We start from the raw sequence: 204,798 nt of genomic DNA, 5'->3' as shown, positions 1-204,798 counted from the left end.
ACATTCAAGTTTGCTTGCGTATTGATTGCTTTCTTAGGTCACGTTACAAGCACGGACACTCCATTTTATGAAAAGACCGTGTGTGAAGTCGAGGTCTAGCAAACACGAGAATACCCTCCGGGTGGTGAATTTTTTGTGCCAAAGTTATGACATGTTCTTCAAGAGCAGCAAGAAATATGGAAAACAAATATGTTCGCAAGGTATTTCTTGGTCGGACTGGCATTTTTTTATTATCCGCTGGTGAAGGCATTTCATTCGTTTGCGCATAGGCAACTAGGATGAAGCCGTTAAAATGGACAGTTACTACGATTCATTGGTTTGAGAGGCGATAAAGATGTAGGGGGCAACAACAGGTGGTAAAAGGGGGCATTGGGAGTTTAGTCGGGTGAGGTGGAGAGGGCGTGGATTTTCCAAGTTTGAAGTTGGAGAGGACTGATCATCGACAAGATATAAATTTTAATTTCGCATATCATGAGCGTTGCCAGTGGGAAGAACACTGCAGTCACAGCTTCATCTTCCTCTCCAAATTACAGATTCATTTGCGAACACACTTCTCAGTACATTTTTTTTCTAATTATAAATTTGCTCCTGTAATTTCTAAGTTTATACTGCTATGTGGTTAGACCATGCACACCTCTTTTCATGACTTAAAACGAAGTCTCGTTTTTAGCTCGGTTGATGTTGGATTTTAGGCTAGCTATGTTAACAAACACCTCCGGAGAGTGCGGAAGAGATTGGGATTTGAAAACACTTAAGGTATATTACTTGAAATACTGTGGTACTATAAGGGGAGAAAAGAAAATCTTCTCATTATACAAAACCAGTGTCGAGATTAGACCAAGACATCCAAGGTTAAGGTCGGTTGAATAAATCTCTATTGAGAATATCATAGTGAAAATTATATAAATGATCATAGTCAAAATTATATAAATAGTATTGAGAATACATAGTAAAATTTACATAAATTGTATAAACACAGTCCCTCAAGTGGAGGGACTGTGAAAAAATTATCGAGGAGCACGTGCTGAGACCAAGACCGCCCCCCCCCCCCTCACACACACACAACGAAACACAACACACAGTACACTACGATACCATTTTTGCTCAGCAACACTCTCAAGGACCGGCAAATTTAAAAATTACAAAGTTCCAAGTTACATTGATAAAGTTGTATATATTGATTCTTTATTGTATATATTAAACACATTGCATATAACAAACAAACAAACACGACGAGCATAAACAAACAAACAGCAACAATAACAGAGAAACAAACTAGACATGTACTCTGAACGCTTCACGCACGACTGTATAAACAGTATAAACCTTCAGAGACTTGGGATACGATACACTGTCTTTTACTGGGCTGTATTAATAATTGCTTGACTCCATAGTTACGTGTGTTTGAATACAAAGCTGCCGCCGCGTGGTATGATTACTTTAGTCCGTGGGCTGGAGGGGCCCACCGTGCACCCCCCCCCCCCACATCCCTACTACTTGGGTATTTTTTTGTTCTTTAGGACCTGCTGAACAAGAAAAAAGATGTTAACATTGGATATTTTGGGATGCACTACCTATCTGGGCTGGTTTTTGATTTGCATGTGCCGCAAAAAATGGCGAAAAATGGGTAGGGGTAGGGGGTACTATATCCTCCCCTACATTGAGTAAACTAGCATGAAATAGCACAAACCATACATTTTTGGAAAGCTGAGATTCTGCTCTTTATGAGAAACACCAACTTTAGCAAAATTAATTTGTGTACATAGAATAGGACGACTTTAAAATGAATTTTTTTGACAATTTTGAAATTTTTTACCCAAAATACCATGTAACAATTGTGATTTACTTGTTATTAAGCAAACTTTTGACAGCTTTTTGTGTTTGAATTATTTATTCCCACATATTAAACAAGAAAAAAAGTGTTAACATTAGATATTTAACTATACACTACTTCTCTTGAGTCAATTTTGAATTGCGTGTATCTGTATGGGGTGTGCAAAAGCTAGGGGTAGGGGTACAACATTCTTTCCTTGATGAAGTAAACTGGCTTGAAATGCCATATACCTTATAGTTTTAGAAAGCTTAGATACTGGTCTTTCTAAAATGTATAAAGTTTTAGTGAAAAAATATGACGTCATAGAATTGGATAACTTTAAATCGATTTTTTCTGGTAATTCAGTATTTTTAACCGGAAAAAAAATACGATAACTATTGTTTCCTCCTTATGAAGCAAATCAAACACATTTATTGATGTTATTTACCAATTGCAATGTGCTGAAGAAGAAAATAAATTTCAAAGTTGGGTATTTACCATGCTTTATTGTCTCTAGTCACTAAAATAGCAAGTTTTGCCACATTGGTATATCGTGAATGGGCATTTTATTGTTATGCAATGAACTAGTGCACAGCCTTAAAAAGAAGACTCGAAAACGTGCACACATAATCATATTGCCATTTTCTCCTTCAAGTAAATAGATTATTGACGACTGTCTATTGTTATAATTTAATTTTTAAATATTTTTCTATAAAATAATTTTGTTAAGGCGTATTTGGAAAATTGTCTATGCCTCCTTGTCTTACTTTATATACAGCAAGCATTACTAACAATCTATTAGGCCGAGGCTAGAGGGGGCGTCTACGTGCACCTCCCCCCTCACCCCACAGGATAACAAACCTGTAATTTTCAGAAGCCTTGGGATCCCTAGAAAAAGAAATGGGATTTTAACAGACAAAATATAGGGACTCAATAGCTGTTACGGTCATGTTTTGAAGGGTACCACAAAATCACGATTTTGTGACCCACATGGATTTTTGTCAAACCTGTCTTCTTGTACGTGATCTGCTGAACTTACTGTTTAACATGACCTAGGTTATGGGGTATCATTAGAAAGGTGATTTATTCTTCTTGAAAATGGTATATAGCAATATGCAATATCTTCTATAGTTTTCATGAAATAGGGCCATAATTTACCCCATACCCCAAAGTTTTATGTCACAAATTACTGTCAAAACTAATCTAAATTCCACCAATTATTTACCTATACATAATACAAAAGGCAATACTGTGTATTAACTTTGTGTTATTTGCTACAGGTACAAGTAGAAACTTGGAATAAACTTTTAACAGAAAAAATATTGGGATCCTGTAGCTGTAACAGTCATATTCTGAAGGGTACCGAAAAATCACAGTATTACTGACTCGCATTCGTTTTTGTTAAACCTGTCTTCTTGTAAGTCTTCTGCTGAGCTTATTTTGAACATAACGAGGCAAATGGGGTACCATTAGAAAGTTAATTTACTCTTCTTTAAAATGATATGTTGCAATATGCAATATCTTCTATAGTTTTCATGAAATAAGATCAAAACTTACCCCATACTCCAACGTTTTATGTCGCAAATTATCATCAAAACTAATATCAAATTCTACCAATTATTTTCCTGGACACATTACAAAAGGCAATTCTTTGTATAAAATATATTTTATTTGGTACAGGGACATGTAAAAAATATGAGTTAGACTTTTAACAGACAAAATATTGGTATTGAATGACTGTTACTTGCATGTTTTGAAGGGTACCGTGAAGTCAGAGTATTGCCGACTCGCATATGTTTTTGTTAAATGTGCCGTCTTGTAAGTATTCTGCTGAGCTTACTTTTTACCATAGCCTAGCTTATGGGCTGCCATTGGAAAGACAATTTATTTGGCTTTAAAATGACATATTGTAATATACAATATCTTCTATAGTTTTTATGAAATAGGACCAAACCTTACCCCATACCCCAAAGTTTTATGTCACAAATTACTGTCAAAACTAATCCTAAATTCTACCATTTCTACCTAGACATTATACAAAGGGCAATGCTTTATATCAAATTTGTTTTATTTGATACAGGTAAATGTTAGAAACTTGAAATAAACTTTAAACAGAAAAATATCCAGATGCTGTAGCTTTAACAGTCATATTTTGGATGGTACTGCAAAATCACAGTACTGCCAACTCGCATACATTTTGTTAAACCTGTCTTCTTGTAAGTCTTCTACTGAGCTTATTTTTTAACATAATGTAGCAAGCTGGGCATCATTAGACAGGTAATTAACTGTTCTTTAAAATAATATATTGCAATATGCAATATCTTTTATAGTTTTCATAAAATAGGACCACAACTTACCCCATACCCCAAAGTTTTATATTCCAAATTACCGTCAAAACTAATCTCAAATTCTGACACTGTTGACCGGGACATAATATAAAGGGCAATGATTTGTATTAAATTTAGTATATTTGCTTTAGGTTCATGTAAGAAACTTGAAACGAACTTTTAACAGAAAAATATTGTGATGCTGTAGCTGTAACAGTCATATTTTGAAGGGTACCACAAACTCACAGTATTGCCAACTCGCATACGTTTGGTTAAACCTGTCTTATTATAAGTCATCTGCTGAGCCATTTTTTGACATAATCCGGCTATTGAGGTATCGTTAGAAAGGTAATTTTTCTTCTTGGATATGACATATTGTAATATACAATATCTTCATAATTATTCAGGAAATAAGACCAAAACTTACCCCACACCCCTATGTTTATATTGCAAATTACTATCACTACTAATCTCAAATTCTACCAAACTTTTACCTAGACATACTACAAAAGGCAATGATTTGTATGAAATCTGTTTTATTTGCTACAGAGACATGTTACAAATATTAGATAGACTTTTAACAGACAAATATTGGGAATGAATGGTTGTTGCTGTCATGTTTTGAAGGGTACTGTAAAGTCTCAGTCTTGCCCACTCGTATGTGTTTTTGTTAAATGTGTCATCTTGTAAGTCATCTGCTGAGCTTACTTTTTACTCTAACCTATCTTATAGGCTATTTTTGGAAAGAAAATTTATTTTGCCTTAAAGTGACATATTGTAATATGAAATATCATTAATAATTTTTATTATATAGGACCAGATTTACCCCATATCCCAAATTCGCAAACTGCAAAGTTTTCGAACAGATGTAGTTTGCAAATAAAACTAAGGGCTGGGGTAAGTTTTTTGCAATTTCATTACAACTTCAGATGATAATGCACTTTTATCATATGCTAAAATAAAAAATGATAAAAGCTTTGTAATGATACCCTACAATCTGCGTTACGGATAAAATAAAGGTTGGCAGATAAATTTCATGGAAACTTGTTTAATAAAATTTCACGGGTTTCAGCAACATATATCCTGCTATCCTTCAAACTATGATGCTAACAGCTATTAAATCACAATAATTATCCTGTTAATGGTATCTTTCATAGTTGGAAATGTCTCTGTAACAAATAAAAAAGGTTTCATACAAAGTTTGTCTTTTTTATAGAATTTTTTCGAAATTAAATGCTAGTTTTGACAGTAATATACAACATAAAACTTTGGGGTATGGGTAAGGTTTGGTCCTATTTCATAAAAACTATAGAAGATATTGTATATTACAATATGTCATTTTAAAGCCAATAAATTGTCTCTCCAATGGCAACCCATAATCTAGGCTATGGTAAAAAGTAAGCTCAGAAGAAAACTTACAAGACGACACATTTAACAAAAACATATGCGAGTCGGTATTACTCTGACTTCACGGTACCCTTCAAAACATGCCAGTAACAGTCATTCATAACCAATATTTTGTCTCTTAAAAGTCTAACTCATATTTCTGACATGTCCCTGTACCAAATAAAATATATTTTATACAAAGAATTGCCTTTTGTAATGTGTCTAGGAAAATAATTGGTAGAATTTGAGATTAGTTTTGATGGTAATTTGCGACATAAAACGTTGGAGTATGGGGTAAGTTTTGATCTTATTTCATGAAAACTATAGAAGATATTGCATATTGCAACATATCATTTTAAAGAAGAGTAAATTAACTTTCTAATGGTACCCCATTTACCTCGTTATGTTCAAAATAAGCTCAGCAGAAGACTTACAAGAAGACAGGTTTAACAAAAACGAATGCGAGTCAGTAATACTGTGATTTTTCGGTACCCTTCAGAATATGACTGTTACAGCTACAGGATCCCAATATTTTTTCTGTTAAAAGTTTATTCCAAGTTTCTACTTGTACCTGTAGCAAATAACACAAAGTTAATACACAGTATTGCCTTTTGTATTATGTATAGGTAAATAATTGGTGGAATTTAGATTAGTTTTGACAGTAATTTGTGACATAAAACTTTGGGGTATGGGGTAAATTATGGCCCTATTTCATGAAAACTATAGAAGATATTGCATATTGCTATATACCATTTTCAAGAAGAATAAATCACCTTTCTAATGATACCCCATAACCTAGTTCATGTTTAAACGTAAGTTCAGCAGATCACGTACAAGAGACAGGTTGACAAAAAGCCAGGTTGACACAAAAGCACGTGGGTCACAAAATCGTGATTTTGTGGTACCCTTCAAAACATGACCGTAACAGCTATTGAGTCCCTATATTTTGGCTGTTAAAATCCCATTTCTTATTCTAGGGATCCCAAGGCTCTGAAATTACAGGTTTGTTATCCTGTGGGGTGAGGGGGGAGGTGCACGTAGACGCCCCCTCTAGCCTCGACCTAATAGATTGTTAGTAATGCTTGCTGTATATAAAGTAAGACAAGGAGGCAAAGACAATTTTCCAAATACGCCTTAACAAAATTATTTTACAGAAAAATATTTAAAAATTAAATCATAACAATAGACAGTCATCAATAATCTATTTACTTGAAGGGGAGAAATGGCAATATGACTATGTGTGCATGTTTTCGAGTCTTCTTTTTAAGGCTGTGCATTAGTTCATTGCATAACAATAAAATGCCCATTCACGATATACCAATGTAGCAAAACTTGCTATTTTAGTGACTAGAGACAATAATGCATGGTAAATACCCAATTTTGAAATTTATTTTCTTCTTCAGCACATTGCAATTAGTAAATAACATCCATAAATGTGTTTGATTTGCTTCATAAGGAGGAAACAATAGTTATCGTATTTTCTTCCGGTTAAAAATACTGAATTACCAGAAAAAATCGATTTAAAGTTATCCAATTCTATGACGTCATATTTTTTCACTAAAACTTTATACATTTTAGAAAGACCAGTATCTAAGCTTTCTAAAACTATAAGGTATATGGCATTTCAAGCCAGTTTACTTCATCAAGGAAAGAATGTTGTACCTCTACCCTAGCTTTTGCACACCCCATACAGATACACGCAATTCAAAATTGACTCAAGAGAAGTAGTGTATAGTTAAATATCTAATGTTAACACTTTTTTTCTTGTTTAATATGTGGGAATAAATAATTCAAACACAAAAAGCTGTCAAAATTTTGCTTAATAACAAGTAAATCACAATTGTTACATGGTATTTTGGGTAAAAAAAAATCATTTTAAAGTCGTCCTATTCTATGTACACAAATTAATTTTGCTAAAGTTGGTGTTTCTCATAAAGAGCAGAATCTCAGCTTTCCAAAAATGTATGGTTTGTGCTATTTCATGCTAGTTTACTCGATGTAGGGAAGGATATAGTACCCCTACCCCTACCCATTTTTCGCCATTTTTTGCGGCACATGCAAATCAAAAACCAGCCCAGATAGGTAGTGCATCCAAAATATCCAATGTTAACATCTTTTTTCTTGTTCAGCAGGTCCTAAAAAACAGAAAAACACCCAAGTAGTAGGGATGTGGGGGGGGGGTGCACGGTGGGCCCCTCCAGCCCACGGACTACTTTTCTATGCATACCACGCGGCGGCCGCTATGTATTTATTTATTTATTTCAGGTGCAGCCAACGAACAATGCACTTTTAAAAAGGTCCTTACTATGATAAGATATATTGTACATGACAAGTAATGTGAACTGACTAATTTTAAATCAAGAGGGTAATTAATTAGCTGTTCATAATTTGCCCTCCCACAGAAAATTTTTCAACTTACCCTCCCACACTCAAACTTCATTTTTACCCACTCCCCACTTATTTTGCCTGTTTCCCCTCCCCACTGTGAATTTTGGAAGTTCCCTCGCCCTGTGGCGAAATAAAACTTGCCAATTTCCCCTGCCCTGGAAACAATTCCCCTCAAAAAGTTTTTCGCCAAGCCCTGTCCCCAGGACAACCAACCGATATCCGCCCTGCCCTACAAAAAAACCTAAAATTTGCTCCCCTACCACCTAAAAACATGTCCCCTGCCCTAGCAAAATTAAAATTTCCCCTGCCCTCAAAAATTGCTCCTGGAATAGCTTTTTCGATGAATAGCTCCGTTGGCTGCAGCCGTGTACACATACGTGACATTGGCATAAATGAAATACAAAACAAAAGAATTAGCCTACAAGATCGAAAACACGAATTCCCTTCGCAAGAGAGAGATGAAAAAAAGTCATCTCAAAATTACATTTTATATTAAAGCTTTCATCAGCTCATTAAATCATCTGAACAAGACATTATGTAATTGAAGAAGTACATCTTGTCAAAATGTTTCAGCTGACCTGAATCTCAAAAATAGAATTACAGTAAGTATCTCTTAAACCTTGTGCAGGTGCACTTTGACAAATCATAATACAATGAAATTCATCTCCAACATCTCTTTTGCATAAAGTACAAAGTCTAAGGTGTCTAAGAATATTCTTATAACGACCGACTTCAACTGGGAAAATATGATTTGAAATTCTTGTAAGTATCTTTTGTTAATGCTATTCTATCAAAAGGATTTTTTACAAGAGACAGATACTTCTCATATTTGAAAACAGTTTTAATTTTACAATAAATAGGCCTATATAGTTTCTCATTACTTTCTATGGCTTTCTTCCAGACGTCAACAAACTTTGCTTTCAAGGAATGTTATACTGTCCTAATAACTGTAGACAATTTACATTTCTCTTCTCTCATAAAGTGCAAACAATCACAGAATGCAAGACAGATTTAACAAAGTCTAAAAAAGTAGATTGACCCTTCTCATGCAATTTGTTTTCAAGTTCAAATGCTACGGCAAGGAGACTATTGTTTTTAAGGCTTTCTACACGACTCCAATATTCAATCACATTAACGATAATACATAGCAGAAGCGGGAGACGCCCAAGTTCTCCCAAACAAGCATGAATGCATGCACATTTATTAACACCAACTGAGAATGTGTTTTGCATGCCTTCATCCACCGTCCCTCTGTGGAGGGACCGTGACTGAACACAGTGAGTCCACAGTCAAAGGTCAGCAGGACTACAGTAACTGCGCATGCTCATTTTTCATTTCGAAACGAAGGACTGTCACAAGCCTTTCTTGAATTGAAACGTCCATAAACAAACTGTTTCTGTCCTCTTCGAAATCTCAAGAGATATGCTGAGTATCCCATGTGTCAGGGTGACGATGGGTATGCAATGCCGGAAATCGTGGACAAAACCATTCGACGGAATGTTCAGCGGGTTGTATCAGAAAACGATGATCGTCCTCAAAGCGTGGTTGATTACTCCAAACTTTATCATTTTCTCGTGAAATGAGTGAAGCTTTTGGATAGCAGAGGAAAGTCTTCAAACAACAAGGTAGTTTCCTTTTGGGTTTGTGTTTATTTCATCATGAACGGGCGAGTGAAAGTGTCGTGTGTCTTTTGTTGTCGTTCGTTTTACGTTTAAACCTTTGGGATATATATATCATGGACGTCAATAGGTCACAGTCACTATAGGGAAAAAGCGCGTGACTAGAGCGAGAAACTGACGCCTTCTCGCAATCGGTGAGAATCTGTTCTTATTCTCACCGCTGTCGGTGAGAAAATTTTAATCTCCACTGGAGATTGGTGAGAAATGCACTCCTTGGCGAGAATCAAGTGTGAGAACAAATTCTCACCCGTGAGAATGGAAATTCTCACTAAGTACAGCGAGAATTAAAATTTACTGGCGAGAATCATCAAGACTCGCCGCTCGGAGTCTTTATGATTCTCGCCAATGAACAGCAAGTCTTGATGATTCTCGCCAGTGAATTTCAATTCTCGTTGTACTTAGTGTGAATTTCCATTCTCATCGGTGAGAATTTGTTCTCACACTTGATTCTCGCCAAGGAGTGCATTTCTCACCAATCTCCGGTAGAGATTAAAGTTTTCTCACCGACAGCGGTGAGAGTAAGAACAGATTCTCACCGATTGCGAGAAGGCGTCAGTTTCTCGCTCTAGTCACGCACTTTTTCCCTATAGTGAGTCCTTTGTGGTTCATTTCCGCCTAAATCCAGATTTTGTAATTTTTGTAAGTCTTCCGTCGAGGATTAAAGCTCCATAAGCTGTATCTTTTGGCTATTTTTTTCAGAACTTGTGTTTTGTGGTTTTTCTACACTTTCTGCATTGAATCCCTACACTGTACTTTAATGCCAAGTATTTTGCATATCAATTCAACCTACATGAGTATAAAATATATTGTTATTGTTACAAATTATATTCAAGTCCGGACTAGAATTCATTTGTAAACAATTAACAATGATCAGTACACACATACAAGCTGCGTTGACAAAAAGAATACTCGTAAAAAATTCAGCATCACAAACGGATTACTTGGGTCAGACACGGTAGTTGAAATACAGAAGCAGAATACTAAAAAATCTTGCCACAAGTTACAGCTTATGTCCTTTAATTTCACTATTTAATGAAGTATCAAAAATATAGTAGTGATAGAGAAATTCTCTTTTCTGCAATGAAGTTGTATTAATTATCCATTAATATTTGATAGTTTAAATGAAAGAGATAAGTTTTTATACATTTTAAGTTCAGATGATAAGCTGTCTCTCATGAAATATTACAAATGCTATGTTTCCCCCAGCAGCTGCAGGTAAAGAGTCCATCAACAACAATGTTTTATGTAATGTCTAGTTTTGCTTCTGCACTTTCCGAAGTGTGTTGTTATGCAATAAAGTGATAAAGTGATTATTTCTGGGTTTGTTTTGCGAAATACAAGTTTTTCGACAGAAAGCGAATGAGTCAACACAGAATATACATATATGTTATACATATATATTATATATATATATATATATATATATATATTATATATATATATATAACACATTTCGAGTGCAAAGTAATTTATCTATTACTCAAGTTTTATGCATCATGCGATCTTCAGACAGAGTTCTAACTGACTGTCTGTCTGTCTGGTTAGTTTTTTGTAGATCATTTTAGATCTTTATGGCCGCATTTGGATCAGCTCATATCATTTTAGCTTCAAACAATGGTTATACTCATATTCACCTCATGTTGGAAGAATTTGACCCCTGTTCTTGCCAGTACATGTAGCTATTAAATTTCATTACTCCTGTTGACGTTTCAATTTTTTTCAGCGAGGATTGCTGATAATGCTCTACAGAATTTGTCGCCATGAAAAATTAATAAGCTTGAAATTATAATAGGCACCTTTTGTGAGAGTGGGTTTTTTTATGGGGGTTTTAATGGGTTTCTAATGTGAAAATTAAGTGATTAAATGAGGTTTTCAGTTATTAGTGTGAATAGCCATGCCATAAAAATTGTCCTTTCACTGATTAAAGGCCCATGAGCTGTAACTCTACGAAATTTGTCCAACCTCAAGGTACCTCCAATTTCCTCAAAATCTGCATTGCACTCAACAATTCGAACAATATAATTATTAACTATGCCTCAGCAACATTTGCTTGTGGTAGAACAGGCAAGAAATGGAACAGATTTTTGTTCATTTTAAATTTCCCACCATTTTCAAAATCTCGCCATATTATGTGAAAAACGAAGAATTTTTTTTCAGAATCGAGTGAATCCCTTTCCCATCCTTTCAGTCTGTTTCGTCACTTTGTATTTGTAAATATTCAAATGTGTACATGTACCATTTACGTTGTTTATCATGTAGTTGCGTGGAGGCGGCCATATTTGGGTGCGGCACCCGTTTATTAATTATCTTACTGAAACATCCTCTTGCAGTCCCTCTCAGTGGATAATTATACTTGAGTAAACATGTGTGAGTAACAACATTTCTATGAACTAATTTTAATTTTTCATAGAAAATCATAAAAATAATGTCAAAACTTGCAGCTCATGTGCCTTTAAGACACTACAGTGTGTCATGGACACAGGATAGTTTCATTTGATTGAGTCCATGGCTTTCAGCTGGTCCAATTTTCCTGACATAACACTTCATAATGCAGGCCCTGCATTATAACACTTCATAATGCAGGCCCTGCATTATTAAGTGTTATGTCAGGACAAGTGGACCAGATTGCAGGCCCCTGTTATAACAGTCTCCAGAATCATTTTCATCTTGCACTTTCTGTCAACAACAGTCAAGTTTGTCTTGTCTACTTTGAATCAATCGTCAAATTTCTTATTCGTGCCACAAGTCACATCTAACATTTGTTTGGTTTTATTTAAAAAAAATATGCTTCTATTGTCTCCCTGTTTTTTGTTCAATGGAAATTTACCATAATGACATATGATATTTGGCTAATTATCATAATTATTTTCATTTGTCAAGGCTGAAAATTAATGATTCTATGATGGATGTAGTCATGAAAGAAATCACTCAACGTATTCCAGTATATCATCCGGTTGGTTGGTTCTGAATCATCAGTTTTCCGTACAAGTTCACCGGTACCTGACCTGGGAAGACTTGAACACACTGTTCCACAGAGATGCCTCTACCAGTGATTGTATTTGAGAGCAATTCATGCACACATCACAGTGTTCTCCACAAATGAAAATTAAATGCAGTCGGCTAATTAGCATATTGATTTGCATAATATTTGCATACAATTTACATATCACCAGGGCTATTCACAAGGCATTCCAGTGATAAGATATACTTCTGACATTCTCAATGATGATCATACAAATTTCGTAGTTGCTTTATTCAAGCTTTTGAAATGTGAATTTTGCAATAGTGTGCACGGTTGCATCAGATGTACTCATTATTACTCGACCAGCTGCTCGCGTAAATTTTTTGCAGCTCTTTTTTTCCATGGAGAATTTTCACCTCCGTGAAAGGGAGTACACTTTCTGTGGGGAGTTCCATCCTTCCCTGACCAAACATATTTATGAAAATGGCTGCCTTAAATTTGAAATGTTTTTCAACTTCCTATGCTTTGAGGATGCTATGGGCTTTCTCACATACTACACGCGAAATCACCCATAATACAATGCAGTATATTTCTACAACAGGATTCTCCTTGAAGTCAGGCAGATTCCGGCAGATTCCAGCACCAGGACGTACTACCGGTATAAGTGGACATGTCTACAGACACCAGCAAATTTTGCAGGGGTTACAAAGTTATACGCTGCTGTCGGCAAATCTAGGATGGAAGGTGAGATGTCACTTTCACCCTTTCACCGCAATGGTTTTGCCCAAAGCCATTGTTATCAATGATGATCGTCGACCTGTTTACAGGGAATTATGGGTGAAGAACCTCAAGGAACAAATGAGGTCAAAATCTTTTGAAATTTGTTCACTTATGTTGGTTTCATAGCAACTATTGACGTTCTATTCACTGAAACATGCTAAATTGCCCGTCATCAGACCTGTACTCTCTCCCTGCTTGTAGATATAACAATAAACAATTAATGGTATGTACATCATTTCATCAGCACATATAGGTGTATGAAAAAGGTATGGGAAAAGCCCTGATGATAATTCAACATGTTTCACTTTGCAGAATAACTTACATGAAACAAAAAAGATAACCAAAATAAATTGGAAAGGTAGCAACTTTGTCCCTTTGATAGTTTGAAACAAAGCAGACTTTTCATTTACAATCGCTTATGATGAAAACGTGGATCAACACACCAAAATTGACAGACTTTAGTTTAGACGGATGCCCATCTGAATTATCCTTTTAATTTTGTTGCAGCTCATCATAAAAACAAAATAAGAAGCTTTCTTCTCATTGTGCTGGTTGGAGGTATTTTACTTTCTATCTATTTGATACAGAATTTCTGGAGATCGGACTTCCGAATAAGGTAAATGATGAACAGGCTACACCCATCACAACACAAAAACTGCTTCAGACAAAAAGTGTATTTTAAGGTAGTACGCACCTCAAAAGTAAAAGATTTAAACTTTTGCTCAACTTTTCCTCAAGGAATCTTTCAATCATTCTCTTTAAAAATCAAGAATAAAAATCGGGGGTCACCGTGCAAATTAGAGAAACAAATTACCCAAGATTAACTGATATTTGAAATTCAAAATGGCTGCCTTCCCTGTGTTAACTGTATGCGGAAAAATGAAATTTTTCGTTTTGAAAAACTAAGACTGTGAAAATTTTCCTTGTAGGAAGAGCTTCAAAACAAGCCACCACAATTGGTACATAAGAAAAAAATTGTAAAAGTTTGAGAGTCCAAATATCTGTTCCGGAGGCGCATTCTACCTTACATACATCTACAAAACTGTACGTAATAGCTTTCAGTTTGGTTTCGAAATTCACTGATCTGTTTATGAGGCGTAATTCGAGGGATATTTTTTTGTCATGCTATTGCAGGAAAAATAGAGATTTATTTTTAAATTTATCATGTAAGTAAATGTACTATATGATAACATGATCAGCATATGATAATTCAGGCATAATGGCATGTTGATACATTTCATGTGATTGCTTTCATCACTTATGAACTAAATATTTCCATCAAAAATGGATAATCTGAAGGAATAATAGTAAGTTGGAAGAATAACTGCTTTCAAAGTGGCAGTGTTGTTTTGATATTGTTGTGATATGATCTGAAAGTACTGTTGGAATGCACCAATCAGAAAGTCTGTATTGATATTCATCTCACAGGTTTCGAAATAATCAGCTGGGAGTGCCTCGTCCACCCATTGAAACTAACCCTGTTGAACACGTTGCACACCAAGAGGAGGGTATCAATCACATATCAACAGAACCCAAGTCAACTTGTCTGCCAGCCAGGAATTTCGTCTTCATAAAGACGCGGAAGACCGGCGGAAGCACTACATCGAATATTCTGTTTCGGTATGGAATGAGGAATAATCTAACCGCTGTTCTCCAGGAAAAAGCGAAGGCTTTCATTAACATGACCTCGGCAAACACTCCTGATATTGTGCATTATGGTTGTTCTTCATTCAAAGGGTACAATTACATAGCTAACCATATGCAGTACAACAGGGCTGTGATGGACCAACTCGTTCCAAATGCCAAATTCTTCACCATTTTAAGATCTCCATACCAGCAGTTTCACTCGGCATTCTACTGGTACGGCTACTACGACAGGCTCGTGGCGAAAGGGAGCAAGCATCCCTTCGACGATTTTTTCAAATCAACCAGCGAACGCATCGTCAGAGAACAGATAGTGAAAACGCTCTCTCGGATTAAAAACAGTCAGAGCTGGATGCTGGGGCTGAACCCAGAATACCAAGACGATGAGACGGCCGTTGATCTGAAGATTAAAGAGCTGGACCGTGGACTTGATCTTGTCATGTTACTTGAATATTACGAGGAATCTTTGGTGCTGCTGAAAAGACTGCTGTGCTGGAATGATGATGATATGTTCTACTATGTGAGCAAAGCACATGGAAGTGAACAAATGCCTTTGCCGCATTCCGTGGAAAGCAAGATTGAGAAATGGAACAGTGCAGATTTTAAGTTATACAACCACTTCAACAAGACATTCTGGAGGAAGGTGAAAAACTACAATGGGGACTTCGAAAGGGATCTTGAAAACCTGCGCACCAAGCAAAGAGATGCCCTTGGCAGATGTGAAGAGACAAATTACGCTAATGAATTTTGTACTTATTTGAAATTGGATAATGTTGACCTGCGGAAAATTGCATTCCAGAAACAGAGAGATTCTGTGTGTTAGACGTCGTTTATACAGTGCTATAGAAGAAAGTTATGAAAATGGTACAGTGATGGAATGATTGTGCACTTGATGTGTAAAAGAAATTAAAATGTATTAGCTTGTATGTGACAGAATGTCACACCATGTCAAACCCACCACAGATCCTGTCAAGTGGCGAACTTACTGACATCAATACATTAATATTATCTGACTAAAATTGAATAATCTATCATTTATATAGTGGTGATGGTGCAATATGTATCCTCCTGTTGCACAGCAGCAGGATAAAAACTTGTTTCCACATGATCACGACACATCTGAAAGTTGTCTGGGACCGTAGAGGCCGTAGAAAATAGCAGTTAAACTGGGTGATAAAGTTTGAATACAACACTAATGCACACAGTTGCAAGGCTATGATGAATCACAGTCCATCCACAGTGGGGGATTGTGGCTAAATTTACATTTACACCAGTATTGAATACTGCTTTAACAGATCACTTACATCAGTGTCACTTCCAAATTTTCGGGGTAATATTAAAATAAAGAAATGGTTAATTTAATAACTAGTATTTTGCAAACACAGGTGTAGACTTTTTCATACTTGTTTCAGAAATGCCTCACTGTACTTTTGGCACTTTGCCGCACGTGCGCTATTGTCACTTTTTTTCGTCTGCTTCACTTACCATCAACCATGGTTGAATACACTGCTGAGCTGACAGAGAGAAATTTCTGAAATGAAACAGCTAACTTGGTTCCAGTACAACTCAGCCGATTTGCAAATATTGCAAAGGAGACCGCAATGTTAATGAACTTAATGCATATATTGTCGTTGGATACTGTGTGCGTGTGTTGTCGAAGTAATCCTACATGTAACTTATAAAATGCTTGGTCTCAGGCGCTGAATTTCTGATGTTCAATCTCTGAGATGTCTGTTGTCTGCATTTGGGGCTTATGGTGACAAGAATATCACAATATGACAACACAGACACACAAGGTGATATAATATAATGGCAATAACCCCCGCCACAGTCGAGTATACACTCGATTTTGGTACGATTAGCTCCATATAGCACTCATCTATTGGCTCGTGCTATATGTAGCGAATTGTACCAATGCCTACCTGCGGTTGGGGTTATTGCTTAATTTTATTCAGAAATCCTACACCCCATATAACAATACATATATACCTTATACTCTATACCTTTTAAGGCCAAGATATATCACCCTGTCACCATCATGTTTTGGCCCAAACTTATTGTTATCAACGGTGAATGTGCACATGTTTACAGTGAAGGGTGGGGGGAAGAGGTGGTGTTTATGCAATACAAATCTTTATTGAAAAAGTCAAGTTTACGTATCCTTTTTATGAGTCTTGAAAGGTCCAGTCACATGGACATGTTATACCTTACTGTCATAAACCAGTGTGACCTGATATTGACAGTTGTACCCAACAGGAAAAAGGTGAAAGGGAGAAAAGTCACTCATTTTTAGCTCATATTTGGTATGTATATAAATACCAAAAAGAGCTTATATGGTGATTATCTTTTCCTGATATCAATAAAACATGAAATGCATGCAAAATGACAACGGTGCTAAACTGCAGAAGTGGCAAAAATTTATCCCTTTGCTGACTGTAAACAGATGCTTGCATTTGTGACCTCAGAACAAATTGGATTTTTCCTATTCCTACTTGCTTTAATATGACAAGTGAAGATTGCTACAACATACGGAAAAGCTGCCTTTTTTTATCTATATGAAATGCAGCCCCGATTAAGATTTGATTAGGCAAAAAAAATAAATTGTGCTGTTCTGATAATATGGTATTCAAAAATAGGGTAGGTCGGCAGGAATTTTTTTTTCCAAGATATTTTTTATCCATTTTTCAGAGGTTCAGGGCGGTCAAACACTGGCCACCACATTTCCAGAAAAATGTATCATACACATAAAAGGCACAAAACAAAAAGACATCCTTGTTCAATCAAAAATCAAATGCCAAGTAACAAACGCGTGATTTTACGGGTTTTTTCTTTCTTTTTTCACTTCTGTGTTTTTACGTAGCTCTAAAAAGTATAGGGCCGGCAGGTATAAAAATAGGGTAGGTCGGGTTATCAGAACAGCACAATTTTTTTTGTTTGGCCTTACAACAACCTGCATGAGGTCCAACCTCTATGTAACAGTTGTGTGCTTAGCCGTGAATGGTGAGAATTGTGCTCAGAACTTTAAATTTTGGTACAGACTATAAAGTTTTTCGATGAATGTTTAACCGTGTCTGGCTGCAAGCAGATTTGAGGTTGTGAATCGTAGACCTGCATTTCAGCATGTTTAAAGAAGCCAAACAGCACAAACTACTCTTCAAATCAAACAAAATTCATGAAAAACCTCCAAAAAAGAGTGACCTTAACCCATTTAATGGGTTCTTTGAGCATTGTAAACTATCACCGTTGTCTTTTTGGTAGCTTTATTTTCACTATAACAGTGGACACTTCTTAGGAGTTTCAAAAGCCATGATCAAACAGAACTGCCCACTCATCTATGCCAGTACAACTTTACAAGAAAGCAATAAAATATTTTTGAATGTGTTTCAGCTTGGCTTAAATGATTGAATTTCCCTATCACAAATTCCTGTTTGGTCCTTATTCATGGTGAAAAATTTTGAATCTTTGAAAAGAACTTGCCTTCATTTTATTTATTTATTTATTTATTTATTTATTTATCTATTTATTCATTCATCAGTGACTAAAACAGCCATGGCAATTCACAGAAGAATTTAGTGAAAATGCAGATACTTGGCTAATTACTTCATTGCCAATTTCAATTGTACAAGTCTCATTAATGCACACAAACTGAAAAAAAAATTACTCAGGAGTTCAACGTTTAAAAATATTTTAAAACTTCTATACAGTGACTGAAAAAAGATCAGTTTCACTATTGTCAAAATAATTGAATTATGATAGGTGAAATTTTGTAGATTACACAAAATTGAAAGTCATGATTGCTATGAAATAATACTTCCATGCATGAATGTTCAAAGCCTTATGATTCACTCTTTCCATTCTGTCAGACTGGCGTATACGTAATGGATGCATATTCAAAATTTCTTCACAATACCATATGAGATCAGAAGAAAGTCTGATCATATTCTATAGGAGTACAAACGGTAAACTTATCAATCCTTGCCAAAAAAAAAATAATTTGTTTTAAGGTAGTATGTGCCCCAAAACTAAAATACAACTTTTGTTCACAAAATTTCATCAATGAAACTATTTACCATTCTCTTACCAAATCAAATATAAGAATAATAATAATGATTTTATTTCACCAGAAAAAAAATGTGTCAACATTACTGGTGGGGACCAGGGAAGTAGTTCTAGTGGAACTAATCAAGTCCCTGGCCCTGAATTCATAAGGGGTCACTATGATAATTTTGGTACTTCTATAAAGAAAAAAAATCGTCCAAACATTTACCTTAATTTGAAATTCAAAATGGCTGCCATCTTGTGTTAACTATGTGGGGAAAAGGAAAATTTTCAATATTCACAAAGAAAGTAAGAATTTCCTTACTTTCAAGAAGTTTAAAATGAGCCCCACAAGCTATGGACCAGATAAAAGTATTGGAAACATTTGAGAGTGAGAATATCTGTCCTTGTCGTCCATTCTAACATAAGGTCTATTTCTCCAAATGTAGCATTTTTGCAGCCAGTTTTGCTAGATCATTTCGCTTGATTTTGTTAGTTTCGGTCATTGGAAATTCTTTGAGGAAAAGGATGTACTTTGGCAATCGGAAGTCATCTAGCTTTCCGGTGAAATAGTCCTTCAACTCGCTTTCTGTTGAAGTCGTAGAATCATGCAGAACAACGCAAAGGCAGAGTTCATTGACAAATTGTTCGTCAGGAACGCCGACTACTTGATGTAGCTTTATTTTTGGATTCTGACAAACAATCTGCTCTACCTCGGCGGGATAAATGTTGATACCTCCCTTGATAATCACGTCATCAGTTCGGCCCATGACTTTCAGAACGCCACGCTCATCCAGTTTGCCGGAGTCTCCAGTTCGAAACCATCCCTCCCCTGATTTCGCACTTGTTGTCAACTCTTTGTCACCGACGTACTCCTTGAGAAGGAAAGGCGACCTGACACAGATCTGCCCCGGAACGCCTACTGGAGTGATACGACCAGTTGTCAAGTCAGTTACTTTTATTTCATAGTAAGGTGCAGGCGAGCCATATGTTGAAATTTTGTCTTCCAGTGGTATTGAGCTTTTGTTCAGGGCGATTGCAGCACACTCTAAGCTACTGTAGATGAGCTCAATGTTGCATTGCATCTCTCTGGCCACCTTGTTCAAGATTGTTAGAGGCACAGTGCCTCCAGTACATATCACATTCACTATACTGCTAACATCATACTTTGATATATCAATGGCGTTGCTGATCTCCGATAAGTTCATCGGAAAAGCGTTGAGCAAGTTGCACTTCTCTCGCTGCACGGCATCCAATATTCCTTCGGTGGTGTTGGGATGCGGAAAGACGACTGTGGCTCCGAGCGTCAGCATCAGTGATTCGGCCATGGTATGCATACCAGAAGTGAAGTCATTGACATGGTTTGTAATTATTCTCTCGGAATCTCTCTTTTCCCCTGTGTAACCAAACTGATATTCCATTTGTAACGCTGCATACTGGAGACGCCTGTGCCGTAATGCAACTGCTTTCCGGTCGCCTGTGCTACCCGACGTGAACACAATGGCATAAGAAGAATCTGAATCTGTCGCGTGTTTCGCCTCTTTGAGTATCTCCTCCTTTTTGTCATTCTTTCCGAGATTTATCACGTCGCAGAGCTGGATAATGGACGGGTGATTAGTTGGTGACATTGATATGATATGCTTCAGATTTGGAATACCTTCACAGTTTATCACTTTTTCTGAGTAAAACTCAAAGCTCGGGATAATTTCACTCAAAATGTGCACTGGGTTGGTGTGGATAGACCCGATCACTAAGACCTTACAATTGACCTTCTTTAACAAATGGCGAAGCCTCTCGGGAGTTGAGTTCACGGGAAATCTGACGGACGTACATCCAGCTGTAGATACGGCAAAATCAGTAACCAGCCACTGGTAGTTCTCTTCTGCCCAAATGCCGACGTTGTCTCCACAATGGAGTCCAAACTGCAGCAGCCCTGCAGCGAGGTCATTCACATCACGGTGGAGCTGAGCGAACGTCTTTCTTGTTCCATCTTTGATGAATACGAGAGCGTCTCTGTCGGGAAAGAGCTCCGCAGCAAGATCCAGGTAATCGGCCACGGTGTTTCCTTCAAGAGGTGTGTCACAGGGTTGATGGATATAGCTTTTCGTCAGCTTACGCTGTGGCATGGTGATGCTCTACCGAATTCTGATAAATAAAATATGAATCTGTCATTGAACAAGTACATATATTTCCTGGAGTTGACTTTGTACAATACCTTCACTGAAAGACGGATACCTGCCAGATAGCCATTGCACCTCTTTAGCTTAGTATACGTTGATAAAAAGTGTGGTCACATATTGGAACTGATCTTTTTCACCCTATTTTTGCTATGCTGGCTAAAAAATTTTATGTTGCTGAATGCAAATTTGGAGTTATATAAGGATACAAAAAAGATGGTGGCAATGCCCTGGCAAAGTGCATGAGGAGAATGACTGCATGCAGTTACGCCATTCCTTGATTTCAATATGAATATGAAAACAATTGACCCAGGGGCACTGAAATCTTCCGTCTTCTTAAATAAATGTGCAATATGGTATCATGATTGTTGAGAGAAATATGAACAATGCTGATGTATGTGAAAGTAGGTCAAAGGTCATCGCAAAATTTGGTTGGGGAATGACCGCATGCAGTGAGTTCTGCCATTCCTTGATTTCAATACAAAAACAATGGACCCAGGGGTACTGAAATCCTCCCTGTCTTCTTAAATAAATGTACACTATGGTATAATCATAAAAAGGTCACAATTTGTTGAGAGAAATATGATTATGAATTATATATATGTGAAAGTAGGTCAAAAGTCATACCAAAATTTGGTAATTTACTTTGCACCCATAATGGCCCATCATGATGGAGTATATGGGACAGTATAAACTGTCCCGGGCATACTGTAGTTATCTTGGTATCAGTATCGACAGCATGCACAGGCGCTCCTTAGCTGGATAGACTGCTAAGTAGATCGATTGCGGATCGATCTATTGATCCCGTAGTCAATATGCCGCCACTGCAGTCTAAGTAGGTTGCAGTGGCGGGCATATCGACTTTACCTGTGATGAAATCGCCAGCAATTGTCAGGGAGTGGCACACAAATATCTGCAAACGTTCGATCTTCACGATATAGTAGCAATCAAGCATTTGTCTCCACAGGAGATCTGAATAAAATATACAAATATTCAATTCACATTCCCCGCAAATAAAACTCTGCTAGCTCTGGTACGCGCGCGCGTGTGAATTACAAATCACTGAGCAGTGACGGTGCCGCGGTGCGGTGGCCTTGTGCTCGTATATATTACCCAGACTGCACTTCGGCCAATTCGCAGTTTGGGACCGAGAAAAGGACTTTCACAAAAAATCTTAACCCCAAGGTATGTTTTTTGGGCAAGCAATGGTTGAAAACTGCGATATTGTGCAATGATGTTAAAGTTAAAAGATGCACCTCCAGGACAGACATACATGTGGATTCAAACTTTTACAATACTCTCTTTGGTCTACCACTTGTTGGGGCATATTTTGAAGGTATCGAAGTAACTTAGTTTTCAATTGAGTCCCCATTTTTGTGAAAATCGAAAATTAATTTTGTAACACACACGGCACGAGGACCGCACTGGCTCGGCGGCAGAGGCGTGTTGGGGCCCCGTTGGCCGGACAGCCGACGGGGCGGCGATCATTTTCGATTCAAATGTCGGTAGATATTGTGTAATTTGTTTCTCTGGTACCGAACTTTGCCGGGTGACCCTTGATGTTTTTCTTGATTTCGAAAGTTCCTTAGAAATTTTTACATAAGTGAATGTCTTTTTTATTTCGAGGAGCGTACAGTCTTAAACTTCGAAATGCTACCTTTGGTTCAGTGGACTACTTGAATTTTTTAAAAAATCGTAGCGGGGTAGGGGGTCGATACGATATTGAAATGAAGCGAATTAAAAAGCCTTTCTGAGCATATGATCAAAGAGCAATAGAAGAAACTAAGTTTTTGTAATTACACAAAAAAAATATATAAATAAAATAAATATCTAAATTCAAAATTCCCAGTTATGGAAATTAGTCGCGCTATTTCGTTGCCTGAGTAGATCACGTGAGATCGAGAGAACCTGACATAGGTATAGAGAGGATCAAAGATGAGATGTTATATTCGTCATGAAAAAAAAAACCGGAACAACCACGAAAGCCTTGGATATATGCCATTAAAGAAAGGACATATGCACCAAGTGGCGTTCTTGACCAACACACTTTTTTCAGAGAAATATTTCTTATCCAACGATGACATGAAAACGCCCTCATACTATATCTTTTTTAAAAGCACGTAAACACGACTCAGGTAACGCGTATTTAATAAAAAGATTAATACATGATATTATATTGATCATACCTCCAGACGAATGTCGCTTGCATGCAATGCCCCGTGTTCAAATATTAGCATTATAAAACTGTTACGTATCCACGACAAAGTCTCTCGACCAGGAGGTTTCTATAAATTTAGAAAAAATCTTAATCGGGACAGCTGTATTAAAACATACGACCATCTCTAGGTTGTCTCCCGGTCGGCTGTGCGAGGTCGTAGGCCTAATTTGAGTAAATTTGTATATTAAACCTTTCAATCGCAACGAAAGCAAACGCTATCTATATGAAATTCCTGAGAAACATTAAATCAGCAATTTGAAAGCATGTGTGATACCCTCTAAAATTATGTATTCACTGTGTGTATAGGCGTATAAGCTTATACTTAGTACAAGACGGTAGTTGTATATAATAGTCAATTCAGCCATTGTAATTTTACTTTAGGCCTATATTGGAAATGTTAAAAGTTTGACTGAGATTCCGTATAAACACGATTGTTAGAGGCTACAAACAAACACACATACATACAAACTAACAAACAAACAATAAATAAATACACAAACAAGCACAGACAAACTAACTGAAATTGATGACCGATTATAAAAATACGAAATCACTTTCTATAGTCACTGAGGGGACCATTCTGTAATAGTGTGATTCCCGACTGTGATCAGAATATCGAAATTGATCAGGCCGAACAAAAACATGTGCTCTTCCGATAACCCGACCTACCCTATTTTTTACCTGCCGACCCTAAACTTTTTAGAGCTACGTAAACACAAAAGTAAAAAAACAAGAAAGGAAAAAAACGTAAAATCACGCGTTCGTTACTTTGCGTGTGATTTTTGCTTAAACGAGGATATCTTTTATATTTTCCTTCCTTTTATGTGTATGATACATTTTTCTGGAAATGTTGTGGCCAGTGTTTGACCGCCCTGAATCCCTGAAAAATGCATAATTAAAAATAAAAATATTTTGAAAAAAAAATCCTGCCGACCTACCTACCCTATGTTTGAAAACTATGTTATCGGAACTGCAAAATTTATTTTATTTTTTGGCCTTCTGATATTTTTGCAGTCATTGTATGTATGTTTGTTTGTTTGTTATAGTCTCTTTAGTTATTAAGCTTACTCTTTTTTTGCCTGTATGTTTTTTTTTCATTGCGTATTGCGTTGACTTGTCTATTGTACAGCCTGAGTCGTGATTTAATGATGGATCAGCCCAATCAAACTCGCTGAGAGATTGACCACAGGATTTAGGCCTATCAGTTGTGAAAGCTAGCTCAAAGGGGTTTTAAAAAAATATCTCAAAATACATGGGAGTTGTCGCTGACACATCACCTCTTAAAAAAATTGCGACCTTCCCAGATAGCACTCGCGCCTGTTAATTTATACAAGTGTTGGGTGCCGTGGTGAAATTACAACAGGTACCTTCGCTTCTCCATACCAAAGCGTTCACGGCTTCGCACTTTCAACTTTGACTTCTCCTCTTTCCAGTACCAGCATGCTTTGCGAAACAGCTGCGAACCAAAATGGCGGCCTCCGCAGCCCAGATTCAGACCGAGTTGGAAAATGCCGCCCAAGTCATTATGGTTAGTCTTTTTCTATTTTCACAGTCCTATTGTGTCTTTTTTAGCCTAGTTGACATATCGATACCCTATAGGCGACCATCGAACGAGCTGAACGTTCTTTCCCCGACAACCAGTCTTATCATCCCTGATCGTGAGGCCCAGGTTGTAGCGTACGGCTGTGTTACTGACAGTGATTAGGTATTGTCAGTGTCACTGTTTGTGGAGAGCCGAGGGATCACGGTACTGTACATCAGAGCGTCAAACAAAGATGGTAAAATACGGCCAATATTACCCGTAAGACTCGATAGACCCGCCGGAGGGAGCGCACGAAACGAAATGACTCGCGTTTAGCAGGCGTGCTGTGTGTTGTGTATCTCGGTGGAAGGCAGCCATAGACCACACGTGTTGCACAGCTCTATTTGTCAAACTCGAATTACATGTTACCCGTCAGCCAGATCACTGTCCCTCAGCAATTGGACAGACGCTAAACTAGACCGCAAGATTCAATAGTTAACGTGTACAAATCCGCCAGACGTGATCCATACACGGTTAGAGTTGGCGTCGTTGGGTCGTTTAGTCTTGTACGCTTTCTTTGTTCAGAAATATCGGTATATTGATAACTACACATGGCTAAAAAATGGAGGTACCGTTACATGATCAAAATAAATTAATATTATTACTTACTTTAGGTCTGAAAGACTCCCAGTGGGACCCTACTCTCTCCTCTTTCAGTACATTTTAAATAAACCTATTAAACCTAATACTGATACACATAAACTAAATTGTCAACTCCTGCAAGCACGGATTTCATTTGGTTCTTCAAAAGAAAGTTCTCTGGGAAAAGTTATAAGGGGGATACTAAAGGAAGCGAGTCTTACTCTGAGATTGACATTTTCCCACTGTGTTTCCACTCAAAGTTCACATAAGCTAATTCAGGCAATACCTCAGTGTCGGTTCCCAGGGCTGGTTACTAGAGTTAGATATTTGTTTCCAAGAGCAGAAAATAAATGTTTTTCCTCGCCGTTTCAACCTGATGGGAAAAAGTCTCAGTGTAAATATCCCTAGTATATTTCATTACCTATCCACAGTACGGGTCACAATAAATTTTTTTTGTTTGGATTAGAAAAGTCCCTGCCCAAAATGTACATCTTGTGTGATCTTGTTGTTCAGTGTTGCTGCTTTTACTAAAGTGTAAGGTACACACTGAGAAAAATATGTGGACATTATTATTTTGATAGCTAAGTTAATATGAAAAAATTAAATGCTGTAAATGTCTGAAGTTGGTCATTAAAGGCGGAGCCTCCCTTTAAAAGGACGCCAAGGTATGGCGGCGTTCATTGTGTAAGTGGACACCAAACAGGCAACACGCGGGCACTCGCTCCAGAAAATGCAACTTTTTAGTTTTCCCCAGCCGCAAAAACCCAGACAGACTGCCAAGCAGTCAGCATGACGTTGCTGCTGATCAAACTCTGTGGTTATATTCAAAGTCTAACGCGACTGGAAGACAATGTTTTAGGAAATTGGAGCGTTTGTGGTGGGGAATCAATGACCGTTGACTATTTGAACTGACCGTCAATCAAAAACTTGCATAAACTCTGTTTGCAGGATTAGCAACATGTAACAAAAGGTTGAGATGAGTTTGTGTAATTAATGTTATAGAAATCAAACATCATACTGGCCATGTGTTTGACTGGGAGGAGAACTCCACTAATGTGAGAACCAGGGATTGAAAAGTGCCGCTTTAAGGTCAAATGTTGACTGTTTGCCCCGAAATAACATTTTTCAAACGGCATTAAAGAGGGAAGACATGATTGTATAAATATTCTACCACATTCAGCAAGGTGCACACATGGAGATAGTATTACCTGAGATTCCCTAGGCAACCATGTTGTATCTGTTCAAAACAACTGGACCCCCCAGGATTACTTAGATTTGTAAAATTGTTCAGCGTGCGCACAGCCTTGTTCAGTCTAGCAGTAAGATGCGATTTTACACCCTCGCCCCGGACAACTTAGCCTACGGCACAGAAAACGGAAGACACCATAACAAGTAGTGAATAGAGAAAATGAAAATTCTTAGCGATGACGTCACACTTTCATGTCAAGAAACATACACCCACAAATGCACACATTCACACAAAGTGGAGTCATTTTCATATTTCACGTATTTAAACTCTGTCTATATTCCCATTTCACAGGCACCGCCAACAATGGTGACTGCTGATCAGAGGCATCAGGCTGAGAATGTTCTGCTGTCCTTCCGGAAATCCAAGTCACCGTTTGCCATTTGCAAACATATCCTCGGTAAGCAAGCACAGATATTTTTATTTCTGCCCCAATATTTTGAAAATTTGTGATATCTTTTTGGTTATGTTATTGTGTGGCTAAAATAGCATTCCATGTGTCAGTTTAAGTTGCTCAATATGTTTTATGAATAATACCCTGTCAGTAAGATTTGGATTTATTGTTATTATTGTTATCATCATCATCATCATCATCATCATTATTATCATCATCATATTCAATATCATCATCACCATCATCATCATCATCATCATCATAATAATCATCATCATCATCATCATCATCATCATCATCATCATCATCATCATATTCAATATCATCATCATCATCATCAATCATCATCATCATAATAATCATCATCATCATCATCATCATTGTTATCATCATCATCATCATCATCATCATTATTATCATCATCATATTCAATATCATCATCACCATCATCATCATCATCATCATCATCATCATCATCACATCATCACAACATTATCTTCATCATCATTGTCATCATCATCATATAATGCATATTGTGTGTTTGCTCAGGTCTTTCTTCTCTGTTCAATGGTTGAGAAGTCATGATAAGAATGTGTTTCCGCTTCGCCCTGGGTCCTTGTGCAATTGTGTTGGCAAGGGAACTGCTAGAGAATTTGCCAGTCCACTGCCGTCAACAGAATCATTCAGTTTGACTTAAATCCAGAGTTTGCTTTTTCTAATGATACTCATACTGTATATTTCAAGTGCATGCACTCCCTAGATACATATACTAGTCCAGTAATAGTCTGCATCATCACCAGCAACTCTTAACCTGCTCACCCCCAATTCCCCGTAAACAGGTCCACAATGACCATTGTTAACAATGGGTTGGGGTCAAACCATGGTGTTTAAAGGGTTAAACACACAGTGACACCTTATAAAGGGGCATTACCTGTAACTTGTGATGATTTTTTTTCACCATTTTTGTTTTGAATGTCAAATTCAGTGTCTTGTTCTACTCCCCAAAGCATGTTGAGGTACACAATATTGAGCTTTTCAACTCAGCCTGTACATGTGTAGACTGCATTGATATTGTTGGAAAGTGAGTTTTGGTCCGGACTACAATTTAAATGTAAACAGCAACAGAGCATAATGGCTGCTATTTTACATGTAAAAACCGTGAAGCTAAACAGTTGGTATTTCAACATGCTTTTTTGAGTAGAACAAGAAATTGGGGTTAACATTTAAAGGGACATAAGCTGTAACTTGTGGCAAGTATTTCAGTATTCTGCTTCTGTATATAACTACAGTGTCTGACCCTAATCCGTTTGTCATACTGAAATTTTAAGTATTCTGTTTGTCAACACAGCTTGTATGTGTGTAGTGATCATTGTTTTTTGTTTACAAATGAATTCTAGTCCGGACTTAAATGCAATTTTCAACAATAACAATGGAGATTATACTCATACAGGTTGTGTTGATATGCTAAATACTTGGCATTAAATTACACTTTAGGGATTCAATGCAGAAAGTGTAGGGAAACCACAAAACAAAGGTTCTGAAAAATAGCCTAAAGATAGAGCTTATGGAGCTTTAACATAAAACTAGTGAAAAAAATCATCAAAAATTCAGCTGCTTTTATTCCTGTTTTGTCTACCCCACCTCTCCCCAACCAGAAAATGATAGAGTTTTGCCAAAATTTGGTTGTGAAAGGAAACTAAAACACCATAAGTCATATGGAGTCCTTTTCTTTGCCTTGGCAGAAAATACTAAAGTAGATTATGTACTGTTCCAAGCTGCATCCACCATCAAGGAAGCCGTCGCAAGGGAGTGGATGTTACTGGACAAATCAGACATAGAGTCTATGAGGACCTTCCTTCTGAGATACGTCACACAGAAACCACAGTATGTATACGCGACAGTGTCAAGCAACTGCTTTGTGCAATGCGTCTTAGGTTGCATAGTGTTGGTTTTATTTTTATTTATTTATTTATTTATTTATTTATTTTATTTATTCATATACAACCTTTGTAAAGATTCTTTGAAAACAGAGAAGGCAATCAAAGGGATCGCAAAACACTTAGCAAAAGTTACAAAACACATGCAAAAGAATGAAGTACGACCTTACAAAGCAGCAGCTTTTTACAAGCTTAACTGTCGTTGAGGGCGCTTCTCTCTTTCAAGAGAATTTTAATGACGCTCTTGGCTGATTCTGTTCAGTTTGTATTACGTTATCATCTAATTCACAGCCAGTACAGTTTCATTGATTACAATTCACAGTATGTGTATTTGCGGTTGTGAAATGCAAAAATAATAAAATAAAAAAAACCAGACAAACAAAACCACTTTTCTCGACAGCCACATCATTCATTTTCCGTGAAAATCACTCAACACACAATCAAGTAACTGCAGAGGTGCTTTCTATCATTCCTCCGATTAACCGAGTCTCAATTGTATATAGAAATTTTCTCGTAGATACAAAAATGTGTGAATTCTTTTGCCATAAAGTCTATCCCCCCAAAAATACAAATGTTTGAATGATAGCAATAATGCCCTCCACAGGCAGGCATATACTCGACTTGGGTTACAATTTGCTACGTGCAGCATTGTGTTTGTAGCTTGCACAAAATGTCATGCAAATCTGAAAGGTCACTGATTTTACACTCCCATGTTTATATGCAGTCTGCAGAATTATGTACGCGAGCAGATACTTCAAGCTGTAGCTGTGATCGTCAAGAGGGGAACAGTGGATCACAAAATTTCAGACAGAGAGAGAATCTACAACGATGTGTCAGAGTTGATATCAAGTGGAGATGCCACTATGGTTAGTACTTACCTTTTATCTGGTTATAATTTTGTCCTGCAGTTTTATTTCCTTGCCGGTGTTATGAGACCGGTTTTGGTAACTTCTCACCTCTGAGCCATATATTGTGGATAATCTTGTTTCTTTGTCTGTGTATTTCTTGCTGTGACAGCAAATGGTGGCGTGTTCCATACTAGTGGCTTTGCTGAATGAGTACTCAAGCTCAACTAGATCCAGTGACGTTGGTCTCAGTTGGGAATTCCATGCAATATGTAAGAGAACATTTGAGGTAAGCGCATCAGTCAATCGTTGTCTCTTACTGGCATGTGTCTTGCTCTGTCTGTCTGTCAGTGTCTCTCTTGTCTCTCTGTCTGTGTCTCTCTGTCTGTCTCTGTCTCTCTCTCTCTCTCTCTCTCTCTCTCCTCAGTGTTGTTTTAATTCTTAATGCCTGTAGGTGATATTGTTCAGTTGCCTGTTTCATCGTCTCTCATTTTGCATTTTCACATAACTGCCCTGTGCTGTGATAATCTATGGTTAAGACAGGCTTTGTGCGATCTGTGAAAGTCCTGAAATTTCAGGCTTGTCGTTGAAAGTTCTGAAAAAAAATTGTGTAGTAGTCCTTGAAAGTCTGGAAAAATCAATGTACCGGTAGTGTCAATGGTATATGATGGCATGCTATCAAAATCTATTTTGACCCTCTCACCACAATGGTTTGGCCCAAACTTGTTATGATCAATGGTGAGTATGGACCTGTTTACAGGGATTTGGGGGGAACAGGTTAAAGTTTGTGTCTGCATAGACACTACTGGCATAAAAATCGATGTACCCTTACACATGTGATCCATAGTTTGTCAACAACTATCAATTGCCAAATACAGTCCTGTGTCATTAACAGGGTGGTTTAAATTCATCAACATGTTGCTACTACTTTCAACATCAACAGTTTCTTTTTTCCATCTCAGAATAATGACTTGAAGAAGGTGTTTCTCTTCTCCGTGCAAGTGTTACATGAATTTTCCGACAAAGACATTTCTCTGTCCCGAGAGACTTCAGCGGTCTTCAACAAGTTCTTGTCCATCAGTGAACAAGTACTCAGCTGGGATTTCACCCCCACCAATGATATCCTTTACACCCTGTTTCAAGTGGTTCAGTCCAGAACATCATTGTTCTGGACTAAACCATGCTGTCTAGAAGGAAAGCAAGATAAGATTGCTGTTTGAGAAATCAATGTGTTTTTCCCATTGCTTATACTGTTACCTGCTTGTGAATAACTAGATTATAGATTCTACCAGTAAACAAAGATGTTACAACTTCAGTATAAAAAAATCCTTCATACAAGTGTAAAAGCCGATGAAAAAATAAATCTACCATTCGTTTGTATGTAAAATATTTACAAGGCAGTGATTTTGGGTTCAGAAATATTCAGATTCAGATTCAGAAAACTTTATCATCTCATATAGAGAAATTGACATGTGGTTTTTAACACCAAACACACAATACAAAACAAAGGTTATGAATTCAAAACATAACATAGTGCATAAAACAGCCAAAAAAAACCCCCATTTTTGAATATGTTGAATATTTTTGAAAGCAGTGGAAACACCTGCTTAGGCAGCCTTATGTGTACAAATGTACTCCCCAGAATTACAAAAAATTGCTATGCATCTCAGCTTTATCTCTGATACGTATCCGTGCCATGTGGGAGTATGCCACCACGTCGAGAGTCTTGCCTTGTCAACCTTAACTCTTTTTTCACTAGCCAGAAGGAATGTTGGTAGTTTTAGCAGCAGCCAGAACACTCTGTTCAAACCCAGTGGGAGCTGGAGAAGTACCATACTGGACCATAATTTAATAGACTTGTTTTTCAAGGTAAGAGAGACCTACAGCATCCTTTCTCCAAAAGTACAGCTCCTTTGAGTAGATGGAGCAGAGAACGCTGATTGCAGCAGCCAAGGCGCTGAGCGACCTTGCAAAATATTTGTTTACTCAGTATAGAAAATATAGTATATATGCCGGGTATAAAGTCAGATATTTTGGAGCTGCTAGACTCTGAACATGTTTTACAGTTTTAGGGACAGACACTGACTCTGTGCATATACTCTGGCAGAGAACAAATGAAATCATTTTTGGACACCGTGGTGCTAAGCACCAAAGGTGTCCTATGTCGCCACAATGTCTGTGTGTGTGTCCGTCTGTCCGTCTGTCCGTCTGTCCGTCCGTCCGTCCGTCCGTAGACAGATTTTGTTCCACTCATAACTTAAGAACCCTAAGTTCCAATGTCATGGTATTTGGTATTATCATGATGAGACTTAGATCTGATTAGATTTTGGTGGGTGTGGCTTATTAATTAATTGCTCATTTGCATATTTTATGATCTAGTGGTCAGAACCAGTAAGGCCTTTCACGATGCTGAAGTTAGACACGGTTTCGGATTCAGTTTCGGATTCGGTTTCGGATTCGAGAGACTGAAAGAAATTTTATATTTTCAGCCAATTGTTACACTGTGGAATACTGGATTTTCCTTACTTTCCCTGGACCATTTTTCAGCTAAAATAATATCTAATCACACTAGACAAAGTGAAAATAAGATCACAATAAAACAATGCATATATTTCATGGCATAAATTGTGTGCATATATTCACAAGTAAAATGGTTAAAAAATAGAAATTACAGAAAGCTTCAAAGGACTCTAATTTAAAATTTAAAGGAAGTGTCGAGCAAGGAAAACAATATTTACAAAAACATACTTTAATCATTTTATATGTCACAATGTGTGTCACATGGTTTAATGTTAATATGTTGTATTAATTTGATGTTTTGATTGATGTTGTTTTACATAAATTGCATTTTTAATGTACCATACTAAACTCTCGGACTAAACTATCAGTTAATAGTTGCGTAATAAAGATAGCATTGAATGCATTTCTTTGAATTGTGCGTAGTACTGTTAGCTTGAATAGTCTGAACTGCATAATGCCCATAATTGAGATCGACAGCTCATAAGTTGTAACTTTTGACTGATTTTTCAGCAGTTTTGTCTTGTGTAGTCATGCATTACAGTTCCTAAAGTGTTTGATTTTTTAAACTTTATAAATTATGATTATATATGAAACATTTATGTCATGAAATACATGCTACATTTATGTGATAAAATACATGCTATTTGTGCAGTAATTTCATCTAGTTAAAATATCTCCTTGTGTATCAGTAGTTATTATATTCTTCAAAAAAATAATAACATAAGCTTGAAATATAATAATCGCAAACATACCATTCCATAATTTAATGACAGTAGGTCGGAATTCGCAAGACAATAGTTGTAAACATAGACACAAAACAGCACAGAACAGACAGTAAATAGACGGTACACAAACAAAGTCATATTCATGAAAGAAAGATATATGGACCTCTGGCCAGAAGACCAAGAAGTGATGTCAGGTGTTTCGAAAATGGTAAGCGCATCCTGCCCCACATGTGGCACCTGCCATATATCAATCTATAAGTCAGATAGGTAGTGGTCACTAACTAAGGCCCAATGTCACCGATGCCATCAGTGATCATTTGATGAAGAGAGATATTGTATTTATCTACCAGCTTGCGATACCTGCCAAAAAAGCGTTTGAATGTAGAGACAAGTCTTGCTCTGGTGTAACCTTGATTTAATAGTTTGTAAGAGAGATGGCCATGTCTCTTTACAAAATCACCATATGAACTGCATGCTCTAGCATATTGAATAAGCTGGGAAATGTATACCCCATAAGCTGGTGAGAGTGGAATATTACTTATGAGGTGTGGAAAATTGATGATACTAAAGTTAAAATCATCTCTCTTGTCATATAGCCTAGTAGAAAGGTGACCATTAGAGTCAAATTCAAGTAAAATGTCCAGATATGAAGCAGAAAAGGCCATTTCTGTAGTTTCTTTAATCTCCAATTCTGGAGGATAAATCATATAAAACTATTCTCAGTTATTCGAATCCGAAACCGAATCCGAAACTGAGTCCAACTTCAGCATCGTTGGCCTTTCAACCTCGTGCATTGAGCAGCCATACTTTCTGTGTGTCGCTACGAGATTCAGTTCCTGCTACGTCTATCTACAGTCACACCAGTGGAGCCAGTACGACATTCGGTAAGAGGTTTATTTTTGTATCCGTATTTAGAGCATGTGTTAACTTTGCGTTGTACCGATAATAACTGTTAGTGAATGAGAGGTGAGATTGTGAGAAGCTGTGTGCGGAAAGAAACGGCCTCGAAGGTTATCCAAAGCACGTCACTAATAAGTCGTGTTAAAACTGATAAGTCGTGTTAAAACGTGTGGCAACATCTCACCACACATCGAGTATACAGTATGGGCCCTAATTATGGTCTAGTTTAAAAAGAGTATCTAAATTTACGAGCGATCGACTGTAATAGTGTTTTCAATATTCACGGAGTTCATTCGAAAAATGTTAGTCGCGTGATGACGACGCCATGGGGCTTGGGCGTGCATTAAAAACAACCGTTCCCCTGATTTCTACCACACTTCGATTGAAATGATTCTTATAGTGGAAACTGAAAGTTCAACCCCGATTTGCGAGAATTTTTGGTTGTTTTTGGGCATCGTAACTTTTGTGGAGTACGAGTCGGGGGCCCCTGTAAGGTTGTGCCGTCATGGACATAGCAGAGTAAGCGAAATGTGGTGTTTACATCATGGTTCAAACTAGGATATATTTTCATTTTAATATACCAAGTATGAAAACAAATGAACCTCCTGGTTTCACTTTAGTAAATTACTATATCTTGTATTTTCACTGATATCGTGAAACTTGCCAAAATGTCTCGATAGAACTTGCAGACCACGCTGTTAAACACAATGGCGTTTGTTATGCCCAATCAGATTGAGCGTTCTTCCGCACGCTTTCCAATACATTCGACATTACATAGTACAAGATATCGTAAGACGTAATCGTTGCTATGATTGGCGGAAGCGTTTTCATGCCCTTCGGCATGTCGATAGGGGCCATGAGGTAAATTTTCTCAGTAAACGCAATATCAAGAGAAATACGAGCGTGCGGAAGTGGGGCGAAGAATATGTAAAGACATTTAACACTTCTAAATAAACAACAATTATCAAACGTTTATAACCCATGTGTTGCAAAATGTAACTGGCGCATTTTTCTTTCCGACCATTGTACAGCGGTGCACGGACAGTGGGCTATCGCCACCGGAAATATTCACAATATAGCAAGGCATTTCTGTGTTCAAGATATGACGGTCGATGAATTTCATTCGGTTGTAAAACGAATTTTAAAATTACCCCTCTGTGTCATAGTGTGGCGTTCAAATTATGGCTAAACATTTCAGTTTAAAATGTTGAAAAATGAAGTGTAGTCCACAGTTTGTTTCAACACATGCATATTATTACTGGTATATTATTTCATTTCAATAATTTAGCCCATCTTTAGTATGTATTTTTTAGCTACTATAGACTATAGTCTATAGAAGCTATTGGGATGGGTATCCGTCCGGCGTCCGTCGTCAGTCTGTATGTATGTATGTATGTATGTATGTATGTATGTATGTATGTATGTCCGTTTGTGAGGCGTCCGTCCACTCAAATATCTTGAGAACCGCAGTACTTACTGATTTGATATTTGTTGTGTAGATGAAAAATATGATTTTGAGAAACTATTTTTTTTAATTTTTTGATATTGTTGAAAATAGGCAAATTAATGCCAAAAAAGGTGTTTTTGGTAAAAAATCTTCTTCTTCATAACCGCTGGTCAGACAGCTTTGTTATTTGGTATACAGGTCCCTAGGGATAACCTAACTTAAATTTGTTCAAATTGTGATGAAATATGCAAATGTGTATTTTTAAGGAATTTTTTTGTCATTTTTGGTCAAAATTTGACTTACATTGTATGTAATTCTTGTACTGTATAAACCCTATCAATTCACCCAGAAAAAAAATAATTAATCATCAAAGCCAAAATAATTTTAGTGTGGAATTATCAGAAAGTTAAACTTTTTTTGACAGTTCATAGTGAATTGAGGATTAAAACATGTAAAGGCAACTTTCCTGAATCCCAACTTTGATATATTCTGAACCACCATTTATGTTATCTAAAAGAAATTGCTCATAATAGTTTGTCATGATAGGGTGGTCAAATAAATAGAGATAGAGAAAGTTCTAATTTCCATTTATGGTTGACTTGGTAAGGATAAAATAAGATTACTTTTTGAGGAAAAAAATAGAGTGGTCAACTAAAAGAGTGGTCAAAGTGATAGGATTTTTATGGTAAAGCTGGGCTGTAAGATTCCTCATGTGCTATTTATAGCAATTATGCAATCTGTGTAAACCGTGCAATGAAAGTGTAACATGATTCCTTATAATGCTTTTGATGACCTTGAACTTCTTAAGTTACAAACATTTGTCTCTTCAGTGTGCTCTCTCTGAGTATGTACAGTCTCAACTTATTCAACAGAACTTACTTACAATGTTAATTTGAAAGTTAAAATGTGCTTGGTTAATAGGATGAAAATACAGATATAGATAACCAGCTGAAGATTCTTTATAACCTGACAGATATGCTGTTTTATTATGACGTAAATCTTGATTTAAGCAAGACTTGTTTACTTTAATTAGAATGTAATTAACTCTCGTTTATTTGCTATTATAGACTAATGATAAAATATGCAAATCTGTATTTTTACAGAATTTTTTTCCATTTTTGGTCAGGCTATCCTGAAATGAGCTATCAAAGATATCCACCTTCTTCATCAATACATGTGTCACAAAAGGTTATTCTTTACATAACACAGCAGAGCTCTGTCAACTGTTGAGTTGCTTGTTTTTTCAAAACCGCTGGTCAGACAGCTTTAATATTTGGTTTACATGTCCCTAGGATGACCTTAGTGAGATAATTTCATACAGTCAGGAAATACTTAATTTTGTATCCATGTCTATAGTAGCTTCAGGGACTTTGGCCCTATGTTTTATTTCTTTAGTCCATATTTGTTTAGCAGTGTTCTAAAATTTTGAACAATTTGCAAATTATTCTGATGATATTTCAGATGCATATATTTGTGGTGATGATAACATAGTTGGTACTTTGTACAAAGATTGTGAATTTTGTGCAGTCCAGCTGCAATTGAAACATCAACTGATAATGTTGTATTAGTTTCCTATTGGATTTATCTGTCAGAATTGCACAAATCTGTGCTGAATTAGAATAATGACGCTGATCAAGAATCGCATCTGATTTCAGTTTTACAATGGCTATTGGGAGAATGTTGTTCGCAGAGGAAATGCATAATGTGCATTGAATGTAAAATCAAAATATTTAATATGAAATTTAAATCATTTTAGTGAATCATAGCTAGACAACCTATCTCTGACATATTTTTCTTTCTTTTGCAGTACTGGTATTCACTGTGTCTTTACTGCAGCTGCTAATTAAAAAAAGAGCCAAAATAAATCAGAATACACACACTTAATACGCAGACATTTGACAACAACATCCAACAGTGACATTGACAATACATACTAACAAGCAGAGCTTGTTAGTTCTAGAATATACAGAATATTATCTCACATAGTGAGTGTCTGAATATTATTCTGAATTGTATTCCAAAGCACATTCTGAAAGTACTCTTCTGAAATATCCAATAACAGTACCTTCTGAATACTTTCTAGAAATACTGAGCTTTTCATAGTGCACCTATACACGTATTTTGAACTATCATTGATAGCGAAGGCAGTGACAATAAACATTTAATATTTACGTGCATTATATATTTAATTGAACTTGACATTTTAGAAGTACACTGACAAATATGAAAACAAAAAGAAAAGTCAAAAAGCATCAAACCTTGCAAAGAAATTATACATGGAGAGCCGAAGGTCTTCCCCAAAAAGCCAATATGAGATTGTCTCAATCAGAGGTGATGGCAATTGTCTATATCGTGCTATAAGTTATGGGATGTACAATACTGAAGATTACCACATACAAATCAGACTTGGTGTTATTGATTATTTAACTACACATTGGGATGATTATGAAGATGTAATCAAGGTGAATATGCAAGGTGGCATATCCAAACGAAAGAGGAATATGCACACTATATGAGCAGACATGAACCAGGTTTAGCTACATATGCAGGTCATATTGAGTTGACTGCAGCTGCTATTGTGTATAATGTATGTATCCAAGTACATCTTGACCCTGCAAATAACCCCATAGACACTGTTGGCAATTTGTGTTAACACACAATTCCTTATTTAATGTGCAATGGTCAAACACTATCCATGAAATATCTACACACCTCCCTAATACACTGATGACCACGGTGTCCACTCAAGTCTCACTTTGATTACAAATCTTTTTATTCTTCATATGCTCTGTAGCTTTTACGGCATAGATGCATTTGAAATCCAACGTTATCCAACAAACAGCCAAAAAAGACAGCAGGCTTTCTCTTATTCGCGATGATCAAATGTTTATAAATAGCTCAGCTGACAAGTGTCATTAACAAACCTTTAATCTTTGAAAGTACTGATTCACTTGGCCTTCAAAGACCTATCTCTGAAGCACCATTTGAACTTTTTCCTTGGTTTATGTTATCCATCCTCAATTGCAAGGTCAAACATTGACAGTTTGTATTAAAGTATCATGTGCAAATCAGGCGACAAAAGAGTTGATTCAAACATTAAAAAATCGCTCTTTCAGCTCCATGTAAAAGTCCGTCACAATTCTGAGATGGGTCACCATTCGCTGCAGTGTCTCACCCAGCTTGCCTCCTTGAACGGACCAATTTTCCAAGATGAGAAGACCCAGCGTGACTACCTGGCCCATGTGTGTCAAGGTTTTCTACATTTCATAAACAGGTACAGTACATTTGACCTGCTAACAAAGTATGGGACTTAAAAGTGAAAGACTTAAACTTTTGCTCAAACTTCTCAATGAAAGTTTCAAACTTCTCGTACCAAATCAAGGATAGAAATCAGGGGTCGGCATGTAAAGTTTGGCACTAAAGAAACAAATTGTCTAATATTTCCGGATATTTGAAATTCAAAATGGCTTCCATCCCTGTGTTAACTCAATGGGGAAAAATACATTTCAATTTTCACAGTATTTGCGCAATATACCTATGTTAAGGTAATATGCACCTCGAAAGTGAAAGACTTAAACTTTTGCTCTAACTTTCCTCAAGGAATCTTTCCATCATTCTCTTTCAAAATCAAGAATAAAAATAGGGGGTCACCGTGCAAATTTTGGTACTAGAGAAACAAATTACCCAAGATTTACCGATATTGGAAATTCAAATGGCCACCATCCCTGTGTTAACTCTATGGAGAAAATAAAAATTTCCGAATTTCGAAAAACTAAGTCGGTGAAAAGTTTTCTTTCACCAAGAGCTTTAAAATGAACCCCACATGTGGTATATCAGAAGAGAATTGTAAAAGTTTGAGAGTCTGAATGTCTGTCCCCGAGGTGCGTTCTACCTTAACTCTATGGAGAAAAAGGAAATATTCAATTTTCAAAAACAGATGGTGAAAGGTTTTCTGACTCCTATAGCTTTAAAATGAACCCCAACAAGAGGTAGGTCAGAAGAGAATTGAAAAATTTGAGAGTCTGAATATCTGTGGCCAAGGTACATTCTAAGCTGATATTACAATATGTGTTTTTCGCTTTCCATCCTGGCAGCGTTGAGGTGGCAGACCACGAAGCGCTGGGAATCTCCAACATCGTCAACAGACTCATTACAGTGTACCCGATAGCCATCATAGTCAGTCTACCCAGAGAGCTGCTGGATCCGTTTATCGACACCTTGTCCAAGTTAACGTGTCAGTTCGGACGGAAGGCTGCCTTAGAGGAAGCAGTAAGCCAGTCACGTTTTCTCTCCAAAATGTCCAAGTATTGGGTTGTCTGTGAGAAGTGATGTGACGCCATTAGAGTTTCTATTAGTTTATTTTCATATTTTTTAGTTTGTTTTTAAAAACATTTGAAATTTGACAAAATAAGCACAGGAAACCCACAAGGTAAATAAATAAATAAATAAATAAATAAATAAATGATCCTCTGATACGATATGAACTATAATTTATGAATTTTTGGTGTCTGACTTCCCATGCTAATGCCAATCTTTCAACTTTGTTCTTGATCAATTATGCGAGTTGCATGCAACAGTGGAAGGTCAAAATATCAACCATTCAAAACAACATATTGAACCCTTTCACCACAATGGTTTGGCCCATATACCCAATGTTATTTATGGTGATTTTGGACCTTTTGACAGGGAAATGGGGGTGAACAGGTTAAAATATGTTAGGAAAAAGAAAATTATACTTCAATATTTGAGTATGTGTGACAAAGTGTTTTTGTCTTTTAATCTTTCTACTTGTGTTGAATTGCCCATTGTGTTGTGTTTTCACTACAGATGCATAAAGACGACATGATTCATATGGAAGCGTTTGACCAACTGCTTGATGCGTGGAGTACCCTCACTTTAGATAACCAACACTTCCCCACTGGCTACTTCAAACAGCAGGCCGTCGAAGTATTCAATACCTACGTACAGTGCCATCTTGCCGCACCGGATGGAACAAGGAACCAGGTGAGAGGGGGGTCATGGGCTGGCATCCCTGGGTGATTTTATACCCACCAATACATGTACTTTCACTTACGGCTGTCCAAATTACAGCTCGGTGATAGATTTTCAGGGGATGACTCTCCTGATACTGAACAAGATATTTTGAAAAGCTGATGTATGTTCAGGGGGTGACTGTCCTGATACTGAATAAGAGATTTTGAGAAGGTGATGATAGACGCTCTGTGTGACTATCTTTATACTGAACAAGAGATTTTGAGAAACTGATGATAGATGTTCAGGGGGTGACTGTCCCGATACTGAACAAGAGATTTTAAGAAGCTGATGATGTGCTACAAGAAACATCCACCAATGGTCCTGCTCCGAAATAAGACGCATTTTGTTCTGCATACTCAGTATGCCCAAGAGATCACATGATTGTGGTACAGACAAACCGACATGTACAAATGCATACAGAAATACATGTATTTCTGTGCACATTTGTGCACATGGTTTTGTTTGTACCGTGGGCCATTTTGAATTCCAGGTTTTACCCATGACCTTGACCGTAACCCAAGCCCCCACTGGGTGGATGGAAAATATGGTGACTGTCAGAGTGCAATATGTTAAACCTGAGTTTGAATTGACCATTGCACAAACAAAAGCACATACACAAATGCGCATGGAAATACATGTTGTACATTGTGTGCTTGTTTGTACCACCATCGTGTGATCTTTTGAGTGTAATAAGTCTGCAGAAAACAGCGTGTCCTTTTCATTCCAGAGTAGAACTATTGTCCTAATGCTGTCAAGGGAAATTTCTTTGCTTTTTCTAACTACATGTAAAAGAACTATCCCATTTGACCACACACACACACACACACACATACACACACACACACACAAGGAATACAGGATGTGTCGGTAGAATAACTGCAGAAATTTGTGTGTCAGTCCACATCAAAAGAAATTCTCAAGAAGCGATACATGCACTCTAGTCTTGTCTCCTGATTTTACTTTCTCAGACAGCCAATGGGGACTCATCCTTTGACGACGAAGAAATCAACGAAGCAGAAGATGATGATAGGGTTTTATTCAGTGATCAGTTATGCAGTATTGGATGTCTTGCCAGGGTTATACCTGAACACAGCATTCAACTACTTACAAGGTGAGTCCATAATTATACATTTTTGTTAACCCTTTGAGCGCCAAGGTCAATTTTTGTCGCCATCATAAAATGCATCGCCAGTCAAGTTTTTTTTCAGATTTTTGCCAAAATTTTGAAGAAAAACTATAGCCAATGAAATGTGATGTCCGTTTGGTCCAAACTTATCAAAAAAATTACAGAAAATTCATAGAAATTGGTAAAATGTTGCACTAAAATTTTGGTGGGAAAAATTACAGCACTCAAAGGGTTAAGGAAAACTAATCATACTAGAACTTCGATACCATTGGGGAACCTCATTATCTTTCACCACCCAAGTCTAAAAGGCCAAATTGATTTTTAACGCTTTGGTTGTGCTGATATATGTAAAAAAATTGTAATGGTCTTGTATGGACAATGGGGATAGCATAAAATTGTATACAGATTGTAGAGTAACAGAATTTTGTCATCACACTTGCACTTGAACTTTCCATTTGTCCACTGCCTGAACTCTCTCTAAGTTGCACTTTAGTAGACCATATTTAATGTGCTGTCACCATTTGTACCAGGTTACTGGAGGAAAGAGTTAACCGGTTGCACGGACAGCTGCAGCGACTGCAACAACACGTAATGACACATGGTGCTCATAACATGAGTGACAAAGATACCGTTTTAGATGACTTGTACGAAGATATTCACTGGCTGGTGCTAATATCGGGTGAGCATCACAAATACACAGTGATGAGTCTTCTGTATGAGATTAGTGAGGGCGCCCTCACTTCCCTACCATTCCTTCTGTATCACACTTTCTAAATAAGCCAACAGCCTTGTATAGGAAGGATCCTATCGCTGGTTGGTGTATAAACCCAGCTATCTTTGTGTTCAGTTCTATTAACAAATCTGCTTCAGATATGAAATGTGTCGTATGGTTAGTTCAACAAGGTGATACTGATAGGACTTTCTCTATTTTCAGTTTTTACACCAAATGGCTCTGAAATTTTACTTTACCATCAAACATTATCTCCAACATTATGTCAACTATCGATGTTTTCCAACATTATGTCAACTATCAATGTCATTGTTTATAAGTTTTTAAATGTAAAAGCAGTATTACTGCCTATGGTACATGATAAAATTTGAATGGGATGAGTGCAATTTATGTTGCCCACATTCGTAAAGCAGAAGGGCTCCCCAAAGATGAGGCCCTTTTGCTGTTCAACTTTTTTTAACCGAAGCCATATCTAGAAAGTAAAGAGTGCAAGCCAATCTAGTGAAAAGATTGTTTTAAAATGTCGCAGACAGATATTGTAAGATGTATAATCGTTTTGCTATTTCTTAGGGTACGTCCTGGCAGACGAGGCCCAGGGTGAGACCCCACTCATCCCCTCAGATATAATGGAATATTCCATAAGCGAATCCCAGAATGTTAACATAGATACTACTCTGCGTGTCTTGGGGTCACCGGGCGAGAAAGTCGCTTCAATACCGGGCAGTGAAGAAACAAGTGATAGAGTAGTCAGGTGAGTGGATATAACTTATTTGATTGGTTGTTGCCATGGAACATAAGAGTGGGTTCCAGGTCACTTTTTTAAGACAAAGGAGTTGTGTGATACAAAACTGAAAGCAGTAGCGTATTTGTGATATCTGTTTGATTGCTAAATTAAACAGGAACTTCCCCCATAAAAGCCAGATTATCGAAAATCTATGCAAATATAAAAAAGTCACACTTCTGATTGGATGTGCTGTGTTTGATCCCAGAATCCCATGATTTTGCCATGTATCACGCGTTCATTGTCATTAAATCTTGCATATATTGTCTGTGAATATATAGCTACTAAATTTGCATCAAAAATAAACTGAAAAAAATTTCCAGTTTTTGTCAAAGAATGCATATGTTTCAAAATGTGTTCCTGTACGACTATTTGACCCCTCTGTGCATGCATCACAAAACTACCCATCATGATTGTTCAAATTTCTCATGTGGTCAAAGCGATGCTATGAGAATTCAAAAACTCCCACCCAGTGTATACACATGGCTGCGTCATCAGTGATCCCTCTATTATGCACCCACAGTCTTGTAACTTCCCCTTTAACCCTTTCACCACCATAGTTTGACCCAAATCCATTGTTTTCTATGGTAAAGTTGGACCTGTACATAGGGAACTGGGGGTGAAAGGGTTAAAGGGCCAGTAGCTGTAACTTCTGATTATATTTTCCTATTTTTCACTAATTTTTTTTGAATGTCACCATAAGTTCTTGTTCTACTCCCCATGACCCAAAGCATGTTGAAAAGACCGACTATTTGGCTTGTTAACACAATGATTAAATGCATTGGCAGCTCTTATGCCTGAGTTATTTACATATTGTGTGTGATGTGCATGAAATATTGTAAACGGTGATGTGAAATCTGCTGTGTATACAATTATACTAAATACTGAATGAGACTGCAACTTGTGTAGACTTAAATATTAACGAAATAGGCAAGTACAGATGTAGGTATTATCGTTAAAATTGCATCTCTGTTATATCCGCTAGATTAATAGCTGCAGTATTCAGGTTGTCAGAGGTTGAACGGCGTGCTGTGAGTGCACAGCTTTCTTCATTATTGAGTCCACAAGTTGGTGCCACCACCATGTGGTTTCTGAGGAGATGGTGCTTGGCGTATCTACTACCAAACGAACGGTACTATGCCCAGGTAACAGAGTAACTTCATGAAATGGTTTTTTCAGTAACAGTATTTGTGGTTACAGATTTTGCTGCATGAAACTGCACATGCCTGACATCGGACACTTTGCTCTAAATGTGGACAAATTTTGTCAGCATTGTAAATGTGGCTATTGTTGCAGCTTATAGTCTGAGCCATGTCTTTCTCTATCCATTGTTACACAAGCAGTCGCCTACTAAAAGGTATTTTCGCAATTCTTTGCATGTGTAATAATCTCTAAAACTGTAATCTGAAAATGCAAACAAATATTAATTTTTGCATATTAATGAGAGGAAAATGACATCATCCATGAATAGCCCTATTAAGGTAGCTTTCCACCTTTGCGACGACCTATTTTCAAACGTGAATTATGCCATCAAGATGTGTACTTTTACCCAAGTATTATATATCACCTGAAAGCTATTTCTATGAATATTTTTGTTTAATCAAGAAAATTAGTGTGCGATGATTTTTTTTGAAGATCTTAGTGAAAGTGTAAAGAACATGGAAGGTCTCACGTAAAAAAGTTTAAGTCTGAGCGGAGAGGGGCTATTGTTTAGGTGTTAACGGGCAATTGGTCTTCAGAAGACTGGCTACAAAACCGTGTCTCAGATTTTTGAAAAAGGCCTTAGTTTTTTCACATCGTTGAGCCAAAGTTTATCCACCGATTGGTCTAACAATGCCGCCTAATTAAGCAGCAATAACTCGACTTTAAAAATCTTCATAAAGAAACTGAGACACGGTTTTGGAGACAGCCTACTTGACAAACGTCTGTGAAAATCTGGTGAACTTCCGTTCACGCGTTCTCGAGTTAAACTCTTTTGAACGTGCTGCAATGTGACAAAATGCCGAACTGAGAAAAAGGCGATTTAGTAAATTGGTTCAGTTTTTTCCTTTTGAATGGCAATAAACAATGTACTCAACCGACAAAACACTAAAACCAGATAGTGAAATCAAAGTGTTCAACTTCAACAGTATATTCACTCATTGAAACCAGTGTCAGTGGTCGAAATGAGGCTAAAAGGGTGAATTTTGGGAGCGTTGTACTCTTTTTAGAGCGCAATCTACACAGTAGCTGATGAGTAAATAAACTTGGGGAGTGCCAGGGAAGGGATTATGCATAATCTGTTGACTGATTAGTTGTAAGGTTTAAATAGAGTATTAACTGTTCGACCTAACTGTCGGAACTGCTACGGCATCTCGATGCCGTCTACACGAGCGCTTGGACTAATTACCGCCATGACAATGAACAGTGTAAGTTTATGGCAGCATTCGATTCGACCTCTGAAACGACTCACGGCTGCGGAATGAAAGCGAGCCCGATGAGTGATATAGGGAAAACAATATTGGGTGGCAACAAAAATATCTGCGTTTGTATGTGGATGTACATTTGCCGTGTCTGTGATCATGGAGATAAAAAAGAACAGTTCCATGCCGTGGGTTAGGGTAACCGAGGATTCAGTGAGCAGCCATTTTTTAGATCTTCACGCGCCTTGAAAACCGATAAATACTAATCAAACTACGAGCATTTCTGAGACAATAGTTCGTCCTCACTCTGTACAGCATTTCTGTGGGTGAAGACCGTTTCTGGAGTCATTTATGCTAAAATGAACCAATCGCCTGTCGGCGGCATAAAAGTCAAAGAAGAGAAGTTGAAAAAACATGAACATAGAGAAAAGTTCGTCATTTCATCAAGCGCAAGTTGCGTGCAATAGACCGCTCGTCAAGCGTCATACGTCACAGATAGATCTATATTACTCTCTGCTGTCGTTCGTATCCAACATGAGTACCATCGATTCCAGGCGAATATGATATCAGACCCGTCTTCATTACATGTAAATCTCAGTATTAGGATGGTGTTTTGTACTGTATTCAAGTAGTTAGCCCGTAAGCGTCTCATTCAATGGTTTACCGACCAATGATGACATGTTGATGAAACTCAGGGCGATTACGTTATTACGTTGTGACGGTCAAATTCATATTGAAATGTGTCTTCGGTCCTGCAGCATTTTGGCTACTGCCATGATAACTGATAACATGTTGCCGTGTCCATTTAGTCTAATTCCCATAAAATCATTTGATTCACATTCATCCGGTGTACGATGAACATTTGTTAGTCGACGTATGTTTTTACCTTGTCAAGGTCGGTTTCTCATTTAGTGGTAGGGTGGTTGCATTGTACAATTTTTGGGTAATAGCGCGGTCCGGAAACGAAATGGGAAGGAAAAACGGGACCGCGGGATTGAAACGACTTCGACATTATCAGTTCACTGCCATTGTGCCAAAACGTCTGCAAACCAAAGCAGTATTGTTTTGTGGCGTGTGATTTCTGCATCGCTACGTATTTTGCCTTGGGAAAATTTGCTGTCGCTGTCCTGAAGCCCATGCAATTTGTTTCCACCTTGTATTTTCTAATCCCAAGTAGTTCCAGTGCCGCAGTTTCTGATATTTCATTTTTATTCATCAATTGTTCAACTTACTTAGTATTCTCATTGAACGGACAATGTCGGGTTTCTAGACCTTTTGGCGCAAAGTCGTTTCGGCCGCACAATTTCCGACCCCAAGACGTTTAGGCAACGCGACCAAAGACGTTTCGGCACTACCTGGTTGGGGAACTCATGCCAAATGTTACAAATCAAAACACTGAGAAGTATAGTGTCAGCATTCACATGCTTTAAAGTTTGTGAGAACATGGTGAAAAACCGTGAGAAAAGGGTTTCATATCATTTTCAATAGCAATAGCCGCCGACACTGTCAAAGTTTGAAAAGCAGCGCCTAAACGGCACTGTAAAAGTCATACTGGTCAGAACGCAAAGGTCACGCTTATGAATATGACTGGTCTGTAAGTTACTAATAAGTTTGAAGGGAAAAAAATAAATCGTAACGGGGGTGTCGAAATGTCTTGGGGCCAAAAGAAGCCGAAACTTCGGCCGAAAGAGGCCGAATGTTGCTTGAATGTTGAAGATGTGAAGGGTGTCTGTTGCGGTATTCAAGTGTTCCCGCTGTCACTGAGGCCGCCAGTGGAACGTACCATTTATGTATACGGGACAGCCTCTTCAAAGATGTTTAACATTACGAAACTTATCAACCACTCCTGGTGCTTTTACAAAAGCACAAAAATGTCCCAGATAAAACATTTAGTGCGTGGGCCATTTGTGTAATCTGAAATTGTACCGTCAACAATGTCATAAGTCTGACCTTGTCCGATTGTGTCGATAAATTGTGATCTTTTGGGAGCGGCCACCCCTATGAGAAAAACGGTAAGACCCACCTTTCGACGCCTAATTGCCAGGTACACACTATGGTCTTGACCCACGCAGTGAACGGTAGGTGTTAATGGGATTTTCACAGCGGATGTTGTCTTAGTGCATGTGAATACCGTGACGCTGCTTGCTTAGCGTAATCCCTTGTCAATCAAGACCTTAACGGTAGTCTCAAACGCCAAAATGTACACCTGTGCCTCTCATACATTTTTATTCCAAAATTTCACCCAAAAACAGGAACTTCATGACCAAGATATTCTACACACAAGGAAGATCAATATTATAGGAATACTTTTCAGGGATAAAAGAAAAATCGTGTTTTTGACTCAAAATACCAAAACAAAGGCGGAAAGCTACCTTAAAAGGGGAATATGTATGTATTTATTCATTAAATTATTTTGAATTCACATTTGGTATATGTATATATACCAAAGAGAGCTTATTTAGTCCCCACGGACACCGTCCGGGGGGACTTATAGGTTTGGTCATGTCCGTGCGTGCGTCCGTCCGTGCGTGCGTCCGTCCGTGCGTGCGTGCGTGCGTCCGTCCGTCCGTTCACGCAAATATCTCTGAGATGCCTGGAGCGATTTCATTCAAACTTGATACAAGGATTACTTCATATGGCATACAGATGCACGTCGATTTGTTTTGTGATACGATCCAATATGGCCGCCAGGCGGCCATTTTATTACGATTTTTTCATGTACAGAGCCATAACTCAGGCATGTTCCTACCGATTTTATTCAAAGTTGGTACAAGGACATTGACCAATGTCATACAGATGCACGTCAATTTGTTTTGTGATACGATCCAATATGGCCGCCAGGCGGCCATTTTATTACGATTTTTTCATGTACAGAGCCATTAATCAGGCATGTTTCGACCGATTTTATTCAGAGTTGGTACAAGGACATTGACCAATGTCATAGATATGCACATCAATTTGTTTTGTGATACGATCCAATATGGCCGCCAGGCGGCCATTTTATTACGATTTTTTCATGTACAGAGCCATTACTCAGGCATGTTTCGACCGATTTTATTCAGAGTTGGTACAAGGACATTGACCAATGTCATAGATATGCACATCAGTTTGTTTTGTGATACGATCCAATATGGCCGCCAGGCGACCATTTTATTACGATTTTTTCATGTACAGAGCCATTACTCAGGCATGTTTTGACCGATTTTATTCAGAGTTGGTACAAGGACATTGACCAATGTCATAGATATGCATGTCAATTTGTTTTGTGATACGATCCAATATGGCTGCCAGGCGGCCATTTTATTACGATTTTTTCATGTACAGAGCCATTACTCAGGCATGTTCCAACCGATTTTATTCAAAGTTGGTACAAGGACATTGACCAATGCCATACAGATGCACGTCAATTTGTTTTGTGATACGATCCAATATGGCCGCCAGGCGGCCATTTTATTACGATTTTTTCATGTACAGAGCCATTACTCAGGCATGTTTCGACCGATTTTATTCAGAGTTGGTACAAGGACATTGACCAATGTCATAGATATGCACATCAGTTTGTTTTGTGATACGATCCAATATGGCCGCCAGGCGACCATTTTATTACGATTTTTTCATGTACAGAGCCATTACTCAGGCATGTTTTGACCGATTTTATTCAGAGTTGGTACAAGGACATTGACCAATGTCATAGATATGCATGTCAATTTGTTTTGTGATACGATCCAATATGGCCGCCAGGCGGCCATTTTATTACGATTTTTTCATGTACAGAGCCATTACTCAGGCATGTTTTGACCGATTTTATTCAGAGTTGGTACAAGGACATTGACCAATGTCATAGATATGCATGTCAATTTGTTTTGTGATACGATCCAATATGGCCGCCAGGCGGCCATTTTATTACGATTTTTTCATGTACAGAGCCATAACTCAGGCACGTTTCAACAGATTTTATTCAGAGTTGGTACAAGGACATTGACCAATGTCATAGATATGCATGTCAATTTGTTTTGTGATACGATCCAAAATGGCCGCTGTGCAGCCATTTTATTACGATTTTTTCATGTACAGAGCCATAACTCAGGCATATCTCAACCGATTTTATTCAAAGTTGGTACAAGGACATTGACCTGTGTCATACATATGCACATTAATCTGTTTTGTGATACGATCCAATATGGCCGCCAGGCGGCCATTTTATTACGATTTTTTCATGTACAGAGCCATTTCTCAGGCATATCCGCATGTTTTGACCAATTTTATTCAAAGTTGGTACAAGGACATCGACCAATGTCATAGCTATGCACATCAATTTGTTTTGTGATGCGATCCAATATGGCCGCTGTGCGACCATTTTGTTACGATTTTTTTCATGTCCTGAACCATAACTCAGACATGTATCAAGCGAATTCATTCAAAAGTATTTTTATCACAGACCTAATGAAGAGGACTCTATCCTCTTTGAGGACCTGTAATCAAAATACTGATTAACAAGTGGGGACTGTGTCATCAACGATGACTTGTTTATTTTATTTCACCGCCAGATGAGTCTAGCTTTGACGGCAGCTTTTGGACGTGACACCGAGGGAGGGCAGTGGAGTATTGGATTTCTCATTGATAAGATTCTGTCCAATTTGTCTGTTTGGAGTTCAGAACATGATCTGGCAATGGATACAGTCAACCTCTTGGTGGCGCTAGTCCAACAGAAAGAAAGGTAGGCCTCTGTCATCTACAAAATACCGTTGATTACGCCTGGCATGGTTGTACTCAAATCCAAGTGGAATTGCAGTCTTGGAAGATGGTGGCATCTTTTTTCTGAGAAAATTTGTCACCCTCAAGAAATCAGCAGTATTCAGGACAACTCTACTCACAGGTTTCAGTGATTAAAATATATGTTGCAAATCAATCTATTTTTGAACGGATATTCATGTAACATGTAAATCAAGCATACGATTGTCATTTGCAAATAAAACCAAACATTTGAATTGAAGTGGAAACTATATCAGAGAGTTGTGCATTGCAAGCATGTAATAAAAACATTATTGCCCAAACAAGGGACTGTGTACCCTCTAGGCGGGAGACCATTTGCCTTTCTTATGTCAGACAAATGGTCACCTACCGTCAGGAATGTAGTTCCATGTTTTGGCTATAATATATATAATGTAATCTGAATATAAAATGAGGATCAACACTATGTAACATCCTTTGGAAGCTGCCTATGACTTGAAGTCTGTCCATTGCACCCCTAGTGGCATTAATAGGTAACTTGTCTTCCTATCATCCCTGTGTAAGTATAAGGCTCCGTGGATAAGTGAAACATGCACATGACAAATGGAATTCGAGGGTGTTCATGCAGGACAGCAGGTGGTTTACCTCTATTTCAGTTGTCATGTGCAATTTGCACTACATATATGCCAGGGTTATGCCTTGGGAACTATCTCTTTGCATGAAAACACCATTGCGATTTTGTTTTGAAATGTTCGTTATTCAAACTTGTGTCAGCAGCTGAAACTCCAGACTAATTATTTTAGCAATTTTATTGTGTTTTTGAGAAGTTCAAATGATGATTTCATTTCTTGATTTTGGCCCTTCAAAGTTTTCATGGAAGGGATTGGCAGAGAGGATTTGAGGCTAAATGCAATTAGTTCCCTGCATCGTGCATTTGTTAGTCTGGGGGCAGACTTATAGAGTTAGTCATGTCCCTGCGTCTCTGCATGCGTCTGTGCATTTGTCCGTTCCAATTTCACAGAGATACCTTGAGCGATTTCTTTAAAATTCGGTACAAGGATTACTCCACATGTTATACATATGCACATCAATTTGTTTTGTGATACAATTCAATACAGCCATATGATGGCCATTCTGTTTTCAAATTCAATGACCAAGTGGAGACTACGTCATTGACAATGACTGGTTTCTATTATTGTAAATTCCCTTGTCTTGTCTGGAAATGACAGGTGTGAAACGGTCATAAAGTGTGAGGGCTTGTGGACACTGGCCAAGAGACAAGCCACCAATTCTCCGCCCCTGGACCTGCTTCCAGAAGATATCAAGTGCAATCTGATGAAGGCTCTGGTAATGGCTGGCACCTCAGCTGGCGATGAAGACACAAAACACAGCTACTGGAGTCAGGTTAGATTTTGTTCTGTGATAATCCTTTGGTGCTTTTCACATCGCCTCTTGACCAGCTTGTAAATTTTTCAAGATTAACCCTTTGAGTGCTGTGATTTTTCCCACCAAAATGTTTGTAAATCAATTTTCTAATTTTTATGAAAATTTGTGTAATTTTTTTATAATTTTGGATCGAGTTGACATAACTTTTTATTTGCTACAGTTTTTGATCAAAAGTTAGGGGAAAATCTAAAAAAAAAAATTATCAGGAGCTAATCGACAAAAATTGTCTGAGTTATAGGGTGACAAAAATTGACTTGAGCTCTCAAAGGGTTAATGTGGTCACCCTGTCAGTGTGCAAAAGACATCGGCTGTCATTACCATTTTGCCTTACGATACTTTAACATTTTTTCCTCTCAAAAACCAGCCTGCATGGTTGAAGTTCACTCGTACTTAATATGAAGGACTATACACAAGTTACCCTTTTTTCAGCTGAATGTTCACAAAAGTATTAGCATTATGAAAACTTGAGAAATATCATCAATATTTTCAAGGTAACAAAGTGAATGACATACAGTACCATGTAATCTTACTCTGGTTTCTTTGTTTCAGCTTCTACAACCTGTGCAAGAAAGATTCAAAAATTTACTGCAACAAGAAAACTTCCAAAGGAATTGTCATGAAGAGCACGTGAAACGGGAAATTGTCACTCTGCTTTCAATGATTGAAGGGACTGTCCTTGGAACGAGGATCGACAATGTGTCCACTGTGTTTTCCTTTAGTCTCCCATTACTAAGAGAGTGCGTGCCATTACTCGAGACATACCAGAACCATTCAGATATCATCGTTAAGATTCTAGAAGTGTTCAGAGAGGTTGCGAATCATGTGATCTGCTATATCTCAGAGGTATGACGGGGAAGCCTATATCAGAACTGACTCAGTGATGCGTGTGTGCAGTGTTGAACATATGTTCATGGTCTTCTTCATAGTCGCTAATCTCTGATTCACACAATAGTTCTTGTTGCCGCTGTCTACACACATGGTATTTGTACTTGTAAATCTCTGTGGGGGATGTCTGGGGACAAATGGTTTATGCTGTGTCTGTCTGTCTGTCTGTCTGTCTGTCTGTGTACAGCCATGCACTATGATGTCCATGTGCACGTCAAGGGAAACAGGCTTTTTGGCGACTCTAAACACTCGTTTCATGTGATTTTTGGCCCAATTCAACGGACACATTGCCAAACATAAGCGTGAGCAACATTCCAATCACCTCACAGTGAACATGGGACACCTCCACCTTACTGATATTAAGGTGACTGGAATGCTACTTACACTCAGTGTTTTGGCGATGTGTCTTCAGAACTCGGCCGAAAATCACACAAAAATTCATACCTGATACTTCATCTACTTACAAAGGCTCATTTTGTGTGATTTTTAGCCGAGTTTGACAGACACCTCGCCAAAACATAAGCATCAGTAACATTCCAGTCACACCGCATGGGTAGGCGGCACCAACGTCAGTAAAGTGGAGGTGCCCAACGTTCAGTTTTGGCGAGGTGTGCATCGAATTTGGCCGAAAATCACATGAAATGAACATTTTTGAAGCAGACTAAGTATCAGGTATGAATTTTGAGAATGATAGGGAACGATAAACGGTTACATGATAGATGAACTTGCTAATTTTTACACTAAAATCAAATGCCGAAGATGACATGGTGGCTTAGTCCCTATACGAAATAGCCATTTGGTTTCCTGACTTGGTACTTCTCAGGCATGTGTACACACGTCTATGGGGCGCGTATACGCAGAGTGGAATAGACCACAGGTGTTTGTGCTGCAATTTTTGATGACTTTTATCTCAATTTTTGTTTTTTACTGTCAACCACGGCTTCTAGTCCCACTGCCTAAAGCATTTTGAAACACCTACCATGTAGCTTGTCAACACAGCCACTGCATATGTAAAATGCACTGTTATTGTTTACATTCGAATTCTAGTCCGGACCAGAATTCACTTGTCAACAATAACAATGCAGTCTACACATGTACAGCCTGAGTTGACAAGCTGAATACTGTGTATCTCAACATGCTTTGGGATTAGAACACAAAACTCTGGTTCACTCTGAAAACAGAAATGATGAATAAAAAATCACCAATTTAAAACTATTACCCTTTTGAGCTGCAGCATTGCAAATCCACATCAGACTCACTATCTCTTCCTGATTATGCTGTCTGGTAAAGAGACGTCTGCATCTTTACGGAGGACATATGTCATCATTGCCTTTTGTCTGTATTTTTTCCACAGAGAGACACCAACAAATTTTATGAGATTTCTCTTTCTTTGCTGCAAACGTATTCCAAAAATAATACCGGTGAGTTCAGATGTTTTTTTTTATTTTTAACTTTTTCACCCTATTTCCCTGTACACAGGTCCTGACTCACCACTGATAACAATGAGTTTGGGCCAAACCATTGTATAAAAGGGTAAAGAGATGTTCATTCTCATAATTTTCAATAATTACATTGTATACAAATTGGGCAAGATGTTATTGTTAAAAATCCCTTTTGAAATTTGAGGACACCATGTTATTCATGCACCTGAGTTATGGCACACTTGTTTGTAGATGACTTCATATGGGAAAACAACCGACCAATCAAAGGTGACTTTGCAAGATTTGCACAGTGAGGGCTGCCTACAGCTGTCTTGCAAGTTGGTCCAGTATTGGTCCATTTGCTTTTGTTTCATTGTAAGACCAAGTTGTGACTTTGCAACACTGATTTGCAAATCATGTGACAAATGATATTTTCTTTTCTGATTACCTGCATGTCAGCCCCCTACATCAATAGTAATTGCTATTTTCCTGTGTCCTGTGTCTTCGCCAATGTGTGTGAAATGGTAGGTTGTGAGTTTTCAGAGAAATATCCATGTTTCCCCTGACATCTAGTAAGGTAGAATGTGCCTCGGAGACAGATATTCAGACTCTCAAAAAATTACAATTCTCTTCGGATCTTGCATTTATGGGTGCTCATTTTAAAGCTCTCAGACAGGGTAAGAAAAATTTTCACCGTCATAGATTTTTTAGTATAAAGAAAAACCTATTTTCTCCTTAGAACAGGGATGACAGCCATTTTGAATTTCAAATATCGGTAAATTTTGGGTGATTTGTTTCTCTAGTACCAAACTTTGCACGGTAACCCTTGATTTTTATTCTCGATTCGGTGAGAGAAAAAATGAAAGTTTCATTGAGGAAAGTTTGAGCAAATGTTTTAAGTCTTTCGCATTCAAGGCGCATGCTACCTTAACTGCCAAAGAAAAAAAACCACAGAGGCCCATAAACTTGGCATTTTCTCTTGAAGAATAATGGCCACTGTAGCTTTAATTGCTCTGGGAAGACACTGCAAAATTATGATATGTTTCATGGCGCGCAAAGTTAGCTCAATTACCGACGACAACTAACTCTTTGTCCTGTTATTTCCACCAATAGGAAAGAAAACCTTTGAAGTAACGGCTGAAGAAGACCACTATCAGGATATTTTGTTGATGATGCAGCTATTGACAAATCTCTTATCCAAGGATTTCATAGATTTTGGAATAACGGGTAAGTGTGCAGTTAGTTTACATGTACGAGGGAATTCTCTTACTGCTGTACATTTCCTGTGTCTAGGTACAAAATGTTATCAGGGAGACGTGACAATTCCTGTGTGCATGCATGCATGTACCCTACCACACACATGTATATATGCATGCGTGTGTGTATGATCTATGTAGATAAAGATGTATACACATACATACATATGTATGTACATATAATGTATACAATGCAAGGTGTGAGGTAGATATATATTCTCCATTGATAAAGAATCATTAGCATAACATTTTAAGACTGAAACAATGTTCATTACTATAATTTGCATACATGAATACTAATCCACCTCACAACTAGCACTAAAAGATTTATATATATAGAGAGAGAGATGCTAGCTACACTGTCACAATTTTGACTGCATCTTGTCAATAACTTGGCTACATTGTTGCAAAGTTGATGTATGCATCTTGGTCTAGAGCATGTAATTTTCCTCAGGAAATTGGGGCTAGCCGCATATCAAGACCCGACCTAAACATGTTCATTGTCATTGAAACGAAGAAAAAGTGTGACATATGCAACGTTGTTCAAAATAAGTTGTCAAATTTTATATCAAGCACATAACAAACTGCGATTTCAAGGGCCCTGAGATAAGAAAAATTCTGACTCAATAAAATTTTGCGATCAATAAGACTCACTATAATAAAAAATATGATTTGGAATTTTTCCATTTCCCTTTCCTCCAAGAAACATGAAAAAGAACTCTGAGCACTTAACCAGCCATTCAATGATTTGAAATTTGCCTGAGTATAGGCACTTATATGGATAAATATGGTATATATGCATGATAGGAAACAGTAACATAGAAGCCGTAAGCAAAATGACCTTTGATGCTGATGAACAATATTGAATTCTATCGTGCAACAGTCGATTATAATATTTAAATCAACAACGTTCTGTCATATATTAATTGCAAATCAAATTTATTTTCTACAACATTTTTGATAGCAAGCATATCTGATTTTTTCACAGAGGACATAATTGGAGGTAACAGTAATCAACTACCTAGTGATGTATCGGCGGGTGATATTGTCTTGTATGGCCTTAATATCATTGTTCCTTTGATGAATGCCGAACTTCTTAAGGTGAGTCACCCTAGCAACACAGTACGCAATGGTAAAATTGCCTTGCACCACAAGCAGCCTCCTTTGTTTCAGTGCTCTGGAAAGTTTCAAAAATGTTCATCAAGTGTGTTTTCTTTAGCAGGATTTTAACTTTTGGCTGTAGGCTTATGTGAAGAAGAAGAGGACTAGAAAAGTTATTGCTGTCATGGTGACCCAAGTACAGAGCTAAATGTGATATTATTGTAAAATTTTTATGGCTGTTGATTTTCACAACAGTAAGGTTTTGAACAATCTTATTTCACTTTTGCATAATACTTTTTGTGAAACGCATGAGCTCTTCTAAATCTGAGGAGCTCCGTAGTCTTTGTTTTCTTGTATGCATTAACCCTTTCACCCCCAGTTCCCTGTATACAGGTCCAACTTTACCATAGAAAACAATGGATTTGGGACAAACCATGGCAGCGAAAGGGTTAAAAGCTTTCAAGCATAGAATAACAGTTACATCACAACTACTTGATATGTAATGATATGGCTCTGATGGATACCTTGTTTGTGTACACATATATTACTTTGTTTTTGTTCTTAGACTTGTGTGTTTATTCTCTAAAATACTAATGTAAGCCCTCGATTGCATTTGGGCCGGAGGCCTTGAAATGCAATAAACTAAACATTGCACATTGAACATAATAACTCCAAAGTTATAGGGCCAGCTAACTAGGCTGCCAGACTGCAGGCCTGGCAAACTAGACTGCAGGACTGCGAGACTTAAAAGTTTCTCTCAATGTTACAGTTCAATCCAGACAGATGTTTCCTCATGTGAACTCAGTCTTCACAGGAAGACTTTCACTTCGATCAATTTCCCAACCTCTCGTCTGCACACAGACTCATGGCTCCCAGTCATGTTAAGTACAAGTCAAAATTGTAATGTCTACAAGTTGTTGCCGGATACAGAATATGGTAGAATTTAACACATCAGCCACGTTTGGAAAATTCTATAGAAGTTTCATAGATAATGAACTTTATTCACTAAACTTCCCTCTGATTTCTAAATAATCAGACACCTCCATCTGATTTATCAACACATTAATTGACAGCGGTTTTGGGGACTTCACACCAACTTCGCTTGCTGTGATAACTTTATTAGATTGCAGTATTTTCCAGGCATTTAGCTTTGAGAATATCCCCCATCTGGAGTGTTGCTCAACTCATGAGTGGATGGCAAAATATGGCAAGTAGATGGAGGTAGAGGGATGGGAGGCAGTGTTCTCCCCAGGATGTTTTTACAAGAGGGCAAAGACGTGGTGCGAAGCTCCAAAAGCGACCGCCCAATGCGGGGGGGAGTGGGGTCAGGAGGGGGGTGTCCGCCCTTCTGCCGTTGGAGCTTTTGAAAAACAGAGATTAAAATGGTGTTATTTGGTGGCACTTGGAGAGTATTTTTTCAGATTTTTTGGTATAGAAAACTCAAAGGAAAAGAGATCTGAGACAGTGTTCCATAACTTTTATCCCAGTTCACTGATTTCAATGAAGATTACATTTTTTGAAAACGAAAACATAGCGACAGACATACATTTATTCATCGATGTCAAAATTATCACCATAACCAGGGTTTTACATCACTTTTACTTTTGAGAGTCCCTGGGACTCCTGGTGTTAGAAAATGGGAGTCCTACATCAAAATATGGGGTCCCAATTTATTTCACAAAAATATTTATAGTTTATCAATGCCATGGTCTTCACTGTGTTCAATTAGTATTAAAACACACAGCAAATAGTTGCATATTTCTTAAAATAATTCCTACATGAAAATTCTAGTTCACAGGAACATCACCCAAATCATTAAAGACGTCTCTGACAGTGTGTGAATCATTAGTCATTCTATTCAATGTGTCCCTAGTAGACTGAACACTTTTTTGATATAAGAGGTGACAGAATCTTTCTGAAATGTAAGGCTCAAAATTCCAATGACAGTAAGAACATCAATCAATAAGGCAGTGAATAGCAGACACAATGAATTAGAGATAAATTTCAACAGCTCATCAGCCTTTCCCCCTTTTTTGTCACTTGCAAGTGCCAAGGCAATTGGCTCAAAACTGATGAAAACCATCTTGACAGCTGATTCGACCGACAGCCAGCGAACAGATGTAGCCTCAGTAATTCGTTTTGCTTTCCCATTCAACAGAGTTTGAATTTCCCTAAGTTTGTCATATCTCACACTAGAGTCAATGAAGTATTTATACAATGAATGGATTATATTATGATATTCTTTGCAATATTCAATATCTCTGCCTGCTTGGGAAGCAGCAAGATTCAATCGATGTGCAACACAATGCACTTGAACAAGGTTGGGATTTCTGGCTTTTAATTTTGCACCCAACCCGTTCAAACGGCCGGTCATTACGGCCGCCCGTCTGTTCCTAGTCCATATATTTTGTTCACGGCTCGTCACAGATTTCTTTCCTAGTCAAAAATTCAATCAAGGCGTTTTCGATCTCTGCAGCAGTGGCATCTGTAATTTACTGGTACAGAGGAAAGAAACATTCGCCTCGCCATTCTGAATATATCGAACATATATTGCAAGTTTCTTATGAATGAAATGTCACAACACAAGTCTCATCCAACATTATACCGATGACGTCACTTGCATGTATGCTATCAATCAGGGACTTCTCGATCGCACGTTGAATACACTCTTCAAACTCCATAACTATCTGAGGACGTTTGTAATATTCAATGTCTAAGCCGTTCAGATTCTGCAGATGAATGATGTCAGTGAATACATCGCATGGAAGGTCACGTTTAGCGATCAGGTAAACAGTACGTAATTGTGCAGCGTACGCCTCGAGTTCGTTACTCTTACCGCTACGTATCACTCCACTCGTAACTGTGCTCTTACCCTGCAACTGCCGGTCCTCATGCTTAGGATTTTAACGCTTGTGAGACGACTTTTCGAGTCCTGATGACGAGTGAGAGTTGAATGTTGAAAATTACAAAAACCTTCCATGAACGGGCATGTAACATTTGCTTTCAAACACAGGCTCTTGAGTCAATGCAGGCGAACCGCTAGCCGCCACTGATACAATAAAATCAATAAAAATTTTTATTGTATCAGTGGCGGCTAGCGGTTCGCCTGCATTGACTCAAGAGCCTGTGCTTTCAAACATACACCGCACTCCATGACGTTTCGCTCTTCAGAATATCGAAGCCATTTATACTAATCTATTGAGTCAACTTCTGTTGAATGTTCGTAATTTTGCTGACTTGGTCGGGGGACCTGATTATCAGTATCGCATGGCGTAGCTGCCGTTTCGGCCTCGACCAAACCTGCATGGTGCTGGTTGCTGCGGCCGCTGAAAAACTTTCGCAGATCGGCCTGTTTTGACACAACCCGCCCTGATGCATAAACATGTGTTAATCAACACAAACAAGAAATCGACCAATTAAGAATCAGTTTACATTTTGAAAGTAACTTTTTACAGCAATAGAATTTGTTTCCGCGGTTACCATTGGTTATGAAACAGTGGAGGCCAATGCACTATGGAGCATTCCATTAAGTACGGGGTCGGTAGGTTTACTGGGATGTTTTTACGTGTTCAGCAGCTTCGCAAGGTGTACACCAGCAACAGATATTGCTGCGTCCCAAGGGACGCGTGGTTTAGTTTTTGAGGGGTCCTGCGTCCGGTTTATGCGTAAAGGACGCAGAAATGCGCGTCATGTAAAACCCTGCATAACACTCACATGTTCTCATCCTGATACACGTCCGGCTGAGCCTAAAAATAGGTCGTTTTGCTTTGGGAAGGAATACACAAGCGAAATTCTAACCTCCTATAAAAACTTCAGTGTATTCTGCTGTCCTTGGCATGTTTACTCAGCCATGTCGGTTACCTAATGCACGGTCCCTATGGAGGGACCGTGGCTAACGCGTACGTTACGGCCATTCAAATATGGCTGCCATCGATGAGTTGCACATGGGTTTATGATCTCGGATGACATCACAAACTCGCGAGATTTGCAAGATCGATGAGAATTACGTTTGCAGCCTGCAGGATCGACGCTCACGCATGCATTTTGCTTGTAAATCACTGTCAACTTTTTCCCCGTACATTTTATTGTTTTATTTTTCAAAAAAATAAATCTTTTTAATTTTTGGCAAGGGGGCGCTTGGAATTTACAAGAGGGCGCCACGCCCCTGTTACCTTATTCAGGGAGAACACTGGGAGGAAATATTCCTTTTTCAGAAAAGTGGCAGGTATAGAAAGGTCAAGTAGCTGGTTGTTTTTGTTGGCTACTGGTGTTTATCTACACCTTTGCCATTAGTTGATGAACAAAGAATTGAAACTGAAATGTAGCATATTTCAAGACAATTTTAACTGAATACCCTGGCAACTTATGAAAGGTTAATTATATTTTATTCTTCAACATTGAAGCAATTCTCCTATAAAAATCAATAGGAAATACTTGAAAAAAGAGTAACATAGAATTGGAGACTTGGAAAAAAATTTCAAGTCTATAGACTCCAGAGAAACAAATACATTTAGATGCTGTGAATTTCAGCTACAGAACACAAACAGTATACTTAAAGTTTGAAGTTTAAAATGCATGTATAAAAATAGACATATCATAGGCCAAATATAGGAATATGCCCAATATGTTACTTAATGCAGGAGATCACTTGCCCTCCTACTCTTTGGCAAACTGTCTTCCAGACCTCAGCAAATAATGAAAAAGCAACATTCAATCAGTAGCATGCCATGTGCACATGCCAAGTAAAATTAAAAGAATAATTATTAATGATGTACTAATGCTAACATTATACATATCTTAATAACACATCAGAAATTATCACATTCTAGACTTTTATCAAAGAAAAGTCACAGGCTATGAGATAAATCTGCAGTTTAAACACAATTTTAATTAATTTCCAAAAAATATCAACTAATATAGAATTGAGAGTTCTTCCTTTTCAAGCATTTTCATACAGAAGATACCCAGTAAAGGTTGTGTATTCATTTCCACTACTGTACAATGCATATCCACTGCCAAGTCTGACCCACACTTCATCACTATGCTGTAAATCTATGATAACACTGTTGGAAGCTGAACCAAAATTTCTGTTTGCAGAGTGATTCACATATATGCATGGAAGTTTTTCATCATTTTTCATTAGGCACAGAAACAGACTGTTATCATTATTTCTAATCGCTGAAAACATGAAGAAGTAAACACCACTAACAGAGCAAGTAAATTTGCCAGTGGTTATGTTAAAACCATTGCCCATATTGGTATGAATCTTCTGATAGGTGACTGGAGTGTGTTGAGATACCCTATCCAATGATGTAGTTCTTGAAACTGAAAATGCAATTTGATTTGTTTGTTGTGTTTTCCCTGGTTGACCTTTGTCTCCTTTATGACCTTGCTGTCCTGGTTGTCCCTGCTGTCCAGGCTGTCCTTGCTGTCCGTTTGGTCCAGTCAGGCCATGTTGACCTGTACTGCCCTTCAGCCCAGGTTCACCTTTGTCACCCTGTGGACCTGGTTTTCCCTGGACACCTTTCTGACCAATTTGACCTTCACCCTTTTGTCCAGTGTCACCTTTCTCTCCCCTTGGTCCTGGACTTCCTGGTACACCATTCTGGCCTTGTTGACCATGTGGCCCAAGGTCACCTTTGACCCCTTTTGATCCAATCTGACCATGTTGTCCCTGCACACCAGCAGGACCCATTGGTCCAGGACTGCCAGGAATTCCTGGTAAATCCAAATGATAACAAAAAGTAAATCACTGTGTTTTTGAGGAGAAAAATTATCGAATTTCTTCATCATTTCATACATAGTTATTAATCTGAATAGAACAATTGTTGGACACAAATCGACACCCATAGATTGGGCTCCGTCTATCTGTTCATCCATCTACAACCATTATTCAGACATGCCAAGACCAACTTTTTTCAAACACTACACGAGTTAAATGAATTTGTTTCTTAGGGACATTTGGAAAAAATGAAAAAAAATAACAAAAACCCTAAAACAAACCACTGTGATTGAATATGTCATGGCACATATGGATTGTGTGACGTTATTACAAAACCAGTTCTGATATCATTGTTGCAATATGTCTTGACATGAAAAAGTGCATAACAAATTATGAGTCAATTTGTCAATTTGTATGCAAGTTGCAACCAAAGCTATGTTTTACATGAATCAATTGACCTATGTTTTGCAAAGTAAACTTGAAAATCAAGCAATTGAAATAACCAGTGGTTGTTATGTCTCAGATAATTATTTGTTTGTTGACTGTATGTCGCATCTTTTTGACATGGTACGTCTATCACTTTGTGTTTTCTCTAAGCATAAGTTTTTGCCATACGTTAATATTTTTTAATCTATTAATTCAAAGGCTGTACTTTCAGTGTCATCAGAAATATACCTCTTTAAATGAAGTATTAGTGGTAAGGGATTGCCGTTATATTTTAATTTGAAACTCATAAAATTTTTATCAAATTTTTTACACTTTCACCACCATACCAAGACTGTAAAATCGTTTCCATTCGTAAGTGTGGATCTACTTACAGGAAAATTAGGGTTAACAGGTTAAAATTATTGCCATTATATTAGTTGTGTCATAATGTCTCATTTTCTATTACTGAGTTAGGGTCCTATAAATATTCTTGAAATTTACCTGGAATGCCAGGGACACCATTGATGAAGTGAGCACACTGTTTTCTTGCAGACTGGATGGTTTCTGAGTCTTCACTTTCAGGTTGCAGTGTCCCAGTCATAGTGTGTACACTCTGCTCCTCACATGTTGCAAATTGATACAAAGTAGCAATGATGTAACATTGTAGCATGACAAACCATGTCAGGGTTTTTAGAAACATCGTGATTGGTGCTAGAAAGAGGAAAAATAGAAAAAAAACATACAAATTGTACTTGACTGTCATGGTAGGATGAAACAACCTATATGAGACAATGCATGTAGAAAACGATGTAGCTCCTTTGCTTGTAGTTGTTTGGGTGAATATGTTGCAGTGTCACAGGTTAGGTACCACCATGCATGTTGATCACTGAGAGCAGGCAGCTGGCTATTTCACTGGTCCAACAGACAAGTGGATAGCAGTGTACTGCTAGTTCACTGGCCAAACAGATGAGTAGTTACCAATGTGCTGTTTTGATTAAGAATGTGTGCAGGACTGGCAAACTAGACTGCAGGACTAGCAAATGACTTCATTACTGACAAGCTAGACTGCAGGTACACAAGAATTTTGTGTTTACACTGGTTCATAATTAATAGACTGACAAAGAAAAAAACTGACTACCCAAATGGAAAGGATTTGCTCACCAATGTTGTAGGTCTGCTACTGAGAATATACTGGACAGAGTACACAGCTTCAGATATCGAGAGTTTTTTAATATAATATGAATACAGTAACCATGATTGTCTTCAAAATGCCCTAAAAGCTCAGATGCTTTTGATATTCTTCAATTTTCTGCTGCTGTGATGTGTTATCACAATGTTTATGCTTGCTAGACTGATATGATGAAAGTGTAAGGTTACTTACCATTGAATGAACTCGGACAAAGTATCAGCTAATAGACTTCAAACTTCGATGTTCTTGTATGTTTTGTCTGACAAGTCACAACTTGACACAGCCACAGCTGCCCTGATCCACAAAACTTTGACGAAAATCTGAGTGCAAAGCCTGAGAGTCTGCCTCTATATATAGCAAAGATGCTGGATAGTCTTTGTCCATATTTGGAAATGCATTGCTATGTTTACTCAGACTCTAGTTTTCAGGAAAAAAAAGCCTGGTTCTCATGAAGTCAGTTGTATTATCTGACCTATTATAGTGTTGTTTACTGCTTGTCACAAATTAGTTCATCGTGTTTTTCAAGAAAAAGTCAAAAGTTTCTCACGGTGTTACATTTCAGTCCAGACATGTTTTCTTTCAATGCATTCTAGCCCTTTCATCTATGTTCTCTGCACAGAGACTTTATTACACTCCTATGCTGTCAAATATTAATGAAAATTGTTATCTGTGATTGCTTGCGACAGTTGCAGACTATACTTTGTAGCATAATGTACATATAAAATAGTTTGAAAAAATCTATAGCAATAGACCCTCTTCATAAGTTGAGCGCCCTCATGTGGCCACTATGAATTTTAACTCAAAGTGAGGCCACTAGGGAAAACCCTCACCAGCTACCTACCTGTCAATTACCGGCTGTACACCTCCTGTGTAGACTTGGACTGTACATATAGGGATGTCTGGTGGTGGTGTCGGCACCATTCAAAACATTTTTCAAAGTAAGAATTGCCTGATATCAAAGCCGTATTTACAATTCCACTCATATTATTAATGTTTAGTTTCTAATCTCCCAGCGTAGTTTCTTTGGTTTCATGTCAGAAATAATGTGTTTTGTACAACATTCGTGTGCCCAATAGGGCCGTTTACAGATTACGTCAATGTTCTCTCATTAATATGCACAAATAAATATTTGTCCGCATTTTTCGATTCCGCTTTTGAAAATTACGCATGCAAGAATGACGAAATACATCTCAGTGGGCGACTGCTAGTGTAACAATGAATACTAAAAAACATATTCACGACCCAGAGTACAAGTTGCAAAAACAGCCATGCATGGAACATTGATAAAATTTGTCCGCATTTCAAGCTGCGTGTCCGATGTCGCAGGTGTACAGCTATATTTAGTAACAAACCTGTAACCGTGAACAGCATAGAGTACATCTGAATGGCCCACCAGCAACGTTACAACAGTCATGGCTAAGATATTATTATTGGTGTTGGTATGCAGTAAATATCACAGTAATTTGTATTTCTTGGTTGAACACAACTTGCGAAACTGTAAATCACAAATGAATAGTAATAGTATCAAAGTTGTTATTTCAGCGTACCTGCAACAAGTACTTGATGCTGTGTGTTGTATGTACCATTAAACATTACATACATGCCCTTAGATTAGAATATCTGCAGGGTAGTTACCATGGTCATTTGGCATTCAGATCGGTAATACAAATTATTGGTGACACGAATGTTGTAAGAACAACACATTTTTTCTGACAAGGGAAACATGAATATTATGAATTTGAATGGAAATACTGCTATGATATTGAGTAATTCTTACCTTGAAAACTGTTTTGATTGGTGCTGATACCTGAGGTCTGTGTATGTTCAGGCATTTCCTACACAGCCAGTAATAAACCTTTCCCGGTTATCCCATAATGCACTGCTGTGGCTATATCAGCATGGTATATACACTTGAAACAACAAAAACATACAAATTTGTGTTGTACAATGGGTTGCTATACAAGAATGGCACAAATTTGCAATGCCAAAGATTACCCCTGTGTATAATTTATCCATTGGTGATGAAAATATAGGTCAGGAAGAAACCTGCCAAAAAGTTCTATGAGTAACATACCCTGTGTATACCCTATGGCTAAAAAGTTCTATGCGTAGTGTATGCTTTGTATACCCTAGCGCACACTGCGTCATGGAACTAGTAAAAGTAGTATTGATAGGCAAAAATACCTGACCAAGGGTTTCCCCAGTGCAGTGGTCTTGCTTTGATTCAAATTCATAGTGGCCACATGAGGGCGCTAGTCTTGTGAAAAGGGTCAAACGTATAGAAAGTTATGTGTTGCAAAAATAGTATAGTTTATATGAAGGAAAGATATTGTATTTTTATCATATATTTCCAAACTACATGCAACTGCCTCAGTGTATTATATGAAGTTGTTTTCTTATTGATATTTCTAGCTTTGAAATACTCTCATCTAAATAACGTAGGAAGTAGATGGAATGGGTGAGATGATAGGAAGTGTTTCTCTTTTCAGAAAAAGAAACATGAATCAAAATGCATATTGTAGATGGTTGTTTTGACAACTTTCCAGCTGTTATCCACACCACTTCCTTCTGTTGGATAGTTGAGAATTTGAGACTTTGCAAAATCTTTCAATTTCCCCAGAAAATTCTATCCCAGAAACAAACTTTTAATAGTGTACTGTATTTCCATGAATGGAAGTTCTTAATGACTTTCATATCATAACATTGTTGATCTTCAGAAAAATTTTCCTGTCGTGTTTTGTATCTTAAAATGTAAATATTTCAATTCTTTTTCGATGAGAACCTGACTTGATCTATTGCATGGCACATTTTATTAACAAAATTTTAGCCAGACACCAGGGCAGTTTATGGAAGGTTAATGGTATTTAATTTTTCATATTTAATCAAACATTGTGTTAAAATAGATACATGTAGAAAGAACTGGCAAGGGTAATGAATTGACGGATTGTCAACAAAATTTTAATTCAACCCTAATACAAGGGAATACTGTGAATATAAGCTACCAAAGACAACAAAATACATTTCATTTGTAGTTTAAAATGCAGATAAAAAATAAAAATATCAGAGATGAAACATAGGAATTTACTCAATATTTGCTCAGTGCAGAAGATCACTTCTCCTACTGTCCTTTCTCAAGCAGTGTGCTGCCCTCAACAAATAACTAAAATGTTCAGTCAATAATATATTGTATTTGAATGTCTAATTCAATACAAAGCAAAAGTGATGTATTAATGCTAACGTCGACTATCTGAGTGAAACATTTAAAATTTACCACATTCCAGACTCTGATCATGAAAGAAAGTCTGTGTAACAAGTAATACATGTAAGTCTGCAGTGTGACTATGTTCTGTGAATTTTGGAAAAAGTTTGAATCTATAATTTGCAGTTTCCCTTTTCAAGCATTTTCATACAGAAGATACCCAGTAAAGGTTGTGTATTCATTTTCATTACTGAACAATGCATCTCCACGGCCAAGTCTGACCCACACCTCATCACCATGCTGTAAATCTATGATGACACTTTTGGAAGCTGAACCATAACCTCTGTTTGCAGAGTGATCCACATATATGCATGGGAGTTGTTCTTCATTTTTCATCAAGCACAGAAACATATAATAGGGATTATGTCTGAGTGCTGAAAACATGAAGAAGTAAACACCACTGACAGAGCACATGAATTTGCCAGTGTTAATGTTAATACCATTGCCCATATTGGTATGAATCTTCTGATAGGTGACTGGAGTGTCTTGAGACACTTGACCCAATGATGTAGTTCTTGAAACTGAAAATGCAATTTGATTTGTTTGTTGTGTTTGCCCTGGTTGACCTTTGTCTCCTTTATGACCTTGCTGTCCTGGTTGTCCCTGCTGTCCAGGCTGTCCTTGCTGTCCCTTTGGTCCAGTCAGGCCATGTTGACCTGTACTGCCCTTCATCCCAGGTTCACCTTTGTCACCCTGTGGACCTGGTTTTCCTTGGACACCTTTCTGACCAATTTGACCTTCACCCTTTTGTCCAGTGTCACCTTTCTCTCCCCTTGGTCCTGGACTTCCTGGTACACCATTCTGGCCTGATTGACCATCTGGTCCAAGGTCACCTTTGACCCCTTTTGATCCAATCTGACCATGTTGTCCCTGCACTCCAGGAGGACCCATTGGTCCAGGACTGCCAGGAATTCCTGGAAAATCCAAATGATAACAAAAAGTAAATCACTGACTTCGAGGAGAAAAATTATCAAGTTTCTTCATCATTTCACTCATAGTTGTTAATCTGAATAGAACAATTGTTGGACACAAAGAGACACCCATAGATTAGGCTCCGTCTATCTGATCATCTATCTATAGCCATTATTCAGACATGCCAAGACCAACTTTTTTCAAACACTACATGAGGTTAATGAATTTGTTTCTTAGGGACATTTGGACAAAAGAAAAAATAACAAAAACCCTGAAATAAACCACTGTGATTGAATATGTCATGGCACATATTGATTGTGCTAATATATGTTATAACAAAACCAGTTCTGACATCATTGTTAGCTCACGTGTGTAAACACGTGGGCTAATGTCATAGCGATGTCTGTCTGTCTGTCCGTGTGTGTGTGTCTGTCTGTCTGTCTGTTTACACGATAACTCAAAAACGCCTGAACGGATTCAAATCAGATTTGGTACACAGGTACCATACGCTACTTGCAAGAACTGATTAGATTTTGGTTAGTGTGGCTTGCATATCAATGAAGTTATGCAATGTCGTTTTTTTCCGTACAATGCTTTCCCTAAGGAGACGGTAATGACAGTGTAGACATATATCAAGAAATACTGCACAAAATATTATGAAACTTTTCACAGATGACAATCTAAGAACATTATGATGATACTGTGAGTGTCATGTCAATTGTCTTCTCATTTGCATATTTAATGAACTTTTGTTTTTAGTGAGATAACTCTGAAATTCCTGCACCAAACTTGATGATATTTGCATCAAATATTGATCTGATATATATCTAATTATGCTTAGAAGCATAAGGCAGTGTCAAGTTAATAAATAGCTCATTTGCATATTTTATGAAGGTTTGTAATTAGTCATATAACTCCGATATAACTTCACCAAATTTGATGAAATCTGCTGCAGATACTGATCCGACTGATATCTAACTGTAGTGTAAAGCATTTAGTAGTGTGAAATTAATTAAGGGTTCATTTGCATATTTAATGAACTTTGTAATGAGGTATGTAACTCTGAAATTACGGCACCCAAGTCAGTGAAATTGGGTACAGATATTGTTTTGATAAATATCTAATTGTACTGAGAAGCATTTGGCAGTGTCAAGTTAACAAATAGGTCATTTGCATATTTTATGAAGTTTTGTAATTAGTGATATAACTCCAAAATAGTTGCACCAAATGTGGTGAAATCTGCTGCAGATACTGATCCGACAGATATCTAATTGTGGTGTAGAGCATTTAGTTGTGTGAAGTTAATTACGGGTTCATTTGCATATTTAATGAACTTTGTAATTAGTGATATTACTCCAAAATTACAGCGTTAAATTTGATGAAACTTGCTACAGATGTTGATCTGATAAATATCCAATTGTACTGAGAAGCATTGAGCAGTGTCAAGTTAACAATTAGCTCATTTGCATATTTCATGAAGTCTTATAATTAGTCATATAACTCCGAAATAACTGCATCAAATGTGATGAAAACTGCTGCATATACTGATCCGACAGATATCTAACTGTGTTGTAAAGCATTTAGTAGTGTAAAGTTAATTAAGGGTTCATTTGCATATTTAATAAACTTGTAATTAGGTATATAACTCTGAAATTTCGGCACCAAAATTTTGTGAAATGTGCTACAGATATTGATTTGATAAATATTTAATTGTGCTATGAATCATTGAACAGTGTCAAGTTAATTTAGGGTTTATTTGCATATTTAATGAACTTTGTAATTAGTGACATTACTCTAAAATTACAGCATTAAATTAAATAAAACGTGCTACAAATTTTGATCTGATGGATATCTGATTGTCCCTAAAAACATTGTGCAGTGTCAAGTTAATGTACAGCTCATTTGCATATTAAATAAAGTTTTGTAATTAGTGATTAAACTCTGAGAGTAACTGTGCGAAGTTGAAAAAAAACCTGCTTCATACAGTGATAACATATATCTCATTGTTCTGTGAAGTGCACCACCATTAATGAACCTGTTGTAAAATACGTGAGCATATTCAGTTCATATCTGGTTGCAATACGTCTTGACATGAAAAATTGCATAACAAATTATGAGTCAATATGTCAATTTGTATGCAACCAAAGCTCTGTTTTACATGAATCAATTGACCTATGTTTTGCAAAGTAAACTTGAAAATCACGCAATTTAAATAACCAGTGGTTGTTATGTGTCTTATAATAATTTGTTTGTTGACTGTATGCCACATCTTTTTGACATGATACGTCTATTACTATATGTTTGTTCTCTAAGGATAAGTCATTGCCATACACTAATATTTTGAAATCTATTCAAAGGCTGTACTTCCTCTCAGCGTCATCAGGAATGTACCTTTAAATGTAGTATTAGTGATAAGGGATTGCCATTATATTTTAATTTGAAACTAATGAAATTTTTATCCAATTTTTTTGCACTTTCACCACCATACCAAGACTGTAAAATCGTTTCCATTTGTAAGTGTGAATCTACTTACAGGAAATTTAGGGTTGATAGGTTAAAATTATTGCCATTATATTAGTTGTGTCATAATGTCTCATTTTCTATTACTGAGTTAGGGTCCTATAAATATTCTTGAAATTTACCTGGAATGCCAGGGACACCATTGATGAAGTGAGCACACTGTTTTCTTGCAGATTGGATGGTTTCTGAGTCTTCACTTTCAGGTTGCAGTGTCCCAGTCATAGTGTGTACACTCTGCTCCTCACATGTTGCAAATTGATACAAAGTAGCAATTATGCAACCTTGTAGCACGACAAACCATGTCAGGGTTTTTAGAAACATCGTGATTGGTGCTAGAAAGAGGAAGAATAGAAAAAACATACAAATTGTACTTGACTGTCTGCATGGTAGGATGAAACAACCTATATGAGACAATGCATGTAGAAAACGATGTAGCTCCTTTGCTTACAGTTGTTTGGGTGAATATGTTGGAGTGTCACAGGTTAAGTACCACCATGCATGTTGATCACTGAGACCAGGCAGCTGGCTATTTCACTGGTCCAACAGACAAGTGGATAGCAGTGTACTGCTGGTTCACTGGCCAAACAGATGAGTAGTTACCAATGTGCTGTTTTGATTAAGAATGTGTGCAGGGCTGGCAAACTAGACTGCAGGACTAGCAAATGACTTCATTACTGACAAACTAGACTGCAGGTACACAAGACTTTTGTGTTTACACTGGTTCATAATTAATAGACTGACAAAGAAAAAACTGACTACCCAAATGGAAAGGATTTGCTCACCCATGTTGTAGGTCTGCAACTGAGAATATACTGGATAGAGTACACAGCTTCAGATATTGAGAGTTTTTTAATAAAATATGAATACAGTAACCATGATTGTCTTCAAAATGCCCTAAAAGCTCAAATACTTTTGATATTCTTCAATTTTCTGCTGCTGTGATCTGTTATCAATGTTTATGCTCACTTGACTGATATGATGAAAGTGTAAGGTTACTTACCATTGAATGAACTCGGACAAAGTATCAGCTGATAGACTTCAAACTTCGATGTTCTTGTATGTGTTGTCTGACAAGTCACAACCTGACACAAACACAGCTGCTCTGATCCACAAATCTTTGACGAAAATCTGAGTGCAAAGCCTGAGAGTCTGCCTCTATATATAGCAAAGATGCTGGATAGTCTTTGTCCATATTTGGAAATGCATTGCTTTGTTTACTCAGATTCTAGTTTTCAGGAAAAAAAAAACCTGGTTCTCATGAAGTCAGTTGTATTATCTGTCCTATTATAGTGTTGTTTACTGCTTGTCACAAATTAGTTCACCCTGTTTTTCAGGAAAAAGTCAAAAGTTTCTCACGGTGTTACATTTCAGTCCAGACATGTTTTCTCTCAATGCACTCTAGCCCTTTCATCTATCTCCTCTGCACAGAGACTTTATTACACTCCTATGCTGTCAAATATTAATGAAAATTGTTATCTGTGATTGCTTGCGACAGTTGCAGGCTATACTTTGAAGCATAATGTACATATAGAATAGTTTGAAAAATCTATAGCAATAGACCCTCTTCATAAGTTGAGCGCCCTCATGTGGCCACTATGAATTTGAACTCAAAGTGAGGCCACCAGGGAAAACCCTCACCAGCTATCTACCTGTCAATTACCGGCTGTACACCTCCGGTGTAGACTTGGACTGTACATATAGGGATGTCTGGTGGTGGCGTCGGCACCATTCAAAAATTTTTCGAAGTAAGAATTGCCTGATATCAAAGCCGTATTTACAATTCCACTCATATTATTAATGTTTAGTTTCTAATCTCCCAGCGTAGTTTCTTTGGTTTCATGTCAGAAATAATGTGTGTTTTGTACAACATTCGTGTGCCCAATAGGGCCGTTCACAGATTATGTCACTGTTCTCTCATTAATATGCACAAATAGATATTTGTCCACATTTTTCATTTCCGCTTTTGAAAATTACGCATGCAAGAATGAAGAAAATACATCTCAGTGGGCAACTGCTAGTGTAACAATGAATACTAAAAAACATTCACGACCCAGAGTACAAGTTGAAAAACAGCCACACGTGCAACTGATAAAATTTGTCCGCATTTCAAGCTGCGTGTCCGAGGCCTTGAAATTCAATAAACTAAACATTGCACGTTGAAAATAATAACTCCAAAAGTTATAGGGCCAGCTAACTAGACTGCCAGACTGCAGGCCTGGTAAACTAGACTGCAGGACTGCTAGACTGAAAAGTTTCTCTCAATGTTACAGTTCAATCCAGACAGATGTGTCCTCATGTGAACTCAGTCTTCACAGGAAGAATTTCACTGATCAATTTCCCAACCCTTTAATCTGTCTTGTCTGCACACAGACTTATGGCTCCCAGTCATGTTAAGTACAAGTCAAAATTGTAATGTCTACAAGTTGTTGCCGGATACAGAATATAGTAGAATTTTAACACATCAGCCACGTTTGGAAATTCTATAGAATTTTCATAGATAATGAACTTTATTCACTAAACTTCCCTCTGATTTCTAAATAATCAGACACCTCCATCTGATTTATCAACACATTAATTGACAGTGGTTTTGGGGAATTCACACCAACTTCGCTTGCTGTGATAACATTATTAGATTGCAGTATTTTTCAGGTATTTAGCTTTGAAAATATCCCCCATCTGGAGTGTAGCTCTACTCATAAGTTGATGGCAAAATATGGCAAGTAGATGGAGGTAGAGGGATGGGAGGAAATATTCCTTTTTCAGAAAAGCAGTAGGTATAGAAAGGTCAAGTAGCCGGTTGTTTTTGCTGGCTACTTGTGTTTATCTACACCTTTGCTATTACCGGATTTTTCTGATAATGGGCCCACCCAAATAGACGCCCTGGGCGATTATTCAGGGGATGAGCGTTTATTTGGGATTTAGTTTTGCCTGATTGATATACTTGTGGCATCTCAATTTGCCTTGCCTACACACAAAAAATCACCAATGAGCTGTAATAAATGACTACTGTGCTCGGGGTCGTTTTTCCACCAGCGACCATCACTTCTGCTCCTTGATGAAGCAACGCCACACAAAGAGGAGACGAATCTGACGTTACTCGAACATCGCTACAAAACATCCGTCAAGTTCATCCCAGTGAAAACGACAAGTTATCTACAGCCAGTACATGTAGATGTGAGCTTCAGCCCCCCTTCAAAGCCGCCCTTCGTGAAGAGTGGAATAAATGGTTCACCACTGGTCCTAAATAGTACACCGCTAAGGGCTACCCGCGTCGACCTTCTTGGAAGACAGTGTTCAGCTTTGTTTCATGTGCTGCTGAAAAGTTGAAGTCCGGCGTTGATTTTCAACGGGCCTTCGAATGCTGTGGCATCGGCAGCAGGGGACACACCGTGGCAATGGACAAGTTGAACAGTCGTCTTCAGAATGTGCTGAGTGGTGGAGCTGATGACGAGTCGTGTAACACAGCCATCGCGAGCGAAAGCAGTGATGAAGAAAATGACCTCGACAGTAGTGGATTTGAGCGAGCCATGGCGATTTTTTTTCGGACACTGATGAGAGTGATTTTGAAGGATTTTAGGCAGCATAGTTGACTTACTGTAGTTTTGTAGATTATAGTTGAACTTGAATTCCAGAAAAGCATTGAACTTTTTCGTTTTAGATTTAAAATTTGTTGTATTGTTTTTTAGTATTCGTTTCACTTTAAGATACTCATGCTGTACATAAATGTTTGAATTGATTTTCCTCTCTAAGAAAAAAGTGAGTGAATATGAATAAAAGATATTTGTTGAACTGTATCCTGGGTTCAGTTGTACTTCTATGCATGCATGTGTGAGAGTCTACGTCTAGTGTGGAATTACCAGGTCATGTACAGATCAGAGAAAGTGTAAGATTGTGTCATTTTTTGGCACAGGTGGTTTTGTCAGAATTTGTCGAGGAAGAGATCGTAAAAGAAAAAAAAAAGACCGTTCAAACAAGGTGTTCTGCTACATTTTACTCTTTATTTATCACAGTTTCCATGAGCTTTCACTCAAACATACACGTTTGTGAGTAGTTAATGGCCGTTTGTTACTCTACCAAATTAACGCTCTGGGCGTTTATTTAGCTCCAGGTGTGGCCCTTACAATTTACCCATTTTCTGAATAGACGCCCTGGGCCCATTATCAGAAAAATCCGGTAGTCGATGAACAAAGAATTGAAACTGAAATGTTTAAACTTTAAAAAGTTTTTATACTGTTTTATCTATCTATCAAGAAGCATATTTCAAGAAAATTTAAGCGAATACCCTGGCAACTTATGAAAGTTGAATTATATTTTATTTTTCAACTTTGAAGCAAAAAATCAATAGGAAGTACTGGAAAAAAGAGTAACATAGAATTGGAGACTTGGAAAAAAATTTCAAGTCTATAGACTCCAGAGAAACAAATACATTTAGATGCTGTGAATTTCAGCTACAGAACACAAACAGTATACTTAAAGTTTGAAGTTTAAAATCCATGTATAAAAATAGACATATCATAGGCCAAATATAGGAATATGCCCAATATGTTACTTCAATAGTGGAGGAGATCACTTGCCCCTGTCCTTTGGCAAACTGTCTTCAAGACCTCAGCAAATAATGTAAAAGCAACATTCAATCAATGGCATGCCATATGCACATGCCAAGTAAAATTAAAAGAACAAGTATTAATGATGTATGAATGCTAATATTATACATATCTTAAACACATCAGAAATTATCACATTCTAGACTTTTATAAAAGAAAAGTCACAGGCTATGAGATAAATCTGCAGTTTGAACACAATTTTAATTAATTTCCAAAAAATATCAACTAATCTTCCTTCTCAAGCATTTTGATACAGAAGATACCCAGTAAAGGTTGTGAATTCATGTCCATTACTATACAATGCATATCCACTGGCAAGTCTGACCCACACTTCATCACCATGCTGTAAATTTATGATAACACTGTTAGAAGCTGAACCATTCTCTCTGTCTGCAGAGTGATCCACATATATGCATGGGAGTTTTTCATCATTTTTCATCAAGCACAGAAACATATTATTATCATAATTTCTAAGTGCTGAAATCATGAAGAAGTAAACACCACTGACAGAGCACGTAAATTTCCCAGTGCCCATGTTAATACCATTGCCCATATTGGCATGAATCTTCTGATAGGTGACTGGAGTGTGTTGAGATACCACACCCAATGCTGTAGTTCTTGAAACTGAAAATGCAATTTGATTTATTTGTTGTGTTTGCCCTGGTTGACCTTTGTCTCCTTTATGACCTTGCTGTCCTGGCTGTCCCTTTCTTCCAGTCAGGCCATGTTGACCTGTACTGCCTTTTAACCCAGGTTCACCTTTGTCACCCTTTGGACCTGGTTTTCCCTGGACACCTTTCTGAGCAATTTGACCTTCACCCTTTTGTCCAGTGTCACCTTTCTCTCCCCTTGGTCCTGGACTCCCTGGTACACCATTCTGGCCTTGTTGACCATGTGGTCCAAGGTCACCTTTGACCCCTTTTGATCCAATCTGACCATGTTGTCCCTTCACTCCAGGAGGACCCATTAGTCCAGGACTGCCAGGAATTCCTGGAAAATCCAAATGATAACAAAAAGTAAATCACTGTGTTTTTGAGGAGAAAAATTATCGAATTTCTTCATCATTTCATACATAGTTATTAATCTGAATAGAACAATTGTTGGACACAAAGAGACACCCATAGATTGGGCCCTGTCTATCTGATCATCCATCTACAGCCATTATTCAGACATGCCAAGACCAACTTTTTTCAAACACTACAGTAGGTAAATGAATTTGTTTCTTAAAGGGACATTATTTGTATCTTTTGACCTTATATTGTTGCAAACGAGAAGTTGATAATGTTGTTCGACTTATTGAAAGATGTCTAAAGAACGGTCGACCATAGACAACTTCCATCCCGTTTGCGTACACTGTATAGAAAAACCTTGGATCAGGGGTTAATGGTGGGCTACCGTTGACCTGCGATCAGACCACACTGCTAACTGCTATCTAGGCTGCTGTAAGCATCCGCGTGTAAAAAAATAAACCACACGAAGTGAAAGTTGAGAGCGCAGTGTAGCAGTTTCAGGATTCCCGATTACCGATGCCGTTTGCTCAGTTACATTTTGACGGTCAGTTTTTCATGGAGATCTTGACGGCCAATCCTGCTCTTAGATACACCATTCTTTGCTAGCTGCTACAGAGCACATTTTTGTGATGGGCATTTCAAATGCCTACAAGCTGCAAGAAGCCGACGACAAGGCCTGTAATTGCTGATTTTTTTCGTCTCGTTTGTACCTCCATATGTAGACTTGCCCAAAGCCTGTGGGCATAGAAATGTCAAAACAGAGGAAAATGAAGGGATAAACTTCAGTAGACAGTCACGTTATTGTCGAGGTGATCGCGAAATTGAAGCATATACAACAGAGGGGCCTCTACTGTCTGTGATTGAAGCTGCTTTGGCGACTGACACGTACATCATGTACATTGTTGGGTGAAAGCTAGCTCTGCGTAGCACGGCTGTGCAAAATCGCTGGCAGCACCTCAGTCGCGGCGTGCAGTTTCTCCACAAAAAACAACCCATTTTTAATCCCAAACTCGTACTGAGTTTCGTTTTTAAGCACACCCGCCTCGCCTGGGTACACGATTAGCCCTGCGTACAGGTCTTTGTGTTTCCAGCGTTATACGGCGTGGAGGCCGTATAACGCCAGGAACACAGACCTGTACGCAGGGCTAGGTACACGATGTGCTCAGCTACACAAAACCCACTTTTGGGAGTGGGACGGAGGCCGTAAACGACGTATAGGGTCTAGGCGCTGTCATTGCGATGTACTCACTTTTGGTTCGAAATGAGATTCAACTGATACAAATAATTACACGATGCATTGAGAATAACAATATTCGAACAGATCTTTTGTGTGTCGAGAGGTGACTCCATCGCGAGCAGTATCAATCGACAGTACAGTACCCGCTCGGCGCGGTGTCACGATGTCACAGATGCTACACCGTGCACTGTTCTGTCCGAGTGCGATGTTTCCAAGTTCAACAAGTGATCATGTCGTGATTGTAAAACAAACCAACGTAATGGCAAGAAAATGCCCTAAAAATCTTAAAAGTTGCCGAAGATTTGCTAACGATCAAATGCACAGAAAATGCATTACTCTGTACCTGTTTCACTATCACCACAGCAATCTGACATCGTTTTAGTTTTACCATCGACCCAATTGCGTTTATGGTCTTATTTCTGTTTCACAGTCCCTATCATCGATACTAAAATCAAACTTACAAGCAAATGCCCTGTTTATTTCACTATTTGACAGTAGTTTGTGAGACGTGCATTTGTTTATGCGACGTGAGCTCCTCGATATGCATTGTGCTGAAGTTACAGTGTAGGTGACGGCCGCTCAGTGTTCTAGCTGTTCTTCGATAGTTGACGTATGCGTAGTAATATTGTACATGTGCTGGGGTTCAATCATGGCGGTTGGTTCAAATCGCGCGGACGCCCTTACAAACATTGAACCTTGCCGTAAAGAGCAAGAAGGTGGTTTTACATATCCTTGAAGCCGTCCATAGTAACAATTTAGGTCTCCTATTGATTTGACCGGGGATTTCAGTCATCGAAAAAATGAAAAAAAAATCAAAAGATACAAATAATGTCCCTTTAAAGGACATTTGGACAAAAGAAAAAATAAAACCCTCGAAACAAACCACTGTGATTGAATATGTCATGGCACACATTGTGCTAATATATGTTATAACAAAACCAGTTCTGACATGTCTTGACATGAAAAAGTGCATAACAAATTATGAGTCAATATGTCAATTTGTATGCAACCAAAGCTATCTTTTACATGAATCAATTCACCTATGTTTTGCAAAGTAAACTTGAAAATCAAGCAATTTAACGATGCGACTCAGGTTCAAAGGTCAATTTTAGCAATTTTTTTTTTATTTCAAATTTCGAACCACTGACACGTGGCCTTTCTTTTGGGGAAAGGTGTTGGGTCACATCGTACCGGGAAATTCCTGAAATATTACTAAAATGGCAAACTATCAGCTACACCGCATGCCATTATTTCCCTTTTGTCTTAATGGTCGCGGACTACCAACCACGATATCTTCAATAAACACGCAGAGATTATGTATAGGCTTGGCGGTATAGTGCGCATGCGCTATCTTCAACGTTATGCTCAGCATTTTGAACTCCGCATGTATCGGTACGGCAAACACATCGAGCAGACCAAAGCCGGTGCTCGCGCTCAGTACCGTCGAAAAAGCAAGCGAGGTCCACAAAAGCGGACCTGAAAAAGACGGCAACGTGCGCAAAGGTCGATTTAAATGTACCGTCGAAAAAGCAAGCGAGGTCCACAAAAGCGGACCTGAAAAAGACGGCAACGTGCGCAAAGGTCCGACTTTGGCTCATACTCCCTGCAATAACCGATCAAGAATGCAGTGAAGAGTCAGATTTGGACGAGGACGCAGATCTTAACGGAGACGTGCTCAGTTCAACAACTATGAAAGTAGTTGACACGCTGCTTTTCGAACATATTAGGCTACGCTAATTACATACCCGAGTCCAAAAATTAACCTGAGCAAGATGAAACTTCTGTTAGTTGCGATAATTTTATCACTCTTGCTGTACGTGCTTGGTGTTAGTATCGTGTTCTTTTATATTTTTAAACTTGAAGTTTCATCTTTCTATCGTGCAGCCTTTTCGTGTCTGCTGAGAAACCTTGAACAACACCGTACCCGACAACACGCGACATTTATGTCAAGGAGTTTCCCAAGTGAGTGCAGGAGTTCATACACACATAATGCAGATTCACAAGAGCAAGTTCACCGATCTGCTAATTTTTCGAAACGAAATGCAAATATTTTTTAATTTCATGCCTTTTCTTTCTTTAAATATAACCCAAAAATTAAATTACGTCAAACGTGGATTGCGAGGTTCACATATGATTCTTTTGTGCGTATTGTCTAAACTTACTGGCAGACTCCACAGCTGCTAGCTGGACCTCAAAACTGAACGTAAAACAAACCCGGCTCAACTTCTAGAAGTGCTGAAACTAGCAATTTTTGCTATATGAGGTCAGTTATCAAAAGTTTTATTAAAAGTAAAAAATCTCCGAAATAATTATTTGTGCACTGGTAATTGCGCAAGTCGAGTGACTCCACTGTAGACTAGTCAACACTCTGTCTCTCGGAACACGCTGTAAATGACAGCCTGCACTGTTCTACGCTACGGCGTGATTATTATTAGTTTGATAAAATCGGTACAAGAACACATATAAATAAAGTTTGAAAAAATAAACAAGAGTCAATCTCTCCCGTCGTAACGAAGGGCGACAAGTTTGCATTGCGGTGCAAAAGCTAAGAAAATACAACAGACATTTTATGTTGTCAAGAGTTACATGTGTTCGTCTCATCTTGAGGTAGGAAAACTAGCAACTGACGTCCCGTTCGCACAGTGTCGGCGCTAACATGAACTTGACAATCATTTTTCACAAAGAACATGCATAAATTGCCGATTGCGAGACAGGAAATAGACAAATTGAGTCAAGAACAAGTGAATGCCCGACGTGATCGCGCAACAATAGCACACAGGTTTTGATCGGATAGACTTTTTTACACAAGTTTCGACGTCTCAGTTCGTCTTGACTGTGAACACTGGTAACCAGATTGTAACCGTTGAGACTACAGTATACAGTTAATCTACTAGTTAAACGTTCTAAATATGGATTAAATCGCTAATTACCCCTCTGTGTTTGTTGTGTAAATACCACCCACTGCTGGCACTAAGCATTTGCCAGTTCAGTGTATAATTTCTGTCTATTTTCACACGATCTGCAATCCTAAACATATTCTAAATTCCCAAAACTTACTCTAAATATTTCAACTTAGTCCTGGTGTAAGAAAATTCGCAGAAAATGGTGCGCGACATGACTTCTTGGCCACAATGTGTGACGCATACACAAATCGTCGATTTTTTATCAGTTCCGTTTTTGGCAGTGCGTACATTATTCAAATAAGTATAAGTCAGCGGCGCCTGGACAGATTAGCCTGATTTTTCACCTGTGGACAGTGAATGAATATATCTGACAAACCGTGTCTCAGATTTCCGATAAAAGGCCTGGAAGTGAAGATATCCTGACAAACGTGAACAAAGGCTGATAATTTATGCAAAAAACGTCAAGTTGACACTTTGAAGGCGCATTGTGCGAAAACAAAAGTGAATTTCAAAAATCCGGAACACGGTTTTTTGCGCAGTATACCCTGCCGTCGATTGCCGTAAACAGATCACCAAGGCCGATTGGATATTTGTACTTATAATTTTTGAGTAAAAAAACTAAAAAACACATGTTTTTGAGTAAAACAGCCGTATGCGCACTGTTTTTGAAAAACTAACAAATTTTCTGAACTCTTTGGTGACCAAGCAGATAAAAAAAGTACCACATGTCGGGTGTGTGACCACTTCTTCTTTGTGAAAATGAGGATTGAAAATAAGTGACAATGAACCCGAGTCGCTACCTTAAAACCAGTGGTTGTTATGTGTCTGATAATAATTTGTTGTTGACTGTATGTCACATCTTTTTGACATGGTACGTCTATCACTTTGTGTTTTCTCTAAGCATAAGTCACTGCCATACGTTAATACTTTTAATCTATTCAAAGGCTGTGCTTCCTCTCAGTGTCATCAGGTATGTACCTCTTTAAATGTAGTATATTAGTGATAAGGGATTGCCATTATATTTTAATTTGAAACTCATGAAATTTTTATCGCATTGTTTATACTTTCATCACCATACCAAGACTGTATAATCGTTTCCATTTGTAAGTGTGAATCTACTTACAGGAAAATTAGGGTTAACAGGTTAAAATTATTGCCATTATATTAGTTGTGTCATAATGTCTCATTTTCTATTACTGAGTTAGGGTCCTATAAATATTCTTGAAATTTACCTGGAATGCCAGGGACACCATTGATGAAGTGAGCACACTGTTTTCTTGCAGATTGGATGGTTTCTGAGTCTTCACTTTCAGGTTGCAGTGTCCCAGTCATAGTGTGTACACTCTGCTCCTCACATGTTGCAAATTGATACAAAGTAGCAATGATGTAACATTGTAGCAAGAGGAACCATGTCAGGGTTTTTAGAAACATCGTGATTGGTGCTAGAAAGAGGACGAATAGAAAAAGACATACAAATTGTACTTGACTGTCATGGTAGGATGAAACAACCTATACATGTACCAGGTATGAGACAATGCATGTAGAAAACGATGTAGCTCCTTTGCTTATAGTTGTGTGGGTGAATATGTTGCAGTGTCACAGGTTAGGTACCACCATGCATGTTGATCACTGAGACCAGGCAGCTGGCTATTTCACTGGTCCAACAGACAAGTGGATAGCAGTGTACTGCTAGTTCACTGGCCAAACAGATAAGTAGTAACCAATGTGCTGTTTTGATTAAGAGTGTGTGCAGGACTGGCAAACTAGACTACAGGACTAGCAAATGACTTCATTACTGACAAACTAGACTGCAGGTACACAAGACTTTTGTGTTTACACTGGTTCATAATTAATAGACTGACAAGGAAAAAACTGACTACCCAAATGGAAAGGATTTGCTCACCCATGTGAGGTCTGCAACTGAGAATATACTGGATAGAGTACACAGCTTCAGATATTGAGGGTTTTTTAATAAAATATGAATACAGTAACCATGATTGTCTTCAAAATGCCCTAAAAGCTCAAATACTTTTGATATTCTTCAATTTTCTGCTGCTGTGATCTGTTATCAATGTTTATGCTCACTTGACTGATATGATGAAAGTGTAAGGTTACTTACCATTGAATGAACTCGGACAAAGTATCAGCTGATAGACTTTCGATGTTCTTGTATGTGTTGTCTGACAAGTCACAACCTGACACAAACACAGCTGCTCTGATCCACAAATCTTTGACGAAAATCTGAGTGCAAAGCCTGAGAGTCTGCCTCTATATATAGCAAAGATGCTGGATAGTCTTTGTCCATATTTGGAAATGCATTGCTTTGTTTACTCAGACTCTAGTTTTCAGGAAAAAAAAAAACAGCCTGGTTCTCATGAAGTCAGTTCTATTATCTGTCCTATTATGGTGTTGTTTACTGCTTGTCACAAATTAGTTCATCCTGTTTTTCAAGAAAAAGTCAAAAGTTTCTCACGGTGTTACATTTCAGTCCAGACATGTTTTCTTTCAATGCACTCTAGCCCTTTCATCTATCTGCTCTGCACAGAGACTTTATTTCACTCCTATGCTGTCAAATATTAATGAAAATTGTTATCTGTGATTGCTTGTGACAGTTGCAGACTATACTTTGTGGCATAATGTACATATAAAATAGTTTGAAAAATCTATAGCAATAGACCCTCTCATAAGTTGAGCGCCCTCATGTGGCCACTATGAATTTGAACTCAAAGTGAGGCCACTAGGGAAAACCCTCACCTGCTACCTACCTGTCAATTACCGGCTGTACACCTCCTGTGTAGACTTGGACTGTACATATAGGGATGTCTGGTGGTAGCGTCGGCACCATTCAAAACATTTTTCTAAGTAGGAATTGCCTGATATCAAAGCCGTATTTACATTTCCACTCATATAATCAATGTTTAGTTTCTAATCTCCAAGCGTAGTTTCTTTGGTTTCATGTCAGAAATAATGTGTGTTTTGTACAACATTCGTGTGCCCAATAGGGCCGTTCACAGATTACGTCACTGTTCTCTCATTAATATGCACAAATAAATATTTGTCCGCATTTTTCGATTCCGCTTTTGAAAATTACGCATGCAAGAATGACGAAAGTACATCACAGTGGGCAACTGCTAGTGTAACAATGAATACTAAAACACATTCACGACCCAGAGCACAAGTTGCAACCAGATATGAACTGAACATGCTGACGTGTTTCATCATTATTGCAGTTATGTATAAATTTGAACCTTTGCCACATGTTTGCAATTTCATCGAAAGTATTATGATCAACATAATGAACAGTATTCACCGCCGATTAACTCTAAAAGATCATGAAGTATACAAATATGTAATTAGCTGAAATAAAAATATTAAAGTTTTTTTACTGCTATCATTGTACCACCACTTTATATAGCAAGTGTAATTACCTTTAGCCAAGTCCTTCAAGCCATATATGCCAAACTGTGAAAGCTCATTAGATATGCAAATTATAAATTAGCTGACATGAAAATGTGAAATGACTTTCGATATTGTTTTAACCTGGTATAATCATCAATGTACATAGCATGTTTTGCCAACTTTGATCAAATAAATCCCAGTATATATCCCTAATTAGAAAATATCATTGAAAATGCAAATTAGGAATTGGCTGAAGAAAAAATGCTTAATGACTTTCAATAATGTTGTATCATAGTATCTTTAATGTATATAGCAAGTTTCATCAACTTTGGTCCAGTCAAATCAGATATATATCCCTAATTAGCAAAGTTCATTAAATATGTAAATTAGGAATTGGCTGAATTCAAAATGCTTATTGATTTTCAATAATGTTGTATCATAGTATCTCCAATTCATGTTGCAAGTTTGTCAACTTTGGTCAAGTCAGTTCAGATATATATCCCTAATTAGGAAAGTTCATTAAATATGCAAATTAGGAATTGACTGTAGTGAAAATGCTAATGACTTCAATAATATTGTATTATAGTGTCTTTAATGTACATAGCAAGTTTCATCAATTTTGATCAAGTTAATTCAGATATATATCCCTAATTATGAAAATTCATTTAATATGCAAATTAGGAATTGGCTGAAGTAAAAATGTCTTTTGACTTTCAATAATGTTATATCACAGTATCTTTGATGTATACAGCAAGTTTCAACAACTACAATCCAGTTAATTCAGATATATATCCCTAATTAGGAAAGTTCATTAAATATGCAAATTTTGAATTGGCTGAAGTAAAACTGCTTAATGACTTTCAATAATGTTGTATCATAGTATCTTTAATGTATACAGTAAGTTTCATCTACTTTGGTCCAGTCAATTCAAATATATATCCCTAATTAGCAAAGTTCATTAAATATGCAAATTAGGAATTGGCTGAAGTTAAAATGCTTAATGACTTTCAATAATGTTAAATCATAGTATCTTCAATATACATACCAAGTTTGGTCAATTTTGATCAAGTCAAATCAGATATATATCCCTAATTAGGAAAGTTCGTTAAATATGCAAATTAGCAACTATCTTTCATGTCACCCCTTAATGGTTCCCATTGCTGATACATCTTGGTGTTATCAACATTTGTAGCAAATCTCATCAAATTGTGTGTTGTTGTTTTTAATGTATATCAATTTTTTCTAAAATCATTAATTATGCAAATGAGCAAAAAGTATGCAAGCCACACCCACCAAAAACTAATCAGTTCTTGCCATTTGCTAACTGAATCTATGTACTAGATTTGATTCTGATCTGATCAGCCGTTTTTGAGATATGGGACCAACAGACAGACAGACAGACACACAGACAGACAGACAGACAGACAGACAGACATCGCTGCGACATATGCTCACGTGTGTGAACACGTGAGCAAAAAACAGCCATGCATGCAACATTGATAACATTTGTCCGCATTTCAAGCTGCGTGTCCGATGTCGCACGCGTACAGCTATATTTAGTAACAAACCTGTAACTGTGAACAGCGCTCTTTACATAGAGTACATCTGAATGGCCCACCAGCAACGTTACAACAGTCATGGCTAAGATATTATTATTGGTGTTGGTATGCAGTAAATATCACAGTAATTTGTATTCTTGGTTGAACACAAGTTGCGAAACTGTAAATCACAAATTAATAGTAATAGTATCAAACTTGTTATTTCAGCGTATCTGCAACAAGTACTTGATGCTGTGTGTTGTATGTACCATTAAACATTACATACATGCCCTTAGATTGGAATATCTGCAGGGTAGTGACCTTGTAGCATATTTCAAGAAAATTTTCACCGAATACCCTGGCAACTTATGAAAGTTGAATTATATTTTATTGTTCAACATCGAAGCAATTCTCCTATAAAAATCAATATGAAGTACTGGAAAAATGGTAACATAGAATTGGAGACTTGGAAAAAAATTTCAACTCTATAGACTCCAGACAAACAAATACATTTAGATGCTGTGAATTTCAGCTACAGACACAAACAGTATACTTAAAGTTGGAATTTTAAAATGCATGTATAAAAAATAGACATATCATAGGCCAAATATAGGAATATGCCCAATATGTTACTTAATGCAGGAGATCACTTGCCCTCCTGTCCTTTGGCAAACTCTCTTCCAGACCTCAGCAAATAATGAAAAAGCAACATTCAATCAGTAGCGTGCCATATGCACATGCCAAGTAAAATTAAAAGAACAATTATTAATGATGTATTAATGCTAACATTATACATATGTTAATAACACATCAGAAATTATCACATTCTAGACTTTTATCAAAGAAAAGTCACAGGCTATGAGATAAATCTGCAGTTTAAACACAATTTTAATTAATTTCCAAAAAATATCAACTATTATAGAATTGAGAGTTCTTCCTTTTCAAGCATTCTCATACAGAAGATACCCAGTAAAGGTTGTGTATTCATTTACATTACTGTACAATGCATATCCACTGGCAAGTCTGACCCACACTTCATCACCATGCTGTAAATCTATGATGACACTGTTAGAAGCTGAACCATGATACCTGTTGGCAGAGTGAGCCACATATATGCATGGGAGTTGTTCATCATTTTTCATCAAGCACATAAACAGACTCTGATCATTCTTTCTATTTGCTGAAATCATGAAGAAGTAAACACCACTGACAGAGCACGTAAATTTGCCAGTGCCAATGTTAAAACCATTGCCCATATTGGTATAAATCTTCTGATAGGTGACTGGAGTGTCTTGAGATACCAGACCCAATGCTGTAGTTCTTGAAACTGAAAATGCAATTCGATTTGTTTGTTGTGTTTCCCCTGGTTGACCTTTGTCTCCTTTATGACCTTGCTGTCCTGGTTGTCCCTTTGGTCCAGTCAGGCCATGTCCACCTGTACTGCCCTTCAGCCCAGGTTCACCTTTGTCACCCTGTGGACCTGGTTTTCCCTGGACACCTTTCTGACCAATTTGACCTTCACCCTTTTGTCCAGTGTCACCTTTCTCTCCCCTTGGTCCTGGACTTCCTGGTACACCTTTCTGGCCTGGTTGACCATGTGGCCCAAGGTCACCTTTGACCCCTTTTGATCCAATCTGACCATGTTGTCCCTGCACACCAGGAGGACCCATTGGTCCAGGACTGCCAGGAATTCCTGGAAAATCCAAATGATAACAAAAAGTAAATCACTAACTTCGAGGAGAAAAATTATCAAGTTTCTTCATCATTTCACTCATAGTTGTTAATCTGAATAGAACAATTGTTGAACACAAAGAGACACCCATAGATTGGGCTCTATCTATCGGTTCATCCCTCTATAGCCATTACTCAGACTCACCAAGACCAACTTTTTTTCAAACACTACAGGAGGTACATGAGTTTGTTTCTAAGGGACATTTGGACAAAAAAATAGCAAAAACCCTAAAACAAACTACTGGTAATCAAATATGTCATGGTGCATATGGATTGTGTTATGTTATTACAAAACTAGTTCTGACATCATTGTTGCAATATGTCTTTACATGAAAAAGTGCACAAATTATGAGTCAATTTGTCAATTTGTATACAACCAAAGCTCTGTTTTACATGCATCAATTGACCTATATTTTGCAAAGTTAACTTCAAACCAAACAAATAATGTAACCAGTGGTGGTTATGTCTCAGATAATGATTTGTTTGTTGAAGTCACATATTTTGATATGGTACGTCTATTACTGTATGTGTTTTCTCTGAGCATAAGTCATAGCCATATGTTAATATTTTTAATCTTTTCAAAGGCTGTACTTCCTCTCAGTGTGATCAGGAATTTACCTCTTTAGGTGAAGGATTTGTGAAAAGGGATCGCCATTATGTTTCAATTTGAACTAATAAAATTTTATTGAATTTTTTATCTTAAAAACTTTCACCTGTACCTGCACCTTTCATGACTACAAAATTGTTTCCATTTGTGAGTGTGGATCTACTTAAGGAAAATTGGGGTCAACAATTAAAATGATTGCCATTATATTCGTTGTGTCACACAGTCTTATAGATGTTCTTGAAATTACCTGGAATGCCAGGGACACCATTGATAGAGTGAGTACACTGTTGTGCTGGAGATGGGATTGTCTCTGAGTGTTCACTGTTTGATTTCGGTATCCCAGTCGTAGTGTGTCCACTCTGCTCCTCAGCCAGGCATGTTGAAAGCTGATACAAAGTAGCAATGATGTAACATTGTAGCAAGAGGAACCATGTCAGGGTTTTTAGAAACATCATGATTGGTGCTAGAAAGAGGATCCGAAAAATAGATAAACATACAAATTGTACTTGAATGCCATGGTACAATGAAACAACTGAAAATATGATATGATAATGCATGGAGAAAGCGATATTGCTCCATATATGTTAGTGTTGAACATGTTGCATTATCAGAGGTGAGCAGGTATCTACGACCCCTTATAAACAGGAAGTGAGACTGAATCTGAGACTCTCAAATTGAAGAAGATACTAAATGCGACCTCATTTGCGATTATATCTGAGACTCTCATTCATTACAGTAAACAGTAAATGCGACTTGATCTGAGAACTGTACCTGAGACTCTCAATTACCTTCACATGACAAGTGCGACTGGCGCCGTGAGACTAGAACAAGTAGCAATCGAGACACCAGACCACGGTTTGTGGAAGGACCGTGCACACAGGTCCTTGAAAAAAATGATCACGGAGTACGGCGTGTCTACATCGACGTATGCCTTTATACCTCAGCTTTCTTTCCCCTTCATTTCTTATCTTACTGTATATTATGGAAAATAAAGGTCAATAAAACAAATACTCTTTATCAATCATGTATATTCGAACTACGCTGTTGCATGACGCACCGTATAAGACACGGTCCCTGGAGGACCGTGGTATAGAGAGTAAGGCCCACGCGTGAGTAAGGCCGATGATTACGGAAAGGTAAGTCAGTTCTTACAATCGATTTAGCTGGTGTATTTATATAACACATGAGAATATTGATAAAATATGGCGAATAAAACGATAAATGGGTACTAAGACATAAAACTAGCGAAAATAGAGAAAGACTGGACTAAGGGACGGACCATTAGATCTTGGGAGGGGGGTGGTCAAAAACAGAAAAAAAAAAATTTCAGAGCAGAAAGTTAGGAAAAAAAAAATCTTCAAACTAGTTTGCAAAATAAAAAAAAAATAAATAAGAAGACAAAGGCGTAAAAAAAAAATCTGCAAAAGTCTTTAAAATTTTGAAATTTTTTTTAGATTTTACCGACAGTAAGCAACTTTCTGTATTTTTAATACATCCTCCCGGCACATTTTTAATTTTAATTTATACATTTAGAGTGACTGTATCCCTTATACTGGAAGTTGTGATTATCTTATCTTTTCAGGACTTTTGTATTCTGATCACTTGAAAATTATGAAATTATAGAGCCTGTTTACTACTTGTTTCCTGCGTACAAACCAAGCAGGTACACTAGGTAAACTATTGAAACTATGGTATGGTTGTCAAGACAGAAAGTTGTATTTGCCTTTTAAGATCAAGGTAAACAGATGCAGGCCACATCAGTTTCATTTTTTTACAGCATTTTATTACAATGATGAATGCAAGAATTGGTGAACAAGTAGAAACACGTCAATAATGATAAAACAACATATCAAGTCATTATGTATTATTTTGCTTTTAAAAAGGCATTTTCAATTCTTTTTCTCAAAAAACAGCCTCAAATAACAACAGCAACACATGTTTTAACATTCAACAATACACTACGTAGAATGCCATCTATCCAACAAATCCCAACACAAAAACACATAAAAGGGTTGAACTTTGAAAGTTTCTCGATAGCAAATACTGAATAAATCTGCATGGTTAATCGTTTTTGTGTAGCAAATTTCAAAGAAATTGGACAAGCCCTATCAGAGAATACAGATTTTTTGACCATGAATGGCATAAATTGCCCAAAAAGACAAATATTGAAATTTCAACACATCTATACACATCCAATCAATTTGACATGCTGCTACAGAGAAATAGATGTTTTGATCAAAAAAGGGCAACAATTGCTCTAAAAACACAAATATGCAAATTTCACTATATTATTTAGCTTATTTTAGCTTCTCAGCTTGTCAAAATCAATTGTAAATCATGAGATATGCATGATGTTTGGTGGGGTGAATGTAGGCATTTCACCATGCAGTAGAAAGGGAAGCCAGGAAACCAAAAAGTCAATTTTCAAAACCATACGAAGCTACTGAGGAGCAAGAAGACCATGTTTCAGAGGAAGATGTGTAATCCGAAAAATGCTCCCAAAGTGCCACCAAATAACACCATTTTTATCTCTATTTTTCAAAAGCTCCAACAGGTCCCCCCTCCTGACCTCCCCCGCAAAAATACTCCAAAAGTGCCACCAAATAACACCATTTTAATCTCTATTTTTCAAAAGCTCCAACAGCAGGAGGGGGACACCCCCTCCTGACCTCCCCCGGCAAAACTACTCCCCAAGTGCCACCAAATAACACCATTTTAATCTCTATTTTTCAAAAGCTCCAACGGCAGGAGGGAAACACCCCCTCCTGACGTCCCCCGCAAAAATACTCCCTAAGTGCCACCAAATAACACCATTTTAATCTCTATTTTTCAAAAGCTCCAACGGCAGGAGGGAAACACCCCCTCCTGACCTCCCCCCGCAAAAATACTCCCCAAGTGCCACCAAATAACACCATTTTAATCTCTCAATATTCAAAAGCTCCAACGGCAGGAGGGGGACACCCCTCCTGACCTCCCCCCCAAAAATACTTCCCAAGTGCCACCAAATAACACCATTTTAATCTCTATTTTTCAAAAGCTCCAACAGCAGCAAGGGGACAGCCCTCTCCTGACCTCTTCTTGGTGACCGCTTGCGTGGCCGCTTGTGGTGCTTGGCACCACATGTTTGCCCTCTTTATCTTCAGACAGCGACGAACGAAAAAAAAATTATAAATCTGAAAATTTTACTCTGAAAAAAAAAAATTTGCACAGCTAATGTCAATTGGAAAAAAAAAATTTCAGAAGTTTACAATAGTAAAAAAAAAATTTTCACAATTTCATTGTGACCACCCCCCTCCCAAGGTCTAATGGTCCATCCCTAACGTCAGATACGCACACGCCGTATCAGCCATTGTTGATGCCATACTGTTTATCGAACCTTCAACGTCACGCCCAGTCATGACGTACTTTTACCTTTGACCTTCATGAAGTTTCACCTTCATTTGAAAATTTCTTTTTACTTTTTGACTTGATGATGTCCAGCTTGCCTTGTAATTCGAAACATATTGAAACACTTGCTCATTTTGCTGTTGATTTCCATAATACATGTAGTTCGAAGAATTCATACATCGAAAAATTTGCAAATTTCGTGTCGCGTCGAACAGCTGCAGTTGTGTCGACAGCTATATCGATATCGAGAACGAACGATGAAAAGCCAGAATGTAAATGACGCGATTTTCAGTTGTCGTTACAAACAAAATTTCATTTCTGTGAGAAACTCCACGATGATGTTTCGGAGATCAAATGGGAAATACCATATTCTCTTAGCTCCGATCAATCCGCCAATTTGAGTAGATTTTACCTCATCAGATGTTCGGAAATCTATCGTCAGTTCACGGAGCTTTTTTCGTCTTTCATTTTACTTTAACAAAAAATATTTCGAGTTGTATAAAGAGTACCAAGGAAGCGTGAAATCACATTGAGTGCGTTTTGTCATCAGCTGTCAGCTAGTCGTTTTCCAAAAGTGGCTTTTTGGAGTACATGAGCTTAAATACTAGTACTCTTTCGGAGGGCATGAAAAGGATAGGTGTGTATAACTCTTGAACTATTCCAATAACCGTTGTTAGTGTGAGAATGACGTGATATCAGCTTAAGCCAATCACTGATTGAGCGCATATTTTTCATATGGAAGGCCCGGGAGGCTCAAAGAAAATGTACGTCATCCATTAACCTCAGTCAAAATTAGCACTTTCTCACTTGTCAATGGACCCACAGAGCGAGACCGCCTGAACTGGGAAGTGATATGTAAATGAGTATGACTCGATGACGTTCCCGTCGGCAAACAATTCATCTCACTTGTACCATTGCACCTATGAAAAATCTTTTGTACCTCCTATGACCGCTATGGTATGCATATCGCAGCGGCCGTTGCGTCGCCGTGTATCGATCGAGCCAAAAGCGATGTTGCAATACATGTGCTGAGTTGTCGCCAACTACATGGATTTACCGCTTATCTGAGAATATTTGAATCAATTCTTTTCCATTTCCTTTTCCATATTTTAGTCATTTGATGTTTTATTTGCCGACATTTATTTAACGCTTCACGATCACCGCTCAATGTTAATGTCGATTTCGATCTACGAAGTTTACCGGGTAAACCGGGATCAATTATACCGACGTATTTTTTCCTCGCGACTCGCAGAAATTTTCCAACCTGGTAAGTATTTAGCTTTGTCCCGTGTGCTGGGTTATGTACATGTAAACTAATAACAAAAGTTTAGTATTTTCTGTAAATCGATAAGCCTTTCGAATATCTGAACCTCAACAGTAGCTACGCAGCTCGAAAGTTATCCTCCGACAGGACAGGAACATTGGTCAAAGCCGGATTTCGCATGGTAGCTATGGAAACAAGCTGTTCATTCTCAGAAAGCATGCAATGTACTTCGTACTGCTGATACTGTCATGGTCCGTGGGCTATTGCCGTCCCTACACACCGTCAATGCCTAACAATCACAGGATTCAATCACGTGTGTCATCAAATTTGATACATGAATTCTACCAATCATCAACCCCCTATAAACACATTAAAAATATCAATGGTTGCGGCTACGGGTTCAAGGACATTCACGAGGAGGCACTGTTACAGAGTTCATTGACTCTGACGTCAATTCTGCATAAAGGTTAATTATCAGGTTCAGACAGGTTCAGACTTATTAATTAAGTGCGATGATTATACTTAGGTGAGAAATCTAACAAGTACATACTGTTCTCGTGTTTATGGTCTTGGCGATGATACACGTAGGTACCTTGGCACCAAATACATCAGGGAAAGATTGCATTTTATTTGTATGTAGATAAGGATTGTATGCATTGAATTGTATATACACGGTGTCTTTACGAACACCAGCTCAGACGAAGGGACAACATCTTGAGAGAAGGAACTATCTGGCAATATGTAGTATCCATTTATAAGAAATAAACGGTGTTATCTTTGAAGACTTGGAGTCTCTACGCTGTTTCTGTATCCCGATATCCTCTCGCATGGCGATTCCCCGAGGAGGATAATTGTCGATGGCAACACATGGTGGGAGAATCCGAACATACAGAGCAAGCTCCAGTTGGAAAAGTTAACACCGAACGAAAAATACGTACAGCACGATGGATGCAGCCGAGAACGAAGGTATAAATGTGGCTGAATGGCAGCGCGATGTCACGGCCAGGTTGCAGAGTTACAGGACATCGTCTCTGGAAACGGCGATTGTTTAGGACCGGGCATTTTCCACGGTCTCGAAAATGAGAACGCGCTTCGATGGTGGCAGCGATATACTAACTTTGCGGACTTTCGATGCTGGTCAGATGAAAAAAGACTCAAAGGCTTTGGCCTTTACTTATCAGATGAAGCCGAGAGGTGGTTTCGGAATTTACCTGGCGATCGACGGGCTGACATGGAAATCTTAGGAGAGACTTTCCTTGAGCGGTTTGATAAGTGTGGTCCTACATGGTTGTACGATAAAATGCTTTTCAAATTGAAACAGCAGTCTAACCAGACAGTCGACCAATACGCATCACTGTTACAGCTGAAGGCAGAGAAAGCCAGGAAAACCGACAAGGAAATTTTATCGTACTTTATGAATGGACTGAAACCTCCACTACAAGCATTCGTCGCAGGAATGAATCCCACCGATTTTACAAGCGCCTATGAACACGCGAAGACGGCCGAAGTTGTCAACAAACTGCAACAGGAACCAGAGGAGGAGTCAGCAGAGTTTACGGAGGAGATCAAAGAAAGAATCGGACAATTGCAAGAACTTGTGAAAGAAATGTCGGACATTGAATCGAACTTGCATGAACAATCGCGTCAAAATGACTCACAACATACAGGCAAGAGACGACGGAAAGTAGAGAAATACGGAAGAAGAAAGGCTGACAGCAAAGCAATACGGTCTAATCGCCGTCAAGGTATTTTACATAATATTTCGAAATGTTTTAGAAATTCAAGAGACTATTTCGATAGTAGAATATGTTATAATTGTGGGAAACCAGGGCATATAGCCCGTCAATGTGTTAAGAAGTTTGTAGGGTTTCACCAGGGCAAATTTACTAAGCCAGCTGTTTGTGGGATGTCATTTACTGAAGGTGAAACTCGTAAAATTTTCCATACAGATTGTTCCTCCGGGAAAGATAATACTTTTGAAGAAAATTTAATTCCTGTGTCTATCTGTAACAGAAAGGTAAATTCTTTGATTGATACAGGGGCTAGTATTACAGTGGCTCCCATGCGATTATTAGATTTAATTCCCGAGTTACGGAAATATCCGATTTTGACATCAAAATATAGTTGTGTACAAACAGCGGGGAAGGGAAAATTGAATGTTGTTGGGTTTATGAAGATACCTGCTTATGTTGGAAATAAGCGTGTAATGTTGAATGTTAACTTAGTTGATATTCTCACTCATGATTTAATTTTGGGACTTGATTTTTTGAAGCGTTATAGAGCTGTCATTGATTTTACTGCAAATAGTGTTAAGTTACAATCTGATGTACCATTGAGAACTACGGTCGATATGATAATTCCCCAAGGGCGTGAAATGATAATTCCCGTTAAGGTGCCGTATAAGTATGCAAATGGAGTGTTAGGGTGTTTCTGTGATAAACGAACCCGATTAACGCCTGGTGTTTTAGTAGCTAGTGGTTTGGTGTATTCGAATAAGAAATCAATGCCAATGAGAATTTTGAATACATTAGATACAGATGTTAAGATCAAGAAAAATAGTATTGTCGGAGCATTTTCGCCACTTCATTTCTCAAGTGAAATTATTCCACTGGTTGAACCCATGATTAATAACGTTGCTAGCAGTCACAGTCAATCACAATATGAGAGAGATTACTTGCTTGGTCAATTGAAACTTGATGAGTTAGACATAACTGATAATCAACGTGATCAACTTAAAGATATTTTACTGCGTAATGCCGATGCTTTTGTTGATTCTAGTGGTAAACTGGGTCACTGTGATTTGATTAAGCATAAGATTCAATTGCAAGAGGGTTCTGTTCCGTTTCGTCGTGCCCCTTACAGAGTGACCCCTGATAAAAGGCAGGAAATAGAACGACAAATTGACAACTTATTAGAACAAGGTATTATCGAACCATCTACTTCTCCTTTTTCAAGTCCGGTGGTTTTAGTTGCGAAATCAGATGATCATTCTTCAGATTCTGCACGGATTTCAGGCTTTTGAACGGATTAACTATACCTGATTCCTTTCCCTTGCCAAGAACAGATGAATCTTTAGAAATGCTTGGTAAAAACAATCCCAAGTATTCTCGACTTTAGATTTGCAATCTGGCTTTTTTCAGTTAGAATTGGATGAAGAAAGTAGGCCAAAGACAGCTTTTGTCACACATCAAGGGTTATATCAATATCGGAGGCTGGCTCAAGGGTTGAGAAATAGTCCCAGTTGTTTTCAACGCACCATGCAATATGTCCTACGTAACATCAATTGGCAGTATGTTTTGTGTTATATTGATGACGTCATTATTTTTAGTAACACCTTCGAAGACCATCTACAACACATTGACACCGTTTTGACGAGATTACGTGAAGCAGGATTAAAATTGAAGCCTAGCAAGTGTCAATTTATGAAGCGTAGTGTTAAATTTTTAGGACATATCATAAGTCAAGATGGAATTTCGGTTGATCAAAGTAAAGTAGAAGCTGTAAAGAATTATCCCCGCCCTCACACAGTGACACAATTAAAGTCATTTTTGGGAATGGCAAATTACTATCGGAAGTTTATTAAGAATTTTTCAATAATAGCAAGGCCTTTACACAAATTATTGGGAAAGGATGTCAAATTTGAGTGGACTGATAAATGCGAGGAGGCATTTGAGAAATTGAAACAGATACTATGCGAAGCACCAATTTTGGGGTACCCTGATATGAGTAAAGAATTTATTTTGTATACTGATTGTTCGACTTATGCCCTTGGATTTGTTTTGGCACAACAGCAAGATGGCGTCGAGCGTGTAATTTTGTATGGCGGACGGAGTTTAAACTGTCATGAACGGAATTATTCTATCACGGAGTTAGAAGCCCTGGCCGTTATACATGCTATAAGATATTGCGATCCGTATGTAAGGAGCAATCACATTGTTATTGTAACTGATCATTCCAATCTAACTTTCATGTTTAAACAAAAGATACCAAAAGGTCGAATTGGTCGTGGATAATGACATTGCACACAATATGATTATGAGATTATTTACAGGCCTGGAAAGAAACACATGAACGCTGATGGGTTGTCAAGGCGACCATATCGTCAGTGTGAAGGTTTTCCTTCCGACGTCACAGATCTTGAGAATGCTCCTGAAATAAATTATCGACCTGATCACAGTCCCAAGCTGGTTGATAAAGCAGTCAATACAGACTTAGTTCAGCCTCCTACCATTTCTAGTTTGACTGTTGAGAGCAAGGAAAGCTTAAACAAAGGTTACGCTACAGGCCAAGACACTTTCTCAGATCAGGAAACCCATACCGATAAGGCAGACAATGAAATTGACAAAGAAGTTAAAGAAAACTTACGAAAGGAACAGAGAAATGATTCGTATTTGATTAACCTTTTAAATTATATGGAGAGTAACGAACTACCTGAGAATGAACAGTTAGCTAAGAAATTAGTAAATATGGCTCCTAATTATGATATTGTTGACGGAGTTCTATATCACTATTGGAAACCCACTGGGAAAGTACGACGAAAACTGATTGTATTAGGCAGGTAGTTATCCCCAAATCTATGAGGAATTATGTGTTGAAGAGGGCCCACGATTGTGTCCTGGGTGGACATCTTGGTTACACTAAAACACTGGGAGTTTTGAGACAAAGGTACTTTTGGGAGCGAATGCCTCGAGATGTTAATATGTATGTTAAAACGTGCGCCCATTGTCATACTAGGAAACGTGCTGTGCCCCGTCCCGTGCTAAATTACTGCCGATTCCAGTTTCTGGACCATGGGATCGACTAGGAATGGATATCGTTGGACCATTACCCCGAACTTATGATGGTCATAAATACATTTTAGTGCTTACCGATTATTTTTCCAAATTTCCCTTAGCCTTCCCTCTGAGAAATGCCAGAGCAGAAACTGTGGCCAGAATATTGTTCGATGAAGTAATTGCTACATATGGAAGTCCTAGAGTTTTGTTGAGTGATCAGGGATCAAATTTCTTATCTCAGGTAGTAAAAGAAACATGTAAATATTTTAATATAGAGCGCAAAGTGTCCTCCCCGTATAGACCCCAGACAAGCGGATTAACGGAACGTTTTAACTGTGTGTTAGTTGACATGTTATCAATGTTTGTAGATAGCAAACAGAAAGATTGGGACCGATATATAACTTCTGTGTTATTTGCTTATCGAGTTAGTCCACAAGAAGCAACAGGGCTATCTCCCTTTTTCATGTTATACGGAAGGGAGGCTTATACCCTCCCTATGGATGTAGAATTTCAACCAGTTGAGGGTAGAACACGAAATATAGACACCCATTTGAAATTCTTGGCAAGTAAAAGAAACATAGCCAATCAGTTAGCAAGAGAGAATATTGAGAAATATCAGTGTGAAATGAAAGAGCGTTATGATCGCCGTATTAAGAAATCTCAAGAGTTTAAGATAGGAGATGCGGTGTATTTGTACAAGCCGTCAATTAAGCCAGGAGTAAATAAGAAATTTGTTCACAAGTGGACGGGCCCCTATATAATTGCGGAACAGGTATCTCCTGTTAATTATAAGTTACGACTTTTGAATAGCAATAAGAATTATCGTAAGGTGATCCACGTAAATAGGTTGAAGAAAGCTTATTTGCGTCCATCAGAGTTTAATTCGTCGACTTCTGATGAGTCTGAAGATGAATTACAAGTTCCGTTTCAATCGTCAGTAGCTGATGAGATCAGGAATTCTCCTGATGACGATGTTAGTTCAGCTTCCAGTCAGAGTGTGCATTCTTACAATGATGATGACAATGAACATTCAGTTCACGAATATTTAACAGTTGGTGGTGACAATGACAGTAATGCTCCACGATCAGTGGGCTCAGAAAGTGAACAGGCACCTTATTATGAAGTTGAGAAAGTTGTAAGGGGTCGATATAGAAACGGCAAATTACAATATTTAGTCAAGTGGAAGGACTATTCACACAAACATAATACGTGGGAAGATGAAAATAATTTGAATGATGCCGCACGAGAGTATTTACGAGAGCACCCTGTGAAAGTTACAGGCAAGGCATTGTTGTCTTTTTTACGAATTTGCTAATTGGTCACATATAAAGGTGAAACGAATGTGTGGTCACCGGTTAGTCTGAGATGAATGATTGGTGTGTATGCAAGGCCGGCCTAAGTATGTTAGAACTTTGTGAGTGGCGTGACTCGATTCGTTTGCCCCTGAATGTGATCAAATTAACGAAAATATGAATTTATAGTGTTGTATTTATCTTCTGAAAGTATCGAGATTTAGTCCTTCCACTTAAATAAACCAAAAGAAAGACGTAACTGAGACTATTTAAATTTAGTACGCCCCCTAATGGGAGCTACACGAGGTGAAAAGGACGGGAATAGTTTAAGCCGTCATTCTCTGAAATTTGAATTGAAAAATCGGCGATAAAACCCACTCTGCCTCCTATAATGGTGAATTTTGTGTGACTGAAGTTGTACAAGATATGAAATAGAAATGCAAGTTTCGAAAAAGAGAGATATTAATGATGGTTCTGTAATACGTAGTGATACAAAGAAAAAAGATGAAACAAAGGAAAGATTTACTTTTCAGAATGAAGGGATATAACCCTTCCACTTTGGGTTTGTAAGAAATTATGAAAATATTCTGTGTAAATTGTAGTTAGAAAGGGCCCTTATTACTCATTATTCATGTATATTTATGACAAAGTATATTAACTGTTGTGTAGAATTATTTAACACACTTTCTTGAGTTATGTAATTTTTCTTCTATTCTTTATTTTATTAGTGGTTGTATGCTTTTCATTTTACCATTTATTTCTTATTGAAAATTCATGCGGGACGCATTCATAGAAAGAAGGGGAATGTTACAGAGTTCATTGACTCTGACGTCAATTCTGCATAAAGGTTAATTATCAGGTTCAGACAGGTTCAGACTTATTAATTAAGTGCGATGATTATACCTTAGGTGAGAAATCTAACAAGTACATACTGTTCTCGTGTTTATGGTCTTGGCGATTGATACACGTAGGTACCTTGGCACCAAATACGTCAGGGAAAGATTGCATTTTATTTGTATGTAGATAAGGATTGTATGCATTGAATTGTATATACACGGTGTCTTTACGAACACCAGCTCAGACGAAGGGACAACATCTTGAGAGAAGGAACTATCTGGCAATATGTAGCATCCATTTATAAGAAATAAACGGTGTTATCTTTGAAGACTTGGAGTCTCTACGCTGTTTCTGTATCCCGATATCCTCTCGCATTGCGATTCCCCGAGGACGATAATTGTCGATGGCAACAGCACCATCATTGTCGCAGAATTGTTTTGACTAGTTTTATATGGGCGATCTGCGTACGGTCGCACATCAAACCGACAAATGTTCGCTTAGATAAAAATATGATGTACGAAAAGCTTTTTTATTCAACTAACTGAGTCATCGCCTTTGTTATCGCCTAAACATCCCCGGTTTTTTTTCGGAGAGACTGCAACATGGATATCCTCTAATGCATAGAGTACGGCTGTTCATCCAATATATTTATTCACTGTTTCGAAAAACATCTCGTCAGATATGTGCTTTGGCGATCGGACCAAGTTTTTGTACGTTGGTCAGAAATAAATGACAATATAGGTTTGGATATTACATCTGTAGAATTAGGACAGAGTATTGAAGATGAAATTACTTTCATCGATCAACAAAGAAGAGAAAGAATGAGTCAGTGAATATCGAATCATAGACGGGAGAATCGAGACAGGCCACTGTCTATAGTTTAATCAATTGTGAACAAAAGTATTTCGATTAATTGACTAACGCAACCAGAAAGGAAATTTTATTCAACTTTGAAAAAGTCACCGCCTTTCCTTGACATCGGATTCCATGGCAATGGAGCAACACACGATGTCGTTTAGGTCCTCAAAAATCTTTTAAAACGGCAAGACGATAATAATAATACTTTTCACGACAGCAAAATCTAAAAGAACTTGAATCTGAACTTTAAATGACAGTTCTGTGGAAGAAACGATTGGAAATGGCGGCGTTTCTTGGTACAGCGTCTACGCAAGAACGCGCTATGGCTTGAGTGACATACTAGCGGGAACAGGCGCTCGAACTGGGTAGTCTGCTAAATAGATCGCTTTTCGGCTCGATCTATCGATCCCGTAGTCGACATGCCCACACTGCAACCTAAATGAGTGTTTAGGTTGCAGTCGTGGGCATATCGACTACGGGATCGATAGATCGAGCCGAAAATTGATCTATTTAACAGACCACCAAGCTACAGAGCGCCTGTGCTTGCGGGTCTAAACTGCGGTCGCTCCTAATTACAATGCTGTGCCGTATCTAACATGTTTACATCGCAAACGTTTACCGATTCACACCTGTATCGCGTCCTTTTTTGATTGACATCTTACAGACCTTTGTTATCCAGCAATCCCGCACCCCACTCGTCTTTGATGGAAAGTAACTCAAATAATCACCGCAATTCCGACACGTCTGAGACAATTGCGAATCAAGAAAACGATCAAAACTTGTGAAACGCAGTCACTACCCCACGTAATGCCTTCATGTTTGTGTTTTGCCGAACACTCAGTCCCCGGCAAAACTGATCTTTGGATGCGCCAAAAGGTGTTAACTTGCATCATGGAGGTAGCATCATGCATGGGTGTCTATTTTTTACATCCATGCATCATGCTACCTCCATGCTTGCATGTGTGTTTAGGAAAGTATGTATATTATAAAATCAAAATGAATAGATGAGTATTTTCTATAAAAGCTCGGTTACATTTTAGCTTCGATCAAATCCCACCCGTCCGTTCGTTCAGACTGTTGTGAAACATTCCGATATTCGTCATGTCTTTTGAGCTGAACAAGGGTGAACTTTTGAGCTGGCAGGTTCTCCACCGTGTGCCGATGCCACGCGAACGACGGACCGTCCACATTACGTCAGGAAGTCAGTCAGTCACATGACAGTCGCAAGAACAGTCGCACTTGCTGTTTGTACGTTAAATGAGAGTCTCAGACACGGTCTCAAATTCACTCGCAAATATACATCCCCGAGCGAAATGCGAGTCTCAATTACAGTCGCAAACGTGATCGCACTTTGACTCTTCTATGAACTGAGTCTCAGAATCACTCGTATTTCTTATTCATTTGGGGTCGTACATACCTCAGGTGAGGTACTACTGAGATCACTGAGACCAGGCAGCTGGCTATTTCACTGGTCCAACAGACAAGTGAATACTAATGTACAGTTTTGATTAAGAATGTTTGCAGGATAGACTGCAGGACTAGCAAATGACTGCATTACTGACAAACAAGATTACAGCAACACTGAACTTTTGTTTTGACACTGGTTGATAGACTGGCAAAAAACATATGGCTACCCAAACGGAAAAGACTTGCTCATGCACCCATGTTGTAGGTCTGCAGCTGAGAATACACTGATTATAGAGTGCACAGCTTCAAATCTAAAGATTTTTTGAAGGAATGTAAATACTGTGATTGTATTCACAATGCCCTTGAACCACAAATGCCTTCATTTATGCTACAATTGGCTATTATGTACACTTGCTTGATCAAAATGTATAAAAACTGAAGATGAAAGTCAGAGGTACATGTAACTTACCATTGAATGAACTGAGAGACTGTGGTGTTCTTGTATGTGTTGTCTGACAAATCACAACCTGACACAACCACAGCTGCCCTGATCCACAACACTTTCACAGAAGTCTGAGTGCAGATCATGAGAGTCTGTCTGTATTTATAGCAAACATACCTGATAGTGTGACTGTGTCTGCCTGTATTCGGAAATTCATTGCTTTGTTTACTCAGATTCTAGCTGTCATGAATTAAAACAGCCTGGTTCTCATGGATTCATTTCTATTTTCTGTCTCATCATGGTGTTGTTTACTGCTTTTCACAAATTAGTTCATCATGTTTTTGAGGAAAAAGTTAAAGTTTCTCACAGTGTCACATTTCAATTCAGACATGGTTTTCGTGCATCTCATTCTAACCCTCTAATCTATCTCTCTATTGAGACTCATTGCACTTCAGACATGCGTTTAGCTGTACTGTCAGCAATGTGAAACTTATCAAATAGGTGGTTGCATGTCTTTGTCCGTCGTCCGTCAACTTTTTACATTCAAAACTCCTTTTTAAAAACAGCTTGTCCCATTCCTTAATATATGGTGTACACAGGGATGACATAATGGAATATGCAAATTTGTATTTTTGAGGATGGTTTTGCTGTTTTGGGGCAAAATTCTTCATCTTTTTAACGGCTGGTCTGACAGCTTCAATATTTGGTATACATATCCCTAGGGATGACATTATTCAGATTTATTCAAATGTTGATAAAACACTCAAATTTGTATTTTTAAGAGAATTTTTGTCATTATGGTACAAAATCTAAAAATCCTCTTCAAAACTGCTGGTCAAACAGCATTGATATTTAAAATATAGGCCCCTGGGATGATCTACTTCAGATTTGTCCAAATTCTGAAGAAATATACAAATTTGTATTTTTAATGTAGTTTTTGTCATTGTTGGTCAATTGGTTTTTTTCTCCAAAAGCCCTAGTCTGACAGCTTTGATATATTTGTTAAACAGGTTCATAGGGATGATCAAAATACGATATCTTCAAATAATGATGAAATCTGCAATTTTGTATTTTGGGGGCAATTTTTAGCTCCCATAGCCATATGTATATATGGCAATGGAAGCTATTCTTATAGGCTAGGGAAATGTCTGTATGTATGTATGTCTGTATGTCTGTATGTCTGTGTGTCTGTATGTCTGTATGTCTGTATGTCTGTCCGTCAACATCAAAAACTCCAAAACCGCTGTACATTTCATCTTGATATTTGGTGTGTACATGGATGATGGGCTGTAGATGAGATTTTGTTCAAATGAAGTTGTCATTGCCAAAAATATGCAAATTAAGTGAAAAATGTAAAAACAGTCAAAATTGAAAAAAATCAATAACCACTGAGCAGATTACATGAAAAATTAGCATGTAAGTACTTTTGGCTGACATGAAATGATTGTGCACATCTTGGGTCAGTATCTTGGACTTGCTATTTTTCATGAATTTTTTTGTAATTTTCTCCCATTTTGGTCAAAAAATCTCCTGCTCTGAAACCACAAGTCCGATTGATTTGAAACTTGGTATGGAAGTGCATAGGAGTGACCTTTCCCAAATTTGGGCAAATCGAGGTGAAATTTGCATATTTTTAGTTTACACGTCCATAGACTCCCATGTATAAGGCAGATCTCCATAGACTCCCATGTATAAGGCCACGAAAAATAAAAATTTAGTTTCTCATCGTATTCATATTGCAAAAAGGATGCAGTGACACAATTTTAGTCCCCACGGATGAAGTCCAGTGAGCTTATAGATTGGGTCATGTCCGTCTGTTCGTCCATCCGTGAGTCCATCCGTTCACGCAGATATCTCGGATATTTTGACAAAATGTCATGTGACCTTGATGACCTTTGATCTCAAATATACATATTTGTCCATAACTCAGTAACCACAAGTGCTACCACCCTTCATATATGGTATGATGGGACACCTTATGACGCCACATATTGTACATCATTAATTATGCACATATCTAATTTTGAGCGAGCCAATAGAGCTAGAGGTCTGATTTTTGGTATACTAGTATAGGGATAACTTAGCAAAACAATTTTTTTGACAAAATGTCACGTGACCTCGGTGACCTTTGACCTCAAATATACATATTTTTCCATAACTCAGTAACCACAAGTGCTACACCCTTCATGTTTGGTATGATTGGACACCTTATGACGCCACATACTGTACCTCAATAATTATGCGCATATATCATTCTGAACGAGCCAATAGAGCTGGATGTCTGATTTTTGGTATATAGGGATAACTTAGCAAAACAATTTTTTTGACAAAATGTCACGTACCTCGGTGACCTTGACCTCAAATATACATATTTTTCCATAACTCGGTAACCACAAGTGCTACACCCTTCATGTTTGGTATGATTGGACACCTTATGACGCCACATACTGTACCTCAATAATTATGCGCATATATCATTCTGAGCGAGCCAATAGAGCTGGATGTCTGATTTTTGGTATATAGGGATAACTATATGAGAGAAATTTTTTGACCAAATGTCATGTGACCTCGATGACCTTTTACCTAAAATATATGTTTATGTCAATAAATAAGTAACCACAAGTGCATATGTCCTTTGTATTTAAGTAACCACAAGTGCTATGTCCTTTGTATTTAGTAGGATGGGAGACCTTATGACAACACACGCTTACCTCATTAATTATGTACACATCTAATTCTGGGCAAGCAAATAGAGCTAGAGATCTGATTTTTTGGCATATAGGGATTAATTAGCAATATAATTTTTTTTCAAAATGTCATGTGACCTCGATGACCTTTGACCTTGATTATACATATATATGCATATTTCAGTAACCACAAGTTCTATACCCTCCAATTTTGATAGGATATTAGACCTTAAGATGTCACATCTTGTACCTCATTTATAATGCGCATATGTATTTCTTGGCTGGCCAATACTGCTAGAGGTCTGATCTTTTTTCCCGATTTAGAACCATAACTTAGACATGCCTCATGTGTTTCAAATTGGGAACAACGACATAGACCTATGTGCCCATAGATCTCAACATATACACTCCAGTGATACTTCTTAATGACCACATTTTCCTGCCCCATCAAGACTAATACTCCTATTACAAGTGGGGACTATGTCATTGTAAATGACTTGTTGAGTTAATGGTTGTATCACAGTATTCGATATATCTAATTCTGTATTTTTTCCATTTTATATTCTGAATAATTACATTAAACATATTTCACTGTACATTTCATTAAGTATTTTCACTTCATGCACTCTATCCCTTTCACACATGTTCAAATATCTGACCAGAGAACAAACACTAAATAGTCCAGGATGGGAGCTACAGTGTCATTGAGGCAATTTTTGCTACTTTTGGTCAATTGATTTTTTCTCGCAAAAACCACTTGTCTGATAGCTGTGATAGTTTGTAGACATGTTCCTTTGGATAATCTTGATGTGATATGTTAAAATTATGATGAAATCTGCCATTGGTCTGGAGTTTTCTTCTCAGAGCTCAATCTTTCACTGAAGGTGGTATGTGCCTCGAAAATGAAAGACTTAAACTTTTGCTCAAATCCTCAGTAAAACTTTCAACCATGCTCTTACCAAATCAAGACCAAAAACTGGGGGTCACCGGGCAAAGTTTGGCACCATGGAAACAAATTACCTAACATTTACTGATATTTAAAATTCAAAATAGCTTCAATTCCTGTGTTAACTCTGTGGGAAAAGTTAAATTTTTAGATTTTCAAAAAACCAAGACAGTGAAAATTTTTCTTACACTAAGAGCTTTAACCTGTTCATCCCCAATTCCCTGTAAACAGGTCCACACTCACAATTGATAACAATGGGTTTGGGCCAAACCACGGTGGTGAAAGGGTTAAAATGAGCTCCAACAAGTTGTAGACCAGAAAAGTATTGAAACAACTTGAGAGTCCAACTATCTGTCCCCAAGGCACATCCTACCTTAAGTGACACACGCTATCTTTAGTAGGTTATCAGGCAGAGTTTAAATAAAGCAAAATAACATGAAAACAAAATATTAGCATTAGCAACTTTGTCCCAATGACAGGCTACTGTACACAGCTGTTTTGTATCAGTAGATGGAACCAGCCTTAGCATGGCTGTAGAAATTTCAGCTGTGAAAATAATTGGAGTTTCTTTTCAGCCAGGAAAATACAAAATTGTATGTACTTGTACAAGTCATTGATTGAAATTATGAAGAAAACTTTATCTTTCCGAAGCTTTTTGAATTAACTGGTGTTCCAAGACACCATCAGCTTTGGTTGCAGCATATTTCATGTATTCTCTATGAATTACAAATGCTCCTGATGGATGTGAATGGAGTTATCCATGGACTTATCTTTCTCTTTTCTGTCTCCATAGTTTCCGTCGCTGTGCACCCATTACTACAGGGTGGCTTCTTTTATCTGTGAGGTGTACCCGGAAAAAGTCTGCCAGTTGCCGGATGACCTTTTCAAGAGTCTGCTGGCATCAGTTGAACTTGGCCTGACCAGTTTCGGAGTTGAAATTGCCAAGCTGTGTTTTGACTGTCTCGCGGCACTTGGAGGCCACTGCGTTAAAAAACAACAGGCGGACACGCCACTGTATGCCGGCATGCAGCATTTTCTCAGGGTAAGCACTTTTTGGTTTTGTATGATCTTAAGGTAGAACGCACCTCGGGGACAGACATTCGGACTCTCAAACTTTTACAATTCTCTTCTGATATACAACATGTGGGGGTTCATTTTAAAGCTCTTGGTGAAAGAAAACTTTTCACTGGCTTAGTTTTTCGAAATTCGAAAATTTTATTTTCTCCATAGAGTTAACACAGGGATGGCGGCCATTTTGAATTTCTAATATGGGTAAATCTGGCAGATCGTCCATGTAGCCGACACGAACACGAAGTGTGTGTTACCGGCTACCAAAAACTATGAAAAATAGTAAAGAATGAGCTACAAAATCACTATCAGTTTTAAGTTGCAGGTAGAATAAGTCTGTGCCTTTGTAAAAAATACTAAAAAATAGTAGAAAGTGAAGAACCAGCTGAAAGTTAGTTGAGGAGACCTTGACCGCATATCATTTGCATCTCATTGTCGGCTACATGAACTGTGTGCCTAAATCTTGGGTAATTTGTTTCTCTAGTACCAAAATTTGCACGGTGTCCCCCTAGTACCAAAATTTTTATTCTTGATTTTTAAAGAGAATGATTGAAAGATTCATTAAGGAAAGTTAGAGCAAAAGTTTAAGTCTTTCACTTTCGAGGTGCATACTACCTTAATAACCCTACTGTCTCAATGGATTTTGCTCAAGTCGATTATGTTCGATTGTGAGTTTGGACCTGTCTACAGTAAAATGGGAGTGAACAGGTCGGTGTCAGCTGTACTGAAGAACACTGTACCCACTCTAAGCTGCAGTACAATTTAACATTATCTTAGGGGGTATCTTTGTAGTTATTCATCATTGGAGGCACCCTTAGACAAGTGCTAGTTTCTACCAATGGGAGGGTGTGGCTGATTGCATTACAAGTGTGCAGTGAAGTGACCATAAGCATGATAATATAGACAAGGTGGTGATGTGTGAGGATCTTACATTGAGCAATAAAGACATTAATTGTTTTTGCAAATCAGTCATTTTGGATATCGATGTAAAGCATATTACATAGATACACCAAGGTTACCTGCAACTAAATACACTGCTTGCAGTATTGAACTACACCTGAGCTGCAGAGATATTAAAAAGAAAATTTTCATGTGAAAGGACATTTGTAGAAGACTATATATATATATATACAACTGTTAATGTGTTTGGCATGGTAAAGTTCCCTTAACCCTTTCACCCCCAGTTCCCTGTATACCTGTCCAACTTTACCATAGAAAACAATGGATTTGGGACAAACCATGGTGGTGAAAGGGTTAAACCCTGGCTTGGAAAGGCCCGGGAACAGAATTAAGGTGTGAAGAGAATTACGAGGTGTCTGTGTCTTTTGTTGTCCTTTGAAATTGCAATCATTATAATATGTTGCTAGATTTTGGGATTAAGTTGGAAAAGGGGGGTTTTAATCAGAAGAAGCACCCTGACATTTTCTCAATTTGCTATCTGTCTTTATTTTCAGGTTATTTTTAACATGCTTCTGTATGAAAATTTTGACATGGACCTGACCTCATCTGCATCTGAAGCTTTCTATGCACTGATGTGTTCTCACCAGGTCAGTCTACTCGTTTGTTTGTTTGGTTTTTGTTGATCTTTAAATGTCAGAAGTATGGCAAGATCTGTACAAAATTATCAGTCCAAAACTTCCACTTTGTCAACTAGCCAAGCAGAGATTTGGAACTTAGCGGTTGTTGTTGTTTACCACATCCTGTTGTTTGCAAAATTTTTCTGGTTTTGAAAATTATTAACAAAAATCTTGCGACTAATTGTACTAGGTGTGATTGTATATGAGCTCATAAAACCAACAGAAGTTTGAAGTGTCAATTGATAAGGACAGTGGTTTTGTAGAAGGAAGAAGAGACCACCTAGCAATATTGTAAAGAACTAGAGACCACCTAGCATTATTGTAAAAGCAAAAACTGACCACTGAGCAATATTATCAAAGGAAGAAGAGGCCACCTAATATTATTGTAAAAGGAAAGTCACTACCTAGCACAGGATTTATCACCTTCTATTCTATATAGCACTTTTCAATGCATGTAGATTTTATTATCAATTTCTACTTTGATTTTACTTTACAGGGTTTGTATAATGAATTAGTGCACAGTCTCCTGAGGAGCCAGACAGATCCTGCGTATTACCAACGTCTTGCAGACGCTTTCAATCAGCTGACCCCACCGAACGAAGCCCTCGTTTTCGACAGACCCAACAAGATCGCCTTCTTGAGGAAGTTAGAGACCTTCTTAATCAATGTTAGAGGATTCCTGTGCGTGAAGTGAACATGCCCCCCATCTATTCTCTGCCAGATTTATGTGAATGGAGGCTGTCAGAAATTACTGTCTGTGGTAGCTGACTAGACCTCACCGAAGTTGGGATGAAAAACTTTTGATACATATGGATTCAGTCTATGTGCAGCCCACATGCATGCTCCTCATATTGTCTTGGATGCGGGACAGACCCCCCTAGATGAAAATTGCTTCATGAGTAAAATCTTTGACAGCCTTATTTTATGCTTGTAAACTGCATTGCCAGTCTCCTGAAGCATTGTGGCTGGACTTTCCAATAGCTCCCTGCAAAATTGGACTCCGGAGTTACTGGTTCAGACTTGAACCAGCAGTCATGCTTTCAAAAAATTATTGGGTTAGTGGATGGCGCATACGTTGTGAGAAAATGGTAATTCAGAGAGCGACTGCGTATATTTTGAAAAAAAAACCATGAAATGATGACATGTAACTCCAAGAAAAAATCAGTAACATAAATTGTTCAATGTAACATTATAGAACGAAGTTATTCTGGATTGTGGAGTTGAGAAAAAGTGGAACATTTCCTGGCGTATTGCGAGGTGGATTTGAACAACCAAAAGTCTACTGTGCCAGTGGGCATTTGTACTCAAATAGAGAAATTATGTAATGCCTTAATTACCCTCTTATCTGGTGCTTTTCCATAAGCCTCTGTATGCTGTCAGGTATCAACATGCTAACCTAATACGGAGGTCTGAGTTGAGGATAGAATGTCAATGTCAATGTTTTTAGAAAACTTCTGAATGTGGCAAGATTGACTACTACTGGGTGGAAGCTAAGCTGTTGTGTAATTCACTGCTATCTTAGGGGGCATGTGAGTATTCATTCACCATCAACCTGTCACCCCCCGATTCCCTGTAAGCAGGTCGGCAATCACCTTTGATAACAATGGGTTCGGACCAAACCATGCTGTTGAAAGGGTTAAAAGGTACCCTCAGACATGCACTGATTTCCACCGTAATGAGTATGTTCCGTGAGCCTGGACGTGTATACAAACAAGGCTCTCCTTTATTTCAGTCATTTTCATCGCTTGAAGTCCATTCTGTAAATATAAACTCAGCCTTGCTTCTGTACATGGTGAATTTAAATGTACTTTTAATATTTGTAAGGTCGTATTGTGTGTGCATGAGAGAGAGAGCAGAAAAAATATAACGACAGATTTTACCCCAAAAATGCAAACGACTGTATTTGTTACATTTCTGCTCTTTAAAGATAGCATTGTGTAAAAAATATCAAATTGTCCTCCTTTTATTTTCAGTACTTTCATAGAATAATCCTTTACTTTTGAAAAAAATTTTAAGTTATTGTATGTTGAAAAAATTTGTAAATTTAATATCGAAGATTATTTCTAGAGTGTCCTTGATTTGCTAATGGAAGACAGAGAATTCAGAGTGAATTTTTTTAAGCAGAAGCTAAACCCTTAATCTTTCAGCTCATGCACCCCCTTCTTCTGTGAATAAATCCCTCCATCACATTGAAAACAATGGGCGTCAACCAAAATTCTACAGTTGAGGGGTAAACCTTGGTGTTGAGGTGTGTTGTACCTTGAATCAGATCATGTCCAGGTTCTGGGATATCAAGATACTGCGTCGTCCCTCGTGAAAATAATGTTTGTTTAGGGTTACACCTGCCCCTAGCTGCACGTTGTTTCAACGTCTATTGGCAAATTCTCTCTTGACCTGAAATATAAATCACTTGAGAGAGTCTGCCATTTTGGTGCTGCTATGTTTGATTCTGGTTGAAGCTCAAAAAAATGAGACAAAAATGATGCAATGAAAAAAAGTGTCTGTCACAAAAATTGGTAGCAAATAATTGATAATACTTTTCTGTACAGTTTGATTAGCTGATTGTGTCTTACTGCTGTTGACTGGGTCATCATTTTAGTGTGACTGAAATTTGTACAATCCAATATTTTGTGTATTAGTTTTAATTTACCATCCACCCCTAAAGCCTAGCATACTTAGTATTTGGTCAGATAAGCAATAGCACAGATGAGGTGTTGAACTCCCCCCCCCCCAAATACTAGTATTTTGTCAGAGAGCACAAGTGGAGTTGAGGTATTGAACATTCTCACCAAACAGAGCCAAAATAGATGATCTGTGCAGCCCTGACGTTTTGTTGTGTGACGTCATGCGGCAGAAGTGAGGTCATCCCCCATTGCCTTATTGGACCCTTCCGCATTTCGACCAAGGGCACCAAGGGTTGTAGAAGGCTTATTATCATATGTATACTTTATGAAGCATTACAGAGTGACTGAAATAGTCTCTTATGTATTTTAGGGATGTGAAGCTGACAATCCAGTTTCCTTTGGTGTTTGGAAAGAATATCAAGCTGCACATCCCTTGCGAATTGATATGTGAAGTCATTTGTTTTACATCCAGCGTCTGTCACTTCATGTACACTTTCTGCTGTGTTAATTTTGCCATCAATAGCAATTTGGAAGGTGTTTCACCGCTCTGATATTCAGTGCAACAAGTTGCCCAACATAAAAATCATCATTTTTAGTACTTAAAACATTGTAATCTTAAGTGTTGCCATGTCAAGTTTAAATCTGTTCACCCCCCACCCTCCCTCCCCCAATTCCCATATGAACAGGTCCAAGTTGGCCATTGATAACAGTGGGCTTGGACCATACCATAGTGGTGAAAGGTTAATGTGCAGATGACATCTGCTGCACTATGCATGTTGTTTTACATGGAAATACGAAAAGTGGAGAGTTCTAATATTTGTCCCCAAGGCCTATTAAAGCAGAAACGTTTATCGTCATTCACAAAGGAAACCTCAGTAGAGTCCTTACAACAAACAATATCACCAAACCATTGCCTTTGCTTTTCATTTCAAAAGAGAAAGGGCACAACCTCAGCAAAGCTATTAATAAACCCTAAAAATAGAAACACCAAATTTTTGGCAAAAATTTTGGTCGTGCAATGTGAAATTGCCTTTATGGCTGTAGAATTATCAAACTCTGCACACCGTAAGATGTATGAAGTAAACTTTGCTTGTTCTCAGTGTGGCTGTTTCTGTCAAAGATGTTAAAGATATATTTGTCAGTTCTTCAAGTATTCTATTCATACTTCATGTATATTGGATCAATGTACATTTGGTTTATTGTTTACGCTGTCGGCATTTACAATCACTTAGTAAGTTATATTTTTCAGAACAAAGCGTTTTATTCCTGTTGAGTCTTATGTGGGCTAAATTTTTGCAAGAGAGTGCTACAATATTAAATACTGTTCATAAGTTTTGGAAAAGTGATTGTTCAGGGTGTGTACTGTTCGATCGTTCTGATCGTGGGACCGTGTTCAGATTAAGCTCTCCAACAGAGAAGTTTTGCATGTGTATTGCCGTATGAGCTCAATTTTCTCAGGAAGTGCTCCTCGGTATAACAAACTACATTTGCAATAACGCAGTGGCTACAACACGTCATGAACAACCAGAGTTGATATGTTGCCTGGATTGGTTCGTTCCTAAGAAGACCTGCCAGGAGCATTCGAGATGAGTCCAATGTCTGAAAAAATTGAGCTCTTATGGAAACTATCAAACACATTGTACATCTTGTTCTTGTTGTGTTACTATAGTTCTTACCATTTGCCACACGAACACGCTTGGGGAAAGACACTCCAAAACACCAGTGAAAAACTGCCGCAAGAAATCTTGCTTGAAATTGTCAATGACCTAAAGAGCGCTGACCCTGATGATTACATATAGTATGGGCATTTGTAACTTTAGTGTCACAGTTAATAGAGAGTTGTTATCTTCAAAAGATGTAGCATGTAAGGCTTTGATCATGTTCTGGCAATTATGCAAATAAATTTCATGTTTTAACTTAAAGAAGGCGAAGCCAAGACTTCTTTGTTTTTTGTTGTGGCTATCAGCATGGCTGCATTGTGGACAAAAAGAATCTGGGAGACCATCTGAAGATGCAATATTCCAGAGATGGGAAATTGGAACACGGTGACAAAAATTAGGAAAATTTAGATTTTTTAGGAAATTCATAAGGTTTTGAAAAGCCATGAAGCAAAATCAGGTAAAACTTTTAGGTTTATTGTTTTTTACAAAAATTGAGTTTGAAGTGAGCGAGCAAGATAGAGACCGTAGATATATTTCAACATTATTCTGACTTATTTTTTACAAAAATTGGCCAGGGTTGGAGTGAGCGAGCAAGTTAGAGACAGAGAGTGTGAGAGAGACACACACAAACTTACATTGAATTAGAACTACCATATGACATAGAACCATATAGGCTATGCCTATGTTGCAAAAAAAAACGTATTTGGAAGGACGTTTTACATCGGTTTTATTGCTCACAACAAATGATATGCAAATTGGACCAATTGGACATTGAAATAATATGCATAATTCTCGCACAAAAAACCTCAATAATTACTATATTTTAAGGGCCAGTGGATGTAACTTTGTATAATTACATGTATGTCAATTGCAAGTTCTTGTTTAGCTCTCCAAAGCATGTTGAAAAAGATTGTTTAGCTTGCTGACACAGCGTCTTCTGGTGTTGTCTGCACTGTTGTTATTTACAGATGAATTCTAATTTGGACCAAAAACCACCTGTCAACAATAACAAAGCTGTCTACACATGTACAGGGCTGAGTTGACAAGCTGAATACTGTATCTCAACATGCTTTGAGAAATGGAGCAGGAAACTGTTGTTGACATATAAACAAAAATTGCGTCAAGGACACTGCGCTCACATTCGGTTTGAATCGGTCCATTCAAGACATATTTAAACCAGAAAAACAAGAATGACAAAAGTAAATAAGGTCTGCAACTTAGGTACTGGAGTTCAACTTTAGGAACATGCATATAAACTTCTATAGCAATGGGACAAGCAGATCCTACATAAGTGGGCAAATGTCAATAAAAAACTCAGCCAGAGAAGGCTTGACAAGAAGAAAAGGAGAGAGAGAGTGGAAAAATGCTACCTCATCAATCTTCTAGAATCCCCCCTGGATATCAAATGTTACACCCCTTGGTATTGACCATGTTACATAAAGAGCTACAATGGCCAGATGGCAGGAAATGTAAAATATGTCAACTATTTAGTAGTAGTATGCCTTGTGAGCAACACCAGCTTGTGAGAATCTACAGGTGTTTCTCTTGACAGAAAAATAAACATCGTTGGCACTTTAATATCAAGATTCCTTTATTTCCGAAAGGGCACAACAACTGCATTATTACGCATGCTCAACAAATGGCACAATACCACAATAATAATCAATAATTTGGTGATCCACCATGAAAAGTAAACCCTGACATTACACAAAATTCAACCTCACTAATAATGTCTTAGTTGAGAAACTGAATGTATCACCGGTGCCTTTCATTTTCAGCTTCACAGACAGAAAATATTAGAAATGAAAATAAAAGACTTCAAAACCAGTTCACATATTTATTTTCACTCAGAAGATGCTCAATAACATGATAGGTGATATGTTTTACATTCAAAAACTACAATAATGGGACATTGAAAACCATCATGCCTATTCTGTGTATTTTGATATTGAAAATTTTCCCATATATTGCTGAAAGCACAGGTTTCAATTTTAAGTTTCTTTTTCTTTAGCACAGACCATTAACATGAGGGAATAGAAACCGTTCCCTAACAGATCTGAAATTGTTATCTTTCAGTTTACAGGACAAAGCAAATAATTCTTGAAACAATTTGGCTTTCAGTGTTCACCACACTCATCCAAAATTTTAGTTTACCAAGAAATTCATTCAAAAACATCAGTATTTTGCAGTATAAAGGTGAAAAGATCTTACAACTCATCAAAACCAACTAAACTGAATCTTTATCCATGATTGTTCAGTACCAATTCTGTGTGTCAACCCTTTCCTAGTAAGTAATGAATATTTTGGTGATGAAATAACATTTGCTGAATCAAGAAGCAAATTTGTATATCATGGATAAATTAATAAAATTCTGAAAGAATGAATGATGTTGGAAGCATGACGAGTTTCAATACTGATCAAAATTAAAGGTCAACTCCGTGTGGAAACAGTTTTGCCATATCAGTGTGTGGTAAAGAAATGATACATACAGATCAGTGATTTTGTTAAGAGTTCCGTTGCAAATTTATTGATAGCATGTTTTCACACGTACCTGCAGCTCCGAATTGTGGAGCTAATCTATCAAAATCCATATAAAAGACCTGCAGCATAGACAAAATACCAGCTACCAATGAAAAAAAACGCACAAAACTAGGGCATTTCAAATTAAGAGCATTTTCACGTACAATTTCCAGGACAATGTCCTTTCTCCTCCCAAAAAGATAACACAACTGTAAAGTTTAATGACTGTAGTGATAACAGTGAAATTGAGATAGACTTGTAAAATGAAAAAATTGCCTGTACAATGGTCCCTCGTGACTACAGAACAAGTGACTTGGCAAACTTCGTTGTCAAAATGTCAAACTATCAACTGTGTAAGTTCAATATTCTACTGCACACACTTCAAGATGACCATACCATGAATGGCCTTGAGGTGCAGTTAAAGGTATACAGTCACCAGTAATCTAAATATGCCCATATATGGTCAAAGGGGCATTCCTTGGTATTCAAAATGCCCATGTGAGGGCGCTGTTTTAAAAAAAGCGGCCACCCGCTTAAACCTTCACCACCATGGTTTGTCCCAAATCCATTGTTTTCAATGGTAAAGTTGGACCTGTATACAGGGAACTGGGGGTGAAAGGGTTAAAATCTGTGATTGGTTAGATTTTCTCTTTCCATGGTAACTGTGGCAAAATTGGAACAGGTGACAGTATACCTTTAATGTCTACATGCAGCCTGGTCTCTGCACATGTTACTTGCTTACATTTGCATATATGTCTGTTTTGCATATATGTATTAATTTACTCCTGCGTAGGACGTTTGGTCAAACCAACAAAGTAGATTTGTAGAGTCAATCATGTGATGTAATTGTTGAAGGAAAATGATGCATTTAAAAGCTGAAGTGAACAACAAACCAGTGTGAAATTTTATTTTCACACTCTTTAAATTAAGGCACTGACAACAAATGCAAGTAAACCGAACCAGTGATTGTAACACTTTGATTGAAAATGTAAAATATGCTAAAAATCTGCATGCAACTATGTCAAGTTGCCATCTGACATTAAAAACGCTTGAGTTGTAAATGGAATGATCAAAAAAGTGAGCATGGAATTTTGAAATGATTGGCAATCTCTGTAAAAATTGGCCCCAAAGTTTTACTTAAAGGATCATGAAACAAACACCTAGAATAACTTATTTGTGACCAATTATTTTACATGTTATAAATAATAGGAAAAACTTACCAAGTATTAAGAATAGATTAGAAATGTAATTTTCAAACAATTTAATTATAATACAATCTCTTTATACATTTTTTCATTGTGATTAACTCACAACTAACACCATTCCAATTCCCTTCATGAACTAACAAAAGATTCATGTGGTAGTTGTGGCTGTTCAGCTCACAGCACAACAATTAACGATTTGTAAAACGATCTGTACTTTTGTTTCTGCAACAAACATTGTACAGTACAGTCAATACTTGGTGGACTCACAATGAGTGTTGGTTTTGTCATTTTCTAAACCATGAAAAAATCTCTTCTGAATAGCACTCGCACACACCGTGTACTGATTGTGGTGTATGTGTTACAGTACTTGTTGAACATGTGCTTGATTCGTTAGTGAGACTGTTCATTTGATGAAACATTGTATGTTAGCGTTACAGTGATGGAGAGTTTTTACATGATGACAAACAATCAGGTGGAAGTTACTAATAGTTGCTGCAATGTGAAGTAAAATTTCATGCTCATTTGCAGTAATTTCTGTTGTGTATTTTCTATTCATTCACTCTTCAAATGTATATAGTTAAATACTACCTCTAAAAAAATCTCACTTAACCCTTTGAGCGCCAAAGTCTATTTTTGTCCCCTTTATACAATAAACCGCAGTCAATTTTTCTCAGATTTTTGCCAAAATTTTGAGAAAAAACTGTAGTCAATGAAATGTGATGCCTATTTGGTCCAAAATTATCAAAAAATTACAGAAAAATTCATAAAATTTGGTAAAATTTTGCACTAAAATTTTAGTGGGAGAAAATTAAAGGCACTCAAAATGGTTAATTACCGTTTCTTTCAGCCAAGAATACTGCTGCCATAGGAATTGACATGAAGTATAACCTTTACACTAATAAATACTAGGCAAGTATTACCACTGTTGATATTTTTAAAAGTAAAACTGCTGTAGCTTTTGATAATTTTGAAAATAATTTTTGTTCAACAAAACTGAATACTTTTTTCATTCTTCTTCAAAAAGTACGGTGAAATGCCAAGTTTTGCTCCTGCCGACACACTAGAGCACAGAGTACAATAAATAATGTAATAGTTCAGAGGACAATTCTGGTCAAATCTATACTTAGGCAGTCAACAATACCATTGGACAGAACATACATACCAGCAGTATGATAGAATATTGGGCATTTCAACAAGACTTTAAGAGTAGAACAAATCCATTGTGCAGGCAAAATTACAAAAAATATATCTAAAATGTTAAAGCTACTGTAGCCTTAAGCGTTTTAAGTGTTGCTTGATGCTCATGAGTTAAAAATTCAAACTTGAAGCTGGGTGGAAGTACCCATGATATGTTTATAATAAATGTACAAATTATTGAAATGACCTAATGCTCACCAGAATGTCAGTTTGCCAGGCCGGCAATGCAATAATACACACTTTGAAAATACACAACAGAAATTACTGCAAATCGCCATGAAATTTTACTTCACATTGCAACAACTATCAAGCAACTTCCACCTGAGCCAAGATTGCTTGTCATCATGTAAAACTCTCAGTCACTGCAACGCTCACACACAAACGGCTTATCAAATGAACATTCTTACTAACAAATCAAGCACATGTTCAACAAGTACTGTAATACATTACACCACAATCAGTACACAGTGTATACGAGCACTGTTCAGAAGGGATGTTTTCATGGCGTTTAAGCCCTGCTTGAAGCTACTGATTGTAAACGTTCCAGCCATAAAATGGCAATTTGCAGTAATTTCTGCAATGTACTAAATGTATACTCCTAACTTCAGATTAATTTTTGACATCACGTCCATGCCATGCACACTGGTGAGTGACCTCTGCATTCAATAAACTTTGAGATGTACAGATACATATACTTCATCGTTATACAACATGTTTTCCCTGTGTCTGAGCTTCTGCACTGATTATCAAGCAAAAAAAGAATTGATTTAGATAACATTTCACAAAAAGACCCTAAAAATACATCATAAAGAAATGGAATACACAATGAATTCGTCAATCAAAATGGAAGAATGTAATATGTTTTTACAAAACTTACGTGTGAAAAATATATGAGTGTTCATTTTAAATACAAACACAATACAATGGTACACCTGAATGTCAAAAGTCAAAGGTCAAAGAAGCCCATGTACACATTCAAGCACTGACACCACAAAAGGCAGACAAGACATTCAAACAACCCAAAGATACCAGACACTGAAATACCAAAGATTTTGTTATCAAACAGAGTAAAAATCCTGCACATGTTTAGCAAGTTAGCATTTCAACAAGCAGTTCATGCAAAATTATCTTAAATACTTCAAACGAACAAGTACTGACAGAAAATACTGATTTTTTTTGGCTGAAGTACAGGTTATAGTGTACTGAAAGTTTCATAGCTCTGAAGAGAAAAGTGGAGGTAGCGCCCTCTATAGAAAGAATCTTTCAGTCTGTGGGTTCAACACCCTTATTGCACCATAACTGATACTTCTGATCATGTATAGGCAAATTTTGAAAATAAATAACTTTCATGTTAAAAATATACAGATGCAACTTTAGGATTACCAGCGATGGTGGGTGAAAACCTTCCTATATCACACTACACCTATACCTGTTTCAATTTCCCTGCTATTTTGGCCCATCTGTGTGTGTCTGCATATTAAATATATTTTATCGCTTTTCAAATATCAACATTTTTGCAAATACGGTGAAGGTTTTTTGCTATTTTTAAGTTTTTACAAGACCTAAATATTCAAATGTACCAATTGGTTGCAAAGCTATTGAAGTGAAACTGTTACCTTTGTATATTAAAAAAAATGCAGCAATGTACATGACATCTAACCTTTTAAATGTCAAAGTGAAAAAAAAGAGAATTGTAACAATTGTGCAGTCCTCAATGCTGTATGAGGATGTACCACATGATCTCTTTTTAATAGCATCCTATGATAGCCCTACCATTTCTTGGAAGCTCTCATGCAGCACAGAAAATTGTCTATTGTGCTGCCAACATCCGAGGTTCATGACAGTGTAAAGAAAGCTATGTATTATTCTACAGGATTTTCTCGAACTTTGTTGAAATTAAGTTAAAAAAGGAAACGAACAGACCAAAAAACAATTACAAAAAATAAAATATTAGAAAATTGCACTTACCACATCCCTCTTGATATTGCCCTTTCCACAGAAGACTATATTTACAAAAGCATTGTCACTAAAGTTCGACTATTTTTTAATTTCCTGTTATTTCTACCTAGAAATGATTTCATCATTGAAAGTTTTGTGAAAGTCACTTGAAAAAGGCAGTTTTCATCAGTGGATGAAACTCCAGTTGCATAATCTAACTGTTAACACTAATATTGATATTTATGATATATTTGCATATTATTCACACACGCACCTGTGTGAAGGCCAATTATACAAACAGTCATGGCCTTCACTGATTCTGTCCTTCAAAGGAGAACAAATGACTGCCTCGTTAAAGGCGCGATGAATAAAATTCTTTGTTTGCCATCTCAGTGCTGATAGGTTTTCCGAGAAAATTAAGAAAACAAACACAATGTTAACACTATTACAAATAAAAATATTATTTTTCCAAAAGAAACCAAATAAAAATTGAGTTTATGTTAATACACTTGTGATTTTTGTCTGTGTTTGTTTTTTCCCTGGCTGGCTGGTAGGTCTTTTCAAAAATCCAAGGATGGCAAACAAAGAATTTTCTTAAAATGGCCTAACCCATGTCCTCCAAAATGTCAAGGTTGCTCAAGTGTCACATATATGCATGCATTCGTTAAATGCAAACCAGCTTTCTATTCCAGACGGTCCCCTGTACTTCTGAAGTTTTCATGGGCTTGCATCTCGGTGTAATTCTCAACTACCAATCAGCTGGTCTGCTACAATGCGTCATCACCATTTAATAGGAGTTCACCATCTACGTTAACTTGGTTATTGCTTCTATCTCTAGATATACAAAAGCTAGTAGAATAGATAAAAAAGCCATTAAAACAGTCAGTATTATCAACATAAACAGGTAAGGTCAGCATTGAACATTTTATGTTTTTTATTCTCTTGAATAACAATTCACAGTTTATCAGGAGCTTCTATCAATAGGATTCCACAAATTTGCATCTGTGTTTTTGGATTTGCAAAGAGATGAATAAATGAATAGATATGAATAAACATGTAGGAAAGTCATAATTTAGCATATCTGTTGGATATTTGCATATTGTATGAGAACATCTGGCCACTGATGGAAACTATTTATACATTCCAATAAAGTGGCTTAATGCCTTGGTTTGGAATTTTTTAGTCTCAATGCTCGAGCATGTGAGTTAAAGGTATACAGTCACCTGTAATCTAAACATGCCCATATATGGTCAAAGGGGCGTTCCTTGGTATTCAAAATGCCCATGTGAGGGCGCTGTTTTTAAAAAGTGGCCACCTGCTTAAAATCTGTTATTGGTTAGATTTTCTCTTTCCATGGTAACTGTGGCAAAATTGGAACAGGTGACAGTATACCTTTAATAAATGACAAAGTTTAAATATCAAAATGTGGTACAAATGTACATGAATTTCACTAAAATGACAATAAGGATATTGGCATATCGTCTGTCATCTTGTCACAAGTAGACATCAAAACAGATCCAATGATTAGTATTATTCAAGGTGAATAAATAATTTACCAGGTCCAAGAAACAAACTGAAAATGACAATAACAACAGGGTCATCTTGAACCACTCACTAGTGGTGGTACCAGATGTCTGGAATGGGTAAGCGTACCCTGTCACCAAGATTGACCCAAAAGTGACAAATTGCATGTAATCTGGTAAGATCACCACACCAAATTACTGTCGTGAGTCAAACTTTGTTCTTTCCAAAAAAAATTTACAGAATTATCTATACTAGCGACATGATATTTGTGTTAAATGTTGAATCGATATCGATCAACTGATAAGATTATGTTGAAAGTACAACAGTATGTTTTTTAACGCATGCCATAATAGCACATGATCCTTGCACCAATTCAAGTACACAAAAAAACACATGATCAGACGGATAAATGGCTTGCAAAGGATAGACTTACAGAACATGCAACTTTGGGTCTTTGCCAAACTGATGCATATCTTACTTGTGTATCAACATGAAAGCATTAAATGGTTGATGGTGCAAAAAAATGGTGATGGCATGGTCATTTAATTAAATGTGCTATACAAACTTTACTTGAAAATTACTTGGAAAAGTTATACAGGTTGGTTTACTTTTGGACAGAAGTGACACCTTGTGGTTGGGGAACAATAAACTCAGATCTGCTGACACATAAAATGATGAGTATAGCAAGAGAATGTTTAAAACAAAATATCATTATAGTTTACGGCATGATGCAATTTTCACAGTGCTTGAGCTTGGGGCATTTGTCAACCTTCGCACTGCAAATTGCTGTAACATGTTATAATCAGATCAGCATCTGCTGTTATTGATGATGGTTAAGTGGATGACATTCTAACATACAATATCTAAAGTGAATTCATAAATAGTGAGATGAACTGACACCGTCTTATCTTTTGTCAATTCTGTTGGTATACTTTGTCACGTGTGGTTGTCTCTGAAACTTAAAGGGACAAAGTCGGCCATTTTTCATGAATTTTGTTCGATACGAGATACTACTTATATTGTTTGACATGTTGAAAGATACTGAATAAATGGGTGACCATGCATATATTCGACCCCAGTTTTAGACACGATACATGAAACCATCGTGAAAATGAATTAATGGTCATGACCATTAATTCATTTTCGCCATGGTTTCATTTAATTTGTTTAAAACTGGGGTCAAATATATGCATGGTCACCCATTTATTCAGTATCTTTCAACATGTCAAACAATATATAAGTAGTATCTCGTATCAAACAAAATTCATGAAAAATGGCCGACTTTGTCCCTTTAAATGTGTCATTCTTATTCTTGTATAAGAGGTACCTACATAGAGATTCACTCAAATAGACTGAAATCAGACCTTTTTTAATCCAAAAATACAAAACTGATTTTCACACATACTGTGAATACTGTGTCCTGACCATAGTCCACGGAATGACAAATATTGTAGTATATGGACAACAGAGGACAATGACATTGATATCTTAGAATATCTGTTTTCCCCTTAAGTGGATACATGATATACAATGTTTCTCTATTTGTAAGAGTGTCACAATCTGAGTTGATTTACTTATTTGACACCTGACAGAGCAAATTGGAACGATGTTTATATGACAGGTATGGATCATGTGCAAGTCAGTTAAAGCCATCATTTGAGTTGTGCTTACAATGTTGATTTACAATAAATTGTGGAACATGGAAATAACTAGCAGGATAGCCATGGCACTAGTAATTGAGTTTTCTTTTAAAGGTATACAGTCACCTGTAATCTAAATATGCCCATATATAGTCAAAGGGGCGTTCCTTGGTATTCAAAATGCTCATGTGAGGGCGCTGTTTTTAAAAAAGCGGCCACCTGCTTAAAATCTGTGATTGGTTAGATTTTTTCTTTCCATAGTAACTGTGGCAAAATTGGAATAGGTGACAGTATACCTTTAAGATAGACAGTGTATGACACAATGTGTGTAAAGACTGTGCACTGAGTATGGACAATATATCACAGTAAATGCGGCCGCAGCATATGCTTTACGGACGATGAAGGTTGCTAGGTTTAGTGCTCATGAAATGATTCATTCTTCATGCAAATGGCATATCTATGCCATTAACATACCAGCATACCAAATGATGTGACACTGATCCCATGCCAGTTTGATTAATATGTACACCGCCTCACTAAAACCGACACATTCTGAGAACCTCATGAAAGATGGCACAGATGCTGTATGTGCAGAGAATGTTTATGTTTGTATCAAATCCAGCCCCACTGTATGCGCAAGGCTCAAAATGCAATTCAGTATCAAAATACAACCTTAATTAAACCTGCACAGCAAAGTCCACTAATTACTATAAGCAAGGCATCACGCAAGCTGATCACAAAATGCTTTACGATATTTACATATAAACCATTAATTATGATGAATATTTCTACGAGAGAAAGCGATGAACATGAATTCATACAATGCTCTTCTCATAAAAGCCAGTATGACTTGTGGAGAAACACAGTTTACATACACGGACAGACCTACCATTTATCTGGACACTCTGCATCTCACAAAGAAAATTACATTGAGTATAATTTTGTAATCATGTGCCGCATTTATTATTAGATTGTATAAAATTTCAACAAATTTGGTGAAACTCGGTTCTTTCATTTTTAATTTCCCATTAAATTGGTCTCATCACAGTTTGTGTGTAGTAGTCCGCTGTCGATGCAATTGCGGTTGAGAAGCATCAAAATCGACATTAATTAAGGGCGATGTTTTCACATGCAGTTAGTATCACTGATGTGGAGATACGGCCATAGATGCAAAAACAATTCCATAAAGATGTGGAAACCAGCCAAGGCCTACAGATGGCGTACTCCTGTCCACAAAAACATAGGCTAAAAATGTTAGAATCTTTTAAATGTAAACTGAAAAAGGATGTTTTTTGAGTAAATATGTGAGGCAAGGTCAGAGAAATATGCATTCTGTCCAGAAAGCACTGAATAAATTAAAAGCATGGTATGTTTGGCCTTCATGTTTGAGAATGTTATTGCTTGTATGTTAGAGCAGGAATGTTAAGAATCAGACTACATGCGGTCCCCCTCTATGATATGACAGAAGGGCTGTGGTCAGACCAGACGGAAATGCTTTTGCTTAATCTGTTAATCTATCACAGCATACAGCACTGAAAAACAAAACAAAACAGGATTTGTATTCCACAACACAGCACAGAGTCCATTAATACCATGAACTAAACGACAGTTAGAAAAGGGAAAGTCACGTGGTAAGTACACATTTCACAAGCTATGTGAGTTACAATTTGATCACTCTATAACAAGTTAACATCAATAGATTATAGACACTTTGACAATACACAGATTTCTGTTTGAATATACACTGGTGAAACAGACAGATGAAGTGGTAAATCAAGATCACATATTACCATTATACTTCAGAATATACAGTGATAAGGATGATGACTATTACTTTATTTTAGAATATTATGATAAGCCGATGTTTTTTTAGACCAGACCACATTCAAACTTCGCACACTTCAAAGTCATATTATGCTAAATAAGGTCATTTATGCTTTTAGGTAGAAAATATTTTGGGGGCAGATATTCGGACTCTCAAATTTTCACATTTCTTTTCTGGTCTACCACTTGTGTAGGCTCAATTTGAAGATCTTGGGATAAAAAAATCAGAAAAAAAATTTAATTTTTCCCATAGAGTTAACGAACGGATGGCGGCCATTTTGAATTTCAAATATTGTTAAATGTTACTGAGGAAATTTCTCCAGTGCCAAAACTTGCACAGTGGTCCCCGATTTTCATTCTTGATTTTGAGAGAGAAAGGTTGAAAGTTTTCTGAGAATAGATGGTATGCGCAGGATTTATGGTTAATAATAATTCATATGTAAAGCAGCATTACTTGTTATGCCTCAGCAAGCTTACAGTAGAATGTGCCGTGGGGACAGATATTCAGATTCGTAGATATTTACAATACTTGTCTGGTCTTCCACTTGCAGCGGCTCGTTTTAAAGCTTTTTGAGAAAAAAGAATTTTTACAATCTCAGTTTTTTCGAAAATTGAAAATTTTGTTTTTCACCATAGAGTTAACACAAAGATGGCGGCCATTTTGAATTTCAAATATTGTTAAATGTTTGGTAATTTGTTTCGCTTAATTGCCAAACTTGGCATGGTGACCCCTGATTTTTATTCTTGATTTGGTACGAGAATGGTTGAAAGTTTCATTCAGGAAAGTTTCAGCAAAAGTTTAAGTCTTTCACTTTCGAGGGACATGTATACTACCTTGAGCACAGGTTTTTCAGTAACCTAAATCATTTTTGTATCGAGATGATGATGATGAAGAGCAGAAGGAGTAGATAATGATGATGACAAACGGATGACCAACTTACATAAGATGCAGTGAGACGACACTAAGATGTGTTTACTCCTGTCATAGTCGACAAAACAAAAGTGTAACCCTTTCACCCCTCAGTGTCTAGTAAACTGTTCCATCTCTCTCATAGAAAACACTATGGGGCTGTACCAGAATGCTTGAGGTGAAAGGGTGAAGTACATGTATTCTGACATGAACACCAGGGATAGATTTCACATCTACATGTACCTACGAGTAAAAAAGAAACTCCCACTTACTTCTAATTACATTCAGGAGAAGAAGTCATGTCAGAGATAAGGCAGTCATGTTTAATTAGGCAAATATATACATTAATCCCCGTCTAACAAAAATTCTAGAGTCTGTGGTGTGATTGGTTAAAGAGAAGTCACGTATTGCACCATGGGTGGCTCCTGCGATTTGGGAGGCGAGAGATCTAGAAGCGGCTCATGTGCGCTGCCATCGACAACTACTTCATCTGCCGCCACCTCATCCCTGTTTAAAAACCAAGAAATGAAACAAAAAAAAGGCATGAAACAGGGTTGGTTCACCATTGGACTATAGCCATGCATGTAGTGAAGTTTGAACCAAATCACCCTGATACTGACATGATCCCATTTATGGCAAAATGTAGAGCCCCACGATGTTCAAAAAGATGGTATGATATCATGATATACGCAAGCTATATGATTGTGTAGTACATGGTAAAAATCGTTTTATCTACTCCTTTACTGGCAATGCTGACATTTTTTATGAAATTTTAAGGAATTTTGTCAAAACATTTCACCAAAGTTCACCTTGTAGGAAACATAGATCTATTAAAAGTAATAAAATGTCTGCAACATTTGGCAACACAAGAGGAAGGAGCACTAAGCGTTCTATAGTTATCTCCATCATTAAAACCAGAAAAGAGAACAGAAAGACTAGATTAGAAAACACTTCAAAGTTTTTTCTTATGCCTACTACGTTACAGTCAGAGTAATGTAAGATAAATGCATGCATGAAAATGTTGTTTATTGTAATAAGCTTGAAATATTACCTTTTATAGCTCTTCCAGTGTGAAAGGTAGTTTTTTACAAATTCACGGCAACTACCTTATGTCTACGGGACATTTTTCACCGACAGTAAAGATAGAGACACTTTATAGGAATAGAGAGATGTTTTTTCTTTACAGATAACAAATAATATTTTTACTTCTATTGCCGGACAGATTAAGAAGACAATATGTACCGGTAACATTTACTGGGAAGATAAATTTACGCCACTACAAAATAATGTGAACATATGTTAACATGGTAACTATTTTGAGATACTGTAACATGTGGGGTGGGAAACTAATTTTACATATTCTTTTGTGTGAAATCATGAGGTACTGATATCAATATTTTTGTACGAACTATGATCTGTGGGGGCACAGTGTGTGAAATGGCAATTGTATGGAGTCACACAGTGACTGTATGGTGATACGTGCTTCAAAATAAGACTTTTAAAACTTTTTCTCAATCTTTCCTCAGGAAACTTTAAATCATAAATAATTCTCTCTTAATAATCATGAATAAAACTAGGGGGAAACGCTGCAAATGTTGGTTAGGAGAAACAAATTACTGAAAAGTCACTTGTGGTCAAAATGGCCAGTGTGAACTCCTTGAGGAAAAATTGAATTTTGGATTGCCATGAAAACAAAAGGAGAAAAACTTCATTTATTCCTGAGGTACAGTCTACCTTGAGAAAGAAAGAATATTTTCATTTTCTTATGACCAGGGAGCAAGACCATGGTCAAATTTCAACGGGATAAGGGAAAATTCACTGCCCGTGTGACCATTTCTGTGCACAGCAGATATGCTGGGCAAAATTTCCGCGCTTTCAATGGTATGTAATTGTTGAAAGGAATAATTCTTCTCTAAATAATAGCTCTGTAAATAAACTTAGGGAAATAATATGGCCACAATTAAGGCAGCCATATTGGATCACATCAACCAACAAACTGATGGACGTTATATGCAAATTGATTGGCATTTGTTTCCCTTTGGGTTTGGAGGAACTCTTGACAGAAAATAATGAATCTGTCACCTGCATATGGCCAGTGAACATGTATTTTGCAAAACACTTCATTGAAAAATTAAGAAAGTTTTCCTCCCTCTCTCATCTCAGTCAAACATGACACTGCCATCTTCATTAATGTTCTGGAATGTACACTTGTGTAGAGTTTTCAAACTTCAAGGTAACAGTTATCCAAACTGTTACCTGCTACATGTAGGTAACAGTTTCTAGACTAATGCCTGGCTGATTCCATGTATATCGGCACCAAAATGACATATTTAAAGTGACTGTATGTTGAAATATCACACAAAAGACACAGAATGCCCTGTAATACTAATCTGATGACTCATACATGGTATTTCATACAAATGCCAGCTTTTGAAAGAAATCGGTATGGAATGATTAAATTAAGTACTGAGTATGAAAACTTGTTACAGTAAAGGACAAGCCAACTCTGATTACTATTACATGTGTACAGATATGATTGTCTTTTGTAGTATGCACATCATGTTGATGAGTATGTGGCCAAAAGAAAATGTTCAGTACAATGGCAGGTATATGTGAAAAGTCAATGTGTTGTACAAGTGTGAAAGAAATCAAAGCAAGTCTGAGAAATGGCACTGTACATGAAAATAAATCAGACTGAACACCAAAACATACTTGATGAAAACATGGCTGCCTGGCTGTGATAGATGGTAGGATCCTCATAATATTACAAAACACGTCAAAAATCAACAGGCACTTAAAGGGTATATGTTGCACGACTCTTTGCACCCATTGCAGAGTGCTAGAAAGAGCTGTCAACATGACAAATTGTAGCATGCGGGCAATGTAGCAATATCACAAGATTAATCATCGTTGAAGCTTGAAAAGAAATTGGTTCTGACATTTATAAACAATTAGTAAGTCATGGAAAAGATCAATGTGAAAAAGTCATGGAAAAAAATAATTCATCAGAATGTTATTGTTTCATATCACAATGTTGAACTGGAAAAAAAAAACAGTCCCAAAGTGTGATGGACAAGCATCACACACATGTGCATGTTTAGAAATATGAAATGAAATTTACACATCCTGGGGCGATCTTTACATTATCCAGTGGCACCAGAATAATGATCTGTTTTAAAGGGCAGTAGCTGTATTCTTTTAATGATTATTTTTCATATTTTTATTCTTTGCTTCAATTGCAAGATCTTGTTTTACTTGCCAAACCGTGTCGAAACATCACTATTTACCTTGTCAACACAGTGTCTACATAAAATGCACTGTTGTTTACATTTGAATTCAAGTCTAGTCCAGACCAGAATTCACTTGTCAAAAATAACAACACATTTGCATGTACACATGTACAGGCTGAGTTGACAAGTTGAATACTGTGAATATCAACATGCCTTTGAGAGTAGAACAACAAACTGTAGTTGACATTAAAATCAAAAATAGTAAAAAAATACTGTCAAGGACAGTGTGCTCATATTTGGTTTGAATTTGTCCATTCAAGAAATATTTAAACCAGAAAAACAAGATAAACAAAAGTAAATAACGTCTGAAACTTAGGTACTGGAGGTTAACTTTAGCAACATGCACAGTAAAGATGTTTCAACACAGTCCCTCTTAGTCTGAGTAGGTCTGCGAACATGTATCAGTTCATGAACAATGACAGGAAATGATTCATAAGCTGTTTCAGTTACTGACACCACTCCTACTCATAATAGGTACACTGCATACAAATAGGTTAGAGATCATAGAAGCTCTGACTCAGAGGTGTAGGCTGTTTCAGTTAATACCACCACTCCTGCACATTTGCAGGATTTCCTTTTTTTTTACCTCATTTGCATATTTTTGACACTGACATGTTCATTCGAACAACATCACATGTCAACCCCTGGGTCTACCTGTACACCAAATTCTAAGATGGTAGGTGTGGCGGTTTGGGAGCTTTTGCGTCAGACAGACATACATCTGCAAATACATACATACAGGTACATACATACATACATACATACATACATACATACATACAGACATACAGACATACAGACGCCACCGACTCACCATATAAGCTCTTTTGGTATTTATATGCATACCAAATATGAGCTAATAATCATTAAAAGTTACAACTACTTAAAGTTTACTGAACCATCTGATCATACATCTCGGCATGAGGAGCAAAACCAGGGTGTGCTACAGCAACAAAGATGTATCATATTGGCATTTCGCAATGATTGCATGCATGACCGTGTGGAATACATTCTCATCTTTGTTTTGTCATAGAAATTTCTGTTCGAAGAATCACCATTGATAACAATAAATTTGGGGCCAAACCATGGTGATGACAGGGTCAAAGAATAGCTTGATAAATACTTATGCTTATACCTGTATTCAATCTTTCAACCATGGAGACATCAAAAATAACTTCATACCTACAGTGTCCTGTACACTGTGGCTGGTACTAGATAGTTAACCATTTGAATGCTGTACATTTTCCCGCCAAAATTTTGCTGCAAAATTTCACGAATTTTTGAGAATATTTTTGTAAATTCTTTGACAATTTTTGACAAAACGGACATTACTTTTCATTGACTACAGTTTTTGATCAAAATTTTAGGAAAAATCTCAAAAAAAACAACCATCTGGGTTACACTTTATAGAAGCGGCAAATTTGTCTTTGGCACTGGAAAGGTTTTCAGCAAAGACAAATTTTGTACGTCACGAAAACAAAACGTAAAATAAATTTTTCATGAGTAATGGTTTAGATGTCAAGGGTTAGTACAATATGTGGTCAATTTTAGACAGAAGAAGACAAATCACTAAAAGAACAAGGTTTTGGAACCATCCATTATCACACATCAAATTTGGGATGGCTACACTAAATTATTCCAGACAGAATCTCATGTCGTAGCTAGGATGCTGCCATCACAAAAACCATGATGCAACAGAAAATATGGACAACGCAAATCAATGAAAGAAACTGATAATGCCGCCTTATCATCAGCAACTTGTCCATGTCTGACGAATTCAATGTGATTGCAACCACCTGAACCACCAAAACAAATACCCAACAAATACAGCATCAAATACAAAACATTGCCCGCTGCCAACATAAACTCTGACAAATTTTGTCAGTTTTGCATGCATGTGTTTATTGCTGATGCTTTTCGTAGCAGGAGCTTCAACGATTCTAGTTTTCAATATGACATTTTTTATATTTTGTTGTTACAGTGTATCATTTTCGCTAGTCTTGTGTCCATAATATCTTGCAAAAAAATCTCAAGTTTTTTCAGATTAATGACACAAGTGTAATAGCATCTATGGAACCAATCTTGTTTGATTAAACCTTGTTTTTAATTTGTATCTTTGAACATGCCGGCTTGATAATCATTTGTGACATAGATAGAATACACTGACAAAGTAGACGAACAAATGATGTTCAAATTGGAACAGCTAACTGGTGAAATTTATATTGGTGAAGTGTTCTGAACAAAATTTAGATGCTGACCTTTGTTCTCTGAAATGAACCAAATCTTAAGGACACCAGTTTTTCAAATAAATAAATAAATAAATAAGTAAGGCCAAAAAAAAAAAATAGTTTGTTTCTCATCCTAGGCGTCTTGCAAAAATGATGCGGTGACGCGGTTTTTTTTTTTGGCTGCTACTTTTTTTTTATTCAACCATCAACAACAACGCGCTTACAACATGAGAACATAGGAATGCATGCAGAGATAAATGCACAGCAAATTTTTAGCATATCAAAAGTGCTGCTTTGACTATTAGTGCAGAATGCAGTTTTGATAGCTTTCAATGACATAGTGTACAGTTCTGAATGGAGTGTTACAGCACTGTGTGATGTTCAATGTTCTGTCTAGTTCAGTTTTGTATATCATAAAATATTTGTGTTGCTTTGGTATGATCTGAATGGTTTAATTTGTTCTTTTAGTGAAAACTTTTCTTTTTCGTTTAAGATATCGTGGATTTTTTTCATTTTTTTTTCGTTCCCTCTTGAGATGCAGAAAAAAAGGTTGGCGCGGCGGGTCTACATTGACGCGCACGGGGATGAGAAACAAACTATTTTTTTTTTTTTGGCCTAAGTAAAAAAATAATTAAATAAATAAAATGGATAATTAGAGAAAAGCTTTGAAACGGCATTTCTAACCTTACACATCTGCAATACAAAAGTTTATTTCCTTGTAAAGACGAACGGTAACTGTAGTCATGGAAACAGCTTAATGAGACAATGTTTTTGTTCTTGTTAGGTTTAGGCTTAGTTGCCTCACAACGTTGAAATTTTTCCAGAAAATTGATAATCTTGCTGTCTCCACAGCGTCTCTTTTCACTTTATCCATTATTTAATCTCAAGCTTCTGGTTGATTTGGTCTTTTTTTTTTGTGAAATCAACTATGGTACGGTTTTACCGAAATAGCATATCATTTGATGGTATCAGGTTTGGCCAAAAAATACTCTCTAATTTGCAATCTGAAGTAATTTCTTTCAAAACCTAAACTCCAGAAAAAGGGACCCTGCTTGGCAGATAACTGTAAACTGGTGTTACCGTAAAACCTTCACAATATCTCATACCATAAAAACCCTATCAATTTGACCACCCTATTTTTTTCTCAAAAGTTATTTTATTTTACCCTTATCAGTTCTGCTACTGAAGTTAATTGGGACTTTCTCAATCTCTAATAATTTGACCAACCAGTCATGACAAACTGTTTTGAACATTTTATTTTTGATAAAATACACAGTACAATACAATGTACAGCACAGAATGTCTAAGTCGGATCAACAGGAAAGTCCCCTTTATATGTTTCAATCATCTAAGATAATAAGCATATCGCTTATGAACTGTCAAAAAAGTTGAGATCCCTGATAATTTAACCACTAAAATTATTTTGGCTTTGTTAATTTTCTTATAATTTGACAATTAAAATCGTAATAATTTTTTTCTGGTCGAATTGATAGGTTTTTTACGGTATATAACAATGTCATGTACTGGTAATGTACTGTCACTCCTGGTTGTAGTATCACGTATTTTGAAACGAAAACATAAGTCCACTGCACCTAAAGATCCACCCTGAACAGGTGGTGAGATTGCTAATCACGGCCATGAATTTTCAAAATGGTGGCCATATATAGCTTTCAAGACTGCCCTAAGGCAATCTCCTTCCATGTGGATGGCCATTGTTATGAATAGTTCAACGACCTCTTTGACATACCTGCAAGCGGCTCTGAGCTTCAAGGTAATTTTCCCTCTATGTCTGTGCATCAGGACTGCAAGGACCACCAACAGAGCAACCAATACCATGACGACGATCACCACAGCAACAATAGCACCTGGCTCCATGCCTGATTAATGAATCAACAAATGTGGACAAATAATTTTATTTTGATTGATGTTAAATTTAAGCCCCGTCCCTTTACCATATATGGAAGATGCAAATTTACGGTGACCGTTTACCTTTAAGGTTGAATGCGCCTAAGGGACTGATATTTGGACTCTAAAACAAAGTATTCTTTTGGACTGCCATTGTGGGTGGAGATATATTTACCGACACTTGAAATTCAAAATGGCCGCCATCCCTGTGTTAACTCTATGGGGAATGGTTCAATTTTCACAAAATCAAGCTTGAGCCCCCCACAAGTGGTAGACCACGGGAGTACTGCCGGAAGTTTGAGAGTCTGAATATCTAACAGTCCAAAATAGTACCGTGATTTTCACATCCAACTTTTCATGCCAAATTTTCAAGCAAGTTCCTTCACTTTGGTAAATGGATGTCAACGTACCTCTTGGTTTAGGCGGGGCACACTGAGCACCATCTCGTCTGAGAGCGCTCAGTTCATCCTCTGACAGGACAAGTTTCCTGCATTGGCGAGTTGAATTTTTTAACATTGAAAAAACCTGAAGAGAGAAAACCAATCCACTGGCACTTAAGCTCTACAGGAACATTGTTCAATAAAATAATCGCAATCATACCAATCCATAATGCAATAACACTAGGTCAGAATTTGTAAGACAATAGTTGTAAACATAGACACAAACAGCACAGAACAGACAGTAAATAGACGGTACACAAACAAAGTCACATTCATGAAAGAAAGATATATGGACCTCTCGCCAAAAGACCAAGAAGTGATGTCAGGTGTTTCAATTTAGAGTCTGAATTTGTCAATGGTTTAAGGTCAAAATTGACTCTTATTTAACCCTTTGAATGCTGTAATTTTTCCCACTAAAATTTTAGTGCTGCAACTTTTTGTTCATTTTTATGATTTTTTTGTCTATTTATTTTGATAATTTTGGACCAAATGGACATCACATTTCATTGGCTATGGGCGTTTGTCAAAATGTTGGCAAAAATCTAAAAAAAAATGACAGGTGTAAATTTTAGAAAGGTGACAAAAATTGACCTTGGCGCTCAAAGGGTTAAGAGAGATGTCAACACACTGGAGGAATGTCAGATTTCACGCAATGTACATGTCAGCTAATACCTCTGAAGTACATGGCATTCATCAACTTTGATACCTCCATGTATATACAATTTAAATTTGTGTCATTTCCACAACTACTATTATAGTATGCTAAAACATAGACGTTCAACACACACAAGACACAGAATGAAGAGCGGTTATTCCCAGTTTATCTAACAAAATTATGCATCTTGTCAAATGGCAAGGATGCATCATACCATCACCGACAACATGACCTATGTTTCATTACAGTTCATGCAACTGCTATTCTGATACTATTTTTTATTGGGCAAATGAATTTTAAGACAATGTGTCAAGCCTATTAAAACTGAAAAAAATGAATTTTGGTAGAAAGAAGTTATCTCCGCATAGAGCCTTATAAATGGAATACTGCCTACCTCAGAACCATCTTCAAATAGATCAAAGGTCGCCTTCGTGATGGAGTCACAGAGAGTTCCAAGGAAAATTCCGTCACTCACAATGGGCATGCAGCTTACCATGGCATCTGATTGGACCGTGGGTATTAAGAGGTCATAGGTCATCTCAAACCAAACAGGTGATTGGACAGAGGTTAAGTCACTGTTGTAGAGGAGGAGAGGAAGAAGACATTCAATAATGTAATGACAAATTTGTTAAACTTTTTCAAATGTGCGCCCCTGTGACTTTCCACATTAAAGACAACCTGTATGTAAACCTGGCATGCAAGACCAACTATATTGATAGAGAACAAGTCGTAGCAGACTAATTTACATATACTTCCTTCTCCATCTGGTGCAGTCACCTTTCTGCCCACTGTTGCTTCCTAATGCTTGACAGAACTTTGCTTATTAAATTAAATTGCATTTTGCTACTCAGATGACTTGCCCCTGTAGGTTTTTGGGGAGAGATTTTCTCATTTCTGATCAAAATGTCTCTGAAACTGCCAGTATGATACAATTTATTTTAGTTGAACTAAAAAAATGAATGACTGGGTAAAACAAACTTGGCCTCATACTTCAAACCATTCACCTACCTTGGCACATACTTGACAAAGTTCTCAACTCGCTGCACTGCACCCTGGGAAGTGATCATATCCCATGCTCCTCCGTTGGCGCAGGCAGTTTCCATGGCGATGCGCTTTGTTTCATCGCTATCGGCTGCCTTTCCAAAGAGATACACCAAGACTGTAGCGTTGAGTTTCTTGTTGAGTTTGGCGACATCATCGATGATGTCATTATAGTACATGAGTTCATCAGTGAGGATAATCAGTATGGGTGAACAGTGCTGTGTGTTTGTTTTCAGTACTGTGAATCCCTCCTCCACTGTCTCCCCCAATGTCCTGACAGCTCTGCTGAATTTCATACCCTTTACAAAATCGACAAAGCTTTCTTGGTTGTCGCGAGTGAAGAACTGCATCTGGTTGATGTGGTGACTGCCTCCCGAGGTGACCATGCCAATTTGGTCCATTGGTGTAAGTTCATCGGAAATGGTGTACATAGTACGCTTCATGAGATCAAGTGTAGATTGTTGGCTGTTTTGAACCACTATCAACACATCCTTTGGATTCAACCTGGAGCTGATATCCGTCTGCAATGAGGAAAAAAACCAGTATGTCCATAATTTGAAATTACCAGTATTTTTAGCATTGGTAAAATTTTGCGGCAAGCCTGGCTGAACCTAATAATGATCCTTAGATTAAAGCTCACCCATCAACCAACAGTTGTCATGTAAACTTGTAATTTATGGATAGAAAAAGGGACACAGAGAAGTCACCTGTAATCTAAATATGCCCATATATGGTCAAAGGGGGCCTTCCTTGGTATTCAAAATGTCCATGTGAGGGCGCTGTTTTTAAAAAGTGGCCACCCTCTTAAAATCTGTGATTGGTTTAGATTTTCTCTTTCCACAGTGACTGTGGCAAAATTGGAACAGGTGACAGTATACCTTTAAGAACAGAAATCAGGGCACCATGCAAATTTTAGTACTGAAGAGACAAATACCTGATATTTACATGTACCAATATTTGAAATTCAAAATGGCCACCATTCCTGTATTTACTCTATGGGGAAAATCAAATTTTTGATTTTCACACCTGATGATAAAAAGTTCATTTACTCTGAAAGCTTAAAAATGAACTCTCACAATAATACTTAGACTGAAAGATTCAGTCGTGTGCGGGCGCTTCGGTGCACAGCAACCTACGACCCTTTACTACGACTGAAGGCACACTGTACTTGGCCACGGCAAACTCAAAAGAAAAAAGTACCGCCCACAACTGACATTACAGACCACTCAAATATGTAAATCATGCTAGTGTAATTTGAATATTCATCACATGCGCTATTTACGTACATAATGACCATAATGAGTGAGTGATGTGGGCGGTCTTGTCACCCTACATACTGTGGATTAACTCGTTCCTGTAATATGATTAGTTCCAACAAAATTTTGTCGGAGAACAGGATTTCAACAGAGTGCCTTCAGTCGTAGTAAAGGGTCGTAGGTCGCAGTGCGCCGAAGCGCCCGCACACGACTGAATCTTTCAGTCTAAATAATACTATACCAACTAAGTATTTTGAAAGTTTGAGAGTCCAAATATCTGTCCTTGTACCACATCCTACCTTAACACAGTGATTGCCCAAAACACTGGAAATTAAGCTTAAAGGTATACAGTCACCTGCAATCTAAACATGCCCGTATATGGTCAAAGGGGGGTTCCTTGGTATTCAAAATGCCCATGTGAGCACGCTGTTTTTAAAAAAGCGGCCACCTGCTTAAAATGTGTGATTGGTTAGATTTTCTCTTTCCATGGTAACTGTGGCAAAATTGCAACAGGTGACTGTATACCTTTAATCTAACCATGGTTGGTGAATGTAAATTACAGATATTTATGTATGCACAAGGTGACCTCTTAGTGTCAGAATCTAATGACGGGACAATGACATAGAGTAATTTTCCGACAATTCAGCTACAATACGACTTGAGAAAAGAGTATGAACAAACAGTTACATGACATTATGATGATGAAATCTCTTGTCATGTTTTGTGAGTGGTCTTTGTAATATTGCATAATGCCAAAACACAATATCATGTCCATTCTCCGTTCACAATATTTAAAGATAAAGCTGTTTAGAATGGTGGGTTCTCTGAAACATCGCAGACACTAGTAGAAAAAAGCAATGTACGATACATCCTTGGCTTACCTCTTTTTGAATTCTTAAAATTCGTTCCGAACTTTCACCTTCATTGCAGAAGTTATCGTCCTTTCCAAAGATGACGTCAGGGAACACCCTTACGAACTTGGTGCTTGGTCTTGGCCCGACAAAGAAATGATACGCCACCTGGGAGTAACTGTTCCACGTTTGAACAAAAGGCTGCGAGAGACAGAGCGCTGCCAACAAGGGGGTGTCAACAGCCAGGTGTGCGAGGCCGTCGGTGATTGTGGCGCTGTCTGAACTTGTCAACAACACCGTGGATTTCTGTAGAACTTGTTGTGGGAAAGCCACGGCAGGTTTGGTGGTTGTCTCCGGTGGCGTTCTCGGACAGGCTTTGACTATATCAACCTTGAAAGGACAAGATGTAACTTTTCGTTCTTGCATGCGTTTGTAGCTTTCGTGTGCCGAGTACGCCTGCCTACGCAGTGCATCTGCAGTGTACCTATACAGCTGTTTGGCAGATGTGATGGCTTGTCTTTCGCATTTCTCATCCCCTTCTCTGAGCTCTTCTATTTCTTTATCCTTGAGCTGGATTGCCGGACACCGTCTGTCGCCGCCCATCATAGACTGGTACACCTGAAATTTGACAATTGAAGTTACCAGTCAGTAATTTGTACAGTGTATGATTTGCTCTGTGTCTGATACTTTTTAACCCTTTCACCCCCAGTTCCCTGTATACAGGTCCAACTTTACCATAGAAAACAATGGATTAGGGACAAACCATGGTGGTGAAAGGGTTAATCCATCTGATGAATACTGGTAAATGTTAGGTTAGAGTAATTAAATTCTTTGTTTTGCATCCACTTAAAATTTTAAAAAACACACAGCAGATTTTTCATACGCATGTTGTATTTACTTGATTGTTTCTATGTAATATGAGAGCCCATTCATGAATCAAAACAGAAAATTCTTTTTTACCTCCTAAGTCTATACTATGACGTGAAATTCTGCAGGAATGCAGTTGTTGATAGGTACATTTTACAAAATTTGTAAACAATGGTGTTTAGGCACAAAACAGTGTGTGGTAAACTCCGATTTAAATCCACTGTTTTTTTTCTTCTGAAAAACTCCAAAAAACACACATAGGGAGTAAAACGAAGAATTTATTTGCTTTGGCCTGACTGAGAATAAACAAGTATGGTGTGTCCCATTACAGCATGTGCTACGACTCAATATTGTTACAGCAACTTGCCAACTTCCACACACTGCACTTCACTTGTGCATTCATAACACAACAATCATGGGGAGACAGTGTGCAAATTAAAATGAACAAGTCTATGAAAGCTCGTGGATGTCAATGGTAGAATGACTGCCAACCAACAAAATGTTTTGGTAAACTTCAGGGTTGGAATCATGGAAGGAAAGTGCCAACACAGTGCAAGGAGTATTAGCAAATGTGTAGGTTTAGCCAGACAGCAACGGCTAGACATTCACCTCCAATAATACCTCAACTTATCCCTACCTTCAGCTCCTGATTAATGAGAAATGTGTGTATGGTAAATACTTAACATCCTTACTCAGTTTTAACCCTTTGAGCGCCAAAGTCAATTTTTGTCACCTTTATAAAATGTACCCAAGTCAAATTTTTTTCAGATTTTTGCCAAAATTTTGATGAAAACCTGTAGCCAATGACATGTGATGTCTGTTTGGTCCAAAACTTATCACAAAATTACAGAAAAATTCATAAAAATTGGTAAAATGTTGCATTAAAATTTTGGTGGGAAAAATTACAGCACTCAAAGGGTTAATGAGACTTTGACTTTCCAATGACCAATGTAAGCTCAAGTTGAGTGAGTGAAAATAAATGTCAAAAGGTTGCTTCTCAAGCTTTAATGTTGTATGCGCCTCAAACATGAACTTTCAACCACTCTCTTACCAAATCAGGGGTCACCGTGCAAAGTCTGGTAGTAGAGAAACATATAGGTAACCTAACATTTATACTGAGCTGTGGAATTCAAAATGGTTGCCATCCCTGTACTAATTCTAAGGGGAAAATAAAACTTTCGATTTTTGAAAAACTAAGACAATGAAAATTTTTCTTACTCCAAGAACTTTAAAATGAGCCCCCACAAGTGGTAGATCAGTAAAGAATTGAAAAAAATTTGAGAGTCCGAATATCTGTCCCCGAGGCGCATTCTACCTTTTAGTTTAATGAAAGGACACCTCTGTGTCACATTTGTGGAAGTTTGGATGATGATATTATGGACTTACATTGTTTCCATCTGGATAACTCAATAACGTTTTTTCAAGAATATCAACACAGACAACACCCAACAGGGAAAGGTGTTTGCTTTGAGTGTTGTAGATGGGCAGACATCCGGAAAGGACCTTCCCTATGCCGTATCTTGTTAGGAAAACAAACAAAACAAAGAGATTATACATTAAACAAAGGAACACACAAACATATTGATATAATAGCGCTGAGCACGATTTCAGGTTTGTTACTAAATATAGCTGCATGCATGCAAAATCGGACAACGCTGCCTGATGTTTGGACAAATTTTGTTGATGTATGCATGGCTGTAGTTGCAGCTTGTAGTCTGAGCCATGAATTCATATGAATTAGTGTGACTTTCAGTATCCATTATAACACTAGCAGGTTTCATTGTTCTTGCAGAAAATGAGGTCAAAAATTTATTTCTGCATATTAATGAAAGAAAAGTGATGTCATTTGCGATTAGCACGATTCGCCAAATGTGGATACTCTTGACATTGACAGTTGAAGAAAGGCTTCAATCACATTTTTTCCGTATAAAGAAAATCATAGCACTACTCGCTGTAACCAGTGCCAAAATGAGACAATTTCAATACTGCATGATGTGTTACCTAATTTCAAAAAGTTGCCTCGGACTTTTCCCATTGTTGCCTTCAACCACTAAATTTTTATCCAAGATTTCATGGCTGAAAGTTAGCTGTGCTAAATTTCACAACTTGCAAAAAGATATTACCGACCCTTGCAATTAAAGATTTTCCAGTAATATCGGCATCAAGTTTTTCTAATTACCTATATTTTTTCAAGTTTTTGTTATCTTCAGCAGTGGTTTTTGCTAAGGTTGGGGAATATTTGGTAAATGATATGGGAACCCCTGTAATATTGCTTCTGTCCCCCATTTGATTCTATTGATACACCAAGGGGAACCCTGGTAAAATGACTGGGGAAGCCCTGTAACATTTACCTGCTTGCCGCCCTTCGCAAAAAAACTGTTCAGAAAACATTTCGTCTTTTTCCATACACCGGACTGAAGTAGATTTATTAAAAGGAAGTGCAACCACAGTAAGTAGATGGAAGAAATTATCTGGGGTTTTTTTGCCAACATGTCAGTTGATTACATGTCAGTTGGTTTGTGTTCATGACAAACAGTAATTTGATGAAGTTGCCACAGCATTTTTTCATATTTTTCACGGACTTTGTTCCAAAACAATCAATTTTTTTCAACTATTCTTAAAGGGCACTAGGGGAAACTTACCTGTCCTCATATACATCAGACCAAATCACTTTCTCTGTTTGCTCATTGCTGCTGAAATAATTGTAATAGTCACTAATCTGCTTCCAAAGATCGTAAAGCGTCTCAACATTCACCCATACCCCACTTGTTTGACACGCTAACTGCCATAAATTTGTCTGATCAGCCAGCGGACCAATGCTGTATGTAAAGACACGGAAACTGTCCAGTGTTTGCAGGATATTCCCGATACGTAGCAGGTCACTGTCTGGCAATAAGGAATCTGAGACGTACAAGATGGCCTCCACACATCCGGATACTTTATTTCCCCGTTCCCACAACGCCTTGGCCTTCTCGAAAGAACCGATCACATCAAGAGTGTCGGAGACGCTCACATTCCTGGCAAAGTTCATCATTTCCTCTCTCCGGTCCTTGGTGGCTTTCACCATTCCTTGGTATAGCTCCCGGCCGTTGCTGACGATGTTGGCAAAATCGTATCTGGTGAGAGTGTTGACCATACTGGCCGCTGCCTCCTGTATCAATGACAACTGCTCCTCGTGATGCACGTCAATTAGAATGATGACATCTTTGGGACTGGAAGCTGCACTAGGAAACCACTGAAAGATAAAATCGAGAATTTATGGTGACGATGAGCATACTTGCATATTAAATTTTAAAGTTGCAAGACCAGTGGCATAGAAAAGGTGATGTCTTTGACCCAAAAATGAGAAAATTAACCTCAAAAATTGGCATATGCACATTGTTATGTAGGTCATTTTCCCCCACATTCATGACCTGTGTTTAATTAGTCTAGAACATTCTCAAGGTCACTGCCCTTAATGACCTCACAACCTTGAATTCAATTAGTCATGTTTGGAATGTTCTGGAAATTTAATTAGTGTGCAAGGGAGATAAATTTAGAGCAGTAATTAGCATGTCAATAAAAGTTCTAGATTGTTCTTATATGCTCTTATGTAACCACAAGAGTATAAATAGGGGACCGGCACAGCTTGCAGGCAGAGATTTGGAATCGTGTCTCTTGCGTGTTACTTCAAGTCTTTAGAAACTCCAGCAGTATTAATTTCAAGACTTTTCAAGACCTTCACTGCTACCCTGGATTTATACTGTGGACGTTGTGCAACTTCAAGCCTGCAAGCCAAAGGACTGTTCATTCACCGACTGACTGTTACAACTCTGAGACTGGAGCTTTGCCGTCACAGCTGAGATAAGTAGCCTGTACACTTTTACAGTTTTTATTCTATCCTTTGACTTAGTGGTTAGTTTTATTTTTGTAATAAATTTTCGTTTTAAAAGGAAACTGCTGAGTTCACCTTTTTTGTTCGTTTTCTTTCGCGTAACAAAATGTAATCGCCATTCGAACAAGACTGAATGAGGTCACAGCAACCTTGATTGCCAGTGGACAGACCTTTCTACAGAAGATGATTTTTTTTCAAAATTGACAATACAGAGCAAAAGAAAATCCTTCAAAACACAAAATTGTTGATTTCCTCGTGATTTTGACAAATCTCACTTTGGTCACCAAAGCATCTGACCAGAGGTTTGGAACATTTCTTACCCAAAACAGGAAACATGGCCTTTAAAATGTACAGTGGCTTATTTCACCACAATTTGAACAAACCTGATGGATGTCATACCCAGGGACCTACCTGAATATGAAACATACAAGTGATTGGTGTGGCTGCTTTTGAAGAGAAGCTTTGAATGCAAGACAGAGGACAGACAACAAAAGACAACAACACATGACAACCTTTTTGATAAGCTCAATGTCACTGACAGCAGAGCTAAAAAAATATTTTAAACAGACAAACTATGAATATTAATTGGTTTTATCTTTGCATACTGGTCCTTTCACCTGGTTTTCTTCCTATAGTGCTCTCATGAAAAAAGGGCATGTTTTATAACTCAAATTAGAACCTCTGAGATACTGCAAACAATCCTAATACAAAGATACTAATGAAGTGATATCTATCAATTTTTTATCAGTGTGCTTCCGAAAATAAAATTCCTTACTGTTCTGAAAGGTGCTTCAGAATCTTTCTTGGAGCATTGTTCCTCCGTGTCTTGAATTCCTGGATAAAGCCTGATGAATCGATTTTTCTGGTCTCCGTAAAATTGCCACCTGATGTCCAAACTCTCGTCCAAGAATGTCTGCCAGTTGGCGTCTAAACTTTCTGCCGCACACAGTGATGAATAGAGTTCCTGATGCATGAAGAGAAACAGACTGTGTAAGCCTTTGTTCACAATATCTTAAAGGTATACAGTCACCTGTAATCTAAATATGCCCATATATGGTCAAAGGGGCGTTCCTTGGTATTCAAAACGCCCATGTGAGGGCGCTGTTTTTAAAAAGCCGCCACCCGCTTAAAATCTGTGATTGGTTAGATTTTCTCTTACCATGGCAACTGAGGCAAAATTGGAACAGGTGAGAGTATACCTTTAATTACTCCATATAGTAGGTTACAGGCTCTTTTCATGGATATAAGGTAATTAAAATCTTATAGAAGTTCAAATTTAAGTTAGAATGCACCCAGACTCTCCATTCTTTTTCTGATCGATCACGTATGTGATTTAATTTTAAAGCTCTTGGAATAAGAAAAATTTTCACCATGCAATTTTTCAAAAGTTCAAAATTTAATTTTTCCCTGTAAGGCTAACACAGGGATGTTGGCCCTTCAAATATCTGTAAATGTTAATAGGTAATTTATTTTTCTTGTAGCAAACTTTGTACTTGATTTAGTACGAGGACTGTTGAAAGATTAACTGTGGAAAGTTTGAGCAAAAGTTTAAGTCATCCACTTTTGAAGTACAGTACCGGTACTACCTTAAAAGACAAAATTAAACAAGTTCAGAAAATTTCAACTCTGAGCAATTATACACATGTACGTGGTCATAACAGGCATTTTCAGAAGCGCTCACAGTTTTAAGGGCAATATTGTGCCCATATTTTCAATACTTTGCCGAGTTGTTCACGTAACCTCCCCCTTAACCCTTTGAGCGCCAAAGTCAATTTTTGACGCCTTTACAAAATATACCCTAGTCAATTTTTTTCAGATTTTTGCCAAAATTTTGGTATAAAACTGTAGCCTATGAAATGCATGTCCATTTGGTCCAAAATGATCAAAGAAATTACAGAAAAATTCAAAAAAATTGGTAAAATGTTGCACTAAAATTTTGGAGGGAAAAATTACAGCACTCAAAGGGTTAATTTTGTGAAGACTTTTCAGAACTTCCCTGAATGTCACCAAACACATTTTGTACGATATTAACCACAATAAATAAATACCATTAGTTGACATGATTATCACCTTTGACCTATGACCTTCTACCATCACCTTTGAACTATCTGCCATCACTCTTGACCTGTTCACCTTCACCTTTGACATATATATCAAAGTGGACACAAATAGAAGACAACCATCTTCCTAATTACAGGTACCTTGTTTGATTTGAAGTCTTCCAGTGTTGCATCTTGGGATATCATTTTCACCATTTCTGCTGTCAGGTGAGTGGTTGCATGTTCTGTTGAGACCTTTCGCTGGAACAGTTCTTCATCTATCAAATCTTCTGGTGGATGTCTGCACGTGTCTCGGAAATCCTTTCTGGAATCACAATGTCCGGAGGTCCACGGTATCTGTTGGGAAAACACAAAAAATAGGGCCAAAGTCCCTGAAGCTACTATAGACATGGATACAAAATTAAGTATTTCCTTACTGTATGAAATTATCTCACTTAGGTCATCCTAGGGACTTGTAAACCAAATATTAAAGCTGTCTGACCAGCGGTTTTGAAAGAACAAGCAACTCAACAGTTGACAGAGCTCTGCTGTGTTATGTAGAGAATAACCTTTTGTGACACATGTATTGATGAAGAAGGTGGATATCTTTGATTAACATTGTAAGTGAGTTCTGTTGAATAAGTTGAGACTGTACATACTCAGAGAAAGCACACTGAAGAGACAAATGTTTGAAACTTAAGAAGTTCAAGGTCATCAAAAGCATTATAAGAAATCATGTAACTTTCATTGCACTGTTTACACAGATTGCATAATTGCTATAAATAGCACATGAGGAATCTTACAGCCCAGCTTTACCATAAAAACCCTATCACTTTGACCACTCTTTAATTGACCACTCTATTTTTTTCCTCAAAAAGTAATTTTATTTTATTCTTACCAAGTCAACCATAAATGCAAATTAGAACTTACTCTATCTCTATCGACTTTTTTGAGCAATTTCTTTTAGATAACATACAGGGCACAATAAATGACGGTTCAGAATATGTCAAAGTTGGGATTCAGGAAAGTTGCCTTTACATGTTTTAATCCTCCAAGATGGTAAGCATTTCACTATGAACTGTCAAAAAAAGTTGAACTTTCTGATAATTCTACACTAAAATTATTTTGGCTTTGATGATTTCCTAATTAATTCAATTATTTAAAATCATATTAATTATTTTTTTCTGGGTGAATTGATAGGGTTTATACAGTACAAGAATTACATACAATGTAAGTCAAATTTTGACCAAAATGACAAAAAAATTCCTTAAAAATACACATTTGCATATTTCATCACAATTTGAACAAATCTAAGTTGGGTTACCCCTAGGGATCTGTATACCAAATAACAAAGCTGTCTGACCAACGGTTATGAAGAAGAAGATTTTTTACCAAAAACACCTTTTTTGGCATTAATTTGCCTATTTTCAACAATATCAAAAAATTAAAAAAAATAGTTTCTCAAAATCATATTTTTCATCTACACAACAAATATCAAATCAGTAAGTACTGCGGTTCTCAAGATATTTGAGTGGACGGACGCCTCACAAACGGACATACATACATACATACATACATACATACATACATACATACATACATACATACATACATACAGACTGACGACGGACGCCGGACGGATACCCATCCCAATAGCTTCTATAGACTATAGTCTATAGTAGCTAAAAATGAGGACATTTCGCATGGAAAAGAGGTACAGACACTAACAACTGCACAAATGCACTGACATTTACTGACTCCCATTACAATTTTTATTAAAATTTGTCATAAAATTCAAGCTTTTCTTTGAGTTCAGAAACGCATAAGTTCTGCCAAGGGTGGAGGGAAATTACTGGTGGGTTCTCAGAAGACACTGAATTTTGCCTCTTTCACAAGAACAAGAGTTTCATGAAATCATCATTTATCTCTTGTCCGAAATATCAAACTGTTTGCTTAAGGTAGTATGTGCCTCGAAAGTGAAAGACTTAAACTTTTTCTCAAACTTTCCTCAAGGAACCTTTCAACCATTCTCTTTCAAAATCAAGAATAAAAATCGGGGGTTATCGTGCAAATTTTGGCACTAGAGACACAAATAACCAAAGATTTACCGATATTTGAAATTCAAAATGGCCACCATTCCTGTGTTAACTCTATGGAGAAACATAAAATTTTTGAATTTTGAAAAACTAAGCCAGTAAAAAGTTTTTTTTTTCACCAAGAGCTTTAAAATGATCCCCCCTCCCATCCACAAGTGGTAGATCAGAATTGTTAAAGTTTGAGAGTCCGAATATCTGCCCCCGAGGCGCATTCTACCTTAATTCATGAGAATGCAGACATGTCTCCCGTCAGAGGTATTTTTAGAACATACCGGGTAAGAGATTGTAGCTCTCCAACCAGCTTTCTTGACAGCGTTTTCTGCCAAATCCTTCAGTTCCCGAGCAGTTCTGCTGATTGGACGGTCACATTGTGAGTTCTCCGGTCGGAGTTCTTTCAGGTCAAATTTACTGAAGAGTCGAATCGGACACTTTGTTCTGTTAGATTCTGCCATTTCAGTCAGTACCTGGGTAAAGTTTAAACAGTTTGGGTATTTTGTGAATTTGTTGATCAATTGATATGCAAAGTTTGTAGTACATAAAAGGGCAAGTCGCTGTATAATTTGATGATTTTTTTCACTATTTTTGCTTTTTCATGTCATACAGGGTCCATACTCAAGGTCATCTGGTATTAAAATACTTTTTCAACAATATTCCAGGACTTTGTGAGGTCCAAAATACCATTTTCCAAGTATCATTTTTACAATATATCCTTTTCCTATATCAATTTACGTATAATTTTTACGGTGTCTTGACTGATCATGTCACTTTTTAAAAAATTGTGGAAGGATTATCAATTTTCCAGGACTCAGTCTCATTTTCAACAACTTTTCCTGGACTTTCTGGGAAGCTTGAAATTCAAGGACTTTCCAGGAGTGTAAAGTCGCTGTCAATTACAATTTCTTGTTCCGGCCACTCCCCAAATACTGAGGTACACTGTATTCAGCTTGTCAAGTCAGCCTATACTAACAGTCTGCAATGATCCCAAAATAGCTATTTTTTTACACCAATGACAGAAAAAAGATATAATGTTGCAATTATTTGAATACTTTGCATGTCAGTGACTGGAAAGTCCACAAAACTCCAACTTTTGATGTTTTATTTCCATCTACTTGTAAAGTACTTCTTATTGTACAACTCAAAAAACATCATGTATAAATGTCAAGCGTGTACGTTTCAAATTGTATTGTTTATGACTAAACATTGGTCTGGATTGTAACTCGGTTATCATTGGTAACATTTCATAGTGTACAAATTGTACAGTGTTTTTAAGGTTGATACTGTATGATAGGGAATGACAAAATGTGCTTTTCACAGAACAAATATATTGAGAATTAATTCACAGTTACAGCAACTGTCCCTTATCACATGATTATTCACAAAATCCCAAGATTAGTGTCAGAGGTTATCATACAGCAGAGGTACCAATATTGTACCAAGACAACACGTTCTGCAATAAATACTGAGATATCAGATTTTCTGGCATTTAAATAAAATGTCTATGTCAGGTCAAAGGCCAACTATCATCTGATAACACCAAGATTTATTGTAATGCATGTCACTGCTAGTGGACTCTGTGCTCACTGATCCCACAGCAGTGCGCCCTCTAACAAACATGTTTTTCTCAAAACGGCGTCAATTTCACAAAATGTAGAAACATTCTTTGCGTTAGCCCGTTATTTTTACATGCAAACCAAAAGGTTTCTTGTGTCACAGGCTCTTTATTTGCGTCAAGGCCCATCGTGTTGGTTAAGATGGCACACTGTTCTACAGCTAACTGTATGACAAAATTCCATAGCTTACAGATGAAAGTGTATAGTAATGTCATTAGCGTTATTCTGACACTGATAAAAATGAAAAAAATATTTTTCCTCAGAAGAATTCTTTATCCATTCCTTGATGTTAAAGGTATACAGTCACCTGTAATTTAAATATGCCGATATATGGTCAAATGGTATTCAAAATGCCCATGTGAGGGCGCTGTTTTTACAAAGCGGCCACCCGCTTAAAATCTGTGATTGGTTAGATTTTCTTTTTCCATGGTAACTGTGGCAAAATTGGAATAGGTGACAGTATACCTTTAACGTTTATATACATTGATAATATAATTCTCTTTGCCTTATATGGAGGTGTCTCCTTCACAGGAAAGACAGGAAAGACCTAATCCCTTACCTTGGAGCCATCATCACGAAAATCTGAGAAGGTTGACTTTTCCAAAAACACACATGCCACACCGATGTTATCAAGAATGGTGTTGGAGTTGTTTGTCGCAGGCAGACAGCCGGTGACCCCTGTAGTGTTTTCATACCTAACAAAAAATAACATCAGGAATAATAGATAATAATAATATTAATAATTAATAATTAATAAATAATGGTGATGAAATAAATATCTTTTCAGAACACCCACCAATTATTCCGTAAAATCTTGTCTGACAACGGAAGACAGAGAGAACTGTTTTCAAAATTACTTTTCTTTCCTACAAGGAACAAATGCTGATTTTGTTCAGTTTTTGTGCTGTTCAAGTAATTATAAGAGACATGTAAATAGATGCTGAGAATATTTATACAAAAAAACTATAAAAGTAAAGCAAAAATGTTGATCTGCAGTTTCCCAATCTTTTTTAATCTAAATAGCACAAAAGCATTGATACTGTAAGAACAGCAATTCAATCCAAGTTCAATGGTGGATGGTATATTTCATCACACTATGTATCCCAGGATTCCCCTGTGTTAGTATATGCATTACCATCATTATATAGCCCTCATGATCAGGTGATAGGTATTCACTATCAACATGCAGACTTTTTTGATACAGTTTGATAAAGAAACGTTGACAAACATCCACTTAGTTGCTGTTCTAATCAGTATTTCCGCTGCCATCCATTTGTACTGCTTTTATAGTTTCACAATATGAGGATAAAAAAGGTTGTACACTGTTACAGGAAAATCATGTTACCGTTGTTTCAACCAAAAAGGAAGTCATAAAGCATACACACACACACACATACATACCTGCATACATACATACATTAAGATATACAGAGACACCACTGACTTACCATACATGTATAAGCTCTTTTTGGCATATGTATATACATACACCAAATGTCAGCTAAAAAGTCTGAGAGGTGTAAATAAATTGCCGAGGACCACGAGAAGGCACATCAACAGTAATATTGTACTGAATCACGGTCCCTATAGAGGGGCCGTGACTGAATCAACAATTTGAACCACAACGGAGGGCAAGTAAGAAAACACTCTCACCTGAACTGATGGATCTCACTCCAAAGTACACTCGGCAGATGCTCTGCCTCTGATAATAGCTGATAATATCGACTAATTAGATGGATATCTGATACATTTTGCAAAGCAAACCACACGCCGTTATTGTCACAGGATATCTGAAAATAGACAAGAAACCTTTCGGGTCACTGCCAGGTAAAGTTGACTCAAAAAGAAACACTCCACTTTGAATTCATGATCAAGGTGTTTACATAAGTGTGGATGGAATACCACAATCTAGTATTTGTATTGTTGAGATCTCGCTGAAAACTTGACAGACATTGCACTCTTGCATAAAAAAAAACTTCTTTCGTTACTGTACGCATAATCAAAATTGTGAGATATTTTTTTTGTTACAAAAAATATGTAAATAATGAAAGTATAGAAAGACAAAACATACACAAACAGTGAAATTTGAGAAAGCAAGGGATGCCAGGTTTTGTTTGTTGTTTTGTAAAATCTGTGACAATGTACTTGTTGTCGTTGTTGCATTTTACACGATAAACAATCTTGCGGTTGTCTTTCATACCTGCTTTGCGAAAGGATTGTGCAGTGCATGTTGGCCCATGGTATAAGTGAATATTCTGGCGTCCATGGGTTTGAAAATATCATTGGTGACGTCATACAGTACGTCCACCTTTACCAGTCTGTCTGTCAAAATAACCATCACTCGGGCACAACCCCCCGGGGAACCACCCAGCGTGTGCGCCTGCAGATCTTCCATTGCCAATGAGGCCATATCCCCGAGGGAAGAATTCAGGGATTCTGAGAGGAGGTCGTTGACCTCACTGTGCCACAAGTGTCTTTGCTGTGCAGTAGCCTGTAAAAAGAAAATCCAAATAATTAATTAGGTTGCAATATGGCTACTAAGCAAAGTTTTTGACCTTTAAGCTGAAAATCTTATTAACAGGGTCTATTTTCTGCATAAAAATTTATTGTTTACACATAAACATAATACCAAATGCAATAATTTTACACTGATTTTCACTGTACATAAAGTTATGTATCATCTGATTGTAACTACGCTGTTCCTTCAACAAAAGTAAAGATTTGGTCATTTCTGCATTTCAATACAACAAACAGTGCATTTAACATGTAAAAAAAGCAAAATATAAAAAGCCAGAATGTGTTCTTGATAAATACTGTTTTTCCTCGGACACCTACTGGTTTTAGAGACCTTAGGCCATTTGCTACAGTGGAAAAGTAAATTTCCCCATGGTCACTCTTTGAAAGAGTCTCGATAATGGCATGGGCTGATTTCTTCATCAATTCCATGTTTGTCTCCATGGTTATGTCTATCACTATGGCGACATCCTTCGGAGGGGAAACCATGCCCGCATACCACTATGGAAGAAAATTGAAAATGTTTAAGCAAGAGAATCAACTCAATAAATTAAACATGACGTCTGCATTGATGCCGGTATAAAGCACTTCCGGAATCTGATTTCCGTTCGCATTGAATGGACTTTTCCCGTCCGTATATTAAACGCTTTCCAAGACTTTGGCCATACTGACAGATTTGTACATTTCACAGCTTACAAGGCCTCCTTTAGGAACTATGGCCTCCTTTAGGAACTTTGACGTCACCAATAAAACTTCAGCTGTAACTCGCAAGTAATACAACATTTCAAATAACAGGTCGGATCACTGCCTTTTAAAATCTCTTCACTTTATATTGTTTATCAGCGGTATGATAACAAATTTATTGTTGGTAAACTATAACTCTTTAAAAAAACAGAAATTTATTGCTGGCTGACAGGTCAGAAATTTTCATGTTAAGAGAGTTGGTTTCACAATATCTATGAAAGTGTCATAAAAACATTTGTTAATATAATTTTCTAGTCATACATGCAACAGGAAAAAAGCATTTATAGTGGAGTAATCAGTTTTATAGGTAGGAAACTAAAGCAGGTGACCTTTAGCTAATGAAGATAGTAAAAGATTTTTTACTGGGGCGCCATCGTTTTTATAACATGTCTATTAATCCACGTAACATGTTGTGTTTGTCCAAGATAAGTTGTTTTACAACACTAATTTCAGCATGGTATCCAATGCAGTGGTGGCTGCACGTGTTAACCCTTTGAGTGCTAAAGTCAACTTTTGTTGCCTGTATGGAATATATTGCCAACAACTTTTTTCAGATTTAGACATTTTTTTCAGACATTTCCCAAAATTTTGGTTAAAAACTGTAGCAAATAATAAGTTATGGCCATTTAGTCCAAAACTACCGAATAACATACAGCAAATTAATAAAAATTGGTAAAATGTTACACTGAAATTTTGGTGGAAAAAATTACAGCATTAAAAGAGTCAATGTGTAAATGCACTGCAATAAGTGGTTGAGTCTAACATGTGCAAGATTACAATGTTTCTAGTGGTATGATGAAACACAGATTCACTGTCAGATAGCATATGCAGACATTTGAGGGACAGAATCTGTAACTTTTGATGAATCTTTTCATTATTTTTTCCCATGACCCATATTTTTATCTTGCTTTAGATTTAAAAGTTTTATTTCAGCTCTGGTTAATCAGAATATACAAACCACAAATTTGAAAAGAAGAACAATGTACAGAACTTTCATGGGAGGGGTTTTTTATGCTGTCATTTGCGACAATTTTGAAATATGTATGACTTACAGATTGCAGCCTCGGGTCGTATCCATCTTGGCAATTTTGGACTGTTTCACTCACCCCCGGGTAGACCCGGGTATACCCTGAGGAACTGTCTACAAACTCCTGCCATTTCAGAGAGATGCCTTCTCTCTCAAAGTTCTCTTTCCATTTGTTCTGCACACCATCTGATACACAGAGGGAATTCCAGAGAGTCTGAAAAAAAGACAAAATTTCAGTCAAGACTGAAAAATGGGTTTGTGATCAGCCATATCAAAGTTTAACAACATCCTGAGGGGTATGCACCCACCTGACAACAAACAGATTACTATTCTTCAAATGCATTCATTTTTTTTCAAAAAGGGAAGTTCTTAGTTTTCACACATTGTCCCAGATAAATGATATTCTGTGTGCTCTATAGTATAAGCCAGTGGTTCTGCTTTAGGATAACCCTTTGAGTGCTGTAATTTTTCCCGTCAAAATTTTAGTGCAACATTTTACCAATTTTTGTGAATTTTTCTGTAATTTTTCTGATAATTTTGGACCCACCAGACACCACATTTCATTGGTTACAGTTTTCATAAAAATTTTGGCAAAAAGCTGAAAAAATTTGACTGGAGTACATTTTGTAAAGGCAACAAAAAATTAACTTTGGCGCTCAAAGGGATAAAAAGAATGGTGGTGTTCTACAGACTAAGTACACCAAGGAGATGGCAGTACAAACAAACCCAGGTGTGTAAAACACATATAGAAATATGCATATTTCTATGTGCGTTCGTGCACATGCTTTTGTTTGTATGAGGTTCATTCGAATTCTGGGTTGAACCATTAGACACGCAACGACTTCAAGAGAAACAAGTCTTGAGACTTTGCCATCAGGATATTTTCCGCATTACATCTACTGGAGCCAGTGTTGCAGCCAGGAATTTTAAACCAGGGGACACTGTGTCCCACTACCGTCTATTTTTGGGGACATTTTGCACATTTTGGGGACAACATGTATCAGCTGTCAATCAAATTTTGTATTATTTTATTTAAATTAGTTTCACAAAACAGAATGCTGGCTATCGGGACCGTGTTGCTATGCTTTAATTTCAGCCAATTGTTACAGTATACTGTTTCTACCTCCAATCAGAGCTCAGTCAGACTACAACCAAGTGCTGCATTTTAGTTACTTTAATCACAGCTTTGAAAGTATATAAACATAAGCCTAAAAATAATCATGCAAAACAATGGCCATTGTCAGAAATAGATATAAATTGCAGACTATACCCATTGCAGTCGACTCGTGAGTGCACCGGAGGTGACCCGCAGTGCAAGAGAATGTGGGACAGCGGGTTCCATTTTAGGGACATTGTCGCAAGGGCGCATCCTGGCTGCAACACTCTGGAAGGGCGCGGGGTGACTCAAGGAAATTTCAAGGAATTCCTGGATTGATTCAAGCAATAAGAAATCTTAAAAGTTAGAATACACAATGATGGTAATTGAGGGAGTCTCTTGACGTCTTGTCTTTCAATATGTTTTTATTGAAAAAATTACTAGCTGCCAGATAACCCTTAATCCCTTGAGTGCCAAAGTCAATTTTTGTTGCCGTTATAGAATACCGGTATGACATAGCCAGTGACTTTTTTCAGATCTAGACAAGTTTTTTCAGATTTTTCCAAAAATTTTGGTCAAAAGTTGCAGCCATTGACACGTTGTATCCATGTGGTCCAAAATTATCAAAAAATTACAGAAAAATTCATAAATATTGATAAAATGTTACGATGAAATTTTGGTGGGAAAAATTACAGCACTCAGAGGGTTAAATTATTTTTCTGTCTACATTTAGCCATGCCTGCTTTAATGTAGATGAAGCTATATACACACGAGTTATATTTTGATTCTGATTGAAAAACTTGAAAACCATCATTCAGAATGGTTTTCCAACCAAAATGAAGGATTTCTCTTGCAATAATAATGCTTCTACCTGAAATTTGCAATAGTGCTGAGCGTAGTCAAAACATTTCACTGGAAAAATCAGACATCACAAACAACTTAGCACAATAGGGCTTTATTCCCAATAGCGTACGAGTTCCAGTATGAATATACAAAAAAATCAGTGATCGACTTTTGGAAATTATGTTTATAAAAATGGTCAATCTGATACCTGGTGACCATTATTATAATGTCATTACTGAAATTGTAAAGTCAAATTTCCAAAAGATCCAACCACAATTTGCTGAAACAAACACAAGGAATGTGCAGAAAGATAAACTCTCTGTCAGACATGACAAATGTCGTATGCACATCGCTATAGTAACGAAGCTGTGATTAAGATCAGCAGAGCATTAATAGTCCTATTTAAATTTGTAACCAACAATTAAGTCTGCTACATTTTTCATTGATCAACCTAGGATTTTGTTTAACCCCCTGTGCTTTCAGAAGGTTGATGAAGGACATTATTCAGGGCGTAATAATTATTGTTGATACCCTAGACTGATTTCTCTATATATTTTCCAATACCTTATTCAAAGCAACATCTTGGGTCGAGCCATAGATCAGCTGCTGAGCTTCGTCGCTGAAATGGACACTTGACGTTGTCATGGACACAGGAACACTGTACCTGTCATCTGCACCTATGCCGGGGATGTTGCTACGGCAACCGTTGTAAACCATTCCCGGAGATGAACATTTAGTGTCATATAAGGCCACCTGTGAAATGAAACAAACGGCTTCCTGAGTGAGACTGTCTGAGAAAGGACTTGTCTTAATACATGCAGCTCTCAACATAGCCACCAAAGAATTCCAATTAAAGTCAGGCCAAAGTACAATTATGTAAAGTAAATTCTTTGCTTTGCATCTGCACCTGCATATGCTTTCAGAATTTTCAGGGAAAAAAGAATTCTTATGTAATTTTCAATCATGGGTGATGTTCTGTCACAAAACCAGACCTTGACCTTTATATATTGTGACAAAATACTTCCTCACACTGATGTTAGGTGTAAAGACTGTGTTGTTGTTATTGACTGTTGATGTCTGTCTGGCACTAGAATTCAAATGTGAACAATAATAGTGCATGCTACACATATATAGACGCTGTGTAGACAAGCTTAATAGTCAGCATTTCAACATTCTCTAGGGAGCAGAACAAGAACTTGCAAGTTGCCATTGACATTCAGAACAAAAATAGTGTGAAACAGAAACCATCAAAAGGTACAGCTACCGGCCCTGTAACCTTTCACCCCTATTTCCCTGTCTAAAGGTCCAACTTTACCATAGAAAACAATGGGATTGGTTCAAACCAAGGTGGAGAAAGGGTTAAATTAAACTAGAAGCTCATTACACTGACAATTGACAGTCTGCAGTGCTCTGCTGAATAGAGAAAGACTTTCTGACCTACAATAACTGAAAGAATAGTGTTATGTATTGTCATCCATGTTCCTATATCTATTGATATAATTCTAGAAATCAGAGGTGACTGAATTTCAACCACAATTACCAGTACATGATAATATCCACATACAGAAATGTCTTAACATTGTGTGTGTATGTGTGCAATCACACTTTCAGACAAGATATCATTACCACTAGACATGTTAACTGATACTGTATGCTGACCTCTGCAACTCTCTGTGAACATTTGAATGGACCAGGTCTTTTCAGGCTGCAGTTTGACCTAGAATAATGCCTAAAGCATTGTTGGCTAAACAATAGACGGATATTTCCTGTGCACCGGCCGGAATATTAATCAGTCTGACTAACATCAATTTTGTAGAACTCCAAGCCAGTATAATTATTTTTTGACTTGTATACACTACACATTTTTTATAACCTTATAATAATTTTTTGAAATAATGACTTGTCATTGTTTACAGACCGTTAATCATGTTATTCTCATACAAACCAATTATGTTCTACATTACAGTGAACTGAAAGTGCCCGTCAGAAACCAGGGTTCTGTTTTTTTCCATTGTTCGTCTATAAATATAGAAATTTGATAGACTGCAGGGTGCTGCGTTATGAGATATTTTTGCTTTTTTTGTATACCGTATGTAGCAGCCACACCTGCTGTGTTGCTTACATCTAGGTGCATTTCTTCACGAGTCAATATTTGCGAGACTTTCAGTTCATATTTACTGGGTCAAATTTACTTGAAAGTTATATCTGCAAAACTTGCTTATAAATTTATCTTCCACTAGTTCCATTAGGTATGTCACCAGTTCAACACTCACTAGCACCATTACCATTATGCTTATCATGGTTCATAGCCTTCTCTGGATAATATTTTTGGAGATAATTTGGGCGAAAACAGACTTGCAACAAAATTCACCTTCATGAAACAAGGATCAATAATATCTGCCTGAGGGACAGATGTGTTTTGGGAAAAATTTTATTTGTTAAAACCAAATTTTCATTCACGTCGCCATGATTCAGTTCAATCAGTCTAAAGAAGAATTACAGGTACGAAGGTCAAGGTATAATGTGCTTCAAGGACAGATATTCAGACTCAAACTTGAATACTTTTTTTATCTACCACTTGTGAGGGCTCATTTTGAAGCTCATGGAGTAAACTAAAGTTTTCACCGGCTTATTTTTGTGAAAATTGAAAATTTTAATTTTTTCCCGGCGGCCATTTTGAATTCAAGTGCCTGTAAAAATTGGGTAATTTGTTTCCCCAGTACCAATGACTACTGATTTTGTTCTTGATTTCAAAAGGGAATGGTTTACAGCTTCCTGACGGAAATTTTTGTAAAATTTTGAGACTCTGAATAGGCACATTCTACCTTAGAACTATCTAAAAAGCATATACTATGTTCTGTGAGATGGACAATTGAATCTGCATGAACACATTTAAACATTATATCGATACACTTATTTTCCATAAGAGCTAAAAATATATATTTACTGTATATGTCTGAACAAAAAATAAACACACCTATAGAAATACAGGCATTTTATTTGTAGGTTGATCCATTTGAGGACCAATTTCTGCTAACTCTTTTAACCAAATTTGTACAAAGTGGGTTTGACTGAAACGACGGAAACAGAATAGCAATGAAGAAATATTTGATGGAAAAAAATTGGGAACTAATAAATATTGATACCAAACACTTACTGAGTAATCGCTTTCAATCTTTGCTGCGACATCACGTATTGTATCTTCAACCAAAGATTTCATCTCTCTGGCGGTGCTGGCTGCCCGCCTGTGTCTTGTAAGTTTGTAATGTTTGGCACTCTCTTGTGGGTAGCCATAGTGGCTTGCTTGTATATTTTCAGAAATCTGTATAGAAATGCGTAAGATAATTTTGTTATTAAAAGTCCATGAATACCTATAGACATCAGAATATGCTATAACTAATCATGCCTTATCCCCCTGTGATCAGAGTATGCTTATATATTCACATGTATACAGACAAAGATACCATGGAATGATAAGCTCTCATTGACAATTGGAACCTCTATAAAAAAACAAACAAACAGACTAAAACCTGTAGAATTCATTCACCAGAAGGCATCAAATTTTTTTCTGCTTCCTGGGGTAGTTTTTCATTTTCTTCTGCTTCCCTATCAAGACTACCTCTAGATTCATACACACAATAGCATAGTGGTATACTAGAACCATAGCCCTTGAGCTAAATGTTTTTTTCCGAGAGTCTATGCTACAACATACAATTTTAATGGCACACAAATCAGTTTTAAATACACTGCTCTCTGAAACTTGGCCACACCAGGAAAGGCTACAGATTTTACAATGAGTCAAAAATCAAGGATGGTTTTCAAAGTCACCATCTGACAATTGACCTTCTACAGGTGCTGACTACTGCCAGTGTATGAAAATAACCTTTCACTATTCAAATTATCGACAATTGTGCTTCCTTCCTTTGAACTATGAACTCATATATCCGCACACTACACTATATACTACTTTATAGTACTCTGTCCTATTTTTATGTGCTTATTTCCATGCTTTACAATCAATCAATCAATCAATCAATCAATTCAATTAATCAATCACTTTATTGCTCAACAACACACTTGAAGGGAGAGTACGCACAGCAAAAATTACAAAGCTCCAAGTTACACTGACAAAGTTGTATGTGCTGCTACTGGGGTAGAAAGTAAAATATTAGAATTACACACAAAATAGGTAGTTTAATCTTATGAGTAAAATATAAATAAACTTGTTTTCCATTCATATTATCAATGATAGAGTCATAAAAACTTATGGAGGTAAAAAGAATTCCATGATGAGTGCTGCATTAGGCAGTGTTAACCCCTTTTCTTGCCAGACAGTACGTATCACTTCCCTGTCTGCTGAATCAATGACAAAAGCACTATTGAGGCAAATCTATAGGCACATGTATTTTCACTCACTTGGTATGGCACTGTATGTTGTAGCGGGGCTAGTCAGTAAAAGTCATGTTTACAGTATCTCTGTTTTCAGGGGCCTTTAAAGTAAAGGTTCAAGTCTTTGTTAAAATGCAACGCTTGGGACATGCTATTCGCCTCACTGGTTTTAGCAAACTTGACCTGAATGTGAAATATGAACTTGGCAGGATAAGGGTTAAGGTGACTAGTACTTCACTTCTGCTTGCAAAGAATTGGATGGGTATATTCAGGTAACATCAGAAATGATCATTGCATGGCAGAATATCACCGTACCATTCTTGAAATTTGAGGTCACTGTATTGTACGTGTGCTCTCATTAACTAGTCTATGTCCTTGGTGTAACTGAAAATCAGTGAACCACATCCTCCCTGTGGTATCAATAAGCATTAGTCTGACGGTATCTTTAATGACGAACAGACAAATATTTGTTCTCTATGATAATGCTAAATTTTCAATGGCTTATATGGGCTCAGCGTTCTTCAGCTTTACCTTCGACCTCCTCATCAATTATCTGGTGTGAAAAGCTGCGAACAAGATCTCATAATATCATTATATTTCTCAAGGTTGAACACCCAAAATATCACATTCAACTGTCTGCTTCTAAGCGCAGTCCAGCTGTTCTCTTAATAAATAATAAATGCCATTGAAATTTCCCCATTAATTATGATGATGAGTATGGTTATTAAGTAGGGCTGTCATTTCATTATCATACTTTTTTGCAATTCTATCACAAAGAACACTATTAATTAACAAGAATGTTGACTGTAAAAATATACATTCTAATCTTTCGATGACCACTCGACTTTGGTGAAATGCACTGACCGATCATAATCTGCCCAAAATGTGTGCATCATGATGTAACCCGCGGGATAACACAATAGAACGAACGTACTTATTAACTGGATGCTGATAAAATTCAACAACCTGTTTTGTATTTCTACATCAGCTGTACATGATATATTATACTGCTACAGGATTCAATTTTTAAATTCGAAACCCATTCATTTTCTCCCCTCCCTATGCTTGTGATGCGCCGACGTTTACTGTCGTTACATACGACGACCCCTACGCTCAGACTGGGTAATTTGCATGTCAGGTAACAGAGTAAAAAATAAAACCCTCGGTCTGGAACACAGTCGACGTCCATCCACCCGGGTCAGAAAATTGCGTGATCACTGATATACTTACTCCTTTAAAAGTTGAAGTTCTTTGTGATCTTCTGTCTTGTGACTCCCAAAGATTTTCCTCTTCTTTGTGTGAAAGCTGTTTGCAGGACAAAGGCGTGAAGTCGTGAAGCAGTAAAAAACATAGCAAGATCCTGGGCACTCTTGCGCCTTCACCGACAACCGCCATTTTGGGAATGCCTCATGACGTCACAGGGTTTCCCCGATTTTGCCTACGCATGCCCAGTAAAGCGAGTCGAGTGAAGGGTTGCACATCTACAACATGATGTACATGGCGAAGAAGACGTCTCTTCCGATTGCCCTCCGATACCGTTCGAACCTTGACTGTAGTGCATGATGTAACTTATAAATTTTCAATACAGAATTCATGCAAGGCACAGTTCGTTTGTCTGTAGGATCGCAACTTTCGAGGATCCGGTTTATGTGCAGCACATGCACCTGATTCATCGACGTTGCGGGTCAAGACTCAAGGTGTAAGGTGACTCAACTGTAAGGTGACTCCAGATTGTTATCAAAGTATTCAGTGCCCGGTTCGACTCGAGATTCTACATTTGGTTTACCGACACGTTGTTTGAAGAGAGAGAAAATGGCATCCTCGTTCCGTCATGCTATAGCGAAACAGGTATGATATGAATGCCGATGATAGTGGTACTCCCCAGCTCTGCATGGCAGGGCTGTGTGTTACCGGCGTTATACGGCCTGTGGTGGGAGGCCGTATAACGCCGGTAACACATAGCTCTGCCATGCAGAGCTAGGTACTCCCGAGCTCACTGAGATTGGCAGTAGAAAATGGCAATAACAAAATAGGGTCATCCTGAACCACTGCTTTTACTGGTTTCCCTTTATAGCCAAATGCTTTGATGGTGCTTGAAAAGCTTAGATGCCCTTAAATACCCTGGGCTTTAAAATCATCTGAGGATATCCCTTGGCCCTTGGAAGGAATTAGACATATATTAGTCTGGGGATGTGTAAGTGTGCGAGAGAGAGAGAGAGAGAGAGAGAGAGAGAGAGAGAGAGAGAGAGAGCCACAATTGTAAATTTCATTTCAAAATTACAGTTTTGAATTATGGGAACAAAATTAATTTATCAATGTTATATCGATTATTGCTGAATTATAAATTAGTTTAAGCATGAAGGTAGTCTCTACTACCTCCACTGCCATCATTAGCTTGAATCATCACACCTATTTAGGTATAGCATTATGAAATGATCAATTGTATACATGGCATTGTTCTTGCAGGTGGCAAAAGCAATTGGAATATCAGAATATGAGATGGTGCCAATGGTAAGAGTTGCACATGTAACAAAGAAAATGTAAGAAAATTTCCTGCTGCAGTTATAGACTTCTGTTGTTAAAAAAACAGACACACCACCTACCTCAATTGTACTGCAATCCTTTTTTGATATCTTAGGTATTTCGTCATCCCATCTTTTGTCGGCATCATGTAGAATACACTCAAATTATATCAAAAGCCTTAATGATATTTCAAAAATTATTGCTTTGTAGTTGTTTGTGGTCAGACTTTCCCGTTGTGAATTCATGCTTTTGTAGAAATTGATGTAAATGTTCATTTAATCTAATATCTATTTGAAGGAACCATATACTGTGATCAAGTGACATTTAAGACAAGGCTAACACAGACATTCAGGGCATATTGATATTTTGTTATAGTAATGCACACATGAAATGAAATTTTACTATGGTATGAAAGTCTCCAAACAACAGTAGAAGACCAAATATTAAAAGGGGTTTTGCTAATTTCACCTTCGTTTTCAGAAAAAAAAATGACATTTGTGAAAAAGAAGTTTTTCTCTCAGTATCCTGTTTATCTTAAAATGATACTGTCATGTTATTTTGTGTTATGAACTTCAGGAACCAAGATATCCATTTCACCGTTTCTCTGAAAGCTCTGGCCAAGAAGGGCTACTTGGCAGAGAAGGACAACAGAGAATTGCAGAGCATTGCTCAGAAACTGACAAGACAGGTAAACCAGCAACGTCTGTATAGCCATTAACCCTTTGCACCCTGACCCCCTGGTACACTATGACATCATCAGACATTTATGTCCGAGCCAGGTTCAAAGGGTTAACGTAGTATAAACCTCAGAGACAGATAATCAGACTCTCAAACTTCCAAAGTTTCACAATTCTTCTCTAATCTATCACCTGTGGGCTATTTTAAAGCTCTTGGTGTAAGGAAAATTTTTAATGTATTACTATTTTTGTAAATCCACTATTTTATTATTTTCCATAGAGATAACACAGGGATGGCAGGCATTTTGAATTTCAAACATTGGAAAATCTTGGATAATTTATTTCTGGGCTAATGTGCAGCATTGAATAAGCTGTTATCCAATTGGGTAGCTGAATCTTACCAATATAATTAAAACAATACAAATAAACTCCCAAAGTCGCTGTGAATAGTGACAATGGACCAATCAGAGAAAGAGCTTATTCAATGCTGCACATCAGCAGATATAATTAAAACAATACAAATAGACTCCCTAAGTCGCTGTGAATAGTGACAATGGACCAATCAGAGAAAGAGCTTATTCAATGCTGCATATCAGCAGTTATTTCTCAGTGACCCCCAATTTTTATTCTTGATTTTGAAAGAGATTCCTCAAGGAAAGTTTAAGCAAAAGTTTAAATCTTTCGCTTTCCAGGCACATACTAACTTAATGGTATACTGTCACCTGTTCCAATTTTGCCACAGTTGCCATGGAAAGAGAAAATCTAACCAATCACAGATTTTAAGCGGGTGGCCGCTTTTTAAAAACAGCGCCCTCACATGGGCATTTTGAATACCAAGGAATGCCCCTTTGACTATATATGGGCATATTTAGATTACAGGTGACTGTATACCTTTAATGGACAAATAATAGTTCAAGTCTCAGAAATGAAAGATGTAAACTTTTACTCAAACAGTCTTGCATGTAACTTTTGACTATTCTCTTTCAAAATCCAGAATAAAAATTGGGTGTCCACCAAGGAAATTTTTGTACCAGAGAAACAAATACTCAATATTTAACAGTATTAGAAATTCAAAATGGTCCCTATGAGGGGGAAAATAAAATCTTTGATTTTCACAAAACCATAAGCTGGTGAAAAATTAAGTCTGTAACTTCAACATAAGTGGTAGGCCGAAAGAATATTTTAAAATTTGAAAGTATCTGTCCCCAAGGTGGAGTACATTTTAATTAACAATTATATTTTTTGTGATAGAAAACAAGTACATGTATTGATGCACAAACCATACCAATAGTGTTATCCTTAGAAACACAATTTGCATTGTGTGCAATTTGCAATGTTTGCAATTTGGATTCTAATTTGGACTTGAATTCAGCTGTCAATGATAACATTGGGCATCGCAAAGATGTGCCTGCAGCTGCATTTGAAAACTGAACGCAAGGCGTTTCTGGCAATGTGCAGTGGAAGGTAATCTCTGATTGGTAGATCATCATTAATTACATCAAATTAAGGAGTCTGAAACTCGGGGTGGGGGGGGGGAATTGTCATTAATTACAGCAAGTTAAGGAGTCTGAAAATTAGGCTAATTCTGTACCTAATTGGCAATTTGGAAATGATTAAATAAGAGCAACTGAGTGTTAGTCGACCAATTAGCTAAAGGCTTCCAAGATGCTGCACATTAGCTAAGGCATTTCAACTTGATTTTTGAAGCAATACTGCATTTTACAAACAGAAAAATATCAAATACATGTACTTAATTGTAATGGAGCTTAAAAATGACATGTCTCCATGAAGTAAAATTTGCTGAAAGATTTTCTGTGCGAATTTCATAGAAATCTGCAAGGAAGTTAAACCATTTTGCAGCCAATAATGTCTGTAATCTGACCAGAAACTCAGGAACCTGAGTGAGAGCGCCACCATGTGGTGGAATGACAGTGTGATGGAGCTGACAGAGCTGGTATAATCATTGACAGTGATTTGGACAATGAATCACTTTCAGAAAGTGTTAATTAATGAAATTAAACAAAACACAGGTCTTAATATGGTAACTTGTTATATAATTAAAGTACAATTATCGTAATCCCAATATGAACAAGTTGTTTCAAAGTCAGATCAAGGTATATTAAATATCGTAATGTCCCTCTCTTCTGTAGATAAGTTGTGATGACCATTTACAGAATGTTACATCAGAGAGATCCATTCTCCAGTTTAAAGTGAATCAACAAACACTGATAAAGGTAGGACTGTGTATAATGTCTTATAATTTTAGCAATCATCAAATTATGTGTTAAGCACCTTTAGTCTTGTGTGTGTTCACTTTTGTTTTTATATATCAAGTGTTCATCACCAAATACAAAAAAATGAAAAATCTCAGAAAACTAGTGAAAATTTATGTAATGTTAAAGACTCGTGTACCAGTACCCTGGATAGGTTGGGGAACTGGTGAACAGTTCAAAATATGTATGCCATCTTTCACTGCAACAATGCTGTTAGGAAAACCAGAGTGGATTTTTCCTTGTGATCTGTATGTCCGCTGAGATTGATGAAAGGAATGGAATCTCTTCATTTCCATGGTAACAGGATGTGCTACAACAAGTACAAAGGGAGAGGAGACAGTATGGTTTGAACAGTGCTATGGTTTCCGGTTCACAGGAAAAAGTTGTCATCGAGTACAGGTAAAGCATGGAAATTTTACTGCATTGAAAACTGGGGAGACATGAATTTATGGATTTTATTGACAATTAATGTACTCTCTGCCAGTACTTGTGCAACAACTACTACTACTGATTATATCAGGATAATCTAAGGAGCACTGCATAATGCTGATCATAATATAATATTAAGTAAATTTACATTGTGTTCTTTTTTTATCATTTGGAAAGATGACCCTAATCCTCTTGATAGGTTTAACCCTTTCTCTGCAATGGTTTGGCCCAAGCCCATTGTTATCAATGGTGCTTGTGGACCAGCCTATTATTTATTATTGCCCAATGATTCAATCATATGACTTTCTCTGTTGTGTTTTGCCAAGTATTCAATGGAAATGAAAAGAAGTTTAACCTTTTGAGTGCTGTAACTTTTCCCACCAAAATTTTAGTGCAAACATTTACCAATTTTTTTGATAATTTTGAACCAAATGGACATCACATTTCATTGGCTACAGTTTTTTATCAAAATTTTTGGCAAAAATTGGAAAAAGAATTGACTGGGGTATATTTTTAAAGGCAACAAAAATTGACTTTGGCGCTCAAAGGGTTAAAGGTGCTGCTTGCAATGTTTTAGTCCACAATTACATCCAGGAATATAGGATATGTCTTTCACTCCTTGCTCTTTTGTTAGACGTCATTTGTTCAGCAAAATTAGTCTTTCTATCAAGAGAGACAAGAATTTCGTCTCTTTTGTTACACATAGAAACGACACTATTCCTCTATGCCTAAAACTGTAAAAAAATTGAAAGATGATGCTCATAGACGGAGATTTCCAAGTGTGAAAATTGTTCATTTGCTGCAGTCCACAACCAATTCAACCAATTGTGGAAGTCATGACCCTTGCATTAGCATATTAAACAATTTTGTAGGGATTATGCAAATAAACCTGATCAACAGTAAATCTGACTCAAACAATCACCTTGTATAGCTTCAACTCCTTATCTCCAGTTACTTATCTTTCTAATTTGAAAATAGCTCTCCAAATATAGCAAAGCCTTTCCATGCTGGTCATTTGAGGTCAACAGTGATTGGTCACTTCCTGGCTAATTTGAATACTGCCCTGGGACATGACGTCACCAGAATAAATTACCTTGGTGATTGGGGTGTGCAGTTTGGTAAGTCTACCGGCATTTGATATATTATTTATTTATGTTTTCAATCAGTTGTTTGTTGAATTTGTTGGTTGTTTATTTACGTATTTATTCATGTATTTGTTTGTTTGTTATTAGTTTGCTCTTGTCTGTAGATATACATGTATGTATATATGAATATATAAAATACTAGTATACTGCTAGTATCTGGGTATATATTTATGTATGTATGTATGAATGTATGTATGTATGTATGTATGTACGTATGTATGTATGTACGTATGTACGTATGTACGTACGTACGTACGTACGTACAAAGGTGTATGTGTATGTTTAAATCCTGTGTAAAGGCAGCCGTATCTGTCAAGTCAGCATTCCAGCAAGAACTATAAAAGACAATTACTGACCAGAAATTCATGAGCTTGGGTAAAACTTGGTGAAGTGGAAAAAAAGTTGGATGATCCCTCAAGCATTCCCAGAGATTTTGTTTGTACTATCATGTGATTGTTGGGCTTATTACTAAATAGTTAGACACAATTGTGTATAGACAAGCATTAGTGGTGTACAGTCTCTAATATCATTATGTGGTTCTGAATATTTCAACCATCTGTGTTTTCGAGCATACCAGTGTGCCATCAACGTAAAGGTTTGTTCATTCATTGGCCATCATATTACAGGATTTTTTTCAAATCTGTATTCCATATCCACTTAAAAAGGGCAGCTCTGAGAAAACTGACTGTATTAAACTTTGCACAACTTTCAAAAGAGAACATTGACCAAATTCACATAGACAGTCAATCTCAACAGCTACTAATGCGGGAACCCGGGATTGAAGTCTATATTGCTTTTAACATTGCTACATGATGTCATTTGCCCCCAAAGGTCTGTTAGGTGTTGGTTTTTCCAAGTACGGCTCAGAGGCAGAGCTTTCCAGAAATGCTATCCAGCATCTATTTGACATCTACGTCAGGATTAATACGGAAGCGGACCTGGATGAGACAATTCGTGACCAGGCTAGGGAGTTCTTCAGACAAATGGAGAAAGGTAGTTAAAGTCCTTTCCTTCAGGATGTGTTGGACATAGTTGTCATTTTGAATGTTTCATTACAAAGTTCATCTCCAATATTTTGTGTAACGCTATGGTTTGGCAAGGTTTGACCTTGGTGAAGGGAATTGAGGTCAAAGGTCAAATGTTTCATAGTGTTACTCATAGAAACACTCAAGTGACTGACATCGCTACATTGCAACAGTCCTTCTCACTTTATTGTAGGTGTCTCAAGATGATCTTTATACTGAAATGGGGCTGATTCAGACTTCATAGCTCTACTGTTAAAATGAAAAAAATGGACATTTGTCAAATTTTTTTTACAGTGGACTTAGAAATTATGCAAACAAGAATAAGAACATTTTTATTGTACTTTTTGATAACAAATGTTGTGATGGAAAACATCAAAATCATGTCATGGGCTCATTTGACAATTGCTTAGGTAAACAAAGTTGTAAAGTAGGCACAGGTTGTTCTGAATTTCCATTGGCAAACGGCAATGTTGTGTACACGAGGCAATGTTTAGTCACAGATTTATAGCTTTTGTCATTGCAATTCAATAACATCTCAACAAGATGATGATCAGGGATTTATCACTTTATTCTTGCACAAATCTAGCAGTATCATTGATCACCACATGCACATGACATCCATCAACTTCAGATTCATAACTTAGGTAATATGCACCTCGAAAATGAAAGGCTTAAACTTTTGCTCAAACTTTCCTTAAAAAGTCTTTCAACCATTCTCTTTCAAAATCAAGACCAAAAATCGGGGGGTCATCATGCAAATTTTAGTAAAAATTACCCAAGATTTACCGATATTTGAAATTCAAAATGACCGCCATCCATGTGTTAACTCTATGGAGAAAAATAAAATTTTTGATTTTCAAAAAAACTAGGATGGTTTTCTTACACCAAGAGCTTTAAAATGAGCCCCCACTAGCATGATAAAAGTTTAAGAGTCAAAATATCAATCCCGAGGCACATTCTGCCTTAAGCAGATATTTTCACGATGATTCATTCTCCTTAGTGATAACAAACAATTGCCCTTCAGACTATTTCTCAGTATAACAAGTGGACTTCAGACACTGCTTTCATGTTTCAGTGTTAGGTCTCGCTGCTCAAAAGGCGAGTTCCTTTCTGAAATAGAAAACTTTCTGACCAAAACATTTTCATATAAAGATGCTTTTATAATAAGTAACCTAAGATATCTGATGCTTTCTTCCTACAGGTGATGAAGGAACGCTTTCTTTGTGGAAGAGATTTCGAGAACTCAGCATCCAAGAATATACCAAGATATATCAGGTATGTTCCCTAGTTTGATAGGATTGAAAGACAAGGAATTCTACGATAGCAGAAAACTGGCAAAATTTCAAAAACAAAGATTAATTACTTTGCAAATCTAATACTGTTACAGTACGGTATATATATGTCCCGTATACAAAATAGAGTTCAAATTGGCAGACAAAACATATTTTTCTAATTTTCAGAAAAACTTTGATACAACAAGTATCCGGTAAATGTAACATACTCGTTAGAAAAGCTTTGCAGTGCATATCCAGTGCCAAGTTTGACCCACACCTGATCGCCTTGCCCCAAATCTATGATGACGCTGTTAGAAGCCGAACCATGACTTCTAGACGAAGAGTGAGACACATAGATGCACGGAAGTTGTGTGCTGTTTTTCATCAAACATGCAAACATGTTATTTGCATTATTTCTCAAGGCAGTGATCATGAAGAAATAAACGCCACCGACAGAACATGTAAATTTGCCCGTTGACATGTCGTAACCATCGCCCATGTTGGTGTAGACCTTATCATAGGTGACTGCAGTGTCTCCAGATACTGGACCCAAGGCCGTAGTTCGTGAAACTGAAAACGCCACTCTAGTTGAATTTTGTGTTTCTCCCGCATGACCTTTGTCCCCTTTCTGACCTGGCTGACCTGGCTGTCCCTGAAGACCAGGCGGACCGCTTTGACCCTTGCTGCCCTTTAAACCGGGGTCACCTCTGTCTCCCCTTGGTCCTGGTTTCCCCTGAACTCCCTTCTCACCACTATGACCTTCGCCCTTTTGACCTGGGTCACCTTTGTCCCCTTTATGACCTGGGTCACCCTGGGTACCTTTTTGACCTTCTTGACTTTCACCCTTCGGGCCAAGTTCACCTTTGTCCCCTTTGTGTCCAGTTTGACCTGCTTCACCCTTTGAACCAGGTGGGCCCAGAGGGCCAGCTACTCCAGGCATCCCTGAAAGTGAAGAATTATTGAAATAGTGAAGACTATCAATATTTGTGTCAATTTATAATGGCCCTGCATGATCAGATCTGATCAAAGGAAATCACCTGTAATGTTACCGGGTACTACTGGTAACTGTCTCTTGTAAATTTGGTCACTTAATAAGGTGCTTCCAGATTTTTTTTACTTTCTGCAAAATTTCCTCAAATATTCAATAAAACAAAAGTCAGAGGGAGATAGTTGGCAGAGGATGGTTACCTGGGTTACCAGGAATGCCGGGGAAACCATGGATGGAATTTGTACACTGATGCCCATGAGGTGCGAACGTCTTGTAGTGTTGGCTTTCTGGTGGTGGCATCGTCCCAGTCTGGGTGTGAGCATTTTGCTGCTCCTCGGCCGAACACGTTGACTTTTGATACAAAGTAGTGATGATGAGGCACTTCAGCAAGGCGAAGCTTGTCACTGTTGTCAGGTACTTCATGACTGGAAAATGACTATCAATAAGTAAGGATACGTATAAGTGGATGTAGTCCACTTGGAATTTGATATCAAAGGGAGAGGAATAATCTACAATAAGAGTATTAAATATTTTGCTTTGCAACATCATCAGCAACATCATCAGTACACTCGGGTATAAAAAGCAAAATTACCCAGCCACACTGCCATCTGTAAAAGGAACTGTATCGGTCATTGAACGTGATGTTGCAGATTTCTCACATCTGTACATTGTAAAATAAGCGTGCTTGCAGACAAATAAATCTCAAAAAAAAATATCAGAAATTTTGGACCAAAGATGTAAATTTTAGGTAAAAGCAGTATCAGTGGTGGTGTACTATGCGGTATTCAAATTTCAAACCGCCAGTAGTATCAGCCACAGTGCTACACAATTTTTAGCCCTGCCTTTTCAGTTTTTTAAGTGGATGGACATGGTGAATCAGGCGTAAAATGGTATGCAAATGATATGCAAATGATATACAAATGCAGTTTTTTCAGCCTTGTCTTGTAATACAATGGTCAAAGTTAAGATTTTGTATGATTTGAATGGGTTGAACTTCCCAAGATACCGATATAAATGTGCCACAGAGAGACAGACAGACATGGGCATGGAGATTTAATTGCTTCACTCTACAATCCAGTTTCCACTGAATAGTTTTTGGTTCAATGAATTAAGTACAATTTTTTCACCCATGTCAAAAGTTCAAGACTCAAGATTCAGGACATTCCTGATGACAAGAATGATCCTTTCTGGTTTTTATATGTCGCAAGATGTTGAAATAAGGAATACAGTACTGAGCAGTTGTCCCTTTCAGTTTCTGATGAACATGTAAGTTTCAATTTGAAAGTGTAAGGAGTTGGTCTAGGCAAAACATGAACAACAATGATCAAGTTTAGAAATTCTTTTGGATTTTAACCCCATTTAGACACAACTGTGTCCCATCAAGTTACAAAAGCAAGAATACATAGTATGTACCATATTTCACGAAAAAAAATGGGGAATATGTTACAAGAAATACTTACTTGTAACCGCTGAGTGATGATGAGTCGATCAGTTTGCAGATCGGCTCTGAGCTTGTTACTGTATGTTGAACATTTTATGCATAGTTGTATGCAAATTACATGTTATCTCAAGCTATTTCTGGTGAATTTAGCTTTGGGAATTTCTCACTAATTAAGGATCAAGGCATAGGTTTCTTGCACCCATAGAGGATAGGAAAAAACTTCATGCCACAACATCTGTCCGACTGTAGTGGTGTTTTTGCTCTTTTGAAATATTTTTCCATTGCCTCAAAGGTCAAAGGTCACAGGTCTGTATTTTCCAGTTGAATTGTTTACCACATGGTTTGTTTGAAGCCTGTGAGTACATGGACGTGTTCTTGTAATTGCATTTCCATTAATTCTGCTTGCTGGTTAAATGGTATGCCCTGAAAATATGTTATATTACCATCTCGAGTACTACTACCGGTATGGTATTTTGCAGGTATGCAAATGACTATTTTACCCAAAGTAACATAAACATGTCGAGTTTAAAACAGAATCTTTCGTGTTTGTCTGAAAAAAAAATTATGAAAAGGTCATAATTATCGATTGGATTTGTTTAGTTCTCTATAATACACATTTCTTCTCATATTTTCAAAATCAAAAATTTTTGGCATAATTTGTTTGTAAGATAGAATATGGGCCAGACTGAGAGAGGTTATGCCCACACTGAACAATTTTACAAATCAATGTAATACTGGAGGTCCATTTGTTTTTTTAGTAACAGATACAACACAGCCCCCTTAAAAATCTCTGTTGTTTTCATAATGAAGATTGGGTCGTGTGAGCTTTGAGTATGACAGAAGATGTCATGCAGCTTAGATTCCCATTGCATATTATGATCAAGATGTAGCGTGATTTTAAGGTAGAATGCCCCTTGGGGACAGATATTCAGACTCTCAAATTTTTACAATTCTTTTATGCTCTACCACTTGTTTGGGCTCATTTTTAAGCATTTTAAAGAATAAGAAACATTTTCACCTCTTGGTTTTTCAAAATTCAAAAATTTTATTTTTCCCCATAGAGTTAACACAGGGGTGGCAGCCATTTTGAATTTTAAACATCGGTAAATATTAGGTAATTTCCTTTTCTCATTCTAAATTTTGCACGGTGACCCCTGATTTTTATTCTTGATTTGGTGAGAGAATGGCTGAAAGTTTTATTGAGAAAAGTTTGAGCAAAACTTAAAGGCTTTCGAGGTGCATAGTACCTTAATAATAAATCTCCGTATACCACTGGTAACCATAATTTAGGCAAAGAGTGATGACAAGATAATAGTTATAAATGCCATTGATCTTGAATCATCTTCATTGTCAAAATTATGCTTTCCACTTGTGTTATCTTTACCCTGTACTCATAAAAAAATTATCTCTGGTGGTCGAAAAATTTCTGACAAAATACAATTGTATGAAATTCTGTAGAAAATCTTGATTTCCTTTGGAGGTTAGATTTGTTGTTGTTTTTGAGCTGACAAACTTATGCTTTGTGTGTTTGTGTTACCAGCGATTAGGTGTCGGTTTTGATGTCTATTCTGGTGAATCGATGTACGGACAGCAAGCGCTAGATGTCATACAGCAACTCAGGGACAAGGGTCACTTGAAAATCACAGAGTAAGTGAAAATTTCATTATCATAAAAAACAACAGACTAAGTAACAAAATGGAAAACACCCTACTCATATGCACATTACAGGCTGACCACCTGTTGACCTTTAACCCTCATGAAATTTCTACCAATTTAATGCTAGTCTCAGTTTCCCAGACTGCACTGCGGGGACTTTCATCTAGGCACTCCGACACGGTCTGCAGTGAATGCACAGGGAAATCCCATAGAAGTGGCTTTCTAAGTCAATGCTCAGTAATGAACATGACCTACATGTATGACCTTAATGCCATGGATCAGTTTTTATGGACAAGTATGACACTGATCAAGTACACAAATTAAAGCCATAGTTCACACTCATTATAAGCAGAGAGACTTTGAAAGCCACTTTGACACAACTGTGAAGCTATAAATATAGTAATTACACCATAGATCAGTTGCTCCCAGGATGCATCGCTCTTGTCGGTCTAGCACTATCTTGCTTGAACTTTTTTGGATGGGATTTCCCCAGACTGTGAAGGGGCAGCTAGATGAAAGCCCCGCAGAGCAGTCTTGGTAAGCGAGACTACTGAAAAACTGAATGATGCTGACTTCAAGGGTTATTACCGAGAATTGTGGGTAATTTTCAGTGTCTCTACTGACAACCATTAGGATTTGCTGGCCATGACACAATTATTACATAGTTGTTATATTTCTTCAATGTTGACCATTTCAACTTTGTCTATTAATAGACAGTTAGTCATGTACATTATACAACAAATATTAAAAAAAACATTGAGTTTTCAGTTGCTACAGAAAATAAAACAATTTATCAAGTCCAAAACACTTTGCATGAAGTTAGAAATTTAAAGGGAATTTTTTTAGTCCCCACGGACACCGTCCGGGGGGACTTATAGGTTTGGTCATGTCCGTGCGTGCGTGCGTCCGTGCGTCCGTGCGTCCGTGTGTCCGTGCGTCCGTCCGTTCACGCAGATATCTCAGACATGCCCAGGTCAATTTCTTTCAAACTTTGCACAAAGATAGTACCCTACCCCATACAGATGCACGTCGATTTGTTTCACAATGCGATCAAATTTGGCCGTGTTAGAGGACTTTTTAGTTTTCACCTCCATAGACTCCCATGTATAAGGCAGTCCATAGACTCCCATGTATAAGGCCAAGAAAAATAAAAATTTAGTTTCTCATCGTAATCATATTGCAAAAAGGATGCAGTGACACAGTTTTTAGTCCCCACGGATGAAGTCCAGGGGGCTTATAGATTGGGTCATGTCCGTCCGTGAGTCCATCCGTTCACGCAGATATCTCAGATATTTTGACAAAATGTCACGTGACCTTGGTGACCTTTGACCTCAAATATACATATTTGTCCATAACTCAGTAACCACAAGTGTCTACCACTCATGTATGGTATGATGGGACACTTTATGACGCCACATATTGTACCTCATTAATTATGCACATATCTAATTTTGAGCGAGCCAATAGAGCTAGAGGTCTGATTTTTGGTATATAGGGATAACTTAGCAATACAATTATTTTGACAAAATGTCACATGACCTCGATGACCTTTGACCTCAAATATACATATTTGTCCATAACTCAGTAACCACAAGTGGTACACCCTTCATATATGGTATGATGGGAGACCTTATGATGCTTCATACTGTACCTCATTAATTATGCATATATCTAATTCTGAGCAAACCCATAGAGCTTGATGTCTGATTTTTGGTATATAGGGATAACTATAGGATAGAAATTTTTTGACCAAATGTCATGTGACCTCGATGACCTTTGACCTGAAATATACGTTTATGTCGATAAATACGTAACCACAAGTGCTATGTCCTTTATATTTAGTAGGATGGGAGACCTTATGACAACACACGCTTTACCTCATGAATTATGCACACATCTAATTCTGGGCAAGCGAATAGAGCTAGAGGTCTGATTTTTGGCATATAGGGATTAATTAGCAATACAATTTTTTTTTCAAAATGTCACGTGACTTTATGACATTTGACCTTGATTATACATATATATGCATACTCAGTAACCACAAGTTCTATACCCTCGAATTTGATAGGATATTAGACCTTAAGATGTCACATCTTGTACCTCATTATTATGTGCATATGTATTTCTTGGCTGGCCAATACAGCTAGAGGTCTGATCTTTTTTCCCGAATTAGAACCATAACTTAGACATGCCTCATGTGTTTCAAATTGGGAATAACGGCATAGACCTATGTGCCCATAGATCTCTACATATACACTCCAGTGGTACTTCTTAATGACCACATTTCCCTGCCCCATCAAAACTAATACTTCTATAAAAAGTGGGGACTATGTCATTGTCAATGACTTGTTTATATCAACTTTGTGAATTGAGAACTCACAGCAAAAAATGCACCATATTCGCTATTAAGTTGGTCGTAAATTTTGCTGCCAAATCTTAGGAAAGGTACTGGGGTCGTTGACCTGTTACCCGACAAGCCAATGAAGTTCTACAGCACTGTCATGCGCAGTGACGGTACAACACTCTATGTAACCCGGGACATAGCGGCAGCCATTGATCGCCATGACGACCACTGCTTCGACAGAATGTACTACGTTGTTGACAAGAGTCAGGATTCCCATTTCAAGCAGATGTTTGGAACTTTACGGATGATGGGACACCATTGGGCTGACAGGTTAGAAAGTGATAAATTATTTTCCTGCGTCCATGGTATGCATTGATGTACAGGCCAAATGCATCAAGTGACCTTTTCAACTGTAACCTAAAGGATTTGGCACTTTTTATCTGAAAATTTTGCTAAAATATAATATCGTTGAACAAATGGCTGAATTCCAATCCAATAAACTAAACATTCAAGGAGCCAGTAGCTGTAACTTTTTATGATTTTTTCCTCAATTTTTTAAATCAAGTACAGATTTATTGTTCTGCTTCACAAAACATGTTGAGATACACAGTACCGGTATTCAGTTTGTCAACTCAGCCTGTACATGTGTAAGCTGCATTGTTATTATTGACAAATGAATTCTGGTCCAGACTAGAATTCAAGTGTAAACAATAACAGTGTATTTTACATGTATAGATGTTGTGTTGACAAGCTAAAAAGTGAAAAATGTGATTGTTTCAATATCCTTTTGGGAACAGGACAGGTACTTGCAATTTACACACAAAACAAAAATAGTGAAAAATATAACAGGTATGAAAGTCTTTTTATAACCGTTCAACTACAATGGTTTGACCCAAATCCATTCAAGAGTGGACCTGAGTATTAGGAAAAGGGGGTGAAAATGTTGAGTTCAAATCCAGAGTCATGCAGGAATGCCACTCAAAAATGATGTTGTGGGTTATAAGGGGTTGGACCCTCAAAAAATTTTCATTCCACAAGGACAATCGTACCGTACTTCCACGTGTACAAAATTCTTTGCAATAAAACCTTGATCAACATTTTTCAGAGGATGTATTTTGAAGAGCAGAGAGCTTCAAGACAAAATCTTAAGAATTTCATCTCTGTCTTGTCCTAAATTGAATTTTTTTAGTTTTCGTTAGGTAGACAGATGTTTTTCTAATGGACGGTATGAATTACAGTAGGGTCAAAATGCTTGCAATATTTGCCCGGTCATAATACATGCTATAGTGTAGAAGCTATGCATATGCTACAATATATGTGAAGCTGTCTCATTTTTTTGCAAAACTCAAGTTTTTGCTCAGATTAACTGTATTTTTTATCTTCTACTTTGTAGTTCTGGCCATAGTTGTATTGTAGACAACAAGTGAAACAGTGATCTTTCGAAGCCTGGGTTAATTTAGCAGCCAAATTTGCTGTATCAAAGTTGAAATTCTCATAAATTTCTTTAATCTTGTGTCATTATTTTTGATGTTTTGTGTTTTAGTTACTTTAATATTTTGTTTCTCTCTTTTTTGTGATTATTTCCAGATGTCACCACGTGAAATTCGGTAAGGTACTCGGAATGAGTACGAGAAAGGTGAAGTTGTCTTCCTGCAAGACATTCTGGATGAAGCTAAATCCAGAATGCTGCAAAACATGAAAAATACAGACAGTAAGATTTCACAAATATTTTGTGTTTATATTCAGGAATACTTCTGGATAAGAAATACTTTGAAAATAGAAAGGAAAGAATTTAAAATCTTGTGTTGATGGATAGAGCACTAAGGTTCCTTGAATTTCGTAAAATTGACAGTATTGTCATTTCCATCGCTGGATTCTCAATGTGTAGATCTTTCTGTGTAAGATTTGTCCACACTATGAGGTCTCAACCCTTACAAAAATGTCTTATTGGAGTCCTTTAGTATTCCTAAAAGGCGTTTACGAACACAAATTACAAATTGCTGCAATGGAATAAAAGGCAACAAATTTTTTTGCTATATGTTAGCAATATTTGGTCAACTTTTCTCACCATGTTTCTTTATGGCCAAAATAGTTCATTGAAGCATATTCCAAAATTCGATTGTCTTCTTTAGCAATTATTTACTCTGTTCACCCCCAAATTCCCTGTAAACAGGTCCACAATCACATCGATAACAGCAGGTTTGGACTGACCCATGGTAGTGGAAAGGTTAAATTCACCTTTTCAGATGGCTGCATGCAGTGTTTCGTGAAAACAAACGCGAGGTACAACGGGAGAAAGAGCGCTTATAGCTATACATTTTCTGTATAATTATACTCTAAAGTTTCATAATGCAGATTGACAAGTTAAGCATCAACCCTTTGAGTGCAGTAACTACTGTGTTCCCCTCAAAATCTTAATGCAACATTTTACCAATTTTGATGAATTTTTCTGTATTGTTTTTGATAAATTTGGACCAAATGGACATAATTTTTTATTGGTTGCAGTTTTTGAACAAAATTTTGGGGAAAAAACCTGAAAAAATAGCCTGGATGAGAGAAAAAATTGTCTGCGTTGTATTTTAGGAAGGCAACAAAAATTCACTTTGGCTTTCAAAAGGTTAACCCGTGTTGTGTTGCTTGGTATAGCTGCAAATGTCAAAACCATTCTGTAAACTGCTTTTTTATTCATTTCCCTTCAACACAGCGACCAAGATCGACAATTTGGAGGAGGTTGCCGAGATACTTGGACACAGTGCAATAATAATCCATGATTTGAAAAATAATCTGGAATCAGACTACAGGTTTGACTGGGACAGAGTTTTGCAGAATTACGGAGACACTGGTGTCTATTTACAATATACGCACGCGAGAATGCACAGGTAAGCCCACGCGAATGGCAAAACATGTATCCATGGTACAGTCTGGTTAAATTGTGGAGTGTCATCTTTATTTATCATTACATGTACTTACACCCCTGTTGCCATCAGAGTTTGGTACAGCCTGGCTGCTTTCTTTGGAAAAATTGGACTTCTGTACTCAAAAATGGGGTGATAGGGTGAAAACTCTGCAACTTTTGCATTATGACACTCATCTGTAGTAATATACAGTATTTATTACGTAGATAAATTAAGCAAAGATTTTTGGGAGAAAAATCATCAAAAAAGCATGGATCTTTCAATCACATACATACACCTTTTTCTGACAGAAAAAGGTACATGTAACTTCCTACTACCCTAGTATAATTTTTTTACAATTTTTTTACAATTTCTCAAAGTATTGAAAGATTGTGTGGCTTCACATTGGACCCAAAGTGTGACACGTCAGAGCTGACTGAACAGGAAGCCATTTTATTGACGCAACAAATAGCCGCCTTTGAAGATGCAGTACAGACTGCATTTGATGAAATTCAACCCAAGAATATTGTTGGTTATCTCTTCAAACTCAGGTGATTTATTTAATTGTTATCAAGAATAATTCACAAATTTGGACATTCTCATGACCCCTGTGTGACCTTACATCCTGGTTATTAATCTTGTCGTTATGAATCCACTGTTTTGATTTAAAGGTACACGGTCACCGGAAATTTACATATTCCATATATGGTAAAGGGAGCGGGGCTTAGCGTACGACCCCGTAACACCTGTCGGTCCTCCATATTTGATACGTCAAAGATCATGCAGACACACGCTGCTAAATATGCCATGGCTGGTCATGTGGGGGTGCCCTTTTTAAACAGCGGCCACCCGCATAAAATCTGTGATCGGCTATTAAAAAACAGGTGACCGAATACCTTTAAAACTGTAACAGACAGCCATATTTACTGATCTCAACAGCTTGCTACAACCGCACTGTTCACAATTTATCCCCCATGGAAACAATATTGAATTTTGAATATCGTGCACCAACAAAAACACCAGAATGTCAATCCTGGAGTCATGAAGTGGAATAGGCTACTTGCACAAGCATGATGTTCGACCACATAAATATATTTTTCATGGTTAACCTGTCATACTAGACTTTCCTCTTCAAAGGAACATAACATTGAATATTCTTACAAGGGTTCTCCATGAGGCTGGGGGGATTCTGATAGATTGGTCACTCCTTTTTTTTCCTAGCGATCTATTCATATGCTAATTAATTACACAAAAGAATACATTTTCCACCACAAATAATATGTAAATTGTCAATTGTTATGTAAATTTGCCGTCCCCATATTTTCCAAGCTGTTAGGAACAAGTTGTTTGCACATAAAGTCACACTGTGTCTTTTGTTTTTCAGTCAACTAGCATCATCAGCGCACAACACTTTAATGGTGAAAGGCAGTCCTGCCCATACAGCCAAGGTAGGGAAAGACATTCACAATAAATGTAGACTTTTAAAGTCGCATTAGCTATATCTTTTTGCATTTCTTTCTAAATAAGATGGTTTGAAATTAAATACAACTTTCTGTATGTAAAAATGCTCACCAAAATGTGATTATAGAACCTTTTGAAATATTGACAAAGAATGCACAACCTAGACTTTAACAAATGAATAATTTTTGAGTTGCAACTCAAATATGGCCGCCACAAATATATGCCAAAAGCACCTGAATTTAATCAACACCATACATCACCAAGGATTGAAATAGTGATATTTTGAAAGACATTAAGATTTCTTTGTGGGCATCCTATATATTAAGATGGATCAATGTTTGGTAAGTAAAATACAACAAGATACAGGTAATGCGGTTTCAATATTTTAAGATAACAAAAAGGAACTGGTAAAATTTATACACTGTTGTAAAAGAATACAATGTTTTTTTTGAAATATCAAAATTACACTAAATATTTTGAGTCATTTGGATGCATTCAACTGTTGGCAATACAGGACGTAGAAGTGCACATACTGTCTAAATTGAGGAGCTTCCAACACTGTCAGGTGTAACTATCATCTAGGCGATAATATCAGTCGATCATAAAGAAATAAATTCTGCAAAAGTTGAAACATTGTCTGGAAAGAGGTCAAACATTGTCAAAACAACACCAGCAGATCCGCAGAGAGAACACTTGCAAATGATAGGTTCTGGACAGTAGGAAGCGGGATGTGTGTTGATGTGTGGTGTTGTTTTGACTACGTGTGACCTCCTTCCAGACAATGTTTCAACTTTTGCAGGGTTGATTTCTTTGCTATTGACTGATGTTACCACCTAGACGATAACTACGCCTGACAGTGATACCAACTCCTCAATGGAGACCACATGTCTGGTTCCCACATTGCCAATAGTTCAACATTGTTTTTATGCATGTGCAGTCCAACATACATTTTTTTCAACCTCTCAAGGAAAACAAAAGTTGAAAGATCGAATGTCAATATATTTTATCATGAAACAATATCAGCAGAATTTCTTTATTTGTTTGCAGGCCAGACTTCTGTTGTTCAGTTCAGCGAGACAAACATTAGCTAATGGGATGAGACTTTTAGGAATTACACCGCTGGACAAGATGTGATTGACCTCGGGACCTTTATTATAAGCAAATGAAGTTTTATAACACCATGGAGTATCAATGAAGATGAGTATTGTGGCGGCAAGCTAAAGTAACTTCAGAGGATCACGAAACACAGTGTTGTCATGATCTCTGTGTATGGCAGACGTTGAGTGGAGACTTTGGCATGGTGATGAGATGGGATCTGCTACATGGCGGGGGTGGATGATGTGATGAAAGCAAAGGAAGACGGCAGAAAATACAACAATGCGAAGCTGAATGATAGAGAGATCACAGGAGGATAAATGCGACTAAACTACCAGTCATACAGCAGCAGATCGTCAGGACAAAAAACATATTTTATTAAGTTGATGGATTTGCTATGTATATGAATGAATAGATCTACAAGAAAATGCAATATACTGCCTAGACAGCATTTGTTACTTACTCTACAGTCAAATGATTGGCACTGTGTATGAATAGATCTTCACTAGAATAAAACATACACATCAGACAGCATTTATTACTTCCTCTGCAGACTACTCTCTCTCAACCACTTTTTTACTTCATGCCCTCTCCTGCTCTGATTTTAGTTCAATGTCATCTGCTACTTGTTTGGCTTTGGGCTGGCCAAACCAGACCGTTGAGGGCGCATCACTGTATGTCAGATGATTACAAGCTGTGTAGAGAACCAGCGGCTGAGAGGTAGTCTACTTTCACCCTTTCACCGCCTAATTTTGATACAGTCCAGTTGTGCCCAGTGGGTATTTAAAGTGGGCCTCTACAGAGTAAAATTAGGGTTACAGGATGGAAAGACTTTCTGTGAATTCAGACATAACAGATTTTCTCTGCAGGTTGTGAACTAAAATTAGCAATTTCCATATGTAGAATAAAAGGTATACATGTACCACTGTCAGAAAAACAATTCCCAATCGACACATTAAGCAGATGGGGGCATTTTTTGAAAGCGTGAAGAAACAAGAGGATGATTCATGTTACCACATTTCCAGTAAAGGATTTTTAACCACACAAAATTTCAACATCCTCAACCTTTTCTCCCCATTGTCTGAATATAGTTTTTCCCTATACAATTGAAACTGATAGGAATATACCATAATCTGGTTGGGAAAGGGTCAACCTGCTCACCCCCGATTCCCTGTAAACAGGTCCGCACTTACAATTGATAACAATAGGTTTTGGCTAAACCATGGTGGTGAAAGGGTCAATTTGGAGAGAGGGTACATGTGAAATTCTTCAGCTGGACTTTGGATTTTTTTCATTGACATTTAATAATCAACCAGATTCAAATGAAGGACACAATTCTTGTTAATACATACAGCAAATCTTTCTTTGCAAATTGTCAAAGCTAAGTCAAACATTTCTAACTTTAACCTGTTCACCCCCAATTCCCTGTAGACAGGTCCACATTTACCATTGATAACAATAGGTTTGGGTCAAACCATGGTGGTGAAAAGATTAATAAAAGTGAGACATTGTCAAGATTTCCGTGTACTTCCATGGAGCTGATGCAAAAACAAATATCCTTCAGGTGGGAAATTTTCAAAACAAAATAAACCCTACGAGCGAGGTCCGTCCTGTTGCATGTCCACTCCAGAGCTTGACCCATATTTCATCTCCTTGCTGCAATTCTAGGACGTCACTACCCGAAGCCGTACCGACAAAATCTGTTGTCTCGTTGGGATCGTGCATGTATGCACAGCATTGTTGAGTGCCATTTTTTATCAGACACAAGTCCAAATCTGTAGCACGCTTTCGAATGGCCGAAATCATGAAGAAATAAACACCATTTACTGGGCATGTGAACACACCAGTGGATGTGTTGTAGGCATTGCCTATATTAGAAATAACATTATCGTGAAGCACTGTCGTGTGTCCAGATACTGGCCCCAGAGGTGATATTCTCTCAACTGACAATGCGATCCTTCTGTAACTTGGCTGTTGTATTTCTCCTGCGTGACCTTTGTCCCCTTTCTGACCTCTCTGACCCCACTCTCCTCTTGGACCAAGTTGACCTCTTCGACCCTCACTGCCTTTCTGTCCAGGATCACCTTTGTCCCCTTTCGGTCCTGTCAGACCATCTTGCCCTTTCACACCTGCAGGTCCAGCTGGTCCCTGACTGCCAGGAATCCCTTGAAAATGTAACATAAAATAGATAGTAAAACAACGTTGCCATCTAGAATTACTCCGCTATGTTGTCCCATAAATCTATTGCAATGTACAGCAACTTGGAAGATTATATCATGGACAGTAGAGAAACTCTACTGTCTATGAATATATCAAAATGGTAGATTGCCATTATCTACAGCAACTTAAGGAGTCTTGAGGGATTGCCATTATTTATAGTAACTTAAGGAGTCTCAAACTAGACTATTCACTATCTGATTGGCTGTTTAGAAGTAATTTAATAAGAACAATAACCTCAGCCAACCAATAAACTAAAAGCTTTCAAGACACTGCACACCAACCCATTTCACAAAAGCTTAGACATCTTTCAAGTTTTGTGATTTGGTAGTTTTTCGTGTACTTGTGATCACTCAGGCTTTAAAATACCTGATTGTGAGGGTTGAATGTGGTGCTAGATTTCCTTCAGCACCGCTGCGCTGCACAGACTCCACTCTTGCCAGTGTCTTTGCTGTTAATATCTGATGATGTACAAATCACCACCAACTTACACCACACAGAGTGTGGATATAGGTGATACTCACAAAGATGGCCCAGTGCGAGAGTGACATAACTCATGTTTTGGTCAAAATTGACTTTTTGAGATATTTTTGTTCGGGAATGTGAAATGCAACTTTGTGAAAATTTTGGGTAAAAAAGTCAGTATAACTGATGTTGCAATGGGGACATAACTTCAATTACAACCCTTTTGCACTTGACTCAGGATATTGACATAATAATTATTACATAACAATAACATTCATTTATGACATTTTGTATATCTATGATAGTACCCTTTACCCATAAAACTATTAACTACAAACAAATCAAATTTTAGAGTAAGAGGCTTTTTATACCTTTGTTTCCTTCCAAGTCAGTTTGTTGAAAAACTGAGCTAAGTCCCCCTTGCAATTGGTCATCAACAATACATTGCAGTAAGTGTGGCCATAACTGTACTTTGTCTCTGGCAGGTATGACATCATCATAAGTTTATGGCCATACCACTTCCGTAATGGTGCCTACATTAGAGAAGTGGTACCCACAATGCATTGCAGTTAGTGTGGCTATAACTCTGCTTTTCAAATTTGCATATAGCAGGTATGATGTCGTCATACCACTTCTGTAATTGTGCCAGACAGACTCTTCCACTCTGCTGTCAATTCTTTCACTCCCCAAAGTCAAAGCTTTGGTTGAAATGATAAAGATTCGGGATAGGCTTCTTCAAGGTACTTTTTTAATCCACCAACTTGAACCTTGTCTAACTACAGCTGAAAAATCTATTAACCTCCGGACCCTGGAGTCTTTTAAGGTATACTGTTTCTCAATGAATGTGAACTAATGAGGTCACAGAAGCTGACTGCTGCAGAATTCAGATTTTTCACCCCACAGAAACATGCCATTTGAATCCACAGGGACTTCTCATTAAGATTTGTGGAATTTTGGTAGTTTTTTTGCCATAAAGAAATCTAATTGAATATTGTATTGCATAGTAGTCTAATGAAGTGTCATCGGAACTCTTATAGGATTTCCATGGATTATTTTCCTTGTAAAGATCACATTCATCTGTGGTGATAAGTAAATTAATAACCAGCAAAAAGAGACACTTGATCACTTATATTGAGTTACCTGGAATGCCAGGGACACCATGGATGGAGTTAGTACATTGTTGTCTCGGAGAGAGGATTGTCTCACAGTCAGAACTTTTAGGTTGCAGTGTCTCAGTCGTAGTGTGTCCACTCTGCTCCTCAGCCAGACATGTTGAAAATTGATACAAAGTAGCAATAATGCAACATTGTAGCAAGAGGAACCATGCCAGGGTTTTTAGAAACATCATGATTGGTGCTAGAAAGAGAAATTAGACAAGAAAATCATGCCATGAAAATATTCAGTGTTCCATGCTCTACAGTGAAGACATGTTGATAAAAAAGTAAGAATTACATGACACAGTGGCAGGATGACCCATTTCTAGAAGTGATAAACCTCATGGATTCAATATTTGAAACATGCCAGTGAATGAAAATAATCTTGTGACAGTGTGACTATGGTTACAGATCCTCAGTACCGAAAGTTACTGTATTAATTCCAAAGCTGCCAGAAGTGACAGAAATCGGTATCTTGTCGCTGGCTATTGCAGTGGTGTTTTGAACTAAAATACTGAAAATATTAATAAAATTGCAGCTTTTTGCCTCAGAATGTTCCATGAGAAAGAATTTTGTTGGCTCAAGGGTGCCTAATAAAGCAAAATGTTCAAAACTTACCGATAAAGCCTGGAAGAAATGACGGATATACACCTTGAACAGAAACTAAAATTCTGGCAGCTCTTGTCTGAACTACAGCCTGTTATATCACCCTGCAAATGCAAATTGGAATGTGTTTTTGCACACTCAAACTTCACTTTTCTGACCATATTTGGAGGTCTCCATCGTGGTTTACCAATCGCTCAAGGATAGGCAAATTCCTCTCCAATTGTAAGATGACATTCTGGACCGATTTCGGTAAGCCTAACCATCTGGCTTTGCCATTATGCCACGGTTTGTCAAATTATTCAATTCCTTGGAGTCGACAATGATGATGAGAGGTCACGTACGTCATTCATCTTGGTGTGAGATTTCTAAAAATACAAGTGTCACGAAGACATCAGACCCAATCTTCTTCAGTATATTCATGAACCATTGTATGCTTGACAGTCCTTGATAACCACTTATGGTAGTATGTGCCTCTAAAGTGAAGGACCAAAATTTTGCTCAAACCTTCCTCAAATGGGATTCAGTCGTTCTCTTTTAAAATCATGCGTAAACTCAATTTTTTTTATGATGGAATTTTTTACTTGAATGACTTGTGAAATCAAATTTTTTAAAATGCAAATGTTTATACCTTGAAAACAAATTATCTATTTGACACTCAAAATGGCCACCATCCCTGTGGTAATTCTGTTTTGGAGAAATGAAATTTTCAATTTTCACAAAAAGGAAATGTCATGAACTTTGTTTATGCTAAAAGTTTCAACATGGGCCCCCGCCCCCCTGAGGCAGTTATAGATCAGAAAAGTATCATAAATATTTGAGAGTCAGAATACTTGTATCCATCATCGAAGCTCATTCAACTTTAAAGGTATACAGTCACCTGTAATCTAAATATGCCCATATATGGTCAAAGGGGCGTTCCTTGCTATTCAAAATGCCCATGTGAGGGCGCTGTTTTTAAAAAAACGGCCACCCGCTTAAAATCTGTGATTGGTTAGATTTTCTCTTTCCATGGTAACTGTTGCAAAATTGGAACAGTACAGGTGACAGTATACCTTTAAAATCATTCTGTTCGTTCTCTCTCATCTGTGAAACAATGTTTGCCACATCATTAATTCATTTGTGCAGAGGCTGGTCCATTAACATCGATTATTGTATAAACCCCTACAAATGAGTCAAACTGCTCCAGTCAGACTGCGATATTTCTGAATGGCGCGCCCTCAACATATGCCGGTTTTAAGACCTTTTGTTTTACATTGCAAAGGCCCCCACTATCTTGACTAGGGGAATACAACACTGTACATTCATGCCGTTTCTCAACTCAACTAGTTATTCAATTTCCCTTTCATGAACTCTCCAGACTTGTCATCTCACACATCATGTCGGGACTTTCGTATCACGTCCTCATTTTCCTCCCGTGGTGTGACTGTCCGGAACAAATCCATCATGGTTTTGGTACGATAAACTCAGATTACGGTATTTTCAATGGAGCTCGAACTCACACGTACCGCACCTATCACCTACCGGAGAAGCCACAGACAAAACCATTCGGCCTAATCCCCAATTTCACAAAAAGATTGTTCAATAACTAGCTTTAATAGCTGTTGCAATTTTTCTGACTGCGACCCCTCCACACGCTGTAGAGTTCGTGAAGCACTCACACTCGTACACTCACTATCTAGAGCAAAGATGCAAGAGCAACCAGAACAAAGTTCGTCTATCTCGCTCTACCCATGATAGAAAATGTGAAATGAAACTATCTGTTGACTGTTAGCGTTATCGCTAATACACTCACACAGCACCCCAGGGGGCACTCACAACCGAATTGGGTACATGTGTACCTGGAGAGTTCAAATTACGAAAAAACAAACAACAATTTTCCTTTATATGTATGAGGGTCAACATTTTTGATCGAGTTCTTAGCTCAAAACCGGGAGTCAAAACGCGGCAATTTCAACAATCTAATAGGTCAAAAGCGCTTATTTTGTGTCAGAAGTTTTGCCTAAGTATGAAACAGGAGTCTTAAGTTCTATATTCTGTCAGCATTTTCTTGGTCACACTTATACTTTTGGCGAAAAGGGGAGAGGTTGAGAACGTTACCAACTTGACTTGAAGGTATGCATGTAGTGTACCAGCGAAAAGCTAGCGATGACCATGATCGCTTGTTTTTAAACTCAATGGACCGGTCAATTCAAACTTTTGAGACCTGATCTGTAAAATTTGTAAATCAGTCATAGATGCTGAAATAACAAACTCCTTCTCCCGCTGTCAATAATGTGAAAAGACCAATATTGAACAACACCTAAGGTACATCTCTTCACATTGATCACCAACCTCTCAACTGCTCTGGGTTGTACAGCAAACATTTGCTGTATTTTTTTGCTGGGGCTATGTAATAAATGTTTGGAATAGCAGTGAAAAACTTCCATTTAATCAGGAGCAGTAAAGTGAATATCAAAACATTTATTATAAAAAAAGTTCACCATATATATCTCTGGATAACGGTAACATCCGAGAACTATTTACATTTCAACGATAGAGGGCAGTATTTGGCAAGATAGTGTATATACATTCCGAAGGCGACTCGTACAAGAATAGATGGAGCTAAAGGAGAAAAATAAAACATAAATGTGAGCTCTTTGATTCATTTACATATCATTTACATATTTGAAAATATCAAAATGCTTATTTCATATCTGTACTAAATGAGTGCAATTTTGTTTTTGTTTGTGGCTTTTTTTCGGTTTACTTTATCGCGGCAATCAGCTGTAGACCGAGGCTAGGCAGTTGTAACTGACGTCGATTGAGACGCCAATCCTGGAATAGAACTGGGAATCAGACTTGGCAAAAATTTATGAAGTATATCCTGGTTCTGCGAAGGAATCCGGTCTATCCCATCTCTACTGATTCAAACGAGAAGAACATCAGAAGACTTCGAAGTTAAACCAATTCTTTCTCCATTTTGCACCATTTCTGAAACAGGAAGGGATTCGCAGAACGTTCAATCGTCGTTCATATTCGAGAATATATAGGTATATAAACTTTCTCTTTTGCCCATGAACTCTCTCATGAACACGTCTCGTTTCTTCTCAACAAAGCTGTGTAATAGTCTAAGATATCATGTTACACATCTATTTAGATTGACAGGGTGTGTTGTCACTCATCCGAATCTACCTCGCTGAGAAAATGAATTTACTGATACAAAACTTCTAAGAAAGTGTCAAAACAGTTGTCCAAATTCTCACCCGAAGTCCCGTCGTTGCGTACGTGTAACAAAGGCCGTCCGCATTGCGTACGACCGAATAACCGTTCCTTTCGTAGAGGCTTTTCGCTCTGCTGTCGGCGTGGCACCACAACGTTACACTCTGCAAACGGGTGGAAAACGACATGTGGTTAAATATTTTTAAGACAGGGAATCAAAATGCGGAAAGAGAAAGATGTTATTCTATCGTATGTGTTATACGTGGGTTGGATTCTGGTGACCTCGTGACCACTGAGTGGTCTCAGGTATAGACTGCATTGACACTAACGCTCAAGTTTACAAGGACCCATTGTTTTCGACAAGTGACACTGAAGTGATTCATTTGACGTTTATACTGGTATTCTTGGACAAAGGGATATTGTAACAGGATTAAGAACGAAGACACCACCTCAAGTGAAATGTGAACATGGGTGATAAAAATGGTTAAGATGAATGAAGAAAGTATAAAGATTAGTTAGAGATAAAAATGTCAGCAAAAACGAACAAACAAACAAACATGGATACATAGATACATCCATACAAATGTACGTATGTACAAACGTAAAAGAACATAGATAGATAGATGGATAGATAGATAGATAGACAGACAGACAGACAGACAGATAGACAGACAGATACATACATACATACATACATACATACATACATACATACATACATATACGTACACACACGTGAGTAATCAAGAGCAGATGTCCCTGACAGACGAATAGTTGAGGAGACAGACTGGCAGGCAAACAGGCTGACAGACAGACGTCAGAGACAGATCGGGCCTTACCTCACAACCCCATTGTTTTGCTTCCAATTCGACGTAATTCAGCAACATTCCCCCGACACCCATATTACGAAACTTCGAATCCACGCAAATGTGATCTATATAGCACTCGGAATTCGTCTTTGGTTTGTAGGTCAACACTTTAATCATGTGTAGAAAACTGTAAAAGATAACAAATTTGTTAAAAATCTTCTAGGTATTTTCATTCATCAAACTTAAGATGCCTCTTCACTGCAACAATTGTTTACAAGCTGAGTTTTAGGATTGTCAGTTTGTCAAATAGAATTCTTCCCTGATATTTCTTTTTTAACCAATTTTACAACAGAAACTGTTTACCGAACGATTATGTTGATGTTCTATCTGTACAGCAAATCTCGCGGTCTTACAGAGGGAAGTAAAAAGGGCAAACAGCCGACTTCTGCAAAAAACGTTTCCCCAGGAAAGTTACAGATGCCCAATATACAAGACTGTTTTTCACAATCTTCAGTTTAACAAAAAAATAGCATGCTTTGCACGTAACACGGCATATTTTGCTCAAAATATTGTTTTACAAAAATTCGTTTATTTTTAGTAATATGCTAATCCAAGATTAAAATACCGGTAGAGCTCACTTGAACATGACAATTTGTCGTAAGTTGTGTGAGAAAGAAGAGTAAATTTATGCAAAGCACTCAATTTCCTGGCTTGTTTTTTCCTCCTGTTTCTGACATTTCAACAAAATCACATTTCCAACTATAAAATACGCCGACGTGCTGTTTTGGTTTTTCTGCCCATAACCATTCACCAGGAGAAAAATCTGTATATAGATTATTTGGTTTATCTACACAACATACGACAAAACTTCCATAGTATTCACAGATCATACGGTTCATTATCATACCGCTTGTTACAGATATCTCTTAAAACAGATGAACGACAGTCTTTCGATCTTTTTGGCCAGGAATCTTTCATTTTTTGGGGGGCAAGGTAAGGTATTATGCGCCTCGAAAATGAAAGACTGAAACTTTTGCCGAAATATTTCTTTGTCCCCGAGGTACGTTTAAGGTATCTTAACAACAATTCACCAACAAGGGCGTCATTTGCTATTATACCTGTAACTGTAATGTTAGTAATTTTATTAAACCATTGAATGGAAGACAACAAAAAATTCTAACTGAATCTGAAAGGTCGATTGTTAACTTGCCATAGTAAATGCTGTCAACTTCCAGGTCAACATGCACCCATGTTTTGTTGATAGGAAATCACTATGATTCTCTAACATGTTCTGTGCAGGCGACTGTCAACTTGGTCAACGCGGAGTGGGCGATTTATAAAGAAACGCCGGTCAAACATTTATTTTTCTGTGGAAAGATAACACTTGCGGCGGGACCCAAACACATTATGAGATAAGAATTGGCTCGACGACCCTGTGGTCAAACGTTGTTTGGAGAACGACCAAGAATCATGATAAGAGGTGTACGATGATCCAAAACTCACCAACATGCCCGAAAACACCCCAACGCCGAACACGCTTCGGAGCACGTAATCCTAGGTGTACTGTCGAGATAAGAAAATGAAATTTAATCAAAAAAAATATCGAAGTCATAGGTAAGTGTGCTGAGAGACATATTAGAATTTAAACTCAACAGGATGAAATGTGGCGTTGTGAATATATACTCTGATAAGCGCACTTTGTAATAGTTCATCAAATTTGAGCGGCCACTGCAAAGTGTATGGTGAGAAGGATTCCATCAGAAAAGGGAACGATTTATTGAAAAGGTAGGCTGGACGTAAGTGCCATGATTTACAGTTAATAACGCCAATCTACGTTTATACCGGGATACAAGAAGCAAAGATATGCACAGCACATCCCGAAAAAATATGTAGATGCTTTTAAATATCGCTTGACAATTAAGGCCAAAATGCTATGACATCATTTGTTAATACTTTATGGTAAGACTCGACAGCTTAGATATCCTTATCTAGATCGAGAAATTAAATTTATCTAAAGCAAATAAGATCACAGTCCTGAAGAGACCTTTCTTTGCCAAATATTGACATAGTGATTGTAACCACTAGGGTTTCACATTGAAGGTTACCTGAGGTCGCCGGCGCTATTTTTAACACATTACGTGATCTCTGAGAGGTGAAGGTTTATTATCGGTTTACAAATGCCAACTCACGGCGCAGAGTTAGTCATTTAGCGATTGTTATGATAGTCTAACTATTGTTTACATTTTTGTGATAAAAGCGAGAGCCAAACAAAACAAAACAAGTTAATTAGCTCAAAATGTTGACAAGTGAAGCTTGACAAAACAAAAATCAACAACAGGTGTACGTGGCGCGATCTGTAGAATTTCAGAAGCATGGTTGAAGCAGAGATGAACGTTTACCAGGGACTATGACGAACAGTCATGTGATTATTCTTATCCAATGATGAATCACCTATTGTAAAGTCACAGCCAGATTTATCAACAAAATGATTATAATGTCAAGGCATAATGATCTGTTTATTTCAAATAACGATGTCGCATATTTTCTGGGAAAAGACAAGGTCCTTTCCCGTATCCGTTAAATCATCATCATCATCATCATCATCATCATCATCATCATCATCATCATCATCAACAACACAACAACAACACACTCATCAAAATGACGTCATTGCAGAATTTTATCTACATTGCAAACAACTGCGCTGCGGAAATATGTCATCTCCGTAGAGAAGAATTTCTTAAATTTATCAGTTTTTCTATCATGCTGAGACGCAGAAATTTTGTGGATAGTTTCAAAATTTTGCGTTAACTTGTATTTGCATTCTGAGAACCCTGTAAGATAAATAAGCCATAGCAAGGACAATGGAGCTTCAAAGGTCTGGTATATTTAAGGTGAGTGAAGACCTTTGCTTTCTGGTTCTCTTATCTTAACTTACAAGATCGAATAAACCATAGGTATGACGTCACTTACGCTTCGTCCTTGCGCACAACTGTGATGACCCCGGCCGGTTGCGTGTCATGAAAGGCAATGAATCGGTGTTGGTACACTTCCGCCGAGCTGCGTTCCAGCGACGTGCGTGACAAATCAAACACGTTCACCAACCTGTCAACATGAGGGATTGCAGCAATAGATTACATTACAAATTGTACATATCATTTTTTGGGTCAACAAGTGGTTTTGAATCTCCTTTACAAGCGGATTTTGCTGTTGTTCCGCTATCAGCAGAGTGGATTGGACAAATGTGAAATATCTTGGCCAATTGGAATATTTACACAATAATGCAGCCCCTCCCGGCCCATAAAGGACGAAAGGAAACTTTGAACAACATAATGAACGACGCCGCGAAGCCGAAGCACATAATGTCGCGCAAAATTTGCTTGAGTGTATTATGGTTGGGAGGGAATACATAATTGCTTTTATTTTGTAATTTTGAAAATGCCAGTAAATTTGTTGATGTAGAGGGTTTTCACTTTCGAGGCGCATACTACCTAAAGTACGTCGGATCACGACCAAACCCATCGCGTGAATACGCGATGTTGACAAGAGCGTGCGAAGCCAGGTTGGAATGAAGTTGTCAACGTTGGACCTAATAAACATACAGGTCAATCTCACAAGTCGAACAGTGAGCATTTGGACATTACCCCAGGAGGAGAACAAGAAATTACACTTAAGAAAGATAATGAAAAAACTTGAAAAACCATTAAAAGTTGCAGGTACGTTCCATTGAAAGACGGGCACCTCTTTCACGTGACCTGCAAAATGTATGATATTTCAAAATGATTAAATGCGCTCAACAACTGTGTTTTATTGTTAACTTCCTCGTGATAAGGGAGTCCACTTCAGCAGCACATTAAATGATTTCCAAAAATAATTCCATTGATCAGCCATAATGAGGTTATTGATTAGTCCAGTAGTCAAGGAGCACGACAACCTGTTCGCTCACATTAAGCCCTTCGCCGTTTCTTAGCGGGCGAGCAAGCATTTTCTTTCTTCAAATCGGTGGACAGAACAATTTTTTTAGTCAATAGAGGCGCTGAGATTTTTTTGGTCTTGCACTCAACGTTAACTTGAAAAGAAACCAGAAAGAAAGGCGGCCGTCGGCACAGCTGTTTTCCGGTTTTGATTTACTTGGGACTGAAATCATGTGACCTACCACACTTATTGGAAATTAACTGTAAACCAGGATAGAACGTACACTGCAGTCCTGGGCTGTGGTTTAACTAGGGAGAAGCCAATTTTGGGACCAATCCTGACGGGTGTAGCATGCTAGCAGGGTACGCTTACCCTTTCCGGACACCTGGTACCACCACTAACTATCGGTGATTCATGATGGTCCTACTTAAATTTGTAAATCACAAATGTCCAATGGACCTGGTAATATATTACCTTGAATGGAAATGATTATTGGACCAGTTTAATGTCATTTAATATGGGCAAGTTTGGAGAGTGTAAAACTTTAGAAAAAAGAGGAGGACATATACTATTCGTAGCGGGAGGACAGTTGCACAAACTTCTCCTTACAGCTTTTAACAACTTATTGATAGTTGATTTGCATGAACAATCGTTCTGATATTTTATCGAACCCCCCCCCCCTTCCCCGCCCGCTTCCGATTATGAAGTCACAGGAGGAAAATGACAATTAGCAAACAATTGTTAGCGCAAAGCGGTTTCTTGATGGTTGCAGGGAAATATTTGTCATGTTATCGAATGGTCGAGAAATCTTACCCTTGCTGACTAGGCAACTTTGAATGGACAACAATCCAGGGGCGACAGTAGGCATCCGTGTTCGCTTGTTAAAATGCAGGGTACCCCTGGGAATCGAAACGCGGAGTCCTCTTTGCAATGCAATCGCCATTTTGAATGGGGAAGGGATCTGCTCGAAGAAAAGGGAAAAATAGGCGCGGGGGATTCTATTTTTTTTCAAAAATAACTTAGAATTGTATATGCATTTTAAAACACCCAGCTCCCTGCGATGGCATTTCTCATGATCGGTTTCATGGCAGCCCTCGATCGGTTCACTTCAAGCCTGCTGGCACTGTTACTGGTAACAATGGTATTCGCAGATCTATAATTGTGACGTTTTATATCGTCAAGTTGTTATAGTGGGGCACTATATGCTACAGGTGTAAAATGCCAAGCGTGGCACAAATGCCTAACACGTACGAGATCGACGTTCAACCGCGAGATCTGATACGACCTTCGGTACAAGAAATAAAGTGGTGATTAATGAATACATTGTTTGGGGTGGCTTCAGACTTGGACTGTACCAAAGTAAAATAAAGTCCATTCCTCCGTAAACGAAGAGAATCGCGTCCTCCTGTCCCACATCTACGGAGAAATTTGCGGTGGGCCCCGGCGTAAACACAATGCAGAGCGCGAATATTACCAGAGATATTCTGAACGAAAAAAAATAAACAAAAAACCCCAAAAATTTCAAGCCGGAGAAATATTGAGATGGTCAGGGGCAGTTCTAATCACCGTTAGCAGTCTGAGATAGTTCGATTAATTGATCATCGAAGTTGATCGTTAATGAACCAAGGCACATAAGCTTACATTGTTGAGAATATGCAATAAATAGTTGTGTGGTAACGTAATTTTATTGCAGTACTTCTTGACAGTAACGGTTTACGATAGCGGGTGATATGGTCGCCATGATATCTCCAAGGAAACGGGTAATTACCCCGACAGTGTAAACAAGGCGGTTTCATCCCGATCGTGGATTGTTTTTCTAAGTGTGTTTGACCTTGTTGGACGGGACGCTTTCAGTGATAACAACTTTACTATCGTGTTTATCAACTGTTGTTGTCGTCCGACCGAGGTCATCTCTGACTGTAAAAACATTCAAAACAAACTAAAAGGAAAAAACACAAAGCGCAAACAAACGATAGTTCAACATCTCAAAAATAGTAATAATGGAAAAATTTGTCATTATTTGACGCGTTGTTTGCGCGGGGGGGGGGGGCATTCTCGTCGGATTCGTGACAGGTTTTATGTTTTTCTGGACTTAGCACGTTGTTGTTGTTTTGGTTCGAGTGGCTCTGGAATTCCTCTTATCAGACGTTACGTGTAGTATTAAACTGTGTAAATATGATAAATGGGACCCTGTATTGCTTCTAATATACCGCGTTCTATTTTGCCTTGATCTTCAGCGATTTAAAGACTAGAATTTTGCATATCAGAGTGGCTGCCTCTGTAAGCGAGGAGGTCAATTTCTGACGATTTTCCACTCGTAGATCGTCTGCCCGTCTGGTATTACGTTGTATGTGCTTTCTAACTACACATGCTATTATTGAGGTCACGAAGCGTTGCGGACTGGCATGACGCAACGTGCCAGTACGAGGACTCAAATCGACTCTCCGACCTAGCTCTAACCATGAGAAACTTAACTGAACGGGCAATGCAATGGGTAGTACTGTAATACTGTTGACTGTGGCAGGGAGTAAGGTATAGGGGATAAAGGACTTCGTGGAAACCCTCCCGGCGGCATTGCGGATGTTATTGTGTAATGAAATTCACGAAGAGCCCATAACAAACACACTGCGAGATCCTTACTTTTGTTTCCCAACCGTCCATTCGTACATATCTCTGTTTGCTTCCACCATTAGTCGTGCCGCGAAGTTCACATCATTTTCCGTCATTTTCCTGATGGTAATCGAATCATTATTGTTCTCTTCCAAGTCCTCGGGCTGCGCAAGGGTTGCTAACAGCTTCTCTTTGGACTCGGGCTGTGACGTAAATACGTCATCATCACTATACTTGGAGTCCTCATCCTCTTCATCATCATCGTCGCTGTCCTCTTCATCGTAAGCTCTGTCCTCAAAAATGTCAAAGAAATCATCAGGCGACCAGCTGCCGTTTGTGCTGTAGTGGGTTCGTTTGAGAACGTGCTTCGCGAGCCTGCTGTACATAAGTCCCTGTAAGTGGTTATAACACAGTAAAAACGTATGTCCTCAAGTAGCGCTTTCCGTAAAACAACAACAGATGTTTTGTCTAAGTGAAGAACTCGGAATTATTCTTGCCCCAGTAATGGCGACCTACACTTGTGTGAATTAAAATCTAGTACGCACGTGCAGTAATAGAGTCATGGGGAAGTGAACTTTGGCCAACATGCCAACGTCGCTAGGTAAAGCTGTGTAACCGACGGTGAACCGTTGACAGAACATGTTTGTCGATGTAATCGCAAACAAGAGGGCGGTTTGTGGTAGTCTGCGTCGTTCCTATAGGTTAATGGATAACTAAACTGCACACAGTCGCGATTTTATAACACGGATGACATCCATCGAGATGAAACTGTTAAATTCCTGTAAGAGATATGGATCAAAAAGGCACGAAATTCGATTTTTTTTTTCTTTTGAGAAAGTATACTGCCTCTGTGTCTTCGCATACCTGGTAATTTTTGTCCTGGAATGGTTTAAAAGTTACTGTGGGTTACGAATATATTATAGCTTAAAATACAAGGGAATTTCGGGTTTACAATCACTACGCAACATGTGTGGTGTTGCCAGGGGAAGAGTTACGGGTTGCGATAAACTTTCTTGAGCCTTGTAACTTTTACCCAATAAGATTGCGGCTTATACAGCGCAATAACTATCTGCCTCATTGATTGGCTGCGCCTCTTCCCAAGATTCCAAGCCCAACATGGCGCTGTCCATCGGAAAGCGTGTCGGCAGCAGCGTTCGCACGTTGAGGCCGATTCGTGAGTTATTTGCCTGCCTGTCATCAAAATTTTGTTCCTCCAGCGAAGAACAAGTTTTAAAGGTAAAAATCACACGCTCAAATATTGTACGATGGTGTAGGATTGCATCTGATTTCTCCACTGTATTTAGCCGCGGTGTCAGCCCATTGGCATTGGTAGTGCCACGGAGGACCGGTGCCCAGGGGCGGATCGAGGTGTCCTATGTGGTATGCGCCAGAGTTACGTTACAGTTACATTGAACTTCCCAAGCACCTGAAGGTAGAACAGCAGAACCACCATGGGGCAGCTGGTTTCACGCGAATTGCATATTTGTGACAATACGGATGCCCGAAACGTTGATGCCCGTATGTGGTTGAAGGTTTGCGCGGACATGCGGTCCTACTAATTACTGCCCGTGACTGCCCGTAGCTGCCTGAGGACTGCCCGAGCACTGCCCGAGGAAAAAGTGGGCCAAATTTCGCCCATTTTAACACTAGGCTAATAGGTTCAGTTTATATCATGCCCAGCCAACCAAAAATATCATTGATTTGGCGTTAACCTGATGTTTTCTCCGGCAGTTTAGGAACACGGAAGACTTCGGTCTTTAGGACGTCGCCAGCTTGATAGTGAGATCATACCATTCAGTCCGAGAGGTGGCACAATAACCTCGCCGAGCGTGTACAGCCTGACAGCCTACCATCCCTTGCACTGAATGGTATGATCTCTCAATCAAGTTGGAGACGTCTTTCTCGTTGAAAGCCCGGCGTCTTTCGGGTTCTAAAACCGCCACAGAAAACGCCAAATCAATGATATTTTTGGTTGGCTTCGCATGATATAAACAACCTATTGGCCGAGTGTGTTAAAGCCGCACTTTTCAATCCCAGGTTCTCGCATTAGTGGAGTTCTCCTCCCAGTCAAACACATGGGCAGTATGATGTTTGATTTCTATAACATTAATTACACTAACTGATCTCAACCTTTTGTCACCTTTTGCTAATCCTGCAAACAGAGCTTATATAACCGTTTGATTGACGGTCGGTTCAAATTGCCAACGGTCATTTGTTCCTCAGCACCAAACTCGAATTTCCTTAAAAAACATCATCCAGTCAAGTTAGAATTTGAATATAACCACAGGGTTTGATCTGCAGCAGCTTCGTGCAAACCGCTTGGCAGTCTGTCAATGTTTTTGCTGTCGGAAAAAACTAAAAAGTGGCATTTTCTGGAGCGTGTGCCCTCATGTTACCTGTTTGGTGTCCACTTACACAATGAACGCCGCCATAGGTTGGCACCCTTTTAAAGGGAGGCTCCGCCTTTAAAATGGGCGAAATTTGGCCTACTTGCTCCTCGGGCAGTCCTCGGGCAGTTCTGGGGCAGTCCTCGGGCAGCTACGGGCAGTCACGGGCAGTAATTAGTAGGACCCCGGACATGATCTAGCTCTGCAAATAGCATGGCAAGGATGTATGTTACCAAGCAAGAGTAGCCGGTATTAACATTTACTTACAACTCTGTCACGCAGAGCAACGTGGACGTAAGCACCCAAAGGTTAAAAAATGTCACCCCACCCCCAGGGCTGTACAGTACTTTTGCCGATACCCATTCGCATGGTCAAGTATTGAACCCACTGCAGTGTTCATTCTAGGACGTAAAAACAAGGGGCCACTGTGGGCCCCTACTCCTGTCCCAAGGGGGCCATTTTAGAAAATCGGGGGCCGTCATGATCACACATGTAAAACCCTTGAATTTTCTGCTGAAAATACTATAGTCTATCAAGTCAAGAAAAGGAGAATACTAGATCGGGCCACCTGTAACCAACGAAGCCTACAGCAAAGTTGTGCCCCGTACGTACGCAACAGGCCCAACAATGGCAGCAGCAAACTAACCATTTGGTTTGATTCAATTGTTTACGTAACTTATGTGATGAATTATTGATGTCGGACTTTAACAACTGTACAAATTACTACGGACTGTGATTTTGACTGTGGAAACAATCATGATCAAAGCTTAGCGCACCGGTAGGATTTCTCTGAGTGGCCCCCGATTTGCACTGGTCGACAATTATCACACTGATACAACACGAGAGTGTAACCCGTACGACCTACATAAAGTGATCGATACATCAACTTTTAAACATAACTTGTATGTATTAGCAAATTTACGATCATTGGTTCTGACCAAAGGGTTTTACACAGCGGTGTTGTTCTATGCATAGACCTGGCTACTCTGGAAAACGAGGTATGTCCGACCTAAACTGTGTTGCTCTTCAAAACGATCATCTGGCCGGCCAAGCATGAATGCTTTCCTTGCAGTGTTCAACGTTTCGCAGGTATGGACGATAGACGTGCAAACGCTTCAATTTAAGGGACTGCCCGATCATCCTGGGTTCATCAACCATTATATACCGTAGTACTGGCGTTAAAAATCTGAGCGGAGACTGGCTTTTCACGATAACGCGGCGGCCGGAGCCATTGTTTACATTCATCGATCGTACCACATGCGCACGGCTCCAATACACCATTACCCTTACATCAGTCCTTTCTACCCAGCTTCCTATGCACCACCATATATGCCGTAGTGGGCAAAGGTCGAAGGGTAACTGAATTGTTTTACATGGCACACTATGACTGAGGTAATGACCTTCGGGGAGCTACGTAAATGTATGAATTAACAGTGAACTCTGCGTGATCGATCGACCCATTCATAAAATGTTGCGCCCTTAGTGGCGCATCAAAGGTAGAAATGAGGGCCATTCGAGATTTTTTTGCGCAAATTGCGCAATGGCGCGTCCTAGAATTAACTCTGCCCACTGCCTTCTGCCAAGCAGCAATTCTGTGTGCAGCCCAGAACTAAATGTACTTTCCCATGTAAATTTGATAACGATCTCACAGAATCGACGAAGGAGAGTTGTGGCCTATAATACCGCTACAGTACATGCATGATGATGCATTGCCATTGTGCAGTGGCCATTCACATCGTCTCAAAATCAAATTCTGTGTTTAAACCAATGTCCATATGAAGCATCAGATGCTGTAAATGAATTGGTACCGAGACTTACCACATTAATCTGCGTTGTTAAATCTTTTAAACCAGATCTGAGAAAGAAATGACCTAATGCAGCAGTCAACGTCAACCCCCACCTAGTATTGGGGCATAGTGGGGATTTGGATATTAGTCATGAAATTTATCAAATGCCCCACCCACCTCCTTGGGCAAGACAATCCAGAAAATCCTCACCTAAAACAAGTAAATCCCCACATTTCCCCACCCCAATGGGTGGGGCTCTCCTAAATAATGTAAATTCTGTGCTCGCCAATGAAAGTGACAAGGGGGATCAACCTGAGGCAATTGCCTCACCCATTGGGCATAGTTTCACGGAAAACATGGTCTGTCCCCCATATTTGTCCCGTATCATCCTGAGGTGGGGTCCCTTGGGTATTACATTGACAGCTGCATAATGCCTTGTTATATGTTGAACAGGATAAATTTCCGAAGAGGATCTTCTCTGGTATACAACCGACCGGCATCCCACACATCGGTAACTACCTTGGTGCCATCACAAACTGGGTCAAGCTGCAGGAAGACAGCGAGCAAGACGAGGTGATCTTCTGCGTTGTGGACCAGCACTCCATCACCCTGCCTCAGGAGCCGTGCGAACTCAGACAGAATATCTACGACATGGTGGCGTGTCTTCTAGCCTCTGGAATAGATCCAAACAAGTCAATCCTCTTCCAACAGTCTTCGGTGAGTGCTCAGTAAGAATGCAGTCACCCCTGTTTGTCACTTTAGAAGTCTCAAGTTTACCATAGAAAACATGCAGGAACATACCAAAATTTATCAGCGAGAAGGGATGCATTTTGATTCACTCTCTTTATTATGTGCTACTGAATAACTGTTAGGCTGATTTCACTTGTTTCTACAATGAATAAGTAAACTTTACATCTCATTGGTAATGAGATTGCCCACAGTTTGTAACTTAGTTGTAAGAGACAACGAAAAAAGTGCACTTTGAGTCAGAAATTCTTTTTGTTGGTAGGCGGGTGGTAGCATTGACAGGGGGTTTAAAAACACCCTGACGATACTCTCAAAAGTCTCACCAGTCCAAACGATGGAATACATCTTCTTCCCAGAATCCCCTTGTCCAGTTGCTTTGAAATATGGCGTGGAGGTCCTCTGGGTTGATCTAAGTCAGATTTGTTCAAATTGTAATGAAATCTGCAATATTGTATTTTTGACTTCATAACACCATCGTTCTTGAGGTAGCTGATCATGTTGAATGAGAAATCAAAATGTTAGTTCCGTGATACATGTATGGCTTGTAATGATTGCATCACACGTAGTATTGCTGAGGGTTTACAGTAGCAAGTATGCAAAACTCCCAGTTTCATTTGAAGTTTAATAGACCCTTGAGATAAATGTCTTTTAACTAGAGGGTCTAAGTTAACAGTGAATCTCAAAAAAGAACTAGTGTGTACATGTTTTTGTTGATCAGTATACAAAAAAGAACCTGTTACCATACTGGGTGTATGCATGCCTGATAAATTTGATGTTCTTTTCTGAAAACCCGTTTAAAAATGCCTTTTTTCCTGTATTCCAAATAATTGCCATGACTACCTTGGTGAAATTTGCAAAGATGTCATTCATGAAGCTTCATATTTGTCTTTGTTTGATATCATTTCTAGGTTCAACAACACACAGATTTAGCATGGATTCTAGGATGCATCACAACCATGTCAAGACTCAGCCATTTACCGCAGTGGAAGGTCAGTCAAAATTACTAGACTAAACCTCAATGACGTTTGTATCTCAATTGCAAGCATTGCTATCTTGTCTCCTGACCTTGACCCATCGAGGTCAACGATAAGGCACCAATTCTTCTCCCTTGAAGTGTGATTGTTTACTGTGATCTTTGATCAAGACCTGTCAGCTAGATTTTGCGAGGTGTTTTAGTGTTACGTTTTAATCTGGCTGTGTCGACATTAGTGTAACCGCAGTCAGCCGGTATTGGCCAAAGCAATCTGTTGACATTGTCACTTTGAAGTTTGATATTGTCGCTCTGAAATGGACACATTATCGAGCTGTGTGCAATTATACTCAAACTGCCATGTAAAATGATAAAGTAAAGTGTCTAGGTAAAGCTGCACTGTAGTTATCATGTATTGAGTGTGTGCAATATGTAAACAGGTATATACATCATTGCTTTTCTAACACAGCTACAGTCTCGCTTGCCAGATCTCAAACCTGGCTACAGGCTTGCATTGTCTAACGCATGAATTATGCCACAAGCGGCAATATTTAATGGCAACAAGTTACAGCTCTCAAACTTGCCACTGGCGGCGCACTTCATGTTCTGCGCTCAATCTAAAACAAGCACATGTTTTAGGTCTGGTCAGTGAGACTGGCGGAGCTAGTGCCTCCCATTCCTATATCCTTTTCTGCGTACAAAAAATTGCAAAATGTGATCCAGTCATAGCATAAAGTGTAGATTAAGTCAGGTTGAGCGAATGTTACCTTATATTGTGTTACCTAAGATTGAAAAGAGAAAGGCAGAGGTGCTGTGGCTGTCCGTTGTGTAAAAAAGATTTGTGATCGAAGTGTTTGTAGCCATGGAAGACTGTTTTGGAACTGATGTAATACCAGGATTTGCTTGTCAGTCCAAATTACCAAACCATAGCCTTTGGTTGACATCACTAGTGGAACTCAATGTTAGCATTCATGTCAATGTGTGCAGTATCATAGGGCCGTTACTGTTATCCTAAACTACATGGTATCTATACAATCAGTGTTTCATATCATGGTTGGATTGTCAATTTTATCATTTATGTAGCTTAGCCCTCAATGTGTTGAATTGAATGAATAGCAGTGAGATCTGAATTTCTATGATTTTTACTTTGTTACCTTGTTCCCAGTGACATCCAGTGTTTTTTTCAAAGTTTGGCCCTGTAGGTAAATGGCTTGAGAACTATGTTAACATTTTTGTTGTCTGTCGCAAGCATGTTTTGATAATGAAAGGGAACTTTGGTGAAATACTGGTGTACTGCCCTCAACTGTAACATTGGGTATGTTATTCCAAGAATGTTAGAACTGAAAAAAAATTATTTCTTTTTTATTACAGACAAAGAGTGCCAAACGGAAAGAGGCAGTAAATGTTGGACTGTTCACTTATCCTATATTGATGGCAGCTGATATTCTTCTGTACAAGTAAGAATGCTACATTTTGTACACTTTTGTACCCTTTCTGCAACAGCATAATGGATTGTGCCTATTGTTTTCAGTGGTAAAGTTGGAGCCCCATACTTGTGAATAGGGATGACATGGCGATAGTCAGTGTCAGTATGATAAGTTTGTTCATAGTCATCCAATGAGTAAACCACGACTGCTGTCAACTGTGATTATTGCAGATGTTTTGAAACATATAAAAACTTTTGGACATTGGACGCAACTATCTCAGCTGGTACTCAACACAACTGATCAACTGATCTGTGTGAAATTTATCAATTAATTTTCGACAGTGTACTTCAAAAAATATCAACTTACGTGAAATGCATGGTTTAGTTCAGGTACTTAGTTTTATTTTGTTATTGTGATTTTGAGCTGTTTCTGAGCAAATAGTTTAACTACTTAAAAAGAGATAATTGTGAGTGAGTTTGTAGGTGTGTTGGTTACAGAGTGAGTGAATGATTTCTGAAAATTTATATGAAGACTATTTCTAACACGAATAGTATTCATGTATTTTCAGGGCAACTCATGTACCAGTTGGGGATGATCAAATCCAGCATATTGAACTGACACAAGACTTGGCAAGAATATTTAATAATACGTACGGTCTGTTTTTTCCAAGGCCCCAGTACATCTTCAGTAAGTAAGCTGTAGCATTCAAAGCTACTGATTGGCGTCACGGTAGAGTCCACTGGCATATCATGAAGAGTTGATGAAACAAAGATACACTGAGAATCAACATTAGCAAGCTTGCCTCTGTTTTAACATGAGAAGTTTTATTGTTGATGGCGTTGTAGCTTTGAACTTGAGCTGTGCGCCAATTGTTTTGCATTTCAACATACATCAGAGGAGAGGAAAAACATGAACATGCTTTCTTGAAAAAAAATTGATGAAAATATTATCTAAAATAATCGCTGTTGTCCTTTTTGATGCCCAACAAAAGCTAGATAGTTTTCAAGACTCCTGCACACCCTTTTCATTTTCTAATTTCAGGCGAGGTGAGGAAAGTGAAAAGTCTCCGAGATCCAACCAGCAAAATGAGCAAATCTGACGCAGACAATCTCAGTAGAATAGAATTGACCGACTCTGAAGACGAAATCCAGAAAAAGTTCAAGAAGGCGGTGACGGATTTCACATCTGAAGTGACCTATGACCCGGACGCCCGCCTCGGTGTCAGCAATATGATTAATATTCATTCAGCTTTCACTGGATTCACTCCTGAGGAAATCTGCAAACAGGTCAGAGGTCAGACCACGGCGGAATACAAATTTGTTGTTGCGGATGCCGTGAATGCTAAATTAGCACCAATCAGGGAGGAAATAAAAAGACTTCAAGCTGAGAAAGGTTATATCGAAGAAATACTGAGGACAGGAGCGGAAAAGGCAAGAACGATTGCTGACGAGAATTACAAAGAAATCAGAAAACTTGTCGGCTTCTGTTGAGAGCATATGCCTCTCAATAGAAGAGCGCCCTCACAGGTGAAGATGATATGGACAGACGCATCACATCTGTCCAGTTGCTTCAAGGCTTTGCTTGAGTATTAATTAGGAAGTCCATTATTCGATGTACATTCCCTGTTGTGAACAGGAATGCTTTTCAAATGAACAATTCTTCACTTCAACTTGTGTTGAAAATTGGTGTAAATGTGTGTGCTATATACACCTGGTGTACTCCCTATTTATTGTAAGTTAATCAGTTCAAAGTGAAAGATTCAGAGTAAAAAGGCAATGTTGTAAATATATCTTCATTGATTAACAGATACGGCTGAAGTGCCACTTTTATATACAGTGACAATATATTGTAATTTGCGCAATAATTAAAACGTTGAATAAATTTTGGATTTTACGTATGTTTTTCATTTGTTTCTTGCTTTCTTTAGAAACAAAAAAGGGCAAAAATATTAAAAACAAACTTGTTTAAGTTTTTATGATATTTAGGTGGAATTTTTGTCAACCAATGACCAGACTGGACAGGTATTAGTGTGTGCGTGTAAGTACTTGAAGAAATATCAGTAATCTGAGGCTGAAATCAACAAGTGCAACCTGCCATTCACAGGCTGTTCCACATTCAATCTTTTTGTTAAGTATTCTGGTGTCAGAAATTTATAAATCTGTGAAATATCTGCCAGAATTTGCTGATGTTTTGACGCATCAAAAATCTACCACATACATTTGAAGAGTTGATCACCCCTACAAATATAAGTGGAATGTTCCAAAGCCAAAGGCTGACGAAAGGGGGAAGGCTTTTAGCACTTTTCACATTTGAACAGTGTACAAATCAAAGCCTGAAGTTGTGTCCATAGATACACAATCTATTCACATTTGAGATCGATGAATTTTCATACAATTCAGCGTAGCTTCACATGAAACCAGAATTTGGTTTTACTTTTCTCTGCATTCCATCAGTGTTCTCCTCAGAAATTTCCCAGTCGCTAATTTTGCAAAACCAATCAATGCTACATGGATTTGCTTCACCATCTCTCACAAATTTAAGAAAAGGGCTCTGGGACAACAGCAGTGCACATGTATGGCAGGTAGCTTTGGACACTTTTCAGGCAACTTAGATTTATGAAATTGTTAACCGGTTACATATTATACTTTTGTATGCTGTCCTGCGAGGTAGTAAATGATCACAAAAATTCTGAATTGCAACATGCAGTGGATGAGTTGTGTTTGAAATTATTTGGAGCATACTACATATTGAAATTAGTCATGCTTGTATACAGTGTCAACCACTACGTGCAGTTTTATCGGTACTATCGAGTGTCGCAATAGTGCTGTGTTGATGCCGTGTCCTAGAATCTCGTACATTTTGTATGCCCAAGTTTGTTCACATATGTATCAATGGAGTGTTTACTCTCCAAAGCATACACAAAATGATTGTTTGAGCGGTCAAGTATGTGGATAGGTTACTCAGTGACATTGCAAATCAGAGCTCGTGATTTCAGTACTTCTCCATCACTGCTGACTTTGTAGGAGTCAAAGCATGGGAATGTGATATAACATTACGGATGAAAGGAGACTGGTAGCACTTGGATTCTTTTCCTTTTTTTTGGGGGGGGGGGGAGTTCATTCATTGCAGATACAATTACAATTCAGATGAAAAGTAACAGAGGTACATTTCGTTGTGGTAGAAGTTTGTAATAGACTGAAAAATCCGTCATTTTAGGCCACTCTCTATGCTCTGACGTTCAATAATGCTCTACACAGCTCCTTTAACAGTTAAGGGGAGCGTAGAGGCGCTCTCAAACGTCAGATTTTTCAGTCTATGGTTTGAACATATATGTACGTCTAATAAAAAAAGTGCGGTTTATTATCCGAAATAA

General features: G+C 37.7%; 12 protein-coding genes across 18 annotated transcripts; 4 read left to right on the top strand and 8 right to left on the bottom strand.

Annotated features, from left to right (window-relative positions):
• Window positions 1–9,242: 9,242 nt before the first annotated feature.
• Window positions 9,243–17,368, top strand: LOC139142363 (galactosylceramide sulfotransferase-like). Of its 2 annotated transcripts, none has more exons than XM_070712281.1 (4): window positions 9,243–9,539; window positions 13,157–13,299; window positions 13,843–13,951; window positions 14,764–17,368. In XM_070712281.1, exons 2-4 carry the CDS (start codon window positions 13,293–13,295, stop codon window positions 15,800–15,802), a joined length of 1,155 nt encoding a protein of 384 aa, XP_070568382.1. In that variant the 5' UTR covers window positions 9,243–9,539; window positions 13,157–13,292; the 3' UTR covers window positions 15,803–17,368. The 2 variants fall into 2 exon arrangements, with proteins under 2 accessions (XP_070568382.1, XP_070568383.1); XM_070712282.1 differs by having other exon boundaries at window positions 12,474–13,299.
• A 465-nt stretch (window positions 17,369–17,833) lies between these two features.
• Window positions 17,834–22,267, bottom strand: LOC139142362 (medium-chain acyl-CoA ligase ACSF2, mitochondrial-like). The gene is made up of 2 exons (XM_070712280.1): window positions 22,062–22,267; window positions 17,834–21,162 (listed from the first exon to the last, which is right to left on the bottom strand). Exon 2 carries the CDS (start codon window positions 21,141–21,143, stop codon window positions 19,449–19,451), a length of 1,695 nt encoding a protein of 564 aa, XP_070568381.1. The 5' UTR covers window positions 21,144–21,162; window positions 22,062–22,267; the 3' UTR covers window positions 17,834–19,448.
• A 2,554-nt stretch (window positions 22,268–24,821) lies between these two features.
• On the top strand, window positions 24,822–112,649 carry LOC139142354 (exportin-4-like). Of its 2 annotated transcripts, XM_070712270.1 has the most exons (23): window positions 24,822–24,940; window positions 27,117–27,222; window positions 28,959–29,100; window positions 29,878–30,019; window positions 30,171–30,287; window positions 30,961–31,117; window positions 31,755–31,867; window positions 38,707–38,864; window positions 39,685–39,859; window positions 40,418–40,594; window positions 41,593–41,735; window positions 42,281–42,429; window positions 43,051–43,231; window positions 44,247–44,406; window positions 50,211–50,380; window positions 51,624–51,798; window positions 52,390–52,683; window positions 54,080–54,146; window positions 55,260–55,373; window positions 56,391–56,503; window positions 106,249–106,497; window positions 107,978–108,070; window positions 108,597–112,649. In XM_070712270.1, the coding sequence occupies exons 1-23, from the start codon at window positions 24,881–24,883 to the stop codon at window positions 108,792–108,794; spliced, it is 3,453 nt and encodes a 1,150-aa protein (XP_070568371.1). In that variant the 5' UTR covers window positions 24,822–24,880; the 3' UTR covers window positions 108,795–112,649. The 2 variants fall into 2 exon arrangements, with proteins under 2 accessions (XP_070568371.1, XP_070568372.1); XM_070712271.1 differs by lacking the exons at window positions 106,249–106,497; window positions 107,978–108,070; window positions 108,597–112,649 and adding an exon at window positions 73,565–74,170.
• Window positions 60,225–64,720, bottom strand: LOC139142361 (complement C1q tumor necrosis factor-related protein 3-like). Its single transcript, XM_070712279.1, has 3 exons — window positions 64,033–64,720; window positions 63,153–63,362; window positions 60,225–62,221 (listed from the first exon to the last, which is right to left on the bottom strand). Exons 2-3 carry the CDS (start codon window positions 63,349–63,351, stop codon window positions 61,443–61,445), a joined length of 978 nt encoding a protein of 325 aa, XP_070568380.1. The 5' UTR covers window positions 63,352–63,362; window positions 64,033–64,720; the 3' UTR covers window positions 60,225–61,442.
• On the bottom strand, window positions 66,681–71,778 carry LOC139142358 (complement C1q tumor necrosis factor-related protein 3-like). The gene is made up of 3 exons (XM_070712274.1): window positions 71,532–71,778; window positions 70,654–70,863; window positions 66,681–68,013 (listed from the first exon to the last, which is right to left on the bottom strand). Exons 2-3 carry the CDS (start codon window positions 70,850–70,852, stop codon window positions 67,235–67,237), a joined length of 978 nt encoding a protein of 325 aa, XP_070568375.1. The 5' UTR covers window positions 70,853–70,863; window positions 71,532–71,778; the 3' UTR covers window positions 66,681–67,234.
• LOC139142360 (complement C1q and tumor necrosis factor-related protein 9-like) lies at window positions 74,510–82,767 on the bottom strand. Its single transcript, XM_070712278.1, has 3 exons — window positions 82,405–82,767; window positions 81,518–81,727; window positions 74,510–76,125 (listed from the first exon to the last, which is right to left on the bottom strand). Exons 2-3 carry the CDS (start codon window positions 81,714–81,716, stop codon window positions 75,374–75,376), a joined length of 951 nt encoding a protein of 316 aa, XP_070568379.1. The 5' UTR covers window positions 81,717–81,727; window positions 82,405–82,767; the 3' UTR covers window positions 74,510–75,373.
• Window positions 85,812–184,004, bottom strand: LOC139142359 (complement C1q and tumor necrosis factor-related protein 9B-like). Of its 2 annotated transcripts, XM_070712277.1 has the most exons (4): window positions 183,588–184,004; window positions 182,956–183,171; window positions 86,799–86,915; window positions 85,812–86,762 (listed from the first exon to the last, which is right to left on the bottom strand). In XM_070712277.1, exons 2-4 carry the CDS (start codon window positions 183,161–183,163, stop codon window positions 86,164–86,166), a joined length of 924 nt encoding a protein of 307 aa, XP_070568378.1. In that variant the 5' UTR covers window positions 183,164–183,171; window positions 183,588–184,004; the 3' UTR covers window positions 85,812–86,163. The 2 variants fall into 2 exon arrangements, with proteins under 2 accessions (XP_070568378.1, XP_070568377.1); XM_070712276.1 differs by having other exon boundaries at window positions 85,812–86,915; window positions 183,588–184,003.
• On the bottom strand, window positions 118,747–159,324 carry LOC139142353 (uncharacterized). 2 transcript variants are annotated; one of them, XM_070712268.1, is made up of 20 exons: window positions 159,139–159,324; window positions 156,677–156,841; window positions 154,084–154,272; window positions 151,606–151,794; window positions 150,131–150,310; window positions 149,496–149,786; window positions 148,949–149,085; window positions 147,855–147,990; window positions 145,958–146,149; window positions 143,752–143,946; window positions 142,326–142,514; window positions 140,319–140,911; window positions 139,063–139,195; window positions 136,840–137,427; window positions 134,670–135,223; window positions 134,056–134,236; window positions 132,977–133,091; window positions 132,409–132,538; window positions 125,416–125,650; window positions 118,747–120,094 (listed from the first exon to the last, which is right to left on the bottom strand). In XM_070712268.1, exons 1-19 carry the CDS (start codon window positions 159,301–159,303, stop codon window positions 125,533–125,535), a joined length of 4,440 nt encoding a protein of 1,479 aa, XP_070568369.1. In that variant the 5' UTR covers window positions 159,304–159,324; the 3' UTR covers window positions 118,747–120,094; window positions 125,416–125,532. The 2 variants fall into 2 exon arrangements, with proteins under 2 accessions (XP_070568369.1, XP_070568370.1); XM_070712269.1 differs by lacking the exon at window positions 125,416–125,650.
• On the top strand, window positions 159,366–179,662 carry LOC139142356 (probable arginine--tRNA ligase, mitochondrial). Its single transcript, XM_070712272.1, is given in 16 exon segments — window positions 159,366–159,756; window positions 160,375–160,448; window positions 161,008–161,119; window positions 163,259–163,342; window positions 163,686–163,780; window positions 164,789–164,928; window positions 165,787–165,948; window positions 167,182–167,255; window positions 171,224–171,330; window positions 173,780–174,013; window positions 175,271–175,311; window positions 175,314–175,394; window positions 176,388–176,562; window positions 176,958–177,128; window positions 177,962–178,025; window positions 179,086–179,662. Coding segments are annotated over 16 exon segments (1,737 nt in total). The 5' UTR covers window positions 159,366–159,720; the 3' UTR covers window positions 179,173–179,662.
• On the bottom strand, window positions 166,146–169,736 carry LOC139142357 (complement C1q tumor necrosis factor-related protein 5-like). The gene is made up of 3 exons (XM_070712273.1): window positions 169,703–169,736; window positions 168,443–168,678; window positions 166,146–168,196 (listed from the first exon to the last, which is right to left on the bottom strand). The coding sequence occupies exons 2-3, from the start codon at window positions 168,663–168,665 to the stop codon at window positions 167,430–167,432; spliced, it is 990 nt and encodes a 329-aa protein (XP_070568374.1). The 5' UTR covers window positions 168,666–168,678; window positions 169,703–169,736; the 3' UTR covers window positions 166,146–167,429.
• A 2,011-nt stretch (window positions 184,005–186,015) lies between the features above and the next one.
• LOC139142352 (uncharacterized) lies at window positions 186,016–194,678 on the bottom strand. 2 transcript variants are annotated; one of them, XM_070712266.1, is made up of 6 exons: window positions 194,138–194,678; window positions 190,556–190,687; window positions 189,086–189,145; window positions 187,613–187,769; window positions 186,818–186,937; window positions 186,016–186,545 (listed from the first exon to the last, which is right to left on the bottom strand). In XM_070712266.1, the coding sequence occupies exons 1-6, from the start codon at window positions 194,491–194,493 to the stop codon at window positions 186,513–186,515; spliced, it is 858 nt and encodes a 285-aa protein (XP_070568367.1). In that variant the 5' UTR covers window positions 194,494–194,678; the 3' UTR covers window positions 186,016–186,512. The 2 variants fall into 2 exon arrangements, with proteins under 2 accessions (XP_070568367.1, XP_070568368.1); XM_070712267.1 differs by lacking the exon at window positions 190,556–190,687 and having other exon boundaries at window positions 194,138–194,634.
• LOC139142351 (tryptophan--tRNA ligase, mitochondrial-like) lies at window positions 190,432–203,317 on the top strand. Of its 2 annotated transcripts, none has more exons than XM_070712265.1 (6): window positions 190,432–190,476; window positions 198,735–198,998; window positions 199,937–200,017; window positions 201,370–201,455; window positions 201,994–202,112; window positions 202,467–203,317. In XM_070712265.1, the coding sequence occupies exons 1-6, from the start codon at window positions 190,447–190,449 to the stop codon at window positions 202,913–202,915; spliced, it is 1,029 nt and encodes a 342-aa protein (XP_070568366.1). In that variant the 5' UTR covers window positions 190,432–190,446; the 3' UTR covers window positions 202,916–203,317. The 2 variants fall into 2 exon arrangements, with proteins under 2 accessions (XP_070568366.1, XP_070568365.1); XM_070712264.1 differs by lacking the exon at window positions 190,432–190,476 and adding an exon at window positions 195,213–195,343.
• The last annotated feature ends 1,481 nt before the right edge of the window (window positions 203,318–204,798 follow it).

Source organism: Ptychodera flava, chromosome 10 (assembly GCF_041260155.1).
Source record: "Ptychodera flava strain L36383 chromosome 10, AS_Pfla_20210202, whole genome shotgun sequence".
Classification (NCBI taxonomy): domain Eukaryota; kingdom Metazoa; phylum Hemichordata; class Enteropneusta; family Ptychoderidae; genus Ptychodera; species Ptychodera flava.
This window is presented reverse-complemented; position numbering and strand designations above follow the sequence as displayed.

Coding starts and splice junctions, on each gene's coding strand:
- LOC139142362 (XM_070712280.1), bottom strand. CDS start 21,143: ATGCCACAGCGTAAGCTGACGAAAAGCTATATCCATCAACCCTGTGAC.
- LOC139142352 (XM_070712266.1), bottom strand. CDS start 194,493: ATGTACAGCAGGCTCGCGAAGCACGTTCTCAAACGAACCCACTACAGC. Junction 187,770..189,085: donor GGGTGTTTTCGGGCATGTTG/GTGAGTTTTGGA, acceptor TATCTTTTACAG/TTTTCTACACATGATTAAAG. Junction 186,938..187,612: donor CAAAACAATGGGGTTGTGAG/GTAAGGCCCGAT, acceptor ACCCGTTTGCAG/AGTGTAACGTTGTGGTGCCA.
- LOC139142360 (XM_070712278.1), bottom strand. CDS start 81,716: ATGTTTCTAAAAACCCTGACATGGTTCCTCTTGCTACAATGTTACATC. Junction 76,126..81,517: donor TGGTGTCCCTGGCATTCCAG/GTAAATTTCAAG, acceptor TGGATTTTCCAG/GAATTCCTGGCAGTCCTGGA.
- LOC139142358 (XM_070712274.1), bottom strand. CDS start 70,852: ATGTTTCTAAAAACCCTGACATGGTTTGTCGTGCTACAAGGTTGCATA. Junction 68,014..70,653: donor TGGTGTCCCTGGCATTCCAG/GTAAATTTCAAG, acceptor TGGATTTTCCAG/GAATTCCTGGCAGTCCTGGA.
- LOC139142363 (XM_070712281.1), top strand. Junction 13,952..14,763: donor AGATCGGACTTCCGAATAAG/GTAAATGATGAA, acceptor TTCATCTCACAG/GTTTCGAAATAATCAGCTGG.
- LOC139142361 (XM_070712279.1), bottom strand. CDS start 63,351: ATGTTTCTAAAAACCCTGACATGGTTTGTCATGCTACAATGTTACATC. Junction 62,222..63,152: donor TGGTGTCCCTGGCATTCCAG/GTAAATTTCAAG, acceptor TGGATTTACCAG/GAATTCCTGGCAGTCCTGGA.
- LOC139142353 (XM_070712268.1), bottom strand. CDS start 159,303: ATGGCGGTTGTCGGTGAAGGCGCAAGAGTGCCCAGGATCTTGCTATGT. Junction 140,912..142,325: donor CTGAAGCACCTTTCAGAACA/GTAAGGAATTTT, acceptor TTTATCTTTCAG/TGGTTTCCTAGTGCAGCTTC. Junction 134,237..134,669: donor TTTGTCAAGTATGTGCCAAG/GTAGGTGAATGG, acceptor CCTCTACAACAG/TGACTTAACCTCTGTCCAAT.
- LOC139142357 (XM_070712273.1), bottom strand. CDS start 168,665: ATGAAGTACCTGACAACAGTGACAAGCTTCGCCTTGCTGAAGTGCCTC. Junction 168,197..168,442: donor CGGCATTCCTGGTAACCCAG/GTAACCATCCTC, acceptor CTTCACTTTCAG/GGATGCCTGGAGTAGCTGGC.
- LOC139142351 (XM_070712264.1), top strand. CDS start 195,224: ATGGCGCTGTCCATCGGAAAGCGTGTCGGCAGCAGCGTTCGCACGTTG. Junction 201,456..201,993: donor GCTGATATTCTTCTGTACAA/GTAAGAATGCTA, acceptor ATGTATTTTCAG/GGCAACTCATGTACCAGTTG. Junction 202,113..202,466: donor AAGGCCCCAGTACATCTTCA/GTAAGTAAGCTG, acceptor TTCTAATTTCAG/GCGAGGTGAGGAAAGTGAAA.
- LOC139142359 (XM_070712276.1), bottom strand. CDS start 183,163: ATGATGTTTCTAAAAACCCTGGCATGGTTCCTCTTGCTACAATGTTGC. Junction 86,916..182,955: donor TGGTGTCCCTGGCATTCCAG/GTAACTCAATAT, acceptor TGGATTTTCCAG/GAATTCCTGGCAGTCCTGGA.
- LOC139142354 (XM_070712270.1), top strand. CDS start 24,881: ATGGCGGCCTCCGCAGCCCAGATTCAGACCGAGTTGGAAAATGCCGCC. Junction 38,865..39,684: donor TTTCTACATTTCATAAACAG/GTACAGTACATT, acceptor CCATCCTGGCAG/CGTTGAGGTGGCAGACCACG. Junction 108,071..108,596: donor CACTGATGTGTTCTCACCAG/GTCAGTCTACTC, acceptor TTTACTTTACAG/GGTTTGTATAATGAATTAGT.